Source organism: Rhinopithecus roxellana, chromosome 1 (genome assembly GCF_007565055.1).
Source record: "Rhinopithecus roxellana isolate Shanxi Qingling chromosome 1, ASM756505v1, whole genome shotgun sequence".
Classification (NCBI taxonomy): domain Eukaryota; kingdom Metazoa; phylum Chordata; class Mammalia; order Primates; family Cercopithecidae; genus Rhinopithecus; species Rhinopithecus roxellana.
This window is the reverse complement of record NC_044549.1, coordinates 63,587,181-63,875,538: the sequence shown is the minus strand read 5'-3', so window position 1 is coordinate 63,875,538 and position 288,358 is coordinate 63,587,181. Positions and strand designations below refer to the sequence as shown.

The window sequence follows — 288,358 nt, the reverse complement described above, 5'->3', positions numbered from 1 at the left end:
ATGAATCGGTCAAGCTTCAGAGGGCCTGTGAATAAAACACTGACCTAAGAACCATGAGCAAATCTTAGAAGTAGCCATAGTCAGGCCAGGAGCGGTGGCTCACGCCTATAATCCCAGCACTTTGGGAGGTCAAGGCAGGCGGATCACGAGGTCAAGAGATCAAGAACATCCTAGCCAATGTGGTGAAACCCCGTCTCTACTGAAAACACAAAAATTAGCTGGGCCTGATGGTGCACGCCTGTAGTCCCAGCTACTAGGGAGGCTGAGGCAGAAGAATCACTTGAACCCGGGAGACAGAGGTTGCAGTGAGTTGAGATTGCACCACTGCACTCCAGCCTGGCGACAGAGCGAGACTCTGTCTAAAAAAAAAGAAACACGAAGAAGTAGCTGTAGTCCCTGCCCTCAAATCCCTTAGTCTCTTTGGAAAGCACTAAATAAATTCCTATATAAACCATAGCAGCACACTTGGAAAACAGAAACACAGGAGGGATGTAACACAAACAGAAGGCTCAGGAAGTTTTAGAACTCCGGGGAAGAGGGAACACATCTCTGCACTTTCAGAAGGCTAAGAAATGAAGAGTTTCAGTCAAGTTTAGTCAGATCTCCATAGGGCAGGCAACTGACATCTGCAATGCACATCTGATGCCCCTGGCTTCCTTGGAATCCGTTTACATATACTTACATAGATGGGACTGAAAAATATAATTACAGCATCTGAATCTCCAAAACGTTCTATCCCCACAGAACATATTATCTTCAGAAAATTGCTTTGTAAACAGAAAGGCCTGCACACAATTGCTGTAAATTCTGTAATGGCGCAATTATGTCTTGACTATTTTGTTGCTGTTGTTGCTAGGACTTAGCAAAATGCCTCGTACTTGGGAAGATGCCAAATTAACAAGGTCAAATGAATTAATTGTCTTTAAAGTGGTAAAAACAAACTATACTTGAACTTTAAAACCACAAAAAAGGACCGATTATACATATATATATATATATGAAACTAGTTATATATCTAGGGTTACTTGATTTCGTTGATTTCTAAAAAGAAAGGAAAAACCGCACAAGGGCTGGGCGCAGTGGTTCACGCCTGTAATCCCAGCACTTTGGGAGGCCAAGGTAGATGGATCATTTGAGGTCAGGAGTTGGAGACCAGCCTGGCCAACATGGTGAAACCCTGTCTTTACTTAAAATACAAAAATTAGCTGGGTGTGGTAGTGGGCGCATATAAGCCCAGCTGCTCGGGAGGCTGAGGTAGAAGAATTGCTTGAACCAGGGAGGCGGAAGTTGCAGAGAGCGGAGATTGCCCCACTGTACTCCAGCTTGGGCGATGATGTGAGACTGTCTTAAGAAAAAAAATAACTGCCCAAGAAATTTTGCTGAAGTGAAATTTCTTTGTACAGGAACCTGACTTAGAGAAGGCATCTGTATACTCTAAGGCCCTTAGAGTATTAGCTCTGTGGAATTTCAATAACTCCATGTACTGAGAAGAGAAGCAGCAGGTACTAGGAACTATATTATAGCTCCCATTTCATAGACAGGAAGACTAAAGTTTAAAGAGCTTAAGGAGCTTCTCCAAGGACCTACAACAACTGAAAGCCAATCTGCTTCCAAGCCCACACTCTTAATGCTCACACTAGATTGCTTTACCCAAAATCTTATCACAAACACACCCTTACCAATACCTTGAACTATAGAATTTACTCCAAGCACGACCTTTAAGAAGCCCTTTGTAAGAATTATAATTCTTCTATCCTTGTCTTAGGTAGGATTCTGTTCAGCTGAGAGTGATATCAAATCCAAAATAACAGTAGCTTAACTCACATAAATGAAGCCTAGAGGTGGACAGGGCAGGGCTGGTAGCGCAGCTTCAGAAAAGTACACAGAATCCATTGATCTTGTCATCTACCATCCTCACAGCGCAAGACGGCTGCTGAACTCCAGGCGTCATATCCATAATCCATCAGCAGGAAGTAGGAAGACAATAAAATGACAGTTCCTGGAAATCACACATTTATATCCTTTATGTGACCATGCTTAGCTGCAAGGAAGACTGAGAAATACAGTCTTTATTCTAGGTGGCCATATGTCCAACCAAAAACTGGAAATTCTATTTTTAAGGGATAAAGATACTAGAGTAATAACTGGTATCTCTGTGACAGGCGTATGATTAACTTGTTAGTAGCTCTGAGGACAATATGGCTACAAAGCTTGACACCATCCATCAACAGGATTGATATTACTGTACATAATCATCATTCTGTTCCTAATAGCTAGTTCTGCTGTTTAGAGCAAAAAGTTCTTTCTAAGTGAAATCAAAAGTTTGTGTTTTATTAAGTTTCATCTTCCACTGTATTTGGAACAATGCCCATTAGATTCCATAAGAAGCACTTGTTTGCCTGCAGCATGCTCACCCATCCAAGCTCGTATCGAGAGCTCATGATGTACCAGGTACATGCCTGGCACTGCGCACCACCAGGAACAAAACAGGGCCTGCACCTCCCAGAGCTTCAGTAACACCCACATTACACAACAAGCATGCTACACAAAGGATAGTCCAGGGGCCATACGGGCACAGGCTAGGGTCCTAGATTCATTCCTCTGGAGTGTTCTGAGATGGATCCCCCAAGGCAACGTATTTACACTAAACCCTGGATGATCAAGGGGCTTCACTAGACCCAGAGTCACCAACCAAGTTCATCTGGAAAGACTTCTCAAACTGGGTTCCCATGCAATAAAGTATACGTATTTTTTTCTTCCACCAACAGTCTTCACACTTACAAGAACTTCCAAATCCTTTCCCCTCAAACAGGCCTCTGAGATAACAGATGTCACCTCCATTCTGCAAGCTGAGACAAGCAGGAGGAGCTCCATAATCAGATACAAGCACACAGACAATGACACACACCCCGGCTTAGGACACGGATGCGGTCTGCCATTCCCATTAAGCCTAATACTTGGAGAAGGGAAAGCATTTGCATAAAGCCACAGACAGAGAGAAACGATATCAGAACTGACAGCTTCACAGTGGGTGGCTTGATTCATAGGCTGCTCAGTGACATAAATTTAAAAGCCCAGGCCCTCAAGCAACATTTTAGCTTGGGTTCCTTTCCCCTTAATTACAAAATAAACTAAAGCAAAGAAGGTCTCAGCTCTCCTGAGGCTCCCCCTGAAACGCAGGGAGCCTGCTGTTTCCGATTCAATACAATCTCCCTTGCACCAGATCAATAGACCCTTTGGCTTGTGATGTCGCCTTCCTCCACCGCAGGTTCAGAGGGATGAGGACAGAGCTGGGTCTCCCTCCCAGGGGTCTCAGGCTGTTTTTTCCCCTTTCATCTACAAAAAGAATAAAAGCAGAGGGATCCTGAGTGGGCACAAGGATACTCCACCACGGGGAGGCAGCTGCATGAAACAGGCCATAGGAAGGGTCCTCTAGTCAGAGACAGAAATCTACCTGACACAGAGCTACTCAAAGTGTGGTCCCCAGACTGGTAGCACCAGCATGACATAGAAGCCTGTTACAAATGCAGAGTCTCAGGCCCCACCCCAGACCTACTGAGTCGGAATCTGACTTTTAACAAGATTCTCCAGGTGATTCACAAGCACAGTGAAGTTTGAGAAATATCGTGCTAGAGATCTACCAGACAAAATAGGTACAAGCAGAAACAAGTTCTACGGTTAGGCAAAGGCTATTGATCTGATTTGGAAGGAGCCCTTGATTAAAATGACCATTAAGCTAAGTTTCTACCTAGCTTGCATTCATTGGCTTAACACAGTAAAACAGACCAAACACACGTGTGGGATATTAGCAACATGTTGGTGTAAGCATGGTGATGGTCACTGTGGAGAAGGTGTTAGCATTTGAATTCACTGATCAATGGGCTGTGGCAAGGCCCAGGAACCTGTATGGGTGAATCAGCACCCCAAGTGATTCTGAGGCAGAGAGTCCCAAAACACACTATAATAAACTCTGCACAGTTTATCAATTACAGTATGAAATCAAGGGGAAATGGTGCTACGTTAGAAGTGCGCTCACAGTCGGTTGAGGGAGACACCTCAGAACTACCAAGGTGAAGCTGGGTGAGTAGTAAACCTTGTCTGCTCCTAAACAGATTACACACACACACACGTACACACACACACACACACACACGTTAAGTTGTATAGCAAGGGGCCAGGAACATGTGATTCCCAGATGGTGATGGGGTGTTTATAAGTGGCTTACTTGGAATAGACCTATTCCTAATGAGAACAGGAGGGTGTCTGAACCACAGCTGGTGCAGTTAATTGGTGGGAATGTTTTGGGTCCTGTGGTTCATGCATTGGGGAGTTCTGTTTAGTCTAAGACAAATGACAACACTTATTCCATTGTAGATTCCACCTGAAGGTAAATAGTCAAATTGACATTAATTCCTAGTGGTCCAGGTGAGACAGGTTCTTATAGAGATTGATGAAACTTCTATTTAGAGTTGGCCAAGACTTCAGAAAGCCTCTGGTTCTTGCCAGCCTCTGGGACATGGTGCACCTGCACCAGAATCGCCTGGATGACTTGTTAATAATGTGTCTTCCTGGACCCCATTGCCAGGATGACTGCAGAACTTCCAGGAGTATGACCCTAGACTTCATGGTTTTTAGAAGACCCCATGCGGTTCTGGTGATGATCAGGTTTGTGAACCACAAAAACTGTATCTTCCATATGAGAAAAAGAAAGTGGCATGCCCATAGACACGAGCCCTGAATTTCTATCCGGTGCCCACAGAAGGATGCTGTTAGCCATGCAGAAAACCACCTCTGCCCCGGGGGCTGGCCTTGGGAAAAGGAAAGCAGAAGCATCAGTTTGAGGAGATTTGGTGCTCTTCATGAGCCTATCCCCCTCCACCACTGAGTCTTTGGTAGATACTCAAAATGTAGCACGTTGGCCAGGAGTGGTGGCTCATGCCACCACTTTTGGAGGCCGAGGCGGGCAGATCACCTGAGGTCAGGAGTTTGACACCAGCCTGGCCAACATGGTAAAACCCTGTCTCTACTAAAAATACAAAAATTAGCTGCGCGTCGTGGTGGGTGCCTGTAATCCCAGTTACTCGGGAGGCTGAGGCAGGATAATTGCTTGAACCCGGGAGACAGAGGTTGCAGTGAGCTGACATGGTGCCACTGCACTCCAGCTTGGGTGACAGAGTGAGACTCTGTCTCAAAAAAAAAAAAAAAAAAAAAAGGCACATTACACAATCCCATGTCTCCAGCCTAACCCCAGAGCATGGCTCCAAAGCAGCTCCAAATCTCATGGGAGGAGCTGATGTTTGTACACATCTGTTTGGGATTATGCTGTGTTTAGTATGAGGGAAAAAGCAATAAAATTGACACAGGCATTATCACATTCCCTTCCTAAATTCTGCCCCAGAAAGGAATACTAACATCTATTTAAAAAGATTAAAACTCAGTGTATGTAGTGTGCTACCATTTGTGTTAAAAAAAATTCTATATACATACCTCTATCTGCTGTCATTTGCATAAAATTCCTTCTAAGTTATACAACAAACCAGAACCCTGGGATGAGAGAGGGCTTTTCACCATACTGTCTTTTATACTTTTAGAGTTTTGAACCGTGAGATCGAATTGCTGATCTAAATCATTAAACTCACTCTTACTTTTGTTTTCAAAAAAGGATTGCATTAAACTTGCCAAGTTTGCAGTTGACCTTTCGCATCTGCCTGTTCTTAGTCCAGTGGGGCCCTGTGACTCCGCAGGGTCAGACCAACACTCCCACTTGTCTCTTCTATTGGTTCCAAAGAGCTGGGTTGGTTCACAGGGTGTGATCTCCCCACTGGGCACAAGGGTTAAACACTTCCATCCCAACCACACTTCAAACCCTGTTCACCATTCGCCAGCTTAAAGTGCACAGGATTTAGTTTTCCTAAATAATGCCAAAATTATGGCCAAATAAGTAATCTGCATAGTAAGAAAATGATCTGATTGGAACACAGCAAGCCACCCACTTGGCACCATTTACATCCAGACGCTAGCCGGCAGCCACCAAGTAAGTCCCAAAGCCCTCCAGCAGAATGAACAAACTGAGAGAACGCTCGAGGTCCCACAAGGAGGCCTCGCATGGGAACCAAACAAAAAACTCCTGGGTGTGTCTCTGCTTAATTCCTCTTCCAGGTGAAACTGCTTACCCACCTCTATTTAAAAAAAAAAAAAGTATAGTTTTGAGCAGATTCTCAAAAGGCTTTCTGACCCCTAGAGGTTTAAGTGTCATGGCTTTGGAGCAGTTTCTCCATGTGTGGTCCTATAGCTTCCCATGCAGAACCACCTGGAGCACTTTTCTCAAAAGCACATCCCTATGCCTGCAAGGAATAGGAAGTGCCTCCTTCAGAGTATCCGGAGGCCTAGGAATCCACCTGTAAAATAAGCCATTCTCCCACTCACTTCACTAACAACTGAGAGTCACTGCTCTCAGAAGCATTCAGAAGCTACAGTGTGAACTCAATGAGTAGTGCGTAAGTTGCCAGAATCAAAGTGAGATTACTAAGGTTAAGAAAACTGACAAACAGATCCAGGGCAGGTTATGGAGAGAGAGTTTTCACGCTTGTAGGCCTGATAACGAAAAAGACTCTGCAAAAACCACAACCTTGCACAAAGGCCATGACAACCTTACACAAAAAATATTTTGCGAGGACATCTGCCTGTTCACCCTTGGATTGGTGTCACCCTTGCTATTGATCACTGAAGGCAAGGATAATTATTTCAAAGCACTGATGTAATCCTCCTCATTTTTTCCTTTAAAGACCTTTGTCTTCCTTTACCTCTCTGAATGCCCATATTGTTTTACTAGGCACAGCATTCTCATTGCAATGCTCTATTCCCAGATACACATCTTTTCTTTTAGAGAGCCTCTCTCTGTCTGTTATTTAGGTTGACAGTGGTATAGATCCCCTTTTGAAACCTCATGGGGATGGTGAATGAACCAAAAACTCCCCAAAAAGGAAATAAAGTGCTATGTGTTTGAACTTCCCTTGGAATTGCTTTTCCCTTAAAAATCAGGGTGTGACAGTCAAATGCAGATAATGCCACAATTGTAATAACTTTTTCAATGCCATATTGAAACTGCTGAGTGTATAACTTTTAAACCCTTCTTCAAAAACTCATGCCTGACTTCTATTTAAAGATTAAAAGGAAGTCTGGCTTGTTTATTGATCATTCACTTAATTACCAAGTATAACAGTTTGCATTCTCAATATGATTTATTAATGACATGAACTTAATATTAACTCATGCTCAACTTAATACCATAAGAGCCTTATACAGGAAACTTCAAACATGTTACACGATTTTTACAGCCTTCTGGGGCTTAATTCAATCCTGTCTCTTGATTGAAAACTTCCTCATCTGATCCAGAGACTTTTCTCCCCAAGTTTTCTTATTGTGAGTCAAGATCTGTCCACGTAAAATTCTTTTTATGTTGGTATTTTAATTGAACACTAAAAAATAATAGTTCGTGGAATACAAGATTTAGTGTAGCCTATAAAAAAATAAAATGACAATAATAAAAAAAAACCTACCTCACTCACATAAATTAAGGCAAAGCCCTAAAAATTCAACCCTCTGAATATCATATATTCTGCAGTTGAGTTTCCATTTTCATCCTCAAAATGCAATAAATTACAAAGTATTAGCATGTAGCAGTGACATGGATACAGATCAGACACATAATTCTCCCTTAAAACATCGAGGCCATTTCTTTTATTTGTCTTTCCAAATCTTTATTAACTCCACCAAAAGAGCTTATTGAAGCCCTACCTTCACTTTGACCTCAGGGGCTTTCAGCCAGTAAAAAACAAAACAAAACAAATTAGAACTCTGATATTCACAAACATATGGGGGCAAATCGATAGGTTTAATTTTCACATTGAGGCCCACAATTTTCAACTGATGGCCTCAGCAGGTTTTAATGGACACAAACAATTTACTTTTACTGTTTTAATTGTTTTTAGTCAATCACTTTTTATTGCGCCTCTACATCTGACTAAACAAATTAATCGAACTATATTCATAAATGATGACTTGGTAAAACGGCCGGTTATGTGTATTTTACTATTTGAGTCTCAATTACAGGCGGCATTAGGAACGAGCTAGCCCAAAAGGTAGCATTTGTCATTAAAGCAGAAAGCGGAACAAGTCGGGAAGAAAATGACAGAGCAGTGGACCTCTGTGGGTTGGGGCATCCCAGGGCAGCTCCCAGCAGTTCCCTTTCTCCTATCTGAATGCAAACGGCCCTCAAGTTGTTCCCTGAGGAGAAGCACAGGGTCGTGGGCTTAGGGGATGGCAAAGGCCTTGGAAGCCAGAAGGCAGGTGAGAGCTGTTTGTGTCTAGTTAATTGGAAGACTCTATTACAGCCCAGGCTAGCCTGTAGTCAGACATGCAGACTGTTGTGTACACAACCCACTTTCTTTGGAATCAAATAAACCCTCTTCACTTTCCAAAGCCTATAATATCCTGGAGCTGCAAGTTCTCACCTCTACATAGGTCATTTGCAGACCCTTTACAAACATCAGGAAAACCCCCTTCTCACTGAAAAAGCTTAAAGACAATTTCTCCTAACTTAAAAACAATGTTCCTAAGACTTGATCTGTAAGAGCCTCGCCAAAGATAAATATCTATGCCACCAACACAATGTTACATTTTAACTCCTAGAATCTGCTTTGATCATATGATCCAGCCCTGGGCCTGATTTGAATTATTAGTGAAAGTTAATCAATTTCAGTTGTCATCATGGTTTATCGGACACATTTTCCAGACCTGCCACAAAAGTGCTTTTTAACTTCGAAAAGTCATGGCGGTTTCTTGGTATCTCACTAGAGAGCAGCTGTATCACAGTGGGTTTGACTTTTGCAAATTCAGTTACATGCACTGACCAAAAAAATAAGTAGGGGAGGGTGAAAAAGGAAATAATTCAAATAGTGCAAATGATTGTGCCATCCATTCACTGGATAAGCACGTGTCCCGGAGACGGCACGAGATTGGAAATATGATTCAGCTGTCCCCACTGCCGCTCTAAGCTCCGTACCAACTCACACCTACCTGCTGCTCAGCTGAAGAAACTGCAATGAGTTCTAATTCATGAGAAGTTAACTGTGTTAGACTCACTAAGAAACAGAACGTTAACTTCCAAAAAGCAGTGCCTTCTTAAGGGAATGTCAAAGATAATTTGGGCTCCCCTAATGTGTTCCCAAACACCATCTGTTTTTTTTTGAAATGGAGTCTTGCTCTGTCACCCAGACTGGAGTGCAGTGGTGCGACCTCAGCTCACTACAACCTCCACCTCCCAGGTTCACGCCATTCTTCTGCCTCAGCCTCCCAAGTAGCTGGGACTATAGGCGCCCACCACCACACCTGGCTAATTTTTGTATTTTTAGTAGAGACGGGGTTTCACCATGTTAGACAGAATGGTGTCGATCTCCTGACCTCGTGATCCACCCGCCTCAGCCTCCCAAAGTTCTGGGATTACAGGCGCAAGCCATCGCACCCAGCCCCAAACACCATCTTTAGCACTAACTCCTCTGGGCACCCCAATCTGAAAGTTCTGCTGCCTCAAACCAAATTCCAGGAAGATTCCTCCCTAGCTTGATTTATTTACACGTTCCAGTCGTCAACCCCTCAAAATCCACGACTTGACCCAAAGGGCAAATAATTATTCCTTTTAATTGTGATAAATCACTCTGGAGTAGGCAAATATTTGATTCTCAATTAATTCCCCCCAGCACTCCCAGCAATTATGTTGCAGCTGCTCCACGACTTCCTCCACTTCCCCATTAGGACTGAGTGTGGGTCTGATTGAAAGGACAGGTGGCTGACAGTGACTTATAGGGGACAGGCTGTGCTCTGAGAGTAGATGGCAAAAGCAAAAATTATGAGGAAATTAATATGCAGCTCTGAATTGGCATTCAGATGTAGCAGATGAATCAGAGGCCATAGTCTGATTTGACTAAACTGCTGAAGAAGATAAAATGCTGACTACAGCTAGCATACATCCCAAGTGCCTAAAGGAGCAGTGATTTCTTTGAGAATTCAGTTATCTATTGCATCCTTCTCTCTAAAGACACGGGTCTTATTTATTTATTTATTTTTGAGACGGAGTCTCACTCTATCTCCCAGGCTGGAGTGCAGTGGCGCTATCTTGGCTCACTGCAACCTCTGCCTCCCGGGTTCAAGCAATTCTCCTACCTTAGACTCCTGAGTAGCTGGGATTATAGGCACGCGCCACTATGCCCAGTTAATTTTTTTTATTTTTAGTGGAGATGCGCTTTCACCATGTTGGTCACGCTGGTCTCCAACTCCTGACCTCATGATCCACCCACCTCAGCCTCCCAAAGTGCTGGGATTATAGGCGTGAGCCACTGCACCCGGCCAAGACTGGGGTTCTATAGAAGAGCAGGGAACTACAGCATTTTTCTAGGTTCCACTCCTTACTAGCTATGAGACTGTATTCAAGTTACATAAATGTTCTGTGCCTGTTTCCTCATCTTTAAAGTGGAAATAGGCATAACACCTCCTACTCCTTAGGCTGGTTGCTAGACTCTAATAAGTTCATACACATATTTGTTACATGAATGAATAAACAAGTGTTAGTTGCTATTATTACTACTCATAACAATATCATCCTTATTACTATGAAAGTTAAAAAATACACAGAATAGGCTGGGCATGGTGGCTCACACCTGTAATCCCAGCACTTTGGGAGGCCGAGGCGGGCAGATCATGAGGTCAGAAGATCGAGACCATCCTGGCTAACACGGTGAAACCCTGTCCCTACTAAAAATACAAAAAGTTAGCCGGGCATGGTGGCAGGAGCCTATAGTCCCAGCTACTCGGGAGGCTGAGACAGGAAAATGGCGTGAACTCGGGAGGCAGAGGTTGTAGTGAGCCGAGATCGTGCCACTGCACTCCAGCCTGGGTGACAGAGTGAGACCATCTCAAAAAAAAAAAAAAAAAAAAAAAAAAAAAAAAAAAAATTAGCTGGGCGTGGTAGTAGGTGCCTATAGTCCCAGCTACTTGGGAGGCTGAGGCAGGAGAATGGTGTGAACCCAGGAGGCAGAGGCTGCAGTGAGCTGAGATCATACCACTGCACTTCAGCCTGGGCAACAGAATGAGACTCTGTCTCGAAAAAAAAAAAAAATACAGAATAAAACAATAAAGTAAGAAACTAACACATGGCAAAATATCCTCCCACTACATTCCCTTTCCACAGTTGCAGCCACTTGGTCATTGTGTATTAGGAGGCTGTGCCTCAATTCTCTCTTCTGCCTTCTTTCTTTTTAAGAGACAGGGGTCTCACTGTGTTGTCCAGGTTCAAGCAATCCTCCTTCCTCAGCCTCCCAAGTAGCTGAGACTACAGCAGTCCACCACCATCCCTACCTCTCTTCTTTCTTCCTTCTATGCAGCTGATTAAAGAGTTGTAAAATCCAAGTCTCCAGTACTGGGGAGATTAAATATGATAAAGTCTCAGAATCTTCTATGGTCCAGGTCCAAATGAACAAAGAGAACTAGGCAACTCCACATGTACCAGTCCAGTTTACTAGACTCCTCCACATGAGGGTTCGGGGTCTGTGGTGGTCATCCTAAAAAAGTCCAAGGGTTACTTGCATCTCACTCAACCACATTACATAGTAAAAATGAAAACTTAAATCTGGATCACAATCACTGCCAGGTCACAGAAGTAGAGCTAGATGGGATATTTGGCTTCAAGTCTGGGCCTAAGAAACCCCAACAAGAGACCTACTGTGAAGAAAACTGAAGCTACATCAAGTTGACTATGTATCCGAAAAGAGAAGATGGAGGTTGCAACCCAATGCTATTCAATCCAACACATTTTGCTGAATTGCCTCCCCTAAACACTAGGGCTACAGTAACTAACTGGGGAACATGATCTTAACCTCCATGAGACTTACAACCCGCAAACGAATTATCTTTTTACCTAACCATGGGATACAAAAATATGCTATCCAGGTTCTTTGCTTATAAGCAAGAGAGATGGACTCTAAGAAAGAAAAGAGGACTTTACCAGGACTATAACACTGTGGTAGTTTACAAAGATGTCCCTGATTTCTCACCCCCACCGACCTCCACACCCTTTGCCATGTAACTGTGCAGTACCCACCCCGCCCCCCGCCATGGCTTGGCTGAGTTGTTCCTGCTTGGACATGAGGCTTACCTGTGTCACTTGCTTTGGCCACTGGGATATTAGCAGGCATGACATTAGCAGAGGCTAAAAAAAGGACTTGAGGGTAGCAAGCTGTCATAGACTCAGTTTTTCTACTCCTCCCCTCTAAATACAACTAAATACCCTGGAAATAATTCAACAGATGATGATAAAAGGTGAAGAGAGAAACTGGACTGCCTAGGGATCTCAGGATTTGAAGAATGAAACAACAGCAAATTCCCTGGGTTTTCATTTTATCTCCCACGTATCCCAGACTGGGTACCAGAGAGCCTGCAACCCAGAACTCCCAACAGGCATGGACCAAAATAAAAAGAGAAAAATTAATAAAGAAACAGAAAAGGCCCACTCTGGCCAGAGTTATCACCAGGGATTTAGAAAGGAGACCCATTCCCAGTGAGACTGGCAGCCTGATCTACCTTCAGCATCAGCACCAGCTCCAGAAAACAACCATCCTAATCTACCCACAGCATCAGCAACAAAGAAACTCGGAGAGGGGAATCATCCCCCATCCACACCCCACACCAGGCTACACCAGCAGACCCAGCATCTCCCAGCCCTCTGCCCAAAAGGCAACCCGGGTCTGGCACTCCCAGCCCTCCACTCAGTAGCGGAAGGTTAACCAGGCCCAGGGCCTCCTGATCCCCCACTCAGTGGCAGGGAACCACCAGACCTCGTAGCTCTTGGCTTTTCACCCAGCTACAGGTGGCCTAGGCAGGCACTTTTCTTCCCCAGGAGCACCAACAGAGATAGAGTGAGAAGCTCACCTGTACCAGGTGGCAAAAGAAAGGGCCAGGAGAAATATTCTCTGTCCTCCAAGTCCAGCAACCCTAGATTCAACTTAGCAACACCAGATGGCCAGGAAAGCACTTTTACCCACTCCTGTTCTCAAATTCTACTCCCCATTCCTGGACAGCACCAGGAAGGACCCAGCAGAGGCTCAAGGGAGCCAGGAGAACAAAGCAAAGCAGAATAACATTGCAGGAACTTAAAAAACTAAATTGTCATTGGAACCCAAGCCTATTAAAGTAGGCCAGAACCTACACACTCAACCTAAAAAGGGAGTTTTCCTGCTAAAATAAAGATGATTGAAACAGAATCAAGAACCAGGAAAATCTCAGCTTGAATAAGAAAAGACAATGAACTGGCACCAACACTGAGATGAATCAGATATTGTAACTGTCTGACAAAGATCTTAAAGCAGCTGTCATAAAATTGCTTCAATAGGTAATTATGAATTCTCTTGAACAAATTAAATTATATTAAACTTCAGCAAATCAATAAAATTTATTTTAAAAAATGAAAATTATAGAATTAAAAAATACAGTAACTGAAATAAAAAATTCAACAGATAGGCTCAAGAGTAGAGTAGGAGATGACATAATATAGAATCAGAAAATTTGAAGACAGATCAATAGAATTTGCTCAATCTGAACAAAAAAGAAAAGTGACTGAAAAAAAATGAGCAGGGACTCAGGGACCTATAGGACAATAAAAAACACTTGTATCTTTGGGGTTATTGAGGAAAAGGAGAAAGAATGTGGAGCTGAAAAATATATGTGAAGAAATAATAGGTGAAACTTCCTAAATTTGCCAAAATACCTTCCCAAATTTGATTTAAAACCTCTAGATTTAAGAAGATGATGGAATCCCAAGTAGGACAGATCCAAAGAAACCCATGCAAAAACTCCTGAAAACCAAAGACAAAGAAAAACCTTAAAAGCAACCAGAGAGAAATGATGCATTATTATAAGAGAACATCAAGTTAAACAACAGATGAAAACGCAGAGATCAGAAGGAAGAGGCACAATATTTTTCAAGTGCTGAAAGAAAATAACTGTCAACTACGAGTTCTGGATCTGGTAAATCATTGTTTAAGAATAAATGAGAAATAAATACATTTCCAGGTGAAATATAAACTATGAGAATTTCTCACTAGCAGACCTATCCTTAAAGAATGGCTAAAGGAATCTCTTCAAGCAGAATGAGAAAAGAAAAGGATTAGAACTTCATAAAGGAAAGAAGATGCTATAAAATGAGTACTTGTCTCCTCAAAATTCATATATTGAAATCCTAACCCACAATGTGATACTCTTAGGAAGTGGAAGGCTTTGAGAGGTACTTAGGTCATGAGGATACAGACCTCATGAATGGAATTTATGCATATATATAAAATATATAATATTTATGCATATATATATATATATATATATATATATATATATATATATAATCCCAGAGAGATCCCTTACCCTTTCTACCATTTGAGGACACAGCAAAAAGACAGCCATCTACGAATCAGGAAGTGGGCCCTCACCAGACACTGACTCTGCCAGCAGCTTAGTCTTAGACTTTCTAGCCTCCAGAACTGCAAAGAATAAATTCTATTGTTTATAAGCCACCTGGTTTATGGCATATTGTTATAGTAGTCCCAACATACTAAGACAGACTACATGAAATAGATAAAAATGAGAATTAAAATTATAGACTATTGGCTGGGCACGGTGGCTCACACCTGTAATCCAAGCACTTTGGGAGGCCAAGGTGGGTGGATCACGAGGTCAGGAGTTCAAGATCAGCCTGGCCAACCTGATGAAACCCCATCTCTACTAAAAACAAAATACAAAAATTAGTTGGGCAGGGTGGACGTGTGCCTGTAATCCCAGCTATTCAGGATGCTGAGGCAGGAGAATTGCTCAAACCCAGGAGGTGGAGGTTGCAGTGAGCTGAGATTGTGTCACTGCACTCCAGCATGGGTAACAGAGCGAGACTCCATCTCAAAAAAAAAAAAAAGACAGAAATTATAGACTACCCTTATCCTCCTGAGTTTTAAAAATCATATTTTATGGTTGGAGTAAAGTTTATAATACCAACTGATGTGGCACTTAATGTATGTAGAGGAAATACTTGAGACAATTGTATTTAAAAAGCATGGAGGGTAAAGAGACCTAAATAGAAGTAAGGCTTCAGTGCTTCGTACAATGTGATAAAACATTGATATAAGTAGGCTGTGAAAAAGTGTAAACATACATTGTAATATCTAGAGCAACCACTAAAAAATCTACGAATACTATGTAAAAAATAATACAAACAATATAAATATACCCAAAGCCAGCATAAATAAAATAATCCCTAAAAAATGTTCAGGTAATTCATAGGAAAGCAAGAAAAGAGAAACAGAGGAATGAGAAACAGAGGAACAAACAAAAAATAAAGAAATGTAGACTGAAGCCTAACATATTGATAGTTATGTATGTTAGTGATCTACATGTAACAACTAAAAGACAGGGATTGACACAGTGGATAAAGATACATAGTCCAACAGTACACTGTCTACAAGCAATGTACTTCAAACACAATGACAAAGTTTGGAAGGAAAAAACTGGAAATGAATATATCATGCTAACATTAATAATAATTAAAAAACAGGAGTGACTATGATAACTCCAAATAAAGCAGAACTGAGAGCAAATAAAACTATAAAGAAAAAAGAAGGATATTACATAAAGATAAAACAATTCACCAATAAGTCACAGCAATCCTAAATGTATATGCACCAGGCAACAGAGCTTCAAATCACATTGCTATCATCTGAATATATGCCCCAAAATTGACATGTTGGTAACTTAATCCCCTGTGCAACCGTGTTGAGAGGTGGAACCTTTTTGGAGGTGTTTAAATCATGAGGGCCCCTCTCTCCTGAATGGATTAATGTCACTATAAAAAGGACTGGCACAAGTGGGTTTGTTCTCTTGCCTTCTGCCTTCCATCATCTGAGGACACAGCAAAAAGGACCTCATCAAATGCTAGTTCCTTGATTTTGGACTTCTCAACTTCCAGAACTGTGAGAAACAAACTTCTGTTCTTCATAAATTGGCAAGTATCAGGTGTTATATTATAGCAGTTCAAACAGACTAAGACACACATAAAACAAAAACTGATAGAGCTGAAGGGAGAAATATACAAGTTTACAATTACTGTTGGGGACTTCAGCACCACACTCTCAGCAATTGATAGAGTTATTAGACAAAAATTAGGCAAAAATATAGAAGACTGAACAATACCTTCAACCAACAGGAACTAATCGGCACTTATAGAATATACAACAACAGCAGAATAAACATTATTTTCCTCAATAAAAATTTGGAAAAGAATACCACAGTAAACCATATTCTGGGTCACAAGGCAACTTCCAACAAATTTTAAAAAATTAAATCATAGAGTTTTCCACCAAGAATGAAATCAAACTAAAAATCAATAACAGAAAGAGAAAAGGAAAATCTTCAAACACTTAGAAATTAAATAACACCTGTTTGAACAATCCAAAGGTCAAAGAGGAAACCTCAATGGAAATTTGAAAAAAAACATAAACAGAATGAAAATTAAAATACAACATTTAAAAATATGTGTAACATAGCTAAAGCAACATTGAGATGAAAATTTATAACACCAAGTGCTTACATTTAAAAAGATGAAAGATCTCAAATCAATAATTTAAGTATTAAATCAAAAAACTAGAAAAAAAGAAAAACTCAAAGGAAGCATAAATGAAGAATAATAGTAATCAGAAATCAATGAAATTTAAAATAGGAAGAAAATAGAGAAAACCAATGAAACCCAAACTTATTATTGGAAAAAAGTTAATAAAAGTAATAAACATCTAGCAAGACTAAAAAAATAAAAAGAGAGGAGACACAAATCACCAATATCAGGAATCAAACATAGGAGCTATCACTACAGATCCTGAAGCCATGAAAAGGAGGCTAATCAGGGAATACTAAATACAACTTTACACTCACAAATTTAACAATTAGAAGAAATGGGGCTAGGCATGGTGGCTCATGCCTGTAATCCCAGCACGCTGGGAGTCTGAGGTGGGTGGATCACTTGAGGTTGGAAGATCAAAATCCCAGCCTGGCTAATGAGGTGAAACCCCGTCTCCACTAAAAAATACAAAAATGAGCTGAGTGTAGTGGCACACCCCTATAATCCCAGCTATTTGGGAAGCTGAGGCAAGAGAATCACTTGAATCCGGGAGGCAGAGGTTGCAGTGAGCCAAGATCGCACCACTGCACTCCAGCCTGGTGACAGACCAAGACTCTATCTATTAGAAAAAAAAAAAAAAGGAAGAAGAAATTGACCAATTTCTTGCAAATTACAAACTATCAAAATTAACCAAGCTAAAACAGATAGCCTAAATACTCCTATAATCATTAAAGAAATTGAATATATAATTTAAAAGCTACAAATAAGAAAAACCCTCTGGATCATATAGCTTCACTGGAGAATTTTACCAAACATTTAAAGAAGAATTAATTTAAATTTTACACAATCTATTCTTCCAGAAAATAGAGGAGGAAATTCGTTTCAACTCATTTTATGAGGCCAGTATTACCTTGACACCAAAACCAGAGAACTACAGTATTAAAAGAAAACAAACACGCAAACAAAATACTACAGGCCAGTTAGTTCTCATGCTACCTAGATGTAAAAATCTCAACAAAATAATACAAATAGAATCCAATGGTGTGTTAAAAAAAAAAAAAAATCATACACCATAACCAAGTGGGATTTCTTCCAGGCATGAAAGGCTGGTTCAACATTTGAAAGCCAATCAGTGTGATCCAACATATCAACAGCCTAAAGAAGAAAAATTATATAATCATTTCAATTGATGCAGCTAAATATTTGACAAAATCCAACACTAATTTATAATCAAAACTCTTAGCAAGCTAGAAATAAAGGAGAACTACCACAACTTGATAAAGCACATCTCCAAAAACCTACAGCTAATACCATCCTTAATGATGAAAAGCTGAATGCATTCCCCCTAATGCTGGAAACAAGACAAGACGTTCTCTCTCATGATTCTGCTTTAACATTGTACTGGAAGGTCTAGCCACGGCAACAAAGCAAGGGGGTACGGGAAGACACACAGATTGTAAAGGAAGGAATAAAACTGTCACTATTTGTAGATGATAGAACTTTCTACATTAAAAAAAAAAAAAGCTCCAAGGTATCTACCAAAATAAACAAGCAAACAAAAAAACATTCCTAGGCCAGGCACGGTGGCTCACACCTGTAATCCCAGCACTTTGGGAGGCCGAGGCAGACAGATCACCTGAAGTCAGGAGCTTGAGACCAGTCTGGCCAACATGGCAAACTCTGTCCCTACTAAAAATACAAAAATTAGCTAGGTGTGGTGGCGCACACCTGTAATCCCAGCTACTCGGGAGGCTGAGACATGAGAATCATCTGAACCCAGGAAGCAGAGATTGCAGCAAGCTAAGACACTGTACTCCAGCCTGGATGACAGAGCAAGACTCCATCAAAAAAAAAAAAAAAATTCCTAGAACTAATCAATGAATTTAGCATGGTTGCAGAAAACAAGATTACACAAAAATAGAAAATCAATTGCTTTTTTTTTTTTTGAGACAGAGTCTCACTCTGTCACCAGGCTGGAGTGCAGTGGTATGATCTTGGCTCACTGCAACCTCCGCCTCCCAGGTTCAAGCAATTCTCCTGCCTCAGCCTCCCGAGTAGCAGGGACTACAGGTGCATGCCATCACACCCAGCTAATTTTTTTTTTTTTTTTTTTTTTTTTTTTTTTTTTTGTATTTTTAGTAGAGACAGGGTTTCACCATGTTCACCAGGCTGGGGTATTGATCTCTTGACCTCGTGATCTACCCACCTTGGCCTCCCAAAGTGCTGGGATTACAGACATGAGCCATTGTGCCCGGCCCAGTTGCATTTTTATATGCCGTCATATGCTGAATAGCAATGTTTCAGTCAATGGTAGACCACATACATAAACGTGGTCCCATAAGATTATAATACCGTATTTTTGCTGTACCTTTTCTATGTTTAGATACACAAATACTTAGCACTGTGTTATAATTGCCTACAGTATTCAGGACAGTCACATGCTGTTTAGGTTTGTAACTTAGGAGCAATGGGCTACATGATCTAGCCTGGGTGTGTAGGAGGATAGACCATCTAGGTTTGTGTAAGTACACTCTGTGATGTTCCCACAACAATAAAATTGTGTAACACATTTCATAGAACACATCCCTGCCATTAAGTGATGTATGACTGTATTAAAACTTAACACATGATAGCCAAAATTAAAAACACAATACCATTTACAATCACACTAAAGAAAATGAAATGCCTAGATACAAGTGTAACAAAATACATACAGGATCTGTGTGCTGAAAATCACAAAACTCTTAGTAAAGAAATCAAATAAGACCTAAATACATGGAGAGATACATGCCATGTTCATGAATTGACAAACTCAACATATTAAAGATATCAATTCTCTCCAAACTGATCTGTAAGTTGAATGCCATTCCTATCAAAGCATCCAAGCAAGGTTTTTGGTAGACATAGACAAGCTTATTCTGAAAGTTATATAGAAAGGCATAAGCCCTAGAACAGCCAAAATAATCTTGGAAAAAAAAAAGAATGAAGCAGGAGGATTCACTGTACCTGATATTAAGGCTTACTATATAGCTACATAAGACAATGTGGTATTGGTGGAGGGAGAGATATATAGAACAACAGAACAGAATAAAGAAGTCAGAAATACAGCCACACAAATATGGCCAACTGATTTTTCCCAAAAGTGCAAAAGAATGGAGGAAGGATGACCTTTCTAACAAATGGTGCTGGAGCACATGGACATCTGTAGGCTAAAATTAAACTTTGACCTAAACTTTACACATTATATGAAAATCAACTCAAAATGGGTCCTGGACATAAACGTAAAATACAAAACTAGAAAACATTCAGAACACACATAGAGAAAATATTTGAGATCTGGGGCTAGGTAAAGAGTTCTTAGACTTAAAACCAAAGGCATGATCCGTGAAAGGAAAAGTTGGTAAATTGGACACCATCAAAATTAAAAACATCTCTTCAGAAGGCCCTGTTTAGAGGATGGATAGACAACTCACAGACTAGGAGACAATACATCTGACAAAAGATAGAGCATTTAAAGAACTGTCAAAACCCAACAGTGAAAAAGCAAACAATCTAATTCAAAAATGGGCAAAACTGTGAACATAAGTTTCATTGAAGAAAGTACACAGATGGCAAATAATGACATTAAAATTTTTGTTCCACATTTGGATTTTTTAATTTAAAAAGACATTAAAATATTTTCAACTTCACTAGCCATTAAGAAAAATGGAAATTAAAGCTGTAATGACATAATACTGCACACCTATCATAATGGCTAAAATTTTTAAAAAATAGTGACAACCAAATACTGGCAAGGATAGAGAAAGTAGATTATTCATACATTGCTAGTGGGAATGTGGAATGGCACAGCCATTCTGAGTTTGGCAGGTGTTTTTTATAAAAACCAAACATGCAACTGCTGTACAACCCAGTAATTGCACTTTTAGGCATTTATCCCAGAGAAATAACATTTATATTCACACAAAACCTATACACAACAAAAAAACAGCTGTTCATAACAGCTTTATTTGTAACAGCTAAAAACCAGAAAAAAACCAGATATTTTTCAATCAGTGAATGGTTAAACAAACTATAGGACATCCACACCGTGGAATATTACTCAGCAATAAAGAGGAACAAACTACTGATTAGCAACTCGGATGAACATCCAGAAAATGATACTGTGAAAAAAAGGCAATCTCAAAAGGTTATAGACTGTATGATTTTATTCATATAACATTCTTGAAATAAAATTATAAAATTTGTCCAGGCACAGTAAGTTCCTGCCTGTAATCCCAGCACTTTGGGAGGTCGAGGTGGGCGGATCACCTGAGGTCAGAAGTTTGAGACCAGCTTGACAACATGGCGAACCTCATCTCTACTAAAAAATGCAAAAATTAGCCAGGTGTGGTAGTGTGTGCCTATAATCTCAGCTACTTGGGAGGCTGGGGCACAAGAATCACTTGAACCCGGGAGGTGGAGGTTGCAGTGAGCCAAGATGGCACCACTGCACTCCAGCCTGGGCAATGGAGTGAGACTCTGTCTCAAAAAAAATACAATAAAATAAAAAATAAAATATATATATATATAAAAAATTAAATGCACACTCAAACATTCTTGAAATAAAATTATAAAATTAAATACACACTCATACACACACATACACATAAATGTGTACAAGTTAGCTGGGAAGACCTGAATAAGATCAGTGCATCGTACCAATGTCAGTATACTAGTTGTGATACTGTACTATAGTTTTGCAAGCTATCATCATTGAGGGAAATTGGGTAAAGGATACATGGGATCTTTCTTTCTTTCTTTCTTCTCTCTCTCTCTCTCTCTCTCTCTCTCTCTCTCTCTTTCTCTCTCTCTCTCTTTCTTTCTTTCTTTCTTTTTTTGAGACAGAGTCTCGCTCTGTTGCCCAGGCTGGAGTGCAATGGCACGATCTCGGCTCGCTGCAATGTCCAGCTCCTGGGTTCAAGCGATTTTCCTGCCTCAGCCTCCCGAGTAGCTAGGATTACAGGCATGTGCCACCACGCCTGGCTAATTTTTATATTTTTAGTAGAGACGGGGTTTCACCATGTTGGTCAGGCTGGTCATAAACTGACCTCAAGTAATCCACCCACCTCAGCCTCCCAAAGTGCTGGGATTATAGGCATGAGCCACCGTGCCCAGTCGATCTCACTATATTTCTTACAACTTCATGTGAATCTATAATCATCTCAAATACATTTTTTAGAAAAGGGGAAAACAATTTCATTTTGTGTTTAAATGGGTTTGTGTATCAGAACCTTCTCTTTTTTGCCTCTGCCATTGCCACATAAACATGCCTGGATTAGTCAGCTTGGAGGATAAAAGATATGTGCACCAGAGCCCATCACCCTAGGTGCTCCAGCTGAGGCCATCTTAGATCTGTCAACAGCAAACTCATCCCCAGTCACATGGAAGCCCATGCAAAATCAGCAGAGCCGAGCTCCAGCTGACCCTAAACACAAACGCAACTAATACTTACTGCTGAATGCCATTGAGGGTTTTGTGGTTGTTTGTTATACATCATTATCATGGCAATAGATAACTGATACAACAGCCCAGTCTCAGAAAATACACAGCCAAGTTAGCTCCATGGATGCAGGCATCCATGGGGTTTCCATATAGGGATACAGCTGCTCCCACCATTTTTTTGTACTTGACTCTTGTGGCTCAAGTACAAAAATTTCAAAATCTTAGGGACTGTCTGCTTGGCTTAGCTCAGATTCTGTCCTCAATGAATATGGGACCCCCTAAGGAAAACTAGAATACAATAAAAGAAGGGATAATGGCCCCTAGCCAGGCAAAAACGAAAGATGTCCTCTGCCAAGACCAACGCGTAGTAATTACTTATGCCAGAGTGAGGGATTCACTTCTAAAATAGATTTTAGAATTCACCATTGCCAATTTTTGAATCATTTTTTAGGGGAGAACAGCTTTCGGAAAGTAGACCACATTGAGAGTCCGTGTAACAAAATAGTTAATAATAAATATGTTGACTCTAAAACTAGACTGTGTGGGTTTGAACTCAGCTTTTCTGCAAAATTACAAACTTCTTGAGTTGAGCAATTAATTAATTTGAAAAATGACATATCCTATATCCAGATAGCAAGAGATTTTTTTTAATGTCTATTACCACATTTAAAGCTCCAAAAGTCCTGAAGTGCAGAAACCTGTGTATGTGGGATTAACCCAGCACATCACTCAGGTTAGTACAACAGAATGGCTTAGGGGCAGGCTCAACTTGTATCCAGGCTCTGTGTAACCTTGGATAAATCATTTAACCTCTCTGTGCCTCATTGAAATTATCCGTAAAATGGGGATAGTAACTGCACCTATCTCACAGGGTGAAGACTTAGTTATTCTGTGTGTAAAGCATTTAGAACAATGTCTAAAGCATAACAATTTCCAGTATATGCTGCCTATTATTAATTCTTTAATCCTCTGCTTGCATAAAGAAATTCTTTGCTTTATCATTCCTCCTGGTGGAAGAAGACAGAATTTACAACATTTGACCTGAGTTTTAACAAAGGAAAGGCCGTATGTCAAATTTCATCCCTTGGCAATTGAGAGGGAATAACTAAAGAGCATCATAAACTCCTAAATCCTGATTTTAACAGCTACAGCGACTGATCCTTTGATACCTAACATCCCATTTCATGATTGTAAATGTCCAATTCCTTTCAAGGTTTCAAAAGGATGCTTTATGGCCATTCCTCCATTGATCACATGGCTTACTGACACGCCACAGCTGAGCCAACCAAGTCTTTCAGTGTATACAGAGCAGCTCTCTTCTCTGTTTGTGGGTATTGGATTAATAGTCAATGGTTGCCATGGCTGTGTGGTCATCACACATTGGGCCACACAGGATTAGATCAAGGGAAGCCTCCTGATAGAGTGGGCTAAATAAGTAATTCTTCATCTCTGAAGACCTAGGTTCAAACCTCACTGACGCCACAAGATAAACCAGGTTTTGTGGCCTCAGTCCATCCCACAATTTGTCAAAATCCAGCAGAAATGAAATCCTTCTTGAAAGCCATTAATCAAAGAACACGAAGTCATCATAGCCAAGGATTAATGGGATATAGGGAAGCTAAGAGCTACAGTGGGCATCGTCAGCCTAGCTAGAAATGGCTTATTTTTGGTAAGAACTTCTCCAGAACATAGGCTCAGAAGTAGATAAAGCTACTACCAGTCCCCATCCCCTCCTCCCTACCCCTGGCAGATAGTCACCTACTTCTGCCTCTAGAGAGTTGACCATTCTGGACATTTCACATAAACGGAAGTAGATAATATGTAGTCTTCTGTGCCTGGTTTCTTTCACTTAGCATGTTTTTAAGATACATTCATGTCATAGCATGTACCAATACTGCATTCCTTTTTACGGCTACATAATATTCCAATGTAGAGATACACCACGTTTTATTTATCTGCTCATTGGTAGACGGACATTCGTTTTGTTTCTACATTTTGGCTAATATGAATAGTGCTGCATCCTTCATTTTTTGGTTTCTACATTTTAGCTCATATGAATAATGCTGCATGCACATTTTCATACACAAGCATGAAAACACATGCACAAGCTTTTGTGTGCACATGTTTTCAATTCTCTTGGGTATATATATCTAGAAGTGGAATTGCAGAATCATATGTAACTCTGTGCTTAACTTTTTGAGAAACTGACAGTTCTCCAGTATGCACCATTTTACATTCCCAACAGCAGAGTATGAAAATTCCAATTTCTCTGCATCCTCACCAACACTTGCATTTGTTTTTCTTTTTTATTATAGCTATTCTTGTGAGTATGAAGTGGTAGCTTATTATGGTTTCGATTCATTAAATATATTTTTGTGTGCTTATTGGCCATATATTATATATATGTACGTTTTATATATATATATAATCTTTAGAGACATACCTGTTCAAATCTTTTGTACATACTTAAACTGGGTTATTTGTCTTTTATTGTTGAGTTGTAAGATTTCTTTTTTTTTTTTTTTTAAGATGGAGTTTCGCGTTTGTTGCCCAGGCTGGAGTACAATGGCACAATCTCGGCTCACCCCAACCTCCACCTCCCGGGTTCAAGCAATTCTCCTGTCTCAGCCTCCCGAGTAGCTGGGATTACAGGCATATGCCACCACACCCAGCTAATTTTGTATTTTTAGTGGAGATGGGGTTTCTCCTTGTTGGTCAGGCTGGGCTCGAACTCCCAACGTCAGGTGATCTACCCACCTCGGCCCCCCAAAGTGCTGGGATTACAGGCGTGAGCCACTGCGCCCAGCGAGTTGTAAGATTTCTTTATATATTCCAGATACTAGTTTCTTATCAGATATATAATTTGAAAATATTTTCTTCCATTTATTTTATTTTTCTTCACTTTGAACCAACTTTTTTTTTTAATGAAGTTCAATTTATCTAATTTTTCTTTTGATGCTTGTGCTTTTGGTTGGGGATTCCTTTTAAGGGGCAAAGCCATAAAGAAGATAGGAAACTTTGAATCACTCATAAATTCTATAAAGACTGCCTACTTGATTTTATGAACAGTCACAAACCCTTCAACCCACAGTCTGGGGTGTGTATATCTTTTAGTTGGCCCACAAAGTGGCTTTGTTTTAATGGAGCTGAGATAGGAGGTGAGGCTCGACTCCAGAGGTGGGGCTCAGACACAGGACCAAATTGAAGACTAGCTAAAACAGGGATGCGGGTGGCAGCAGCTTCCCATAAGACACACCCACCAGTGTGCCATGTCAGTTTACCATTGCCATGGCAACACCCAGATACTACCACCCCATTCCATGGCAACAACCCAACAACCTGGAAATTGCTATACTTTTCCTAGAAATTTCTGTGTAATCCACCTCTTAATTTGCATATCAATAAAGTAGGTATAAATATGACTATAAAATTGCCTCTGAGCTGCTACCCTGGGCACACTGCCTATGGGGTAGCTCTGCTCCACAAGAAGTAGCGTCTCTGCTGCTTTGCACTGCCACTTCAATCAAAGTCACTGTTTAACACCACTGGCTCGCCCCTGAATTCTTTCCTGGGCAAAGCCAAGAACCCTCCCAGGCTAAGCCTCAGTTCTGGGGCTTGCCTATCCTGCATCAGAGCCAAGGTTTAAAAATCTGGAATTTCAGCCTCTACAGAAATATTTGAAGAACTGGCCGTATAAGGCCATCTATTCCCTCACTCTACAGGAACCAAGAAGTGGCTACCTCTTTAGCTGGGCCCTAGACAGTATTTACTATTCTCATTATTGTTAGCCTCAGAGGCCCAGTTCCTCTTTCTGTATCTTTACAATAAATCTTCTCCTTGTAGTAAATTGAATGTATTGCTTATAACCTACATACTCCCAATAAAATACATGGGAGTATTTTCTTTTAGCAGGCAGACTGTAAAAGACATTAATATGAAAGGAAGAGAGAGAGCCCTCTTCCTCTTTACTCTGGTATTTCCCAATAGAGCAGTACTCTCCACCTCCCCTTCCTGTCCTACTCTGGGCTGGTGCACATGAGGTCTTTGAGGGTGGATAGAAGGAGCAGGCAGGGCAGCAGGCTCAGGACAAAATCCTTGGCCCAGTCCTGCCTCAATATTTACATTAAACCCAGGAGTCTTATTTTTAAAATGAAAACACCAGCTGCCTGGGTACTCTATTAGTCAGCATTCTCTTGGTTATGGATGGCAAAAAAAAAAAAAAAAAAAAAAAAAAAAAAAAAAAAAAAAAAAAACCTTGCTCAAAGCAGCTCAGGAGAAAGGGGGGATTTACTGGCTCACATTCCCAAATCAGGGGGTCAGCAGTGTGGGCATGGGCCCAGGAATGGCTAAGGCCATGAATTGGAGCTCTCTCAACTTCCCACCCATCTCCTGCCTCTGCATTTCTCTGCAGCACTTCTGTAGTCTCTCTTCCCACAGAACTGTCTGTCAAATGCCAGAGATCACAGAGGCCTGACACATGACAACTCCCAGACTCTCATCCCTATATCCTTGGCCAGAGAAAACAGGGCGTTTTTCTTCCCAGTCCAATTTGAGAAAGTCCAAGGAAAAATTCTGATTGGACCAGCTTGGGTGACCAATTGCCTTCACTCATGGACCAATCACAGCAGCCAGGGAATGGGATATTCTGATTGGCCCACCTGGGTAAGAGACCAACCCTTCCAACCATGACTCTGGTTAGAGAGATATGGTTCTGTTATTTAGATCAAATGGCCAGGCCAGGTGCAGTGACTTACGCCTATAATCCCAGGACTTTGGGAGGCCAAGGCAGGCAATCACTTGAGGTCAGGAGTTCCAAACCAGTCTGGTCAACATGGAGAAACCTCATTTCTACTAAAAATACAAAAATTAGCTGAGCATGGTGGTGTGTGCCTGTAATTCCAGCTACCCAGGAGGCTGAGACATGAGAATTCCTTGAACCCAGGGGGCGGAGGTTGCAGTGGGCCGAAATCTCACCATTGCCCTCCTACAGTCCGGCCTGGGTGACAGTGTGAGACTCTGTCTCAAAAAAACAACAAAAACCAAACCAAACAAAACAAAACAAAAAGGCTAAAGTGTGGCAGGAGGAGGAGAGGAAGACACCGGCATGAGTTGATCACTGAAGGTGTGTAGACATCCCTAGGATGCATTTCTTAATATATAAGAACTATTAGGAATGAATTTTTTAAATGATGGTCAAAGGAAGAATGTGTCTGGCACTTGCATTGTTTCAAATAGCATGCCACTTACTTTTTAATGTTTCTTGTGGTCTTGTAGGGTATTCTTTCCCCTACTTTGCAAGCAAGCAAATTAAATCCAAGATAAATTAGGTAACTTACCCAAAGTTCCCAAATGGACAAGTGGCTTCACTTCTACTCAGGATAATTCTAAACTCTTCAATTGTGCCACCATTCCATGCTGTTTTGTTTTCCCCCTGGAAAGACAAAGGTTTAGAAACAGCAGGAGAATTCATCAAGGCCTCCGCTAAGCCCCTCCACCCAGACATCCGGCCCCTCATGTAGAGGAGATCTCCATAGACCTGGATGGCAAACAGTTACCTTGCTAGTCAGCTCTGACTAATTTAAATTGGCCTAAAACAATAAAGAAAGAAGACGTGTGAAGCTGCCTCTGGGTTGAAAGATTAAAAAAAAAAAAAAAAAAAAAAAAAAAGATGCTATGATAAATTGACAATGTCTCTGTCACGGGCAAAGGAAAGATAATTTAATTTTACCCCCAAATTACTAGACAAGAGAGTATCACCCTGATTATTTTGACCTCTAGATGATTTTTTTATTTTCTATTGCTATCCAACTTTCCTTTCAACATACTTTGGAATAACATTACTTTCTTTCCTAGCATCCTTCTTCCTGTACCCCCGAGTTCCTGAAATGTTGCCATGGTTAAAACATCATTTATTAACATCCCCTGTTACTATACTTTGCTCTTCAATCTCAGGGCCTTGTGGCCACTCTGTTTCTCTTTTGCAAGCAGGGATCTTACATTATTCTGTGCACATCCAGCTCCTGCATAGCTCAAAGCATGGATCTGCAGCCTGCAGCCTCTTTCTTATTTATCAAGGCTTTCCAGGAAGAGCAGGGTCTTCACCATCTTCACCAGCACAGCTTTCTCATAACCCATGCAATATATATAATCATACATAAGTAATGCATATACAAAGAGATTCTTTTGCCATTGAAAAATGGACAACTGTGCAGGTCCTAGATGCACGCACACACACGGCATGATTTCTCTCTTCCTAAACCCTACAAAGAAGTGCTATAAACTCCAACTTTTTTTAGGATGTGTGTATATGGAGAGAGAGAAAGTTTCCAAATTTATAAATTCTACTCCAATCCATTAGTGAGAAATGGGTGGAAAAAAAACAGTTATACAGCCATATAATGGGATAACTCACAGCCACAGTCATTAAACAAAGCAAGCAGTGGATCTACAAGTCCCGGTATGGAAAAGTCTCCACCATAGGTCATTAAGCAAGCAAAGCAAATTGGCCTGTGGAAATTTTTCAAAAGGTAACAAGGGTGTTCAAAGATAATGGGCAGTCGGCCGGGCGTGGTGGCTCAAGCCTGTAATCCCAGCACTTTGGGAGGCCGAGACGGGTGGATCACGAGGTCAGGAGATCGAGACCATCCTGGCTAACACGGTGAAACCCCGTCTCTACTAAAAAATACAAAAAACTAGCCGGGCAAGGTGGCGGGCGCCTGTAGTCCCAGCTACTTGGGAGGCTGAGGCAGGAGAATGGCATAAACCCGGGAGGCGGAGCTTGCAGTGAGCTGAGATCTGGCCACTGCACTCCAGCCTGGGTGACAGAGCGAAACTCCGTCTCAAAAAAAAAAAAAAAAAAAAAGATAATGGGCAGTCACAGATACCAATATCCACCAACAGGGAGCAAAGCAAAGATGTATGAACAGTCCCATTTCTGATAAGACAATAATATATTAGCATGTACCTTACAAATAAATCTGAAGGCCAGGTGTGGTGGCTCACACCTCTAATTCCAGCACTTTGGGAGGCCAAGGCGAGAGGATGTTTGAACTCAGGAGTTCAAGACCAGCTTGGGTAACATGGTAAAACCCTGTCTCTACAAAAAAATAATAGTAATAATGACAATAATTTTTTTTTTTAGACATAGTCTCACTCTGTCACCCAGGCTGGAGTGCAGTGGCACAATCTCGGCTCACTGCAACCTCTGCCTCCCAGGTTCAAGCAATTCTTCTGCCTCAGCCTCCTGAGTAGCTGGGATTACAGGCGACTGCCACCCTGCCTGGCTAATTTTTGTATTTTTAGGAGAGATGGGGTTTCACGTTTTTGGCCAGGCTGGTCTCGAACTCCTGACCTCGTGATCTGCCTGCCTCAGCCTCCCAAAGTGCTGAGATTACAGGCATGAACCACCACACCCAGCCATTATAATAATTTTTTTAAAATTAGCTGGGCATGGTGGTGCACACCTGTAGTCCCAGATACTCGGGAGGCTGAGGTTGGAGGATTATTGAACCCAGGAAGCAGAGGTTACAGTGAGCCAAGATTGTGCCACTGCAGCCTGGGTGACAGAGTGAGATCCTGTCTCAATCAATCAATCAATCAATATGTGAAAGACTATACGCCACCATAAAAAGTCATAATCCATGGGAAGTGAGATCACGAGAGATGTTTACTTTTAAGGTTACACATTTCCATAATGATTGAATTTTTATTAACAGAAATGGGTTAAAAATTTTTTTTTTTTTTTTTGAGACGGAGTCTTGCTCTGCCGCCCAGGCTGGAGTGCAGTGGCCGGCTCTCAGCTCACTGCAAGCTCCGCCTCCCGGGTTCACGCCATTCTCCTGTCTCAGCCTCCCGAGTAGCTGGGACTACAGGCGCCCGCCTCGTCGCCCGGCTATTTTTTCGTATTTTTTAGTAGAGACGGGGTTTCACCGTATTGGCCAGGATGGTCTCGATCTCCTGACCTCGTGATCCGCCCGTCTCGGCCTCTCAAAGTGCTGGGATTACAGGCTTGAGCCACCGCGCCCGGCCTAAAAAATTTTTAAATCTACTTCATAGAAATGTAGGTGTCATTCAGATTTAAAATTCCACCTGAGGCCTCCCTCAGAAAGAAAGGAGGGAAGAAGGGAAAGAAGAGAGGGAAGGAGGGAGAGGAGGGGAAAGGAGACAGGGAGGAAGAGAGAAGGACTAAACTAAGCTCGTTCTTTAATGTAGAATCATAATCACTTTGAGCCCTAGGATTATTTTCAACTATGTGCATAAACCAAAACTATCAAAGGCTAACTTTTAAAGTTGGAGATGAAATGCAGCAATGTCCTGAAATATAAAAGGCCCTATATCCAGACACAGCCTCTCTCCCTAAGTGCCTGGGGGAATTGGATTCCTCCTACGGCCTCTCCTTCCCACCTCTCTGAGGTTCCTGAGCTCCGCCTGTGTGTCAAGACACATTTTTCAGTGTCCCGGTGCAGCCCTGTGGCCTAGCAGAGCCCACACGGCTTCAGTATTCCCATTCCCCACCTCCCCGCCAGGATGACAGCGAATTCTCTCCCTACACCCCTGATATTTCCAACTGTTGTGTCTTGAAAGAGACACTCAGACTATTTGGCCCAACCATCATGGCTCAATGGAAACGGGCTTCTTTGACATCTTTTCTCTCCAGATTACTTCTCCTCTGATCACTCCTCATGCCACTGGACCCCTTCAGCCCTTGGGCAACAATCAGGCCTCACCTTGAGCCCCTCGGGGAGCCATCCTGGCGCAGTCTCCTCATGGCCATTTGTCACATCTTCAGACAGGGCAGAAAGTTGTTCTTCCATCAAGCAGACTATTCATTCCCTTCCACAAATTAACTCTCCACTCCTCTTATCCAGGTTCCCACTGTGTTATTGTTGTGACACGCTCCATCCTTCCAGCCGAGGTGACTTTTCATGGTTTTCCTAGAAACCTTGGTTTGCTACCATGTATGCCTTGATTAAAAATGTGCTGTCAGGTGAAACATACCATTCAGGGGAGGGTTATTTGTTAATTAGTAAAACAAATCAGGTCAAATGTTTCTCATAAAGATTTTGCACATCTGCAACTCTGAAATGGCTTACATTTAGCTTCTTAAGTGATTTTTTATAAACAATAAACACAAAAGGAAATCTACTGTTTTTAGGCAAGTTCTAGAAGTAGTAACAGAGACCTTATTTGTTCCTGTATCAATATTTTTTCACACAATCATGCATCAAAAAAATCATGATTTTTAAACTATTGCTATTGTTTTTGTTAGAATTTAAAAGTGGGGCGGCAGGGCGTAGTGGCTCACACCTGTAATCCTAGCACTTTCAGAGGCGGAAGCGGGTGGATCACTTGAGGTCAGGAGTTCAAGAGCAGCCTGGACAACATGGTGAAACCCCCAACTCTACTAAAAATACAAAAATGAGTCAGGCATGACTCGGAGACTAAGAATCGCTTCAACCCAGGAGGCGGAGGTTGCAGTGAGCTGAGATTGCACCACTGCACTCTAGCCTGGGTGACAGAGCAAGACTCTGTCTCAAAAAAAAAAAAAAAAAAAAAAAGGAGGGTCTACCTGAGAGAGGCCGTTTGGCCCATCCTATTATTTGGGAAGGTTTTTTGCTTTGGACCAGATATCTACCCAACATTTCATAAAATTCACATGCTTTTTGGATAAGAGGTCTTCAAGCACAGGGATTACTCCATTTATACAACACCTCTTTACCTGTTCCTAAAATTATATGGGCAAGTTGCTCACCTCTCTCATGGGCCCTGGCTGAGAGCAGGAGCCTCCTGTCTTTATTCACTGTAGCTCTCTTAGCATGGTGCCTGGCAGGCAGGAGCGGCTCAATGTGTGCTGCCTTAGTGAACTGCCATGTGTTATGTTCTATTTTTATTCTTTTTTAATTTCTTATTTTTAGAGACAGAGTCTCACTTTGTCACCCAGACTGGAGTGCAGTGATACAACATGGCTCACTGCAAGCTCGACCTCCTGGGCTCAAATGATTCTTCTGCCTCAGCCTCCTGAGTAGCTAGGACTACAGGGGTGTGCTACCACACCTAGCTAATTTTTTTAGATTTTATAGACACGGGGTCCCACTATGTTGCCCAGGCTGGTCTTGAACCCCTGGACTCAAGTGATCCTCCTTCCTTCACCTCCCAAAGTACTGAGATTACAGGTATGAGCCACCTTACCCAGCCATATCTTTAATCTTGACTGGTCTTCAATCAGGCCATGGCTCCCCCTAGCCTTGAGGAACTGGAACGGACAGACTGTGTCTCACTTACCTTTTTATTCCTAGAAACTGGCACAGAAGCCCTTAACACTTGAAAATTTTTTCCAACCTCCAGCTATATGCCAGGCATTGTGGAAGATACAAGGAGAAGAAAGATAGGATTGCTGCCTGTGATAACCTGCCTTTTATTTATAGTAACACCGATAAAAATTACTCAAATGCAAATGTTTAATATGGAACTGTGTTTGGTGGCTTAAGCCTGTAATCCCAGCACTTCGGGAAGCCAAGACGGGTGGATCACGAGGTCAGGAGATCAAGACCATCCTGGCTAACACGGTGAAACCCCGTCTCTACTAAAAAATACAAAAAACTAGCTGGGCGAGGTGGCGGGCGCCTGTAGTCCCAGCTACTTGGGAGGCTGAGGCAGGAGAATGGCGTGAACCCGGGAGGAGGAGCTTGCAGTGAGCTGAGATCTGGCCACTGTAGTCCAGCCTGGGAGACAGAGCGAGACTCCGTCTCAAAAAAAAAAAAAAAATATGGAACTGTGTTAATGCCACATATACATTACTCATTTCATTCTCCCAACAGCCCCTTGATAGAGGGTTTCTTCCCCACCCCCACCCTACCCCGCAATTTTACAATCAAGGAAACTGCAGCTCTGAGCAATTAAGGAATTTGCCTTGGTTCTAACTTGCTATCAGCTAGAGAAGGCAGAGCAAGGATGCCCACCCAACACAATTAGGAATATTGAGCAAGACCAGACAGTGTATGGTTTCACACCCAGGATGATGGGAGGGCCAAAAAGGACACACCATAATCAAACAGCAGTGAGGGTCACTGTTCCAACAAAACTCCTGGGGTTGCAAGTGACAGAAATGGAAATCCAACTCAATGTGGCTTTAAAAAGAGAGAAAGGAAATTCATTGGCTCAGTATATGGAAAAGCCCAGGCATCTGAACGTGGCTGGATCCCAGATGCTCAAACAATGTCAGGAAGGCTCATCTCTAAGCCTGGGTTCCGCTTTCCTCTGGGTTCCTTGCCAGGCAGGCGTCTGCTCTGATGATGGCACAGATGTCACCAGCTCCAAGAGCACATCTTGCAACTTAGAATCCCCGGCCAAAAAAGAGGGCACCATTCCCAGGAACTCCAACAAAGTCCTGAGTTTGACTCTTATCCCTAAGCAAACTGCTGTGTGTCTGACTGGCCTGAGTCATTTTCCCACCCCAGTAGGTGAGAATGAAGTTGTGGATCAATCTCCCCGAGCGGACATGGGCCTCAAGAGAAAAAGGATGAACCCCAAGGCACTGGCCACCAACAGGCAAAGACAGCAGGCTTCAACTCTGGCCACCATATTTGTTTAGCTTCTCTCCCAGCCTGATACAATAAAATAACATTTTAAAATTAAATGTAAAGTTAGTAAAAATAATTGTTATAAATTAAATAGTAAAAATTAAATTATTTACATTTAAAATATGTAAATAAAGAATATAAAGGAAAAGTTTAAATATATGAATGAAATAATTTTTTGAAACTATGAGCAGCTTTATGATAGGCGGGCTATGAGCTGTAGACTAGAAAGGGAGAAAAAGTTACCTGTAAATTTTTCTTTGTCCCACAAAAAAAGGCAGAGGTCTGAGTGGGCACCAGCAAATGCTACAGAGGCACTTCTTATTCCAATGGCTGGGAAGTGGTGAATCAATCAAGAATCTGTACAGATGAGATACAAAAACAAATATATATATATATATATACACAAAATATTTTTGAAAATAAATATTTTATTGTAGAGTGATTTTAGATTTACAGAAAAGTTTCAGTGATAGGACAGAGGGTCTCCTTATACCCCTCACTTGGTTTCCCCCCCGCTTTTTTTTTTTCAGTTTGATACAGGATCTCCCTCTGTCATCCAGGCTGGAGTACAGTGGTGCAATCATAGCTCACTGCAACCTCAACCTCCTAGGCTCAAGTGATCCTCCCACCTCAGCCTCCTGAGTAACTGTGACTACAGGTGCTCACCACCATCCCGGGCTAATTTTTTTGAATTTGTATAGAGATGGGATTTCACCATGTTGCCCAGGTTGGTCTCCAACTCTTGAGCTTAAGTGATCCACCCACCTTGGCCTCCCGAAATGCCAGGATTGCAAGTGTGAGCCACTGCCCCAGGCCAGTTTACCCTTTTATTAACATCTTATGATTTGTCAAAACTAAACTGACATTGGTACATTTCACCAGTTTTTTCATTCATATCCTTTTGTTTGTTCCAGGACCCAGTCTAGGCTACCACATTGCATTGAGTTGTCATGTCCCCACAATCTCCCATGTACTGTGAGATTTTCTCAAGGTTTCTTCATTCTTTATGACCCTGACAGTCTTAAGGAGTGCTAGCCAGGTATCCTGTAGAATATCTCCCATTGTGTGTTTGACTGATGCTCTTCTCATCTTATACTGGGGCTACATACATAACATTTTGTTTTAACTTCAAACATATAGAGTATCATCACTAGTCAGTATTTTCATGAATGATGAATACCTTTGGGGATGGGTTCCCTAATTGGAGTTGCACATCCTCCTTGCATAAACCACAGCCATAATGCACCATCTCTGAATTCTGGATTCAAGTTTGGATTACAGGCACGCACCACTACACCTGGATAATTTTTTTTTTTTTTTTTTTTTTTTTTTTTTTTTGTATTTTTAGTAGAGACAGAGTTTCACCATGTCGGCCAGGATGGTCTTGAACTCCTGACCCCAAGTGATCTGCCCTCCTCAGCCTCCCAAAGTGTTGGGATTACAGGCGTGAGCCACTGTGCCCAGCCCCAAGAAACATTTTGAGGGGAGTTAGGAAGTGAGATGGGGAAGGAAGGAGTCCATCTAGATGGCATTATCAGGCCAGCTACCACTGTGGGCACCAGGAGCTTAACCCTGCTGGGCAGCTCTGGGAAGCAGTGCAGAGCATACCCCAGAGCCATCCCACCAAGGGCAAGGGGCTGGGGGCTTCTACACTGGCTCCTGCCAGATCTGGGAGGCAGATCTGGGGGTGGAAGGGGGTGGTGCTAATTCTCCAGCATTTTGGGTCAGAGTAAGGTGTGTTGGTTTACCTGAGTCAGAAAGCCCTCAGGTAAAAGGATGCCAGTGCTGGCCGTTGCAATCAGGCCTGTGTGCACTGCAATGCAAGGCAGAGAGGATGTGGGCTGGCTATGGGCAGTGTCCACTGTAGTCTTTTTCACCTGGACAGTCTGTTCTGTCCAGCACTCAGCACTCCTCTCTCCCCACCTTCTTGAATCATTCAGGCCCATCTAAGCTTACTCCTTCCTTTACTCATATCCCTGATGAGCAGGCAGTGCTGTCAGGACAGCGTAAATCTCACTTATCTGTATTTCTCACAGAGCCTAGCACGGTGCTTTGATGGGTAGAAGCTCTCTCAGTTGACCCCTACCTAGCTTACTTCCTGATTAGCTGCTGATGTAGAGTCCCTCAGCGAAGCCCCTGCCTGAGGCCCCTCGCTCACCCAGTGCACAGGCACCTGCTATACTTCCCTGCTGCTGACTCGATGCTCCACTGCTGACTCGATGCTCCCCTTGTGTGTCCTGTGTTTGTGCCTAAACCTGCTTATGTCAGCTGTGATATAATTTAGAATAAATCAACTAAATTAAGTGCATTGAATAATAAATGAATTAAATTGAACATTATGTCATCTAGTTAGACACAAGTGCAAACACGGTCTCTTTTTTTGACACATGGACACGTATGTTTATTGCAGCACTATTTACAGTAACAAAGACTTGGAACCAACTCAAATGTCCATCAGTGATAGGCTGGATAAAGAAAATGTGGAAAATATACACCATGGAATTACTATGCAGCCATAAAAAAGAATGAGTTCATGTCATTTGCAGGAACATGGATGAAACTGGAAGCCATCATTCTCAGCAAACCAACCCAGGAACAGAAAACCAAACACTGCATGTTCTCACTCATAAGTGGGAGTTGAATAATGAGAACACATGCACACAGGAAGGGCAACAACACACACCAGGCCCTGACAGGGGGGTTGGGAGCAAGGGTAGAGAGAGCATCAGAACAAATACCTAATGCATGTGGGGCTTAAAACCTAGATGGCTGGTTGATAGATGCAGCAAACCACCATGGCACATGCATACCTATGTAACAAACCTGCACGTTCTGCACATGTGTACAGAACTTGGGGAAAAAAAGAAAAGGAAGAAGTTCAAGTCCAGGCTGAGCAACACTGGTGGACCCCTTTCCTTTAAAAAGTCACCACCACCTGACTGCCAAGCTGAGATCTAAGGACCTCCAAGAAACATTGAACACCCTCTCTCTGCATGCAGATACAGAAACGGGTAGTCTCATTTTGGGTCCTAGTCTTCCCAAAGCGCTGTACTCACAGCGAATACGGAAGTGCTGAAAAGCCCACCATGTGTCCGCAGACCAGGAACCTTAAGGTAGCTGAAGGAGAAAACCGGCGTATCACAGATACCAGGTGTGCGAGCTACTCTGCAGTGCTCTTCCCTTCTAATCTTGCAAAGACATTGCGTCCCTCAAGGAAGTGCACCGTTCCTGTCGATACGTGGAGTGACCAGAACAAGCTCCTATTCCATCTCCCTGTTCCAAAGACCCATATAGCATACTATCCTCAGATACAGAACCTCAGATACAGAATGTGTCTGATGTTACACTGATAAAAACCAGATACTACACTTGCTTTTAGGTAAAAGGCCGAGAGGTGATACTGCTGCTTTCGCCCCCCCTCCGTTACCGTCCCACTCTCATCCACATTCAAGTCGCGGTGAGAGCCCCAGCCTCGCTCCTTGCCTCATTCCCTTTGTCTCGTCCACACCACTATTGATGCCATTACACACTCGGGCTGAGTTCTTATTCTCCACGTGTAAAAGGGAAATCTTACACTCGTGCTTGTTCCGGCGTTCCCGGGCTTTCATTTCAAATTTGCATGCCCCGCGCTTTCCCAGAGGGCGTGGCTCCAGGGTTGACTCCGCCCCCGGGGCCGCCTCCTGATGGGGAGCCGGGGCTCCACGGGGGGCGACTTCCTTGTTTGTATGAACGGAGAGAAAAGAGAAAACTGAAAGAGACTGAGGGCTAAAGCGAGAGGGGTCTGTGGAACAGATCTCTCGGCGGAGAGCGGTCAACGCCAACATGATCATTTTTAAGAAAACTAAGATAAGTGCTTTGGAAAGATAATTTGCTAACAAAATTTGCTGTTAAATGGCTTTGAAGTGCTTTTAGGTTCATTCTCCTTCGGCGGACACTGTTGACTCCACACCTTTTTCCCACCCTTTTCTTCCTGATCTGCTTCTGCTATAGATGCTGGAAAGCTAAGTGCATGAATCCCCAAGCTGTCTTCATGACTGGATATGTCTATGACCCACTTCTGACTAAAGAGTAGCTAAAAATCTGATGGGGAAGGGGGCAGTCTGATAAAAATTGCTTTCCTGATATAGTGGACAGATGTACTTCAGCTTTTTCCTGCCTTGAATATAGATGTAATACCCAGAGGTGCAGCAACCATTTTGTGATCATGAGGCTGCAAGCCAACATTGAAGACTAATAGAATGGAAAGAGAGACAATGCTTGGGTCTTTTGTGGAATCACGGAGTCACAGTATTGATGTTGGAATGTCTCCCTTTAGACTATTTGATGCCCTCGGCCGGGCGCGGTGGCTCACACCTGTAATGTTCCTAACTCCTCTAAAGATGTTTCTTGGGGCTGGGCGAAGTGGCTCACGCCTGTAATCCCAACACTTTGGAAGGCTGAGGAGGGCAGATCACTTGGGATCAGGAGTTCAAGACCATCCTGGCCAACATGGTGAAACCCCATTTCTACTAAAAATACAAAAATCAGTCGGATGTCATGGAGGGCGCCTGTAATCCCAGCTACTCGGGAGGCTGAGGCAGGAGAATCGCTTGATACCGGAAGGCGGAGGCTGCAGTGAGCTAAGATCGTGCCTCTGCACTCCAGCCTGCATGACAGAGCACGACACTCTGTTTAAAAAAAGAAGGTTTATTGGGATTACCTCCCAAATAAACTATTTAGAGGCCATTCTGCATCACAGGATCTATTTATGAGAAATACTAAGTTAAGACAAAGCATATTAACAACAGTCACTTCCATTGATTGAGGCTTTAAATATGGGCCTTGAACTTCAACTTGAGAAATGGTGTGCCAGGCAGCTCACATGCATTATCTCACTCACTTTTACAATTCCACAAGGGAGCAGCTATGTTATTATCGTCAGGTAAAAAGTTGAGGTTGTCTAGGTGCAGTGGCTCATGCTTGTAATTCTAGCACTTTGGGAGGATGAAGCAGATGGATCACTTGAGCTGAGGAGTTTGAGACCAGCCTGGGCAACATGGCAAAAAACCGTCTCTACAAAAAAGTATAAAAACTAGCCAGAAGTGGTGGTATATGTCTATGGTCCCAGCTACTTGGGAGGCTGAAGTAGGAAGATCACTTGAATCTGGAAAGCAGAGGTTGTAGTGAGCCATGATCACATTACTGTGCTTCAGCCTGGGTAACAGAACAACAACAAAGTTGAGGATCAGAGAGGTTAAGTAATTTGTTCAACTACACACAGCTAAAAAATGGCAGACATCAACGGATGAATGGCTAGGATAAACAAATCGTTTATCCACACACACACACACGCACATTCACACGCACACAGGAATATTATTAAAGTCTTAAAGGAATGAAGTACTGATACATGCTACAAAATGGCTGAACCTCAAGAACATCATGCTAAGTGAAAAACCCAACACAAGAGGCCACATGTTGTACAATTACGTTTATATGAAATATCCAGACAGATGAATCAATGAACACAGAACTGAAATAGGCAGTTGCCAGGGGCTGGGGGAGGGAGGGAATGGGGAGAACGTGCTTGATGAATGAGTTCACTTTGGGGTGATGGAAATGTTTTGGAACTGAGTAGAGGTTGTGCTTACAAACCATTGTGAGTACACTCAATGCCACTGAATTGTTCACTTTAAAATGGTTAACTTTATGATATGTGAACTTCCTGCTCACTAATTTTTTTATGGCAGAGCTGGAAGTTGAAGCTAGGTGACTCTAACCAAGAAACTCTGATGTCAGTGATTCCCCAAAGTGCAACCCCAGACAGCAGTGCAGCATCACTTGGGAAGCTGCTAGAAATTCTCATTATTAGGCCTCACCTCAGCTCTACAGAATCAGAAGCTCTGGAGGTGGGGCTTAGCCATCAGTGTTTTCACAGACCCCCCAAGCGACTCAGATGAGCTGAAGTCTGAGGAGAACCGCCCAGAAATCAACATGAGTCTTATTCTCCATCACACTCAGCCAATCTCAACCCATACATTTCATGTGGAAATAAAGTATTTGTGGTTTCCTTGATATTAGGACTTCAAGGGCTCATGTGGGTGTGAGTTTGTGTGTGTTGAACTCATCACACACACCCAAGTTTAGCAGCCAAGGTGGGATCAGGATGCCCTTTCTTTCAAGGTGTATGGACGCCCCCCAAAGCACAGTGCAGAGAGCTGGGCTGGATCACCTTGGCAGGGGAGAGGCCTTGGCAGGCCTGATGCATCCATCTTCACCTGACTGTCAGGAGGCCTGGGTGGGGCGGTGCGCCTGTTCACCAGACCAGCTGAGCCCAAACCGGCAAATGTTTCCCCGTGATAAAACAGGAGGAGATTCAGGGGCCATGCCAAAAATAAATCTCCTAAATATCCCCAGGCTCCACTGCCTTCCAAATCTGTCCCTTTTTCAGTACCCAGTGAATTTACTAACAAAAGCAGTTAGGTAGAGAATTGAAATTATGTTCATTTTTATACTGGGTTTAGAGCTTTAGTTCAATTCCAGGGACAAAACTCTTGAAAGTAGCGGCTCATTTTAAAAACAAATTCCAATGAAACAGCCAAAATACCCCAACCTAGCACATGGGATTCCCTTTTCAGTCCCTTTCAGGAACTAATGGGGCATTAGTTCCTGAAGATGTTACTAGGAATGTCTGGAAAAAGGGCGTGGTGGACAATTGAACTTGAGAAATGGTGTTTCCTCTACCCACCTTCTGGAGAGTCACAGTGCACATTCGCATATTAAAGGCTCTGAGAGATCCTGCAGCACAAAACCCTGCTTCACTGTGTCCAACTCAGGCTGTCACAAACTCCAAACTTACTTAAGAGGCAGCAGAGCCCAGCAGTTAAATGCGAGCTCTGGAACCAGCATCTGGGTTCGTAACCTGACTCAGCCCCTGGCTGTGTGACTGCAGGGAAGTTAGTCACCCTCTCTGTACTTCAGTTTCCTCATTGATAGATGAAGATGAAAACTGACCAAGTTCAGAGGGACCTTATGAGGACAGCTGAGTTAACGCAGATATAGCAAATACAAGGCCTTACACCACTTAGCACATATTCAATCCATGTTAGATGTGTGTTACATTTTTAAAAATCACTTAATCGGGATGGGGCGCAGTGGCTCATGCCTGTAATCCCAGCACTTTGGCCTATAAATCCCGGCACTCTGGGAGACCGAGGCAGGCGGATCATGAAGTCAGGAGTTCAAGACCAGCCTGGCCAACATAGTGAAACCCCGTCTCTACTAAAAATACAAAAATTAGCCAGGTGTGGTGGTGCATGCCTGTAGTCCCAGCTACTCGGGAGGCTGAGGCAGGAGAACCGCTTGAACCCGGGAGGTGGAGGTTGCAGTGAGCCGAGACTGCACCACTGCACTTCAGCTCGGGCGACAGAGTGAGACTTCGCCTCAAAAAAAAAAAAAATTACGTATCGGTTTAATACAACATCTTGCCGAGCCTAGTCCACGGAGCACATTTTTGGAAATGTAAGAAATACGACCTTACGTTTGTCTGAAACACAAATAAAAGGACAATGGGCTGTTCCTATTAAAAGGAAAAAGTTTAGAACCAACTGTTCTTTTTAAAGCCTAACTAGATACTGACTGAGCAGCAAGTGTGGATTCATCATTCTGCTGGGAGCTCTCTACCTATATGCCTGCTCTTCCGTTTTTCCCTAGATTTCCCCTGGATATAGATTCCTTTTGGAATGGTCTCCAAATATGTAGATAGAAACAACAGAGAGGGGCCGGGCACGGTGGCTCATGCCTGTAATCCCAGCACTTTAGGAGGCCGAGGCGGGCACATCACTTGAGGTCAGGAGTTCGAGACCAGCCTGGTCAACATGGCAAAATCCCATCTCTACTAAAAATACAAAAATTAGCTGGGCGTGGTGGTGTGCACCTGTAATCCCAGCTATTGGGGAAGCTGAGGCAGCAGAATTGCTTAAACCTGGGAGGCAGAGGTTGCAGTGAGCCGAGATTGCACTAATGCACTCCAGCCTGGGTGACAGACCAAGACTCTGTCTCCAAAAATAAAATAAAATAGGCCAGGCATGGTGGCTCACACCTGTAATCCCAGCACTTTGAGAGGCCAAGGCAGGTGAATCACCTGAGGTTGGGAGTTCAACACCAGCCTGGCCCACGAAACCCCATCTCTACTAAAAATACAAAAATATAGCTGGGCATAGTGGCGAGGGCCTGTAATCCCAGCTACTCAGGAGGCTGAGGCAGGAGCATCACTTGAACCTGGGAGGTGGAGGTTGCAGTGAGCCAAGATCACACCAGTGCACTTCAGCCTGGGTGACAGAGCAAGACTCCATCTCAAATAAACAAATAATAAAATAAAATAAAATAAACAGGGGAAAAGACTGTGTTAGTGGTTTTTCCCAATTCTGCCATCTAAGAAAAATGAGTAATTAGCTGGGCGTGGTGGCAGGTGCCTATAGTCCCAGCTACTCGGGAGGCTGAGGCAGGAGAATGGCATGAACCCAGGAGGTGGAGCTTGCAGTGAGCTGAGATTGCACCACTGCACTCCAGCCTGGACTACAGAGGGAGACTCTGTCTCAAAAAAAAAAAAAAAAGAAAAGAAAAATGAGTAATGCTGACTAGGATCTTAAGAGATTCATCAATGTCTTTGAATGAATTCAAAACATACTTATTGAACTTTTATTATGTGCTAGGCACCATCCTAGGACTGGGATTATGGTAGGGAGCAAAACAGATGATGCCCGGCTTACATGGAACTGTCAAAATGATTGACTCTGGGCTCTACATTAGCCAGAGAGAGATAGGCGGATGGTTGTGTGAATATTCATTATTAAATGCTTATTATGCACTGGTCTTGTGTTAAGCATTTTATGTGTATTATCTTATTGAGTCTTCACAATAACCCTAGGCAGGCATGACTATCTCCACCTAATAGATATGAATTGAGATTCAGAGAGTTAAAGCCTTTTGCCCAAAGTCACACAGCTGGTGGAAAACAGTGCTGGAACAGGATTGATTGACTTTAGATAGTTTGACTCCAGAGCCACATTCCACCACACCACAGCTTTCAAGAAAAAAGAAGATATGGAAATGTCTTGCCTTCACTTCTTTCCTTTTTCTGCTTTAGTGTCTTGATTCCAAAAAAAGCAAAGATATAATAGGGATAATTTAACATCCTCTGGATTATTTTACATTCTTGCAATGATCCTGCATTGCTGGAAAAAAAAAATATTTTTGGTTTTTTCCTCAAAGGAGGAATAAAGCTAGTTGTAAAAATGCAGGCCAGGCCAGGTGCAGTGGCACACACCTATAATCCCAGCACTTTGGCGGCTGGATCACTTGAGGTCAGGAGTTCAGGACCACCCTGGCCAACATGGTGAAACCCCATCACTCCTACAGTCACAAAAATTAGCCGGGCATGGTGGCAGGCACCTGTAATCCCAGCTACTCGGGAGGCTGAAGTGGGAGGATTTGCTTGAGCTCGGGAGGCTGAGGCTGCAGTGAGCTGAGACTGTGTCATTGCACTCCAGCCTGGGCAACAGAGTGAGACTCCATATCACAAAAAAAAAAAAAAAAAAAATGCAGACCATCTAGAAAGGCATTCGTGTCATTCACTCAGTAAAGCTCTGGACTGCTGTTTGGTGGCACATAGAGCAGATACAGAAGAGGCACACCGGCATCGTCCCTGCCTTCTTGGAACTGAGAATTGAGCAGGGGAGAAGGACTAGGCATTTCCTCTCAATGGGGTCAGGGACCTCCAGGAGAGACATTTGGGGCTGGGAGAGTCTGGCCTTGGGGAGTCAGGGCAGGTTCTCTAAAGAAGTGAAGACTGAGCTGATAAAAGGAGAGGCAGCCAGGTGCGGTGGCTCACGCCTATAATCCCAGCACTATGGGAGGCTGAGGCAGGCGGATCACGAGGTCAGGAGTTCGAGACCAGCCTGGCAAACATGGTGAAACCCTGTCTCTACTAAAAATACAAAAATTTAGCCAGGCATGGTGGCAGATGCCCGTAGTCCCAGCTACTCAAGAGGCTGAAGCAGAAGAATCGCTTGAACCTGGGAGGTGGAGGTTGCAGTGAGCCGAGATTGTGCCACTGTACTCCAGCCTGGACGATAGAGTGAGACTCTGTCTCAAAAAAAAAAAAAAAGAAAAAAAGGAGAGGCAGCAAAGGGAAAGCGGGCTGTCAGGGAAGAGGCTTCCCAGTGGAGGAAAGAGCTTGCAAAGGTCCTGAGACTGCCAGGGCCGAGGCTGGAGGAAAGGAGAGATGGGCCCAGAGAGAGAGGGAGCAGCTCAGGCTGGCAAGGCAGGCATGGGTCAGACAACATGAGGCCTCATGAGCATATCTTGTGTGGTCCATGAGGCTTCATCCTTAGAACGATGGGCCCCGCTGAAGAGTTACAAGCAAGAGAATGAATCTCTTAGAATCACCCAAATGCCACCATGCAGAATAACTGTACATGCCTTGCTGTGTGTCCTTTGCAACTTGGGTCCAGGCAGTTGCATTCACAAGCATAGAGCTATTGCTTTTTCTAATGCAGACCCGCACGACACAGTCTTTTTTCCAAACTGCTTTTTCCTCTTAGCCATACATGGTGGACATCACTTCAGGTCAATGCATGTGGCTCTGTGTCATTACTTTAATGGCTGCTTATTGTCCCATGACATTAAGGGGTCAAAATTTGGCTCTCCAGCCTCCATCAGTGGACATCAGGGTTGCCTTGTTCTCCCTCCCTTTGTGGACACCACGACAGTGCCATCCTCACGCATACACCACTGCAGTTTTTCTTCAACCTCAGCGTGGCTGAATTCCCTTTTCCTCAACAATGTGGTCATCCCAAGGCGTGGCCTGCCCTTGATCTGAAGGTTTAGATCTGAGTGCCAGTGGGGCTAAACAAGACGTATGGCTTTATTTGGCAGGGGTGAAGATGGCAGTTTCTACCCTGGTCCAAAGCAGATGGAGGGACCCGGAGAGAGATTAGAATAAAGAGGGAATTGGCAGCTAGGTCTTCCTTTGGGAGTGAGGGAGGCCAGCGAGGATGAATTAAATGTTAAAAAAAAAAAAAAAAGGTGAAATGAGCTGGAATCCAGCCATGGGCTCGTCTTGCATCTGACAGCAGCACATATGTCCGAGGAAGCTAGACTCTGTCATGTACACTTTTCAGGGGAGCCTGTGTTAGAGTGGAGAGGGGCACAGAGTCTATGAGGCCCAGCCCATCTCACCCATCCTCATCCACCGTGCCCCAGCCTCAGCAGCCCTCCAATCTCTTATCCTGCCTTGCCCAGCCTGCCCCACCTCGGGACCTTTGCATGGACTGGGCCCTCCACCTGGAATGCTCTTTCCACATCTTTCCATGGATGGAGACTTCTCATCCTCAGATCTCATTCATCTGTCCCATCTCCATGACGCCTTCACCAAACATCCTATTTAAAGCAGTCCTTCTGGCCAGGCATGGTGGCTCACACCTGTAATCCCAACACTTTGAGAAGTGGAGGCAGACCATTTGAGGTCAGAAGTTTGAGACCAGCCTGGCAACATGGTGAAACCCCATCTCTACTAAAAAATACAAAAATTCACCAGGTGTGGTGGTGAGTGCCTGTAATCCCAGCTACTTGGGAGGCTGAGACACAAGAATCACTTGAATCCAGGAGATGGAGGTTGCAGTGAGCCAAGATGGCTCCTTTGCACTCCAGCCTGGGAGACAGAGCGAGACTCCATCCCAAAAAAAAAAAAAAAAAAAAAAAAAAAAAGCCATCCTTCTTCCCAGCAGAACTCCCACTCTGTCTGTCAAATCTCCCTCTTTATTCTCCTTAGAGCACCTATCAAAAGCATCTTGGTTTTTACTTTACCTGCTCTGAGTCCACCATCCCTTCCTAGGATGAAGACTCTGTGAGGACTGGGGTCTTTCTTTCTTATTTCTTATTTCTCATTGCCCAGCACACTGCCTGGGACAAGGAACCTACAATGTGTGTCTGATTAATGAAAGAATGAAAGAATGGTGTCACACAGACCCGGGTTCACATTCCAGCTCTGCCATTATATGACCTTAGGTAAATATTTAACGACTGTAAGCTAGCTCCTTATTTTTAAAATGAGTATGATCAAAGCTCCCACCTCACTAGATGGTCATGAAGATTAAGCAAGATGACGCCTGTCATGCCCCAATCCCAGTGCTAGCTGCAGGAAGTGTTTTGTGCAGAACAACAGGGAACAGAGGTCTTTCCAGAGGAAACCTGGCCTTTTCATGCACCAGTGCCACATTCAGTTCTTCCCTGGGCTTCCAAATCCATAATTCTACCCAGAACAGGTACAGCACATGTCTCTTTATGGCTGCTGTAGACAGCTGAAGATAATTATCAAACAGGTTCTGGGGACCAAAATATTGTCACTTCTTTCCAACCCTGCTCAAAGATCAGTTTTTAACAATTAACAGGGCCTCTGAGGCAGGCTCTGACTTACTTATTAAGGTGGGAAGCCAGCCTCTCTCCACTGTCCACTTACAGATTTAAATGCCAATTATTACAGCCAACTAGGGCACACCCATGAGCTGACCAGCAGGATTAATTTTCACAGAATTTAACCATTGTTGGATGTGTCTATCCTTGAATTCTCAAATTCCCAGCGAGAAACCTTTGGATTTCTTTCATTAGCTGCTGCTGCACATGCAGAGAAGACAACTCCTACATGGATGGGGTTGGTAGCAAACAGGCTTTCCTCTTCCAGCTAAAGCTAGGAGCCAGGTTGTTCTCAAAGCATCGTGCTCTCTCTGCTGGACATTGCCTAAACTGCAACTCCAGTATCCACATCAGCCCCCTCCTGAGTGTCTGTTACTAGGAACAATGGGGACACAAGACAGAAGACCTTTTACTCCACTGAATGAAAGATAATCCCCTGTCACATATGACTTTTATTAAGTTATACATGGGAGGTGGAAGTGTAGACTCTTAAGATAATGGTAATTAAGGCTTTTGCCAAAATGAGGCCACACCTCGAAATCCTTTGCTGTGGATTTCAAAGCAAACTGGCACCTTGAGGGGAAGGGGCAGTGGGGGAGTGTTTGGGCTTGTTTATGCTGAGCAAGAAAGGGCTTCCTGTTGCTAAGAAGGCCGGATCTGAAACTCCCAGAGCCTCCGTGGGCTGCCAACATTTCTTACACAACCCCCTTTGATGGCCTTGGCGCAAATTAATGAAACTGCACAGAGGTGATTTCCCTGGAAATCCACCGGGCTGAGAATTGAGGGAAGTTGAGGCTTGAGGCAGAAAGCTGGGGCTGGGGTGCCGCCAAGCCTGGGACAGAGGGCGGCAGGGGGACGCTTCCCCGGGCTGCAGAAGTGGGTCCCTGGTCACTCGAATACAGGGCTGGGAGGGTAGGCCAGTGAGGCCCAAAATCAGATCACTAGCAAGACCCCATGAGGCTCACTCGTTCCAACCATACCTTTAGTTGCAGACATTTCCTACTAGAAACAGTGTCTTCCCATCATTCTCGATAAAAGCGGATTTTCTGCTGCTAAATTGAAAAGTCCCTGACTTTCCTTCTTGTCCTCTTCTGAACAGCTCTTTCCAACTCCCCTACCTCCTTCCCTATGGAGAAGGAGACATAAATGGCCTTGTTCACCATAAATGGCCACAACCCAGACACAAGGCTGAAGCCCATCCACGGGAGGACAGTTGAGAGGGTGATGGCATTCCACACCAAGGAGTGGGCCCAGGATGGGAAAGAAGGTGTGTAAGCCTCGACCCTGGGCCTGGAGGGATGGCCAGGTATACTGAGTGAGAAAAAAAACACAGTGAAAAGTTGTACAGTTCCATGCCAGACACCCTGTAAGTGGCCAGCAAGGTTTCTAACTTATCTGTATGAACAAGAGGACACACCCCAAATAGTCAGCACTTGCTACTTCAAGGGAGCCAGGTTGTTTGACAGGGAGGGGAGACTGGCATGTCCTTTCTACACCTGGGTGTCATGAGTCTGGTAAGAAGAGGATCCAGCTCTTGCCAGGTGGATCCCAGATGTGCCTCCGTGGCGCCTTTCCCCCGCTCCCACCTTGATTTCCTCTTTGAGCTGTGTTGTCAGCTTTCACTGGAACGTGGCTCATGGCTCGTGGCATATTTTTAGCACTCATACATCAGTCCTATTTGCCCTAGGTTTTGAACTTTGTAAGGCATGGACATGTCTTTGTAGCCCCTATATCTAGGTCAGCCTGGCCTACGATAGGTGCTCAATAAATTATTTCAAACTCTCTGGAATGAGAAGAAACATTTAGTAAATGTTGCCTAACAACTGGGAGAAGTGAATGACTTAGAAGCACACCACAAATGGAACTCCAATTGAATTAAAGAACTAAATAGAGAGAACCATCAGGGCATCGCTGTGGCTCTTAAATTTCAGCAGGCAGCAGCATCACCAGGAGGGCTTGTTAATTTCTGAATGCGTAGGTCTGTGGTGGGATCTGAGGTTTGCTCGTTCCAGTAGCTTCTCAGGTGATGTTGATGCTCCTGGGCCAGGGATCATCTGCTGAGAACCGCTGTCCTATAGTCCTAGGGTAAATTACTCCATTTCAAGCAAAGGGAGAAATTACAAACAGAAAAGGGAGATTGGACCAACAGTTCTGGGACTTGGTTGCCCATCTGAATTAGGCCCACCCAGCGTGTTGAAACGTAGATTCCAAGGAGGTCACCCTCCAAAGCTGACGGTGGAGCCCAGGAATCTGTGTTTTTAAAACAAATTCCCCCAAGTGAGTCTAAGGCACAGCCAGGTTTGGGAACTACTGATTCACCTTCACATATTTCAAACTTCAGAGAACAGAACATACCACCAGAATGGAAGATAAAGAGAAAAAGAAGGGTGGATTTGCATGGAATAGAGTAGAAGGCTGAGCAGCTCACTCCTTCATATCCTTCCAATCTCTGCTCAAATGTCACCCTTTGAGAGGCCTTCCCGGTCACCTCATATCTAATTGCAGCCCGACCCAGCACTTCGTGTCTTCTCTACCCTGCTCTAGCTTTTGTCTCCATAATGGTAATTGCCACCTAACATTAAGTATTTACCCACTTTGCTGCTTGTCTTCTGTCTCCCTCTAGAATGAAGACGACAGGAGGTGGAGAACTTGATCTCTTAGGCTCATTGCTATTCCTTGGGTGCTTGGACCATACCAAACCTCAAGAATAATTTGTGGAGTGACAGAATGAACTATGATATCAGTAATTTTGGGTTCATTGAGACTTGTTTTATGGCTTGGTAATGGTCCAGTTTTATAACTGTTTCCTGAATATCAATAAGGATGTGTCTTTGCTAACTGTTGAGTACAGAATTCCACAAATGCCCCTTAAATCAAGCTTATTGCTGATGCTATTGAAACTTTCTACATTCCTATTACATTTTTGTCTACTTGCTTGTGGCAAAATCTCCCACTATTATAGTAGACATTGTGTGATTAATAGTAGACAATGTGTGACAATTAGGCACATTACATACATTATCTCTCTTATCATAGTAATCATTCCAGTTACTATCACTATGTAGTAAATGACCCCAAATTTCATGGCCAAAAAAAAACCCACCATTTTCTTATGCTCACAGATTCTATGAGTCTGGAATTCTTGTCCATCAGAGTAGGGACAGCTCATCTCTGTTCCACAGTACCTGGGGCCTCAGCCTGGCGATGCCAAGGCTGGGGCAACTGAGGGCTAGGGACCAGGATTGCCTGCAGGTGTCTTCATTCACAGGTGTGATGTTGATGCTGGCTGTCAGCTGGGAACTGCAGTGGGGATGTCACTCCCTGAGGTCTCTTGACACGTGTTGGCTTGGGCTTCCTCACAACATGGCAGCTGGGGTCCAGAAGTGAGCATCTTAGGAGAAAGCACATGGCCTTTTTATGATCTAGCCTCAGCAGTCACTCAGCATCACTCTACCATACCACTGCCAAGACCACATTCAAGGGGAGGGGATGTGAACCCCACCTCTTGATGGCAGGACTGTCAAGGTCACATCACATAAAGAACATGTGGGAGGGGAGATAGCACTGCAGCCATCTTTGGAAAATACAATCTGCCCCAGCACCCCTCTGAAATCGATTTTATTTTTCTCAATTTTAAATGTATTAGAACTAAGAGGTAGAAAGGTTAAGTAACTTGCCCAAGAGCACTCAGCTAGTTACTAGCAAAGTGAAGACTTAATCCTAGGTCTCCCAGACTCTAAATTACATGACTGATTGATAGATAGATAATCTATATGTATATACTGTGTGTGTGTGTATAATTCATTTATACTCAAGCTTATTTTTAAAAATAATTCAAAGTGGCTAAATGCAAAAAAAAAAAAACATAATGTTTCATATTCAGAAAGTAATTCCCATAACTTATTCATCCACTACTAGTAATTTTGGGTTCTCAGTAAGGGACATTCTTACTTTACGTTTCCCAAGCATAAGGCTGGTTTTTATTTCTGTGTAATGCAGTTATGAGAAACAAGGCGAACTAACAAGCAAGAATCAATCAACTTTCCAGGACCTTGGGAGGACACAAAGCTCCCCGCTGCTGTCTGCCCAGCTGAAAGAGCTTCTCTCAGACTTTCAGCATGGAGACAGCCCAGAGGTCATGGGACTTGGATCCCAGGAGGACCGGATGAGCCTGCCTTCCTCCTTCTCTTCCCCTCCACCTGAAGAGCAGAAACAATTACCCTTCTCCTTCCCTACTTCACAGGAACATGCCAACCACATAAGATCCAAGTCAGTGGAGTCCAAGCACAGAGCATTTTCTTTTCTTTCCTTTTTTTTCTTTTCTTTTTTTTTTTTTTTTTCGGAGTCTCACTCTGTCACCCAGGCTGGAGTGCAGTGGCACGATCTTGGCTCACTGCAATCTCTGCTGCCCAGGTTCAAGTGATTCTCCTGCCTCAGCCTCTTGAGTAGCTGGGATTACAGGTGCCTGCCACTGCACCAGGCTAATTTTTGTAGTTTTTAGTAGAGACAGGGTTTCACTATCTAGGCCAGGCTGGTCTTGAACTCCTGACCTTGTGATCCACCCACCTTGGCCTCCCAAAGTGCTGGGATTACAGGTGCAAGCCACCGTGCCCAGCCCTGCACAGAGTATTTTCAAGACTTCCCTGAATTACTGGATAGAAAAGTGAACGGGACCCTAGAGACCTCGGGTTGTTGTTGGCATCAGAATCCTGGGAACCCTTTTTTGAAATACAAATTCCCAGGATCCCCAACCAGAGCTTCAGAATCCTCAGGCTGGGGCCTGGCACGTGTTAAAAGCTCCCCACGTGACTCTGTTCGCCACCCTGAATGTAAACCAGTGATCCAGCATGAGGCCCAATATGCAGCTGGTAAACAGAGAACCAGGGGTGCAAGTGGTCCCCACATAGTGACCCAGAAGGTCAGTGCCAGGCTGGGATCCCAGCCCCAGCAGCCTCCCTAAGATTTCCTTAAAGTACATTTTCTCTGCTCCAACGTGTGCCATGAACTTGTTGGTTTATCAGGCTGAGCTGCTTATAATAAATGAATGGCAACAACAAATTTCCAGACCAAAGTCACAAAGGCCACCAGACCTTGGTGCAGGACAAGCTGTTCCAATCATACATGTTGCCTATTTTCATTCTCACTACAGGCCAAGAGGCAAAATTACAGTCATGCCCATTTCACAGATTGGGACACAGAGACCTTGAGAAGACATCTGTTTTAGCTGGGCTCAAATAGAATTAAGTCACCACAGCACTGCTGCCTTCACTTCCCTAATAGCTAAGCTCACCTCCCAGGCACCGGTTTAAGCCTTTTACAAAGTCTAGGGTACTTGGGTCAGATCTATGTCACACTAAATATACCCTTATTATTCCTATTTAACTGATGATCCACTGACACAAACATATATTGAGGCCTATTTTGCAGCAGGTGCTTTGTCAGGTGCTATTCATTCTTCGTGGTATTTAATTATTTCAGCAGAAGGCCCATTGCTCTACCCATTTCAGAGATTAGGAAACCAAGGTTTGGAGAAGTGAGTTATTTGACCAAATTTGCACAGCTGCTAAATGGCACAGGCGCCTATGCTTTGATGCTCTCGTTAAAGTATATGGACAGGCTGGGTGCAGGGTGCAGTGACTCACACCTGTAATCCCAGAACTTTGGGAGGCTGATGTGGGCGGATCACTTGAGGCCAGGAGTTTGAGATCAGCCTGGCCAACACGGTAAAACCCCATCTCTACTAAAAAGTACAAAAAAAAAAAAAAAAATAGCTGGGCATGGTGGCTTATGCCTGTAATCCCAGCTACCCTGGAGGCTGAGGCAGAATCCATTGAACCCAGGAGGCAGAGGTTGCCATGAGCCAAGATCACGGGCTCTGGCCTGGGTGACAGAGTGAGACTGTGTCCCAAAAAAACCAGTATATGGACAGTGTACTGCCTTCATCTGGAGAATGTAAGCTCCCTATGGGCAACTTACATTCTATATGTAACTTATATACTAATAGATAACTTATAAGCTACTTATTAGTAACTTATAAATAAGTGTGGTTTTGCACACCATTTTTCCGCACAGCGGTGGGCACGCTGTAGGTCTTCCAATAATCCAGTTCAATGCAATTAAACCCAATTCAACATGACAAAGACTGAAACGTTCAGCCTCTCCTGGAAACAAATAGTACCTGCAATCCACACCTCACCTTTGTAGCTCCCGGCACTGGGCCCGGCACCCAACAGGGACTCGGCAGACTGCAGTGAATGGTGAATACCGCTTCCGAGGGGAACTGTTTCCTCCTGAGCTTCCTTGGAGAGGATCTACAAAGAGGCCTTTTGGTTCGCGGCTGCGCAGCAAGCCGCCAGCAGGCCTTTGGTGAAAGCTGAGCAGAAAGCAGGCAGGTGGTTGTGCAATGGTGGAGGTGGGGGCTGCTCCCCCTGGATCACCCTCCAGCACTACCAGTTCCCTCTCCAGAGCCAGCAACCCCGGGGGCGTCCAGCAGCCCCTCACTCCTGCCAAGCCAGGCAGGAAGCAAGGCTTCTGCTTACTCCCAGTCCCGTCCCCTGAAGGGATTTAGTCTAAACCCAGTGAGGTGTTTTCCACTGAAACTCTTCAATCAGCTATTGTCATTTGCTGGCCTCTTCCCTGTTTGACAGTGAGGCTTTACCTTTGGAAAGGTTTTGTTCTGCCCCTCGGGGAGACCCAAGCTTGTCCTGAGATAGTGAGTGCAGCGTAGCATTTCCGAGGGTGTGCTCTGCTAAACGGGGCATCTACTAAAAATACAAAAATTAGCCGGGCGTGGTGGCGCCCGCCTGTAATCCCAGCTTTCTGGGAGGCTGAGGCAGGAGAATCGCTTTAACCTGGGAGGCAGAGGTTATGCCACATATCTGAATCAACACCCGGCGATGGCAGATAGCCGGCTGCCCTCCATTCCTCTCAGAGCCTGGATGCAGCCTCAGAATCCTTCTCAATACATGTTCCGCTGTTCAGCGTCAGCCACCTGCCATTCCTGCTCCCTGCAGTTACTGAGTCTCATGGATGTAACTCTTCCTTTTCCAGCAGCTTACTCAAAAGATATGGTGGGGCCGGGCACAGTGGCTCATGCCTGTAATTCCAGCACTTTGGGAGGCCGAGGCTGGGGGAGCACTTGGGGTCAGGAGTTCAAAACCAGTCTGGCCAACATGGCGAAACCACGTTTCTACTAAAAATACAAAAATTAGCTGGACATGATGATGGGTGCTATAATCCCAGCTACGCGGGGGCTGAGGCAGGAGAATCCCCACAGGCAGGCAGAGGTTGCAGTGAGCCAAGATCTGGGTGACAGAGTGAAACACTGTCTCAAAAAAAAAAAAAAAAAAAGAAAAGAAAAGGCAGGCATGGTGGTGGCAGGAAGCACAGGAAATGCCTCATGGGTGTCTGGGAGGAAGCAGTTGCACACTTGAGTGGAGAGGAGGGATGACCAGGAGGGGAAGACAAGGAGTGCACCCCAGCAGCAGGGACGTTGCAGCAGGGAATGGGATTTCACCGGGAGAGAGAATGATTGCCCTGGGTCCTTGTTAATTGAAATACCGAAATTCCCCAGCAGCTGAAAAACAAAGGCTTCTAAGAGACTCACGTGCACCTCATTGGGTCGTATGTGAGCACAGCGACAGGTGTGGCCACCATCAGCACACTCACCTGATAATTACACAGCCCATTAACGGTCCACACAAGCACAAACTCACATGGTCCATTCAGTCATAGACTAAACATCAAATATGTAAGCCTGGCCGGGCATGGTGGCTCACACCTGTAATCCCAGCACTTTGGGAGTGAGGCAGGCGGATCACTTGAGGCCAGGAGTTCGAGACCAGCTCGGCCAACATGACAAAACACCGTCTCTACTAAAAATACAAAAATTAGCTGAGTGTGGTGGTGCACGCCTTAATCCCAGCTACTTGGGAGGCTGAGGTAGGAGAATTGCTTAAACGTGGGAGGCGGAGGCAGGAGAATTGCTTGAACCTGGGAAATGGAGGTTGCAGTGAACCGAGATTATGCCACTACACTGCAGCCTGGGCAACCCAGTAGAGACTCTGTCTCAAAAAAAAAAAAAAAAAAAAAAAACTTAAGCCTCTGCTATGGATTCTCTCTCATCCAGTCTCGATGTCATAAAATATGGGACAAAAAAATAATATTGCAGCATATTGAAAATTTATCATAAATGTAAACAACAGGAACTGACTAGAACTCTGTCGGGGAGACAAACACATATTTCCTTGACCAACAAAACAGAAAAGGTTAGCAAAGTTTTGATTAAACCAAATTATTTTCCGAATTCCAGGAATTCTTACATAAATATAAAACTGTGAGTATAAGAGCATTTTTATTTTATTATTTTTTAATTTTAAGCCCATTCCTTTAATATTCTAGAGTAGAATTGGGAGAGCACCCCTCAATAACAAGGAAAACTTGTGCAACTGAGTTAATTCAAGTCTTGCTTTTGTGTGGCACACTGAAAATTTTGCTTTTATAAGCTTTTTTTTTTTTTTTTTTTGAGACGGAGTCTTCACTTTGTCACCCAGGCTGGAGTGCAGTGGCATGATCTCAGCTGACTGCAAGCTCCGCTTCCCAGGTTCACGCCATTTTCCTGCCTCAGCCTCCTGAGTAGCTGGGACTACAGGCGCCCGCCACCACGCCTGGCTAATTTTTTTTTGTATTTTTAGTAGAGACGGGATTTCACCATGTTAGCCAGGATGGTCTCGATCTCCTGACCTCGTGATCCACCCACCTCGGCCTCCCAAAGTCCTGGGATTACAGGCTTGAGCCACCGCGCCCGGCCTATAAGCTTTTTAAAGGAGAGAGAAAAAGAGAGAGACGATGACTCCAGCTCTGTCACCCAGGGTGGAATGCAATGTCATAATCACGGCTCACTGCAGCCTCCACCTCCTGGACCCAAATGATCCTCCCACCTCGACCTCCTGAATAGCTAGGACCACACACAGGCTTGCACCACCATATCCACCTAATTAAAAACAAAAATTGTAGAGATGGGGGGGGGTCTCTTGCTGTGTTGCTTAGGCTAGCCTTGAACTCCTGGCCTCAAGCAATCCTCCCTCCTTGGCCTCCCAAAGTGCTGGGATTACATCATGAGCCACCGCGCCTGGTCTCAAAACGATGTTTTCTTCTATGTTTTTCATTTTATGATAATATCCTGGCATGTTTCCAATTCACCTAGCGAATGGCTCCCCCCAAAAATTATTCATTATTTATGTTTTGTCTATTTTCTGAAGAAAGTGAGGGTGAATATTGTTCCTGGTATAAACCTTTGGAAACATAACTTTCAGGATCCTGCAGGCCCTTTAAATTATAATCCTGTGTTCAAGGCTTGTCTTCTTCAAAAGCAGAAGGAAGGCTGAGGTTGCAGTGAGCCAAGGTCATGCCACTATACTCCAGCATATATATATATATATAAATATATATAATATATATAAATATATAAAATATATATATATTTTTTTTAAAAGCAAGTAACATATACTCATGGAACCAGGATTCCTATTTCTAGGAACTCATCTTACACTACACACTTGTCCACTTGTGAAATGATACATATACAAGATTAAAAGACTCTTTGTATTAGCAAAAAATAAAAATAAAAATTGACAAGAGCCTAAAATTTCATCTGGAAGGGATAAATTAATTATAGATTAAATCTGTACTGTTAGGAGTTAAACAGGTACAATGTGATATGCTGAAGCTGTAAGAAAGAATAAAGAGGGTCCGTATTAACTGTTGTGTAATCATCTTCAAAATACATTGTTAGACGTAAGGGGTAAAAAAAGGGTCCGGGCGCAGTGGCTCACACCTGTAATCCCAGCACCTTGGGAGGCCAAGGCGGGCAGATCACTTGAGGTCAGGAGTTTAAGACCAGTCCAGCCAACCGGGTGAAACCTCATCTCTACCAAAAATACAAAAATTAGCTGGGCATGGTGGCACAAGCCTGTAATCCCAGCTACTCGAGAGGCTGAGGCAGGAGAGTTGCTTGAACCCAGGAAGGGGAGGTTGCAGTGAGTGGAGATCACGCCACTGCTCTCCAGCCTGAGTGATAGAGCAAGACCCCATCTCAAAAAAAAAAAAAAAAAAAAAAAAAGACACAGCTCAGAATAATTCTATTGGATGCTTCCACTGTGTAAACAAGAATGAGATAAGAGGTAGGTCCAGGTATTTGATTACATTTGCGTACAATATATCTAGAAGGACCTGTATGAGCTGGGAACCCTGGACACCCTCACAGAGGAGAACTGGGTGGGCAAGAAATGGGATCTTTTCAGTGTCTTTAACATTTTGAATCACATATTGCATTCGCCTTTCAATATAAACATTAAGGTCAATTTTTTTTTTTTTTTTTTTTTTTTTTTAGACAGAGTCTCACTCTGTTGCCCAGGCTGGAGTGCAGTGGCGCAATCTCAACTCACTGCAAGCTCCACTTCCTGGGTTCACGCCATTCTCCTGCCTCAGCCTCCTGAGTAACTGGGACTACAGGCACCTGCCACCACACCCGGCTAATTTTTTGTATTTTTAGTAAAGACAGGGTTTCACCATGTTAGGGCAGTCTCGATCTCCTGACCTTGTGATCCACCCACTTCAGCCTCCCAAAGTGCTGGGATTACAGGCGTGAGCCACCACGCCCTGCCAAGGTCAATTTTTTTAATTGAATAGGCAAAAGAAATCCAGGATCACTCCGTGTCCGGGATTGGCCAGTATTTTCCCAAGGGACCAGAGAATAAATATTTAGGCTTTTCAGGCTAATAAGAGCTCAATCACCACCACCCTCAGCAATGTCTTTGAAATTCAAAAGCAGCCATGGACAGTAAATAAAGCAATGGGTGTGACCACGTGCCAACAAAACTTTACTGAAGATGCTGAAACTTTAATTTCATGTAAATTTCACATGTCATGAAGCATTCTTCACTCGATTTTTCCCCCAATGGTTTAAAAATGTATACCCATTCTTAGCTCACAGGGCTGTAATCGGCCAACTCCTGGTCTATGGTGATGGCCTCCACATTTCTGCAGTGATCTCACTATAGCTTAGGGGTGTGTCCAGCTCAGGGTACCTGTGTTAAGAGGAATATTAACCAGCGAACTGGGATGCCATCAGTCTGTTGGCAGGATGGGAGGAATGTTGAAAAACTTGGGGCCATAGATCCTGAGGAAAGAAGATTTGGGATTAGACGGCACGAGCCAAGTGGAATGAAAGCTGTCATCAAATAGATGATGGGCTGCAGGAGGGGGATCCCGGTCTCAGATGCAGCGTGACCGAGTAGGACAAGGTAGCTTTGGGGCTTCACCCAAAGGAGAAATATTAACCATGCCTAGAGCTTCCTTGGAGAAGGAAGCCCTGGAGCAGCAGCCGAACTGTACTTAGGGCACCAGTGGATCAGTGGATGGGATGCCTTCTGTGTCCCCACTCCATCCCTGTCCTCACCACCTCAGGGCATACGCACCCTCCACAGCCAGAACCTGCTTTGCTTTACTTTGCTTTTCCTTTTCTTTTCTTTTTTCTTTTCTTTCTTTCTTTTCTTTTCTTTCTTTCCTTTCTTTATCTCTCTCTCTCTTTCTTTTTTTCTTTTTTTTTCTCGCTCTGTTACCCAGGCTGGGGTGCAGTGGTACAATCTTGACTCACTACAACCTCTACCTCCTTGGTTCAAGAGATTATCCTATCTCAGCCTTCTGAGTAGCTGTGATTACAGACACCCACCACCATGCCCGGCTAATTTTTGTATTTTTAGTTAGAGATAGGGTTTCACCATGTTGACCAGGCTGGTCTCGAACTCCTGACCTCAAGTGATCCGCCTGCCTTGGCCTCCCAAAGTGCTGGGATTACAAGGGTGAGCCACCACGTCCAGGTGTCCTGCATTTCTTTACCTGGGAGCTTCCTTGGCTGCCACTGTCTGCTCTGCCCACTCACAAGGCAGGTCAGAAGCACAGGTAATTAACCCCCCTCAGAAGCAGCGCTTCACCCGTGTTGGTGGGTAACTGTCCCAGTTGTGTCCCCACTGGGAGAATAGCTCTGCAGGGTGCGGTCTACACCAAAGAACTCCTCAGCAGGGCCAAGCAAGGGTGAGCCAAGAAAAGCACTCACTCCCAGGCTCTGCAAATTTTTAAACCTTAATAATTATACATGTGGTGGCTCACACCTGTAATCACACTTTGGGGGGCCAAGGGAGGTGGATCACTTGAGGCCAGCTGTTTGAGACCAGCATGGGCAACATGGCAAAACCCCGTCTCTACTAAAAATGCAAAAATTAGCTGACTGTGGTGGTGCATGCCTGTGGTCCCAGCTACTGGGGAGGCTGAGGTCAGAGGATCACTTGAGCCCAGGAGGTCAAGGCTGTGGTGAGCCAAGATAGCACCACTGCACTCCAGCCTGTGCGACAGAGTGAGACACTGTCTCAGACCAAAAAAAAAAAAAATATATATATATATATATATAGGCTTGCAATCAAGTGCATAATAATTTTTTTCTTTGCATTTTTGAGTGGAAATTTATCCTCTGAGCCTGACTCCTCCATGCCACCTGAAAGAAGACTTAACCTCATCTCATTCCAAATCCCTCCATGATTTCTGGGGATTTCTCCATCTCTCTGAGTTGAATCCAGTGATTCAGATGGTTTCCCTCGGCCTCCTTCTCCCTCCCTGGGGTTGCTCGGGTTCTCCATCCAGACTGGCACATCCACTTTCTGTCTCTTCTCTCAGCTCCCTTCTGAGTGGCGATCACCTGTTCTGTGTGTTTCCATGTCTTCTCTTGAACCCTGACCCAATCTTGCGCTTACAAGTTTAGAACGTTCCTCCCTTTGTTTCTCCTCTTCACCAGGACTCTTCAAGTGAGGAGCTCCCAACCTATAGCAAGCCAACAGGTAAGCCCGAAGGCAGGAGGTGGCTTGTGTCAGTTACCTGTATGTCCCCTGTCTACGCAACAGCTCAGGTATGTGTCCAGCAGGCATTTCTGAATTTTCAAGACCCAGCTCCCAAAGGTGGCCCCATGTGGAGCTGTCCCCACCTCAATATAGGGCAATGACTGCAGCCATAAATCTTGCTTGGCTCATGTTTCTTGGCTCATGTTTCTCTCATAGTCCATATCCAATCGGTCAACAAGTCTTGTCAGGTCCATGTACAAAATGTATCCAGAATTTTATGCAGTAGAATATTATTCAGCCATAAAAAGAACGAAATCCTGTCCTTTGCAGCAACATGGATGAACTGGAGGTCATTATGTCAAGTAAGCCAGGCACAGAAAGACTAATATCGCATGTTCTCACTCATCTGCGGGAACTAAGAAAAAGTGGATTTCATGGGGGTAGAGAGTAGAATGATGGTTACCAGTCTGAGAAGAAAATCAGGGGATGAAGAGAGATTGATTATTGGGCACAAAAATACAATTAGAAAGAATAAGATTTAATGTTCAATAGCACAATAGGGTTTCTATTGTTAAAAATAATTTATTTTGGCCGGGCGTGGTGGCTCACGCCTGTAATCCCAGCACTTTGGGAGGCTAAGGCAGGCAGATCATGAGGTCAGGAGAGCGAGACCATCCTGGCTAACACGGTGAAACCCCGTCTCTACTAAAAATACAAAAAAATTAGCTAGGCATGGTGGCGGGCGCCTGTAGTCCCAGCTACTTGGGAGGTTGAGGCAGGAGAATGGCGTGAACCCAGGAGGCAGAGCTTGCAGTGAGCCTAGATGGCGCCACTGCACTCCAGTCTGGGTGACAGAAGTGGAATGAAAGCTGTCATCAAATAGGTGATGGGCTGCAGGAGGGGTATCCCGGTCTCAGATGCAGTGTGACCGGGTAGGACAAGGTAGCTTTGGGGCTTCACCCAAAGGAGAAATATTAACCATGCCTAGAGCTTCCTTGGAGAAGGAAGCCCTGGAGCAGCAGCCGAACTGCACTTAGGGCACCAGTGGATCAGTGGATGGGATGCCTTCTGTGTCCCCACTCCATCCCTGTCCTCACCACCTCAGGGTACACACACCCTCCACAACCAGAACCTGCATTTGAGACTCTGTCTCAAAAAATAAAATAATTATTTTGTGTGTGTGTGTGTGTGAATACAGGGATGGGGGTCTCACTATGTTGCCCAGGCTGGTCTGAAACTCCTGGGCTCAAGCAATTCTCCCGTCCTGGCCTCCCAAAGTCCTGGGATTACAGGCATGAGCAACTGCACCTGGCCAATAATGTATTACATATCTCAAAATAGCTGAAAGAAATTTGGAATGTTCCCAACACAGAGAAATGACAAATGTTCAAGGTGACTGATATGCTAATTACCCTGATTTGATCATTACACATTGTGTACATGTATCAAAATATCACACTTACACCATAAGTATGTGCAAACATTATGTATACATAAAAATTAAAATTACTTGGGTGCATCTGTAGTCCCAGGTACTTGGGAGGCTGAGTCTGTAGTCCTAGGTAGAGACTGAGGCAGGAGGACTACTTGAGCCCAGGAGTTCAAGAGCAGCGGAACAACATAGACTCTGCCTCAATTTCCAAAAAAGAAAAATTGCCAGCCATGGTAACTCATGCCTGTAATCCTAGCACTTTGCAAGGCCAAGGCGGGTGGATCATTTGAGGTCAGGAGATCGAGACCAGCCTGACCAAGATGGCAAAACCCCATCTCTACTAAAAATACAACAACAACAACAAAATTAGCCAGAAGTAGTTGCACACACCTATAGTCCCAGCTACTCTGGAGGGTGAGGCAAGAGAATCACTTGAACCCAGGAGGCAGAGGTTTCAGGTTCTGAGAATGTACCACTGCACTCCAGCCTGAGAAACAGAGCAATTCTGTCTCAAAATAGATAAATAAACAAATTTTAGAAATAATTTCTTTTAATGTAGCCATAATTGAACCACTTCTTTCATTGAGACCTTCTCTCTTTTCTTTCCCTCTCCCCTTCCTCCTCATGGCTCTTAATTTCTATCTATCGCCATCAAACATTGTTTGATTTTCTCCACGGTGCATTTTGCTTTCTGAAAGTATCTCGTTTGTTCAGTTCCTTGTGTGTTGATTTTCTATCTCCCCTTCCTCTAAAATGTAAGCTCCCTGAAGACAGGGACATTGTCTGGTTCACACCTGCCTAGATGAATACAAGTGAAGGCATTGCAGAGCTTGCCTTCTTCAAGCATGGGCAGCTAACAGCTTCCAGCACCAGAAATTTCCATTTTCTTTCTTTTGCCTTTTCTTTAATGCTCTGCCTCCATGTCTAAGCTGGTTTTCTTCTGGGTCTCTGTTCTGATTCTCACACACCTGAGTGTGACTTACCCTGCTTCCCTTGCAGATGTCATTGTTCGTCCCTCAAAATGTTTGTGGCACATTTCACGGTAAGGCTCTGAGACAGCGCTCCAAATTGTGTCTACATATCTTCTGTTGTGGTTACTTTGAAGTTTGTTGAATTATATTGTTTTGACAGAACTGTCACGTCTCAAAACGTGTTGCTGACTAAAAACATATGCAGGACCTTTTTTCCTTCTTTTTCTTTCTCTCCTCTTTTTTTTAAAAAGAAAAAAGAAAAACTCTACCGTCATCTTGCAACTAAACGTATGGCCACAGGAGGGCACCATAAGGCCGCACTTCTGGTCTACGCAAAATGGGTGGAAAATTGAGAGACCTGATGGCGACAGTGCAAAACTCTGGGACTTTTATTCTTAATCTCTTTCTTCATTCCAAGATCTACCGCCCAGTGGTAACACACCCTTTGGGGAGCAGGCTGAGAAAATCAAATACTGGTACAACATTAACAAATAATAATAATTAATAATAAGCTGTGAATGTCTTCCAGTTCGTAGAAACTGTAAAAGCACATTTACTCAGATATACTTTGTTCTAAATTATTTTTATCAGGGTTGAGTAAAAGCGTATGGACCAACAGTTGTGAGCAAAAATGTAAGAAATCTGAAACTCCTGTAATGACAGACTTCAGGAAAATGTCCTCTATTGAAGTAAAAAAAAAAAAAAAAAAAAAAAAAATTAGCAAAATGACAGGATTGGGATGCAAACCCTAGCTGTGTATACCGTGTCTGTGTTCTGCTATTACACTCCATGTTCAGCACAGCCCAATATGGGAGTCACTAGTCACATGTGCACATATTTAAATTTTAAATTAACTTAATTAAAGTTAAATAAAATCAGGCCGGGCAGAGTGGCTCACCCCTGTAATCACAGCACTTTGGGATGCCAAGGCAGGTGGATCGCCTGAAGTCAGGAGTTCGAGACCAGCCTGATCAACATGGTGAAACCCCGTCTCTACTAAATACAAAAAATTAGCTGGGCTTGGTGGCGCATGCCTGTAATCCCAGCTACTTGGGAGGCTGAGGCAGGAGGATCACTTGAACCTGGGAGGTGGAGGCTGCAGTGAGCCAAGATTGCGCCATTGCACTCCAGCCTGGGCAACAAGATCGGAACTCCATCTCAAATAAATTAATAAATAAATAAAATTACAAACTCAGTTCTTCAGTTGCACTAGTCACAGGTTCAAGAGGTCAACAGCCAAATGATGCCTGTGGCTTCTATTGTACAGTACAGATATAGAACATTTCCATCATCATGGAGAATTCTACTGAATGGCGGTGGCATAGATAAAGCCTTGCAGTTTGTACTCCTAACCATGACACTTCATTGCCTCATGGATTCCAGCAGTCTGTCTCCTTCGCCTATCTATTGTCATAGTTTCCCTTGAATTCAGAACAAAGTTTAAAAATACTTCATTCTTCTACTAAACAAGAAGTGTACTTAGTACCTACATTTTACCCACCTATTCAATATAACATACCAAAGGTAGCAAAGCAAATAGAAAATATGCTCCCTGCTATTAAACATTTAGAATCTAGGCTGGGCACGGTAGCCCATACCTGTAATCCCATTACTTTAGGAGGCCGAGGTGGGCGGGTCATTTGAGGCCAGGAGTTCAAGACCAACCTGGCCGAAATGGTGAAATCCTATCTCTACTAAAAATACAACATTAGCTGGGCATGGTGGTGTACACTTATAATCCCAGCTACACGGGAGGCTGAGGCAGGAGAATCCCTTGAACCCGGGAGGTGGAGGTTGCAGTGATCCAAGATAGCGCCACTGTACTCCAGCCTGGGTGACAGAGCGAGACACCATCTCAAAAAAAAAAAAAAAAAGAATCTACTTAAATAATGTGAGTGAATTATCTGATGTCTACCACAATTGGGCAATACTGTATTCCAGTTGAACAAATGCACAAGATCATGGAAAGGTTTTACATTATAGGCAAATTTAACTAATAAAACATTATTTTCCAAATATTTTCTTGCACTCTTGTGGCTTACAACATTACATTTCTTCCACAGACTCACTGACTCACATAGTGGTTCAATCTACATCATCTGATCAAAGCCTGTGTAAGTCATCTGCAATTCACCTGAAGCAGTGTATTGTTTGCTATATTACAGGACCTTTTCACTTGATGTGAAATGAAATCAGAGAACCCAAAGACATCTTGATTCTGACATGCTCTGTAACAGTGGCCCTTCTGGGACAATGATTTTCCATCAGAGTAAGCCCAAAATTAAACTTAGGTAGGAGTCATGGTAGAGCAACATGCACAGGTGTGAGGCAGAGGGCAGAGAACTTGAGTGTGGGCAAGTCAGATCTTGAAAAAAAAAGTCATTCACCACTGTCAATTTATTTTTTGTTTTATTTTATTTTATTTTTTGAGACAGAGTCTCATTCTGTTGCCCAGGCTGGAGTGCAATGGCACGATCTCGGCTCACTGTAACCTCCACCTCCCAGGTTCAAGTGATTCTCCTGCCTCAGCATCCCAAGTAGCTGGGACTACAGGCATGTGCCACCACGTCCAGCTAATTTTTGTCTTTTTAGTAGAGACGGGGTTTTGCCAGGTTGCCCAGGATGGTCTGGAACTCCTGGTCTCAAGTGATCCGGTCACCTTGGCCTCCCAAAGTGCTGAGATTATAGGCGTGAGCCACCACCCCCAGGCTCTCCATCCGTTTTATCAATGACAACCTCAAAAAGAACACTTGACCTTCAGTAATACTGTAAATAAGATGGTTTGATGGATTTGGAAGAAGTGGGGAGAGGAGAATAGAAAAAGGCTTTCAAGACCAGGTACAGTGGCTCACACTTGTAATCCCAGCACTTTGGGAGGCCGAGGCAGATGGATCACCTGAGGTCGGGAGCTCGAGAACAGTCTGGCCAACATGGCAAAAACCATCTCTACTAAAAATACAAAAAATTAGCCAGGTGTGGTGGCACGCGCCTGTAATCCCAGTTACTTGGGAGGCTAAGGCAGGAGAATCACTTGAACCCAGGAGACAGAGGTTGCAGTGAACCGATATGGCACCATTGCACTCCAGCCTGGGTGACAGAGTGAGACTCTGCTTCAAAAAAAAGGAAGAAAAAGGCTTTCAATATGCACATATTGACAGTTTTCACATAAAAGGGGATGAAAAACAGAAAGTTAAATAAATAAGTTGCACATAAACTTTTGTAAATTGCCCTTACACAGGGTTGAGGCAAAGGGGAGACTGGGACTTTGGCATCAGAGAATTCTACTCAACAGTTAACTGGCTGTGTGTCAGAGAGATTAATTTCCCTCTCTGAGCCACCATCTTGTTTACCTCTACAATGGAGATAATAACAGTCCCTACTTTTGGGAGTGTAAGGATTAGGAAATTAAATCTTTTTTTTTTTTTTTTTTTTTTGAGACAGGGTCTCACTCTGTCGCCCAGGCTGGAGTGCAGTGGTGCCATCTCGGCTCACTGCAGCCTCTGGCTCCTGGTTCACATGATTCTCCTGCCTCAGCCTCCCAAGTAGCTGGGATTACAGGTGCCCGCCACCACACCTGGCTAATTTTTGTATTTTTACTAGAGACGGGGTTTCACCATGTTAGCCATGCTGGTCTTGAACTCCTGGCCTCAAGTGATCTGCCTGCCTTGGCCTCCCAAAGTGCTGGGATTACAGGCATGAGCCACTGTGCCAGGCCAGGAAATTAAATCTAAATCACCTGGTGCATAAAATGCCAAAATCGCTACACTAATGACCATTTATTTCACATCTCTGGCTGTATGACTTGAGAAGCCCACTCTCTGATGTCAATTTTAAAAGAAATGTCTCTGTTATTAAGGATTACTAATTGGGTCCCCTTTGAAGTTCCTCAAAAGATACCAGGAAAGCTTTCAATAGCTTTTAACTCAAATAAATTTATGAAAATGATTATAACACCTCCATCATTGCCATTTGCCTCAGACATTGCTACCATAGGGACCAAGATGTCATCAAGGACCTGCTTTTAGACTTTGTTGACATCAATGTCAGATCAATGGCTGAAATAAAAGCATCTTCAAAATACTTCACAAAGCAATTGAATGATATGAGTTGCACAGAACATCCAAGCCTGCTTGGAGTGCCATGTTTGGTCAAGGAGAGGATGGAAGAGGGAGACTCAAGACCCACCGCCTGCTTTCAAAAAGTCTTTCTCCATAATTAATACAGGAGTTTTAAAAAGATAACAAACAGATACCTCAAGCATTCACTGGAAGAATCACATCCACAAATTCTAATTTTGGGTTTGTATCGACCACAAGAGTCTGTGTCCAACACGTGTAAAAGGCTTTTTCGCAAATTCATCACTTTATATACCAGTTTGATTTGGGATATCTTTTTCATTTTTTCTTTTTTCACGTCAAACGGGGAATGTGCCAACATCGTAACAAAGTCTGAGGGAGGCACATCTCACACACGAGCGTGAAAACCCAATCATCACGCTTATGAACTACCAAAGGATCCCAGGTTTTATTAACAAGCACATTTCTGGGTTTTGCTCTGCCAAGCTTCATGCTTTCATCCTCAGGCTAGTCTCCTCAGAGATAGAAAGCAGCTGTTCACTTCAAGACCGAAGTCTGAGTTCCGTGTAGGAAGAAGAGGTCAGGGAAGGGAAAAGGTAAAGGGGCCAAGGACGCAGAACTTTCTCCCAGGAAGAAAACATCACTCGGGACTTCTGCTTTCATCTCATCGGCCAGGGCTGTATCACGGGGCTATTCCTAGGAAGCTGGGTGGCCAGCAGGTCGCCTTTCCACCCTTTATAGAAAAGGTAGGCAATGGCCGGGCGAGGTGTCTCATGCCTGTAATCCCGGCACTTTGGGAGGCTGAGGCAGGCGGATCACTTGAGACCAGCCTGGCCAACATGCATCTTTACCAAAAATACAAAAATTAGCTGGGCTTGGTGGTGCACGTCTGTAATCCCAGCTACCAGGAGGCTGGGGTGGGAGAATCATTTGAGCCCAGGAGGCGGAGGTTGCAGTGAGTCAAGATGGCACCGCTGCACTCCAGCCTGGGCGACAGAGCGAGACCCTGTTAGAAAAAAAAAACTAGGCAAGTGGAGAGTGACAGATAATAGCTTTGGGATATCAATCAATGGTCTATCAAGGGACCCAGCCAAGAGTTTTCAGTGTTTTCTTTTGCCAATTCCAGACACTAAAACACTACCAGCAACTCTCACCTACTACCCCTATCATTTCCTAAAAGAAAGGGTATTTGAACACTGCCAAGGCCGGGCAGAGATGCTGTAATCACAACACTTCGGGAGGCTGAGGCAGGCGGATCTCTTGAGGCCAGGAGTTCAAGATCAGCCTGGCCAACATAGCAAAACCCCGTCTCTACTAAAATAAAAAAAAAAATTAGGCAGATGTGGTGGTAGGTGCCTGTGGTCCTAGCTACTCAGGAGGCTGAGGTGGGAGGATCACTTGAACCTGGGAGAAGGAGGCTGCAGTGAGCCGAGATTGCGCCACTGCATTCCATCCTGGACGACAGAGGGACCTTGTTTCAAAAAAAAAAAAAAAACCTGCCAAAAAGAGGAAAGACAATCTCAGAATAATGATCTGCCCACACACTGCACCATCGCTTTCGTTTGATGCAAAATTCCCCCCATTGCTCCTAGTTTCTGAGATGTTTTCAGTGAAACGTCAGTCCTGGGAGTGGTGCTGAGGGATGGTGGTCCTGCATTTGCAGCGAGATGCGTAAACCACAACACTGAAGGGCCTATGGCTTTCGGAGACAGAAACTGGAAAAATAATGTTTTTCGGATTTCTTCATACAAACGACCGTGGAAGTAAGTCTTATTACAAACTTAGATGAGCTGTCATAAATGGAATGAGAAGTAGAAGGTGGGGGGGAGGGGAAATGTCTTCAGGAAGGATACATGAGGAGCAGCTGTCAGCCACAGGAAGGCCTTCACAAAGGCAGCAGCAGGTTGGGCAGGTCTTGACAGAAAGTGCAGACAGCTGGCCCTCCCAGGACGGGAACCGCCAACTCCACTCAAGGCATCTGGTTCACGCAAACTCCGACGCAAACCATGGTGGGATGGTAGCTTCAAGGGGATGTGATGTCATTTCTCCTCAGTGAGTAGGTCACGTGGCTAGGGAGTTTGACTCTTTCCCTCCTTTTCCCAAAGAAGATTTTGTACCTCTCACAAACAAACATCCCATTTAAAGGAAGAACGCAAATTCTGCCTGGAAGAGCAGACTTGAAATCGGTCATTAATGGTTTATATTTCTCCACTGAGAACATTCTAGGCATTTTGATTATTGGCAGCAGCCCTTCAAGACAGTTTTTCTGCTAATTTTCCCTCAACCTCTTCAGTTGCGTTCTGAATTTTCAAAAGTAGGACCAAGCTAGTTATGAGTGACTATAAATTTGGAGGACGGAAATACACATGAAAATAACTACTACTGGTCGGGCACAGTGGCTCAAACACACCTGTAATCCCAGCACTTTGGGAGGCCGAGGTGGGCAGATCATGAGGTCAGGAGATCGAGACCATCCTGGCCAACATGGTGAAACCCCGTCTCTACTAAAAATACAAAAATTATCTGGGCATGGTGGCGCCTGTAATCCCAGCTACTCAGGAGGCTGAGGCAGGAGAATTGCTTGAACCAGGGAGTCAGAGATTGCAGTGAGCCGAGATTGCGCCACTGCACTCCAGCCTGGTGACAGAGCAAGACTCCGTCTCAAAAATAATCAAACAAACAAACAAATCCACTACTTAGAATAGAGGTCACCGGGTGTGGTGGCTCACACCTGTAATCCCAGCACTTTGGAAGGCTGAGGTGGGCAGATCCCTTGAGCCCAGGAGTCCAAGAACAGCCTGGGCAACATGGCGAAACCCCATCTCCACTAAAAATATAAAAAATTAGCCAGGAGTGGTGGTGCATGCCTGTAGCCTCAGCTACTCAGGAGGCTGAGGTGGCAGGATTGCTCGAGTCCGGGAGTGGGAGGTTGCAGTGAGCTGAGATCATACCACTGCACTCCAGCCTGGGCGACAGAGACGCCATCTCAAAAAATAAAAAAGGAAAAAGAACAGAGGTCAGTAACCTTTTCTGTCAAGGCACAAATAATAAATATTCCAGGCTCTGTGGGCCACATGGTCGCAGCTCTACTGCAGTCCTAGCAAGAAGGGAGCCACAGACAATACATAAAGAAATGGCAGTGGCTGCGTTCCAGTAAAAATTCATTATGGATACTGACATTTGAATTTCAAGCAATTTTTACACAAGTCACAAAATACTACTTTTCTTTGTGTTTTTTTCCAATCATTAAAATATAAAAATTATTCTTACTTCACAGGCCGTAAGAAAACAGGCAGTGGTCCCACAGGCTGTAGTTTGCTGATGATCCCTGAACTAGAAAATAAAACAGATAAAGCACTCAGGAACAAATTTAACAAGAAATACGCAAAGCTCCATGAGGAAATTTAAAAGTTTTTGAAGTCACAAAAGTTAACTTGAATAAAAAGATATACCATGGTTTTGGTTAGAGAGATTCAACATCATGAAGATGCAAATTCTTCCACAACTAATTTTAAAATGTATTACGAGACCGGAAATGGTGGCTCACGCATGTAATCCCAGCACTTCGGGAAGCCAAGGCAGGTGGATCACCTGAGTTCAGGAGTTTGAGATCAGCCCGGTCAACAGGGCGAAATCCCATCTCTACTAAAAATATAAAAAATGAGCCAGGCATGGTGGCGGGTGCCTGTAATCCCAGCTACTCAGGAGGCAGAGGCAGGAGAATTGCTGGAACCTGGGAGGCAGAGGTTGCAGTGAGCCAAGATCGCACCACTGCACTCCAGTATGGGCGATACAGTGAGACTCTGTCATAAATAAATAAATAAATAAATAAATAAAGTATTATGATCCAAATTAAAGTAGCAAGAGATCATTTTTTTCTGGAATCGCACAGCTGACTCTGAAGTTGATATGAAAAGAGAAATAAGCAAGATTAGGTCTGGAAAACTCAGAAAAAGAAGAACAAAAAGGAAGCAGCTGTACTAGAATGTAAAACACATGCACATCAGCAACTAAGCCAGTGTGGTATCAGCACACGAATGGACACACAGAACACATCCAGAAATATTAATACATCCAAAATGAACCCAGGACTTACTGTGCGATGAAGGCAGCATATCAAATCAAGGTGCTAAAGATGAAGTTTTTAATAAATGCTGTTGGCCCATGAAGACAAACAGATCCAAACCTCATACTATGCATCAGGATAAAAAGCACTCCAAGTAAACCAAATATTAAATGTAAGAAATGAAACCATAGAAGTTAAAATGGGAGGAGTCAGATGGTGCACAGTGGCTCATGCCTGTAATCCCAGCACTTTAGGAGGCTGAGGTGGGAGGATCACTTGAGCACCAGAAGTCAAGGCTAGTGAGCCGTGATCACACCACTGTCCTCCAGGCTGGGTGACAGAGTGAGACCCTGTCTCAAAATAAAATAAAATGGGGAAAGCCATTCTAAAAATAATTTAAAATCCAGAACCGTTAAAAAGAAAAAACTCACAAATTCAAATATATAAAAATAATTTGCGTAGGATTTTTTTTTGTTATGCAAATTTCAAAGGAAAAAGACAAACTGGAAAAACAACATGATTGTAACACATCACAAAGATTAATTTCCATAACCTATAAAAGAAATTCTAAAGAAAATTCTGAAATGTTCTAGAAATTCTAAAGAAAAAAGACCAACAACCCAATTTGGAAAATGGGCAAAGGACATGAACTGAGAGGTCACAGAAAAATACCAATCGCCCTTCCACCTGGGGAAACCCACACTGATGGTGAGACCATGAGAAACAGGCACCCCCATACACAGCTGGTGGGAGAACAGAACAGCATAAACCCCAAGGAAGGGGAATTGATGGGAACTACCCAAATTACTGAAGCAGTTACCTTTGACAGGACCCACTTCTGGGAATCCTGATTGGAAACAAGTGGAGTGTACATCCACTCTAGAGACTACAGGAAAGAAAGAACAAGAGTGATCTCTTCAGGGAGTATGGTGTGAGCAGCAGGATGTATTAACTGGAAAAAGGCTGGGTGTGGTGGCTCAGGCCTGTAATCCCAGCATTTTGGGAGGCTGAGGTGGGTGGATCACCTGAGGTCAGGAGTTCGAGACTAGCCTGGCCAACATGATACCCTGTCATTACTAAAAATGCAAAAAAATGAGCCAGGCATGGTGGCACACACCTGTAATCCCAGCTACTCGGGAGGCTGAGGCACAAGGATCCCTTGAACCCAGGAGGCGGAGGTTGCAGTGAGCTGAGATCGCGCCACTGCACTCCAGCCTGGGTGACAGAGTGAGACAATGTCTCACAAAAAAAAAAAAAAAGTGAAAAAAGCAAGGTGTATGCTACTTTTGTATAAGGAAAAGAAATAAGGCAGATAGATAGATAGATAGATAGATAGATAGATAGATAGATAGACAGACAGACAGACAGACAAAGATATAGATGATACACAGAGATGACAGAAATATAGATGATAGAGATATAGATGACAGAGATACAGATAGATGATGATGATAGATAGATAGATAGATAGATAGATAGATAGATAGATAGATAGATAGATAGATAGATAGACAGATTAGACATTTTCTTTTTACTGTTTTGGGTGTTTTTGAGACCAGGGTTTTTGCTGTGTCACCCAGGCTGGAGTGCAGTGGCTAGTCACAGGCAAGATTGTCGCACATCACAGCTTCCAACTCCTGGGCTCCAGTGATCCTCCCACCTCAGTTTCTCGAGTAGCTGGGACTACAGGTGCACGCCACCATGCCCAGGTCATTTTTATTTTTTGTAGAGATGGGGGTCTTGCTATATTGCCCAGGCTGGCCCTCAAGTGATCCTCTTGCCCCAGCCTCCCAAAGTGCTAGGATTACAGGTATGAGCCACAAAACTCAGCTCTAAGATAATATGTTTTAATTCTTTTTTTTTTTTTTTTGAGACAGGGTCTTGCCCAGCCACCCAATGGCACGATCATGGCTCACTGCAACCTCAATTCCTGGGCTCAAGCGATTCTCCTGCCTTGGCCTCCCAAAGTGCTGGAATTACAGGCATGAGCCACAGCACCCAGCCACTATATATTTTAATTTGCTTATATTTGCATCAGGAAATACTAAAAGAAAAAGCAAGAAACTAATAAAAATGGTTACCTATAGATTGGGAGTAAGGGGCATAAGGACAAGGGTGGGAAGGATAATTTTGTGTCATTTTAACCATTTAAAATTGTCTAATTTTCTTTTAATGACTTCACTTATTTAACAAACTTTAATTGAGCTATGCCCCAGGCGTTCATGAATACCTGGTTGTGGATGAGGAGTGGAGGCAGGCAGAGAATGTAGGCCGGGTGCAGTGGCTCACACCTATATTCCCAGCATGTTGGGAGGCCAAGACGGGCGGATTATTTGAGGGCAGAAGCTTGAAACCAACCTGGCCAACATGGTGAAACCCCATCTCTACTAATAATACAAAAGAAAACATTAGTCGGGCCTGGTGGTGGGTGCCTGTAATCCCAGCTATTCGGGAGGCTGAGGCAGAAGAATTGCTTGAGCCCAGGAGGCAGAGGTTGAAGTGAGCAGAGCTCGCACCATTGCACTCCAGCCTGGGCAACAGCAAGACTCTGTCTCCAAAAAAAAAGAAAAGAAAAGAAAAGAGAATGTGACAGTATGCTCGTAAATATGTATACTTCTATATATTAAAAATATATCTCTAAATATCTGCTGTGGTGCAATGGAAAATAATTCAGTTACATGATTAAGAAACCAAATCTAGTTAGTAATTGAAAGTGCATGCGTATGAGAAAGAGAGATGGAAGAATTAGAGACCCTATTCGAGATGCAAGTGAGTTCTCAGAGATGGCAGTCGCTGCCTTCAAGGGAACCGAGCCCCTCTGTGGGGGACAACCACTGCACTCAACATACAGTGTTATTTCAGAGACCCCATGTTTGAAATAGAACTACCTTCGCCCACAACAACCCTTCCTTCTTTCTTGCTTTATTTAGGATCATTGAACTTATCACCATCTTACATATATTTTTACTTAGCTTGTTTATCTGTTTTCATTAACTACCCCAGGGCCATACTCATAAGAAGTCCCGTAATAAACATCTGTGGATGAACAAATGAGCAGATCGCTGCCTGGATTGATTGATGGCTCTTTTCAAGATATTTGACTCCAGAACGCTGGTTTTGTTGTCTCAGAAATCTCGATGCATGAATCCCTGCGGCTGCTGCCGTTGCAAGAACGTATGCAAAGTTGATCATCGCCGTTGATCCAATCGAGCTTATGTGCGTTGCTGGCATAGCATACATATTGAAATTAACCACCACTGGAAATGTCTTTAGGAGGACTATACTGACTCCACAGTTAGACAAAAAGTTAGCATGTCCTTCCAAAAGTGAAGGAAACAGAGCTGCAAGGAGTAACTATGACATTAGGAGAGCAAGTATTTGTCATTTATGGGGATGACTGAAATTCCGTATTTTCTTGCCAAGCCAAAACCAAGAGCTTTGCAGAGCTTAAGAGGGGAAAATACCCACAAATTTCCTCAGAAGAAATGAAAATGTCAAGCCAGGAAAGGCTGTTGTCACCGGTCCATGCATTGTGCAGGCACGTGTCCTGTTTCAGTGGGTGGCTTATTTCCTTACTTTACATAAAATAATGGTGTATGTTACCATCTTAGATGACTGGGAATATAGCATGTGGTCTGCCTGCCAGATAAGGTTCCATTCTCACCTCCAACCACATCCCTAGGTGCAAGGCTGTCTATTTCACATTACCTAATAATTCGACAAAGAACACGTAAAAGTTTAATGACTTGTTCAATTGTTTTTTTCTTTCGAGAGGGTGCTGATTTTAAATGTCTCCATCTCAAACTGCTTGAACCGAGCCAGTAATAGTCACAAGTCAAAATACTATGAGATCACTTAGAGGGGGACTGTATACTAGTCTGGAGTTGGCAGACTAGTATACAGGGAATTGCTGGCATTTTGGAATATTCATTACTTTTAGTTATGGGAAGAAAAACTGAAAATTTTGGTTTATCTATACACTGAAAGACTATGGAGCTGTTAAGGTGACTAGGGCACTTTCTAGGTAGTGATTTGGAATATCACAAAACTCTAGTAAATGGGGAAGGAAAAAAAGACCAGGTGCATCTACCTCAATGGGTTCAGTGTGCACTCACTATGAAAACGGGAGTGGGGTAGGCTGTGCACATTGGCTCACACCTGTAATCCCAGCACTTTGGGAGGCCAAGGTGGGTGGATTACCTGAGGTCAGGAGTTCGAGACCAGTCTGACCAACATGGTGAAACCTGTCTCTACTAAAAAGACAAAAATTAGTTGGGTGTGGTAGCGGGCGTCTGTAGTCACAGCTACTTGGGAGGCTGAGGCAGGAGAATCGCTTGGACCTGGGAGGTGGTGGTTGCGATGAGCCAAGATCGTGCACTACGGCCTGGACAACAAGAACAAAACTCCATCTCAACAAAAAAAAAAAAAAAAAAAAAAAGAAAAGAAAAGGGGAGTGGGGGAGAGGGAGTGATGGCTACCTTGTGTTTGCCAGGGTACACAGTTATTTCTGGAAAGATATAGCACATTTTTTTTTTTCTTTCTTCTTTTTTTGGTGAGACGAGTCTTGCTATCACCCGGGTTGGAGGATACAGGATATTTCTGCAAAATGCTTTTTTTTTTTTCTTTTGAGACAAGGTCTCACTCTGTCACCCAGACTGAAGTACAGGGGCATGATCTCAGCTCACTGCAACCTCTGCCTCCTGGGTTCAAGCGATTCTTTGTGCCTCAGCCTCCTGAGTAGCTGGGATTACAGGCACACACCACCATTCCTGACTCATTTTTTTTGCATTTTTAGTAGAGACAGGGTTTCACCATGTTGGCCAGGCTGTCTTGAACTCCTGACCTCAAATGATCCACCTACTTTGGTCTCTCAAAGTGCTGTGATTACAGGCATTAGCCACCACTCCCGGCCTGCAAAATGCTGTTTTTTGAACTCATTTTTAGGTAGGGCTTACTATCCACCAGTTAGTAATTGAAAGTGCATAAGTATGTTTCTTTCTAGTAGTTAATGGTTAATCCTTTTCTAATGGTTAATCCTCTTAACAGCCCTGTGAGGTAAGGGCCTCATCGCCCTTATTCTACAGATGCACAGAGATCACACAGCCAGAAAATGGCAGAGCTGGGATTAAAACCCAAGGAATCTAGCTCCTTGTCCTGGAGCATTCTGCCCCGCTGTTAAGACTGGCCCGGGGCATAGGGGAGAGGGGTGTAACCAAGGGATCTGGAAGCAAGGGTAGGAGGATGGAAATAGTATATACTATTTTGTTCTATTTGAATTTTTGTCAGGTGTAAACATTACCTTTTTTAAAAATAATTTTTAAATTAATGGAAAAACATAGGTGATCCATTTAGAAGGATCAGGTGAAAACAGATGGTGAAATACATGGAGCGTGAAACTAAGAGCTTGGGTTTGTTGTGAACGATGAGGAAGCTTTTTGATGTTCTGAATGTGGGCAACTGGAAGCTGGAACTGGAAGTGGCTCTGAGAATCTTCAGCCACCAGGAATGGCTTCCTCTCTGCTGTCCACCTCCTCAGGGTCACCCTCCCCCTAATTCTTACAAGCCCTCCAAGCCTAGCCAGCACCTAAGCATAATGGATAACAACCATTGGGCTTTGGAGTCAGAGCCACTGATTCTCATTCTGACCCTCCACTTTTAAAGGGTCCCTGGGCAAGATGCCTTTCTCACCTTAAATATCTCATCCATAAAATGGGCATAAGATTAAGCACCTCACAGGTTGATAGTATGGTTAAATTAGGTAATACATGATATGTGCTAAGGATAAAGTCATGCATAAAGTAAGTGTTCAGTTAGTGCTTGCTATTATTACCCTAGCATTGACCAGGATTGAAATCTCAATTTTGATTCCAAAAAAACTGTTGTCTTCCCCAGGGACAGCCAGTATCTTCCCTCCTCCCTTCATGTTTCTCCTTTCTCCCTTAAAAGAAACATCAGGAGGCCGGGCGCGGTGGCTCAAGCCTGTAATCCCAGCACTTTGGGAGGCCGAGACGGGCGGATCACGAGGTCAGGAGATCGAGACCATCCTGGCTAACACGGTGAAACCCCGTCTCTACTAAAAACTACAAAAAACTAGCCGGGCGACGTGGCGGCGCCTGTAGTCCCAGCTACTCGGGAGGCTGAGACAGGAGAATGGCGTGAACCCGGGAGGCGGAGCTTGCAGTGAGCTGAGATCCGGCCACAGCACTCCAGCCTGGGTGACAGAGCGAGACTCCATCTCAAAAAAAAAAAAAAAAAGAAACATCAGGTGCTGGACCAGATCTAGTTTATACCCATAGTCACTTAATGTTTCCAACAATCCTACCAGGTAGATTTAATTATACCCATTTTCCAGATGAGAAAACTAAGGGTCAAAGAAATATTGTAACTTACACGAGATGCCTCAGCTAGGAATGGTGAAGTTGTGACTTAACCCATATCATGCAACTCCCATGCCGCTCTCCTTTGCCCATTACACCATGCTACCTGATGGTCCTGCTCACCTAAGGCCAAGCAGAACCTGCCTCAGCTGAGAAGCCTTCCCAGACTGCCACAGATGCACTAATACGACTCTCCTGTGCATCTATGCAAGTCACACACCAATTTTAGTTAAAATCTTGCATTATTTTCTTCAGGGTGACTGAATTCCTCAAATATGAAATTGGACTAAATGTACTCTCTTTAGCCCCCGAATACACAACTCATAGAAGTTGCTACCTAACAAGAGACATGCTTTTCTGCCTCTGTATGTTGTGTGTACCTCTTCTTACCTCCCTTTGTTGGGATTAAGTGAAATCTGATAGTCATCATTTCATGAAATTCCAACTGAATACTCAAACACCTGGAATTCTTTCTGTGCTCTGTTGTTTTTTAGAGGGAACTTATGAAATATACTGGAAAATCTTCCCTACCTCCTATACCTGGATACACTTCTAATATTCAATACAAAACCATCATGATAATGATCCCAAGACACTGCAAATTCTATTGCATTTTGAATCACCCAATATTGAGATACATTTATTTATGCTAAATCCCTGACTTTAAAATAACTGACATATTTGGCAAGCTGCTGGATCTTAACACATTTCCACCTTCAGAGTCGTTACTTGCACTGCCAGAGCTGTGGGACAGGCATTTTTGACAAACCCACCGTGGAAACTAACCCACATATTTCAATAGAAATGTTACAATTGTTACATTTAACCACAGTAATACACTCACATGAAGGACTAAACAGCTTCTTATATAATAGCCTGAAAGTTAGCCACATTTTAAATAATTTAGATGAGAAACTGTATTCTGAGTTCCCATCAAGTAGCAATGTTTTCAGGCTAAAAGTGGGAAATTGCATGCATTCCTAAATACACATGGGAATTGTTAGTCACCAACTAAGCTTACCCTTCCATTCTGTAGCTTTGCATGCAATGCAAAACAAAACAAAACAAAACAATCAGTATGATCCAAAATGAAGACAGAATACTGAACCCATATTTATCTCTCAAATTCTCAGCGATTATAGGCAGCATCAAAAGCCTCACAAGCCTACTCAACTGCAAAAATTTCTTGCTGCAAGTATTACTGATTATCAAGTTCCATTACACCATGTCTAAAGCAGGACTTGGGCAATTTAATGATACGTCCCCCTGTGGCAGCACCTATCCCCTATAATATGTGGGTGTGTTGTGCTTTCTATAGGTAAGGGGTAGCTGGTCTCATTCACAAAAATTTCCTTTGTTAAGATGCTCACTTTCTGGTGATACCATCCAACTACCCACTAATTTCCTGGCAAGGGCATTCAACAGAATGTACTGCTCCCAATCCCACAAACCTTGTAGCAAAGTTGCAGGGGTGACCTTAGCACACTTCAAGTGGGCATAGATACAGGATCGGTAAAACACAGGAATCTAAAGTGGGCTGTAGACCTACCACTTGCTTTCGATTTTGTTATCACTTGTCAAGTATGGGGCTAGCCTGTGAGGTTACAAAGATGAGTAAAACAGTGGGGTTGTCAGACTAGTATACAGGTAATTGGCTGGCATTTTGGAATATTCATTACTTTTAGTTATGGGAAGAAAAACTCTGAAAATGTACAAATAAAACCTAGACCACAAACTCTACTGCTAAATTTTAAACTTAAAACGTTCTGAAGAATAAAAGGGAATTGCACACTCTTCATTTTAAACAGGGAAGAGTTCACACAGCTTATTCCTAGCCAGTGGAAAAATCAGTCTTCCCATCATTAGCCCTCAACTATGTACTAGTTATACTATTCAGTAAATAAAATTGAGTTGGGGTAAGAGATCAAATATGAGAAGCTGAAAACTAAAAAATTCTTAAGGTTAGAAACACACTGACAAGTACTCTCCTTAGTTCAGAGCCTCTTACTAAGATCTTCAGTAGAGATCTTACCCTCTACTGTAGCTACTGCGCGGTAATATGCCTAAGAGGGCCGGCTGTGGTGGCTCATGCCTGTAATCCCAGCACTGTGGGAGGCTGAGGCGGGCAGATCACCTGAGGTCAGGAGTTCACCACCACCCTGGCCAACATGGTGAAACCCATCTCTGTGAAAAAATGTATATATATACGAAAATGAGGCAGGCATGGTGGTGCACACTTATAGTCCTAGCTACTCAGGAGGCTGAGACAGAATTGTTTGAACCCAGGAGGCAGTGGTTCCAGTGAGCCAAGACCGAGATCGTGCCACTGCACTCCAGCCTGGGCAACAGAGGAAGATTCCGTCCCCCCCCACCCCCCCCCAAAAAACCCCAAAAAACAGAAAAGGGACCCAGAGTTGAAAACAGAACCCTCCTCTCCAATTCAGGTAATTCTACACTTCTTGCCATGTAGTTGCCCAAAGGTGGGATTTCGAAAATGATTTTTTTTTTTTTTTTTTTTTTAAAGACAGAGCCTCAATCTGTTGCCCAGGCTGGAATGCAGTGGTGCGATCTCGGCTCACTGCAATCTCTGCCTCCCAGGTTCAAGCAATTCTCCTGCCTCAGCCTCCTGAGTAGCTGGGATTACAGGTGCCCACCACCATAAGCGGCTAATTTTTGTGTTTTTAGTAGAGACGGGGTTTCATCATGTTGGCCAGGCTGGTCTCGAACTTCTGGCCTCAAGAGATCTACCTGCCTTGGCCTAAAGTGCTGGGATTACAGGCGTGAGCCACTGCTCCCAGCCTTTAAAATGCTTAACACAAATATTGTAAATATATACGTGCAAGCTAGTGCCAAATTACGGCAATGGAGAAACTTATTTAGGTCTGGATTTTGTTGACAATCAGCATGACTTGCCTGGCAAAGAACCACAACTGTCAAGTCAGATGCACCTTCTGCTGGAACACCTTGTCACCACATAAGAAACAGGGCTGTAACAGTCATGCATTAAGTTTCCTCAGTTGAGGATCTGAGGTGGGTGGTGGCATAGGGTGGGGTGGGGTGGGGTGGGGTGAGGTGTGGGGTAGGGGCAGCAGCAGGGTAAATAAACCATTATGGTACATAAAATAATTACACACATAAAAATATTCTAATTTATATTTTATTGCATTATGAAAATACATTTGGCAAAGTAATCTAGGCTCCAAGTTGAAATAAAATTCTGAAGAGTGTACTGATTTTTAAAATGTGAAATAGTAGATGTATTCTAACCAATACATACTAGCACTCATTATTAGGCCAAAACCCAATAAACCTAATTTTTATAATTCCATATGAAATTACAAGGCATTTTGCATTCATTCATTTTATGATTAGCACAAATCTTGAGAACTGACCCTCACTTTATCAAAACCAATGTTAAATTCCTGTTCAGAAGACAATTTGAAACACTACTGAAAATTTTCAATTCCTTTGGTTTTTTAAGTTGCATTTTCATCCTTACCATGTTACATTTTTTCATAATCAAACATTGTAGCAGCTTTAGATTCTGCCCAAGTACCTTTAAGTAAACTAGCATATTACATTTACATTATTTGAAAAATCACTGATTTTACAAATGCAAAAATGCATAAATACATGCCTATCTACACCGGCAAAACAAAATACTCTGAATCTCAACGCTTTAACAAGCCACACTTTCTGGCCGAGGATTTCTGGGATGCCTTTCCAAGCCACAAGGCCTGGCTGGCAATTCCACTGCTCGAAAACACACTTCTGAAAGGTGTAATTACAATAAACCCTAAGCAGGTTAAATTTATCTAATAATCAACATTTAAAATATGACATTTTCACTACTTTTGCTACATTTTTCAGAACTGAAAATATGTATTTTTCAAAAATGTACAAGGATATTTTCACTTTTTAAAAGGGAAAAGTGCTAAAAACATAATACATCTCTCTCTCTCTCATCAGCATCTTCAAATTTATTTTACATATTGGGTTATAGTCTAGAGAACAGGTAAGTAATCTGCTCAAGGTCAGAAACAAAGTATCTTTAATTACTGAGGTCTCCATTCTTCATTTAGATCTTTTAACAGGACTTTGCTTGATGTATGTTAAGAAATATGCGTAAAATCAGACTTTTAAAAATTCGTAAGTGAATCAGTTATTATTAGAATTGACATTTTCATTAAGCAAAGTCTGTGTTAAGTGCACCTATGAATACTTGCGGAAATTTACTTCCAAATGGCCATCATTATCTAAAACCAGCTGAACAAGCTTTCCCAATTTAACTACAGAAGTATTCCACCTACCCTAAAGATATTCCATGAGCATTCTACAATTATCTGTATAAACAGCAACAAGTTTGATCTATGATCAACATATGAATATCTAATAAATATTAAAACTATTAAACTATAGATTGAAATGCAGATCTCTCATAGAGTTAAGTGATGTCATTTTGGTACATTCACCATTATTGTACTTTATTTAATAAAGAAATACATTTGCCCTTGCAAATACAGCAATTGCAAGTTTACAAATAAAACCACAGACCTCAAAGTCATAATGCTAAATCTTCAACTTGAAACCAACAAAAGTAAATCAATTTGTTTACAAATGGTCCATGGCACTACAATTAAAATAAAAAATATCAAAGGTCACAGGATCTTAGGTAGGTTTACTGACAATTTCATAAATATTCAAAAGAAAATTTCAAAATTTCTGAACTTAAATTTGCTTCATTTTAACATTTTTGAAAAAATTTTTTAAAATTTACAATGTTTAATTTTTCTCCCCTCTTGGATATAGTAAATCAATATTCAGATTTTATTTCAACTATTAGACATAGTCATAAATATATCATCTAGCTGTTGTGAACTTGACAGTCAAGTCAGTAGTATACTATCCTACAAACATAAATGGATCCAAATAGTTTTGATATTTATAGTCATGACGATTTAAGTAGTGAAAATGCAAAACTTGTGGTTGCCCCCCAAATCACCCAAAAGCATATGATAACAGTGTCAGAAACTGTTTGCATCAGTTTTAGAAGCCCATCTGTGTAGTTCAGGTATCTGAAACTTAAAAAAAGGGGGATTCTTCCATATTTTGATAAAAATGTACTCGAATATTTCATAACATTAATATTTATTGCTTTATATGAATACTGTATTGAAAGCCCAAGCATTCAGTTTACACACAGAAATTATACAATTATATACCGCTTCACAAAGGCAGTGAACACATTACATTCTACAAAATCTACTTTACAGAAATTTAAAAACTCTAAATATCAAAAGGTACAGTTGAAGAAACAGGTATAAATTTGGCAGCCAGTAATTTTGACAGGGAAGTTGCAGTTTGCATGACTTTAAATATGTAAATTTGAAAATATTGAATTTAGAGTAATCATTGTGCTTTGTGTTGATCTGAAAAATATAACACTGGCTGTCGAAGAAGCATGTTCAAAAATATTTAATTCACTCCAAAATGTCATACAAATTATGGTGGTTTCTATGCACCCCTAAAGCTTCAGTCATTTAGCTCAGGTACATACTAAAGTAATATATTAATTCTTCCAGTACAGTGGTGTTTCATACCATTGACATTTGCATACTCTAGAATAATTTAGAAAGACACGTGTAATATTCACAATGTTCAGAAAAGCAAGCAAAAGGTCAAGGAACCTGCTTGGTTCTTCTGAGATGGTCTCATATCAGCTTCATAAACATTCATTCTACAAAATAGTAAGCTAACATTTGAACACAATCTCCAAGATAAAGCATATTTTCTCATAAATAATGAAGTCTTTTTCTCAGGCACCTCAGAAGTATACAAAAGAATTTGAGTTTGAACAGATCTCTTGGAATGTGTTTAACCTGGTATTTCAACAGACTTAAGATTTCCAGGGTTTCACAAGGGCCAGATTTTATTTCAATTACTCAGAAGAGAAAGAAAATGTCTTCTGAAAGAGGTGAACTCAATCATTACCAATAGAAAAAGTATCCACTGTATTCATCTCTTATAGAAACAGAAAAATATAACATTTCCCCCCTTAGAATAATATATATATATATGTATGTATATATGACTTAAAGTTCCATTGTACGTAGCCAAACAATAAAATCTGGAAACCAGCATGAAACCCTACAATTCACATGTTAAAATGTTGAAACTATGACCAAAATATGAAAACTGCTAGAGCTATCAGAAAGAGACAAGACGAAAAGCTTCTTGCATACGTATAAACTAAAAGTGATAATCTCAAAAAAACTTTTCAAAATTATAATTACCTTCCAGTTTAAAAACTTTAATCCTAAATTAAAAAAAAAAAAAAAAAAATCTATACACAAACCACTGATTTGCCCAGACCAAAAAAAAGAAAGAAAAAAAGAAAGAAAGAAAAGTCAGCGGTAAGGTAAAGCAGGACCCAGAGGAGCTGATATTCACAGTTCTTACAGGTACAACTCTTTCAGGAATTATCCATAAAGTACTTTATTTTACAACCTGCTTCTCTTGTAAAACTAAAGGTCCACTTTATTACATAAAAGTTTTATACAGTGTTAAAACCAGAACTGTATGTAAAATACTGCATCTAAATGTTTCTAAATAGTTAGTCTTGTTCCATTGGTTCATCGGTGACTTCTGTGGCTTCAGCATCATTTTCCATGGATGATTCTGAAAGAATCTCTCCAGTTTGACTGGAACTGGATCCTACTAATTCTTCTGTTGCACGGCAGTCAGAAGAACCACTACTTACAGGGCCTTCGTTTTCACCACCTTCAGAATGTAGTAAATCTTTCTCAGCTTGAGACACATTAGATTCCTCCATTTGATTATTTTCCTCAGAAGTCTCTTCATTCACAGTTAAGGCATCATCAGATTCTTTTTCTTGATTTTTTCTTTCTGGGATCATTTCTCTTGATGTCATAAAAGACTCTAAAAATAAGCAAATGTTGTTGTAGTTAAATTTTATTTTCAAAATACCTCCACAGTTAAGTTTCATGAATTCTGATATTCTATAGTTCAAATCACATCCCCTGAAATTCAGCAGCAACTACATACAGGTGGGAGAAAAGCCCAACATCAGCATTATAAGGAGTTCCATTATGTAAAATTCTTTCACGAAAAAAATGAAGTACAAGAATTTGAGGATCTCCTTACTCCACCCTTTTACAGATGGTCTCTAAATACCTTCTTCTTCCTCTTCATCCTCTTCTTCATCCTCTTCTGTACAGTGCTGCCGGGTACAACGGCTTTCTTTGTCTTTATCCTGAGACGAAGATGATGCTTCTGTTTCTTCCACCATAACTGAAGAAATTTCACTGGAAGTTGTCTGACTGGCTGTTTCTCTGACTTCACTTTCTTTGTCAAACCTGAGTCTTTTTACCTCATGCCCCTCAGCTTCCACAGCATCTTCATCTGGATGTTTATTTTTCAAAGGGCTCACTGAGGAAACCTCTGATTCAGATGTTGAAGAGTCACTGTAAATGTTTTTTTAAAGTGTCATTAATAAGATTATTTTCCCCATCTTCTACATCCCCATTTTTAAGGTTAAATAATGTTTCAAATTGTATTTTAGTGTCAAAGTTAAATTATAACACCTGAGCAAAGAAAAACACAAGAGAATAATATCAAGGTAACCTAAACTGTTTGATGAGTAATTCCCAGTAGGACTCAGAAAAGCTATAAGACCTTTCTGTGCAATTCTCCAGTAAGTTAAATATTCTCCTACAACAAACCCACAAGTCTTCCATACGGACATACTCTCTAAGTCCTCTCCTTCAATTAGTCTTCCTTCCCTTAAAATGATACAGAAAATTTGAAGATACAAATAAAAGGTGTCCTTTTATGAACTACAGTGAGAAACAATTCACAAAACCAACTTATTTATAAAGATCTTTTTTCTTTTCAAGTAACTTTCAGAAATAACAAATAGAATGGATCATATCTACTTTACTTTTAGACCCTACATAAACAGTCTCCACAAATTATCAATTTTAAAGTCTTGTCTGTGTCCACCTTCAACATTTGCTACAGCTGCAAAGAGAAGCCAGTGCTCCTATAAACTGCATGAAAACCTTGTTCTGTCCCTCAGAACTTATAAATAGTGATAAGTCCTGATTAAATGTTAACTTTTAATAAATATAAAACACATACAAACCTGTGATTTTTCTCTTCATTTTGCTGCAAATTTGCCTCTTTGCTGTCTGTGCTCTCAGGCAACCCATTTGTTGTCATGGGGGCTGACAAAGAAACCTTTGGTCGATTAAGTGGCCTAGGTGTCCCAGGCCCATTTATATTAGACCTATAATAAGATAAATGAACATCATTTCTTATTTTTATAAAAAGTCATCCCTCTTAAGGTATGCTGATGTGAATATATCACAGAAGTATTTGCTGCAACTTTGTTTTCAGGCCCATGCTTTACCAAATTAACTAATTCTATGTAGTTCATCCTATAGTATCCATAAAATGCCCAATTTTTAGAAAGTACACTAAGCCTGCTACTCAAAATCAGGACAATGCAAACTCTATAGGTATCAAAAATCTAGAATCTCACCTCTCAGTATAGCTTGGTGAATTTCCAGGAAACATAACACCATTCATTCGATTTAAACTATTGGAATTGTTTTTCCTATAAGAAAAGAAAATATACTTGTGGATGACTTAATTTTTTTTTCTTTTTTTTAGACGGAGTCTGGCTCTGTCACCCAAGCTGGAGTGCAGTGGTGCAATCTCGGCTCACTGCAACCTCCACTTCCCAGATTCAAGCGTTTCTTGTGCCTCAGCCTCCCAAGTAGCTGGGATTATAGGCGTGCGCTGCCACGCCCAGCTAATTTTTGTATTTTTAGCAGAGACGGGGTTTTTGCCACGTTGGCCAGGCTAGCCTCAAACTCATGACCTCAAATGATCAACCCACCTCGGTCTCCCAAAGTTTTGGGATTACAGGCGTAAACGACCACACCCCCCCCCCCTTTTTTTTTAATAACGAGAATTAGTTCATGTTAAGAGCACAAGGATCCATGATTCCACTCAACGCTCCCCGCTCAAGATCTTACGGGGTAGATGCCATCTGAAGCAAAGGGAGTGTGATGGTTGATCCTGGTATAATATCAGGAGCTTTAAATCCCGAAAATGTGGGGTTGCTCCTCTTGGCCCAGCAGTTTGCTTTTGCTGCTAAGTTTGGGAACATTCGTGGTGACAGCTGCCTAAAAATGGGGTGGCAAAGTACATCCCCAAACTCAAAATATTTCCCCAATGTCTTTTTAACCATTGTTTTTTTCCTCCTCAAAGACTGGGATCTCAGACACAATGGCAGGTAGAGCAATGGAGCCATCCATGCACTGATCTAGAAACATTCTCACAGCATAATAGGTTGTCATCTGCGCTTTCTTGACAACTAACTTGACTTGCGTAGCTTGCGTAGAGGGGATTCAAACTCTCCAAAAAGAAATGTGAACATTAATTCTCCGACCCACGGTCTTGAGCTGATTCAGTCTATGGCTGATTCTGCATTGTAGCTCATTAGCAGATCAGCACTCTCACCATGTGAAAGTCTTCCAATAGATGCCATCATTGCCTTGAATGATCTCTGAACTTGGAGACTGCTGGCGCAAATCTTATCACTTGATCCAGCGGCAACACCTATCAAAAGGTCACAGCAGTGGCGGAGAACTGATGACTTCTCAAGGGCAATAAAGTTAGGCATATCTTTGAATCCGCTAGCACAAGGAGTATCCATTTCCTTGTTCTTGTTCCCAACCACAATATTAGACCTCTTGCTCACACCAACACTCAGTAATGCCTCGTGTAACCCATCAAATATAAAACACAAGAATACTAAACTGGGGGTCACAGGGTGGAAATGAGATTTATGTGCCGGGTCTAGCACAGACTTGGCTGCTTTTTTAATGTCCTTAACATCCCCAATGCTGGGTTGGGGGTTCCAATGCATCCAGTGGATACTATCTGCTTTTCCCGGATAGCTCAAAACTTCCTTGAAGGTCAGAGAGCCCACTCCTGTTCATCGCGTCATCTGTTGGGCTGCTGGTCTGTGAGTCCTTTCTTAGATGAGACATTGTGGGTGATTGGTTCCGACTTAATTCTTTAATTTTGGTAAGAATCATGGGTCTAAAAGATCTTTTGTAAGATCTGTCACAGACTCAAACAAAAAGACTGTGAGAATTGACACAGGCATACAATTTAAGAAAAGAATTCATTATTAGTCACTATGACTTGACTCTGCACTTCTTTACCATTTTTCCAAAATACCTCACGCTCATTAGCAAAACAAAACATATTTTGGTTCATAAAAGAAATTTTTATCATATATATATATTTTAATAGTTTTTCTGTCAAGAAATACAGTATGGGATTATTTTAGTATCTTATTTAGCAATGTAAGTATATTCTTGAGAACATTCTAAAAACAAATTGACAGGGCTGGGTGTGGTGATTCACACCTGTAATCTCAGCACTTTGGGAGGCTAAGGTGGGAAGATGACGTAAGCCCCCAAGAGTTTAAGGCTGCAGTGAGCTATGATCACTCATCACTGCACTCCAGCCTGGGTAACTCAGTAGTCTATGAAAGCACAGTCAGATTAACCTTAAACCAATGGTTCTCAGCAGGGGACAACCTCCCCTCTCTGCCTTTCACATCTCCAGGGGACATTTGGCAATGTCTAAAGATATTTGGAGGGGAACACTACTGGCATAAATGGGTAGAGGTCAAGGACACTGCTAAACCTCTTATAATCCCCAGGACACCCACTCACAATAGAATTATCTGGCACAAAATGTCCATAGTTCCAAGGTTGGGAAATTGTGTCCAAATTTAATTCTTACTTTGCCATATATAAATCTTGACAACTGGAAGTATTTTCCATCATAAAGAGAAAAGCCATCAAGTAACTATTCCAAACATGGGAATTATGCCCTAGAGATACCCTGGAAAGGCATCTAGAATGGCATCTCAGGGACATGGGTGCCACCACAGTATGTAAATCCAACAACATTAAAATTACAGTAAATCAATTGCTTTAATCCAAATCTCTTTACCGGAAAAAACATACAGATAATGTTATCAGTAATATTCTACTTTGGGGACTGAATGGTAGGTTCACAAGTATGTTATCACACTTTATTACATATAAAATTCAGTCTGTTTTAAGAATAATGTATTAGAAGCAATAAAATGATTAAATATAGTAAATAATATACTAGAAATAGAAAATATACTTACTCTGAAGAAGGATAAACACAGCTAACAACCATTACATTCTGCAATAACAAAAATCAGTGATTTAGTATGAAGAAAAGTACTACAACATAAAGTTTAATCATTTGTTTATAAAATCACTCTGGTAGGTTAAATGTCCATTGATTCTAATTTTGCTAATGAAGGAAAATAAATGGTTAAAAATGAAAACTGGTAAAACAAAAACTAAAACAATTACAAAGGACCAAAAGAGAATATCCTACTCAGCCACTGATTTTTTTCCTACTTATTTTTTTGTCCTAGTTATTCTAGACCCCTAACATCATATACTATATGTAGTAGAGGAACTAAGCTCAGATGGAATCAACAAAGATGTTGAGAGATTAAAGTACACATGTAACTGATTTTAGGACACATGTAATCGAATTAGGACACATGTAATTGATTTTCCTTACAAAGCAACACCCAATCCACAGCCTGTTGTGTTGCATCATATATCCCACAGAAAGACTCAAACCTTTTTTGTAATATATTTATATGATTTTCCCAGTAAAAATAACTGTACTAATATTCAGTGTTCGCTGTTTATTATGAGTCACAGTAAGTGTTCTGCATTTAATCCCCTTCATAGCCCTATTATTAACCACACATTACAGAGGAGAAAACTAACTGGCCCAAGGTCACACAACTATGAAGCACTGCAACCCTGATTTAAAGGCAGGGCACCTGGTATGACTACTGTAACATATTGCTTCTTTATCCAAAGATCTCAAAAATGTAATTATTACAACTCCTGGAGCTGAAAAATAAGTACTGATGAGCCATCTCAGTTTCCTGGCCTTTGGGAGTATTATTCAATTGAGTGTAGAGAGGATCAACAAACTATATTAATCCAGTATGGCCTCAAGAACTATTGTAAATCACTATGTAATGGTTTTTGATTCCTGTTGCCAGGGTAAAATAAAGTGAATTTGAACCAGATTCTTAAATCAACACTGAAGTGTTTTTGGACCAATCATCAACTGAAAATTAGAACCCATTAGTCCAATCTTGGTTCTCACAGGGCTCCTTCATTTTTCACTCAAGACAAGTCAATATCTTACTTTTCATTCCCTTAAACACCTTGAGTCTTTGTTCTTCACACCATTTCCTTTTTTTTTTTTTCTGAGACAGAGTCTCGCTTTGTTGCCCAGGCTGGAGTGCAATGGTGCCATCTCAGCTCACTGCAACCTGCGTCTCCTAGGTTCAAGCAATTCTCCTACCTCAGCCTCCTGAGTAGCTAGGATTACAAGTGTGCACCACCACGCCCGGTTAGTTTTTGTATTTTTTGCAGAGACAGGGTTTCACCATGTTGGCCAGGCTGGTGTCGAACTCCTGACCTCGTGATTCACCCACCTCAGCCTCCCAAAATGCGGGGATTACAGGCATGAGCCACCGCACCGGGCCCACACCATTTCTTTTATTCAGAATACCCTTCCCTTATTCTAACACTCCCTCAACCCCCTCCACACACAAACACTAATGTTTATCTCTAAATCTGACCTGCATGTTTCTACTCAATACCTCATTTACATGCTTGGCACCAACAAGTTTCCAAAGTTATGTACCTCTGAACTCCAGAATTGGGAAAATGAATTCCATGGGTAAGTTTATAAAACGCTCTATAAAGTTAAAATAGCAATTATAACGTCTCAGAACCTTTAATAAGTTGATGTACACTATGAATTTCCAAGAAATAATAAGCTGCTTTCCCCCAAACTTCAATGATCAACACACAAACCCTCCTCTACCCGCTCCTATTAAATCTCTCCATAAAACATAGAATGCAATTTGGAAAACAATTTGGGAAACTCAAGGTATGCTAGAAAACATATTTCAAGAAGTGGTACCTGAAACGGATCTTACTCAATGTTCTTTTCTAAAATAAAAGCTATTACACCACAGCATAATATAATTCCAATAATAAAATAAATACCTTTTCTACTCCTCTGAGAAATTTGTCTGTTCCTGTATAGTTTCTCCTTGGATCCGTTAACAATTCACATAGTCGCTGAATAGTAAAAGGGATACTGCAAAAATATACAATTTTACAGTGTGAGATCACTGATAATCAAGAGAACTAGGAACATTATTTCTTTCGCTAGATAAAGCTGTATCTAGTCACCCATGTGTTAAGCTACAAAAGAAAATGCTATAATAGGGAAACAAATGGATGAGTCTTTCAAAAGTAGACAATAAAATAAGCATACCTTTCTATGTAACAAAATATCCAACTCTCCCTTCCTTTAAAAAGCAATAAAGGCAGCAGGGGAGAGGCGAATGGTTAATGGTTACAAAAATATAGTTAGATAGAATGAATAAGATCTAGTATTTAATAGCACAATAGGTTGACTCCAATAATTTATTGTACATTTTAAAATAACTAAGAGTATAAGTGAACTGTTTGTAACATAAAGCACACATAAATGCTTGAGGTGATGGACACCCCATTTACCCTGATGTGATTATTATGCATTGTATGCCTGTATCAAAATTATCTCATGTACCCCATAAACATATAAACCTACTATTTACCCACGCAATTTTTTTTAAAGCAACTTAGAACACCCAAAACCAACAGAAAGCTTCAAAACTGAGGAAAAAATTTTTATGTAATATTCTAAATCCTGACAATTTGATTTTTTAAGTTTACAACAGAGGTAACACAAATAATAATCAAGCTGGGGTTTATTTAATATAGAAATTTTTCCTCAAGTATTATTCTGCACTGAAAGGTTTCTTTAAAATGTTCACACAAAACTACAAATAAAGTATTTTAAATGTGGTTCTGCTCCATTATTACAATTTCATATATAATCTACACGTTTAATCCAACTTAAAATATACACAGTATTTATTTAACTTTACCGAATACTTTCACTATACTTCAATTTTTCCTTGATTATAGTAAATATAAAACTGATATAAGTTGGAACTAAAATCATTTTATAAGTATTTTTAAAAGTTTTGAGCTCATGTAGCTATTAGCATTCATAAGAATTACAAACTGAACAGAACAGCAGTTATGAGCACGAAGTACGACAAACGCAGCTAAGAAGTACAAACATAAATCTTCAGACTTCAGTGTCTGCCATATCAATCTATTTATTCTCTTTAATGAAAAGAATTACAAAGCCTCAAATTAAGTTAACATTCACAAAGGTCTTCACTTTTTATAGGCAGTGTGACACAGAATTTTCTGTGGTATATCAGCTAGTGAGTTATAATGCCAGAACTCAAACCCAGTCTAACTTCAAATCTCATGTCCTTTCCACTGTACCACACATACTTTACAAAATTATAGTTGTTTATTTTCTAACTGGATAAACTGTATTTGGTTCTCATATTCTTTGTGTCAATACTATTCTTATGTTCAAAGTATAATATGTGCAAAAAATTCTGAAGATGCTTAAAGTACATGTTATTGATATGAGAACAAATGTTTTTAGATAAATTTGAGAGTCCAAGAATCAATCTTTTGTCTCAAACCTAAAATCGAAACCAAACCTAAAAGTGAGAAAACTGTTCTACCAAAAGACAAGGCACAGAATAAAAGATTCAATGTTTGCCTGAAAACACAAACATTCAGAAGCAACTAGAAATTGCTCTGGGTTTCTGAGGAAGAATACTTTTTTGCTTTTGAAAATCTACTCAGAGTGAAGTATGATGTCAAAATGAAGAATCCCTTTAAATGGGGAAGTACAAAGCACACCAACAGCATTATTAATTATGAAACAATAAGCTTACACATCTTCTCATTCCTATAAAGATAACACATAATTGGAAATCTATAGCTAATACACAAAACTAACTCCACTTTTAAAATGTTTAAGCATTTTCCACATGTATAACAAACAGTATCAGTTTCTCAACTGTCTGTCCATGAAACCCAGTATTATCGTGGATTTCAGAATGTTAGTGGTATAACTCACCTTAGCTCCTCTTCTAGTTCACTGCTCTTCAAACCTTACACACACATCACACCTAAGCCATTTCCTCATTAATCACCCCATAGTGACAGTGTAATTAAAAGTTTATTATTCAAAATATATAAAATCGCACCAACAGTTTGGGTATTCAACAAGTGTTTGGGTATTCAAATAGTACTTAACTGAAAAATACTGTCTAGTCGTTATGCTTTTTCTTCCAACTAAAATTCTTTCCCACATTAAAACCTAATGTTCTCTCACTAATTAAAATTACTTTTAACAGATGAGTATTTTAAAACTTCTTGTTTAACATTTACACTGAATGTTTTGGATAATTTTCTTTAGAAATCTAAGTTAAATTGTAGCCAATTATTAATATTTTATGTGTTGGTTAATATTAATACTGCTTTGGGAGGGGGGTATGTGTTTACATAGCAATGCTAGCTAGCAATAACAGCCTATGATACAACGAGTTTAAGTTCTTAGACAATTTCAGAAACTTTTTTCAAATGACTGTTATTTCAAAAAGTAAAAGAAGCTTTTAAAAGTCATTTTACCAAGTATCCAATAGATGGCACTAAAATGTCACACAACACTTCCTTTTCTCACATGACAGTCTAAAATCCAACCAAACACTTCCTGCAAATCAATGCATCTACTGGAAATATTAGCATGATAAATGAATTGTAACAACAGCATTGAAAGGTCTCTTTACATACACACTGTACTTTTAAACTTATTCCATAAATATAAGAGCCTATTATAAACTAGAAATACCAACCTTGCTCAACAGCACAGTGGAAAGCCATGTAAACAATTACAATTACAGTAATAAATAACAACGTTGTATAAAAAGTGCTACGGAGACAGAATAAACTGTATGCCAAGCTTAGTACGCATGACACGGTTATGGATAACTTAATTTGAGGTACGCCTCTAAAAGGAGGCACAAGAATAAACCAGATAAACCAGTACAAAATGAATGCATTTGGTACAAGTATATGAAAGCTCTGCTCTCTGATACTCATCCATTAGACACAGCATACAAAATAGTTTATTCTAACTTCTGAAAATACTAAGACTTTTTCCACACCTACTAAGAAAAGCAAATATAGGGAGAAGAGTGTTAAATACACATGCCACTCATTCTCAATGAAAAGTCTGAACTGAAATCCTTAAATTTGGTGGGGAGTGGTGACCAGATGTTCATTAGCAAAGGTATACTGTAAAACAAAAAGCTTTGGGCCAGGCACAGTGGCTCACGCCACTTTGGGAGGCCGAGGCAGGCGGATCCCCTGAGGTCAGGAGTTCAAAACCAGCCTGGCCTATAGTCCCAGCTACTCGGGAGGCTGAGGCAAAAGAATTGCTTGAACCTGGGCAGTGGAGGTTGCAGGTTGCAGTGAGCCGAGATCGAGTCACTGCACTCCAGCCTGGGTGATAGATTGTCTCCAAAAAAAAAAAAAAAAAAAAAAAAAGCAGCATCTGGCTTACTCTGCAGATATATCATCTGATTTATTCATGGTAAAATGGAAAACTAAGAAGATATAAGGAACTGAAAAAAGGACATGACTAGACAGCAGCTCGAATTTTTTAAAACTGTGCCTACAAAATCCAGTAACATTTTTTAAACCCTCACACACACATTAAGGATCCACTTTTGCTAAATATATACATATTTTAATGCACACACACACACACGTACAGTACCCCACTAGGAGACCTTACACAAACTGAATTTACCTAAGTCTTCATGGGTCTTATGAGTCTTGTCTGAAAACAAGGGTTCTAAACAAGTACACTTTAAAGATTATCATGATGGCTAAATATGACATAATGTATATGGCATATTAAATCACCTAACAGTGCCTAAAATATTTTAGAAAGTTCAGAAAATCTTAGTTCTTATTGTCATCATTCCGTCTACTCTTTGACAGAGATTGTGGGAAGGCACAAATGGTCCAAAGACCAACAAAACCAAAAGTACAGCTCTGTCTTTAAAAATATTCCCTTTAATTCCAAGGAAAACAACTAACCCGAATTAATAGGATCGTACATTTTACCTTATATATCTTAATTTGAATACAAGCTGTCCCTATTTATTTATTTATTTTTAAGCAGAAGTCTTGTATACCTAAAAGCTATGAAAATTCAAATACCAAGAAAGTTGCTGAATATCAGGGCAAGACATCTCAACATAAGTAGCAATTCAATGCTATTTTTTTAAAAAATAAAATTTAAGTCGTAAGGCTAAACACTAAAGAAATAATGTCCTAAGTATGTATTTTAACCTAAATTTCTATAAAAGTACTAAGTTGAAAAGAAGGCACTCAAAAAATAAATGCACACTTCATTCAGACTCTAAGAAAATCAGTTAACTATCCTAACTTTATATTATATAAGCAACTTTTCAACATGAAAAAGACAAAGGAATGTAACATGTAGCACAGAGGCTACTGGAGTAAAAAGCTAAAAAAATGACCATAAAATCCGACATCCTACTAAATAAGAAGTCAAAACAGTCATTCACTTTCGTTTTACTCATGTATACGTAGATTTTACTGTCTTTTCTGACTAAATGACATTAGTGGTGTCTTAGTTAACATAAATACTGATTTAAACTTGACCATCTACATGGAAACTAATAATATCTGTTATCAAAGACTAAGTTTATAATTTTGTTTACACCTACAAAGTCTTACAAAAGTCAGAAATACCATTAGAATCCTGTGATATTAGCTTTACTTGAAGCAATATGCTCTTTCTGTACTCAGGCTTTAATATTTACATAAAAATATACATTCATAAATATTTATATTTACAAATTTTGGGTTAACGAGTGGTGCAGACACTGGTTTACCTACATCATTGGGATTCCTTATCATTATTAAAAAGAGGCGAAATCAGCCGGGGGCAGTGGCTCACACCTGTAATCCCAGCATTTTGGGGGGCCGGGGCGGGTGGATCACCTAAGGTCAGAAGTTTGAGACCAGCCTGGCCTACATGGTGAAACCCCGTCTCTACTAAAAATACAAAAATTAGCCAGGTGTGGTTGATGCACGCCTGTAATCCCAGCTACTCAGATGCCTGCGGCAGGAGAATTGCTTAAACCCAGGCAACAGAGCAACACTCTGTCCCCACCAAAAAAAAATCATACACCTACAATTTTAAGCCTCAAATCAAATGACAGATTTCACTTATTTTTTGAGACAGTGTCTCGCTCTGTCACCCATGCCAGAGTGCAGCGGCACAATCTCGGCCACTGCAACCTCTGCCTCCTTGGTTCAAGCGATTCTCTTGCCTCAACCTCCTGAGTAGCTGGGACTACAGGCACTTGCCACCACGCCCGACTAATTTTTTGTATTTTTAGTAGAGATAGGGTTTCACCGTGTTAGCAAGGATGGTCTCAATCTCCTGACCTCGTGATCTGCCTGCCTCAGCCTCCCAAAATGCTGAGATTACAGGCATGAGCCACCACGCCTGGCTAATTTTGCCTCTTTTACTAATAATAAGGAACCCCAATGATGTAAGTAAACTAAAGTCTGCACCACTCCTTAACCCAAAATTCATCTACAGCAATTGTCAAAACTTTTAATAAAGTTAATCATCTCTTGGGAGTTTCTATAGTATGAAGTTATTTTATTTACATTAAATATAACTAGCAAGAAAACGTCAATTAACTTCTGTTATTTTCTATTTTTAAGTTTATTAAAGAGAGTATCACATCAAGCCATATTACCACTAGACAAGACCAGGTGGGGAACAGTAAGGAGGGATGGTTACAAAATAATGCCAATTTCTCAAGTAATTATCCTAAGAGAAAGAAAGGGGGTAAAGAAAAAACAAGTAGGGGTGGGTGGGTGTGGGTTTGTGTGAGAGAGACAGAAATCTGCCACAAATAAGTACATTTTAACTAATATACTCAACAAACACTGACACAAATAATTAACAGCACAAAAACCTATTTTCCCCAGTCAATTGGGGAGCACAAAAATCAGGAAACAATAAAGTGGATCAACAGTGTCAGAGAACAAAGTAATAAATGGCTAAAGAACCATTCTCTCAGTCCCTGAATTATCTGCAGCTGACCGTAAAGCAAACCACACACAAACTGAAAATCAAATGGGGGTTATGTTTTATTCTACAATCCAGATTTTGGAGTACAAAAGTCTCATATATAACTTTAAAAGATCATGAGCAATACTCTCAGCTGTGACTGACTACCTGCCTAACAGATGATATAAAGATTATTAGGTATCAAAAAGTTTTCCACTTTCCAGACCTCCTCATAAATATAGAAGAATGCTATTTTAGTCTACTATTCACAGAGTGAGGAGGTTGCCTACTTTAGAGAGGTCTTAGAGATAACAGCATTGACAATAGTCTACTATTCACAGAGTGAGGAGGTTGCCTACTTTAGAGAGGTCTTAGAGATAACAGCATTGACAAGAAAGGGTCAAGACTTGAGAGATTAATTTATTTTTATATTCTTTCATTTTGAAAAATACAGAGAACATAAAATGGTATCTTTCAAAACTTCCAGGAATGTAACTTACACGCTCTCTATTCCTCAAAATGCCTCTTTGTGTATATGCCATTATAGGAATGAACCATTACCTATTAGCAATTCCTAAATTATATTCATGGTCTCTGTAATAGGAAGAGGATTTTCATAAATGGCCCTGGTTTGAGTAAACCCATATACTGTTTTTTATTATAATCCCAATCAGAGGGCATAAAATGGTCTTTGACCATTTCATTATAATTTTTTGTTTCGTTCATTTTAATTTTTGGTGTTTCTCAAACTGTAACTTCAGTTTTGCAGAGTAGCTATAATCCTTTTATGAAATTTTGCAGTTCCAAAGTAATTTTAAAAGACAAGAAAATGACAAAAAAAAAAGGAAAAAAAGAAATTAGCATTCCACTGTGATTCTTCTATGCCTCAATACACAAAATACAGATATAAATACACTTTTATTCTTTAATTCTTTTTTTCTAGTGCTCAGTTATTCAATATTTATTCTTTTCTTTACTCATTCATTCATCCATCAATCCATCCATACTCGTCTGTTTGAGAACCTACTATATTCAGGCACTCACTCTTCTAGGCCTTGTTTGGAAAAGCCTGTTACCCCAGCTCTCCAGACGCTTATAGTTCAGGATATCAAGTAAACAAATGCATGGACAATTTCCATTTCAAAGAGGGAAAAACTTGTACTCTGGCCAGGCGCAGTGGCTCACGCCTGTAATCCCAGCACTTTGGGAGGCCGAGGCAGGCGGATCACAAGGTCAGGAGATCGAGACCATTCTGGCTAACACGGTGAAACCCTGTCTCTACTAAAAACACAAAAAAATCAGCCAGGCATGGTGGCAGGCGCCTATAGTCCCAGCTACTCCGGAGGCTGAGGCAGGAGAATGGCATGAACCTGGGAGGCAGAAGTCGCAGAGAGCTGCGATTGCGCCACTGCACTCCAGCCTGGGCAACAGAACGTCTCAAAAAACAAAACAAAAAAAACAGAACAAAAAAAACCCACTTGTACTATGATAACACACTAAAATAATTTAGAAAACAGATAATCTTTCTTATAGCAAAATACTAGGAAGCATTTAATATAAAACTTTCACAAATTAAAAGCAAAAATAACAAAAACTTACCAATAAGAAAATTAGCAAAAGAAAGCCAAAAGAGGATATAAAGGGCAATTCACAGAAAGGCTGTAAGTACATAAAAAGATGTTCCATTTCACTTGCAATCAAAGAAACACAAATACAGACACATATACAGTACTGAAGAATTACAGTATCTGCACTTACTACAAACGAAAGCATCAACAACCACATTTTGCTAAGTCGATTTTGCAGTATTGATAAACTGAAAATTAAGTGTTCATAAGCTAACCTAGCAATTACATTTCTACAAATTAAAAAAAGCAACAATCTGGCCAGGTGTGGTGGCTCACGCCTGTAATCTCAGCACTTTGGGAGGCCAAGGTGGGAGCATCACCTGAGGTCAGGAATTCGAGATCAGCCTGACCAACATGGAGAAACCCCATCTCTACTAAAAATACAAAAATTAGCTGGGCGTGGTAGCACATGCCTGTAATCCCAGCTACTCGGGAGGCTGAGACAGAAGAATCCCTTGAATCCAGGAGGGGGAGGCTGCGGTGAGCCAAGATCGCTCCATTGCAGCCTGGGCAACAAAAGCGAAACTCCACCTCAAAAAAAAGAGGCAACAATCTAGACATATATTCAAAACATGACATTCATCAACAAAACATATGTGGAAGGACGCTCACTACAAGCACTGCTCGTTAACAGCCAAAAAAATAAATGTCTACCACCAATCAGGACAGGCAAATAAAAACTTATAATCTACTCACATAATAGAAAACAATGCAGCCATTTCAAATAAATAAAAAGATAGCTTTAAATGTACTAATATAGACATGTTGAAGCTTCTCTAAAATGAAAATACAACTAGCATATAGCATGATTCTACTTTCATTCTTTATGTACTTCTGTAACAGTGGGGATCTTTTTAAAAGCATGAACATACACCACTTTTGTAATTTAAAGATAATCTATTACAAATGGGGGGGAGGAATGTATAAGAATGGACAAATCCTCAAACTGGTGGAAAACCAACAAAATGTCACTTCTTAGTAAATATTTTGAAAAACTATATATATATATAAAAAACACAAAAATTGAAAATTTTAGATATGTTTCAACATACCAATATATTAAAATACAGACAAAAAAGAGTAAATTAAAAACAGAAAAATCTTAATGTATCACTGATTAAATAAGACTTAGATTCTGCCTGCTCAGAGAAAGTGATTCATAAACTGCCATTCTGAAAAATCAGATTTAAAAAATAGAAGTTCGGGTCAGGTGCAGTGGCTCATGCTTGTAATTCCAGCACTGGATGCTGACTTGAGGTCAGGAGATCCAGACCAGCCTGGCCAACATGGTAAAACCCTGTCTCTACTAAAAATACAAAAATAAATAAATAAAATAAAAATTAAAAAATAGCTGGGTGTGGTGGCGCACACCTTTAATGCCAGCTACTTGACAGGCTGAGGCTAGAGAATAGCTTGAACTTGGGAGGCGGAAGTTGCAGTGAGCCAAGATGGCGCCACTGCATTCCAGCCTGGGTGACAAAGACTCCATCTCTAAATAAAATAAAATAAGATAAACTAAACTAAACTAAACTAAAATAAAAACGGTTCGAAAATAAGAAGTTTTAAAAGAAGAATGCTCAGGCATTTAATGACTGTTCAAATCATTTTCTGAAGTAGGTGAATTACCTCTTTTACAGATTAAGAAATTACAAATATTTAGATTTATGTAATAAACACAATACACAATTATATTTATATTTTTATTATAATATGTATACATAATTATATAATACATGTATTTGTTTCTAGCCCAACTTAATATGAAAGAACTGAAAACAGTATTTGCTATTACTAAGTCAGAATCACAAGTAAATCTGCTTACAAAGCAGCGGTATAATTTGACCTGTTTCACCTTAACTTTTATTTTTGAATGACGGCCATAATTTATTGAAATAAAAGATGAGTCACTATATCTAAGTACTATTTATATATATGTACAATTTATAAATAACCCCGAGAAGTATTCTTATCTTGAACGTATTCATTTAGTTCAACAGTAAATCTTACGCAACATGCTTCTAAAACGTATTGTGGCTATTTCTTGGATAAGTGCCTCTGAAATGTTTTTTTTTCCTTTTTCTGAAAATTTTTAAAATTAAGATCGATATGGAAATATACACATATGGTTAAATACTTTCAACACTCCAACAGGGTGCATAGTGAAAATAGGTCTCTCCTTCCCATCCCAGGCCCCCAGGGGTAACTATAACTGATGAACCTCAAAGACAAAAGCTGCGATTTCTTCCCCCAAAATATTTTCGTAACAGACCCAAAGTCAAGGCATAAGGGTTTGACATTTCAAGCAAAATTCTTAAACCTAAAAACAGTGGAATATGATGTAAAGCAAACCGTTAACTGGATTACACTATCTTATTTTGAAATCCCATGCAATTAAATACCTAAAGAATCAAGCCATTTATGCCATCTAAAAATACAATTGAAACCCTTCAAATAAATATCTAATTCTAACTATGAATTCACTGGTTAGAAAAACCACAATTCATTATATTTAGCATTGTTGTTGTTCCACAGCCCAAATTAACGCCAAACTAAAAAATGAATAATTCAACTTCACAAACACTTCTTCCCTTCAATAAAGGAAACCATAAAAATACAAAGTCCTGACTGGGCGTGGAGGCTCACACCTGTAATTCCAACACTTTGGGAGGATGAGGTGGGCGGATCACGAAGTCAGGAGTTTGAGACCAGCCTGGCCAGCATGGTGAAACCTCATCTCTACTAAAAATTAAAAAAAATTAGCCGGGCTTGGTGGTGCGTGCCTGTAGTCCTAGCCTAGCTACTCGGGGGGCTGAGGTAAAATTGCCTGAACCCGGCAGGTGGAGGTTGCAGTGAGCCGAGATCATGCCACTGCACTCCACCCTGGGCGACAGCGACACTCCGTCTCCAAACAAAACAAAACAAAAAACAAAAGTCCTAAAAACAAAGAATTTAAAATGACAGAATATGAGAAACAGTAACATTTCTTTAAAAATGAGTACTGCTGGGCTCGGTGGCTCATGCCTGTAAACCCAGCACTTTGGGAGACTGAGGTGGGCGGAACATGAGGTCAGGGAATCGAGACCATTCTGGCTAACATGGTGAAAACCCATCTCTACTAAAAATACAAAAAATTAGCTGGGTGTGGTGGCAGTTACTCTCGGGAAGCTGAGGCAGGAAAATTGCTTGAACCCGGGAGACAGAGGTTGCAGTGAGCCAAGATCGCGCCATTGCATTCCAGTCTAGGCGACAGAGCGAGGCACTGTCTCAAAAACAAAACAAAACAAAGGGAGTTTTACTTGTGTACAAAATATCTTTTTGGTTTTTTTTTTATGTTTTACAAGGGGCCAAAAATGGTTACTTGTAACTAACAAGCAAGCAGTTACTTGGGAGAAAAATCAGGATCCAAAAGTCTAAACAAAAACTCACTAAAATACTTTCATAAATTAGTACTTCATTTTAAAAGAAATGTGATTTCTCAATGATATAAAGGTTCTGTATAAAGTATGAAGACATAACACCAAATATAAAACAGGAAAGAAAAACCATTAAAATGTTTCCTGATAAATGAATGTTTCCATTGATACCTATAAAAAGGTGGTTCAAGTTTTTTAAGAGGCTGTAAATATTTTAAATAGTTGTAAGCTAAAAATCATCAAGTACATGTCACTAGAAACAAATAATTTATTCTAATGGATAATCAATCATCAACCATACACATCAAAACTAAAAGAAAAATCTATAATCTTCTGCTAAAAATTAAATCTTTAAAACAGTATTAAGTGCATACCCATTAAATCCAGTGACAATTTTCAGTATTCTTTCCTTCATTTCATCAAAGGGAATATATTCGACATTAGGGTTGGGAGGACCTCTTGGCTCAGGAGCTGAAGTTCTGAAATCATCCATCACTTTCTCCAGTTTGAAAATAAAATAGCCTTTAAATTGGGACCACTGAATCCTATAAGCAAAAAATTAAAAAATATATAATACCATGTAGCTTTATAATTCTTGAACACAAAACACAAATACAGAATATACTATGACACTAATACTAACAGAATTAATATGTGAATAATTAGTAATGAGAATGCCGTCATTCAGGAGCATGCATCATCATGCCTCATTTATCTCACAAGCTCCATCCTGATGCTATCCAACTCCCAACCCAAACAAAAGCCAGATCTCTGATTTAAATCTTTTAAATGAACTACCTCTGCCTGAAAGTCTATGGTGTGTTAGGTCCTATTCTTAGTATGTTTAAAATAGTATTTTGACTCTTTCCCTCGTAACAAACCTAACCGGGGGGCGTTAGTTACTATCCTATTAAGTCAGAATGAATCCATGCCTTAATCATACAAGTTACATGTTTGCATGGATTAGCAAAATTTGTCTATTATCTGCTAAATAACAAAATAAACTTTACTTTCTCCTTTTTCTTTCCCTTTCAGTTAGTATCTTCAGGCTCTTCTGTCACTTAAGAGACTAAAGTTATGTACCTATGATTAAGGCACATAATCACAGGTTCCATCCAATCAGTACTTGCACGATAAAAATACATACTTTGCTTATGTACTTTTCATATCTATTAATTTATCAAATTAACACAAACACCTTTTTATCCCTTTTTCCTCACATTTTACCACTAATATAGAAGGAAATTTTGTGAGGATACCTGCCTGAATACTGTAAATTCCAGGAGACACAGCATTCAGGAATGCTAACCATTTCCTCAGGCAGACAGACCATTAGTGACAGCAGATCAATCTCTTTACATAGGTTGACTACTTAAAACAAATTTACACAAATTAACGGGAGCCAATCTGTAACCATTTTCCATCCCATCCAGCAACCCTATAAACTAAGGTAGCAGCTTTCAAACTGTGGTCCAAGAAGTCAAAGCTATTGTCAAAAGAATAAGGGCTGACTAGTTCACTGTTAATATTTGCACTGATGGTATAAAAGCAAGGTGGATAAAACTGATATCCATGTAGCAAGAGTCAAGACAGTAGCACCAAACTGCATTACTAGCTGTAGTAGAAGCCATCATTTTCACAAACTCATAATTTAAAAAATCTGTTTCACTTAAAGTGTAAAAGATATAAAAATTACTAATTTCATTAAATCCCAACCCCTGAATACATCTTTTAAATACTCTATGTAACAAAAATGAGAAATATACATTAAAAAATTATGCTGCATATCAAAGAGGTATGGCATTCTCAAAGAACAGTATCTTTAGACTGTTGCCAGCTGAACTAGCTATTTTTCATAAAACAGCATTTTTACCTGAAAGGTCTGCCACACAAATAAAGCTTATTTAGATTAGCAGACTGGGTGTGATGGCTCACACCTGTAATCTCAGCAGCCGGATCACTTGAGGTCAGGAGTTCGAGATCAGCCTGGCCAACAGGGTGAAACCCTGTCTTTACTAAAAATACAAAAATCAGTCAGGTGTGGTGGTGCATGCCTGTAATCCCAGCTACACAGGAGGCTGAGGCAAGGAGAATCGCTTGAACTGAGGAGGTGGAGGTTGTAGTGAGCTGAGGATGGCACTACTGCACTCCAGCCTGGGCGATGAGCAAGACTCCATTTCCAAAAACAAACAAACAAACAAAAAATAGGAGAATGTGGTAGGCATTTTCTCAAAAATAAATAAAGTGAACCTGTCATTGCAAGATAAATAACTCACAGTATTTGTTACCAATGATAAAAATTTGAACTTCTAAGCAAAAAACTGAAAGTCTGGAAAATTTTTATTCTTCGCTGACAGCTTCAAAGTTTCCTGATATATTCCCAAAATATTCTGAAGGCAATCAGTGTCCACGTAAAAATATTATATGGGGCCAGGTGTGGTGGCTCATGCCTGTAATCCCAGCACTTTAGGAAGCTGAGACAGAAAGATCACTTGGGCCCAGGAACTGGAAGCCAGCCTGGGCAAACAGCAATACCCCATCTCTACAAAATAATTAATTACTAATTAATTTAAATTAGGCATGGTGATATGCACCTGTAGTCCCAGCTACTCAGGAGGCTGAGGCAACAGGATTGCTTGAGCCCGGGAGGTGAAGGACTGCAGTAAGCCAAGATCACACCACTACACTCCAGCCTGAGCGACAGACCAAGACCCTGTCTCTTAAATAAAGATACTGTGTGATACCAAAAGCACAAGCAACAAAATAGATAAACTGAATGATATCAAACTTTAAAATTTTGTGCATCGGCCAGGCGCAGTGGCTCACACTTGTAATCCCAGCACTTTGGGAGGCCGAGGCGGATGGATCACGAGGTCAGGAGATGGAGACCACCCTGGCTAACATGGTGAAACCCTGTCTCTACTAAATATACCAAAAATTAGCCAGGCGTGGTGGCAGGCACCTGTAGTCCCAGCTACTCAGGAGGCTGAGGCAGGAGAATGGCGTGAACCTGGGAGGCGGAGCTTGCAGTGAGCTGAGATCACGCAACTGCACTCCAGACTGGGTGACAGAGCGAGACTCTGTCTCAAAAATAAAAAAAATAAAAAATAAAAAATAAAAAAAAATAATAATAATAATAACTGTGCATCAAAGGACACTATCGACAAGAGTAAAAAGTCAAATCGTGAAATGGGAGAAAATATTTGCAAATCTTTTATCTGATAAGGGGTTAATATCCAGAATATATAAAGAACTCCTACAACTCAACAAAAAAGAAAACCCAATTTAAAAATGGGCAAAGTACTTAAATAGGTACTTCTCCAAAGAAGATATACAAATGGTCAGCAAACACACAAGAAGATGCTTAATACCATCAATCTTGGGGAAATGTAAATTCAACTCACAATGAGATACCACTTTATACCCATTAGGGTTGGCTATTATCCAAAAAACAAGTGAACAAGTATTGGCTGGCCAAGGATGGAGAGAAACTGAAACTTTTTTTTTTTTTGGAGACAGAGTCTTAGTCTGTTGCCAGGGCTGGAGTGCAGTGGTGCAATCTCGGCTCACTGCAACCTCCGCCTCTGGGGTTCAAGTAATTCTCCTGCTTCAGCCTCCCAAGTAGCTAGGAATACAAGCGCCTGCCACTACGTTCAGCTAATTTTTTTGGTTTTTTTTTTTTTTTTTTTTTTTTGAGACAGAGTCTCGCTCTGTCGCCTAGGCTGGAGTCCAGTGGCACGATCTTGGCTCACTGCAAGATCCACCTCCCCGGTTTACACCATTCTCCTTCCTCAGCCTCCCGAGTAGCTGGGACTACAGGTGCCTGCCACCTCACCCGGCTAGTTTTTTTTTTTTTTTGTATTTTTTATTAGAGACGGGGTTTCGCCGTGTTAGCCGGGATGGTCTCAATCTCCTGACCTCGTGATCCGCCCGTCTCGGCCTCCCAAAGTGCTGGGATTATAGGCTTGAGCCACCGCACCCAGACATTTTTTTGTATTTTTAGTAGAGACGAGGTTTCACCATGTTGGCCACGCTGGTCTCGAACTCCCGACCTCTGTGATCAGCCCGCCTCGGCCTCCCAAAGGGCGTGTGAGTCACTGTGCCCGGCCAAGAAACTGAAACTCTTGTGCATGGCTGGTGGGAACGAGGCAGTCACTGTTGAAAGCAGTTTGGTTCCTCAAAAATTAAATAAATAAATAAACAAACAAACAAATAAATAAATAAATAAAAATTATGAAACCACCCTATGATTCAGGAATCCCATTTCTCGATAGATCCCAAAAACCCAACAACCCAAATGTGCCATCAGCACATGAATGGATAAGCAAAATGTGAGAGACAGATACATACATACACACACACACACACAGTCTTTAATCTGAAATAAACTCCAACGTGGTACGACATGGATGAAGCTTGATGGCATTATGCAAAGTGAAATCAGACAGACACAAAAAGAATGACTATTGTATGATTCTACTTATATGAGGTACCAAGAATAGTCAAATTTAGAAACAGTTGTCTGACACTGTGGGGAGGAAGGTGCAGGGACTTACTCTTTAATGTGTACAATGTTTCAGTTTGGGTAGATGAAACGTTCTGCAGATGAATGATCTTGATGGTAATGTAATATTGTCAGTGTACTTAATGCCAATAAACTGTACACTTAAAATAGTTAAAATGGTAAGGTTTATATTACATATATTTCAATAGGTATTTCCCCACAAAGAAGATACACAAATGGCCAATAAGCATATGAAAAGATGCTCAGCATTATTATCTATTACAGAAATGCAAATCAAAACCACAATGAGACACCCATTTCACACCCACTAGGGTGGCTGTAATCAAAAAGATGAATAATAAAACAAGTGCTGGGTTGATGTGGGGAAACTGGTAATGTCATACATTACTGGTGGAAATGTAAAATGGTGTAGCTGCTTTGGAAAGTACTTGGCAGTTCCTCAGGAAGGTAAATGCAGACTTGTAATCCAACAATTCCATTCTATTAAATGAGTCAATAATGTATTTTACCGCTACTACTTTTTAAAATGATGAGGATAAAAAGCTATTTGCATGATTACTTTTTTCCTTTCCCTATCCTATTTTAGAAAGGGGAATTTGAGGTTTAACAAGCAGATCTGCACATCACAGAATTTCTGATATGCCTAATAAGAATTCTTATTAATGTATAATTCCTTTTGGCTCCTAAAATTTATCTTTAAACTTTATAAGACTCTCCACATGTACTTCAAGGGATCAGGGAAAGTTATACTGAAATAGGATGTTTATATTTTTCATTTCTTTAATAATTTTTTGTACTTTTAATAATCACCCACTAATTCATAGTATTTTATGAGTTCAGATTTACATATGCATAGGGTCTTGTGGCGTGTTTTAATCTCATCTTTCCATTTACCATCTGACATGACATCTTTGAGGTCCAAAAAAAGCACATTAATGGGAACAGCCAGACAAGAGGTATGGGACCCCAGGTAATGGAAATTCTGAAGAGATTAAAAGACTCTATGGTAGTAACTCATGAGACAGAAATTAAGCCCCATACATTGGCATGAATTATGAACACACTGTAGTCTTAACTTTCAAATAAATCAAGCAGTTACTCTAAACTAGATCAATACGATGCAATTCAAGTGATACTATTCCATATATATATATATATATATGGGGAGGGCATTCATAAAATGTGAAAGATACAGCTTTTTGATGGCGGACAGCTATTTGATAAAAACAAAAACAGAAAATGTTTCCCTAAAAGTTAAATAATCCAGGGGCCAGGCGCGGTGGCTCAAGCATGTAATCCCAGCACTTTGGGAGGCCGAGGCGGGCTTACCATGAGGTCAAGAGATCCAGACAATCCTGGCCAACATGGTGAAATCCGTCTCTACTAAAAATACAAAAATTAGCTGGGCGTGGTGGCACACACCTGTAGTCCCAGCTACTCGGGAGGCTGAGGCAGGAGAATTGCTTGAACCTGGGAGGCGGAGGTTGCAGTGAGCCAAGATTGCGCCACTGCACTCCAGCCTGGGTGACAGCGAGACTCCGTCTCCAAAAACAAGAAGTTATATTCAGGCACAAAAAATAGGCCATGAGGAAATCAACTAAAAACTTGGCAACAAAAACAATTTCTTAGGAACATACATTCACTGGATGAGTAGAAATGAGAACAACAACAACAAAAAAAACCCTTAGTTTTCAATACGAAAATCAAATTATTCTAAAAAGATGCTCATGAAACACAAACACATTTTCAACTTCAGAACAAATTTCTCCACATAAAATCCCTCCAATAAAATACATACTCAAAATTTAAATCTACTTTGCTGAAATTAACTCAATAATTTACTGAAATTAACCACCCATTAACTTTAAGTAGCTTCACCTCCCTTCATTTTCTTTTTCGGCTCCCCTTCCATGTTCCCATTTTTGTAGTTTCTCCTGTAGGAAAGTACAATTCATATCTCTAATAAATATATCCTAGTGCTAGATTCTACAGACCTTTTTTCTCCACAGGAGCTCATAAGTTCATATTCAAACATGTTTCTCTCACAATTCTCTAAAGGTTAAAAGTATTTTCCAGGCCGGGCGCGGTGGCTCAAGCCTGTAATCCCAGCACTTTGGGAGGCTGAGACGGGCGGATCACGAGGTCAGCAGATCGAGACCATCCTGGCTAACACGGTGAAACCCCATCTCTACTAAAAAATACAAAAAACTAGCCGGGCGAGGTGGCGGGCGCCTGTAGTCCCGGCTACTTGGGAGGCTGAGGCAGGAGAATGGCTTAAACCCGGGAAGCGGAGCTTGCAGTGAGCTGAGATCCGGCCACTGCACTCCAGCCTGGGCGACAGAGCGAGACTCCGTCTCAAAAAAAAAAAAAAAAAAAGTATTTTCCAGAGACTTAAGGACAGAAAGTCCACCTTTTCTTTTCCCAAGTGGTGCTACAACAATTTAGTGGCCAGCAGCCAACCACCTTAAGTACTGCTTCCTACCATTCCCAGTTCTATTAAGATTACTCTCTACTCAGCCTATCTGCATTGCACACAAAGTGGGAGGAACACTAAGAACACAACAAAGCACAGGAGAGTCCTACTACTATTAGCTACTCCACAGGATAGCAAATACTGCACCATTTATAAACATCAAACAGGAATTTGAGAAGAATGAATAAATAAAATCTAATGGATCTGATCATTCATTAAAAGTGACAGGCTTAAAATACACTTAATGTTTAAAAGGCAGATATTTCAATCAGAAGACTTAAAAAGTCAGATAATTCAGTCTTAATTATATAACTGAGGCAAACAAAATAAGTGTATTTAATCTGAATACTGAATAAGTGAAAGATTTTCAAAAGTAAGAAAACACTGAGTTGCTTACACAAAATTTTGACTTTTTAAGGACTAATTTAAAAACACAAATTACTACCTCTATAAATGGGGCACGAAACAAGAGATTCTTTTACATTATAATTCAACATCATATTACGTCTTGTTGATTAACTGAACATTAAAACGGATCAGTGGAACAGAAGAGAGCGAAGAAGCAGACCCACACATAAATGAAAATCTGATATATGGTAAAGGACAGATTAGTCAGTCAATTGAAAAATATTGAGACTACTCCAAAATGTTAATAGGATTTAAAAACTAAGTAACGTGTTTTTTCTGATTACATCAATAGTACAGCCGTTGTAAGAAATTATAACACAGAAAAACATAAAAGTAAAATGTATCCATAATCTGCAGTCAACCATCATCACTAAAGTAACATTTGAATATATTTTTCAAATTTGACATTCTAGTTTAACATTCCTTTTTCCCCTCTCCTTACTCACTACGGGTATTTGCATGGGACAAATAAGTCTTTGAAAGCAAGATTTTTAACTGTAACACGTATTTGTGCCATTATTTATTAATCACTGTTTAAAAAAAGATTTAGGGCTGGCTGCGGTGGCTCACGCCTGTAAACCAAGCACTTTAGGGGAGCTGAGGCAAGCAGATCACCTGAGATCAGGAGTTGGAGACCAGCCTGGCCAACATGGCAAAATCCCATCTCTACTAAAAATACAAAAATTAGCCAGGCGTGGTGGTGAGCGCTTGTAATTCCAGCTACTTGAGAGGCTGAGGCAGAAGAATCGCTTGAACCCAGGAGGCAGAGGTTGCAGTGAGCCAAGGTTATGCCACTGCACTGCACTCCAGCCTGACTGACAGAGCAAGACTGTCTCAAAAAAAAAAAAAAGAAAGAAAGAAAAAATTTGGTGACATCTACTTAATTACAATTAATTATGTAGTTATGTGATTAACAGCCTAATAATAAACTTTGTAGGCATCTATTTATCACCTGAGGATAGATTTCTGTAAGTGAAATTATTGAGTCCAAAGTATGAAGTACATGTATCAAGACTTTTGATTCGACCTTCAAAAACTCCCCAGACACAATGTACCACACTTTATAGTGTCATCAGTAATATAAACCAACATGTTTCATTTGAGTATGATAATCTTTCAAAAACTCTGTCAATATGCTAGTAGAGAAACAGTTTAATTAACATTTCCTTCATTGCTAGTGAAATTGAATATTTTTACCTGATTTTGGCCACAAGACGCTTGTTTTTTGTGTTAATAGGTCCTTTGCAATCCCTCCTCCTAGGGCTTCTTCAATTTTGGCACTACCAATGTTTTCTTTTTTCTTTTTGGAGACAGAGTTTCACTCTTGTCGCTCAGGCTGGAGTACAACGGCGTGATCTTGGCTCACTGCAACCTCCGCCTCCCAGGTTTCAGCAATTCTCCTGCCTCAGTCTCCTGAGTAGCTGGGATTACAGGCACCCGCCACCATGCCTGGCTCATTTTTGTATTTTTAGTAGAGACGGTATTTCGCCATGTTGGCCAGGCTGGTCTCAAACTCCTGACGACTTCAGGTGATCCACCGCCTTGGCCTCCTAAAGTGCTGGGATTATAGGCGTGAGCCACCAGCACCGGCCACTGCTGACATTTTCAAGTTGGATGTAATTCTTTGTCATAGAAGGATGTCCTTTGTATTGTAGGATGTGGAGCTACATCCCTGGCCTCTACCTACTAGAAACCTATAGCACACCACCCACTCCAACTGTGACAACCGTAAATGTCTCCCAATATTATCAAATGTTCCCTGGGAGACAAAAATTGTCCCCAGTTAAGAACCATGGGCACCTTCCCCACCTCTCTAAAATTATTTGTCTTTTGCTTATTTTTGTGTTATGGAAAAAGTAAATTATGTGATACAAGTATGAACATAATTTTTGGATTCTCATTTTGCATGGATTGCTTCAAAGATAAAAAGTATTGTTTTTGGCCAGGCACAGTGGCTTACACCTGTAATCCCCGCACTTTGGGAGGCCCAGGCAGGTGGACCACCTGAGGTCAGGAGTGAGACCAGCCTGGCAAACACGGTGAAACCCTATCTTTACTAAAAACACAAAAATGAGCTGGTGTGGTGGTGCATGCCTGTAATCCCAGCTACTCAGGAGGCTGAGGCAGGAGAACCACTTGAACCTAGGAGGCCGAGGTTGCAGAGAGCTGAGATGGTGCCACTGCACTCCAGCCTGGGCAACAAAAGAAAAACCTCAGTCTCATCAAAAAAAGTATTGTTTTTGATATAAATGAAATGACACTAAAATATTTCTCACGTTTCCTATTTTGAAATTATCTTTGAAGTGTTACATATTTTCTCACTCAGAAACTTCTATCTGAAGATGGCATGATACCTGCTTCGAAGCAATAAAGTTTTGACAACAATTGTGAAGGGAAAGTATTTGCCACTGAAAGTGAATTTTTCAAATTAGACTGCTAAATGGTTGTACACATAAAGGATCCAATCAGATGAAAAAGAAAGCTTCAGAAGGTAACACAAACTTTCAGACAATAGCTCAGTGTAAACTCGGGTTTCTTACTTGGCAACTTACATATTCATGATAAGGATTCTAAAAATGCCTAAAGATTCAAATTACTATCTACTCACTCACCTCTCCCTACCAATTAAAACAAAAAGTCCAACCAACAGTATGTTCTGGTTAGCCTGACTTGTGCTTAATTTTTAGCCTTTTGAGCCCTTACTGAAAATGTCCCTGGCTGGGTGGATCACGACGTCAGGATTTCGAAATCAACCTGGCCAGAATGGTGAAACCCTGTCTCTACTAAAAACACAAAAATTAGCCGGGCATGGTGGCGCACGCCTGTAGTCCCAGCTACTCGGGAGGCTGAGGCAGGAGAATTGCTTGAACCTGGGAGGTGGAGGGTGCTGTAAGCTGAGATCAGGCCACTGCACTCACAGCCTCCACCCAGTGGAGATCAGTGACACTGCACTCCACTGGGTGAGAGAGAGACAGACTCCAACTCAAAACAAAAAACAAAAAAAAAAAAAAGAGAAAAAAAAGAAAAAGAAAAATGTCCCTAGAATCTGTTACTATACCAACACGGACTCCTCCCTTCTACGTAAGTGCTACAGCAAAGACGACTCTTCTAACAGCAGGGCTCACAATGACCACAGCCAACAAAGAGATGTTGACTTTTTAAACTTGTACTAGCTTAATGGCTGAAGTGTATCTACCTTCCTCCCTGCAACTAGGGAGTCACTTTTCTCACCACTTTTGCTACCACTTTTTACCACCTCCTCTAAGATCTAGTTAATACCAATCCCAATGTGCCATCAACAGGGACTGATCTATCCCTTCACCCCCACATGTGCCAGATAGGACCGGGTAGGTAGGACCTGGGCCCTTTTATTCATTCTACCAACTCAGCCCTAACATCAAGGTCAACAGCAGTTAGCAAGTCCTGAAGAAATATGCGACAATCCTTGACTAACAAAATTACTTTGTTCCTGCCAGCAGGTGTGCTTAAATAATAAAACAAAATTCATTTGGAAAACCAGACTTATAGATATTAAATGGAAAATAAGACATCATGGCCGGGTACGGGGGCTCACGCCTGTAATTCCAGTATTTTGGGAGGCCGAGGGAGGCGGATCACAAGGTCAGGAGATCGAGATCATCTCGGCTAACACAGTGAAACCCCGTTTCTACTAAAAATACAGAAAAATTAGCCGGGTGTGGCGGGCTGCGCCTGTAGTCCCAGCTGCTGGGGAGGCTGAGGCAGGAGAATGGAGTGAACCTGCCAGGCAGAGCTTGCAGTGAGCCAGGATCATGTCACTGCACTCCAGCCTGGGTGACAGAGCAAGACTCCATCTCAACAGAAAAAATAAAAAAATAAAAAAAATAAGACATCATAAACACTTAATTGCATCTTAATTGCAGAGATTTCAGTGATGCTACAACAGAACCTAGAGATCACAATGTAGGTTTAGGGCTCACCAAGGAAGGGCCTCAGGACAAAGTTGGAACTTTAAGCTGAACCTTACAGAAAAAGGAACTGGAAATATATGGACTAAAGTAAAGCAAGGAGCGGGTGTTTAATATAGACAATAAATGAGCTTCTCAAACTGCACTATGGACATCTTGAGCCAAAGGGTTTTAGCTTGCGATGAGCTGCTGTCTGTGCGCACTGTAGGATATTTGCATCCCTGACCTCTAACCAGTAGCAATCCTCACTCCAAGTGGTAAAAAAAATGTCTCTAAGCCACTGCCAAATGAACCATGGGAGGGAAGTGGTCCCTGGTGGAGCACACTACAACACACAATCCCTTTTGTTAACATCTTATTGCTTACTGCTTACCTTAAAATAAAAGGCTGGGGAAATCAGAACTGCCAAGATCAAAGTCACAAAATTTGAGGAATAAAATTTGTGGCACGTGTATATACATCTTTTTAAAGAAAGAGAGACAAATCTAAATAATCTAAACCTAATATACAGATGATTCATTTAAAAAATAAATACTCATTAGCATTAAAATCTATCTCATGACTCACTTTCAGTTGTACAGGATAACGGGCTATGAAGATCTAATCTAGAATTTTTTTCTTGGGTATAGTCACCTGTGTATTAAGTGGAGGGGGAAAAAAATCCCCCTTTCATCCAACCCAAAGACCAATTCATGTGATATACAGCAAAGAAGACAATAATCATTCCATTTTTAAATTTAGGGAGACTGAAAGGCATATGTAAGCGATTAAACCTTAAAACCTGTTACTGAAATACAAAAATGAATTGGCACAGCCACAAGTGGTGAGAGATTACTGTATATTTTAATACAAAGGTTTTATCCTGAAGAATCTTGAGTTTGAAAGTAAAACGAAAGTATCTTAACAATGTCTGCTATGTTGGCTTTTAATATTTTGGTATTCATTTATTTTGTGTAATTTTATATACAGATTACTTTCACTGCTATTTTAAAGTACACCCCAGAGTTATGTGCTACTTTAAAATTACCAATCAAGTAAGTAATAATTATCTGGAATGCATTTTCTCTGTATCTCATACTTTCAAAAAAAGAAAAAAACCATTAAAAGCAAAGTACCTATCAAAAGTACAATTTGTACTTTGGTTTAAGGACTGAATACATGGAAAATGAACATGTCAACAATATTAAATGAATTAACCCTTCCTGGGAATCTCCATCTACATATGACAAAACTAAAAAGATAAACTGGAAATTTGTACTGATACATAATTATACATATTTATGGGATACATATGATACTTTTAATACATGTATGCAATGTGTATTGGTCAAATCGGTATTTGGGGTATCTATTTCAAACACTTATCATTTGTGCTGGGAACATTTCAATTCTCTAGCTATTTTGAAATATACAATAAATTATTAACTATAGTCATCCTACTGTGCTATCAAATACTAAAACTTACTCTTTTTATCTGACTGTACTTTTGTACCTATTAACCAACTTCTATTCATCCCTGGCCCCCCACCCTTCTCAGCCTCTGATAACCCTCATTCTACTCTCTACCTCCGTTAAGTTCATCTTTTTTAGCTCCAACATAATGCATGAGAGCATGTGATATTTGTCTTTCTGTGCCTGGCTTATTTCACTTAATCTAATGATCTCCAGTTCCATTCACATTGGTGCAAAGGATGGGACTTCATTCTTTTTATATCTGAACTGGATTGTATTCCATGGTGTGTGTGTATGTGTATGTGTATATGTATATATATGCGTATTACAGATGTATATGTGTGTGTGTGTGTGTGTGTATATATATATATATATATATATATATATATATACACCCCACATTTTCTTTATCCATGCATCCATTTATGGATACTTAGGTTGATTCTCAATCTTCACTACTGTAAACAGTGCTGCAATAAATATGCAAGTATCGGCCAGGCGTCACGCCTGTAATCCCAGCACTTTGGGAGGCCGAGGCAGGTGGATCAGGAGTTCAAGACCAGCCTGGCCAACATGGAGAAACCCCGTCTCTACTAAAAACACAAAAATTAGTCAGGCGTGGTGGTGTGTGCCTGTAGTCCCAGCTATTTGGGGAGGCTGAGGCAGGAGAATCACTTGAACTCGGGAGGCAGAGGTTGCAGTGAGCCGAGATTGCACCAGTGCACTCCAGCCTGGGCAATAAGCAAGACTCCATCTCAAACATGGAAAAAAAAGAAAGTGCAGGTATCTCCTCAACATACTGATTTCTTTTCTTGTGGACATTTATCCAGCAGTGGGGATGGCTATGTCAGAAGGCAGACCTATTTTTAGGTTTCTGAGGAACCTCTACACTATTTCGCATAGTGGCTGTACCAATCCACATTTCCACTAGCAATGTACTAGTGTTTCCCTTTTTCTGCACCCTTGCCAGAATCTGCTATTTCTCTTTCTTTTTTAGAGATGGTCTTACTCTGTCACCCAGGCTGGAGTGCAGTGGTGCAATCTCACCTCACTGCAACCTCTGCCTCCTGGGCTCAAGTGATGCTCCCACCTCAGCTTCCCAAACAGCTGGAACTACAGGTGTGTGCCACCATGCCTGGCTTGTCTTTTTGTTAATAGTCATTTAACTGGGGTGTATAACATCTCACTGTGGCTGTGATTTACATTTTCCTGATGATTAGCAAGGTTGAACATATTTCATATACCTGTATGTCTTCTGAAAAATGTTCAGATAACTTGCCCATTTTAACTGGATTATTTGGTGTTTTTTGCTTTTGAGTTGAGTTCCCTGCATATTCTAGTTATTAATCCCTTGTCAGAAAGATAGTTTGCAAATATTTTCTCCCATTCCATTTTCTTCACTCTGCTGACTTTCCCCTTGTTGTGCCGAAGCTTTTTAGCTTGATGTAATCCCATTAGTCTATTTTTGCTTTCGTTGTCTGTGCTTTTGAGGTCTCACCCACCTTTGCCCAGACCAATGATCTGAATTGTTGGAAATGTTTTTTTAAGAACAAAACTAGGTCCAGGCACATTGGTCAATGCCTATAACCCCAACACTTTGGAAGGCTGAGGCAGGAAGACTGCTTGAGCCCAGGAGTTTGAGACCAGCCTGGGCAACACAACAAGATCCCATCTCTACAAAAAAATTTAAAAATTATCCAGGCATGGTGGCATGTACCTATAATCCTAGCTACCCGGGAGGCTGAGGTAGGAGGATTGCTTGAACCCAGAAGTTCAAGGCTGCAGTGAGCTATGACTGTGCCACTGCATTGCAGCCTGGGCGAAAGAGGAACAGTCTCTAAAAAACAAAACAAAACTGCAGCTTGCTGTAGTCTCATCCCTCCAAAAGAAGTTATTCAAAAAGCACTACTCATAGTTATCAAACGGAGCTAGGATTCTTGAAGACTAAGAAATTACAGGAAAATATGGGTCCACTAACTGGCAGGAAAACACCCTGAGTAATAACAGTCAGCAAGTTTTCTGAGTTACCTGGAAAATTCTACACAAGAAAACTATAGATGTGGAGGGAAGAGGAGGAGTTAAAACAAAACTACTGATTTAATGATGGCACTATTTAACATTCTTTTTAAAAGGTGCATTGTTCAAAGACATTTAGAAAAAGGAAGAAGTGATCAGAAAATTGTAAGAGTAGTACAAGAGGTCCAAAGTCTAAATGACCAGTTTAAAAAGAAAAAAATACACACACACAAAGCAGAGACTTAGACACTCGCACACCAACACTCACGGCAGTGTTATTCACAATGGCTAAAAGGTAAAAACAACCCTGAACCCTGAAAGCATTATGTAAAGTAAAATAAGCCAGATACAAAATATTTTATAATGTCACTTAAGTGAGGTACCTAAAATCCATCAAACTCAAAGACAGAAAAGCTAGACAGGGATTGGGAGGAAGGAAGAATGGTCATTATTGTTTAATGGGTACAGAATTTATATTTGGGACAATAAAATGGTTCTGGAAATGAGTAGTGATTTCCAGCTCTACAACATTGTGAATGTACTTAATGCCACCGAACTGTACATTTAGCAATGGTTAAAAAGTGGTAAATTTCATTTTATGCATGTTTTGCCTCAACCAACCAATCCATATATAATTTCCAGAATTAAAAAATACTAGTTTTCAAATTAAGAGAACTCATAAGAGTTGCTGAAGAGTGACCAACACAAGAGTTGACAAAGAGACTCACAGCAAAGCACACTGTAGTAAAACTGTGTAATTCTGGAATCAAAGAGAAGATTCTACAAAACTCCAGGGACATAAACCAGGTCACATACAAAGAGGGCTCCAGTTTTATCAACAGGTGTCAAAGAAAGCAATGAAAAAATTCCTTCAAAATTCAGAGAGACAGTAATTCTCAACCTAGAATAACCAGACTATCAAATAAGTAGGTAGAATAAACACATTTTCAGACACTGAAAGTACAAAAAACAAACAAACAAAAAACAACAAAAAAAGTGTTATTGTGCCTTCTCTCATTCCACCAAAACAATGATGTACACCAAGAAAGAGCATGACATGGTATCTAGAAAACTGAGACTCCAACACAAAAAGTTAATTACAGGATGATTAAAACGGGTCTCCCATCATAAGATGGTAGGATTTCCATCTTCATCATAACATGGTAGGATTAAGGCAGGTCTAGCGAGCAACCAGTCCAGAATGGAGCAGTTAAGAAGGCTCTACAAGAGATTTTTTTTAAACATGTAATTGATATGTAAACAACTAAAATCTGAGTTGAATTAGTCATAAGGATACAGAAAATTAAATGAAAAAATAGCATTAACAGAGACAATGTACATATTGAATGCTAATGTGACCAAAATTTCAATGTAATTATATTGGAAAACATGAGCAGTTAAAGTGGGAAGCATGTGTCTATGCTTAGAGAAGGAGCACGTAAAAGAAACTAAGTCTTAACTTTCATTGGTAAGAAACCAGACATTTCTTACTGTCTGAAGTAAGTAAGGAAAAAGGGAAAAAGTAGACTGTAAAATTAAGGAAAAAAATAACTAGTAAAAAGACTGCACCTTAGAAATAGGAAGGTAGGCCAGGCGCGGTGGCTCATGCCTGTAATCCCAGCACTTTGGGAGGCCAAGGTGGGCAGATCACAAGGTCAAGAAATCAAGACCATCTTGGCCAAAATGGTAAAACCCCGCCTCTACTAAAAATACAAAAATTAGCTGGGCATGGTGGTGTGTGCCTGTAATCCCAGCTACTCGGGAGACTGAGGCAGGACAATCGCTTGAACCAGGGAGTTGGAGGCTGCAATGAGTCGAGATCGTGCTACTGCACCCCAGCCTGGCAGTAGAGCAAGACTCTGCCTCAAAGAAGAAAAGAAACCAAAAGAAAAGAAAAAAGAGAAGAAAAGAGGAAGGTAAACACCAAAAGCAACAACTAAATGATTTTAAAGCAGTTTTACTTGCAGCTCAAAAAATAAAAAAAAAAAATTTAAAGTGGTTGTCTCTCAGGAGTAAGAGATAAAAGAAAGTACACAGAGACTTTTTTGCGACCTTTGTCATATTAATGAATTCACTAAAGCGTGTGCATATAACTTTAATAAAAGTAAAAACTAAATAATAAAAAAAATCAATTTAAAAAGAGTCAGGTGGAGGTCTGGAGTCTGGAAGCCTCACCAGGTATTTCAACCACTTTCTCATTTGTAGGGCCTAAGGCAGATAACCCTAGCCTCTCGTTTCCCCCATCTGTGAAACAAGGATAATAGTATTTACTTTTGTTGCTGTAAGGATTAACATTAGTGTAAGCAAAGTGCTTAGTAAAGTGGCTGACACCTAGTAAGCACCCAATGGTTGTTTTTCCTCAAGAAACTCAGGATGGGAAGAACATTTGAGTAATACAGTAGATATATGCAGACAGCTTTGGGGATGAGGGTAGTGTCCTGAGATGGCATTAGTAAGGAAGACTGGAACAGTGAGAAAGACCTGTGTTAGACCATAATAAGATGCTTGGGCTTATGTTGGCATTCTCTCTGGCCTAGAAATACTTCTAAAGGCACTTTATCCTCTTTAATCAGAGAGGACAAAATCTCTACCCAACGTTGCTTCTCCACCCATTCACAAAACTGCTTGTTTTAAAAAATAAATGAAATAATTCTTTCTTTCATTTTTCCTGTCTTTTTTGAGACACAGTTTCACTCTGTTGCCCAGGATGGAGTGCCATGGCACAATCTCAGCTCACTACAGTCTCCACCTCCCGGTTCAAGTGATTCTCCTGCCTCAGCCTCCCAAGTAGCTGGGATTACAGGTGCATGCCACCATGTTCAGCTAATTTTGTTGTATTATTAGCAGAGACCATGTTGGCCAGGGTGGTCTCGAACTCCTGGCCTCAGGTGATCCACCCGTCTTGGCCTCCCAAAGTGCTGGGATTACAGGCGTGAATCACCGCACTCAGCCATAAAAATAAATGAAACATTTCAACTAACAGAAAAGTACAGAGAAAAGTTACATCACTTAGCTTTGTCAAACCTTAGCTAGTTACATTTTTATAGTTCTTGATGAGCTAAAAGACATTTACATATGTTAGACTTACTTCAAAAATTCTTTGACTCCACCAGGATTTCCTATCCATTGATTCTATTACCTTTTTACTGTCCCTCACCCCTCTGACAACCTCTCTCCCTTCATTACCCAGCTTCAATTGCAGTAATTATAATCAGGCCCGGTGCTGTGGCTCACACATGTAACCCCAGCACTTCAGGTAGATCACCTGAGGTCAGGAGTTCGAGACCAGCCTGCCCAACACGGTGAAACCCCATCTCTACTAAAAATACAAAAATTAGCCAGGTATGGTGGCGTGTGCTTGTAATCCCAGCTACTCAGGAGGCTGAGGAAGGATAACTGCTTGAACCCGGGAGGCGGAGGTTGCAGTGAGCCAAGATCACGCCATTGCACTCCAGCCTGGGCAACAGAGCGAGACTCCATCCCAAAAAAACAAAAAACAAAAAAGAAAAAGACATTATAATCATTCCCTCAGATATAGCTGGTTCTCTAGCCCTTCTCTGGCTTCACTGTAAAAAAAAAAAAAAAAAAAAAAAAATCAACGCAATCCCCACCAAATCTGTGCCTACACAAACATAGGGAAGAAAGCAGACAAAGAAAAATCCACAACCATGGCTGGCTGATCTTGAGTACACTATAAATGCTACCAGACATTATCTCCAGTCTATTTCATTCTCTGACTCTCCCAGTAACTATTTCATATCTTCTCAGCTCAACCCTACATTGAGTTTTCCCTCCCTCACACTCAATGACCTTGCTTCCTGTTGCACTTACAAATCTGAAATAGGGAATTTCCAGAGTCCCACCAGTTACCTACTGTCATGTACATGTACACACCCTGAATTCCCACCTGTTATCATAGATGGACCTATCCATGCTCTAGTCTATTTATATACTAGATTTGCCATTTGATCACCTACTCAAGAGCACCACTTGAGCAATTCTCCCCTAGAAGTAAGCTTCTAGCTTACTTTACCTCAAATATATTTTCAGCACAGCCATTCATCGGACAATTCTTTTAACACTTAAGTCTGATAGTGTCACACCTCTGCTCAAATCTCTGTAATCCTAGCCAGGTGCAGTGGCTCACGCATGTAATCCCAACACTTTGGGAGGACAGTGTGGGAGGATTGTTTGTATCTAGGACTTCAAGACCAGCCTGGGCAACAAGATCCTGTCTCCACAAAAAAACTAAAAATTTGCCAGGCATGGTGGCGCAAGCCTGTAGTCTCAGCTACTTGGGAGACTGAGGGAAGAACACTGCTTAAGCCCAGGAGTTCGAGGCTGCAGTGAGCCATGATCACATCACTGCACTCAGCCTGCATGACAGAGTGAGACTCTGTCTCAAAAAAAAAAAAAAACAAACAAACAACAACAACAACAAAAAAAAAACTGCAACAGCTCTGGATTTCAAAGCCCAAAGCCTTTACAGTGCTCCACATTGCCCTACATTGTATTTCCCCCATTTCCTTTACCTCCTCCTCTCCTTGATCAGTCTGCTTTAGCCACAGTGGCCTCCTTGTTAGTCTGTGAAAGGGCTAGACACACTAGTCCTACTTAAGGCTTTTGCAATGAAAGATTCTTCTACCTTGGCCAGGCGCAGTGGCTCACGTCTGTAATCCTAGCACTTTGGGAGGCCGAGGCGGGTGGATCACGAGGTCGGGAGATCGAAACCATCCTGGCCAACATAGTGAAACTCTGTCTCTACTAAAAATACACAAATTAGCTGGGCGTGGTGAGGCGCATCTGTAGTCCCAGCTACTCAGGAGGCTGAGGCAGGGGAACAGCTTGAACCTGTGAGACAGAGGTTCAGTGAGCTGAGATCACGCCACTGCACACCAGCGTGGTGACAGAGCAAGACTCCGTCTCAAAAACAAACAAAAAAATAGGGGAACAGATTCATATTTAAACTGCAATGCATAATAAAAAGAGCAAGCACATACATAACCACAAATGCCAGGTACTGTTCTATGCACTTCGGACATATTAACTCAATCTTCAGAAGCATATGTATGAATTAGGTGGTACTACTCTCCCCATTTTATTAACAATAAGCAACTTCGCAACAGGTTAAATAAGCTGCCCATAATTGCACAGTTAATAGGTAACAGGGTTAGGATTTCAACCCAGGCATTATGGCTTCAGAATCCATACTCTAAATACATCATGACATCTAGTTATAGGAATATTATAGTACAGGAGTGTCCAATGTTTTGGCTTCCCTGGGTCACACTGGAAGAGGAATTGTCTTGGGCTACACATAAAATACACTAACACTAATGACAGCTGATGTGCTATTTTTTTAAAAATCGCAAAAGTCTCATAATGTTTCAACAAAGTTAATGAATTTGTGTTGGGTAACATTCAAAGCTGCCCCAGGCTGCATGCAGCCTGCAGGTTGTATAAGCTTGGTATAGGCCAAAGAAAAGTTAATGCAAACACGCATCCCTAAGGTATTATGTGGTAAGAAAAGATACATAAAGAATTTAGTAGTCCTAAGGGAGTTCACAATCTAAACAAAAAACATTGGCACAGCAAATTTTATATATGACGACGGAAGTGGGCTGAGTCACATCTAATTCAGGGTCAATGGAGGTTTTCTAAAATGACCCCTAGCATGTATCTTTTAAAATGAGCACAAAGTTGCTGAGCACGGTGGCTCACGCCTGTAATCCCAGCACTTTGGGAGGCTGAGGCAGGCGGATCACGAGGTCGGGAGATCGAAGCCATCCTGGTTAACACGGTGAAATCCCGTCTCTACTAAAAATACAAAAAAATTAGCTGGGCGTGGTGGCGGGCGCCTGTAGTCTCAGCTACTCTGGAGGCTGAGGCAGAATGGCGTGAACCCGGGAGGCAGAGCTTGCAGTAAGCCGAGATTGTGCCACTGCACTCCAGCCTGGGTGACAGAGTGAGACTCTGTCTCAATACATACATACATACATACATACATACATACAGCACAAAGTCAAGAGCAACACAGAAGACAAGAGAAAAAATGTGCACAAAGAAAAAGTAAGGTCTTTGTTCCAGCAAAGGGAATGAACAATATGTACAAAGTCACTGGGATGAGGGAGTATGAATTTATACCAGAGAACTGAGTAATTTAGGAGAAAAGAAAAACACAGGGAACAAATAGAAAATTACCAAATTAAGCAGAGTCACAATTACTTATTTATGCCTTAAAGCTCATAAGAAACTTAAGTTTTAACTTGAACAAGGGAGAAGGTGCATAAAGATTTTACTCATGGGAATAACACACTTACATTGTAGCATGACTACCATTAATAGCATGTATTAGACAAGACTAGAAAGGGCAAGCAAAATCAAGTTAGGAAAACCTACACAAAACCCAGGCAAGGTGAGGATGAACAGATATTATCTACAGATCCATAACCCAATGCTGTCTGTGAACCTTCACGTTCATTCCCATATAATGCTGCACCATTGCAAATTCTCATCTCCTCTAGCTTAAATATCATAATAGTCTCCTGAGTGATTTTCCTAATTCCTTTGAATTAGACTCAATTTCTCCAGGGCAAAGCTCGGATTTATCTTTTCTCTGCTCAAAAGTCTTCGTTAATTTCTAATGTCTTTCTAAAGCCAAAATTCTATGCATTAGCAAGACCCTTTCTAATTTATCCTAATTCTTCCTCCACAGCTCTGAACTTTACTATTCCTTTGCTCACTGTTCCCTCTGCCCAGACTAAGTTGAAACACCTCCTTGCACCATGATGCACTGCTAAATATTCCTTGCCAGAAATAAACTTTTTAAGTTACTGCTCCCAAAGCACTTTGTTTATAACTTCCTTAAAGCAACTATTATATTCTTCCTCAGACCATAATCCCTAGTTCTATGTCTTTTTTTCCTTATAAGATCAGGTTCCATGATACTAGGCTAACAGAAGCTACCACATCAAGAAATACAAGCATTTCAACAATTCAAAGATCTTAGTAAGAACAATGAACGTCTCACAATAATAGAACAAAGGTCAGTGCTAAGTTTATCTGGACCTTTAAAGGTCAGAAGGTGATTCCCACTGACACAGTAAGTTGTCATTATAACCTTCACAGCAGTTTAAAGACAGTAATTTTAACACATTTTACCAGTATGATGAATTACAGGTACTGTATACACATATATGCTGATTACAGCACACACTAATGAGTTAGCTCCCCAGCTCACGGTTCCCATTTTCTTTAAAAGGTACTGAATACACATGGATGGGCCTCCAGTAGCCAGCTGTGTTTCTCTCATCATCCCACCTGACCAGGGCTAGGCCAATCAGCTATTTTCCTCCAAAAATGTGAAATATGGAAGATACCAAGACTGGAACTCAGTCCTTTGCTAGAACCTGAAGAACAAGTCTTAACAACTTCCGCTGCTGAGGTCCCTGGGCTCCATGCTCATACCTTTTCGCTTGGTAGCACAGCTCAACCCTTGTTTCTAAGTGCTACTTCAATATCCTTCTAATAAATCTTTCTTTCCCTTCTTTTCTAGTTTTCTTTTGGGCTTACGTGAACCACAATCAGTTGTGCTGCTTGGAAGCAAAAATTTTAAAATGAATTTGATGCATTCAAAAAGCCAAGTATTATTTTGGGACTAAATCTTAAATGCTTTAGCTTAAAAGCAGAAATCTGAGAAATCAGAAAGGAAAGGAAGAAGAGGGAGGGAGGGAGGGAGGGAGGGAGGGAGGGAGGAAGGAAGGAAGGAAGGAAGGAAGGAAGGAAGGAAGGAAGGAAGGAAGGAAGGAAGGAAGGAAGGAAGGAAGGAAGGAAAGAGGAAGGAAGGAGAAAAGAGACTCCTTTGGGCTTTCGAATTATAATTTAGAAGTTTATTTCCTATTTAATATTTAAAGTGCTGAGACTACTAAATTAATTCATATCTGGGTGGACATTCCCAAATGAACCATTTAAAACACTCAGTCCAGCAGACAACCCAACGCCTTAAGGTTCACCAAAGTATTCAGAGAATTTAGGTTTAGTGTGATTCTCTGCAGGTAATCCTACAGAATGTAAAAGATTCTCTATGTTGTTATACACATTGGCAATCCTCCTAAGACAGATCACTACCAATAAAGTAACTTTATTGCTATTTTCCTTTCTTCCTAGAAATTTATCCCTTGATTTTAGTTTGATAAATTTTCTTTTCTACTCTTGACTATAAATTGATGAATTTTACCTTTTTCCAACGTAAGTATCCTAGATCTTCAAAATATATAAATGCTCCTGCATCAGACCCAAACACTGATTTTCCTACATAGAAATTAGATCTGAATTTACTATGTATATATTTATGAATTTAAGTTTCTAGTCTGAAAAAGGCTGTTCGTTTCAGCCAATCATATCTATAAAAACTATTGTATTTTTAATATAAGCTTTTTACCTTTTAAAAGTATTTAAAAAAAGTAAATGCTTACTGAAAATACAAATTAAGAAAAATTAAGCTACTAATGATGAAACTTTGTAATTCAGAAACAAAAACATTCAAACTGAATACCAAAAAGCAAAGGTAATCCAAATTATTCTTTTAAGTGGCCTCTGGTGTTTCTCTTCCAAGCATATTATACCTAAAAAATCTAAATCTCTTAACATACAAAGATTTGCTCAAGTGTACTTTCATTTTTCATGGTGACTTTTTAAAAAGCAACTTACTAAATGATCCACTTCCATTTTTTATTTTACTGAGTGCACACGAATATTAAGTATATTCTAAATTAATATGCTGTATTACTCGGGATAGAAATGAAGGGACTGTCATGTCTTCCTTTGATGAACTACTGCACTATTTAAATTGTTTTAAACAAAGTTTCCTACTTTTGTAATAAAAAACGTATTTTAAATATCCAGCCATGTTTTTTTAACAGTCTATGCCTCATCTCAATACCAAATTCAGTGATTTTTTAAAAGGGCACATTAAAGAAACTTTATTCCGGCTGGGCACTGTGGCTCACACCTGTAATCCCATCATTTCTGTGAGGCCAAGGCGGGTGGATCACCTGAGGTCAGGAGTTCAAGACCAGCCTGACCAACATGGAGAAACCGTATCTCTACTAAAAATACAAAATAAAATTAGCCAGGCGTGATGGCGCATGCCTGTAATCTCAGCTACTTGGGAGGATGAGGCGGGAGAATCGTTTGACCCCAGGAGGCGGAGGTTGCAGTGAGCCGAGATCGCGCCATTGCACTCCAGCCAGGGCAATAAGAGCGAAACTCCGTCTCACAAAAAAAAAAAGAAAAGAAACCTCATTCCATAATGATTCCATAATGTAAAGTTTTTGTATTATTCCATTAACAATTTTAAAAAGGCAAAATCTCTTAAACAGTCACAAATTAAGGATGCAATTTTATCCACAAATCCTCATAATGACCTGAACTTCTGAGCAAACAATACCAACTAAATATAAAAGCAACATACTAAGATGTTTCTTAAAACTTTTTCTTACTTGAAACACACCATTATTTAAATCAGCCTACTTACACGGAATACTCAGAAGTCTTTCCTTCAAGAGTGAACGTCTCTTCCAAGTTGCTTGTTCTGACTATCCAATATCCTAAGCCTTCCAAGAGTTATTAATATTGCATCCTTTAAATCTAAGTCAGCATCAACTGTAAGACTGCATTGTTTTAAGGAAGAAATGCTGCAAGCTGCAATTTTAGGTCACTATTGATGTTTCAAAGGCTTTCCAATTTCAGAGATATTAAAATGCAGAGAAAAACATGATGATGATAAATATTTATTGAAGTTCTTAAAATTGGTAGCAAAGATACTATAGGATTAAACTTCATTTTACTAAAGTGCGTAATTATGTCAAAATCTTTGGAGTTTACATATATAGCAGAAAAAATTCTGAAGGTGGAAATTTAAATTTCAATTTTACTCCCATCTAATCTAACCAAGCTCTCTCACATTGTGAACGAAGCACTTCATACATTATGAGGCTACTATCACTTGATACTGTAACTTTCACCTCACAACCAAAACTTTCCAATGCATAACAAAAGTAATAATTGTTTGTTGACCTTCTATACCTCATCAGTCTTAGGGCCCTAACCTAAGTTTATTTAAAAATCAGTTGAAAGAAATTACTCTCTTAAAGGGCTATCATTTATAAAAGATTTCCTCCAAGGCTAATTTTTAAAATGAAGTTAATGTATTTGGTACAGGCCAATGCTGATAAAAGCAATAAACAAAATATTAAAAGAAACAGGCCGGGCGTAGTGGCTCATGCCTGTAATCCCAGCACTTTGGGAGGCCGAGGCAGGTGGAGAGCCTAAGGTCAGGAGTTCAACACCAGCCTGGCCAACATGGTGAAACTCCATCTCCACCAAAAATACAAAAATTAGCCAGGCGTGGTAACACATACCTTTAGACCCAGCTACTTGGGAAGCTGAGGCAGGAGAAGAGAATCACTTGAACCTGGGAAGTGGAGGCTGCAGTGAGCCAAGATTGCGCCACTGCACTCCAAATTGAACAACAGAGTGAGACTGTCTCAAAAAATATATATACATATATATATAAATATAATACTTTACTATTAAAATAACTTTTTTTTTTTTTTGAGGCGGAGTCTTGCTCTGTCGCCCAGGCTGGAGTGCAGTGGCTGGATCTCAGCTCACCGCAAGCTCCGCCTCATGGGTTCCCGCCATTCTCCTGCCTCAGCCTCCCAAGTAGCTGGGACTACAGGCGCCCGCCACCCCGCCCGGCTAGTTTTTTTTTGTATTTTTAGTAAAGACAGGGTTTCACTGTGTTCGCCAGGATGGTCTCGATCTCCTGACCTTGTGATCCGACTGTCTCGGCCTCCCAAAGTGCTGGGATTATAGGCTTGAGCCACCGTGCCCGGCCTAAAATAACTTTTAAAATTACTACCAGATACTGTGGTTTGCTCACCACAGCATCCTCAGTACCTAGTGCACTACCTGGAACAGAATATATACTCAATAAATATTTGTTGACTTAAGTGATACCTTAATAAACATGAGAAGGAATGTGCGCAAACAATGCAAAATCAGGAATTACACAAATACTGTGATAAACAGAGCTTTCTCTTTGAGAAAATTCACACCAATATTTTTTTCGTAATTTATGTTGAAAGTATCTAACTTGTCACTTGGTATACCTTTAATAAATTCCAGGCTGGGCATGATGGCTTATGCTTGCAATCCTAGCACTCTGGAGGCAGAGGCAGGAGGAAGGCTTGAGCCCAGGAATTTGAGACCAGCCTGGGCAAAAGGGCAAAATCCCATCTCCACAAAAAAATATATAAAAATTAGCCAGGCATGGTGGTGCAAATCTGTAGTCCCAGTTACTCAGGAGGCTGAGGTGGGAGGATCACCTAAGCCAGGGAGATTGAGGCTACAGTGAGTAGTGATCTTGCCACTGCACCCCAGCCTGGGTGAAACAGTAAGATCCTGTTCCCCCCCCCAAAAAAAATTTTTTTTAATGAAATAAAATGAAACCCAACCCCTTTTCCTTCCCACTCTTTTTAAGTAAGCTATATGAGTTCACTTAAAACATCTACTACGCACAACTTAGTTAACAAAAAGTTTCAAAAACATATCAGCATAAAGCAACTCATACCTGAATTTAACCAGTAAACATTAAGCAAGATAAGACTAATGCACAAATCTCTGACAAGTGTTATATACTGAATGTGTGCCCTTACCCGCCCTCCCCACATCACTAAAATTCATGTGTTGAAACCTAACCCCTAATATGATAGTATTTGGAGCTCAGGCCTTTTGGAGGAGCCCTCATAATCAGATTAGCACCCTTATAAGAAGAGACCTGAGAACTTACACTCTCTCCACCAAGTGAGGACACATCAATTATGCCAGAAACACCAGGCATGGTAGCTCACACCTATAATAACTGGCCACTTTAGGAGGCCAAGGTAGGAGGACTGTTTTAAGCACAAGAGCTCAAGACCAGCCTGGGCAACATAGCAACACCCTGTCTCTACAAAAAAAGTTTTTCTACTTTTCTTTCTTTCCTTTCCATTTTTTTTTTTTTTTATAAAAAGACAGGCTCTCACTCTGTGGCCCAGGCTGGAGTGCAGTGGTGCCATCTTGGCTCATTGCACCCCTGACCTCCCAGGCTCAAGTGATCCTCCCACCTCAGCCTCCTGAGTAGCTGAGACTTCAAGCACATACCACCACACTCAGCTAATTTTTGCATTTCTTTGTAGTGACAGGGTTTCAGCATGTTTTGTTGCCCAGGCTGGTCTCAAAACTCTGGGTTCAAGCAATCCACCTGACTCGGCCTCCCAAAGTGTTGGGATTACAGGCATGAGCCACCCACCACACCAGGCCAAAATAATTTTTTAAAAATATAAGCCAGGTGTGGGGACGTGTGCCTATAGTCTCAGCTACTCAGGAGGCTGAGGACAGGACTGCTTGAGCCTAGGACATAGAGGCTACAGTGAGCTACGATCCCACCACTACACTCCAACCTGGGTGATGGAACAAGACCCTGTCTCAAAAACAAACAAACAAAAAAGCAGGGCCAGGAAGAAAGCTTTACCACATAACCCGACTATGCTGGCACACTTATCTTAGACTGCCAGCCTCCAAAACCATGAGGAAATAAATTTCTATTAAGTCACCCAGTCAATGGTATTTTGTTATAGCATCCCAAGCTAAAACAGTAAATCTGTATTTTGAAGGAATAGTGACATATGATGCAGAAGGAAATAATGATAAAACAACCAAATTATGCCCTGTAGAAGAAGCCTATACCTTGGCAAAATAATATTTATAACCAAATACCCCTAATATCGAGTGGAAAATATGACAAAATTTTAAATGGCAAGGCTATTACATTCTAGGAAAATCTGGGAAGCTCTTAGACAAGAGCCAAGTGGACAAAGAATAGAGACAATCTGGACATATGGAAATTGGGAGAGAAGAGAGAAAGCAAGTTTACTTCACTCAGAATACCCTTTCACCCACTCACACTCATGACTCCAATCTCAATAATAATTTCTATTATTTTCTAGAGTTAGAAACAATAGCTCCTAGGGGCCGGGCATTGTGGCTCATATCTGTAATCCCAGCACTTTGGGAAGTCAAGGGGAGCGGATCATCTGAGGTCAGGAGTTCGAGACCAGCCTAGCCAACATGGCAAAACTCTGTCTCTATTAAATACAAAAATTAGCCGGGTGTGGTGGCACATGCCTATAATCCCAGCTACTAGGGAGGCTGAGGCAGGAGAATCGCTTGAATCCAGGAGGGGGAGGTTGCAGTGAGCCGAGATTGCATCACTGCACTCCAGCCTGGGCAACAGAGTGAGATTCTGTTCCCTCCCCCGCAAAAAAGAAATAATAGTTCCTTTGTAGATGAAGACAGGGTTTTATTTTTCATCAACAGTGATCTATCTTTTAACGACAGGGGTATGTTCTAAGAAATGTGTCATCAGGTGATTCCAATGTATGAACATCACAGAGTGCACTTACACAAATCCACATGGTATAGTCTACGATACACCTAGGCTATATGGTATATAGCTTATTGCTCCTAGGCCATAAACCTGTAATGGTAAGTATTCACATGTCTGAACATATGTAAAATAGAAAAAGTACAGTAAAAATACGGTATTATAATATTATAGAACCGCCATCATATAAGCGGTTCATTGAAGATTAAGATGTCATTATATGGTACAAACCTCTACTCATTTACCTAACCCATCTCCTACTGTGTGACACACTCTGAGTAAGGGAAGTTCACCCCCTCAAAACTTACAGAACCACAAGTAGAAACAGATTAGTAAGCAAACAGCTGTAACAAAAATGCAACTGATACATGTCAGAAATATGGCAGTTTCGATTGAGAAAAGGAGATCCAAGAAAACTTTTCAGTAAATAAAATATATTTGAATGGAGCCATCTGAACAGTTTTAGAACACAAGTTGAAGGTATCCATAAGGAAGAACATATGAGGCAATTAACAACAAGGTGCTATGAGAATTTAACACCAGCACAATAGAGCACTGCATATTCAGTGAACTTCAAGTAATGTGGAAAAGTTACGAATAGTGGCAAGAGAAGACTGGAAAGGTAAAAAGAACCCAGGTGAAGAAAAAATTTTAAAGACCACGACACTACATGGAAGGCTGGGGCGGGAGAATTGCTTGAGCCTGGGAGGTTGAGGCTGCCATGAGCCGTGGACACACCACTGCACTCCAGCCTGGGCAATAGAGCAAGACCCTGTTTCAGATAAATAATAAAATAAAATAAACACCACAACAGCACAGTCATCCCTTGCTATACTTCAGGAACTGGTTCCAAGACTCCTTGTGTATACCAAAATCTGCACATACTTAAATCCTGCTGTCAACCCTATAGAACCCACGAATACAAAAACAGCAGTCCATTGTGTAGGCGGGTTTCACACATCCTACAAATACTGTACTTTCAATCTACGTTTAAGGTGACCCCCACAGTTGAAACCTGTGTTGCTTAAGGGTCAAGTGTATCTGCCTGGCTAAAAGTATAAGAAAGATAGGATAAAAATATAAGAAAGATATTAACTAGCAATGATGTACAAAGGAGACATCAAAGGAAACAAAATAGAGTGACCATACCTCCTAGTTTCCCCAAAACCATCCTAGTCTGCATCTGCACGCCCGGTGTCCCAGCCAGTTTACCATCTCTACCATACATTAACAAAATACTGTTACTAGTTGGATTAAAACATGCTGGTATGAGCCTGGCCAACATGGTGAAACCTTGTCTCTACTAAAAATACAAAAACAGCCGGGTGTGGTGGTGGTCACCTGTAATCCCAGCTACACAAGGGTGAGGCATGGAGAACTGCTAGAACCCAGGAGGCGGAGGTTACAGTAAGCCAAGATTGTAACACTGCACTCCAGCCTGGGCGACAGAGCAAGACTCCATCTCAAAAAAACAAAACAAAACAAAACAAAACAAAAACAAACCAAAACAACGCTGGTATGGATTTAGGAGACTTCTCCACCTTATACTTCCAGCTTCTTCCAAAGTTCTTCCAACTTTGTCAAGTTTCCAAAATGCGTATATATGATGCTTATATAAAGAACAGAGTCTTCACTTTAACATATACTTAATTCTGAAAGATGACAGAAATAACTAATCTCACTTTATCTCACTCTTTCTAGACTCAATGTATCTAACTATTCCCTTTCAAGGGCAGTATGCAGGGTAACCACCAGTGGCTAGGGTAGCTAGCTCCTTTGGGTGCTAACTGGGGGTGGGGGAAGTGGTCAGCACTGCTGTCACTGAAGACTGGTTGGTGTATCAGCAGTGGCCTTTGACCTGGTCTGTAAAATACACACAGCTGCCAGGCTAACAACAGGCAGAGTTTATGGGAAACTAAAGGTTAGGTTAGTTTCCTCATAGTTACCTCTATAGTTACCTGTGGTTAATGAAGCCATGAGGTTACTAATCCATCAAGAAAGTGGGGAATTAAAGGCGCTCTCCCCACAGGTATAAAGAATGACCTGGCAGGGCACAGTGGCTGGTGTCTGTAATCCCAGCATTTTGTGAGGCTGACGTGGGTAAACAGCTTGTGCCCAAGAGTTCGGGACCAGCCTGAACACAGGCCAGACCCCGTTCTCTATTAATCCCAGCACTGGTAGGCCAAGGCAAGCAGATCACTTGAGCTCAGGAGTTCAAGACCAGCCAGGGCAACATGACAAAACCCTATCTGTACTGAAAATACAAAAATTAGCTAGGTGTGGTGACACACACCTGTAATCCCAGCTACTTGGGTGGCTGAAGCATGAAAATCTCTTGAACCCGGGAGGTGGAGGTTTCAGTGCACCACTGTACTCCAGCCTGGGCAACAGAGTGAAACTCTGTATCTTAAAAAAAAAAAAAAAGAAAACAATGAACCAATGAAGCCAGTTAACAGACACCATATTTAATTAAACACAAAAACATCTGGGACATTCATATTATTCATTTATAAAAATTATACTTAGTGTCTCAAATAGAATTCTGATAGGTAAAACTAAAAGACTTGGTTAAAGACCTTAACTGGTGGTCTTAACATTTTTTTAAAATTTCAGACATCCGAGAAGAAAACTGTAAGACATTTCTAAAATCTGAAGGTATGCTTTTTCCTATAAAGCACAGTCTCTCAACCTTGACACTACTGACATTTGCGGCCAATCCTTCATTGCTGGGGAGTGTCCTGAGCAACACAGGATGTTCGGCGGCATCCCTGCCCCCTACCCCACTAGATGCCGGCAGCATGCCCCCAAACTGTAATAACCAAAAAGATCTCTAGACATTGTCAGCCCTGGTTTAGAACCACTGCTATAAGGCATTGAAAAAAAAAAGTAAACAAGAATATTATAGAATTAAAGGAAAATGTGGAAAAAAAAAAACAACCCACATCTCAAAGAATCTCACACATCTTCAAATAATTTCAGATCTAATTTATTGTCAAGGGTTATTATTAGCTTAATTAGACAGCACAGGCCAAATTAAATATTTTATTTGTATTTAGATTAAAATATGTCATTTAATACTATTTTTAAGATAGTAGAGGCCAGGCACGGCAGCTCACGCCAGTATTCCCAGCACTTTGGGAGGCTGAGGCAGGCGGATCACTTGAGGTCAGGTGTTTGAGACCAGCCTGGCTAACATGGTGAAATCCTGTCTCTACTCAAAAAAAAAAAAAAAGGCCAGGTGCGGTGGTTCACGCCTGTGTAATCCCAGAACTTTGGGAGGCCGAGGCAGGTGGATCACGAGGTCAGGAGATCGAGACCATCCTGGCTAACACGGTGAAACCCCGTCTCTACCAAAAATATAAAAAATTAGCCAGGCGTGGTGGCTAGTGCCTGTAGTTCCAGCTACTCGGGAGGCTGAGGCAGGAGAATGGTGTGATCCCAGGAGGCGGAGTTTGCAGTGAGTTGAGATTGCACCACTGCACTCCAGCCTGGGCGACAGTGCGAGACTCCACCTCAAAAAAAAAAAAAATGCTGAGCATGGTGGCACACGCCTGTAGCGCCAGCTACTTGGGAGACTGAGGCACATGAATTGCTTGAACCCGGGAGGAAGAGGTTGCAGTGAGCTCAGATTGTGCCACTGCACTCCAGCCTGGGTGACAGAGCAAGACTCTCAAAAAATAAAAAAAAGACAGTAGGCTGGGTGGGGTGGCTCACGCCTGTAATCCCCACTTTGGGAGGCCAACACAGGTACATCACTTGAGGCCAGGAGTTCAAGACCAGCGTGGCCAATGTGGCAAAACCCTGTCTCTACTAAAAATACAAAAATTAGCTGGGCATGGTGGCGCACACCTGTAATCCCAGCTACTCGGGAGTCTGAGGCAGGAGAGCTGCTTGAAACAGGGAAGCAGAGGTTGCAGTTAGCTGAGATCAAGTCACTGCACTCCAGCCTGGGCAACAGAGAGAGACTGTGTCTCAAAAAAAGATAGTAGAGGGCAATCTTAAATCTTGTGGGTACTATTTTCATTCCTTCTGTTTTATAGGACTTTATGACATTTCTGAGACCTCAGAGTGCTCTCAGTATTTATTTTCTTCCTATATCCTAAATGGCTTGCTTTGGCATGTTTATTAATAAACAGGCCAGGAGTACATTTTGCAGAAAAAAAATTACAGCTGGGTGAGGTGGCTTACATCTGTAATTCCAGCAGTTTGGGAGGCTGAGGCAGGTGTACCACTTGAGACCAAGGTTTCGAGGCCAGCCTGGGCAACACGGCAAGACCCTATCTCATTAAAATTAAGAAAGAAATGAATGAATAAATAAACAAGGATTCCAACTAATAAATGATAAAGTAATGCTAGATTAGAATATTATCACTTTCAAATCTCCAATGAAAGAAATGATACAGGCAGTTTTTTTAATCTAGCCAAAAAATCTGAAAAAGGAACAACGGAATCAATGAGGACTCAGAAGTTAGCACAAAATAAAACAATGCAAATTAAATAAAGCATTTTTCACCTACCAGATTTTCAGATTTAAAAGCCTAATAATGGGCTCTGCACAATGGCTCACACCTGTAATACCAGCACTTTGGGAGGCCAAGGTGGGAGAATTGCTTGAGTTCAGCAATTCTCAATTGAGACCAGCCTGGGCAACATAGCAAGACCCCATCTCTACAAAAAATTAATAAGCTAGCTGGGTATGGTGGTACATACCTGTGGTCCCAGCTACTGGGGAAGCTCAGGTGGGAGAACCACTTGAGCCTAGGAGTTTGAGGTTGCAGTAAGCTATGATCATGCCACTGCACTCCAGGCTGGGCCAGAGTGAGACCCTGTCTCAAAAATATATATAAAAATAAAAATAATTTTAAAAGCTGAGTAACGCTTGGTGCTGATGTGGATAGAGAGATAACTTTCATACACTGCTAGTTAGCAGAAGCACATACTGAACAAGTTTTTTGGAAGGCCAGCTAGCACTGTCAAACATAGTAATGTACATAATCATGAACCCATAAATCCCATTCTTACATCTGCGCCAGGATGTTAACTTAAGCGCTGTTTGAATTGGTTGGTAACTGTAAACAGACCAAAAAACCATCAAAGAAGACAGGTTAAATAAAGAACACCCAAAATAATAAAATATTATGCAGCCCATGAAGACAATGAGGTAAATTTTTGTGTTTTGGTAAGGTATCTAAATGCAAGCCTGGGTGCAGTGGTTCACGCCTGTAATCCCAGCATTTTGGGAGGCTGAGGCAGGTAGATCACTTGTGATCAAGAGTTCGAGACTAGCCTGGCCAACATGGCAAAACCCCGTCTCTACTAAAAATTAAAAAAAATTAGCTGGGCATGGTGGCACGTGCCTGTAATCCCAGCTACTCAGGAGACTGAGGCAGAAAAACTGCTTGCAGTGAGCTGAGGTTGTGCCACTGCACTCCGGCCTAGGCAACAGAGCAAGACTCTGTCTCAAAAAAACAAAAAGAGAAGAAAAAAGGTATCTAAATAAAGAAAATAACAAAAGGCAAACTGCAGAAGTTTCATGCCATTTTTAACAAGAGGATTAATTAACACACATACACTTATATGTACAGAAAACTCTATTAATATACAAGAAACAGTACAGTTTCATTTTTCTTTTGTTTTTTTGTGAAATGAGACAGAAACATCTAAAGCAGTATTAATTTCAATTATCTTTGCACATGGGTTTTCCACATTTATAGGCACAAAAATTACTTAATTCGTGCGATCCATTACACTCAAAATGCAGTTATTCTCACCGAATTCCTCATGTATCAAGATAGTCTCCATATTTTAAATCCAAGTTTTTAAAACTACTTTTAAAATCTTACCTGTTCATCTAACAATCTACTATTTCATCAGAAACAATTTTTAAAGTAACCACATGCTGGCTATGGCACTGATTTTAGCCATATCCTACCAAAAGCAACATAGCAAAACCAAAGACCACGCACAATATTTACAAGAAAACTGGATGACAACTTAACAAGGTATCATCCTCAAAAACTCTCTAATATGAACAAGCAGGGCAAGACTAGAGAAGTATCAATATCTACACAAGAGGAAAAGAAACACGACTAGACCCTACAAACATGAAAATCTCAAATTCACTAGCATTCACTGGTAAGGGTGGTTAAAAAACAAACAAACAAACAAACAAAAAACAAGCCTACATTCTACCTACTTTTAAGATTGCTCCTTACAGCAAGAAACACCCTAGTATGCAAAAGCCCTAGAAAAGGTGGACCAGTCTCCAGTTAACAAATCACTCTGAGACAAAAATGGCCACCACCTCAAAAGCCACCCTGGAAGTCACCATAGACAACAGCATCCCTAATAAAATTCCTTTGATATTTGATAAAAATATCAAATTTCCCTTAGCTGCACAATTTTAAATAGAAATATAGTGTGCCCTCTGTATCTACAAGTTCCACATTCACAAATCCAACCAACCACAGATTGAAAATATTTGAGAAAAATTGTACTGAAATGTGGAGACATTTCTCATCATTACTTCCTAAACAACAAGGTATAAAAACTATTTACGTATCATTTACGTTGCATTAGGCATTATAATTAATCTAGAGATGCACCAAGGATGTGCAAAGGTTACATGCAAATATTATGCCATTTTACCTCAGGCACTGATGATCCACAGATTTTATGTCCAAAGGAGGTCCTGGAACCAATCCCCCACAGATAAGACAACCGTACTTTGCTATTAGTTGAAAGAAAGCTATCTCACCCTCCCCTTCCTCCCAGATATACACAATAGTGCAAAAATTACAAATGTTCTTTAAGACCCCACACTTTCCTTAAATTTCAAATACTTCCACAACATATATTGTTCTCCAGTTTCATCACCTACAAATGGGAATATCAGAACTACTTCCCAATATTGATGTGGTAAGATTTTTACTTAACTGAGAATAACAAATCCAAGATGCATATATTAACTAGAAAGCTGAGAGTCACTTCAAGCTAAAATACATGTATCAGTCTCATCACCTGTATGTTTCAAACTTATGTCTCTACAAAATTACAATTACTTAAGTTTTTTTTTCCTTGAGGTGACTGGAAAACAGTCAAAATTACAAATGTTAAGGGTACATCAGTCATCTACCTTACTGACCCATCCACATTCAACCTTCTCATAATTGCCCCAAAATCCCCCACAGTACATGAGGTCAAGCTTAGGTAAGCCACTTGAAAATTTCAGAAATCACAGAAATAACGATTATAAGAGTCCTACCAGCCGGGCGCAGTGGCTCATGCCTGTAAATCCCAGCACTTTGGGAGGCCGAGGCGGGCGGATCACAAGGTCAGGAGATCGAGATCATCCTGGCTAACTCGGTGAAACCCTGTCTCTAATAAAAATACAAAAAATTAGCCAGGCGTGGTGGCAAGCGCCTGTAGTCCCAGCTACTGGGGAGGCTGAGGCAGGAGAATGGCGTGAACCCGGGAGCTAAGATCGCGCCACTGCACTCTAGCCTGGGCAACAGAGCAAGACTCTGTCTCAAAAAAAAAAGAGTCCTACCAAAAGCAAAAAGCTCCAAATTCTTTTTTTTTTTTTTTCCTGAGACAGTCTCACCCTTTTGCCCAAGCTGGAGTGCAGTGGTGCCATCTCAGTTCACTGCAACCTCTGCCTCCCGGGTTCCAGCAACACTCCCGTCTCAGCCTGCTGAGTAGCTGGAACTACAGGCACCTGCCACCATGCGAGCTAATTTTTTCTATTTTCAGTAGAGACAGGGTTTCACCATGTTGGCCAGGCTAGTCTCGAACTCCTGACCTCAGATGATCCACCCACCTCAGCCTCCCAAAGTGCTGCGATTACAGACGTGAGCTGCTGCGCCTGGCCTAAAAGTTCCCAATTCTAACAGTGGTTTTGAAAAGATTCTGGCACTGTTACAGTAGAGGAGGAGGATGTAAGACAACTGAAAAAGGGGCAAGTGGTATATATTAATAAAATGCAAATTACAAGAGGATTTGCAGTCAGTTCCATTACTCATCAGCCGTATAACCTTGGACAAATTATTTAAGCCTTCTAAGACTCAACAGTCTCATTCTTAAAAAAGAGGAAAGACCTACTTCAGATAGTAGTTGTAAAGACTAAATCAGGTTATGCATATGAAATATCTGATAATGTCTGACACAAAATAAATGTTCATTAAATATTTGCATTTAGGAATAAAAGAAAGGCTGGGCACAGTGGCTCACGCCTGTAATCCCAGCACTTTGGGAGGCCGAGGCAGCTGAGGTCAGGAGTTCAAGACCAGCCTGGCCAACATGGTGAAACCCCGTCTCTACTAAAAATACAAAAATTAGCCAGGTATGGTGGCGGGGCACCTGTAATCCCAGCTACTTGGGAGGCAGAGGCAAGAGAATCGCTCGAAACTGGGAGGCAGAGGCTGCAGTGAGCTGAGATTGTGCCACTGCACTCCAGCCTGGGAGACAGAGTGAGACTGTCTAAAAAAAAAAAAAAGAAAAGAGACAGAGAGAGAGACACAAGTAAATTATAATGAAAGTAGAGTTTTAACCATGACTGTCTTCTAAGCAATGGTCAAACAGATTATAAGCATACCGACAAGAAAGACACTATGACACATACAGCTCCAAATGGCTCTTCACTCTACAGAGCCTCTCAACAAAGCTTTTTATGTTTCTAGAAGGGCATGGTGGCACATGCCTCTGGTCCCAGCTACTGGGGGCAGGGGCTGAGGCTGGAGGATCATTTAAGCCCAGAAGGTCAAGGCTGCAGTGGGCCATGATTGCATCACTGTACTCCAGTCTGGATGACAGAGCAAGCCCTTGTCTCAAAAAAAAAAAAAAAACAAAACAGTTTATTTCTTTGCATCAAGTGGTAAGTGATAACAAAAACGCCCTACTTCCCCACCACATGTATGCCACACTTTTTAAAAAACCACTAAGGGCATTATTACTATTATTTTATATTATTACTAATGTGAGACTTAAATTAGCTATTTTCACTTAATAGTCAATGGTGTGAGTTCTCAAAAATATTTAATATTCAGGTAATAGGATACCCAAGGTATTTGACAGGGATGGAATGTACAAGTGGTTACAAGTAGATTCCACACACATGTATTACAGCAATGCAAAACCTGGGCAGCCTGACACATCAACAGGACTGCTACTGGGTGAAACCAGAGAGAAGACAAGCAACCGAACACATCAGAAAGCTGGTGAAAATGAAGATCTAAAATACATTTCTCAACATACAATATTTTTCATAGACACATGTAATTAAACAGCAAACACTCTCCTCAATTATCTACACTGTTATGTTTTAGTCAGTGATTCAGTTTTTTGCCATGGACCCTGAATAATAAACTTCTACATCAAAAAGGGAAAAGACCTTCAGTCTACAAGCAGAGAGAAAGCATGGTGTTCTGTGGACTACAAATTCCTTATCTTCTTACTAATGAGATCTGAAGCTTACTAATGATATTTTGAAGCAACATGAAGTTTTTGACAGGTGTCCAGTAATGTCATATACAGTAATAGTCCATAAACATTATGAACCCATACATTCACTGGCAGACACAAAGTGGATCTGTAGATATAGATACACATGTGCACACAGGTAACACTAACATAGGTATTTTCAGAACCTCTTTATGACTGCAAGGAGTTTAGTAGTAGCAGTGACTGCTCTTTCTCATGCAATATAGACAACTGCTTCTCAACTTTTTAATGTCTCCAAACCATTCACCAATTATTAATTACTCCCTAACAGTTAACATCTCACATTATTATCAGACACTGTAACACTAAGCACTATCACCATGCCCCATTCCCCACTCCTAATCGCTACTGCTACACCACCACTCCCAAAGATTCCTGCAGCACAGAGATTCCTCTAAGCTTTCAAGCTGGAAGGAACCTTGGAGATCATCTATTACAAGCCTCTCGTTTAGGATCTGAGGAAACTGTGACCAATAGTAATTTAAGTGATGAAAATCATTAAAAGTAGAATAATTAGTTACAGTAACTCCCACTTACGGGACACTCACTATGTGCCTGTCGCTGCATTAAGCACCTTATAAATATAAACTCATTTAATCCCCACAACAACACTTTAAATAGACCTACTTTATTACCTATATTTACACACCTGGAAACTAAGGGAGAGAAGTCAGCCTTGGTCATATAGTAACTACATGATAAAATTCAGAATTCAAACCTAAACCTGTTTTTGTGCTCTCCTGACTGTCCAATCAGACTTCATTCCACAAGATTAAGGGAGAGAAGTCAGCCTTGGTCATATAGTAACTACATGATAAAATTCAGAATTCAAACCTAAACCTGTTTTTGTGCTCTCCTGACTGTCCAATCAGACTTCATTCCACAAGATTAAGTACTTTAGACTTGTTTCTTGAGCCATATTCATTCTAGTTATGCCCAGCATACAGATACTTTTTACTCTCCCTCAAATTTTCTTATCTAGAGCTATGTACTTTATTATTCAAGTCCTCTCAACAGCTGAAACAACTAAAGGTACAAACCCCATTTTTTTAAGTGAGGAAACAAACTCAAAAATAATTTGTCCAAAGTCTCACCACGAAGTAGCAAAGCTAAGTTTGGAACTCAAGCAATGCTCTCTCCAAGACATGACATTACTCCACCATCACCACATGCTAACTCACATGCAATTAGGAAAGTAGCCAACAACTAGTAAAAACTAAACTGACCATGGAAAACATGAGTTTATTTGGGCACCCAAAACAATGAAGATAAGAAAAATTAACTCTACTCAGAAAGTTGGCATGCCTAACTTCCACTGTACCATTCAGGTTTACATGATGTGATGAAAAAGAAACTATAATTTTATTCATGTTCAAAGCTTAATAACTTCACTCACTGGAATATTTAGAAGCCAAAGGGCATCCATTCAACTTTTACTGAAAATATATTGTGCTTCCTCTGTGTACCATTGTGATGATAGCACATGAGAGGACTTTAGGTGACACACAGATAATTCATATCTTAGTAATTTTAGTATTTATAGATTGTAAAGTGACTCAGAAAACATAACTACTACACTAAGCCAATGGCTTAAGATTTTATTTCCCACAACAACATTAAGGGTAAAAAATTAACACAGTGGTTATGGGGGGGGCGCCGGCGCCAGTGGCTGAGGGTTTGATCTTTATCTGTAATATTCTTTCCACTTAAAAACAAATTTGAGGGGAAAAAAACTCAGCTGACCTGAAGAAAAGCATTAAAGAAGTAAATGTACAGATGTTACAAGAATGTGGAAAAATTCATAAAGGTAGTATTTGGCTGACATTTTAGAAAAAATTTTCAAAGTGTTCAAGAACTATTATGTTAGACAAAACACCACAAAATTCCCTCTAAAGAAACCCCACAGAGGCCGGGTGCAGTGGCTCACACCTGTTATCCCAGCACCCACTTTGAGGCGGGTGGATCACTTGAGGTCAGGAGTTTGAGACCAGCCTGGTCAACATGGTGAAACCCCATCTCCACTAAAAATATAAAAATTAACTGGGTGTGGTGATGCACACCTGTAGTTCCAGCTACTCAGGAGGCTGAGGCAGGAGAATCGTTTGAACCCGGGAGCTAGAGGTTCAAATGAGCCGAGATACCACTGCACTCCAGCCTGGGTGACAGAGTGAGACTGTCTCACAAAAAAAAAAGAAAGAAAGAAAGAAAAAAGAAACCCCACAAAAGGATCTAGCAGCCTCATGGACTTAAGGAGAACTTCTTTATAATAATGCGGGTCTTAGTTGTTAACTACTTTTAAACAACCTTTTATTTTCTTACTGTTATGTCAAAATACCTGAACACAAGGAACTTCAAACTGTAGAGAGGGGGGAAAAAAGCAGCATCAAAATATGCATTATCAACAACCTAACAATGAGTATTATCTATCGAGCATTTACTCTGCGTACCAAGCACTGTGCTGAGCTTCCTATGTATTGCCTGCCCATACTTCAAGGTACTATTATTATCCCATTTTACAAATGATGGAAGTGACTTAACAGGGATGTAAAAGTCTTCCTAAAAAGCAGAATTCTAAGAAGATGGCAGTGGTGCTACAGTTATTCATCTCTCTAAAACCTTATGGCCGACCAAACTAGAGAGCAGAACCAAAAACCAGTGGACCATATTTACAACAAAACTAACTGACACAGTATTTCCACAGACCCCAAAAAGTAAGTGGATGAGGAAAAACTGACAGTCACATAACTGAACATTACTGGGATCTGTGACAGAGAGAAGTCAAGGTATATCTCAAAGGCCTAGGAACAGGACAATCATAAAATAGCCAACAGCTATTCACTAGAAATCACTGCACACCAATTTGAGAACAGCAGCTGATACTGAGATGGATTCTGCCAACTCTAGCAGTGAGTGAATAGACTGTCATGAGTTTGAAAAGATGAAGCAGGTCTTGCTCACTTGAGCTCTTGAAAGTGACCCAACAGTGCTCCAATCTAGAAGTAAGCCCCACAATAAGAAAGGGCCAAGAGAAATGAAGACAAGGTTCAAAAAAAAGCAGGAGTGGCAAACAGAGCCTGGAATTTCAGAATGCAAACTGCCATGTTCTTAAAACACTTCACAAAAGCAATGAGAGTGCTCCATGTAGTTAGAAAAGCTACTCTGGGCTGAGTGTGGTGGCTCACACCTACAATCCCAGCACTTTGGGAGGCCGAGGCAGGTGGATTACGAGGTCAGGAGTCAGCCTGGCCCATGTGGTGAAACCCCGTCTCTACTAAAAATACAAAAACTAGCTGGGTGTGGTGGCGTGCGCCTGTGTTCCCAGCTACCTGGGAGGCTGAGGCAGAAGAACAGCTTGAACCTGGAGACAGAGGATGCAGTGAGCCGAGATCACGCCACTGCATTCCAACCTGGGCAACAGGGCGAGACTCCATCTCAAAAAGAAAAAAAAACTGTGGCATATTCATACGATGCATCTACTCAGAAATAAAAAGAAATGCAAACTATGTCGAATAGAAGAAGCCAAAGAATACACACTGTATGGTTCCATTTACACAAAATTCTAGAACTCACAAACTAATCTACATTGGCAAAAGTTGCTTGGAGGGAAGGAAGCACACATAGGGAGGGAAGATTACAATGGGACATGAGGAAACTTCCGGGAGTAATGAATGAACATGTTCACAATCTTGATTGTCCTTGATGGTTTCCTGAGGGTAGATATTAAAATTTCGCAACCTGTACATTTTTAATAAATACAGTGTACTGTACTTCAATTATACCTCAATAACACTGCTTTTTTTTCTTTTTTGAATGGAGTTTCGCTCTTGTTGCCCAGGCTGCAGTGCAATGGCGGGATCTCGGCTCACTGCAACCTCTGCCTCCCGGGATCAAGCGATTCTCCCGAGTAACTGGGATTACAAGCAAGCACCACACTCAGCTAATTTTGTATTTTTGGTAGGGATGGAGTTTCTTCATGTTGGTCAGGCTGGTCTTGAACTCCCGACCTCAGGTGATTCGCCGGTCTCAGCCTCCCAAAGCGCTGAGATTACAGGTGTGAGCCACTGCACGCAGCCAGTAACACTGCTTTTTTAAAAAAGGATTCTTCTTTTTTAAAAAGAAGAATTCAAGACAAAATGACAAGTACTGAAGATATGCAAAGATGCAGCAATATAGTCTCCCTCCCCTCCTCAACAAAAAAATTCAATCACTTTCTTGAAATACCTTAATTTTTAAAAAATTTAAAAATTCATATTGAAAGACTACACCACCAGTGTGCAGAGAAGAGGATTAAAAAAAAAGACCACAACATATACCTGAGTACAATGACTCCAAAATATCCAACACTGGTTTTCAAAATGTTTTTAAAGATCTAGTCTAGAAACACCACTGTATTTTGGCCTGGCGCAGTGGCTCACGCCTGTAATCCCAACACTTTGGGAAGCCAAGGCCGGGAGATCACTAGGTCAAGAGTTCAAGACCAGCCTGGCCAATATGGTGAAACCCCCGGCTCTACTAAAAACACAAAAATTAGCCAGGTATAGTGGTGGACACCTGTAATCCCAGCTACTCAGGAGGCTGAGGCTGGAGAATGGCTTGAACCCAGGAGGCGGAGGATGCAGTGAGCCGAGATGGCGCCACTACACTCCAGTTTGGGCAACAGAGCAAGACTCAACTCAAAAAAAAAACACAGATACACACACACAAAACCACACTGTATTTTAAAGAAAATAAATCATTTAGGAAGGTAGGCAAAAAGAGTGGGCAGTTTAATAAGGCAAAGAAATATATCAGATGTTAACAGCTGGCCAGGCATGGTGACACCTCTGTAATCCCTGTACTTTAAGAGGCCAAGAAAGTGGGCAGATCACTTCAGCTTGGAAGTTCAAGCTCAGGAGACCAGCCTAAAAACATGGTGAAACCCCGTCTCTACAGAAAACACAAAAATTAGCCAGGCGTGGTGGCATGTGCCTGTAGTCCCAGCTACTTGGAAGGCTGAGGTGGGAGACAGTTTACTGTGAACCAAGATTCTGCACTCCAACCAGGACAAAAGAGCAAGACTCTGTCTCAAAAATAAATAGATTTTAACAGTTTTACTGGGGGAAACAACAAAATTAACAAACTTAAGATACTCAAGGATAGAAAATGTGAACCAAAGACTTTATTTCCAGCAAAAGTGACTTTCAAGATTAAAGGGCACAGGCCAGCCACGATGGCTCATGCCTGTTATTCCAGCTCTTAGGGAGGCAGAGGTGGGAGGATAGCTTGAGCTCAGGGGTTTGAGACCTGCCTGGGCAATATAGTGAGACCTTGTGCTCACAAAAAAGAATAAAAAAAAAAAGAAAAAGGAAAAAAAAAAGAATAAAAGGCACAGACAACATACAAGACATATACATAAGAACTCCAGGCCAGGAGCGGTGGCTCATGCCTGTAATCCCAGCACTTTGGGAGGCCGAGACAGGCAGATCACTTCAAGTCAGAAGATCGAGGCCAACCTGGCCAACATGATGAAACCCCATCTCTACTAAAAATATAAACGTTAGCCCAGGCACAGTGGTTCACGCCTGTAATCCCAGCACTTTGGGAGGCCAAGGTAGGCACATCACCTGAGGTCAGTAGTTCCAGACCAGTCCAGCCAACATGGCGAAACCCCGTCTCAACTGAAAATACAAAAAATTAGCCGTGCGTGGTGGCATGCACCTGTAATCCCAGCTACTCAGGAGGCTGTGGCAGAAAAATCACTTGAACCCAGGAGGTGGAGGTTGCAGTGAGTTGAGATCGTGCCACTGCACTCCAGTCTGGGCAACAGAGCAAGACTCTGTAAAAAAAAAAAAAAAAAAAGAACTCCATAAATATTGTTTCAGTCAGCCCCTTTTCAATAATCTATTAGAGAATAAGCTTCATTCAGACAACCAAACTGACTAGAGACACAGACAATACAATGACATAAGGACTGACTGTATGCATGAGATATATACCTACTGTAAAACTAAGATTGACAGTGAAAAGAGAAAGTCGGCCGGGGGCAGTGGCAATGCCCCTAATCCCAGCACCTTGGGAGGCAGAGGTGGGGGGTAGGGGAGGATCACTTGACGCCAGGAGTTCCAGAATAGCCTGGTCAACGTGGGGAAACCCCGTCTCTACTAAAAACACAAAAATTAGCCAGGCAATGGTGGCACGTGCCAGTAACCCCAGCTACTCGGGAGACTGAGGCACAAGAATCGCTAGAACCCAGGAGGCAGAGGTTGCAGTGAGCTGTGATCGTACCACTGCACTCCAGCCTGGGCAATACAGTGAGACTCTGTCTCAAAAAAAACAAAAGGCAAAGTTATATAACAGCAATATGCTCAGACAATGTAGACAGAAAAACTTTTAAATGGGGGATAGAAATAGAGAATATGTAAAAAAAAAAACTTAACATTCCTAGTAATTATATTCGTGGCAGTAATATTTGTATTATTATTTTAGACTTTCTGATGTGTAATGTTGGTTACAGTCAGTAATTACAAGACATCCTGATTCTATCATCCCCTGTCTGCGTTCTTGAGAGAACAAGGATTTTTGGTATGCAAAAAGTTAAGCAAAAACCCTGGGCTGGGCGAAGTGGTTCACACCTGTAATCCTAGCACTTTGGGAGGTCAAGGTGGATGGTCATGAGGTCAGGAGATCAAGACCATCCTGGCTAACACGGTGAAATCCCATCTCTACTAAAAATACAAAAAAATTAGCCAGGCATGGTGGCGCATGCCTGTAATCCCAGCTACTCAGGAGGCTGAAGCAGGAAAATCACTTGAACCCAGGAGGCGGAGGTTGCAGTGAGCCAAGATCGTGCCACTGCACTCCAGCCTGGGTGACAGAGACTCCGTCACAAAAAAAAAAAAAAAAGAAAAAAGAAAAAAAAAGCCCTACCATGTTTACTGCAGCACTATTCACAACAGCCAAAACATGAAACCAATTCAGTGCAATGGCTCATGCCTTGTAATCTTAGCACTTTGGGAGGACTGCTTGAGGCCACGAGTTGGAAATCAGCCTAGGCAACATAGCAAGACTTTGTCTCTACAAAAAAATTACAAATTAGCCAGGCATGGTGGCACGTACCCTATCTGTAAGTCCTAGCTATTCAGGAAGCTGATGCAAGAGGATCCCTTGAGCCTAAGAGTTTGAGGTTGCAGTGAGCTATGACTGAGTTGCTGCACTAAAGCCTGGGCGACGGCAAGACCTTGCCTCAAAAATACATTTTTTTTAAAAAAGGAACCAACCTGAGTTCCCATCAACAGATAAGAAAATACGGTATATTATTCAGCAATAAAAAAGATTTAGATCCTGTCATTTGCAGCAACATGGATGCAACTGTAGGCCACTATGTTAACTGAAGTTAAGTCAAGCACAGAAAGACAAATATCACATTTGCACTTATGTGGGAGCTAAAACAGTGGATCTCAGGAAAATAAGAGTCTAAAGACTGGTGATTACTAGAGACTGAGCAAGGAACAGGAGAGATAAAAGGGGGAAAAAAGAATATACATGTATTTACTACCACCGAACTGTACACTTAAAATGGTAAAGATGAGGCTGGGCATGGTGGCTCACACCTGTAATACCAACACTTCAGGAGGCCAATGGGGTGGATCACGAGATCAAGAGATCGAGACCATCCTGTCCAACATGGTGAAACCCTGTCTCTACTAAAAATACAAAAATTAGCTGGGCGTGCCTGTAGTCCCAGCTACTTGGGAGTTTAAGGCAGGAGAATTGCTTGAACTCAGGAGGCGGGGGTTGAAGTGAGCTGAGATAGTGCCACTACACTCCAGCGTGGCGACAGAGCGAGACTCCATCTCAAAAAAAAAAAAAAAGAAAACAAAAAAGGTAAAGATGGTAAATTCTATAAGTGTGTGAGTGTGCATGTGTGTGTTTTGAGACAGGGTCTTACTGTGTTGCCCAGACCGAAGTGCAGTGGTACAGTCATGGCTCACTGCAGCCTCAACCTCCCAGGCTCAGGTGATCCTCCTGCCTCCTCTTCCCAAGTAGCTGGGAGTAGCTGGGACTACAGGCGCATGCCACCACATTAGGCTAATGTTTTGTAGAGATGGGTTTCACCATATTGCCCAGGCTGGTCTTGAACTCCTGGGCTCAAGTGACCCTGGGCCACCTGCCTCGGCCTCTCAAAGTTCTGAGACTACAGGCATGAATCCCTGCACCTGGCCAGCAAATTATATATTTTACCTAAACAACAACAACAAAAAATCATTTTTAAATGCTGTATTCCTGATTCTGAAATACAAGTCTTAGTATTTTATCTAGCTGAGTAATAATAAACATCTCTACCATCAGGATTGTAGTCTTGAAACACCATTTCCCACTAAAAGGCAGGTCTTCTTGAGAAATGTCTGATTCACATCTGGGGCAGGAAATGAGCCTGGAATATATTCTTATACCAGAAAATAAGGATACTATCAAAGACTACTAAAGTCATGTCAAAAGGACTCTGGAGCCAACTGGAAAAGGCTACCACTGGCCAAATGGGAGACAACTTGACCATCAAAAAGGATAATAATTGCAACTCAAACCCATCAAATACATTTCAATCCATGACTGAAACGCATGAAATGTTTATATTCATGATGGAAACACACCATATGTTCCTGTTTATTCAGTGCATACTATATATTTAGCATGATGTCAGGAACTACGTTACCTTCAGAAGAGTGTTGCTCCAGAAAATGTCCCATTTTCAGGTGAAAGTAATCTTTGCAACATAAAAACAATTCTTTGAAGTGGCCAGAAACAATTCATTTGGGAATTAATTATTTTAGTTATATACATATATAATATAGTTTCCCTCTTCACATCAATTTAGTATGTCTTGGCATCTTTCCTAACTTCATACATCAGATGTTTACAGGTAATTTTAATAGACTAAGAAGTAAAATTGTTCAAATTTTTCCGACAACTTCATTGTAAAAGCCTACACTTAAAATTCTACCTCTCTAAAGCTAAAAACAAGCTTCAAAACAATTGTTTTCTGAAAAGAAAAATAAATAGCCCAGGGGGGGGTCACTGATTTTGATCCATAAACAGTTTCACATACTACTTCTGTTAATGCTTTCTTGCTATAATGCATCAGTGAAAATAAAAACAACTGTGAAATTTTTTTTTGACACAGGGTCTCACTGTTACTCAGGCTTGCAGGATAGTGGCCCCAACTATCATGGCTCACTGCAGCCTCAACTTCCCAGGTTCCAGCAATCCTCCCGCCTCAGCCTCTGGAGAAGCTGGGACTACAGGCATATACCAACACAACCAGGTAACTTTTAAATTTTTTGTCCTGAGCTCAAGTGATCCTGCGTTTCCCAAAGTGCTGAGATACAGGTATGAGCCACCACATCCGGTGGAAACGCTTATCTTAAGCAACCCACCTATCCTAAAACATCAGAAAAGTCTAAATTGCTGTTCTTTACATTTTAATTATCTTGTTACAAACTCACATACTAGACAAAGCTTAGTTTAGCCATAAATGGGTAACAGAAATTTTGCAAATGTATCAAAGATATGCCATGTTGATAAAAAGAAATCAAAGCTTAAAGCTAAATGCATAAACACTGGCTGCTATTTACATAATAAATTAAAAACTATTTTCCAAATTCCATTTAACATAAGAATCTAAGTACACCAATCATTTCAGTACAAAACATGCTTAGTGAATATATAAACACCTAATATGGGGTGGAGGATTGGGAATTTTAAGTCCTCTTCTACCAGGATAAAATAACTGTCCAAAATAAATCAGATAACTTCCCCAGGCACTTGGTGTTCCAGTAAGACAGGATATTAAAAAGCTATCTTTTAGAAGCTTTCAACTATTTATACATTTATAGGCAATGTATTTTATCAAAAAGGGAAAGCAGTGTGTACAAACCTGATAAACTGAATAAGAGGTTTTAAGCACTCATCTCCAAATAGTTTGATATAATCTTGTATATCAAAAAACAGCCAAAAGTAAAATGCTATTTGGCTTGACATTGTTGACAGGGCTAAGCCTGTGCCAACTAGCAGTTCAAGAGGAATATAGTGGCAGTCTAAGCATTTATGTTTTAGGGATTAATTTATTTTTGAAAGATGGCATATGGTCATTTTTAGGCTTATCTGTATAAGCATAAATTAACAGTTTTACATTGTTTTAAATCAAGATGTTCTGTATGAGACTATAATTCGAAGGTAAAAATGACTTCCGCCCCAGAAGCTCCCAGTTTTTAATGTAATCAACAGAAATACAAGATTGAACACATCACAGTGACGTTCTCAAAATGACTGGTATATTTTAATAGAATACTAACGAGATTCAGCTTGCAGACATGACCATTAAATCAAGCACTGAGGCAGAAAAGGTTTTTTCCTTTCTAAAATTAGGCTGTTAAAAGACTAGACTACAATCATAAGCAAATCTTGTGAGAAATGAACACTTGCTAATAATAAAGCCAGAGAAATTATACAATACTTGCTGAAAGCTACACTCATACTAGGCACAAAACCCACATATTAACACTGAACGCACAGAAACCTACCCCTTTCCTGCTGCCCCAGCCCCCACCCAAAGACTACAAAAAGAAGTCATCAAAGATGCACTGTCCTCTACAAATAAACTTAGCCAGAGTGCCTCTACCACACAAACTGCAAAACAATGAGCTGGAATGTTCCTTCTGAACACAGCCCTAACTTTAGTGTAAGTTTCAGATTCAGAACATTTGGAAACGAGCTTAATAAAATGCTGAGCATATGTAACAAATCAGCTATCCTAAAAGTCTACAGGTCAGTCAAAACTGTAGCATTTGGAATTTGTCAGATAATCAGAGTCCTCAAGACGATAAATAGAAGTGACACTTCAAACACCTACATATGCAAATACGACAAAAAATGGCTGGACACACGACAATAAGAGAAAATACCACCAAGACTCTGAAACAGAATCAAAGCTACAAAATTCTAGAAATAAGCCTATTTGTTATGGCCAAAAAGGGTCATAATGGAATAGGCATTCTTCCTTTCTCTGGCTCGTTAAGACTAATACGTTCTCTAAGCGTGCCAAAGCCTAGCTGCAAAGACAATTTTAACATACACAAGTTTTTAAAATCCGTTACAGACCATTACACAGCAAATAAGTGTATACGTTCTTTAAATGTAAATTTATATATAAATTATTTAAATGACCGGACTTCTACAATTTAGAATGAATTATTTATCCCAAAATACACTTTTTTCCCTTTCCTGAGCAATTCTGAATAATGCACTGGTCTGTAACGACAAATGCATGCTTTCAACTTACATTGTTTCTCCAGTCTTGGCTACATGACAAAGAAACTGATCCAGGACAGGACAAACTTCCTTTTTCCCCCTCTTCTCAAAATCTAGATAAAGGAAGAAAAAAAAAGTTATCAGTTTTCTCAAAAGCCCTCTAAAAAACAAACTTTCCTCCCAGTCCTTTCCCTTAATAAGAATTAAACAAAAAATTTAAAAAAAGGCCTCTCAACTAAATAACCACTTCAACCCTCCAAATTTTACTTCTAACATATCATCCTCTTTTACAGATAACAAGAGTCCTCCTAAAGGGGGCACTCAACTTCACAAACCATTTTTAACGCAGTGCTTCTCGACGTGTGGTCCGGGGGAACACCAGTATTATATTAAGCTGATAATCCAGCGAAAATAAAAATCCCCAGGCCCCGACTCCCACCAATTATTTATCTAAGTCCATAAATCTGCCTTTTTAAGAAACACCAACTACCCCAAGTAGCTGTCCCCAAATGATTCTGTATGTCAAAGAATAATTCTCAAAACGCTGAAATCTCTCTATTCGAAGTTTGAAAGCCACTGTTCTCAAGCCTGTTGCGTGGAAGGCGTGCAATCAAGTACAGTGAAGGCAACCACCTTGAAATCAGGGCGCGGAAGGATGACTTCAAAAGCCCTGAAAAAGGCATCCTGAGACAACCTAAAAGTTGCGATGCCACCCCCCTCTCCACCTCCCGCCCCCACCAACCTTTTACTTTTTCTCCCACCCCAACGCCTGGCGTGCGGGTGGCCTGGCGGAGAAAGGAGGATACCTGGGAGGGAGGAGTCTGCGGGTCCGCGACTCGACCCTCGAACGGGTGGTAGAAAGACTGGGCCCCCCGCAAGAGCTTCCCCGGCTCCCCTCCCCCAGCCCAGACGCCGGCGGCCGACACAAAGCCAGAGCGGGGCGGGAGGGAGCTGCCCACAGGGCTCCCCGCCCCTGGGGAGGTGGAGGGGGATGGGAGCCCGGGAAGCGCTCTCCCCACGCCGCGCCCGGCCCCAGCCCCGGCCCTCGGAACCATCCGCCCTGAAAGGAGAGACGAGCGAGCCGAAGAAGGTGAGGGGGAATGGAGAGGGGGCAGCTACCCCCACCTTTCAGCGCCTCCTGGAGCCTCTCGACGTCCATGGCTTCCCGGAGTCCCCCACAGCCTCCGCCTCCCTCCGCGGGTCTCTCGGGGACCGGAACGCCTCCCCCCACCCCCCCGACGCCCTCCCCCTCCCTCGCACACACTCCGGCACGCAGGCGACCGGGGGGGGGAACGAAGGGAGCCGGGGGAAGCGTGCGAGAGAGCGAGACCGACAGAGCGAGCACCTCCCCAAGCCGCTACCACCAACCCTCCAACATGGCGCCCGGCACGTCACTGCGCGCACGCTCCCTGCCGCCGTCCTCGCTCCCGCCGCGCGCCCCGGCCCGGAACCCAAGAGCGCGTGCGCGGCGGAGGCGTGACGCTGGGGCCCAGCGCCGCAGCCAGTTGCGGCTGTGTCCCGGCGGCTGCCGGAGCCCCGGCCCCGGGCCCAGCCTCGGCGGAGCTGAAGACTGAACGGTCAGGCGACAGGTTTGCAGGCGGACTCCTAGGCTTTGAACCCTGCCGTTTTTTGCTCTCTATGTGAACTTAAGCTATTTACTTCGTCTGTCTGAGCCTCATTTTCCCCATCTGTACAGTGAGAGCGCTGGTACCGATACCCTATGCAGTTGCTGTGAGAATTCAGTGTGTACACTTCACGTTCAGAATGCGCCTAAAAAGTGTTCAGCGAGGCCGGGCAGGGGGTTCACGTCGGTGATCCCAACACTTAAGGAGGGAGGCCGAGGCGAGAGGATCTCTTTAGCCCAGAAAATCGAGACCAGCCTGGGCAACAAAGTGAGCCCGCCCCCGCGCCCTTCTCTATTTAAAAATAAATACAGGCCGGGCCTGGTGACTCAAGCCTGTAATCCCAGCACTTTGGAAGGCTGGGGCGGGCGGAGCACCTGAAGTCAGGCGTTGAAGACCAGGCAGGCCAACATTGGCGAAACCCCGTCTCTACTAAAACTACAAAATTTAGCGAGCGTGGTCGCGCGTGCCTGTAATCCCAGTCACTCGGGAGGCTGAGGCACGAGAATCGCTTGAACCCAGGAGGCGGAGGTAGAAGTGAGCCAAGATCGCGCCACTGCACTCCAGCCTAGGCGACAAAGCGAGACTCTGTGTCAAAAAATAATAATAAAATTAAAAATACATACATACGCTCAGCATTACTAATAATCCTAACAAGATACCTCCCTGCTTAACCCAACGTTCGTTCCTCACTGGCCCCACCTGTGGCAAGAAGTAATGTGTACAGCAAAGTGATTAAGAGCTCAAGGTTTGGAATCAATATTCAAATCCCAACTCAACTACTTACTCCTTTTGTGGCCCCGAAGTAGTTACCTAAACTCAGGCAGCTTCAGGGTTCTTATTTATAAAATGGGGGTTGTAAAACGGCCAAGAGGATTGAGTGAAATGGCGAATGTGAAACATTTGGCACAGTGCGTGAAACCTGGAACACACAGCGTGGCTGCGGTTTTTATTACCACTGTGATCATTATTACATTACATAATCACCCAGGAAGTAGGAGAGGGTGGAAACCTCAGAAGTCCTCTTCAGCCTTGACATGTTACAAATGGGAAAGCTGTGTCATAGAGAGCAAGTCTGGGGAGACAGAACTAGAACCCAGAACCCAAAACATCTGGCTCCCAGCCAGTGCGTGGACATTTTTATACTCTTTATCTGTGAGCCTTTGAAAGAAAAGGTACTGCCCGGGCTCCGTGGCTCACACCTGTAATCCCAACACCTCGGGAGTCTGAGGTGGGCGGATCACCTGAGGTCAGGAGTTTGATACCAGCCGGGCCAACATGGCAAAACCCTGTCTCTGCTAAAAATAAAAATAAAAAATAAAAATAAAAAAAGCTGGGCGTGGTGGCAGGCACCTGTAATCATAACTACTCGGGAGGCTGAGGCAGGAGACTCCCTTGAACCCGGGAGGCTGAGGTTGCAGTGAGCCAAGATAGCACCACTGTACTCCTGCCTGGGCACTACAGAGTGAGACTCCATCTCAAAAAAAAAAAAAAAAAAGAAAAGAAAAGGTACTAAATTTTTCCACCTCCTCTTCCAAAAACCCAGCCAGCACAAAGTCATGGAAGGAAGGAGGGGAAGAGAAGGACTGAGAGAGGGAGGGAAGAAGGTTATTGTTTACTCTAAGAAGATGCAAGTTTGGACACAGTCATTACACTGTTGACCCTCTTAAAAGAGAGTGGGTCTGAACCTGATCCTAGGTGGTAGACGTAGGCAAAAGACACACCCAAAATAGGTCTCTTAAGTTGTGCCATCAGAGAACTAGTCCCCTGTGTTTTTAGACCTCATTGTTCAGAGGATCTAGCTCAATTACAAATATCCTTGCAGAGAAAGAGAATAGGGTAGCATCATCAAGCACTTGGCCAGCACTTACCAGGCACCAGGTTTAGTTTATCCAGGTCCCTTGCAGTCTGAAGGGCCTACTGCCTACATGACAAAGCTTAGCCTCCCCTTCTGTCTGCCACTCTACTATTCAGAAGGGTCTCTTACTGTAAGAGCTGTGCTGTACCATAGATATTAGCCATGTGTGAATATTGAAATTTAAATTAAATAAAATTTAAAATTCAGTTCCTGAGTTCTTCAATAAAAATCCAATTTTTTTTTTTTCTTTTTTGAGACAGAGTCTCACTCTGCCGTCCAGGCTGGAGTGCAGTGGTATGATCTCAGCTCACTGCAACCTCTGCCTCCCGGGTTCAAGTAGTTCCCTGCCTCAGCCTCCCGAGTAGTTGGGATTACAGGTATCAGTCACTATGCTCGGGTAATTTTTGTATTTTTAGTAGAGACGGGGTTTCACCATATTGTCCAGGCTGGTGTTGAACTCTGGACCTCGTGATCCACCCGCCTCGGCCTCCCAAAGTGCTGGGATTACAGCCGTGAGCCACTGCACCCAGCCTAAAAATCCAATTCTTCAGTCACAGCAGCCACATTTTGAGCACATTAAGTGCTCAATAGCTACATGTGGCTAGTGGCTCCTGTATTGGACAGTTCAGATAAAGAAAATTTCATTATTGCAAAAAGTTCTATTGGAACGTTCTGTTGGAGAACACATTATGCTAATTTCTAACACTTTGTTTTGTCCCTTTCATTGCTGTCAGCTTAACTGAATTTCTTATGGTTTTTCAGATCTCACCTGGTCTTCAGATAATCAAGGCCTGTGCCCCTCTGGTTAGCTCCTCCTCTCCAATTCACTTTGCTATGTTCTTCTGCAAATTCAGATCTCTACTTAAACACCACTTCCTCTGGTATACTTTCCAAAATTCCCTTAGGCTGTCATTGCTGTGTGCACTTTGTCGCCCGTCATAGACCTTATCCAGTGTCTGGAAGTCAAGATTGCAAGGGGAGAAGAGGCAAAAGATGAGGCTGAAGAAATAACTTCGTTTGGTTCATTCCTTCTTCCTTGAATTCTTCTCCAGCAGGCCTGTATCGCAGTATCTGCAATTACTAGAGCCTCCTACTGGCCGGGCATGGTGGCTCACACCTGTATTCTCGGCACTCTGGGAGGCCAAGGCCTGGAGGATCACTTGAGACCAGCCTAGCAACATGTCTCTACAAAAAATAAAAAATTACCAGGCGTAGTGGCGCACACCTGTAGTCCTAGCTACTCGGGAGGCTAGGAGGACTACTTGAGCCCAGGAATTTAAGGCTGCAGTGAGCTGGCATCATGCCACTGTAATCCATCCTGGGCCACAAATATAGTGAGACCCTGACTCAAAAATAAAAAATAAAAGTAAAAAGCCTCCTACTGATGCCAATTTCCTGGGAAGAAAACAGAGTACAAATGTGGCAGCCAGCCCCCACAATTACCCCTCATGATCCTCACGTGCTGAGATTCATGCCCTAGTATAATCTGGCACATTGAATCAGAGCTGTCTGTGTGAAGGCCCTAGGGCTTCTGCCTTGGCCTCTTGAATTGGTGAATGGGGCCTCCATGGGGGAAGCCAGCTGCCATGTCATGAGAACATTAGACGGTCTTGTGGAAAGGCCCCACAGAGAGAAAACCTGTCCTTGGAGGTGGATCCTCCAACCTCAGGAATTCCTTCAGGTAACTGCAGCCCCAACTGGTATCTGGATCACAACCTTAGCAGACATCCTACACTAGAGTGGCCCATCTAAGTCACTTCCCAGTACCTGATCCACAGAAACTGTAAAAAGTGACAATGTCTATAACTATTCTAAGCCTCTAAATTTTAGAAACTAATGCAAGAAATAAGAAATTTAATGGTAACAGCCAATATTTATTAAATACTTTCATGTGTCTGGCATTCTCCTAAGCAGTTTACAAAACTATCAAAAAGTTTCTCCTAAGCAGTTTACAAAAGTATTTAATTGAATCCTCACAAAATCCTATGAGGATCCTCCTCACTTAACAGAAAAGAAAACTGAAATATAGAGCCCCGGCGCATTGGCTGACGCCTGTAATTCCAGCACTTTGAAAGGCGGGTGGATCACCTGAGGGCAGAAGCTGGAGACCAGCCTGGCCAACATGATGAAACCCCATCTCTACTAAAAATGCAAAAATTAGCTGGGCGTGGTGGCGGGAGCCTGTAATCCCAGCTACTCGGGAGGCTGAGGCAGGAGAATTGCTTGAACCCAAAAGGGAGGGCTTGCAATGAGCCGAAATCATGCCACTGCACTCCAGCCTGGGTAACAAGAGCAAAACTCCATCTTGAAAGAAAGAAAGAAAAAGAACCTAGACTGGCTTCAAAGCCCCCAAACACTTCCTTGTCCTCAAGAAGTTTGCAAAATACTAGCAAAGATAAGATGTAAGTGTAGGCCCTCATGCAAGGTAGAAAGCAAGGCCATATATCAGATATTTAGAGGCCTGCAAAATTTCTTCGAGGAAGAGATGGAAGCTGCTTTTTAGAAAGGGTCTCGCTTAAAGACCAGAAAAGATTTGTACTGAGACAGAAGAGCCCTCCAGGCAGAGGGAATGGTATTAACAAGGTAAACAGTCTGTGAGGCTCTCCAAGGTGCTGGGGAAAAGTTGGTGCATAGTCTCTCTTTCCCCCACGGAGCCCATAGTCTAGTGGGGAGGTGGACCTTAAATAAATATGAACATTCAGGAAGACTGGCAAGATGAAGGCCCATGTTCTGGGTGTGCACAAGAGGGAAAAGGCCTGAACATGGAGGAGACACAGAGTAGGCTGTAGAACATGGAGAAAGAAAGAGATGGGAGGGAGAAAATAACCAGAACTATGTCAGAGAACATGTGGGTGGATCTTTTTTTAACCCCAGGGAAAAGTACTGAAGCTTGGCTGTCCTTCTGAGATGGGTCTGTGGGAAGGGACAAGAAGAGACTGAAGAAGAATCTAGAAAAACCAATATCCAGTCTAAACGAGCTGGAGAACAGAGAACAGATTGGGTTACAATACCACTACACAAAGCTTTAGATGTTCTTTGATTCTCTTGGCTTTTTATTCATACCCTGAAGTCCTTATTTGTATACATAATGGGTACCAAATAAAGTTGGGATACGAAGATAAACTAAACTGAATACACTTTTCTAAACAAGTACAAGGGCAGTTTCACAAACCATCAGGCTTCACTTTTTTCCCAGAGACTTTCCACTTTTTTAGTGGAAACAAGGGTAACAAAGGGTCTACACAAAAAACTCTGGGTTGTTTTCTCTGGTGTCACCACAGGTATGATGGCTGCTGGTGGCCATGTTGGGTGTAAGAGCAGTGTCAGAGGAGGGAACTGGCAGAGTGAAGCTGCCTAGGTGGCCATCTTGATTAGGTCTGACTGTAATAATGGAAGTTGGCTTCAGGCTGTGTGAAAGAAAATGGGAATTTATGAGGAGAGTAGGGTATTCCACAGATCAAGGATGCTCACTGAACCCAACAGCCATTCTCTTCTTCAACTCTGCACACTTTCTCTCTCTGTCTCTCTCTCCCTTTCTCCACACCCACACCGACACATCCTATAGGTTCTGTTTCTTGGGAGAACCCTGACTAATACATATACAGTCATGTGTCACTTAATAACAGAGATAGATTCTGAGAAATGTGCTGTTGGGCAATTTCATTGTTGCACAAGCATCGTAGCGTGTACTTACACAAACCTAGATGGTATAACCTCCTACACACCTAGGCTGTGGTACTTTCTATTGCTTCTAGGCTACAAACCAATACAGCATGTTACTGTCCTGAATACTGCAGGCAATTGTAACACAATGGTAAATGTTTATCTATCTAAACATACCTAAACATAGAAAAGGCATAGTAAAAATACAGTATTATAATCTTATGAGACCATTGTCATGTATGTGATCTGTCATCGACTGAAACATTATTATGTGGTGCATGACTGTATATACACACACACGTATATTCAATAATTGAATATGATAAAATTGAATAGTGTATTAAGAGAAAAAGGTCTAAAATCAGATACCTAGTTTAATTCCTGGCTTATTACTTCCTAGCTGTTTGAACTCAGATGAATGATTGAGATCAAAATGCCTTAGTTTCCTTATGTCTAAATTGAAGTTAATAGTGGTGACTTACTCATTGGTTTGCTGAGAGAATTAAGCCAGTGATCTGACTCAATCAATGTTAGGTATTGTTCTTACTTACATAGGTTAAGAATTACAAAAATAATCTTTATGGTTTTTCTTTCTCTTTTGAAATGATTTCAAACTCACATAAAAGTTGCAAGTACAGGCCAGGCGTGGTGACTCAAGCCTGTAATCCCAGCACTTCGGGAGGCTGAGGCAGGCAGATCACTTGAGGTCAGGAGTTCAAGACCAGCCTGGCCAACATGGTGAAACCCTGTCTCTACTAAAAATACAAAAAATTCACCAGGCATGGTAGCACACACCTGTAGTCCCAGCTACTTGGGAGGCTGAGGCAGGAGAATCGCTTGAACCCAGGTGCTGGAGGTTGCAGTGAGTCAAGATCTTGCCACTGCACTCCAGCCTGGGTGATGGAGCAAGACTCCATCTCAAAACCAACTAACAAACAAGTTGCAAGTGCGAAAAAGAAAATGAACATTTTTTTTCCTGAACTATTTGAGAGTAAGTTGCTGAAGAGATACTCCCAACCCCCTGAAAACTTTAGTATATAATTGCTAAACATAATTGTATACAAAGTATTATTATACAACAATTGAGGCCGGGTGTGGTGGCTCACGCCTGTAATCCCAGCACTTTGGGAGGCCGAGGCGGGAGGATCACGAGGTCAGGAGATCGAGACCATCCTGGCTAATACGGTGAAACCCCATCTCTACTAAAAATACAAAAAATTAGCCGGGCGTGGTGGTGGGCACCTGTGGTCCTAGCTACTTGGGAGGATGAGGCAGGAGAATGGCATGAACCCAAGAGGTGGAGCTTGCTGTGAGCAGAGATTGCACCACTGCACTCCAGCCTGGGTGACAGAGCGAGACTCCATCTCAAAAAAAAAAAAAAGAAAAGAAAAGAAAAGAAATATATGTAGCTTACTCTATTTCAATTATATCTTAAAAGAGTTGTACAAAAATATTGACTCCCTAAACACAAGTCAGAAATTTAAAAAAATTTAGTTTAGCATACAACGCATTTAAAGTACATACCTTAAAAGGGGAAATAGGGATAATAAAAGCATTGGGGGATTTTTGGAGTTAAAAATAAATCACCCAACTATGTTATCATTCATAATAAAATTAAAGTAATAGCCATGCTACCAACTGGAGGAGAAATGTTATAAACTTTGAATATGTAACATCATAATAGCTAGTAAAATCCGATGACAGAAGAATGAGAGAATGTATAAGAATGCTAAATTCTAAATACTTTGTGCAGAGTTAATTCAAACTTTCCAAAATAAAAACAGATATTGGCTGGGCACTGTGGTTCATGCCTGTAATCCCAGCACTTTGGAAGGCCGAGGTGGATGGATCACTTGAGGTCAGGAGTTTGAGACCAGCCTGGCCAACATAGTGAAACCCTGTCTCTTCTAAAAATACAAAAACTAGCCAGGCATAGTGGTAGACACATGTAATCCCACCTACTCGGGAGGCTGAGGCAGCAGAATCACTTGAACCCAGGAGACGGAGGTTGCAGTGAGCTGAGATCGTGCCATTGCACTCCAGCCTGGGCGAAAGAGCAAAAGCTTCATCTCAAATAAATAAATAAATAAATAAATAAATAAATAAATAAAAATTAAAATAGAAACAGAGATGAAGGGCCAGGCACAGTAGCTCATGCCTGTAATCCCAGCACTTTGGGAGGCCAAGGTGGGCAGATCACCTAAGGTCAGGAGTTCGAGACCAGCCTGGCCAACATGGTGAAACCCCATCTCTACTAAAAATACAAAAATTAGCCTGGTGTAGTGGCTCACACCTGTAGTCCCAGCTACTTGGGAGGCTGAGGCAGGAGACTCGCTTGAACCTGGGAGGTGGAGGTTGCAGTGAGCTGAGATCATACCACTGCACTCCAGCCTGGGCAACAGAGTGAGACTTGGTCTCAAAAACAAAACAAAACAAAACAACAACAACAACAACAAAAACAGAAACAGACATGAAGAAGGCGTAGAGTGGGGAGGAGGATAATTATTCTTACAGTTAGTAAACTTAGATACAATATAGATATTATTATTTAAATTCTTTTTTTGTTTGTTTTTGAGACTGAGTTTCACTCTGTGGCCCAGGCTGGAGTACAGTGGTGGGAATCTTGGCTCACTGCAATCTCTGCCTCCCGGGTTCAAGAGATTCTCCTGCCTCAGCCTCCCAAGTAGCAGGGATTACAGGCGGGTGCCACCATGCCCAGCTAATTTTTGTGTTTTTAGTAGAAATGGGAGTTTCACCATGTTGGCCAGGCTGGCCTCAAAATCCTGACCTCAGGTGATCCTCCCACCTTGGCTTCCCAAAGTGCTGGGATTACAGGCATGAGCCATCTGCACCTGGCCAAAATTCCATTTTTTATTCACATGAAAAAAATTACCAATTGCAAATGACAAGACAAAGATTTGCATTCAAGTGGTCTATTTGGGGGCCAAATCCAAGGAAATACTGGTAGGAGTGGGGAAGTGAGATAGGGATGGCAAGAAGGCCAATAAATAATATATATTATTAAGGAAGTTACTACTGTGGGCAGTTTGAGCTTCTTCACACTGGGAAATTCTGGGACACAATTATGGAACAGACCAGAGTTACCTTCCAGAGAAGATGAGGAGCTGAGTTATTTATCTACCTCAACTCCTGTCAGTCAGCGATTGTTACTACTCCCAGAGGTGTTAATTTCCCAACACTTTGAGCCTTTCTGTAGGTAAGCAGAGCAGGCTGCAGTGGCAAAAGGGAGCCTTCAGGCAGAGGCACAGGTTGGGAATCAGAATTTGAACTGGCAAGCATGGAAATAATGTATGTTAAGGGAATAAGATAGGGCATGCTATGCTGGTCATCTATTATATGCCAGAAATTGTGGGTTCTAAATAGGAGATGGCAACCTTTGGAAGCTTAAATTCCAACACGCAGTACACCAACTATTTTCTTAATTATTGACTTTATTTGAATTTCCTCTCATTTGAGCACATATTGGTTTTATGTTTTAAAAGCACAATACACATACAAACAATAGAATATCAGAGAAGCTGTTATAAACAATGATCAAGTTTTAAACATTTAGTATTTTTTTAAGCTAGTATCAGTCCTTTTACTTTTCTTTCAACTGTGTGCTTGCAATCTTTTCTTTTCTTTTTCTTTTTCTTTTTTTGAGATGGAGTTTCGCTCTGTCACCCAGGCTGTTGTGCAGTGACGCAATCTCGGCTCACTGCAACCTCTACCTCCTGGGTTCAAGCAATTCTCCTGCCTCAGCCTCCTGAGTGACTGAGATTACAGGTGCCCGCCATCACTTCTGGCTAAATTTTTTTTTTGTAATTTTAGTAGAGACTGGTATTCTGCCATGTTGGCTAGGCTGTTCTTAAACTCCTGACCTCGGGTGATCTGCCCGCTTTGGCCTCCTGGAGTGCTGGGATGGATACAGGCGTGAGCTACTGCACGTGGCTGCTTACAATCTTTCCTAATAACAATAATTTAGAAGAATTCAATTTCCTAATATGACATTTAGATTTGCATTGTCACTTGATCCAGAATAGCAATCCTGAAAAAAGAAATGCTATTGTTTTGATAAACTCTAAGTGCTCCATAATGAGACAGGCATAGGTGTTCCCAGGTGTCTCTTTATAGTTATAGCCTGTATGTCATATACATGACATAGAGTCTATATGAGTATAGTGGATACATCAACATTTATGATTTTGACTATCACCTCTGGGAGTCTATGGGGACTGTGGAACTGAGGAATTGTTAAAGTACTCTTGTCCAACAGATCAGATTTATGATAAGGAACCACCCCCTCCCAAATCATTCATTCATTTTAGATTACTGAATTGTTTCTGGTATGAGGGGTTTATTTGGTTAATGACAGTTTTCAATGAGGGGAAAAAGATATAGTTGTCTTAAGACAAACACCAGGAGAACAATTTTCTTGATATTTTGACCCAGGTTGGCAATACCATTTTTCATCTGAACATGAAGACAAGGTATTTTTCCAAAGATGGAATGATTCTATTAAAATGACATGAAAATTTTATGGCTGGAATCCTAGAAGGATGTGTGGTTTTCAATAAAATATTAATGAAAAAAGCATTGTTAAAATGATACATTTCCCTTGGCATCATTTGAGCCTTTGAATATAGAGCTATCTCTGGATTTTTCACTTACACAAGACCTTTTTTCTCTCTGTACTAGTTTGAGTTGTGTTTGCTGTCACTTACAATTTAAACAGTTTTAATGACTAAAGAAATTGGTACCAGAAGTGGGGTGGTTTCCAGGCAGCCAAAATCCTACAAATATCTACTACAGAGCTATAAAAAACAGATTATGGAAATAGCATTTACACAATAAGGAACTTTAACCTCATCTGACCTAACCATGTCATTTTATGAATAAGTAAATAAACAATCAATCAATACATTATCTCTCTTTTTTTTTTTTTAGGGGCAAGGTCTTGTTCTCTCACCCAGGCTGGAGTATAGTGGTACAATTATAGCTCATTACAGCCTTGACCTCCTGGGTTCAAGTGATTCTCCTGACTCAGCCTCCCAAGTAGCTAGGACTACAGGCATGCACCATCACTCCCAGCAAACTGAAGGTTTTTTTTGTTGTTTTTTTTTGAGATGGGATCTTGCCATGTTGCCCAGGCTGGTCTTGAACTCCTGGCCTCATGATCCTCCTGCCTACCCTCCCAAGGTACTGGCATTACAGGCATCAGGCACCACACCTGGCCTCAATATACTTTCACTGACTGAAACTTTATTTATGTAAGACAGAGTCTCGCTCTGTTGCCCAGGCTGGAGTGCACCTGGCCTCAATATACTTTAACTGAATGAGACTTTATTTATTTATTTATTTATGTAAGACAGGGTCTCACTCTGTTGCCCAAGCTGGAGTGCAGTGGTGCAATCTCGGCTCACTGCAACCACTACTTCCTGGTTCAAGCAATTCTCCCACCTCAGTTTCCCAAGTAGCTAGGCCTACAGGTGTGCACCACCATGCTCAGGTAATTTTTGTATTTATAGTAGAGACGGGATTTCACTCCCAAAGTGCTGGGATTACAGGTGTGAGCCACCATGCCTGGCCAAGACTTGATAGGATTGGTTATTATATCCCAGCACCAACATTTACAGGAAAAGTGGTTTCTGAGAACACTCAAAATCAATACAGGGTAACAGGGTATTGTGAAGCTTTGCCAATAGGAATTGGTCCCAATTCATGATGCAGATGAATAATTTCATTTATTTATTCTTTAGTGTTTTTTTGTTTTTTGTTTTTTGGTTTTTTTTGAGATGGAGTTTCGTTCTTGTCACTCAGGCTGGAGTGCAATAGCATGATCTTGGCTCACTGCAACCTCTGCCTCCCTGGTTCAAGTGATACTCCTGCCTTGGCCTCCTGAGTAGGGAGGATTACAGGTGCCCATCACCATGCCCAGCTAATTTTTTTTTTTTTTTTTTTTGAGACGGAATCTCACTCTGTCACCCAGGCTGGAGTGCAGTGGTAAGATCTCGGCTCACTGCAACCTCCACCTTCCAGGTTCAAGCAATTCTCCTGCCTCAGCCCCCCGAGTAGCTGGGATTATAGGCGCGTGCCACCACGCCTGGCTAATTTTTTGTATTTTTAGTAGAGACGGGGTTTCACCATGTTAGCCAGGATGATCTCAATCTCCTGACCTGGTGATCCACCTGCCACGGCCTCCCAAAGTGTGGGGATTACAGGCATGAGCCACCGCGCCCGGCCTAATTTTTGTATTTTTAGTAGAGGCAGGGTTTTGCCAGGTTAGCCAGGCTACTCTCAAACTGCTGACTTCAGGTGATCTGCCTGCCTCGGCCTCCCAAAGTGCTGGGATTACAGGCGTGAGCCACCGCACCCGGCCCTTAAATATTTTTTCAGCATGAGAAATGTGTTAGCCATTGAGTTGACGATGGGCATAGAGCAGAGAACAAGATCAGCAAGGACCATATCCTTAAGGAACTATGTGTCTACTGGGGCAGGTATTCAATAAACTAATAATTTTATACAAATAAGTATTATTATTGTTATAGTAGATAATGCTAATTAAAAAGTGCAGGGTGATATGAGTCAATATAAAAGGAGGACCTGCCCTTATATGGCATAATAAGGAGGTTTCCAGGAGGAAACGGCATTTAAATTCAGACCTGAAGGATAGTGGAAATTTGCCAGGTGAAAGAAGGTGCGAGGCAAGGTGTAGGATTCCAGGTACATACAAAACCCCCGTGGGAGGAAAAAAGCTTGAATACTTAAAGAGAAAACAAACCAGCGTAAATGGAAATTAGTGTTGTGGGGGAGAGTAACTCAAGATGAGAACAGGGAGATAGGAGATAGATTATACGGGAACTTTCTGAGACTTTTTTTTTTTTGAGACGGAGTCTCGCTCTGTTGCCCAGGCTGGAGTGCAGTGGCACATCTCAGCTCACTGCAAGCTCCGCCTCCCGGGTTCACGTCATTCTCCTACCTCAGCCTCCCCAGTAGCTGGAACTACAGGCGCCTGCCACCACGCCCGGCTAATTTTTTTTGTATTTTTAGTAGAGATGGGGTTTCACCATGTTAGCCAGGAAGGTCAAGATCTCCTGACCTCGTGATCCACCCGCCTTGGACTCCCAAAGTGCTGGGATTACAGGCATGAGCCACCACGCCCAGCCTTGTTTTGTTTTTGTTTTGTTTTGTTTTTGAGACAGAGTCTCACACTGTTGCCCAGGCTGGAGTGCAGTGGCACAATCTCGGCTCACTGAAGCCTCCGCCTCCCGGGTTCAAGTGATTCTCCTGTCTCAGCCTCCTGAGTAGCTGGGACTACAGGTTGCACCACCACACCCGGCTAAGTTTTGTATTTTTAGTAGAGATGGGGTTTCACCATGTTGGCCAGGCTGGTCTCGAACTCCTGACCTCAGATGATCCACCCGCCTTGGCCTCCCAAAGTGCTAGGATTACAGGTGTGAGCCACCACACCCGGCCTCTGAGACGTTTGGAAAGGAGCTTAGGCATTATCCTAAGAGCAAAGGGGAATATTGGGTGGGTGGGTTGTGGTTTAGAGGAAACCAGAGTGAATATAGAGAGAGAAGACAGACATAGGGCACAATGCAGGCTGGAGATGACAGGGACTCAAAGGGTTCTGAGCAGAGATAGCAGTAAAGATAAAAAGAGAAAGCTGACACAGTTAATATTCAGGAGGTAGGCATAGTCCATTATCTTCTTTTCTGTGCTAGTTTGAGCTGTGTTTGCTGTCACTGGAAATTCAAAGGGTTTTAACTTACCACAGAAATTGGTACTGGGAGTGGTTTAGTGGCAAAGTAATGATTTAGTGATGACAATGATGTAAAACCAGTGGGGAAAGAGACAAGGATAATGCCCAGGTTTCTGGGATAAGGTAGGGGGTAGGTACTAGTGACATTTATGACTTAATGGAACAATGAAGAAGGAGAAGGAAGGGACATATGAAGAGACTGTGATGCAAGAGGGTGAAGCTGCTTTTGAGCTGTGTTCCAACTAAAGGACTTGATTAGGAAGCAAACAGAAACAGGATTGCCCTGAGAATCGTAAAGTGCAGCCAGAGAGTCACGCTTTTCTACCTAAGTTCCTCTAAAAAGATAAGGAAGGCAGAACTTCTGCATATGAACCCCCTGGTAAGTAAATGTGGGACACTATGGTAGACTGGTAAATTGTCATTCCTTAAATCTGATATTTAAAAAATCTAATAGCCATTTATTTAGTGGATTCAGGGAGCATGAACAAGATATTTTTGATATTCTGAAATTTCACGTTTTGTTTTTTTTCTTTTTGAGAAAGGGTCTCACTTTCTCACCCCGGCTGGAGTGTAGTGGCACAATCTGGGCTCACTGCAGCCTCAACCTCCTGGGTTCAAATGATCAGTTCCCCCAAGTAGCTGTAGGCACACGCCACCACGTGCCGCTAATTTTTTGTAGCCATGTTGCCTAGGCTGGTCTTGAACTCCTGAGCTCAAGTGATCCACCTGCCTCGGTCTCCCAAGGTGCTAGGATTACAGGCATGAGCCAATATGCCCGGCCTCATGTTTACCTCAAATGCATCCAGACTTTACTTTTCTACCATAATAATGTGGACATGATAATAAAGCATGCTTTTAAAACTAGCGAGTGTTTTGAATCAGCATTATGCTAAAAGTCTTATATCTCGTTTGTCACAATAACCCCTATAAGGTAGATATTTTAATGTCTATTGTTTAAGGCACAGAGAGGTTAAGCTATTTCTACAAGGTTACAATGACTAATAATTTATAAGCTAGAATTTGAGTCCAAGTTTGTCTGAATATAGAAGGTTTTTTTCTTTTTTCTTTCTTTTTTTTTTTGAGACAGTGTCTTGCTCTGTTGCCCAGGCTGGAGTGCAGTGGTATGATCTCGGCTCACTGCAACCTCCACCTTCCGGGTTCAAGCAATTCTCCTGCCTCAGCCTCCTGAGTAGCTAGGATTACAAGCACCTGCCACCACACCTGACTAATTTTTGTATTTTCAGTAGAGACAGGGTTTCACCATGTTGGCCAGGCTGGTCTTGAACTCCTGACTTTGTGATCTGCCCACCTCAGCCTCCCAAAGTGCTGGGATTACAGGCATGGGCCACCGTGCCAGCCCTTTTTTTTTTTTAGACAGGGTTTCACTCTGTTGCACAGGCTGGAATGCAGTGGTGTGATCGTGGCTCACTGTAGCCTTGACTTCCCTGACTCATGATCTGCCCACCTCAGCTTTCTGAGTAGCTGGACTACAGGTGTGCACCACCACACCCACCTAATTTAAAAAAAAATTTTTTTTTTTTTTTTTTTTGAGAAATGGGGGCTTGCTTTGTTGCTCAGGTTGGTCTTGAACTCCTGGCCTCAAGCAATTCTCCAGCCTCAGTATCCCAAAGTTTGGGATTACAGGCATGAGCCACGACATCAGGCTTCGTCAGTTATTTTTAATATGTGTACTAGCTAGCAAGTTAGGCTCAATTTTGTTAAATAAAATGTAGGAACATAGATAACTGATTTTCACATTCTTCAAACTCTATTCTATTTTAAACACAAAACACCATTAAAACCAAATAACATCATTTATAGTATGGCATTTTTAAAAACAAAGTAAATTTTAATGATTTTTAAAAATAGACTAAGCTAATTACTAAACCAAATATTTCATTACTTGTTATAAGAATTTAAATATTACTTATTATAAATGTTTAAACTTGAAATTTTATAAAAAAGAAACATACCTCCAAAATAATACCCGAAGACATGTTTTTAAAGCTTTTATTTAAAAAAAGCATAAAACAAGAGATGACATTTTAAAAAGAAAAGACAGTAATTAAATCATAGTACTGTGTCCCTTTTAATTTGCTGTAATAATTCCTTTTCTTTGGAGTATTATTTTTATGCTCATTTCTTTGCAAAGAAAAATTACAAAAAGTTTTCCAACATAAAAAATGAATACAGGGCCAGGTGCGGTGGCTCACCCCTGTAATCCCAGCACTTTGGGAGGCTGAGGCGGGTGGATCACCTGAGGTCTGGAGTTTGAGACCAGCCTGGCCAACCAACATGGTGAAATCCCGTCTCTACTAAAAATACAAAAATTAGCCAGGCATGGTGGCGGGCACCTGTAATCCCAGCTACTGGGGAGGCTGAGGCAGGAGAATCACTTGAACCCAGGAGGTGGGGGTGGCAGTGAGCTGAGATCATACTACTGCTCTCCAGCCTGGGCAACAAGAGCGAGACTCCATTTCAAAAGAAAAAAAAAAATGAATTTGGGGTCTCCTTGGGAGCTATAAACAGGGGATGCACTTTTTCAGTGACAACATGAACATGTGAAACTGATGAAGCAGAAATTGCACCTGATTCTTACATGTTCATGCATATGGTGATACAAGCACAAACACTTTATCTTGCAGACAAGAGAATATTTCCAGTTTTGACCTGTGAAGAACAATAACTAGGACAAAGCTCTTTGTCAGAGAAATCTCATCAGTTTTCAATACCACCAAAGCAATTGTGAAATGATTTGACCTAAGGTTTAACTATATAATTCCTCAGTTCACAGGTACAACAAATGTTGGCTCCTCCTTTTAAAGGCAGTGTGTGTGTGTGTGTGTGTGTGTGTGTGTGTTGTGTTGTGTTTGATTTTTTAAAATACATTCTGGGAAACTCTTAACATAAAGATTTGGTCTAAGGATTAGAACTTAGTTCTAGCCTGCAAGGGATCCCTAATTTCTGTCATCCTACCTCTAAAGCCAAGTGTCTTGGTACTACTCAGAAGCTTACATCATAGACAGAAAGGGAAAGGCAAAAATGAAAAAGAGGAATATGAAAAAGTGGGAGAAAAGAATAAAAACATGAAAAATTTCCCTATAATTATATTAAGTGAGAATATGTCAGCTGGGCACAGTGGCTCATGCCTGTAATCCCAGCACTTTGGGAGGCCAAGGCAGGTGGATCACTTGAGCACAGGAGTTCGAGATCAGACTGGCCAACATGGTGAAACCCCATCTCTAATAAACATATAAAAATTAGCTGGGCGTGGTGGTACACACCTGTAGTCCCAGCTACTCGGGGGGCTGAGGCACGAGGACCACTTGAACCTGGGAGGCAGAGGCTGCAGTGAGCTGAGATTGTGCCATTGCACTCCAGCCTAGGTGACAGACGGAGACTCCATCTCAAAAAAAAAAAAAAAAAAAAAATAGAGAGTATGTCTTGGGTTAGCTTGCTTAGGAAAGAAAGAAAAAGAAAGAAAGAAAGAGAGAGAGAGAGAGACAGAAAGAAAGAAAGAAAGAAACAAAGGAAGGAAGGAAGAAAAGAAAGAGAAAGAAGAGAAAGAGAAAGAAAGAAAATATGATTTGTGCTGTCATAGAACTCAACATATTTCTGATTTCAGTGATGAAATCATGTTCATGTTGGTTTATCAAACACATGTAATTTATCTTTTATATGTATAAATATCAGATAATATTTATACATAAATCTAAATTTGTACAAATGTCCTGTTTTCAGGCTGGGCTGGAGTGATTATTTTGTTATTGGATCATTATTTTGTTTCCAATCACTGTGAATAATAATGTTTTGTATGATTTGGTTTGTTTTCGCCATGCACACCATAACTGCAAATGAAAGAAATACTCTGAAAAGTCTGAGTCCATATAAATACCCATTTCAATTTTGGTAAAAGTCACAGTAATTTGCAATGGAAGCACTGAATATGAACTAGACATATCCCATAAATAGTAAAGCTTGGAGCTTTGTATCCAAAGTGCTAAATTGCCATTTTGGAAGTTGAAGAAAAACTTATATTGCTTTTTTAGCCAGTTAATTGTTTAAATATTAGAATTTTCAATGTAAGTCATGATTTCTGAGATTTATATTGGAGAAATACTGAGCAAGAAAAATATTGTCAGCATTTCTAGTGACACTGCTGTTGAAAAACCTCAATCTCGATGCATATAAAAATACTGTCACATTTTGCTATCAGAAAGTGCTCTTTCCTTTTCTAATGAAACTCCATAATTATATGCATTAAACAGAAATTAAAAAGAAATGAGTAAAGAAGAAAAGAGAGGGAAAAGAGAAAAGGCAGGGCCGGAGGAGAGGAGAGAACCAGCCCACCTTCTTCCCAGTATTATTTTTTATTATTTATTTATTTATTTTTGAGACGGAGTCTTGCTCTGTCGCCCAGGCTGGAGTGCAGTGGCGCAATCTCGGCTTCCTGCAAGCTCCACCTCTGGGGTTCACGCCATTCTCCTGCCTCAGTCTCCCAAGTAGCTGGGACCACAGGCGCCACCACACTCAGCTAATTTTTTGTATTTTTAGTAGATACTGGCCAGGATGGTCTTGATCTCCTGACCTCGTGATCCACCCACCTTGGCCTTCCAAAATGCTGGGATTACAGGCGTCAGCCACCGCGCCCAGCCCTTCTCAGTATTCAATGCGGCATATGGGGCGGCACCACCTTTGGCAAACTTTAGACCAGAGAGCGCATGTTTTAGTAGGCCACTGAATTAAAATTTGTGGCTCCTGGATTTCAAAGGTGGTTAATGTAGTAATTTGCTGGGAGTTATCAAAGGCAGAGAAAATATTGCTGCATGGTAATATCCTAGCTATGGAAAATAATTAGCACTTTTAGGCAGCAAGGATTAGAAAAGCAAATTTTCCCTAAATTATCGCCCAAATTCACCTAAAATTTCAGGATACAGCACAGGAATTCCGAGGCAGACAAACACACGAGGTTCTAAGGTTTCACATTCTCAAAATTCATCATTCTAGAATGTTCTAGGGTGATATCATTGACCTTTGCGGGCAACCCTTTTCTGCATAGTCAGACCAGTACTGGTAGTTGTGAGTTGTGGGTAAATTGGCTCTCATAAAAAAGAAAGGCATTGTATTTCAAGTCTTTACAACAGATGTTTTTGTGGGACTTACCAAACGAGGGAAGGAACCTCTTTCAGTTTGTGAGCCATCAACAAATCTGAGTGCCATTTGTGTGCTTCACTGGCCATTTTGAACAAGTAGAAAGGAAACTGGGATGGAAGTTAGGAAACTATGTTCCATTCTGGCTCTTTCACTAAAACCAATTTATGGGTATATAAGATGCATTTTCCCCTATGTGAAAGACAATTCAGAAATTGCTCCATATCATACGTGTCCATACCACAAATGGAAGGCCTAGTACTAAACTTACAAAATAATGATGTCACCTCTAGTGGTGAAATAAGGAAACAAAATATAATAGCAAAAATAAGAGTTTCCCATCATAATGGTAGTTTCCTTAACAAAAATAACCACAGAGCAACTGATCAGAAGGAAAGTATTACCCTAAAATTTTAGATTTAAATTTGTTGCTACTATAATAATGCTGCATACCAAAACTGATTGACATCTAAACATTTCTGTGTAGTGCTGAGATTTTCATACCTATTTTTTTTCAGGGTAAGACTGACTTTTTTTTGCTAATATTGCGCCCATGATATCTTACTGGATTCTAATATATATAAGGATATCATATTTACATTAACAAGATAATATTTTTCATTTTATACTTTCAGATCATTGTCTCTATATAACAAAAGGTATTTAATATTTTAATTTTCAAAAATGTCTCTGTAAATAAGATGCATCTTACACAGACTGTATGTCTTACAGAATAGCAATTATATTCAATATGTTTATTTCTTATGTTACAATTTCCTTGTTTACCTTATAGAGATGATTCAGGACCCTACTAAATCCACTAGGCTGTTGCAAATATCAAGATCATTTACTCAATAGTCATTTGAGAAAAATAAAGCATTATGCAAAACATTGCTATGCTGATACCAACTATATGAGCAACTAGGGATTAAGCCAGATCCCCTTGGGGAATAGAATATTCAACTTCCTCCCTGCAGTGAGGTGATAAAACCTGTATGGACCAGCTGGGTAACCCTAGGGGGAAAGAAATTCTTTAAAGAGACTTTTCTAAGGCTGGTAGGAAGTTGAATTTTCTTACCAATAGAAGCAGCTGAACTATTTGCTTTTTACACATTAAATTTAAAGTTGGTGTCTGATTTCCACCCATTGCTCAAGAGTTTAAAAAAGAGAGATGACCATCTACTGATGATTAACAGATCAAATGTTTTTGTCTGTGGTAAACACAAAAATTCCTGAATTTCCTCTCAGAAGCTATTGTTGCATAGAAATGTGTTATGATTTAGTCCTCCACAAATCGAAACAATTTTTTTCTTTAGAAATACTCCCAGATTGGCTGGGTGCGGTAGCTCACACCTGTAATCCCAGCACTTTGGGAGGCTGAGGCAGGCGGATCACTTGAGGTCAGGAGATAGAGATCAGCCTGGCCAACATGGTAAAACCGTGTCTTTACTAAAAATACAAAAATTAGCCAGGTGTGGTGGCGCATGCCTGTAATCCCAGCTACTGGGGAGGCTGAGGCATGAGAATCGCTTGAACCCGGGAGGTGGAGGTTGCAGTGAGCTGAGATCGTGCCACCGCACTCCAGCCTGGGCGATAGAGTGAGATTCCGTCTCAAAAAAAAAAAAAAAAAAGAAAAGAAAGAAAGAAAAAGAAATATCCCCAGATATATCCTTCATCCTTTAACACTGCCCAAGTAGGTGAAATCTGAATCCTTCTCTCAGATGTATTTTAAATAAAATTTTGTACACATAATCATCTCATCTAATATTTTAGTCTCCCACATAAAAATCTCAGCAAAAAGGCCAGTTTTTACTGAAATTACCTGTTTTAGATGTGTGTTAGAGTGGAAAATGCAAAAGTGGAGAAAAAAAGGCTGTAAGGAACTGCATTAAAATGGAAACAATCTTTTCCACTGGTCAGTAGGATTATGGCTAATGTAATCTCGATTTTGAGCCCTTGATCCATATGCTCTACAAGTGTGTCTGTCTGTTTCACAAGTGTGTATTACTTTTATAACACGGGTGTGGGGGAGTCAGTTGCATAGAAAGAGTCTCAGGAATGCTAGATCAATATAACACCTCAGGTACCACTGAAATGGTCTCAGACATTTAGGAATTGGAAGGCTCACAAAAGCTATTTTCACAGCTAGTTCAACCTGCTTAAACAATGTTAAATGCATAATAGTCTTTTTTGTTTTCTTAGAGATAAATAGCATTTTAGAAAAAAATAAGGAAAAGCATATTCTCTTTTGGGGGCAACTCATTTGGCAAAATTTAACGAGGTTTTTAAAACTCAACACTCATGGAGCACCATTAAATATTCACACAAAAAGACCCAGGCAGCTTAGAGATTAATATTTCCTTGGTCACAGACATCTAATTGACTTGCAACAAGACAAAATATTCAGTGCATCTGGTTGGGGCCAACATGGATGATGACGTGTTTCTCATAAGCCCTTTTCATTGTTTTCTCAATTTGCTTCAGAAAAACTTGCGGGATCCGTCCACATAAAGTGTGCACAGTCTCCAAAAACTTCAGCTGAAGGGGGTAATACATGGATTGAAAGAGATTGTCTTGAAAGGGAAACTGAAAGAATGACCAAAAAAAAAAAAAAGTTTATTTTAGTAACGGAAATGCCATTTTAAATGCAGATCATTTTTATTAAGAAATGACACAGGAATTACGATAAGCACACAGGCACAGGTTTGGACAAGTGAAAAGACCTTTGAGGATCTAAGTTAACATCCTGTCTCAGCTGTGCAACCCCAGGCAATCATTTAAACTCTCTGAACCTCAGTTTCTTTTTTTTTTTTTTTTTGAGACGGAGTCTCGCTCTGTCGCCCAGGCTGGAGTGCAGTGGCCGGATCTCAGCTCACTGCAAGCTCCGCCTCCCGGGTTCATGCCATTCTCCTGCCTCAGCCTCCTGAGTAGCTGGGATTACAGGCGCCCGCCACCTCGCCCGGCTAGTTTTTTGTATTTTTTAGTAGAGACGGGGTTTCACCGTGTTAGCCAGGATGGTCTCGATCTCCTGACCTCGTGATCCTCCTGTCTCGGCCTCCCAAAGTGCTGGGATTACAGGCTTGAGCCACCGCGCCCGGCCAGTTTCTTTACCTCTTTAAAAAGAAAAAGGCCAGGCATGGTGGCTTACACCTGTAACCCCAGCACTTTGAGAGGAAGTGGGAGCACCACTTGAGCCCAGGAGTTTAAGACCAGCCTGAGCAACATGGCAAGACCCCATCTCATTAAAAAAGAATAGTAATAAAATGTTTAAAAATTTTGGGTCCTTAAGGCTCTTACAATCTAAAAATGATGCGTGTCTCTAAGGACAGGAAAGTCCATATATTATAGCATGTTTATGCTGAGTAGAAGTAAGGCTCAAGATACTTGAAATCTACTACAACAAAACAATTAATTCTTCATCTTTTTTGCCTTGAATCTTAATGAAGAAACTTTAGGGTATGTCTATGGTAATCTCGTGAAGTTCAGGGTTTAACAATTACTAGTAAAATTTATTGGCAATAAACCATATCTTAATAATTCAGGTACCAAATATTAGTGGTTGTTTACTTCCCTCCTAATATGGGGCTTTTGAGATCATCATTGTCGTTTTTTAAAATTCTTTTGTTTTTTTCATGGAATATGTCTATGAGCAGTATTTCCTAAAATAAATCTTTCCGACTACTTGTTAGGCACATGTGTCAAAAGTTTTATTACAATCTTGTTGAAAGGGAAAAGGTTGCTAGCAGATCAAGTCAAAGATCCACTCTTGGTCAGGACATTTTATATGGAAAGACTAGCGAGAAATGAAAGAAGAATGGTTAAAGGTCAGTACACTCTTGCCTAACAGTAGAGGTGGGTGTCTGCTTTCCTAGAACAAATGTTAATCCTTTTAAATTAATCAGAAATACTGCTTACACAGGTTTATCAGAGATGCCAATTTCTTCTCAGAAGGAGATTATGCATTATGTAATGCAAGAAGCTTCTGTCCCAGACCAGGTTTGGGATACTTTTTCTTTAATCACGAAATTTAAACCATTGATAAACCCCTTGAGGCCAGTCCTGAATCTGTCCTTTTCACCACTGTAGCCCCAGTAATGGGAACAGGATAGGTCAAAACCTTGAAATCACCCTCAGTTCCTCTGTTTCCCCCAACAACCCTTACCCAGTTCATCAGCAAGTCCTGTAAACTCTATCTCAACAACATATCCCAAATAATGGCCACTTCTTCCCATTTTCCTGCCACCACGCAAGCCCATGCTGGCCCCATTGCTCACCCGGGTGGCTGCGATTAGTCTCACAAATAGCCTTTGTGTTTTCACCCTTGCATCTCTTCCACCACGTTACCAAGGTGATATTTTTAAAGCATAAATCAGAGCCTATCACTTTCCCGAAGGGGCTTTCCACTGCCGTTAGAATGCGATTCCAACTCCTCCCTTGTTCTAAAGGTTCAAGGTGACCTGGAAACTCTCCCCTCTCAGTTCCTTCTCTCTCCTCTTATCTGGCCATTCCTGTCTTTCCAGCACACCAAATTCATTCCCGTCTCTGGGACTTTCCCCTGGTTATTGCTTCTGTTTCATGGGATCTTCCCCAGATTTCCCCTGGACTGCCTCCATCTGATAAGTCTAGGACTTGGCAAGCAGCCTTCCTGGTGCCCCTCCCCCCAGCTGGTAGAACACTCCTCTCCAGTCCAGGACCTTGGACCCATCAGCCCACTCTTTTTACACCTTTTGAACTCTTTCACTATCTCAGAGGATTTTTTTTTTTGTTTTTTAGCTAGGGTCTTGCTGTGTCACCCAGGCTGGAGTGCAGAGGGGCAATCACGGCTCACTGCAGCCTCGAACTCCTGGGCTCAAGTGATCCTCCATCTCAGCCTCACAATTAGCTGGGACCACAGGCTCTTGCCACCATGCCCAGTTATTATTATTATTTTTTCCTAAAGAGGCAAAGTCTTGCTCTGTTGTTCAGGCTGGAGTACAGTGGTACCATCCTAGCTCACTGTAGCCTTGGCCTCCTAAGCTCAAGGGATCTTCCTACCCCAACCCCAACCCTTCCCCACCCAGTAGCTGGGACTACCGGCATGTGCCACCAGGCTAATTTTTTTTTTTTTTTTTTTTTTTAATTTTTGTAGAGATGCATCTCACTATGTTGCCCAGGCTGGATTTTTCTTTCTTTCTTTTTCTCAATGAGTATTGTCTGGCTTCCCCCAGCAGAATATATGCTTCTTAAAGTACTAGGGCTTTGTCCATCTTATTACTTTCCAAATTCCTAGAAACTAGAATTGTTCCTGCATAAAATAGATGTTTCATAAATGATTGTCAAGAGAATTACTGCAAAAATGTCTATCTGATAGATGCCTTCTTGCAGGGAGGCTGCACTACCCTTTCACACAAACACGTACCACACGGGTTAGGGTGTCTATGAACACCTGAAACGGAGAAATAGAGAGAGACAGAAATTTTCAGAGACAGATGAAGGGAGAAAAAGAAAAAAATATATAGAGAGAAAGTGTTTATAAGCAAGAAGAGAGAGAGATGTGAAAAAGCTAGAGAAAGTGTGAAATTGTTATCAAAACAACTTATTTATATCTTGGTTTTTTTTTTTAGATGGAGTCTCACTCTCTCACCCAGGATAGAGTGCAGTGGCTGCGATCCTGGCTTGCTGCAACCTCTGCTCCCAGGTTCAAGCCAATCTCCTACCTCAGCCTCCCAAGTAGCTGGGATTACAGGCATGCACCACCAAGCCTGGCTAATTTTCATATTTCTAGTAGAGACAGGGTTTTGTCATTTTGGCCAGGCTGGTCTCGAACTCCTGACCTCAAGTGATCCACCTGCCTCAGCCTCCCAAAGTGCTGGGATTACAGGTGTCAGCCACCGCACCTGGCCAAAACAACTTCTAATTATTGCACAAACGGTAAGTCAAGCTCTTTACTAAAAGTGTAAAGACTATCATTTTGTTGAATTCTCATAACACTTGTTTGAAGTAGATAATCTTATTATCTACACTTGACAGATGAAAAAACTGAGGCCCAGTAAGGTAAGGGCACAGTTAATGGTGAATCACCAGAAAGTGACAAAATTGGGATTTGAACCCATCTGTCCAGGCCCAAAGCCAAGCTCTGACCCACTACACAATGGTTCACAGCATTGTAGAGGATGGGGAAATACATCTTTTATGATGGAGTCTCTTTATATTTACTCACATTTTGGGTCAGGGTTAATGATTTTTCTGATTGAAATGCCTGAATGAAAACTGTATTTTTAGAAAGCCCAACTGAGGAAAATCATGGAGTGTACTAAGCAGAATCATTTTTGAAACAAAGTTGTTCAGCCCTCTTTCTGATCCCCCAGAAAACAAACAAGATGAGTTGTAACTCAAGAACCACAACTGCTCAACTCCAAACCAGGGGTGACAGATCACAAAAGAAACCCAAGAGTGGCTCTGATAGACACATGGCTGCTGTGTACTTATTTAACTTCTGCTTGTACTCCTGAACGAGTTTGCCCCTGGAGTCAGTGTTTGGATATTTAAATGTGAGGATATCATTAAGCACAGAACAAATTTTCTGCGTAATTAAATCACCCGGCCTTTGAAAACCAAACAGCAGGAAATGCAGAAGAAAAAGCCTGGATGCATGTTAAACACTTTCCTTGTACAGAAGTCAACGCTAGGAATTTCTTTTTTCTTTTTTAAGACGGAGTTTCACTCTTGTTGCCCAGGCTGGAGTGCAAGGCACGATCTCGGCTCACGGCAACCTCTGCTTCCTGGGTTCAAGTGATTCTCCTGCCTCAGCCACCTGAGTAACTGGAATTACAGGCATGCGCCACCACGCCCAACTAATTTTGTATTTTTAGTAGAGACAGGGTTTCTCCATGTTGGTCAGGCTGGTCTCAAATTCCCGACCTCAGGTGATCCACCCACCTCAACCTCCCAAAGTGCTGGGATTACAGGCGTGAGCCATGGCACTCAGCCAATTCTGGGAATTTCAGAGTTGGAATTCTCCAGGACTCTCCCTAGCAAATGCATACTTTCTTTTTTTCATTTCATTTCTTGTTTTTACTTTGTTTTTTCAGAGACAGGGTCTTACTATGTTGCCCAGGCTGGTCTTGAACTCCTCACCTCAGCCTCCAAAGTGCTGGGATTATAGGTGTGAGCTACTGTACCTGGCCTATTTAATTAATTAATTGTTTTTTTTTTGAGATGGAGTGTTGCTGTGTCACCCAGGCTGAAGTGCAGTAGTGCAATCATGACTCACTGCAACCTCCACCTCCCAGGTTCAAGCAATTCTCCTGTCTCAGCCTCCCAAATAGCTGGGATTATAGGTGTGTGCCACCACACCTGACTAATTTTTGTATTTTTAGTAGAGATGGGGTTTCACTGTGTTGGCCAGGCTGGTCTTGAATTTCTGACCTCAAATGATCTGCCCACCTCAGCCTCCCAATGTGCTAGGATTACAGGCATAAGCCACCACACCTGGCTGATTTTATTTTTTATAGAGATGGGGTCTCACTACGTTGGCTGTGCTGACCTCAAACTCCTGACCTCAAGCAATCCTCTCACTTCTTAGCCTCTTAAAGTGCTGGGATTACAGGCATGAGCCACTGTGCCAGGACTTAAATGTTTTATTTTTTTTGCAAATGCACATTTTCATACACAAAAAAATGTTACTACTGTTATGGGATTTACCACCTACCTCACTTCTACCAGAGCCTGTTCATGAAACTTAGAGAATTCAATCCTTAACAACAAAGCCTAATACATTCTACATGTTTTATGTCAGGGGTTGGCAAACTTTTTCTGTAAAGGAGTAGATGGTAAATATTTTAGACTCTGTAGACCATATGTCCTTTGTCACAACTAATCATCCTGCTGTTACAGTGCCAACATAGCCATAGGTAATACATAAATGGGCAGGCACGATGGCTCAGACCTGTAGTCCTAGCACTTTGTGAGGCTGGGTGGGAAGATCACTTGAGCCAGGAGTTTGAAATCAGCCTGGGCAACGAAGCAAGATCCCATCTCCACCAAAAGAAAAATGACAATACATAAATGAATAGGTGTCACTGGTTCCCAATATGACTTTATTTACCAGTGCTGACATTTGAATTTCATATAGTTTTCTTGTGTCATGAAATTATATATATATGTATGTATATTTGAGACAGGGTCTCACTTTATTGCCCAAGCTGGAGTGAAGTGGTGCAATCATAGCTCACTGCAGCCTTGAACTCCTGGGGTCAAGTGATCCTCCTGCCTCAGCCTCCCAAGTCACTGAGATTACAGGCATGAGGCTTGCCTTATTTTTAAAATTTTTTATACAGATGGGGTCTTACAGTGTTGCAGTTTTCTTGAGAAATTGCATAAAGGGCTCCAGCTAGCCATGGTTCATACACATACCTGCATGCCTACCCTATTTTCTCCTCTCTTTTCCCATCTCTAGCCCATGAGTCCATAAAGAGGCAAGAACCTTCCTTTTTTTTTTTTTGAGACGGAGTCTTGCTCTGTTGCCCAGGCTGGAGTGCAGTGGTGCCATCTCGGCTCCCTGCAAGCTCCACCTCCTGGGTTCACACCATTCTCCTGCCTCAGCCTCCTGAGTAGCTGGGACTACAGGCGCCCGCCACCATGCCTGACTAATTTTTTTTTGCATTTTTTAGTAGAGACAGGGTTTCATCATGTTAGGAAAGTCTCGATCTCCTGACTTCGTGATCCACCCGCCTCAGCCTCCCAAAGTGCTGGGATTACAGGCATGAGCCACTGTGCCGAGCATAATCTTTGTATTTTTAGTAGAGACAGGGTTTCACCATATTGGCCAGGGTGGTCTCGAACTACTGACCTCGTAATCCACCTGCCTCGGCCTCCCAAAGTGCTAAGATTACAGGTGTGAGTCACTGTGCCTGGCCAAGAACCTTTACTTCAGTGCCCCTTGGCAGTGAGAAGGTTCCTGCCATCTGTGCTGTATGCACTTGACTCTTATCTTGTACCCTTTGGTGGGGAAAAATGGAAGACTGGGGAGTCACGGCCTCTTTCTGCTGCTTACATGTACTTCTGCAGTTAAGCAAATAAAGGCTTGACTGTTACTTTTAGTTTGGCTCCTTGTCCTAACTGAACACCTTGACCCCTGATTCAGTAACAGGTTGGAGCTGGCAACCAGGCAACATATTCAGCTAGAACTGAATAATATTATTTTCTTTTTATTGTCTAATCTTGATCCTATGTGTTACCTTCCACTGTGGCAAAAGGCACAGAAGTTGTCTTTGTGACATGAAATTTCCTCCTAAAGTAGGTGGCTCACACCTGTAATCCCAACACTTTGGGAGGCTGAGGTGGATGGATCACTTGAGGTTAGGAGTTCGAGACCACCCCAGCCAACATGGTGAAACCCCGTCTCTACTAAAAATACAAAAATTTGCCAGGCAACAACTACTTGGGAGGCTGAGGTTGCAGTGAACCGAGATCCCACCACTGCATTCCAGCCTGGGTAACAGAGCAAGACTCCATCTCAAAAAACAAAAACAAAAACAAAAACAAAAAACAGAAATTTCCTCCTAAATTTAGTTAAGATAATGAATGGTGTATGTGGAAATAAGTCAAGTAGATACGATATAGTACAAGGTGGCAAGTGGATATGGTGACAGAACGTGACTGAGGTTGGGAATAACTGGTATAACTCTATGCTTTGGGAATATTTGGCCTCCAAAGGGACAGGTGACTAAAGTGCCAGTATTGCTTCATGCTGTTAAGCACATCTGCTAACAGCAGCAAGGGCACACTTACATCCCGTATTGCTTCATAGAGTGCTTTGAATGTCGGTTGCTTATCGTCATGGTAGACACCTCGGTTTCCATGCAGAACAGACACACCTTCATGCTCAGCCTCTCTGCAGTTGCTTCCATACATGCAGTGATCAGGACGGTAGTTCCACTGGCAGGGGAATACATAGAGACACTCTGGTGGTAAAAAGGGGAAGACATACATGTCCACAGTCAGTGCCAGCTCTCATGCACATGTCCCGTGATTAAACTGTTTCCGCTAACTGTACACACCATATAATTTCAAGGTACAGGAGTGTGATTTTTTTACTCATAGATCAAATTTTGCCCCATTTGTCAAAATTCTGAGATCAAGAATTGAAGGGGCACACAGTGATGATGTAGGTTTCATCTATAAGAAGAAGAGAGTATAGCATCTTAAATAAGAAAGCAGACACAGGTATCAGGTAGCCTGGGTCCAAATCCCAACTCTCTCACTCAAAACCGCTGAAATCCGTATCTAGTCACTTAACTTCCTGTACTTCCATTTTCTCATCTGTAAATGAGAATAATACAACCTCTATCTTATTTTGATGATTAAACTTTAAACATACATGTAAAATGCTAGCAGGGTATCAAACATATAGTAGGGGTTCAGTAATGTTAGCAGTTGTACTGGCTGGGTATGGTGGCTCACACCTGTAATTCCAGAGTTTGGGAGGCCAAGGTGGAAGGATCACTTGAGGCCAGGAGTTTGAGACCAGCTCGGGCAACATAGTAAGACCCCTGTCTCTATACAAATTTTAAAAATGAGCAGCTGGGCCAGGCACGCTGGTTCACGCCTATAATTCCAGCACTCTGGGAGGCCAAGGCAGGCAAATCACCTGAGATCAGGAGTTTGAGATCAGCCTGGCCAACATGGCAAAACCCTGTCCCTACTAAACATACAAAAATTAGCCAGGCATGGTGGCACACACCTGTAATCCCACCTACTCAGGAGGCTGAGGCGGGAGAATTGCCAGGAGGTGGCAGAGGTTGCAGTGATCCAAGATTGCACCACTACACTCCACCCTGAGCAACAAAATGAGACTCTGTCTCAAAACAAAACAAACAAACAAACAAACTGAAAAAAACGACAAAAATAAATTAGCTAGGCATGGTAGCACACTTGAAGTTACTTGGGAGGCTGAGATGGGAGGATTCCTTGAGCCCAGGAGTTAGAGATTACAGTGAGCTATGATCATGCCACGGCACTCTAGCCTGTGACGGAGTGAGATCCTGTCTCAAAAAAAAAAAAAAAAAAAAAAAAAAGATACACACAAAAAATGTCAAAAAAAGTGTTAGCAGTTGTAATCAACTCTTTGGAAAGGTTTTATAAAATGGACAGATCTAAAAAAGAGGAGTCAAGATTAAAGCAAAGATTCTGCTTCAGATTAAGAACAAATAAAAAACAACAACAACAAAAATAAACAGCAAAAGCCCCTATCTTCGGCTGGGTACAGTGGCTCACACCTGTAATCCCAGCACTTTGGAAGGCCGAGGCTGGTGGATAACTTGAGGTCAGGAGTTCGAGACCAGCCTGACCAACGTGATGAAACCCTGTCTCTACTAAAAATGCAAACATTAGCCAGGCGTGGAGGCAGGAGCCTGTAATCCCAGCTACTCAGGAGGCTGAGGCACGAGAATCTAGAACCCGGAAGGCAGAGGTTGCAGTGAGCTGAGATCACACCACTGCACTCCAGCCTGGGTGATGGAGTGAGACTCCATCTCAAAAACAAAAACCAACAACAACAACAAAAAAACCCCACCTACAACAGGAAAGAGAAAAACCCCAAAGCAAAAAAGCAAAGAAAAAAAAAAGCCCTGTGCCAAGGTAACTACATGCACTATGGCCATATGTGCACATATGTACATGGGTGTATTTGTATCTCTAAACAAGTGGTTCTCAACCAGGGGCAATTTTGCCCCCTCCCCACTCCTTGACCCCAGGGCCATTTGGCAATATTTGGAGGGAGACACTGTTGACTGTTATACATGGGGGAGGCTGCAACTGGCATCTAGTGGGTGCTCTGAACATCCTGTAATGAACAGGACGATCCCCCACAATAGCAACAGTGCTGATGTTGAGAAACTCTGCCCTAATCCTATTGGATTCAGAAAGTTACCTCTTCGTGACCAGAATGATACAATTAGCAATAAATTCATGACCCCCTAGCTTTCTTGCTTCTCAGCTTGACGCTTTTCACGATTGGGGACAGAGGAGTATGGATCAAAGCTCTCTGCAAATGTGTGTTGCTGATCATGAGAAAGGCCCTGTGACAGAGCACAAGGCAGGATTACAGCAAATCAGTAACACCACCACCATTGGAAAAGCAACTTCAAGATGTGCTTGTTCATTGGGTTGATGGCACTCCTGTCTCACGGAAAAATCATTGCTTAGTGATTACTTACAGAAAGCTTCAAGATGGAAAGCAAATAACGAAGTGATTGTCACACATCCCGTCTGGTAGGCTGTGTATGTTTCCATGGCTCAGTCTTTTATAGGACAGTGATCCATTTAGGCATCTTTTTTCAAATTCCTAATTGCTCATAACACACTGTGACATTTCTCTTTTCTCAGGAGAACTCCATTCCACCATGACATTCCCTTACTTGCATTTACCTGAACATTTGCACATACGTAGTCCGTAAGTGGGATGGAGTAGTGGCCATTCTCAAGTCACCCTACCTACATTTGAATCACAACTCTTCTATTAGCTGCCTGACTTTTCTGCAATTTAATGCAGAGGCTGGATGTGAGGATTAAATAAAGGAAAATATCTAAAAGTGCTTTTGAACTGTGCCTGACCACAGCCCAACTGCTTCCTTTTGTCACCCAATGGGTCACATCACTCATTAATGGTGCTCACCCAAGCATTTACATTGTCTTGCTTAAGCGCCTTCTAAAGTTTCCTGTTGAATGAACTGTGCTTGAGTCTGTTTTTGTAAATATACTGATTGATCGAATCAATGAATATTTGTTGAGTGTCTGCTGTGGACAAAGCAAATAATGGAACAATCCAGTCCCTGCCTTTATGGAGTTTAGATTGGTGATGAGAATTTTTGCCTCTTTCCAAGTAGTTTAGGGCTCTACTACAAAAAGAAACCTTTTCTCGGCGGGGTGTGTGCTGGCTCACGCCTGTAGTCCCAGCACTTTGGGAGGTCGAGGCGGGCAGATCATGAGGTCAGGAGTTCGAGACTGGCCTGGCCAACATGGTGAAACCTCGCCTCTACTAAAAATACAAAAATTAGCTGGGCGTGATGGCATGTGCCTATAGTCCCAGCTACTTGGGAGGCTGAGGCAGAAGAATTGCTTGAACCTGGGAGGCGGAGGTTGTAGTGAGCCGAGATCGCGCCACTGCACTCCAGCCTGAGCGACAGAGTAAGACTCTGTCTCAAAAAAAAAAAAAAAAAAGAAACTTTTTCTCTCTTTGCAACCTCCTTAGAGGACTGAGCCCAGTGAGAGGCACTCCAAGGCAGAAAACAAATAGAAAGGGCAGAGACTCTGGAATCAGAAGTACAGAGGTGCAAACCTGGCTTCTACCCCCATCTAGCTCTGTAACTGTGGTGAGTTCGAAAAACATTTCACCTCGATTTAACAGCAGTAAAGAGAAGCCAAGGCCAGGCATGGTGGCTCATGCCTATAATCCCAGCACTTTGGGAGGTCAAGGTGGGAGGATTGCTTGAGCTCAGGAGTTTGAGACCAACCTGGGCAACAAAGCGAGACTCCGTCTCTACAAAATTAAAAAATTTGGCCAGGCATGGTGGCTCACGCCTGTAATCTCAGCACTTTGGGAAGCTGAGGCAGGTAGATCACCTGAGGTCGGGAGTTTGAGACCAGCCTGACCAACATGGAGAAACCCCGTCTCTACTAAAAATATAAAAAAATTAGGTGGGCATAGTGGCACATGACTGTAATCACAGCTACTCGGGAGGGTGAGGCAGGAGAATCGCTTGAACCTGGGAGGCAGAGGTTGTGATGAGCCGAGATTGCACCATTGTACTCCAGCCTGGGCAACAAGAGCGAAACTCTGTCTCAAAAAAAAAAAAAAAAAAAAAAAAATTAGCTGGGCCTGATGGTACACACCTGTAATCCCAGCTACTCAGGAGGCTGAGGCAGGAGAATTGCTTGAGTCCGGGATGTGGAGGTTGCACTGAGCCAAGATCACACCACTGCACTCCAGCCTGGGCAACAGGGTGAGACTGTCTCAAAAAAAAAAAAAAAAAAAAATCTCCCGACCTCAGGTGATCTGCCCGCCTCGGCCTCCCAAAGTGCTGGCATTAACAGGCATCAGCTACCGTGCCCAGCCAGAGTTTTTTATTTTTAGTAGAGACAGGGTTTCGTCATGTTGGCCAGACTGGTCTCGAACTCCTGACCTCAAGTAATCTGCCCGCCTCAGCCTCCCAGCGCTGGGATTATAGGTGTCAGCCACTGTGCCCAGCCTACTCCTCTCCTTATATTTCTGATTATTGCATACTCTTGGGATCTCTAAGATTATGAACTAGTTTATGCCTGATCATTTTAACTTCATGGTAATATAGGCTTGCTACACTTTTATATATTTTTATTTTTTAGTAGAGATGGGGGTCTTGCCACATTGCCCAGGCTGGTCTTGGACTCCTGGCCTCAAGCAATCCTCCCTGCTCAGCCTCCTAAAGTGTTGGGATTACAGGCATGAGCCCCCACACCCGGCCTCTCTTAATGCTCTGTATCAATAGAATGGAGGCTGTTCAACTGCACTGTTAATTTTTTTTTTTTTTTTTTCAATGTCCCATCCTGGAACTGAGATTTCCCAGCATTCTCTTTTTCCTTATTTCAGAATACTTCTTGTTCCAGAAAAGGCAATTTTGTTCAGAAGACTTTTCTGATAACACAATCTAAGGAAGCTCTTTTCTCTCCAGCCTTGAGGGTCTCTCTCTCAACCACTCATTTGTTTCCTCCATCTCATTTACCACAATTTGTGATTCTGAACAACTAGTTATTCTTTAGGAGTCTACCTTCTACCTCTTCCAACAAAAGGTAGGTTTCGTGAAACCAGTAACTTTGCTTTAACTCGTCTGATGCCATATTCCTGGCACCTAGCCCTGTGGCTGGCACACAGTGCTCAAAAACTAGCGATTGAATGAATGAATGAAATGCAAACTATACCTCCTTTCACCAAATGCATCTTTTCCCTTTCTCCGGCTTTCTATCTCTCCTTTGTCTCCCGAACTTCCCTTTTCTCTCATTTTCTTTGCTGTGGCTCTTTCTCTTCCATTTATTAATACTTTGCCCCTTCTCTCCCGTTTCTTAATTCCATTCATTGACTCAAACAACACTTCTGAACACCAACTCCATTTAAAGCACTAAGCCTTGCACTGTGAAAGACACAAAGTTGACACAACCCCTTCTCACATAGACCGTACAGTTTTTATCCTTTCTCTTGTGTTTTACATCAGGGCTCATGAACTTCCCAGACTCCCGAAACAGCGATTTGTTACCAGTTTCCTAGAACAGTCCCAATATGAAGTAACTGGGCCTGTCAACCCCACAACGTAGCACTCATAACTGCCTGTTGCTGGGTGCTTTGGTGTGGTGAATATACAATGTGGTTGCATGCTCAAGGGCAGAGCTCCAGATACCCCAGGCAGGATGAGAATAAGGCCCTCCTGGGGCCACTGAAGAGACTTGTCCCATGTGAGTGAGTCCTGCTCCCTGAGGTTCCCATGAACTCCTCCTGCCTCCCTAGTACCACACACTCAACTCACAATCTATGTGTATTCCATGGGCATTTCAGCTCTTCTCTCTCCCCTCAGGCAGAATTCTACTGCCTCTACTCTAGCCTGATGCCCTGCCTTGTCATTTATACTTGGCTGGTTTCATTTTCTTCCCCACCCACATCTCAGTTTTCTAGAAATTGCCCTTGAAGAAAGAGCAGACCTATGTGGTGACGTTTGAGAGAGGAAACTGCCACATGACTTTGCCCTTCTAGAGCCTGATCAAGGGTGCTCTCCCAAATTAAAGAGAATTCAGTCACAGCTGGGCTGGGCCAGTCTCTTTTTTGCTAAGAATTTGAATTAGGAAATAGAGGAGCTCCATCATCACTGATTGTGGACTTGTGAAGATGTATTCACTTAGGGTTGACAAACAGGGTGGGCCATGGGCAAACAGAAAATGCGGTCTGAGAGACAGAATAGAATCAGACTGGCATGTGGAGAAGCAAAGATGACAGAAACCATGAGGCCTCTGAGAGATGAAGAAACTGCTTTGGTCCTTGGCAACTTCCCAAGGTCAGTTCTTATGAAGCCTGGCTTGACCTGACTTGTGTGGTCATGAGACTGCCCCATCCTCTTACAATATCTGCACTCATTTAGCTGGTCTGAGTGGAGCTGTGTTCCCTGAAACCTAAGTGCATTCATTTAAACACATCTTCCTATATAGAATTCTCTTTTGGTTCCTGTCAGATTTACCCCTTCCATAGAACTCTGCTCTTGACTCAGACTCACCTTTAAGGGTGTGAACTCAGTTTTCCACCCCTTGATGAAGCTGTCTTGACTCACCTGCCAGGAAATGTCCTGTGAGCTGAGCGACCTGCATGCCCCCATGGGTTTCAGCTGTCTTAAGTCAGTCTATTACCCAGCACTGCAATTATACACCCATAGGCATTTACTATCTAATTATAGTAAGAGTTTTAAAACACTTTCTAGCTAATGACTTTTAAACACATTTTAAAAAGCGGTGTTATCAGATACAAGAGACTATAATAATGACAACATTCCTGATGTGTGCTACAGGTTTTATGTGCATTGGTTCACCCATAGCAACCTGAAGAACCATAACAATAAACATGTTTATCTGCTGTGCCATAGCTAATACTGTCTCCCTCTCTCCTTTCCAGGGATAAAGCTGACAAATCCTTTTTTCAAATACAGTTTGTTCTGGTTTGTGGAAAGTACTCTGCAATCAATATACATGAAGAGAAACCTTACAATGTGATGGATGTTGCTGGATCTCAGTTCAAAGATCCCATGTTTAATCAAGTACCTGGGTAAAGTATGAAATAGGAAGATCAAATGCAGGCTGCACAAAGAACAATCAGGGAGTTAACCCAACAATCACTCATCTAAAACCAGAAAACTTGGTTATTTACTTGATACTGTGCAGAATCAGGATTTAGAACAACGTCACGATTATTTTCCAATATCCTGTTTTACTCAATGGATCTCAGATGGAGAGTGAAGAAGCAATTAAACTCCTCTGGTTTCAGCCCCAATTAAAGACAAGGGACTCCTGTTTAATTGCAAAGCTGCTTACGACTGCCTTCGAGTATTATTTATTTACTCACTAATCACATCCTCAAATAATCAGCAACAGGCTAAGAGGAACTGGGGAGGCAACTGTGTGAATCTTTTGGATTCCTCAGTTTGGGAACACGGACAGAGAGACTTACATTAGATCATTTCGGCCACATGACAAAGAGGAAAATGCAGTATTTAAAGAAAAGGGCTGGGTGTGGTGGCTCACGCCTGTAATCCCTCAAGTGATCCACGAGGGGGATCAAAAAATTACCCGGGCATGGTGGAGGATGCCTGTAATACAAAAATTACAAAAATTAGCTGGGCGTGGTGGTAGGCACCTATAATCCCAGCTACTTGGGAGGCTGAGTCAGAAGAATCGCTTGAACCCAGGAGGCAGAGGTTGCAGTGAGCACACCACACTCCAGCCTCGGTGACAGAGCAAGACTCCATCTCAAAACAAACAACCAAAGAACCAGACAAACACAAAACGGGTCATGGTAGCTCATGCCTGTAATCCCAGCATTTTAGGAGGCCAAGGAAGGTGGATCACCTGAGGTCAGGAGTTCAAGACCAGCCTCGCCAACATGGCAAAACCCTGTCTCTACTAAAAGTACAAAAATTAGCCAGGGGTGTTGGTGCATGCCTGTATCCCAGCTACTTGGGAGGCTGAGATAGGAGAATTGCTTGAACCTGGGGGGCAGAGATTGCAGTGAGACGAGATGGTGCCATTGCACTCCAGCCTGGGTGTCAGAGCCAGATTCCATCTCAAGAAAAAAAAGAAGAAAGAAAAAAGATGAAACCTACCTAAGAAGAAAAAGGAAGAGATGCAGACCTACTGTCACAGTGAAATGGCTTAAAGCATGCCCTAAGAGGCTGAGCGTGGTGACTTGCCTGAAATCCCAGCACTTCGGGAGGCCGAGGCAGGAGGATTGCTTGAGCCCAGGAGTTCCAGATGACCTTGGGCAACATAATGAGACTGCCCCCCAATCTGTATAAAAAATTTTAAAAATTTGGCTGGGCGCAGTGGCTCACGCCTGTAATCCCAACACTTTGGGAGGCCGAGGCAGGTGGATCACATGAGGTCAGGAGTTTGAGACCAGCCTGGCCAACATGACAAAACCCTGTCTCTACTAAATATACAAAAATTAGTTAGGTGTGGTGGCGGGTGCCTGTAATCCCAGCTACTCGGGAGGCTGAGGCAGGAGAATTGCTTGAACGTGGGAGGCAGAAGTTGCAGTGAGATGAGATCATGCCACTGTACTCCAGCCTGGGTGACAGAGCAAGACTCCCTCTCAAAAAAAAAAAAAAAAAAATCGCTGGGTGTGGTGGTGCACACCTATAGTCCCAGCTACTTGGGAGGCTGAGGTGCGAGGATCACTTGAGCTCAGGAGGTTAAGGCTGCAGTAAGCCATAATTGCACTACTGCATACCAGCCTGCGAGACAGAGTGAGACTTCATCTCATTAAAAAAAAAAAAAAAAAAAAAAGCCTGGGCGCAGTGGCTGATGCCTACAATCCTAGCACTTTGGGAGGAGGAGGTGGGCAGATCACCTGAGGTCAGGAGTTCGAGACCAGCCTGGCCAACACGGGGAAATCCCGTCTCTACTAAAAACACAAAAATCAGTCAGGAACAATGGCACACTCCTGTAATCTCAGCTACTTGGGAGGCTGAGGCAGAACAATTGCTGGAACCCTAGGAGGTGGAGATTGCAGTGAGCTGAGATCGTGCCCCTGCACCCCAGCCTGGGCGATAGAACCAGACTCTGTCTCAAAAAAAAAAAAAAGCTATAAGTGAACAGCTAAGACATTCCCCTTTCCTCTACTAAATCAGTATTGGGAATCTTTCCAAGAAACTCTGTATCAACCTGCTTCTCTTTCTTTTCGACGACTTGATCCTTTTTGATCCAAAGACAAATGAAATTGAGTTTTATTCCAGAATTTTGTTTTTTTAAAAAGGTGCACAGTATGTGTTCCAAGGGTAACATACAAACAAACACAGGCAAAGTCTTTCTGAACAGCAGTCTCTACTTCAGGACTTTTTGTTTTGAGACGGAGTCTCGTTCTGTCGCCCAGGCTGGAGTGCAGCAGTGCAATCTCCACTCACTGCAAGCTCCGCCTCCTGGGTTCACACCATTCTCCTGCCTCAGCCTCCCCTGTAGCTGGGACTACAGGCGCCCGCCACTGCGCCCGGCTAATTTTTGTATTTTTAGTAGAGATGAAGTTTCACCGTGTTAGTCAGGATGGTCTCGATCTCCTGACCTCGTGATCCGCCCGTCTCGGCCTCCCAAAGTGCTGGGATTACAGGCGTGAGCCACCGCGCCCGGCCGACTTCAGGATTTTTAAATGAAAAGGAAAGGCCTGAAAAGGGTAGGGTAAGGATTGCTTTTTTTGCCAAAAGATCTCTCTCAAGAAGAAAACATAGTTTTAATTTTTTTTTTTTTTTTTTTTTGAGACGGAGTCTCATTCTGTTGCCCAAGCTGGAGTGCAGTAGAGCAATCTTGGCTCACTGAAACCTCCACCTCCCAGGTTCAAGTGATTCTCCTGCCTCAGCTTTCCAGTAGCTGGGATTATAGGCGCCTACCACCACATCCGGCTTTTTTGGAGTTTTAGTAGAGATGGGGTTTCACCACGTTGGGTAGGCTGGTCTCAAACTCCCAATCTCAAGTGATCCACCCACCTCGGCCTCCCAAAGTGCTAGGATTACAGGTGTGAGCCACTGCGCCCGGCAGTTTTAATTTTTAGTAAGAATAAAGTTTTAGTTAAAAAAAAAAAGTTTTAACAAGGAAGAGGAAAAGAGAATTTCATTAGCTTTACGTGTTAATATAAACACACAAAGAAAGGGAGATGAAAATTTCCCTTTCTCCCTCTGCCCCACCAAATCATCCACCGAACAATATAAGAAGAATTTCTTTTGCCCCAGATGAAAAGCAAAAAGGATTTGGGGATCTGAGTTCTTTTTCTAGTTGTTTTGACCCTGAATATGTTCTTTAACTCCAAGGACCCTGAGAATCAATTCCCTTCAATCTAGCAGTTGTTCAGGCTACAGGGTCTCCTGCCTAGATTATAATATTTCCATTTAGTTTCGTGCCTCACATCAATTTTGACTGCACTTCTTAGAAGAATGGTATAGCAAAATCTAAAATATATCCTCTAAAAATGAGTCCAGTGTTGGAAGTTTCAACATTTGGCCTTTTGTGTCAGTAGTGCAAGGCCCCGCCTCCATCAGATATCCAGGGGGGTGGATGAAAGGGCAAACTTCGCAGGGGAACACAGGCTCCTCTGTGCACGATTCAAGCCTAGTCAATAGCAACCCGGGCATGGAATGTGCTCCATGGGGCGTGCTGAGTGTACTCCTACACAAAAAGAATTCTCCAAAGATAACCTACCTGGATTGAAATAAAAAATAATATTTAATAAATCCTGGTCTCCCCACGTGATGGCATTCTTGTACTTCTGGTACAGAGGGTACAACATGTCCTCCCAAGCCAGGCCTGTTGGAATCATGCTGTTCTGGAAAAGAGAAAACCATCAGAACAGCTGAAGCAAAGCAAATACATTTTGTCCACTGAGAAACAATGTAAAGGGACTGGTTTTCTTCCCTTCAGTGGAGGGAAACAAATACAGGAGGGGTCCTGCTATTCTCAGGGCACAGAACAAAGCAAAATTTGGGCTGTTGATTGCATCGCTTTTGTCAGTTGTATTCACAGATACTAGATGGACCAGGAACTTACAGCTGAACCTATGGCTTCTACTCAGAAAACCATGCCTGGAATTGAACCCCTTCCTTCCTTCTCTTCCCTCCTTCCTTCCTTCCTTCCTTTTTTTTTTTTTTTGAGACAGAATCTCACTCTGTTACCAGGCTGGAGTGCAGTGACACGATCTCGGCTTACTGCAACCTCCACCTCCCGGGTTCAAGCGATTCTCGTGCCTCAGCCTCCCAAGTAGCTGAGACTACAGGTGCCCGCCATCACGCCCGGCTAATTTTTTGTATTTTTAGTAGAGACGGGGTTTCCCCATGTTGGCCAGGCTGTTCTCAAACTCCTGACCTCAAGTGATCCACCTGCCTCCCAAAGTGCTGGGATTATAGGTGTGAGGCACCACACCTAAGAAAGAGGCAAAGTCTTTCTGAACAGCAGCCTCTACTTCAGGATTCTCTACTCTACTTCACCTTTCTTTTTTTTTTTTTTTTTTTTTGAGACGGAGTCTCGCTCTGTCACCCGGACTGGAGTGCAGTGGCTGGATCTCAGCTCACTGCAAGCTCCGCCTCCTGGGTTTACGCCATCCTCCTGCCTCGGCCTCCCGGGTAGCTGGGACTACAGGCGCCCGCCACCTCGCCCGGCTAGTTTTTTTTTTGTATTTTTTAGTAGAGACGGGGTTTCACCGTGTTAGCCAGGATGGTCTCGAACTCCTGACCTCGTGATCCGCCCGTCTCGGCCTCCCAAAGTGCTGGGATTACAGGCTTGAGCCACCGCGCCCGGCCTACTTCACCTTTCTTAGGTGAACATCTTTCTTAGGCTTATTTCCTCACTGTGAGGTGAAGGAACAAAATACAGATAACAGAGTTTAGGTATCTTAAGGAAAAATACCTTTCCTTGTCTTAAACAATGATTTACTTTTAAAATAAAAGTAACATTTTCACAGACTGAACTATTCCAATAGCACATAAAAATATAAAATAAAAAAGTAAAAATATTCTTCTTCCCTATCCCATTCCCACTTTCCCCAGAAGTATCCACAATTAACAATTAATGGTCTCTTAGGTATTCTTCTGCACATTTCTTTTTCTTTCTTTCTTTCTTTTTTTAGAGACAGGGTCTCACTCTGTTGTTTAGGGTGAACTGCAGTGGCTAAATGCAGCCTTGACCTGCTTGGTTCAAGTGATCCTCCCATCTCAGCCTCCCAAGTAGCTGGAGCTACAACCACGTCCCGGCATGCCCCATTAATTCTTCTGGAAATTTCTAAAGCATACAAATAATCACAGCCTCTGTCGCCAGGCTGGAGTACAGTGGCGTGATCTTGGCTCACTGCAACCTCTGCTGTCTGGGTTCACACGATTCTCCTGCCTTAGCCTCCTAAACAGCTGGGACTACAGGTGTGCGCCGTCATTCCTGGCTAATTTTTGTATTTTTAGTAGAAACAGGGTTTCACCATTTTGGTCAGGCTGGTCTCTCAAACTCTTGGCCTCAAGTGATCCACCCACCTTGGTCTTCCAAAGTGCTGGAATTACAAGTGTGAGCCACCACCCCTGGCCAGGAGGATAATTTTTTTGGACTAGTTTTCTACTGATGTTCTTTTAGGTTCTTCCCAGTTCTTTGCTAGGATAAAAGATGAGATCATGTACATCCTTATATAAATATCGTCACGGACTTATATAAATATATCCCTAGGGTAATTTGAAGAAATTTTACATAGTCTTTGAAGCATTGGGTATGAAGGGTTCAAACGTTACGGAATTCAGAAATGCAACATAGTATTCCTGAATGGTAACTCTGGTGAAGCTTTAAATTCCACAGCCATCTGGGCTTTTCCTGAATAAACAAATATTCTATAATTTTCTAAATGATTTTCTCTGGTTCCTTTTATCTTCACCTATAGGCCACCTAATTTCCAAAATCAGCATATTGACACTCGGGGAATGCCACTGTTGACAAGACCAACTCCCAGTCTCTAAACAAGGAATTTTAAAGCACTCATTTACCTTGAACTGGGTACTTCTTATCCGAGTTAAATTCATTAACATGACTCCTGAATTAACTCCTGCAGAGCCATAGAAAGGATGCCTTGCAAAGCGGCTGTACCAGCCAATCTTGGGGATTTCGTGCTCAGGGGCCATGGCTGCAAGCTGGGTGGAATTAAACAGCCTCAGAAGCTTCCAGATGTCATCGACAGGTCTCAGAAAGAGAACATCGGTGTCCACGTAGAGAAGTGAGTCCACATCCTTTAAAATCACCTTTGTGTGTAAGGAGTGGGCGTAAAGGGGAGAGGAGGGAAGAAAACAAAACAGAAACAGGTCAGAAACAAAGAAAGTAGCCTGACAGGTAAATAATGCTACCAACGTTTGCTGATTCATATTAAATTCTGGAAAGGTACCACTCTTAGCTTCCATTCCTGCCTTCGCCTTTGACTTGAGGAATGAGTGTCGATCAAGAGGCAGAGATTTAAGATAAATCTTGGTCTGGATTAGCCCAATTCTGGGACCCTGGACTACATTTCATAAGGGTTGAACTTAAAAAAAATAAAAACATCAGCAAATTACTGTGGCTCTCACTTCTTCCATCTTCCAGTAAGGCCATTTATTTTTCTCTCTCAGGTTTTCCTTGGAGCATCCAGTGTGGCATTAGAAAACTTGAAGTGGATAATCTCTTTTTATTTATACTCTGTCGCCCAGGCTGAAGTGCGGTGGCCTGATCTTGGCTCATTGCAACCTGAAGTGGACAATCTCTAAACCAGCTCATACCAAGCTTTGGGGGTAAATATTCTCTGTCTCTGGATCTATTTCTTCCAGTGTTAATGGGGGGCCCTGAATCTTTTAAAATATATATAAATATATATAATTAAATACACACACACACACACACACACAGGCCGGGAGCAGTGGCTCACGCCTGTAATTCCAGCACTCTGGGAGGCCGAGGCAGGTGGATCATGAGGTTAAGCGATCGAGACCATCCTGGTCAAAGTGGTGAAACCTTGTCTCTACCAAAAATACAAAAATTAGGTGGGCGTGGTGGTGTGCGCCTGTAGTCCCACCTACTCAGGAGGCTGAGGCAGGAGAATCACTTGAACCTGGGGCGGGGGGCGGAGGTTGCAGTGAACCGAGATCGCACCACTGCACTCCAGCCTGGCGACACAGCGAGACTCCATTTCAAAAAAAAATTAAAGAAAAATATATAGTTTGCAGATGAGGGTCTTGCTCTGTTGTCCAGGTTGCAGTGCACTGGCATGCTCTTGGCTCACTGCACTCTCAGTCTCCTGGGCTCAAGCGATCCTCCCACCTCAGCCTCCAGAGTAGCTGGGACCACAGCTACGCACCACCACACCTGGCTTTTTAAATTATTTATAGAGACGAGGTGTTGTTGTGTTATCCAGGCTGGTCTTAAACTCCTGGACTCAAGTGATCCTCCCACTTTGGCCTCCCAAAGTGCTGGGATCACAAGTGTAAGTCACTGTGACCTGCCTAAAACGATATTTTTAGCTAAGATTTGGTCTTGGGATTAGGCAATGCAAGTCATTGGCTAGCTTTGTTTGTATATCAGCATGTGGCAACCTTTCTCCTCTAAAGGGCCAGATAGTAAATATTTCAGGCTCTGTTGCAACTCCTCAAATCTGCTGTTGTAACTCCTCAAATCTGCTGTTGTAGCATGAAAGCGGCCATTGATAACAGATAAACAATGAGAGTGGGCCGGGTGCAGTTTCTTCAAAACAACAGAATTTGAAGATTCTAATTTCAATCCCAGCACTTTGGGAGGGCGAGGCGAGCAGACAGATTGAGCACAGGAGTTCAAGACCAGCCTGGGCAAATGGTGAAACCCCATCTTTATCAAAAAATAGAAAAACTAGCCAGGCATGGTGGCATGTGTCTGTAGTCTCAGCTACTCAGGAAGCTAAGGTGGGAGGATTGCTTGAACTTGGGAGGCAGAGGTTGCAGTGAGCCAGATCACATCACTGCACTCCAGCCTGTACAACAGGGAGAGACTCTGTCTCAAAATAGTAATAATAATAATGAGAGTGGCTGTGTCCTAATAAAACTTTATTTCAGGACATGGACGTTTGAATTTCATATAATTTTCAGACATCACAAAACATCCTTCTTTTGATTTTTCAACCATTTGAAATGTAAAAACCACTCCTGGCTCACAGGCTGTGGTTTGCTGACCTCTGCTGTGGATGATTCAAGCCGCCTTAGGTAAATGAGTTCTCCTGTACGAACTGCTTAGCTTTCCAGAGCTTTGCTCAGGGATTTGAGACTTCAAAGCCTTAGTTAGTAGGAGCATTATTTGCTTTGTTTTGCCATTGTTCCCCAAACTTTGGGGTAGCTTAACCAAGGAAGGATTTGAATCTTCTTGGATCCCTGGCCTAACATCATCCTAACACCATAACACTTATGGACTGAATGTCTGTGTCCCCAACATTCATATGTTGAAGTCCTAACCCACAATGTGATGGCTTTTGGATAGGGGCCTTTAGGAGATAATTGGGTTTAGCTGAGGTCAGAAGGGTAGGGCCCTCAAGATGGAATCAGTGCCCTTATAAGAAGAGACACCAGAGAGTGCTCTCCCTCTCTCCCTCTGTCATGTGAGGACAGAGTGAGAAGGTGGCCATTTGCAAGCCAGGAAGAGGCTCCATCACCACAACCTGACCATGCTGACACCCTGATCTCAGACTTCCAGCCTCCAGAACCGTGAAAAAATAAATTTCAGTTGTTTCAGCCACCCAGTCTTGTATTTACTAGGCAGCCCAAGCAGACTAGTAAAACAGGCCACTGGGATTCTCAATATTTAAAACTGATGAACATGGGTGCTACATGATACAAGTATCAAAGGAATTTCAGACTTGAGTAATTCTGAAGTCCACATAGTTAGCCACAGGATTTATCTTTTGTTCTTCATCTACTAGAGGAATGAATGTTACAAACCAAAAAAATGAAATTAAAATACTGATCATCTATCATTTCATAAATGAAGATTATCTTAACATCCATTTTAAGAATTTGAAGATTCTAAGCCAGGCACGGTGCCTGGGAGGCTGAGGCAGGCAGGTCACTTTAGGTCAGGAGTTGGAGACCAGCCTGGCCAACATGCTGAAACCCCGTCTCTACTAAAAATACAAAAATTAGCTGGGCGTGGTGGTGTGTGCCTGTAATCCCAGCTATTCAGGTGGCTGAGGCACAAGAAGCACTCGAACCCAGGAGGCAGAGGTTGCAGTGAGCCGAAATGATGGCACTGCACTCCAGCCTGGGTGACAGAGTGAGACTCTGTCTCAAAAAAAAAAAAAAAAAAAGAAAAAGCTGGGCGTGGTGGCACGTGCCTGTAATTCCAGCTACTCAGAAGGCTGAGGCAGGAGAATCCCTTGAACCCGGGAGGCAGAGGTTACAGTGAGCTGAGGTCATGCCACTGCACTGCAGCCTGGGAGACAGAGTGAGACTGTCTCAAAAACAAAAAACAAAACAAAACAACAACAAAAACAAAACAAAACAAAAAAACAGAATTTGAAGATTCTAATTTCAAAATTAGGAAGAATTTTGTATATTGACTGCTTCTTAAACTAAGCATTTAAAGTTTTAGCATGCTCATTTTGGCATATAGATCATATTTCAAAGGAACACACAAAAGCAGCCTCAGTGGTACATCTCAGAGAAATGTGAGAAAATGGCACTTAAGAATCGTGAGTCTGGTATTCCTGAGTTCAAGTCTTGGCAGCCTGAGGTACTACCCCCATGACTTCAGACAAGTTCCTCAGTTTACCACCCACCCAGGTTGTTACAAGGATGCAACAATTTGGTTTGAAATGAAACCCACAAGTACTCAGTACAGTGGCTGGCACATAGTAAGTACTCAATAAACAGTGGTTTTGTAAGAAGTCTCCGTGTCTTCGCTTTTAAAATGTCAAGTATAATTAGTTACCATTCACATCTATGCTCACAGCACTTCAAAACATGTGTCAACCACAAAAAGCCTTTTATGTAGTCAGAGTCGCGCAGTGCAATGAAGTTCTTGAACCTTCCTAATATGATCCACTCAGTACCTTGACTGAAAATAAGTACATAAGGACTTTTTACTCTTTATCTGAAAAAACAAAAGACCAAAAAAAAAAAAAAAAAATCACTTTTTGATAACATTGCATCTCTGGAGGCTAATTCCGCAGCAAGTACTGCTGGTATTAATTTGAAGAGGATCATTGTTGGCCATGTTATAATGGGATGTGGAATATTTACCGAAATGATATAAAATTAGCCATTCTAAATTCCTTTATGGAAATTAGCCAGCACTAGCAATGAGGCCTTTGTTTTTTTAGAGTAAGGGGTGGGGTTAAAAGGCAGCACACAATAGCACTCTGTACCCGATGTGCCGGCTATAATGTAATGGATCTTCCTGCTCCTGCTCCATGCACCACCCTAACCTGGGCGCCCACCTCCAGTGAACCCTGCTCAGCCATCTGCACCAAGTGTGAGCCAAAGCCTGGCCACAGGCAGCAAGATGATCAGGGGCTCACCAGTGCACTTTCAAATTCATTTTCAATTTGTTGTAATTCTAGTCTGAATTTGACAGTATGACTTGGTGGTTAAAAGTTTTAGGTTTGAAATCTGACTACCTATGTTCAGATTCCATTTCCACCATTAACTGTGTGATCTTGAGCAAGCTCTTTTGGCCCTTTTTTTTTTTTTTTTTTGAGACAGAGTCTCGCTCTGTCGCCCAGGCTGGAGTGCAGTGGCCGGATCTCAGCTCACTGCAAGCTCCGCCTCCTGGGTTGATGCCATTCTCCTGCCTCAGCCTCCCTAGTAGCTGGGACTACAGGCACCCGCCACCTCGCCTGGCTAGTTTTTTTTGTATTTTTTTTAGTAGAGACGGGGTTTCACCGTGTTCGCCAGGATGGTCTCGATCTCCTGACCTCATGATCCGCCCGTCTCGGCCTCCCAAAGTGCTGGGATTACAGGCTTGAGCCACCGCGCCCGGCCTTGGCCCATTTTTTTTTTTTTTAAGACAGGGTTTCACTCTGTCACCCAGGCTGGAGTGCAGTGGTGCAATTATAGCTCACTGAGCTTTGACCTCCTGGGCTCAAGTGATCCTCTCATATCAGTCTCCTGTGTAGCTGGGACCACAGGCATGAGTTACCATGCCCAGCTAATTTTTTCTTTTCTTTTCTTTTTTGAGACGGAGTCTCGCACTGTCACCCAGGCTGGAGTGCAATGGTGTGATCTCAGCTCACTGCAACCTCTGCCTCCTGGGTTCAAGCGATTCTCCTGCCTCAGCCTTGGGAATAGCAGGGACTATAGGCGTGTGCCACCATACCGGGCTAATTTTTGTATTTTTATTAGAGACGGGGTTTCACCATGTTGGCCAGGCTGGTCTCGAACTCCTGACCTCAAGTGATCCGCTCACCTCAGCCTCCCAAAGTCCTGGGATTACAGGCATGAGCCACTGAGCCCAGCTGCTAATTTTTTTGTTTTTCGTAGAGACAGGCTCTTGGTTTGTTGCCAGGCTGGTCTTGAACTCCTGGGCTCAAGTTATCCTCCTGCCTTGGCCTCCCAACGTGCTGGGATTACAGGCATGAGCCACCATGCCTGGCCTGCTTAAGCCTTCTAAGTCTGTTTCCTCTTCCTATAAATGGGATTGATAACCCATTTCATAATGCTGCCAGGATGATTAAAAGAGGTCATGTGTATGAAGCCCCTGGCACACACACAGCAAGGACTCAATAAATGCTATGTGATCTTATTTTCATCCCACTCTTATGAGGGCTAGGTTTCCTGACTGACAGCCCAGGTAACCAGCAACTGGCTATGGTAGTAGTAGTAATGAAAGAATGAGGCCAGGCACGGTGGCTCATGCCTGTACTCCCAGCACTTTGGGAGGCTGAGGTGGGCAAATAACGAGGTCAAGACATCAAGACCATCCTGGCCAACATGGTGAAACCCTGTCTCTACTAAAAATACAAAAAAAGTTGGCTGGGCATGGTGGCGCGTGCCTGTGATCCCAGCTACTCTGGAGGCTGAGGCAGGAGAATCGCTGGAACCTGGGAGGTAGAGGTTGCAGTGAGCTGAGATCTCACCACGGCACTCCAGCCTGGCGATGAAGCGAGACTCCATCAAAGGAAGGAAGGAAGGAAGCAGGGAGGGAGGTAGGGAGGGACAGAAAGGAAAGGAAAGGAAGGAAGGAAGGAAGGAAGGAAGGAAGGAAGGAAGGAAGGAAGGGAGGGAGGGAGGGAGGGAGGGAGGGAGGGAGGAAGGAGAAGGGAAAGAAAGAGAAAGAAAGAGAGAGAGAGGAAGGAAGGAAGGAAGGGAGGGAGGGAGGGAGGGAGGGAGGAAGGAGAAGGGAAAGAAAGAGAAAGAGAGAGAGAGGAAGGAAGGAAGGAAGGAAGGAAGGAAGGAAGGAAGGAAGGAAGGAAGGAAGGAAGGAAGGAAGGAAGGAAGGAAGAAATTCCCTGTTCACAGGAGCTTTAATGGGGGAGACAGAAAAGCGGCAGAGCAAAGTGATGATGAGAAGGGTAGCACAGAAGCACAGAGCAGAGCCCCTCCGCCAGGCTGGAGGAAAAGTAAGGAAAGCTTCCCAGCATAAGTGACATCTAAGCTAAGAGATAAATAAGTGGAGAGCAGGGCAAACATGGAAGAGCATGTGAAAAGAGAGAGCATGGCAAAGGGAGGACTGCCAGTTGCTGTGCGGGGCTGGAGTTTACAGTGGGAGGAGGGGTGAGAGATAGGGCTGTCCAAGTGGGCAGGGACCCGATCAGCAACTGTGTTGACAAATTTGGACTTAATCCTGAGAGCAACAAGGAGATATGTTCAATGACTTGACCCCAACACCTCAAGGTCATCCTTGCTTCCTCACCTACCCATACTGCCCGCATCTAATCTTCAGCAAGTCACATAGGCTCTACCTCCAAAATGTCTGAGTCTGTCCATTTCTCTCCTTCTCTGCTTCCTCACCCAAAGTCCAAGGCACCATGACAGTTCTCCTAGAATTCTGCAAATTCTGTTCCCCAGGCTCTCCGTGTCTACACTTGCCCCCTCCAATCCACTCCTCACAGAGCAGTCAAAGGGATTTTTAATTCCATTGTGACGTGTTCTTTGACCCATCAGTTCTGTATGAGTGTCTGTTTAATTTCCAAATATATAGAATTTTCCAGATATCTTTTTGTTATCCACTTCTAAGTTAACTCCCTTGTAGTCACGGAGCACAGGGCAGAATTGCCATCTTTTTGAATTGACTGAGACTTGTTTTATGGCCCAGGATGTGGCCTATCTTGGTGAATGTTCCCATACATTTGATAAAAAAATGTTTACGCTGCAGTTGCTGGGTGGAGTTGTCTATAAATTCTACAGCTGTCAATTAGATCACTTGGTTGATAGTGTTGTCCAAGGTCTTTTATATCCTCACTGGTTTTCACGAGCTCCATGGAGCTTTACGTCCAGACACAGAGAAAAAGGGATGGAGAAATGTGGAGTTACTGCAAATTCATTTGTATCAACAGGTATAATTAGGGAATCATTATTCATTTTCACACTAATGATAGTTATTAAAAGAGGAATGTTGGACTCTCCAACTGTGTGGATTTATCTTTTTCTCTATTTATCTAGGAATGTTTTTCTTCGTGGAACTGGAAGCTTTGTTATGAGGTGTACACTCATTTGAGATGGTTATGCCTTCCTGATGGGTTGATCCTTATATCATTACGAAACATCCAGAGGGCTTTGAAACAAAAGCAAAAACCTACAGTAGATCACCCTACTTTCATCCTCTAACCCCTGCAAGGCCTTTCACTGCATTTCTTTCTTTTTTTGAAGACGGAATTTTGTTCCTGTCACCCAGGCTGGAGTACAATGGCATGACCTTGGCTCACTGCAACCTCCACCCCCAGGTTCAAGTGATTCTCCTGCCTCAGCTTCCCGTAGTTGGGAACACAGGTGCCCGCCACCATGCTTGGCTATGTTTTTGCATTTTTAGTAGAGGTGGGGTTTCACCATGTTGGCCAGGCTGGTCTAGAACTCCTGACCTCAAGTGATCCACCCATCTCCGCCTCCCAAAAGGCTGGGATTACAGGTATGAGCCACTGCCCCTGGCCTTCACTGTATTTCAAATAGTCAACCTGTACCATAGTCTATGAAGGGCTCCACAGGATATACATGCTCCGTCTACCTCTCCAACTTAGTCTGCTGTCACCAGTGTTCCTCCACTGCATAGCACAATCCAGTTTGTTTTTTGTTTTTTGTTTTTTTGGCTCTAGGGCCTTATACCTTTCATTATCGCTCTACTACTGTCAAAGTCAGCAGAGGGTAGGAAGCTAAATAATCCTAATAGGAAGCCAATGAGCTCCTAGTTCTCTCCCCGACTACAGCCAGGGTCTCCTCGATCTGAGATACTCTTAAGTCTTTGCTTAGATAGAAACAAACATTTAAGTCCCCTCTGTCAGAAAGAAAACACAAAATTGAAACAATAGGCCAGGTGTGGTGGCTCGCCAGGCACTTTGGGAGCTGGAGGTGGGAGGATTGCTTGAGGCCAGGAGTTTGAAAACAGCCTGGGCAATGTAGCAAGGCCTCATCTCTGCAATAATAATAATAATAGTAGTAACAATAATAATAATAAAGTAGCTGGGTGTGGTAGTGTGTACCCGGGAGGCTGAAGTGGGAGGATCGTTTGAGGCCCGGAGTTTGAAGCTGCAGGGAGCTATGATCACACCACTGCACAGAGGCCTAGGCAACAGATGGAGACCTGTCTCTCAAACAAACAAAAACAAAATTAAAGCTATAAATTTCTAATTTAACAAAGGAATCATCTTATCATGGACTAAGTGTTTATGTTTCCCCCAAGTTCATGTGTTGAAATCCTAACCCACAAGGTGATGTAAGCATTAAGAGGAGCCCTCACGAATAGGATTAGCGCCCTTATAAAAGAGGCCTCAGAGAGCTCTCTCACCCCTTCCACCACATGAGGACACAGTGAGAAGGCACCATTTATGAATCAGGAAGCAGGCCCTCACCAGACAGATGCTGAATCAATCTTTTGGTGCCTTGATCTTAGACTTCCCAGCCTCTGGAATTGAGAAGTGAATTTCTGTTGTTTATAAGCGACCCAACTTAAAAAAAAAATGGTCTTGTGTTCTTGTAACCTGAACTAAGACATGCCTTCTGGAAAGACTTAGTCTTCTCTATGACTGGGATGTCTTCTCTCTCACTTCACTTCCTAAGTTCATGAAGATGATAAAGCCCTCAAATGCACTTAAAAATGACATCCTTTTTTTTTTTTTTTTTTTTTTTCCAGACAGGGTCTTGCTCTGTCATCCAGGCTGGAGTGCACTGTCACAATCATGGCTCACTGCAGCCTCAACTTCCTGGGCTCAAGTGGCCCTCCCATCTCATCCTCTCGAGTAGCTGGGATCACAGGCATGTATCACCACGCCTAGCTAATTTAATTTAATTTTTTTTTTGTAGAGACAAGGTCTCTCTATGTTGCCCAGATTGATCTCTAACTCCTGAGCGCAAGCAATCCTCCCACCTTGGCCTCCGAAAGTGCTAGCATTACAGGTGTGAGCCACCATGCCCAGCCAAAAGAAACGGCATCTTTATTGATTATGAAATACATGTACTGCCCCTGATGCTTTAGTCAGTTTCTAGGTTTGTGAACTCCTGTTTTTGATCATTGCCTAAAGTACTAAAACTGTGATTAATGTGAAAATTAATGCTTCCCAAATCATACCTGCTGATGTAGGTGAATTAGCAGTCACTGCACATTCTGCCCTCTTTCCCCGAGTCTGCAGGTAAAGCCCCATGGAGCTCCTGCTGTTCATGATAAGCAACTTCCCAGACCTGCTGGTGAAGTATCACCAAATGCTTCCCAAATGCCAGGCACAGCATTTCACCTGTTACTCTTGAACACTCAGATCTGACTCATCCCTTCTTAGGAAGACTTTCCCAGAGGGCTCCCCCTTCCTTCCTTCCATTTTCTCTTCATCATACCACCTGACTTCCTTCCTTCCGTCATGTCTCACAGTCAGCGGCCTTTGGTTAAATTATTTTCTCATTTGTTGCTTGCCTCCTCCAACTAGGAATAGAAGCCCCTTGAGGGCTGGGACCTTCCGTATCTAGGTAACATTTAAAATCTGTGTGCCTGGCCCATGCCTGACATAATATATGCTAGGCATCCAATAAATATTTACATGAGCTAAGGAATTCAACTGTTGAGCTCGCTCATAACCACTGTAATTTTAAATATGCTTCAGGCTGATTGTAGACAAGAAAGACAGGTTCTGAGTGATGAGAAGATCTGTGAACAAATGAAGTGCAGAAGACTCAAGTTCATGAAGGAAAACCACTGCAACGCCAACCACAGGAATATCCTGCTGTTGCTTGCATGGCCTGGGACATCACCCTCTAGGCCCCTCTTGACAAGACAGCTAGGCTGCTTCACACATCATTCCACTTCGTTACCTCTCATGCATTTCGAAAATGCCTTACAAACTAAAGGGCAGAAAGGGAGCTAGGGGAGGAAAAGAACAGAAGCAAAGACAAAGGTGCCATTTAGATTCAAGCAGAAATGAATTTCAGAGAGGGAACCTTTGGAAAATGATCCTGGTGATAATCAGGAGACAGAAGAAATATTAAAGAGGATTAAAGCAGGAGGTGGAAACAGAGAAGAGCAAAGAACAGTTTCAGAAGAAAAAGAGAAACACTCTTTTTGTGCCAAGAAAAGATATCACCTACATACATAAAAAAACAAAGAGCTGGGGCTAGGTGTGGTGGCTCATGCCTGTACTCCCAGCAGTTTTGGAGGCTGAGGCAGGCAGATCTCTAGAAGTCAAGAGTTCAAGACCAGCCTGGCCAAGATGGTGAAACCTCATCTCCACTAAAAATACAAAAATTAGCTGGGTGTGGTGGCACATGCCTGTAATGCCAGCTCTCAGGAGGCTGAGGCAGGAGAATTGCTTGAACCTGGGAGTTGGAGGTTGCAGTGAGCTGAGACTGTGTCACTGCACTCCAGCCTGGACAACAGAGCCAGACAGTCTCAAAAGAAAAAAGAAAGAAAGAAAGAAAAAAAAAAGAGCCAGGTGTAGTCACACGTTCCTGTGGTCCCAGGCACTTGGGAGGCTGAGGAGGGAGGATCACTTGAGACCAGGAGATCAAGCCTAGAGTGAGCCATGATCATGCCACTGCACTCCAGCCTGGGCAACAGAGGGAGACCGAGTCTCAAAAAAAAAAAAAAAAAAAAAAAAAAAAAGGAAAAAGAGAAATACAAATACCATTACTGCATTTTTTCAGTTAAAATAAAGATTGCTTTATGTGTACTCTATCGTATTTATTCACCTATTTTTATCTTTGTAAATTTTCACTTCCCTAAGCCAAATACATTTTGAGAAACTATTCCAACATAATACTTAATTTCTGTAATTACATCAGGTCCCTGTCCTCCTTTTTCCCCCTTTTACTTTTTGAAGCATCCATCATTCCTGAAACACACACAAACACACACATCTTTGGGTAAAATGTGTTGTCAAAGTTGCTTGACTGTGCTGATTTTCACCCACCGCATCGGCTGTGTTTTTAAATTTTTTATTGTGAGATCATTTTAAATTTACAGAAGAGGTGTAAAAAGTTCAGAGAGTTCCCATGTATTCTTCACCCAGCTTTCTCTTGTGTTAACATCTTACACATAACAACAGAACAGTAATCAAATCTAAGAAATTAACTCTAGTATAAATACTATTAATTAAACTAAAGAACTTACTCAGATGTCACCAGTTTTTCCACAAATCTCCTCTTTCAGTTCCAAGATCCAAACATTGAATTTATTTGTCACATCCTTAGTCTCCTCCAATCTGTAACAATTTCTCAGCCTTTCCTTGTTTTTTCATAACCTTGACAGCTTTGAAGAGCACCTGCCAGTTATTTAGAACAAAGTCCCTCAATTTGGGTGTCTGATGTTTTCTCATGTTTAGATTGAGGTTATGCTTTATTGGGAAGAACAGAGACGAAACACACCTGGGCGCATACGATGTTGACTGGGCCAAGTGATGTCAGTCTTGATTGCTTGGCAAAGGTGGAGTCTGCCAATATTTTCCACAGTAAACTAAGGATTTCCCCATTTTCTTTACTAAATATTTTGGAGGAGATACTTTAAAATCATACAAATATCCTGTTTCTGGTTAAACTTTCACTCCTTAATTTTAGCATTCACAGATCTTACCTGCAGTAATTATTACTACGGTGTTCTAACAGTGATTTTCTATTTCCCTTATTCTTTTTACATGCATTAATTGGAATTTTCTATAAGGAAGAGGTGTGATTTTTCTCCATTTATTTATTTGTTCAGTTATATATTTATTTTTTAAATTCAGTTATTTATTTAGATTAGTATGGACTTATGAACAATTAAGTGTTATAATTAAATACTATCATTTATTTTGTGGCTCAAGTTGTTCCAGCTCAAGTCATTTGGAGCTCTCTCAGATTGGTTCCTGTCCCCTTCCAATACGAACCCCCTCCTTTTAAAAATTATTTTTATTATTAAAAAATATTTTTTAGCACATCCTTACTTTCTGGCACCATAAGGTTAACTCCAGGGGCATCTTGCATTTTCCCTGCCTTCGGTCAGGAATGAACAGTTCTCCCAGGAGCCCTGGCTCCTCTGGAGGATGGAATTCAGAAACCAGTATCTACGGGCTAGGTGTGTTCACTGCTACTCAGGTGTCACTGCTTCTAGCCTCCTAACAGTGGACAGAGCTAGGAAATACATGTATGTATACAAACCCATGTATACATACATATCCGTAATTACTTCTTCTTCTTATTTTTATCTTTTCCTTTTTTCACAGGTGTTGAATATCCATAATTACTTCTCTACTTATCTGTACCTATATATTTATTTAAAAAAAACATGAGTCCACATTGATACCGATCTCAGGACTGTGCCTGTGTGTGTGTCTGCCTGTCTGTCCGTCTGTCTGTGAGAAATAATTTGTTAAAGGCAAAGAGAATTCTGAGCTTAGGTTAGATTATTAGCTTAGAATGTTGGGCTAAGTTTTGAAGAACTAGGTGTGGTTTTAATAAGTGAGGCTGGAGGTAGGGGAGTCAAATGGCCAGGGTATTGTCTCCAGGCAACAGTATGGCAGAGGGTAACCTGCACAGCCTCTGGGAAAGAGTGACACACACCAGAGCAGCTGGAATGGGAAATTCATGACTTGGAATAGTGCTGAAAGTTAGCACATAAACTCAGAATGCAAAGGGCCCTGAACACCAGGCCCAGAGGTCTGGACTTGACTCTGCAACAGGGACTCTAGGAAGATTCTGGGCCAGAATCCATCTGATGAGAATAGCATTCAAAAACCAAAAATGCAGGAGTGGTACACAGTAGAAAAGAGACACACGTAGCAAGGAGATGAATAAACAGGACAATACAATAACCCTTTTCTCTATTATCATTGCCATCTTTATTTTTTGTCTTAATTGTAAATACATGCAGACCCAGAACACATGATCAGAAAAAGGCCTATACCTTCATGGTTCTGTACTTCTGGTGCATGTGACTGTCTTTGCAAATGTGAACAGATAGCTTGCATACATTACGTAAAGCTCTGATGCTTTTTGTCTTTTTTCTCTTTCTGATTGGTTTGCTATTTTAAAAAATTGGGCCAGGGCGGTGGCTCATGCCTGTAATCCCAGCACTTTGGGAGACCAAGGTGGGAGTATTGCTTGAGGCCAGGAGTTCAAGAACAGCCTGGGCAACATAAAGATCCCATCTCTACAAAAAATTTAAAAATCAGCCAGGCGTGGTGGTTTGTGTGGGTAATTCCAGCTACTCGAGAGGCTGAGACAGGAGGGTCCCTTGAGCCCAGGAGGTGGAGGCTGCAATGAGCCATGATTGCACCACTGCACTCTAGCCTGGGTGACAAAGTGAGACCCTGTCTCAGAAAACAAAAACAAAAACAAAATAAAACAAAAAAAACAGAAGTTGTCTGAATTCCACAATACACAAATTCATGCTTGTGTGTTGTAAAAACATACAAACAATTCAGCAATCAACAGAGTAAGTTCAAGTTGCTCTTTACCTGTCCCTGTCCTCACCACACCACCACGCCAAACCCCCATAACCAACCCCCTCTCTCTTCAGAATTAACCAACATTAACAGTGAACATCATCCCAGTCTGTTCCTATGCATTGTACATGGGGTCTTTGTATGGCCAGAAAGTCAGATCTCAACTTAATCAATCCATCACTCTTAAAACTCTTTTATTTTTTCTGTAATTCTTATTACTGCCTGAAATTAACAAATTTACTTATTTTTTTGTCATTCTTTTCTGACTTGGATATAAGCTCCATGAGATTAGGATATTTGGATATCTTATTCACAGCCATACTTCTAGAGCCAGTCACATAATTGAGGCTCAATAAATATTACTGAATAAATGGTTGTATGTGTAAATGTTTACAAACACATACATGAACACATATATTTTTGCATTTTCATTTTATTTACTTATCTTTTTTTGAGATAAAGTCTTGTTCTGTCACCCAGGCTGAAGTATAGTGACACAATCATGGCTCATTGCAGCCTCCACCTCCTGGGCTTAGGCAATCCTCCTGCCTCAGCTTCCCAAGTAGCTGGGATTAAAGGCGTGAGCCACAGCACCTGGCCATTTCTTTGCATTTAAAAAATACTGGCTGAGTGCAGTGGCTCAAGTCTGTAATCCTAGCACTCTGGGAGGCCAAGGCAGGTGGAGTGGATTGCTTGAATCCAAGAGTTCAAGAACAGCCTGGGCAACATGGTGAAACCTCATCTCTACAAAAAATACAAAAATTAGCCGGGTATGGTGGTGCATGCCTGTAGTCTCAGCTACTCAGGAGGCTGAGGTGAGAGAATCACCTGAGCCTGGGGAGGTTGAGGCTGCAGTGAGCCATGACAGCACCACTGCACTTCAGCCTGGACAATACACTAAGACCCATGTCAAAAAAAAAAAAAAAAAAAAAAAAAAGACTACCAGTAGAATCATACTATACACGCTATACTTTCTAATTGTCTACTTTGGGATACTTCTCTTTAATTTTATGTGTGCAGACAACAAAGAACATTTTGTTTGATGCTGCATATTCCCAAGTATCCTCTTCGATATTCTTGAAATAGTTTAAGATAGTGGAGAGAATAATGAATACTTGGAAAATAATCTTGCTATATAATGCTTTCTTTTCTGTCTGTTGTTGCTGTTGTTGTTGTTGTTGTTGTTGTTGTTTTTGGGACAGAGTCTTGCTCTGTTGCCCACGCTGGAGCGCAGTGGTGTGATCTCGGCTCACTGCAACCTCTGCCTCCTGGGTTCAAGCAATTCTCCTGCCTCAGCCTCCCAGGTAGCTGGGTGCCACCACACACGGCTAATTTTTGTATTTTTAGTAGAGACGGGGTTTCGCCACGTTGGCCAGGCTGGTCACGTTCTTTTCTGTTTTAAAATATATATGTAATTGAGAGTCTGTAGAAAAACAAATACACATTCTTAATTAAGTAATGTTCCACACTGTTTTAATCTGAGATTTTAAGATTGTTCATTTTGTTAAATTATTACCTTAAAATGAGGTGGCACAGGAGAAAATTAAAGCCTTTCCATTTTTATTTTTGTTTCTATTGTGCCCCCTTGTGGAATTACATATAACTTACATATTCATTTTTGTGACATTCTAACAAAGAGCAGGGTGTACCAATGTCATGGCTGCATTCAGGCATGCGCCAATCAATGAAGTAGACTCTTCTGATCACTTTAGTCTTTGCAAACAAGATTCTGATTGCTTCTGAGTTGAGCGAATCAATGATGGCTTTGTTCAAGACGGTTCTTCTAAAGTTCTGGCTCATTAAACTTGTGTTTGGTCTTTGATTTCATTTCAGCTGTGTGGCCAACTGTTAGAACTGCATGCAGGGCGTGTTCCACAGGCCTTGCGTAACTGAAAGTATCTGGTTTCTCCGGCATGTTCTGAGATAATGGCTCTCTAAGATCTTCCATCTGCTTCCATGCTTGCTTTTGGCTTGCTTCCTCCTCTTATCAGGTGTTGCAATCCCAGTCAGCAAGCACACAGTATCTTTCCTTGTTGGCTGCAGACATTCCGTTAGCCATGGCAACTGTCATTTAAAGCAGAGTCTAGTTTCTTAGTCAGATGGTGCCTCCCCAGGGAATGCGTTGCTGAAAACAGGATCATTAGATCACAAGGAACTGTAGCTCTTCACTCAAATTAGACTGATTTTCAAAGAAGCTTTTCCCTTTTCTTACATTTGAGACTCTAATATAGCCAACATTTACTGAGTAGACAATGGGTTCAGGGCTCGGCACTTTTATAAGTATTGTATCTTTAAATCCTCTCTCTCACTTTTTGAAGCAGTGGTTAAAGCCCTTTTCATAAGACCATCCACTCATTTGTCTGTCTCGCCATCCATTGTCCATCTCCCTATCCATCTATACATCCATCTTTCCTTCCACCCATTCATCTATCCAAAGAGTTTTACAAAGTGCCTTCTGTTAGTATGTACCAGATATTACTGCAGGGGCCGAAGATCAAAGACCTTTTACATTTTTTTCTTTTTTTTTAATTAATTTTTTGTGGAGACGGGATCTCACTGTGTTGCCCAGGCTGGTCTCCAACTCCTGGCCTCAAGCAATCCTCCCACCTCTGCTTCCCAAAATGCTGGGATTGTAGGCATGAGCCACCATGCCTGGCCAAGATTAAAGATCCTTGCCCTGAGAGGGTTTACATGTTCCTAAGAAAAGCCCAAAAATAAAACAAATGAGTAAAGTGTGTAGTATTCCAACTTTTAAGATGGTAGGATATGGAAAACTAAAGCAGGGATGGGGAGCAATTATAAATACAAACACCTCACTAAACTGGCAAGTCTGAGCAAAGACGTATGTTCTATTTCTTTTTTCTTTACCCATTTAACAGTTAAAGAATGGAAGGTTCAGGGGAATTTTCCTAAGGAGGTATTTTGGGAACACTTTAGGAATGTCTTCTACAAGTAGAGGAGAAAACGCTGGTACTAACATATTCTAAGAAGTAGGGCAAGATGACTATTCTATAGGAGAATCTTGGGCTTCAATCCAGACTCCAAGATTTACCTCAGGAAAAGGATTTAATTTTCCTCAATTTTAGTTTCCTCATTTGTAAAGAGGATGCAAATGAGCATATTCCTCAAAGAGTTGGGAAGAGTTAATGAAATCATAAACCTAAAGATCGCAGCCTGGGTTAAGTGCAGTAGGCATTGGGTGGTCATTGGTCACCTACAATACATTCCTATTTTTTCAGTGTTATGTCCTGAAGACTTTTTTTTTTTTTGAGACGGAGTCTCGCTCTGTCGCCCAGGCTGGAGTGCAGTGGCTGGATCTCAGCTCACTGCAAACTCTGCCTCCCAGGTTTACGCCATTCTCCTGCCTCAGCCTCCTGAGTAGCTGGGACTACAGGCACCCGCCACCACGCCCGGCTAGTTTTTTGTATTTTTTTAGTAGAGACGGGGTTTCACCATGTTAGCCAGGATGGTCTCGATCTCCTGACCTTGTGATCCGCCCGTCTCGGCCTCCCAAAGTGCTGGGATTACAGGCTTGAGCCGCTGCGCCCGGCCTCTGAAGACATATTTTAAAGCATTTCTTAAACTATTTTCAACTGTACCTCATAGTAAAAAATGCATTTTCATCACAACTCTAGTTTATGCATACGTAAATATATAAGATGGAAATGTCAAAAATAATACTTGTTTTTACTAAATGTAATGCATATTCATTCTATTCTATTTCATGTTGTTTTTAAAAAGCTGATAATGATCCACTAAACTGGTTTCAAGAGTCACTGGTGGGTTATTCCCCACAATTAGGGGAAACTCAGAATAGTCAAATAGTTAACCAAAGCTTAGTAAATAATATACATACATAGGGAGGCAGACATATGGATAAAGAAGTAAAAATGGACCTTCCTCTATGTCCTCCACCATATTCTCCAACATTTTCTTCCCAGAAAAAACCACCAATTCCAATTATTTAAATTTATTCTGTAGGTATATACCTCCATGTCTCTAAATAATATACCTTATCTATTAACTTCCTACGCTGGAAGAATAGGTTTTAGCTCTCTTTCACACAAATTCCCAACCCCACACATACACCTTCCCATCCTCCAATACAATTATATCAAAATATCATTTAGACCAATATACAGTATTATGATGGCCATGCAAACATTATTTCCAGTGAAGCCACAAAATAAGTAGCAATACTTTCCCTCTCTGTACAAGTGATTTTCCTGTTTTCCTGGAATTAATGACTCTTTTTGATGTTGTTAATTTGTTTCGTGTTTTTTTTTGAGACAGAATCTCACTCTGTCACCTAGACTGGAGTGCAACGGCACGATCTCAGCTCACTACATCCTCTGCCTCCTGGGTTCATGTGATTCTCCTGCCTCAGCCTCCTGAGTAGCTGGGACCACAGGCATAGTCCACCACACTTGGCTAATTTTTCTATTTTTAGTAGAGACAGAGTTTTACCATGTTTGCCAGTCTGTGATGTCTGTTATAACACCAGGAGGGCACTTTTTATCTGCATTGTCCTCTGGCTCTCCCTTATAAACTAACTGGCCTATGGTTTAGCTTGCTGTTCTCATGAAGCTGCAAGCCTCCTCTTAATTAAGAAACACCCTGGCTTCTGGCCACACCTCCATGGAATTTAGGCTCTACAACACATAGCTAGCTAGTAGCAATTAGAAATGCTGATGGCCTGAGTCTCCCAAGGAGATACCATATTCCTCAACTGGGAGCTGGAGAGAGAGAGGAATCCCTGTGTTCTTGAATGAACTACCTGAAAGTGAATTTTAATCATACTGAACTGGAAGGGGGAAGGAGGGAGGCTGTGGTTCAAATGTTACAGATTCTCACTCTTCTTACCAAGTTTTAGTAGATTTTCTTGAATAAATGTTCCTTCATTTGCCTAGGTCCTTAGGACAATTTCCAAAGTATTTAGATAGTTATTTTAAAAATAATTTTCACAAGTTATGCTTGTTTCACTGGGGAGCAATTCCACAGGGGTCCTTTTTTTTTTTTTTTTTTTTTTTTTTTTTGAGTCTCACTCTGTTGCTCAGGCTGGAGTGCAGTGGTGCACAGTCTCTGTTCACTGCAAGCTCCACCTCCCAGGTTCACGCCATTCTCCTGCCTCAGCCTCCCGAGTAGCTGGAACTACAGGCGCCTTTCACCACACCCATCTAATTTGTTTGTATTTTTTTTTAGTAGAGACAGGGTTTCACCGTGTTAGCCAGGATGGTCTCGATCTCCTGACCTCATGATCCGCCCACCTCGGCCTCCCAAAGTCCTGGGATTACAGGTGTGAGCCACCACACCCGGCCACCACAGGGTTCCTAATGCCACCATTTTGGAAGTTGCTACCTTGCCATGCTCTTTTTCTGCCATAGTTGCTAAGCTGCTAGAATTTGGATTTCAGGCTGCTTTGAGCAATCATTATGCTTATGGAGCAGCCTTGCAAGGGACTGAAAGAGAGAGACAGAGTCCTGATGACATTATGTGAGCTTCTAGATCTAGCTGTGCTTGGAATCAGTCCTACAGTGTGGACTTTGTAGTTAGATAAGCCAATAAATTAATTTCCTTCTTTGCTAGTTAGAGTTGAATTTCTCTCACATATAACCAAGAGTTGTAGCTAATATCCTGAATGTCAAACTTTTAATAGTGTATGAGTAAATGATAAGCACTGTGGAAAGCTTGTTCAACAAAATTGGTATCTAGGGTCATTTCACGTAATCACTTAGGTAGCTAATCTCATCCAAATAATTTATGGCCTCTTGGTGCCTGATGAAATGTATAAACATCATTTATGGTGATTCTAATTGATGTTCCCCTTAATAAGGATTTTTAATATATTCCTATATGTGTGTCAATATTTGTTAATATCCAAAGGATTTGTTGCAAGGATGTCTCAATGTTAATTGCAAATACTGAGATGTAATATTAATAATAATATAAAGGTCTGACCTCAATTATAAAAAGTTCTAAAAAGTATGATAAGCCTCCCTTTTCCATTAGATTACAGCTAACTCATGAAGACATCACTGGTAAGCATGCAGATTTCAAAACATTGGAACCAGTTATGGGTCTCTTTAACAAGCCATAAGTGGAAAAGAGAAGATTATATGTTGTTGCTTTCCCTACAGTATCTAAAAGCTAGATAATCTAAGATTTATCTTTATTTGGCATGGTAGTCCTTTGAAATATTAAGGAGTGGGACAAGTTTCTTGGAAATATGGACTAAGAAAACTTTAAGAATACATTTACAGGTTAAAGCTATAACTAATTTGGCCAGGTGCGGTGGCTCACACCTGTAATCCCAGCAGTTTTTTTTTTTTTTTTTTTTTGAGAGGGAGTGTCGCCCTGTCGCCCAAGCTGGAATGCAATGGCATGATCTTGGCTCACTGCAACCTCTGCCTCCTAGGTTCAAATGATTCTCCTGCCTCAGCCTCCTGAGCAGCTGGGATTACAGGTGCCCACCACCATGCCCACCTAATTTTTGTATGTTTAGTAGAGACAGGTTTCACCATGTTGGTCAGGCTGGTCTTGAACTCCTGACCTTGTGATCTGCCCACCTCGGCCTCCCAAAATGCTGGGATTACAGGTGTGAGCCACCAAGCCTGGCTGAAGCCATAATTAATTTGATCAGGCACGGTGGCTCACACCTGTAATCCCAGCACTTTAGGAGGCCTAGGAAGGAGGATCGCTTGAGCCCAGGAGTTTGAGACCAGCCTGGGCAACAGGGTGATACTCTTGTCTCTACAAAAATTTTAAAAATTAGCTGGGCATGGTGGTGTGTACCTGTGGTACCAGCTACTCAGGAGGCTTAGGTGGGAGGATCACTTGCGCCCAGGAGGTTGACACTGCAGTGATCCATGATTGCACCACTGCACTCTAGCCTGGGCAACAGAGTGAGACCCTCTCTAACTCCTTCCTTAAATATAGATATCTATGGTGAATGTTGGGAGCAAAAAAAGACATCAGACATTATTATAAGCTTGGAGCTTATTAAAACTTGTAAAAACAAAAACAAAAACATTTCTCCCTGGGTAAGGTATGGATAGAACCTTACCCTACCTCAAATTACCATATCGGGTACCACTTACAAATAATGTCTCTAAAGGCTCTACAATCCAGTGATGTTTGTCATGTTTTACCTATCTCTGGGATTCCCAGAGGACCACCGTTATTAAGGAGAGAAGTCTTCATAATTAAACAGGCACAGCGTGTAGCAAAATGTACAGATCTATTATAAAATCTCACTACTTCCAATTAATTGGGGGAAAGGTGATGTGAATTCATACCCGGGCTTTACTAAGAAAAAAAGAGAAAAGTATTCCAGAATCAATTTTAATGAACACATTTGATTTATTTGTAATTGGCATATTGTTTTAAATATTTTAAGCTTCTGAATTACCTGAAAGAAATATGCATTTTAGAATGCTTAATCAAGCCATCTGCAGTTTAGTTTGCATTCATAATGGTCCCATGCCACAGGACCACTATTCACAGAAGGAGACGAGTAACTGTCCACTGATTTCTAGGAGTTCATAAATTTTGAATTGGTGGGATCTGAATCACACTAATTGCACTTGAGAATCTAATAGGCTTGAGTTGCAAAGACTTATGCTCTGATATTATTCAGACAGTAAAATCTTAGTTGAGAAAAGGTCTCTTCCGCAGTTTTGGGTAGATGACAACCTCTTGGAAAATGGGTGGGACCATGGTCCTCAGTCAACTGACTACCTGATAGAATGTTTGCACTTTAGGATCTCCATTTTCTCTGTGCTCCTGAGGCAGCACACCTGATATGCTTTTGTAGAGATGAATTCCAAGGAAAACACGACCTAGACTTTATTTCAAATTACGCTCAAGATCAATACATCTCACTGATGCCCAAAAATGCGACGTTCATAATCTGCTGTTGTGATATACAACTAGGAAAAGGTAAATGTCCTGTCAACCACAATCTCTCCTTATTATTTTTAAAGAGGGCTCGTTTCCATTATCAGAAGCAGACAAGGAATACCAGCACCCATTTGTCATTCAAAACCAAGCACTTACTTAGCTGGGAAAGAATTAAAGCCATTAGGTGATGAATTTGTTTTTTTTTAAATAATGGTAATAAAGTAACAATTCAAGGTCAACAAAAATTCAAATGTAGTTCCACTGGGTAGCTAATATTTTGGATAGAATAGGGAAGACCATTTCCCAACATTACCTTTGGTTTTCTAATACTTACTTTTTGCAAAAATGGAGACAAGAAACAGAAACCTAACATTTTCTCTCACCTCAAAGAGTAATCAGTTTTTATATCACCAACCTAGAGATTTTCGTGTCAGTTGGAGGGAATCTTTTCCTACCCCAGTTTTTATGCGACTAATCCTATCTCACCATATGTATAAAGGTCTGTGACATGTGAAGAATAGATGATGTGGCCAGGCGCAGCAGCTCATGGCTGTAATCCCAGCACTTTGGGAGTCCAAGGTGGGCGGAACACCTGAGGTCAGGAGTTCAAGATCAGCCTGACCAACATGTTGAAACCCTGTCTCTACTAAAAATACAAAAATTAGCGGGTCATGGTGGTATGCACCGAAATCCCAGGTACTTGGGGGGTTGAGGCAGGAGAAATGCTTGAACCCAGGAGGCGGAGGTTGCAGTGAGCTGAGATTGTGCCACTGCACTCCAGCCTGGGAGACAGAGTGAGACTCCATCTCAAAAAGAAAAAAAAGAAAAGCAAAATAGATGACGTAATGAGCAAGTGAACTTGGGCAGCTGATTGCTGCCAACAGTTCATCCAGGGTTTATTCTGCTCACAGGTCTCTGCGTAGGAAATGCTAAAAGTGCTACTCCCCAGTTAGGGTTTCCAGACCGATAGATGTGAAGATTCCTTCTGCTTGAGTATCCTCAGGCACCTCAAAATCAAAATATGACCCAAATTAAACTCATTTGACCCATTTACCAAAAATGCTTTCCCCTGTCTTTTCTATCCCTAAATGATCCTGCCATTTATTTCTTAGGTTGAGCCATAAGAAATTGCCTTTTTTACAGGTCATTAATGGTTGAATATTGGCAATTTCAAAAGGATCAACCTTAACAGTTGTTCAGGTTAAAAAAAAAACAAAAAACCTGGTAAATCCTTTTCATATCACTTCCCCTTCAACTCTTACAACAAGCCAATCAGGAAGGTTGGTAAATTCTGTTTCAGGCAGGTCCATTATCCATCTCTAAGGCAACCATCAAAGCCCAAGCCAAGTTAGTGAAATGGCTTCACCAACCCTGTCCACGCTGCCATAAACCAGAGTGTCTTCTTTAAAATGCAAGTTAGAACATGCCACTTGCTGCAAAAAATCATCCAATGGCTTCCCACTGCCCTTAAGAAAAAGACTGGGCTGGGTGCTACGGCTCACGTCTGTAATTCCAGCACTGTAGGAGGTCAAGGTGGGAGGACTGCTTGAGCCCAGGAGTATGTGACCAGGCTGGCAACATAGTAAGACATCATCTCTACAAAAAATAAAAAAATTAGCTAGCCATGGTGGTTCACATCTGTAGTCCCAGCTACTTGTGAGGCTCAGGTGGAAGGATCACTTGAGCCCGGGAGTTGGAGGCTGCAGTGAGCCATGAATGCACCACTGCACTCTAGCAGGGGAAACAGAGAGTGACCTTATCTCCAAAAAAAAAAAAAAAAAAAAAGACAAAGATGGCTTGCTGATTTGCAAGCTCCAGTCTCTACTGACTGCTTCACTCTCATCTCACTTTCTGTTTTTTGGTTACTATGACGTTCTTTTATTTTCTTAAACATGGCCCTCCCCACCTTAGGGCCTTTGTATATACTGTTCCATCTGCCTGGAACCCTCTTTTCTCTCATGACCTCCAAGGCCGTTGTCACCTAGTAACCCTTACTTCTCCTTTATTCATGTCTCGGCATAAATGCCACTGCTGGGCAGGCATGGTGGCTCATGCCTGTAATCCTACTACTTTGGGAGGCCAAGGTGAGAGGATCACTTAAGCACAGGAGTTCAAGATCAGCCTGAGCAATATAGCAAGACCCCATCTCTTAAAAAAAAAAATATGCCACTGCCTCAAGAGAACCTTCTGTGATCTCTCTTAGACCAGGATGGAACCCCATGTTACATACATCCATGAGACTATCTCCTCTTAGTACTGGTCATACTTCTAATTGTTTGTTCAAGGTCCTACTAGACTCAAACTCCAAGGAAACAGGATCATGGCTGTCTATTACCATGTCATCATCACTGAGCCAGAGCCCAGCACCCTAATGGGCACTCAACAAATATCTATGGAAGGCACGAATCCCTCACAAAATTTAGAGCAGCAACTGACAGTTCAAAGTTGCCATCCCTGCACAATATTATTCTCACTTTTGATATATCTTTTTTCTACTTAATATTTTATTATTTGATTTTTAAAATTGTATTTATTTATTTACTTTTTTTTTTTTTTTTTTTGAGAAGGAGACTCGCTCTGTCACCCAGGCTGGAGTAAAGTGGCCAGATCTCAGCTCACTGCAAACTCCACCTCCCGGGTTTACGCCATTCTCCTGCCTCAGCCTCCCGAGTAGCTGGGACTACAGGCGCCTGCCACCTCGCCCGGCTAGTTTTTTGTATTTTTTTTTTTTTTTTAGTAGAGACGGGGTTTCACCGTGTTAGCCAGGATGGTCTCGATCTCCTGACCTCATGATCCGCCCGCCTCGGCCTCCCAAAGTGCTGGGATTACAGGCTTGAGCCACCGCGCCCGGCCATTTTATTTACTTTTTTGAGACAGGGTCTCACTCTGTCACGTAGGCTGGAGTGTGATGGTGCGATCATGGCTCACTGCAGCCTCAACCTCTTGAGCTTGGATGATCCTCCCACCTCAGCCTCCCAAGTAACTGGGACTACAGGCATGCGCCACCATGCCCAGCTAATTTTTTTTTTTTTTTTTTTCTGAGATGGAGTTTTACCCTTGTTGCCCAGCCTGGAGTGCAGTGGCGTGATCTTGGCTTACTGCAACCTCTGCCTCCTGGGTTCAAGCGATTCTCTTGCCTCGGCCTCCTGAGTAGCTGGGATTACAGGCACACACTACCGTGCCTGGCTAATTTTTGTATTTTTAGTAGAGACAGGGTTTCAACATGTTGGCCAGGCTGGTCTTGAACTCCTGACCTCAGGTGATTCACCCACCTCGGCCTCGCAAAGTGCTGGGATTATAAATGTGAGCCACCGCCCCCCGCCTAATTTTTGTATTTTTTGTAGAGATGGGATTTCGCCATGTTGCCCAGGCTGGTCTCAAGCTCCTGTGCTCAAGCCATCAGCCTGCCTTGGCCTCCCAAAGTACTGGGATTATAAGTGTGAGCCACCTTGCTGGCCTCAATATTTTAAAAAAGGAAACAAAAACACGCAATTTAAAAATTCATTAAACTAAAAGACTAAACCAAAATTCTGGGCCCTTTTGGAATGATAGCCTAGCACGACCAAAACTAGTAGCTGTTATTGTTATAAGAGAAATAACCATAATCAAAGCTAATATTTATTGAGGGCCAGCTATGTGCCAAGCCTATGGATAAAACTGAAGTTAGTGAAGTTGGGGGATTTAACAAGGTTCACAGGGGCCAGTAAATGATGGAGCCATAGTCACAAAGACCAATGATCCAAGACAGGATACGAATGCTCACTGCCCCTCAGTCTTTCAGTATGACAACCTCCAGAACACAGGGATCTTCTCTACATGCTGCAGACTTAGAGCATCAGCTCCAGAATCCAAGAGACACACGTTTTCAGTGGTTAAATGTTTCTACACACATCTCAGCTAATTTTACCTTATTTCCAAGAGCAAGCTACATCTTATTAAAAACAGGTGTTCCTACCGGAAGAAAGAGTCTCTGGGCAGCACAGGGTTTGAACAATTTCTTCCACTCCTGAGGGTTTCCAACAGAAAATGTGATGGGGTAGATTCTGTGCTCAAACTTCTTTGTATATGAGTCAGGCCACTGGCGTAACTGAAAAACATGGAAAGCAAGGGAAGGGTGATTAGGTCCCAGGAAATAGGGAAAACACCTGGGAAGCTTCTGGATGGTCAAATGGAAATTATTCAGGCAACTTACACAGAAAGTCTAACTTCATCCCCACTATGAATGTTCACTAAATGAAAGAGTATTTGCTCCTACTAAAATTGCTAAGATTTTTAAAAATAACATTCAGAGTTGGCAACAGTGTTGAGAAACTGCAGAGGTGAGTATGGATGTGAACAAACTTCCAAAAGGGCAACTTAGGAAACTGGTAACAACACCCCAAAAGACGGAGGTACAAGGACATTCACCACAACCTAGTTTGTAATAACAAAACTTGAGAACTTAGCAGCTTTGAAGGAGGAAAAAAACCCAGCAAACTTGGGAACAATCAAAATGTCCAACTGATAAGGAATTGGGACAATTAAGTATGATAGAACTACATAATAAAGTACAGTTAGAGGGATCAGAGGTGGTAGTTCATGCCTGTAATCCCAGCACTTTGGGAGGCTGAGGCGGGTGGATCTCTTCAGGCCAGAAGTTCAAGACCAGCCTGGCCAACCCAGCAAAACCCCATCCCTGCTAAAAAACACAAAAATTAGCTGGGCGCGGTGGCACATGCCTGTAGTCCCAGCTACTCGGGAGGCTGAGACACGTGAATTGCTTGAACCAGGGAGGCGGAGGTTGCAGTGAGATCCTGCCACTGCACTCCAGCCTGCGTGACAGAGCGAGACTATGTCTCAAAAAAATAAAATTAAATTAAATTAAAAAATAAACACAGAATAATGTCCAGTTAGAATAAAGTAGATGTCTTTTGTGTTATTTGTGGCAGGCTGGATTTGGCTCTTGTACTCCCATAGTTTGCTGACCTCAGTTCTATATCCTTGTCACTAATGACTGCATTGTATTCTGTTATGTAGCTAGGTACTGACATGGAAAATGGTTATAACAAATAGCTTGGTTTTGGAAAAAGCAAAGTGCAAAAAAATTATAATATGGTTCTTTTTTTTTTTTTTTTTTAATTTCTTCACTACTGTCTGAATGAATAGTTCTGTCTTATAGGAAAAAATGTATGCATGAGGCCAGGCGTAGTGGCTCACACCTGTAACTCAGCACCTTGGGAGGCCCAGGCGGGTGGATCACTTGAGGTCAGGAGTTTGAGACCAGCCTGGTCAACATGGCAAAATCCCGTCTCTACTAAAAATACAAAAATTAGCTGGCGTGGTGGTGGGCGCCTGTAATCCCAGCTACTTCAGGAGGCTGAGGCAAGAGAATCACTTGAACCTGGGAGGCAGAGGTGGAGGTTGCAGTGTGTTGAGATCGTGCCACTGCACTCCAGTCTGAGGGTCAGAGCGAGACTCTAACTAAAATATATATATACACACACATACACATAGACACACACATATGTATGTACATTTTATATGTAGAGAAAAATCTAGATGGATATGCACCAAATTATTAAAAGTGGGCACCTCTATAGCTGGTGATGGTGGTTTCGTTTCCTCGGACTACATTTCCATATTCTTTAGAACTTTTACAATGAGTATATATTACTTTCCTTGCATATATTAATTTTATAACAAAATTTTTAAAATACACTTTTAGATTTTAGAGCAGTTTAATGTCTACAGAAAGTCAGCCAGGTGTTGGTGGCTCATGCCTGTAATCCTAACATTTTGGGAGGCCAAGGTGGGAAGATTGCTTAAGCCCAGGAATTTGAGACCAGCCAGGGCAATATAGCAAGACCTGCCTCTTAAAAAAATTAAAAACAAGGCCAGGAGTGGTGGCTGATGCCTGTAATCCTGTGACTTCGGGAGGCCAAGGCGAGTGGATCACTTGAGGTCAGGAGTTCGAGACCAGCGTGGCCAACATGGTGAAACCCCATCTCTACTAAAAATACAAAAATTAGCCAGAAGTGGTGAGGCACGCCTGTAGTCCCAGCTACTTGGGAGGCTGAGGCAGGAGAATCATATCAACACGGAAGGTGGAGGCTGCAGTGAGCCAAAACGGGACCACTGTACTCCAGCCTGGGTGACAGAAAAAAAAAATTTAAAAACAAGAACAACAATGAAAACAGACAACAAAAAAGAAAAATTGAGCAGAAATCAGTTTCCAGATAGCCTCTCTCTTCCCCCTGCCCTACAGTTTCCCCTATTATTTACATCTTGCATTCATGTGGTATATTTGTTACAACTGCTAAGTCAATATCAATATGCTATTACTAACTAAAGTCCACAGTTTACATTAGTGTTAATTCTTTCTGTTGTGCACTCTTTCTATGGATTTTGGCAAATGCACATCATATATCTATCATTACAGTATCATACAGAATAGTGTCACTACCCTAAAAATCCTCTCTGCTCCAACTTTTCAACATTCCTGCCCTCTCTCACCTGAATTTTTTCTTCTTCTTTTTTTTGAAACAGAGTCTCACTCTGTTGCCCAGACTGGAGTGCAATGGTGCAATCTCAGCTCACTGCAACCTCTGCATCCCAGGTTCCAGCAATTCTCCTGCTTCAGCCTCCTGAGTAGCTGGGATTACAGGTGACTGCCACTACGACCCAGCTACTTTTTGTATTTTTAGTAGAGACAGGGTTTTACCATGTTGGTCAGGTTGGTCTCGAACTCCCGACCTCAGATGATCCACATGCCTTGGCCTCCCAAAGTGCTGGCATTACAGGTGTGAGCCACCGTGCCTGGCCAAACACTGATCTTTTTACAGGCTCTTCATGTTACCTTTTCCAGAATGTGACATAGTTAGAATCACATAGTACATTGCCTTTTCAGACTGGCTTCTTTCATTTAGCAATATGCATTTAGGTCTCCTACATGTCTTTTTGTGACTTGATAGCTCATTTTTTAATTTATCATTTAATAATACTATATGCTCAAAAAAATTAGCTGAACGTGGTGGCAGGCACCTGTAGTCACAGCTACTTGGGAGGCTGAGGCAGGAGAATGGCATGAACCCGGGAGGTGGAGCTTGCAGTGAGCAGAGATCACGCCACTGCACTCCAGCCTGGGCGACAGAGTGAGACTCCATCTCAAAAAAAAAAAAAAAAAAAGATAATACTGTATGCTATGGTATTAATCTATCACAGATTGTTTATCCATTTACCTACTGAAGGATATCTTGGTTGCTTCCAGTTTTGGGAAATTGTGAATATAGCTGCTACAAACATCTGTGTACAGGTTTTTGTGTGGATATAAGTTTTCAACTCATTTGGGTAAAGACTTAGGAGGTCTATTCCTGGATTATATGGTAAGCCTATATTCAGCTTTCTAAGAAACTGCCAAACCACCTTCCAAAGTGGCTGCATGATTTTGCATTCTTATCAGCAATGAATGAGAGTTCCTGTTGCTCCACATCCTCACCAGCATTTGGTGTTGTCGGGGTTCTAGGTTTTAGCCATTCAAATAGGTGTGTAGCTCATTGTCATCTTAAGTTACAAATGCTCAAATCACATATGACACTGAACAGCTTTTCATATGCTTTTTTGCCATCTGTGTATCTTAATTTTTTTTTTTTTTTTTTTTTTTTTTTTTTTTGAGACAGAGCCTTGCTTTGTCGCCCAAGCTGGAGTGCAGCGGCATGATCTCAGCTCACTGCACTCTCTGCCTCCCGGTTTCAAGCAATTCTCGTGCCTCGGCCTCCCGAGTAGCTGGGATTACATGCATGCACCACTATGCCCAGCTAATTTTTTTGTATTTTCGGTAGAGATGGGAGTTTCGTCATGTTTCCCAGACTGGTCTCAAACTCCTGAGCTCAGGCAATCTGCCCACTTCATCCTCCCAAAGTGCTAGGATTACATGCATGAGCCACCGTGGCTGGACCTTCTTAATTTTTTTGAGTTAATGCCTTCCCATTGTTACAACAATTTTAGGAATTATTCCTAAAGAAAAATTTCAAAAATGGACACTTGTTTATTACAAGGTTGTTTGTTTCAGTGTTGTTTGTAACAATGATAAATTAGAAACAATCTAAAGAAGAGATTGGTTAAATAAGCTCCAGGGTCTGTCTATATAACAGAATACAATGTAGTGATTAGTGATAATATCACAGAACTGGGGTCAGCAAATTATGGTAGTACCAGAGCCAAATCTAGCCTGCCACAAAGAGTACACAAGCCATGCCAAGAATGGTTTGGCATTCTTAAATAGTTTTAAAAAATCAAAACAAGAATACTATTTTGTGACAATTATATGAAATTCAAATCTCAGTGCCCATAAGTAAAATGTTACCAGAACACAGCCACACCCATTTGTTTATATATTGTTTGTGGCTGCTTCTGCTCTAAATAGCACATTGAGTAGTTGGGATAGAGACCATACAGCCTGCAAAGACTAAAATAGTTACTATCTGCTGTTTTCCAGGAAACACTGGTCATCTCACTTTAGAGGAAACTCAGTAATATAAGCGTCAGTGATACAAAAGAGATCCCATTTCTGATGGTGATATGAAAAGAAAAGGAATGGAAATAAGTATTATATATATATACACCAAAACTGTTCTCCCTGAGCATTAGTGTAATGGGTTTTTTCCATTTATTATTTATGAATTTACTGGTTTTTACCATGTACATATATTGTTTGTATAGCCACATAAACTTTTTTTTTTTTTTTTTTTTTTTTTTTGAGATGGGGCCTCACTCTGTCGCCCAGGCTGGAGTACAGTGGCACAATCAAGGCTCACTGCAGCCTTGACCTCCCTGGGCTCAGGTGATCCTCCCACCTCAGCCTCCCAAGTAGCTGAGACCACAGGTGCACGCCATCATGCCTGGCTAATTTTTCTATGTTTTATTGAGACAAGGTTTTGCCATGTTGCCCAGGCTGGAATATAAACATTTTTTAAAATACATCATTGGAAACACTTCAACGTTCTGAATGAGGAAAGGAGTGACAGAAAAAGTATTTGACATTTGATATATGAAGGGCACTGACCAATTAGAACCCACACCAGGTATTACCTAGTATTTACCCAGTATAGTTGCACAGACCCATTAGAACTGACACTAGGCATAAACTCTCAGTATGACAGTACTGACCAGTCAGAACGAGCACTGGCACAAATACTGGGTGTAAATACCAGTACAAATGTACCACTTCACAACAGCCCAAAATCAGCCGTCAAAAAAGAATGGGAAATTCACATGGTCCACTGGCTCCCTTGGCTCTCTGCATCCTCTAACAGTCTGGGAGGTTGGGGCTGCAGTGGGCTTGTGATGGCGCCACTGCACTGCAACTTGGATGACGACATGAGACCCTGTCTCAAAGAAACAAAAACAAAACCAAAAACAAAAAAATCAAAAACAAAAACAAAAAAATCCTTGTCACTCTGATTGTTAGCATCCTATCTTCAGAAAGGTTTAACTACCTTTGTCAATCTAACCGCCCACCTCATCCTTTACCTCAGTAGGTAACTCCTCCTTTCTTGCAGGTTCATTCATTCTTTTGAAGTTATAAAAAAAATATTTTTGAGCATCCACAAATGTTACGGAACAGAAGACTTTTAGGATCTGAAATCCATTACATTGCTTTCACAAGGGTTTGGCTGGCTTACAATAACACACTAGATACAATGAAGCCATCAAAACTCAATTGCGGCTGGGCGAGGTGGCTCATGTCTGTAATCCCAAAATTTGGGAGGCCGAGGTGGGCGGATCACCTGAGGTCAGGAGTTCGAGACCAGCCTGGCCAACATGGTGAAACTCCCATCTCTACTAAAAAATACAAAATTAGCTGGGTGTGGTAGTGCATGCCTGTATTCCCAGCTATTCGGGTGGCTGAGGCACAAGAAGCACTCGAACCCAGGAGGCAGAGGTTGCAGTGAGTGGAGATCACGCCACTGCACTCCAGCCTGGGCAACAGAGTGAGACTCCATCTCAAAAACAAAAACAAACAAACAAAAAAACAAACTCAGTTGCATCAGTCAGGATAAACTAGGGTTATCAAGAATTTATGGCCAGGTGTTGTGGCTCATACCTATAAACTCAACACTTTAAGAGATCAAGATTGGAGGATCACTTGAGACCAGGAGTTTGGGACCAGCCTGGGCAATATAGCAAGACTCCATCTCTCCCCCTACCCCCAAAAAAGTTTATTTTAAGGTGTTTTTCTTTTCTTTTCTTTTCTTTTTTTCCTAAAGTTTATCTTGCTCCTGCTACATCTTCAGACTGGCAAGGGGCTGTGCTCAGTATTCTCACTCAGGGGCCAAACTCATGGAGGCTCCATCTCAACTCACATCAGTGAACGCAGATGCAAGAGAAGCAAGTGTGGCAAAACACACACTAGATCTTAAGTTTCCACCAGGAAGTGACATATTTTATGTTAAAAGTGAAACCCATCACTGTCACCCACGTTCATTGGCCAAAGCAAATCACACAATCACACCCAACTTCAGAGGAGTTAGGGAGGTGCCAAATGACCATGCATCTAAAAGGAGGAAACCTCTAATAATGACCACGAAGGTAAGACAACAAGGACCACACAGTGACAGTGAAGTGCAGCCCTTACCCTTCCCAAGTCCTCCATGGACGTCCCTGAAAGTGCTGGGCCAGCCTCAGCTTGCTCCTCTAGTAATGAGAAACCCAATACCTCTTATTTTTTTTTTTGAGACAGGATCACCCTCTGTCACCCAGGCTGGAGTGCAGTGGGGCGATCTTGGCTCACTGCAACCTCTGCCTCCCAGGTTCAAGCAATTCTCCTGCATCAGCCTCCTGAATAGCTGGGATTACAGGTGCCCACCACCACACGGGCTAATTTTTGTATTTTTGGTAGAATCGGGGTTTCACCATGTTGGCCAGACTGGTCTTGAACTCCCGACCTCAAGTGATCTGCCCGCGTTGGCCTCCCAAAGTGTTGGGATTACAGGCATGAGCCACCGTGCCCAGCTCCCCCAATACCTTTAAAAAGGGCTCCTTGCATGGAATTAGAACCAGCTGCCTGAGACCTCCTCCACATCACGCCTCGTTTTTGTCCTGCAGAGCAACACGGAAGAAATCTAATTCCAATTGCATATGTCTTTAAACTACTGAAGAATACCTTATCATCTCTTTCTCTGGGCTATTTTTCCTAAATCCTCAAAAAAAAAAAAAAAAAAAAAAGGAAATGAATAATGAAGAGGCATGGTCCCTGTCCTCTAAAAGCATGTGATACTACTTAAAAGCAACCCTTTGGTGCTTTTTTTTTTCTTTCTTTAAAGGAAAAACAACCAAAAAAAAAACCATCTCCTCACCATGTTTTAGTTACTTTGTGGTACTCTCAGGATGCTAGGTTGCGCACAATAAAATCAATTCAGGCTCTTTTGAGATGGAGTCTCACCCTGTTGCCCAGGCTGGAGTGCAGTGGTGCCATCTCGACTCATGCAACCTCCACTCCCGGGTTCAAGCGATTCTCGTGCCTCAGCCTCCTAAGTAGCTGGGATTACAGGTGTGTGCCACCATGCCCAGCTAATTTTTGTATTTTTAGTAGAAACAGGGTTTCACCATGTTGGCCAGGCTGGTCTCAAACTCCTGACCTTAGCTCGCCTTGGCCTCCCAAAGTGTTGGGATTACAGGTGTGAGCCACCATGTCTGGTCCAATTCAGGTTCTTTAAGCCAAAAAGAATTTAATGAAAGGATATTAGGTAGCTCAGAAGACCAGTGGGAGGGCTGGAGAACCAGACTCAGGGGCCATGCCCTGATCCAGCTTAAGCCAGACCCAGGCTCTACGGCGTCTGTGTCTTTTCCATCTGTTAGTCAGAGCCTACCACAAGCCAGTCTGGTAAGGAAACCCCAGCTACTATCACCACAAGTGCCGCAGTTTGCCCCTCTGATTCCAGGCACTGAAACCTCCTGATGACAATTCTTCCCATGGCAGCTCTCTTCTCGCCACCCCCTCACACACATGCACATGTGCACCCATATGCACATGTACACACGCACATGCGCACACACACATGCATATATATATATATACACACACACACATACACATATACAAATATATACTGGCTGCCCCTACCACCAGAATGGATTGGTAGCCTCCTTATTTGTGTGTCCCACTACTTCCTGATTCTGAGTTGGGCAGGAGTATAGTTTAGCCGAATCTCAACCACATGCCTGATCCCGAGTTGCCAGAAAAGGCTAGGAAACCAGCTAGCTGGCATCTCCCACTTCTCTGTTGAGAGATGACGAAAATACATGAAACTTTAAAATATGAAGTATCTACCATGTAGACGGCAAATACCACCAGACATCCTGTACATATGCAACTTTAAAAAGTCTAATTAAATACAGAAGAACTCGCCCATACTGCAGCCTTCAGAGGAATCATGACGGTAACTGGCAGTTTGTTTTGTTTTCACCCTGAGGTAAAAAATAGGTGGCCCTGAACTTCCCGGAAGTTATCCCCAAAAAACCCTGGGTTGCCCACAATGCCCTTGAAAAGGGTGACAGCCCACCTCCTCAGCATGTGCCAGTGGCTTGGCAGGAACCAAAACGGCTGTTCTATTTCTTTAGACCTAACAAAGTGCCCAACATATAGGAGATGTTTCAGAGAATCTTTGTGGGATAAAAAAAAAAAAATACTTTACCTGATTCGGCCTCACCACCACAAGCAGGGTATCATTTGCCCCATACCCCAGATGACAAACTGAAGCTGAGAGAAATTCTATGGCTTACATAAGGGCAAAGGCAGTATGCATCTAAACTGGCAACATAATCCCTGCATGGACAAGAAAGGGATGGTAGTATATGCCCTACCTAGTTTTTTTAAAAATTATTTTTATTTATTTAATTTTTTTTGAGACAGAGTCTTGCTCTGTCACCCAGGCTGGAGTACAGTGGCATAGTCTTGGCTCACTGCAACCTCCGCCTCCCAGGTTCAAGTGATTCTCATGCCTCAGACTCCCCTGAAGCTGGGACTACAGGCACATGCCACCATGCCTGGCTAATTTTTGTATTTTTAGTAGAGACAGGGTTTTGCCATGTTGGCCAGGCTGGTCTCGAACTCTAGACCTCAGGTGATCCACTGGCCTTGGCCTCCCAAAGTGCTGGGATTACAGCCGTAAGCCATCATGCCTGTCCACTGCCTAGTTTTTAACACCCTGTCATAATTTCCTTCGTTAGATGAGCTTCACTGGTTTAATAAAAACATGAGGAAATGAACCATCAAAGGGATAAAGTCATCAGAAAAATTCAACACCTAGCACAACTTCACAAGTATCTGCAATAATTCTTCCATACAATTTAGCTCTTAATTTATAATGTTCCAGTTCCTACGGCTCATAAAAAATTACTCCAAAACTTAGTGGTATAAAACAATCATTTATTATGCTTACAGATTTCACGGATCAGGAATTCAGACAACGCAGAGGAGGGGACAGGTTGACTCTGCTCCACAGTGTCTGGGGCCTCAGCTGGAAGCCTTGAAGGCTGGTGGCTGGAATCTTCTGAAAGCTGATTCACTCACATGTCTAGACTTTGGGGTTGGCTGTTGGCTGGAGGCCTCAGTTCTTTTCAGGGGCAGGCATCCTCACAAAGAGCCAGGCAGAAACTGTATCCTTTTTATGTCACATAGCATTACATTTGGCATAATGTATTTCATACATACATACATGTTTGTGTATGTATGTACATGTGTATGTACATATATATGTAATATATTAACTGTTGCCTTACAACAAATTACCCCAAAACTTAGTAGCGTATGATCACAAACAGGCCAGGTGTGGTGGCATGTGCCTATAATCCCAGTATTTTGGGAGGCCAAGGCAGGAGGATCACTTGAGCCCGGAGTTCAAAACCAGCCTGGGCAACACAGGGAGACCCCATCTCTGCCAAAAATAAAATATTAGCCAGTGCTGGGCAGAGTGACTCATGCCTGTAATCCCGGCACTTTGAGAGACTGAGGCAGGTAGAACACTTGAGGTCAGGAGTTCGAGACCAGCCTGGCCAACGTGACGAAACCCTGTCTCTACTAAAAATACAAAAATTAGTTGGGCATGGTGGTGCGGCTTGTAGTCCCAGCTACTTGGGAGGCTGAGGCAGGAGAACTTCTTGAATCCAGGGGGCGGAGAATGCTGTGAGCTAAGATCATGCCACTGCACTCCAGCCTGGGCGACAGAGCAAGATGCTGTCTCAAAAAAAAAAAAAAAAAAAAAAAAAAAAAAAATATATATATATATATATATATATACACACACACACACACACACCTTATATATTATATATATTTAAATACATATAATATATATTTTTATTAGCCAGGCATGGAGAGGATGCTGAGGCAGGAGGATTGCTTGAGTCCAGGCGTTCAAGGATGCAGTGAGCTATGATTGTGCCACTGCACTGGGCAACAGAGTGAGACCCTGTCTCAAAAAAATAAAAAGTAAATAAAATAAAACCACAAACATGTATGACTTTACATAGTTTCTTAGGGTTGAGAATGTACGAGCTGGGTTGTTCTGTCTCAGGGCCTCTCATGAGATTACAGGGCTATGGTCACCTGAAGGCTTGAAGGGGCTGGAGGATCTTCCTCCCAGCTCACACACAAGTGTTGGCAAGGGGCCTCCATTCCATGCAGAGGCCATGTAGGCCTCTCCAGAGGGCTACTCTGACATGGTAGCTGGCTTCCCCCAGACCCACTGATCCGAGATGGAAGGTGAAGTGTCTTTTGTAACCCGATCTCAGAAGTGACCTACCATCCCTTCCACCCTGTCCTATTAGTCACACAGAGGACCCTGGGACAGTGTAGGAGGGAAGTATACCAGCGTGTGAATAACAGAAGGTAGGACCACTGGGGGCCTCCTTGGAATGTACAACCTGCTAAACAGATATGGTTACACGTACACATCTTCCTTCCCTTCCCTTCTGCTTGTTTGTTTGTTTGTTTTCTGAGACAGAGTCTTTCTCTGTCACCCAGGCTAGAGTGCAATGGCACGATCTTAGCTCACTGCAACTCCACCTCCCAGGTTCGAGCAATTCTTCTGACTCAACCTCCCGAGTAGCTGGGACTGCAGGCACACTCCACCATGCCAGCTAATTTTTGTATTTTTAGTAGAGACAGGGTTTTGCCATGTTGACCAGGCTGGTCTTGAACTCCTGACCTCAGGTGATCTGCCAGCCTCGGCTTCCCAAAGCGCTGGAATTACAGGTGTGAGCCACCACATCCGGCCCTTCCCTTCCCCTTTTAAAGTCCAAGTCTGTATTTTGTTCTGCTCCGTCCCCACATCCTTGCTTTTTAGCATGCAGCAGGTAATCACTAAGTACTTGGTAGACGGATATTTTACAAGATATGAGTAGTGTTTGCGCATAGCCAGCTTCCCTTCGTTCCGCCCCATAGAGCACTTCTCAGCCCCCCACAGTTGGATGGGCTTGTGACTACTAGCAAGTTAAACATGCATGGAAAGACCTGTGTCACTGCCACACTGAGGGAATGAAAGGCGGGGTTATGACTCTCTAGTCTCTTTCCTGCCATGGCATCCCACGAACGATGTCAAATGCTCTGGTAAGTGTAGCTAACACATGAATAGCCTCCGTCTACTTCCCAAACCTGAGGCTGTGCAGAATGGAGGCTCTGCCCCCTGGGAGACAAGCTGCAGGCACATGAAAAGTATCTGAGTTTTGGGGAGTTGTTACTGAAGCCTGACCTGACCTATCCAGATTATAGATCTACCATCTCTTTTAGCAAACCTGCTAGCCTCAAGTTGCAGATGGGGAACTGAGGCTCAAAAAGGCCAAAAGACTAACCCGAGGTCATATAGCAAGTACATACTGGAGATGAGTTCTGAATTTGAGTCTTCTGTCTACTACTTCAGGAGGTGGTATGGTATATCGACTAATTCCATGGAAGGTTGAGCCAATCAACTTGACCTGAACCCTGATGAGCAAATCGCTAAAATTCTCTAAGCTCAATGATCTCCGTCTGTAAAACTGGGATATAATAGTTACCTTCTTCAAAGGTTACCTTTGAAGATTATGAGGATTAAATGAGATGAACTCATAAATCATAAGCCCTTAACAAATGCTATATACTCTCATTATCATTTCCCTTACACTTCAGCCTCTGAGCTAACTGTATAGAGTTGCAGCCTTTTTCCTTTACCCTTCCCCTGACTCAGATCCTTTACAAGGCATTTTCCAATCAATTCCAAAGCCCCAAGACTATCTCCTCCATGGTTTCTCTTGGTAAAGATGTCAAGGTGATTTTCTTTCCTACTCAAACATAACACATTTTCCATCTTTCTGTTATTAGCCTTTCTCTGCCCAACATGCTTTTATTGGGTATTTCTCATTAGTGCAGCTAGCCTGGTGACAGCATACAGCACTGTTGACTCAAGTCGGTAGACCACAAAGCAAAACAGCTTCTCGCTCTGCCACCATTTGAGAACGTACTGCAAAAGAAAACCCTCAAGGAAAACAAAGCCTGTTCTGCAAAGGTCATGTGTGTACCTACCCTGGGGGAAGAGACCTTCCCAAAGCTCTTCTTGTGTACTGGAAAAACTCATTACCTATTCTTCAGTATGGGAATAGTCAAATAAATGAGGACATAGCCCCGTAATAAAATAGTATGTAGTCACCAAAAAGAATGAGGTAAGAATGTAGGAGTACTGACTGGGAGCAATGCTGATGATACAGTTTTCAGTGCAGAAAAGCAAGTTCCATAACAATATACACAGTATAATCCTGATTTTGTAAAAGAAATACAATTTAATCAGGATATATACACATATATGTAATTACACATATGCATATCTATATGTACAAACATACAGACACACAACTGTATACGGAAAAAAAAAAATACCGCCAGGTGCAGTGGCTCATGCCTGTAATCCCAGCACTTTGGCAGGGACAGGCAGGTGGATTATTTGAGGTCAGAAGTACAAGACCAGCCTGGTCAACACGGTGAGACCCCGTCTTTACTAAAAATACAAAAATTAGGGCCGGGTGCCGTGGTTCAAGCCTGTAATCCCAGCACTTTGGGAGGCCGAGATGGGCAGATCACAAGGTCAGGAGATCAAGACCATCCTGGCTAACAAGGTGAAACCCCATCTCTACTAAAAACTACAAAAAACTAGCTGGGCGAGGTGGCAGGCGCCTGTAGTCCCAGCTACTCAGGAGGCTGAGGCAGGAGAATGACGTAAGCTTGGGAGGCGGAGCTTGCAGTGAGCTGAGATCCGCCCAGCCTGGGCGACAGAGCAAGACTCCATCTCAAAAAAAAAAAAAAAAAATTAGCCAGGCATGGGGGCGAACGCCTGTAATCCTAGATACTCAGAGGCTAGGCAGAAGAATCACTTGAACCCAAGAGACAGATGGTGCAATGAGCTAAGATCGCATCACTAGACTCCAATCTGGGCAACAGAGTGAGCCTCTGTCTCAAAAAAAAAAAAAAAAAAAAAAAAAAAGAAAAGAGAAAGAAAAAGGAAAAAGAAAAAGAAAAAAAAAAAAAAACCAGGGGCTGGGCACAGTGGTACATGCCTGTAATCCCAGCACTTTGGGAAGCCGAGGTGGACAGATTGCTTAAGCCAACCTAGGCAACATGGCAAAATTCTGTCTCTATTAAAAAACATACAAAAATTAGCCAGGCATGGTGGTGCATGCCTGTGGTCCCAGCTACTCGGGAGGCTGAGGTGGCAGGATCACTTGAGCATAGAAGGTTGAGGCTGCAGAGAGCCGAGACTGTACCACTGTATTCTAGCCTGGGCAATAGAGTGAGACCCTGTCCTCATTCAATCCTCACCATATCTCTGAGATAGGTGTAATTATCCCTGTATTAACAAAAAGTGAGGCTCAGAGTCAAGTGTTCAAGGTCACACAATTGAACATGCAGCAAAATACATTAGTCAACAGAATATGCAGTTCCTAAAATGTAGTCTGTTTGTACTCAGTAAACACTGTGCCATGATTTCTGCAAATTCACCTGCTTATCAAACTCGGGCTTCAGAGAGTCTTCAGTGAAGATGTGGAATTGGATCTTCCTGTGGCTAAAGAGCACAGCTGATTTGAGCATGACCAGCGTCTCCTCCAGCCGATTGCCACAGGCCACCACAGCCAGGTGGATCCAGAGCTCGGGTGGCAGCACAGCTTGGAAACTCCTGGGTTCTCCAGGCCTCCTAGGAAGAAAGAAGACAAGTGAAAGCTATTACTAAACTCAAAAAAGTAAAAACAACAAAAAACCAGTGAGTGAATGGTTAGAACACTTCAAAACCTGATCAGGCACAATCTGTTATATTTTATAAAGTGATAAGCATTTTGACAATTCTTCCTGCTTAGAGAAAAATACCATTTATTCCCATATTTATCCTGGCAATAGCAGGATGAGTCACTGTTTGGACTGCTATAGGTGTCTGAGGCTTTTTCTGCCAGCACTCAGCTGTCTAGTGCCTGCTGGCTGCCTACTGGCCCATGTTTGGAAATAGTATTGCTAAACTTCGACAGCTGACACAAGGGCTGTGGAGCTCCCACTCGCACAGGCCGTGGAAATTAGATTTGAATGCAACTTGAACAAGAGGAGGGTGGGTTGTGGCTTTCCCATGTGAAACGAGCAACATGATATTCCCATCATCTGGATGTTTTTAGGTTGGGGTGGAATGCATGACCACTGGACCAAGGCAAGTCTGGGAGGTGAGAAAAGAAAACAACATATGTGCCCTGACTACATCTCAGGAGAGTCTTGAAGAAACAGGTGTTAATCCTGACTGTCTCGCCAATACTGGTGAGGTGGTGGCTATGAAATTCATCTTCCAGTATGAAATTCACATTAATGAGAAACAGGCAGGAGAGGGGGCAGGTTAAACTGAAAATGATCAAGGTATCACATACTGAGTCAACAGCTGACAGAGGGATAGGGTCCAAGGGTCCAGAATCATCATCCAGCTATTTCCTAGTAATAAAAGATTTGTTCCAGACCAGGGGATGCAGCCAAGCCTCAAACACACCACAGAGAAACATTTGCAGGCAAGTTGGAAGAAGTTGGCCTGGAAAAGGTGCCCTGAGACAAATGAAACTAATTTACTTGCACAAAAGATTTGGAGACCAGGGAAACTTGGATGTCAAATGCTACCTTCCTTCCAAAAACTTCGAGTTCAATCAGCTTGCTGCTCCATTATTCACTGCATGGTTGAATAATGGCAGTCTTGCTCCAGATTTCTTTCACCAGGAGGAAAGTTGAAGATGTGGGTGGAGCATTTTGGAAAGCTTCCCAATTTGATTACTTATGAGCATGCTTAGCAGAAGCACAGTCTCATGGCTCAGCTAAGACCAGATGCGGAGAGTTACTTGGATTCCATCTACTTCGGGGATCACAAGAAAAGACAGTAGAGACATCTCAAGTATCTCTAGAAATTGTCCACTTCTCTCCATTCTCCCTGCCATTCATTATCTGGTGAGGCCACCATCTCCCTTCGCTTAGATCACTGAGACAGCCCTCTGGTGGTCCACCTGTCTCCAATCTTATCTTTAACCCCCAGCCTATGCTTTCTCCTGGTTGGTGCCTGGGTGATGTTCCTCTAAAATGCAAATAGGATTGTGTTATTCTCTTGATTAAAATAATGCAAGGGCTCCCCACTGCCCCCAAGATCAAGTCAAAGCTGCTGACTATGGTTGCTACTTACATCTCTCACAACTGCCCCCAGTACCCCAATCTGGAGAGGCGGCCATTCATAATCATAGTCATATTCTGTTTCACTTCCAGCGCAAGTGACCATGCTGTGTTGCCTCCAGGTCTTGGCACATACATTGTCTGTCTCTCTTTATTTCAGAAATGCTCTTCTCTGCCCTCTTTTCCTTGCTAACTCCAGACCATTTATTAATCAACAAATCTTTACTAAGTACTATTATGTGTAGGCATTATAATAGAAAGACAGTAGTGAACAAAACAAAGACACCTGCACTGGAGGAAGTTACATTCTGCAAGGAATAAGGGAAACACAAAAATAAATAAGAGTCAAAGTAGATGGTAACTAAATAATTTACATAGAAAGCTAGACAGTAATAAGTACTATGAAGGGAATACATAGTGGAGCAGGATGGGGGTACCAGGAGCGGCTGGCGGGCTTGGGGCAGCATATTCCCGACAGTGCCAAGTTGGAAAAGGCCTAACTAAGGTGAGCTCTGCAAATAACCTACAGGAGGGGAGGTAGGGAGCCATATTCACATCTGGGGGGAGGAGCATGCCATGCAGAGGGGACAGCAGAACAAAGGCACTAAATCAGGGATCTGCCTGAAGAATGTGAGGACCCCTGCCTGCAAGACTCACAGGCCTGGTCTCTTCCTTGGCTTCATGGGTGGGTTTTCATGTTTGCTATTTAAGCCAACTCCCAATTCACATGTAAAGGGATGTGAAGGAGATGTTAAAGATGATGCTAAAATGACAGCCAATCTCTAAAAATCAGTCAAGACACTAGCTGAAAAACGCTATGAAAGAGATTTAATGCAAACTCATTTGCTTAAAATTATGCGCAGTATTTAGGGATATGCATATAATTCAAATGGACTAAGACCATAAAGGCAATCACTTAGATATCTTAAATACGACAACCCTCACCTGCCCCCAAACAGAATGACTCCATCTAGTTTAGCTTTACATATTGGGCTTCTGCAAGAATAACAAGTTTTAATCTTAGTAATCAGGGAAGTACAAATCCAAATACTAAAGAGATTTATTTTTATTTTCAGACTGGCAAAAATTACAAAGTAAAATAGAAGCTGGACCATATTGAGCTTTCACGTGGATATGGGGCAGGGGACAGCTCAGGCGCTGGTGGGGGCAGTAGTAAGTTGGACTGCACACTTTGGAGAGCCATTTGGCAACATTTAACACAGGTGAAGATGGATGTTCACCTTCCACCCTTCCAGTCCAACTCCTGCATATATAACCTGAAGAAACTCTTGCACATTTGCACAAGACCTATGCAAGAATGTTCACAGCAGCGCTGCTTATTGATAATGAAAAATAGGTAATAAATTTCAGTGACTATGCAAAGGAGAAAAGTGAATATATTTGCTATGTTTTTAAAGTGAATACCATATAGCAGTGAAAAAAAATAAACCAGACTGACATGTACCAACATAAGGCCAAAGAGGATGAAAAACAACAGGCCAGTGCGGTGGCTCATGCCCATAATCCCAGCACTTTGGTAGGTCGAGGCGGGCAGATCACTTGAGGTCAGGAGTTTGAGACCAGCCTGGCCATCATGGTGAAACCTTGTCTCTACTAAAAATACAAAAATTAGCTGGGTGTGGTAGCATGTGCCTGTAATCCCAGCTACTTGGGAGGCTGAGGCAGGAGAATTGCTTGAACCTGGGAGACTGAGGTTACAATGAGCTGAGATGGTGCCACTGCACTCCAGCTGGGTGAGAGTGAGACTCTGTCTCAAAAACAAATGCAGGAGAGTGGTTATTTTTTTCCTTTCCTTTCCTTTCTCTTCTCTCCTCTCCTCTCCTCTCTCCTCCCCTCCCCTCTCCTCCCCTCCTCTCCTTTCCTTTCCTTCCCCTTTCCTTTCTCCTTTCCCCTTTCCTTTCCCCTTTCCACTTTCCTTTCCCCTTTCCACTTTCCTTTCCCCTTTTCTTTCCTTCTTTCTTTTTTTTTGGGACAGAATCTCACTCTGTTGCCCAGGCTGGAGTGCAGTGGTGCGATTTCAGCTCACTGCAACCTCAGCTCACTGCAACCTCCACCTCCCAGGCTCAAGCAATTCTCGTGCCTCAGCCTCCTAAGTAGCAGGGACTACAAGTGGGAGGCCTCCATGCCTGGTTAAGTTTTTTTTTTTTTTTTTTTTTTTTGTATCTTTAGTAGAGACAGGGTTTTGCCATGTTAGCTAGGCTGGTCTTGAACTCCTTGCCTCAAGTGATCCACCCGCCTTGGCCTCCCAAAATGCTGGGATTACAGGCATGAGCCACCATGCCCGGCTGGATAGTGGTTATTTCTGATTAAAATCTTATTCCTTAAGTCGAGTGGTGGGCACTTCATTTTGTTATTATCTTTATTTTTTGTGGCCCCAAAGTATTTGACTTTTTTTTTTTTTAATTAAAAAAAAGCATGCACTGCCCTGCAAGACAGCAGGTCACCTCTTCTCTTCTTTGCAGGCTTCAGTGATTTGGGTCTGCACAGCACAAAAAGCAGGGGCTAGGGACGACAATCTTTCACAGTGTCTGGTGACAGGTACTAAAAAGAAAAATAAAACCTCTCCTGGTGCCAGTTCAAGTATCAGTGGTTGGGATTTAATGAGACCTCTGCTGGCCTCACCCTATTACTCCTCACATTACATGAAAAATCTCAGGCTTTAGGTAATCAGTGTTAGTGCTGTGCAGTCACAATGCATAATAAAGTTTAAGGACACGGGTGTGGTGTGCCTTTCACCATCTCCTACTGATGGCACTCTCAAATGTCACTCAAGACTGTGAGGATCCAGGGGAGTGCAGTCTAGGGACCTAGGACTCCTCAACCCCTTGAATGACTAGGATTGGGCAGGGAATGGGTGATAAGGAATTCTAGCACTGCTGTGACTGATAGTTAATATTTACATTCTTATTTTTACTTTATAAAAGGGGACTGGAGTGAACATTTGCTGTCCAGAAATTTTAAGGACCTGTTGCTAAGGGAGGGGTTGATGGCAACGATCCTGGTAACCATGCTGGTACAGCCTGAACAGGAGTCAACCTATCACAATGGAAAAGCAGAGTCAGATGATGGCAGGGCAGATCTCCCGTGATACTGCGTGGATCTAGGTGCATCTGACCCTAACCTGGGGCAGTTTAGTTACTAAACCAGTAAACTCCCTTTTGCTTAAACCAATTTGAAACAAACTTACAACTTAGCAATCAAAATAATAAGAGTCATAACATAGGTCCTAAAAAGATGTTTCTAATCAACTTTGACTCTTCCTGCCTCGCTCATATTCACTTGATTTATCTTTTGAAATGCCCACTGAACCCATTCCTCCCTTGTTGCTCACTGCTATGACCCCTACCCAAATCCTGACCATTCTTCCAGTTTTGTGGCTGGAAGAGATGCCAGACACCATGTAGGGCAGGGGATTCCCTACCTGGCCATGCATCATAATCATCTGCAGTGTCTGTTATTCTGCAGACTCCCAACCCACAGAGATTCTGATTCCATGGGATCTTGGGTGAGACCCTGGAGTTTGCATACTAACACACTTGTACTACACACCACTCATAGTTCAGCTATGGTCAGGAACCAGGGATCTGAGCTCACATCTCACCTCTCCTCCTTTCCTTAAGACTTACATTCCCAGAAACGGAATTACTGGGTTAATATCTATGATCCTTTCAAGAAAGTAGCAATTTTGATAGTTTCTCAAATTTACCCAAGTTCTAAAGGAAAGCATCAGACTACGAGAAGAAAGCAAAAAGCGTAACAAACACTACCCCAGCCATCTCTGGATTACTTGTACTATGCAAGTGGAAATGGTCTTGCGTAAGACCTACTGCCTCCTAATTTCCGTGTATTCCAATGGGGTGATGCATAGGTGTTAGTAAACATTTAGACTCCGATACAGCAAGTAACACTGAGTTACACAGTGAGAAAGCTATTCCATTTTCAGTGCTTTTTCAATAACAGCAACAACCATAAAGTCTCAGCTTGATGCTTTTTAAGAATTTTAATATTTTCTTATTCTTTTTTGTTTTGTTTTGTTTTTTGAGATGGAGTCTCGCCCTGTGGCAAAGGCTCGAGTGCAATGGTGTGATCCCAGTTCACTGCAACTCTGCCTCCTGGGTTCAAACGATTCTCCTGCCTCAGCCTCCCAAGTAGTTGGGATTACAGGCACCCACCACCATGCCCAGCTAATTTTTGTATTTTCAGTAGAGATGGGGTTTCACTATTTTGGCCAGGCTGGTCTCGAACTCCTGACCTCATGATTCGCCTGCCTTGGCCTCCCAAAGTGCTGGGATTACAGGCATGAGCCACTGCACCTGGCCTTTCTTATTTATTTATTTTTTTGTAGAGATGGGATCTTACTATATTGCCCAGACTGAACTCCTGGGCTCAAATGATCCTCCCACCTCAGCCTCGCAAAGTATTGGGATTATAGGCATGAGCCACTGCACTCGGCTCAGCTTGCTGCTTACATGTCTTGAACACTTTTCTGATACTGTCTAATCCTCCCTTTCAATTGAAAAGACACCAGAGCCATCAGCAGGAAAGAATAACAAGCTAAAAATGAACAACATTTAGTGTTTTTAGTGTTTGACAATTACCTTCTATTAATGTTATTACTGACAACTTCTGGCTTTCTGATACAAAGTTTCCTTTAAAAATAAATGTACTTAGGATGTGGAGAAACTAGGACCCTCAAACATTGCTGGTGGGATTAGAAACTGATACAGCCACTTTGGAAAACAGTTTGGTAGTTCCTGAGAATGTTAAATATAGAAGGTACCATATGACCCAGAAGTTCCTTTCCTAGTTAGATACCTACAGGAACTGAAAACATGTGTCCACACAAAAGGTTGTACACAAATGTTCAAATAGCAGCATTATTCCCAATAGCCAAAAAGTCCAACTTAAATGTCCATCAACTGGTAAACTGATACATCAAATATCCATACAATAGAATACTATTTGGCAGTAAAAAGGAATCAAGTATGATATGATGAGTGCTACAACATAAATGAACCTTGAAAACAGTAAACCTGTGAACGTAATGACAATGTAAAAAGCCACATATTTTATGATTCCACATATATGAAAAGTCCAAAATAGGCAAAGCCACAGAGGCAGGAAGTATATTAATGAGGCGAGGTGCAGTGGCTCACCCCTGTAATCCCAGCACTTTGGGAGGCTGAGGCGGATGGATCACTTGAGGTCAGTAGTTTGAGACCAGCCTGGGCAATAGGAGAAACCCCGTCTCTACTAAAAATATAAAAATTAGCTAGGGGTGGTGGTGCTTGCCTGTAATCCCAGCACTCTGGGAGGATGAGAAAGGCAGATCACTAGAGGCCAGAAGTTTGAAAACAGCCTGGCCAACATGGAGAAACTCTGTCTCTACCAAAAATACAAAAATTAGCTGGGCGTGGTGGTGCATGCCCGTAATCCCAGCTACTTGTGTGGCTGAGGCAGGAGAATCGCTTGAACGCAGGAAGTGGAGGTTGCAGTGAGCCAAAATCACACCACTGCGCTCCAGCCTGGGCGACATAGCAAAACACTGTCTAAAAAAAAAAAAAAAAAAAAAAAAAGGTAAAAAAGTAGATTAATCGTTTTCAGGAACTAGGGGGAGGGGCAAATGGGAAGTGACTAATGGCTTAATAGGTACAGGGTTTCTTTTTAGGGTAATGAAAATGTGAAAATGGCTGGGAGCAGTGGCTCATGCCTGTAATCCCAGCACTTTGGGAGGCCGAGGCTGGTGGATCACGAGGTCAGGAGATCGAGACCATCTTGGCTAACACGGTGAAACCCCATCTCTACTAAAAATACAAAAAATTAGCTGGGCGTGGTGGCGGGCGCTTGTAGTCCCAGCTACTCGGGAGGCTGAGTCAGGAGAACAGAGTGAACCCAGGAGGCGGAGCTTGCAGTGAACCGAGATCGTGTCACTGCACTCCAGCCTGGGCGACAGAGCAAGCAAGACTCTGTCTCAAAAAAAAAAAGAAAATGTGAAAATGTTCTGGAATTCGATGGGGGTGATGGAGGCACAATTCTTTGAATAAACTAAAAACGACCAAATAGTATACTGTTTTTTTTTTTTGATGCAGAGTCTTGCTCTGTAGTCCAGGCTGGAGTGCAGTGGTGTGATCTTGGCTTACTGCAACCTCTGCCTCCTGGGTCCCAGTTCAAGCAATCCTCCTGCCTCAGCCTCCTGACTAGCTGAGATTATAGGCATGTGCCACCATGCCCAGCTAATTTTTTTTTTTTTTGAGACGGAGTCTAGACCTGTCGCCCAAGCTGGAGTGCAGTGGCATGATCTCGCCTCACTGCAACCTCCGCCTCCCAGGTTCAAGCAATTCTCCTGTCTCAGCCTCCTGAATAGGTGGGACTACAGGCACTTGCCACCACGCCTGGCTAATTTTTGTATTTTTAGTAGAGACGGGTTTCACCATATTGGTCAGGCTGGTCTCAAACTCCTGACCTCAGGTGATTTGCCCACCTTAGCCTCCCAAAGTGCTTGGATTACAGGGGTGAGCCACCACACCCGGCCAATTTTTTGTATTTTTAGTAGAGACAGGGTTTCACCATGTTGGCCAGGCTGGTCTTGAACTCCTGACCTCATGATCCGCCTACCTTGGCCTCCCAAAGTGCTAGGATTACAGGTGTGAGCCACTGTGCTCGGCCCAAATTGTATACTTTTAAAAGATACTTGAGTTAAACTGCAATAAAGTTGTTATTAAATAAATAAATACATCAATGCACTTAACATTTATAACATGGATAGATGTTGTAAAAATTTTTAAAGCAGGTAATGGTAGTATAGCAATATCATAAGAATTGTGGGCCAGGTGTGGTGGCTCACGCCTGTATTCCCAGCACTTTGGGAGGCTGAGGCGGGCAGATCACCTGAGGTCAGGAGTTTGAGACCAGACTGGCCAACATGGTGAAACCCCGTCTCCACTAAAAATACAAAAAAAAAGTAGATGGGTGTGGTTGCAGGTGCTTGTAATCCCAGCTACTTGGGAGACTGAGGCAGGAGAACTGCTTGAACTGGGGAGGTGGAGGTTGCAGTGAGCCGAGATTGCACCATTTGCACTCCAGCCTGGGCAACAAGAGGGAAACTCCATCTCAAAAAAAAAAAAAAAAAAAAAAGAATTGTGATGCCATGTGGGAATGAGTGAGGTTTGTAAAACGTTGCCCTGGTTGTCCTGGCTCAAGTGTTCCCCAAGCTCAAATGAAAAATGATATTCAGAACAACACAGAAGGCTCGGAGGGAGTAGCAACTTCCATGCTTCCTCTCCATGGTGCCTGAGACAAGCGTCTCCTTAATCGCTTAGAAGTCTCAAGCGTGCGACTTAATTAAACTTCAATTTCTGGAGTGTATAAATAATGAAATACGGCATTTATGTGTAGTGCTATTTACTTTGTAGCCTATTACTGCAAAACACACTGAATTATTAAAGCGAGTAATTGGTTCTACTCAGACCCTCTTTTCTGCCATCTCCTGCTATTTCTCTTATCAGTGCTTCTCCTGAACTGTCAAGCTAAATTAACTCAGGTGAACCTGAGGCTGCCATACAGACTGGCGGGGAAAGTTGGATGGAAAATTGCACTTCTTTCAAATACAGCCCTAAACTGCGCTGTTGGCAACTAGTTTTACTTACAGAAGGAAACAGAAATACGTGGGGGAAAAATGGTAGAACATGAATTTTAAGAAGCTGAATATGCTCACCTTATGGGAAGAATAGATTAGTGATGTCCTCCTCCCTAGTGGAGTATTTTGCAAGATGAAACCATTTTTGCTATTTTAACATGGATTAAGTCTGCAAATGAGGAGAGAGTGGCAGTTCAGGAAGCGGAAACAACACTTTGATATGGCCCCTGGAAGAAGAGTCCGGAGGGCGATAATTATAGCCATGTCAAGTGTTGGCAGTGAGAGTCACTACTAAAGTTCCCTGCAAACCACAGGCTTTGGAAAGCATGAATCCCCTGACAAAAATTTTCTCCCCTGACGCCATGATTAGATTCTTCACTCAGAACCCACACATGACACTAAGGACTTTGCTAACAGTTAAATAACTTTTAATGACCCATGGTTTCGAGTTAAATCAAATATCATAAATCTTTCAAGATAGAAGAGCCGGCATTTGCCTTGAAGTCATGGTGTTATATGAATAATGCCAAGAGAGTGCCAAAAAACTCCATGGGGGGCTTCATGACATTATTTGATAAATGCATTTAATTATTAATAGTACATATTTAGCTTGGCTCATGATATCTGAAATGAGGCTGTATTCTTAAACAAAGTCTAGGTCTAATGCATGGTAGGTGTTCAGAGCCTAAAGTTGGTAATTACAACTATGTGTATATGTGTGTGTATTTGCTTTTAGACATCATTGTGCACATACATAAGCTTTAAAATTAGTGTCACAGCAAGGATTCAAACCCAGAGAGGTAGACTTAAGAGGCCATGCTTTTAGTCATTATGTTGCATTTGGAACCACACAGAAGTAAGTTAGAAAAAGACCAGCCCTCTCTGGCCGGGCGTGGTGGCTCACGCCTGTAATCCCAGCACTTTGGGAGGCCAAGGCAGGTGGATCACCTGAGGTCAGGAGTTCAAGACCAGCCTGACCAACATGGTGAAACCTTGTCTCTACTAAAAATACAAAATTGGCCGGGAGTGGTGGCACATGCCTGTAGTCCTAGCTACTCAGAAGGCTTAGGCAGGAGAATCACTTGAACCCAGAAGGTGGAGGCTGCAGTGAGCCGAAATCGCACCATTGCACTCAAGCCTGGGCAACAAGAGTGAAACTGCACCTGAAAAAGAAAAGAAAAGAAAAGAAAAAGAGCCCTCTCTGAGCAGATGCAGCCCCTACGCAGGGCTCCTGCCATGGACTGGATTTCAGTCTCCCATGCCTCCCCAGGGGCTCGTGTGCAGGGAACGACCTCCACAACAGACCTTTGCCAACTCTACCTTCCTAATCCACCCATTTGCCATTCGCAGAGGTTATTCACATTTGTGTCGATTTATTCCCCCGCTAGAATTCTATGAAGGCACCTGGACTATTCTCATTTCGTTTTTTCCCTTATGATTGTTCCTGACATATAGCAGATTCCATTTCTCCATCTCCTTCTTCTTTCCAAATTAACATGCTATCGAGATTTTAAAATATGAATCGGCAGTGCTAGTTTGAAATAAATGGCTGTTGACATATGAGGGAGAAGAACTAGATGAGGATTACATATTCCGCAAAGGGGCATTTCTGTCTCATTTCCTGAAGAAGAACATGAAGGACTTTAAAGCTTGGAGGGAGGAAACGAAGAAAAGTGGTCTCCCCAACTAATTTCCAGCTTCCTAAGCCTCAGGCCATCAAGGGATTTTTAATTTTTATGGTAATTTATATACTTTAAGTTATTTAATGCATATACAAGTAGTGCATATATCATAGAAAAAAATTTAAATACCACTAGCAAAAGTGGGGGACACTCAATTCCAATTTCATAACTACTGTTAAAATTTTGGTATGCTGTCTTCCAGAGTTATACCCAATATACGTGGGTGTGTGTATGTACATATGTAAATATATAAAAACTTTTAAACTTGAAGTAGGATCATTTTCATAATTTGTTTTCTTCCTTACAAATCTGAACAATTAAAAAAAAAAACTAGAGAGGTTCTAGAAAGCTATCAAATGGTTCAAATTGTGACATTTGTTCTCAGCTACAGCATGGTGGTTAGCAATTTTGCTCTAAAAGCACATAGACCTGGCTTCAAATTCTAGGCCTGCCACTTGACTGTCCTATCTTGGGCAAGTGCTTTAACCCCCTTTAGCCCTCAGTTTCCTCATCTGTAAAATGGGCATACCGATGGTAATGGACATCTGCTTTGGGTTTTGGGATTTCTTACTGGCATCTATGTTTAGGACTTTCTGGTAAAAGCGCCTTACTTTTATTTTGGGGACACCACTCTTTTTCTGTTCTCAGCTCATGAGGCTTGGAGGGGATGAATCAGCTGCCCCTCACCCCACCAGCTGTAGGCACATCTCATGTGTAGCCGTCGGTGATTGGAAACACATGTTAGTCAAGTGAGGTCAACGGAGGCAGCCCTGGGACTTTTGCTGGATGGAATTTTTCCCTTAGGGGCTACTAGAAGAGAAGGTTGCACACCCAGACCTATTGGGAATCATTACATGGAGAAAACTGACCTGAGAGTGTTGCCCACACAGAAGGAAGCAGAGCTAAAAGGAGGCAAGATGGTTAGAAATCCTGGCTTCACCTGTGACTGAAGCTTTATCTCTTTGCACTTTCCAGTTTTACGAGCCAGTTAAAACCCCTTTTATGACTAAGCGATACAAACGGATGAGCTGGCATTCTATCACGTGCAACTGAAAGAGTTCTGCCTTATCCAATATGAGTTCCTACCTCCCAGGTTATTATGAAGATTAAATGAAATAATGCAGTGAAGTGCTTAATAAGGTACCTGGCATATTTTAAATCATCAGTCAATATTAGTTATCATCATAATTAAGTATTAATGTGAAATTCATCAGAAGCCTTCATTTTCCTCTAAATACGTTATATCCATGCCAAAACCAGGCTAGGCAGGGCAGCAACAAGCACCTTATTTTATGTATCAATACTCTATCTTACTACAAACCGGATTTGAACTGCTAGTAAACCTTTTGTTCTGTTTTAATTTGAGACAAGGTCTCACTCCGTTGCTCAGGCTGGAGTACAGAGGCACAATCTCGGCTCACTGCAACCTCCGCCTCCCGGGTTCAAGCGATTCTCTTGCCTCGGGCTTCAGAGTAGCTGGGATTACAGGCGCCTGCCACCATGCCCAGCTACTTTTTGTATTTTTGGTAGAGGCCAGATTTCACCATGTTGGTCAGACTGGTCTTGAACTTCTGACCTCAAGCAATCTGCCTGCCTCAGCCTCCCAAAGTGATGGGATTACAGGCATGAGCCACCGCACCTGGCCACACTCCTTCAGCTTTTAATGAGTACCAGGAGACTGAGATTGGTGTATCCTTTATTATATACAGAAGCTGAGTCTCAGCTTCCTCAAGTCATACCTACCCCAACAAGAAAAGGCTGCTTGAATCTGCATTTTTTAAAAAATATATAAAACTGAAATAGAGATGGGTGTCTCACTATGTTGCCTAGGTTGGTCTCTAACTCCTGGGCTCAAGCGATCCTCCTGCCTCAGCCTCCCAAAGTGCTGGGATTACAGGCATGAGCCACCAGGCCCAGCCTTGAATCTGTATCTTAGCCCTTGCTAACACTTGCCGGGAGTTTCTGGCGTGGCATGTTTGGTGTCAGCATTTTACCTGCATTGTCTCATTTTGTCACTGAGCTTATTTCTGAGAAAGCCACAATTTGCTGAGGACTGACTTGTTCAAAGTCACACAGGTACTTAGCTGGGTCTAGTTATGGCTCAATTCCTAACAATGCAATGATGGATAATAATAGTACTCAGAACAGCAAATGATTTGGTGACTCCCATGAGCTAACCTACTGTGCTAGGTGCTTTATGTACACTATTATTTCACCTCTCGGATCTCAGTTTTTCTCACTCATCAAAGAGAGTCATATTTTGGATTATGTATTCTCTATTGTCTTATGTAAAGCTTGGTTTATAAATTGTACCATATGAGATTACAGTATCTCATGTTGCTAAAAGAGATAGGGGATCATCTAAAAGTCACTTGAAATATATGAAGGGCACTCTTTTCTGGCACAGAATCAGCAACTCCCAATGAAGGTATCATGTCAAAAAACTTCTTTTTCCAGGAGGACTTTTCAGAACTTCATAATCTGAAACAAATGCTAGGGAATATTTAAGGGAAATGTAAAATGAATACCATCTTCAACAGAAGTATCTTATTTTCTTATATTATTTGTAAAATTGTGCTAAAATATGTACAACATAAAATTTTGTCTTTTTTACAGGGAATTATAAATGAAGTATTCCTAAGGAAAACAAATCTGTTCTCAAATTCTCTTCCAAAGACTCTCACCTGTGAGTTTTAAAAAGTAACAGTATCAATGTGGCCAGTATTTACCGAATTTAGTAAAGGTGTTAAAAGCAGGTGCTACATATTCAAATTAGTCAGGACTCCCTGGTGGCAAGTAACAAATGCAAGTCAAACTAGATTAAGAAAAAAAGGGGAATTCATTACATCACAGAATCTAGAAATGGTTGAGACAGTGAAAGGCATGAAGCTGGCCTTGGGAACAGTGCTGGGAGCTGTCCACCGCCCCCACCCCCCCCGCTCCGGCCCCACCCCGCTGGCCTGCACACCGCTGCCAGCCGACCTGACCCCACCCCACTCCACCCCATCTGGGTTGCTCTGCATCATTTCTCATCTCTCCATACCATCTTGGTTTCCATTAGCTCCTATTGCAGAACAGCCTTCCCCACTGGCAGAAATACAGTTGCAGTCCCTGAGTTGCTTAACTTACAGCTTCAGCCACTAGAAACAATCTGCCCTTATGCTGTTCCCTTAGGTCTCCGTTGTACCAAACCCCTATTAACCTCAATGGGGAAGGCACCAGGTTCAAGAGGCTGAAGAAGAGACCCAGAGCCAGCAAATGAGACCTGGGGTTTTACTGGGGGCTTCCATATAAGGGAGAGAGTCCAGTGGCAGTGGGCTGGGCAGGAGGACCGCCTTACATGCAGTCCAGTGGCGGTGGGTTGGACAAGATGACTGCACAGCCCAGTGGGGAAGGGCTGGGCAGAATAACCGCAACTGTTTGCAAAAGGTGTGCAGTTTACATATTATAGCGTTTTCACTTACCACCCTCCCCTCAACAACCTCCACCTGGCAATCTTCATGCAACCCAAAACTCAAGGCCTTAACCCCCTGCATAGCCCGTGTTCCACGGGGCCGGACGAGGGCTCAGATGTTCCTCATAGAACATAAGCATGAATCTCTGGGTTGGCCACTCCAGGATTCCCTAGGTTGGAACACACATTCAGGTGCATCTGGCATGCAGGGTCATTCTAAGGTATGCTCAAGCTATTGCTAATTTACCATATAGTCTCTGATCCCAATTTTTAAAAATCCTTAAGAAAAGCTCTGATTTTGCTCAGGAACCTACCCCTGGTAAGTCACCCGCAGGCTTTGATAAGGTCAAGTGCACATAATGGCTGCTCTGGGGTGTGGTGGATGCTCACTTCCTGGGTGCCCCCACCCAACTATTCCCCTTTCTCTCTATCAACAGTCCCAAGATTTTGATTTAAAAGAATCATCTGGTTCAGCTAAGATGATTTTGGATGCAACAACAGAACTCTCAACTCCAACACAGGGCCCAAGAAACGTTAGACCTCAGGATGCCTTGGTTCTGGGACTCAGTGGTGTCCTCAAGGACCTGTATTTTCTTTCTCTACTGCCCAAACAGATGGCTTCATCCTAAAGATGATTCCTTTACAATCATGGTGGCAGCTGGGGCTATTTATTTCCTTGGTTGTATCTAGAAGATGGAGTCTTTCGTTTAATAATATAAAATAAGTTCTTTCCTTCTGGCTGATTGGGCCAATTTGGGTCATATGACACACCTGTAAAACCAATAGCTGTTGGCAGAGAAATGAGTGTATTGACAGGCTTAGTCCTGGATACAAGAAGCTCACATTATGAAAGGCACGGATCATCATGGTGGGCTTAGACTCTCTCGGGGCGACACAGTGAGACACTATCCCAAAAAAGAAAAAAACCCAAATAATAAAAGTAATAAAAAATAATACAACCTATTTAAAAGGAAAAACGTCCCTCTCTTTTAATGGTGTTACTATTAAAGACACTCACTATTCTTCAAAAGGGTATGGGACCATTTTGAATATTACTGGATAATAAGGAACTTAATACTATAAGTAAATCTTGGAACAGGGCTGGCACAGGCAGGTCCTGCACCCATTAATTAGTTCATTCAACAAATATGTATTGAGTATCTACTATGAGATCATCTCTGTTTTAGGAGTCAGTGAAATAGTGCTTTAAGGAGAACACTGTTAGGTGTACATGAGGGGGCAGGAGCAAATAACATACAACATTCACACAATGAGTGCTCCGTAAAACAAAAGACTAAATAGGGTAAGGAAGAAGAGAGTGATGGAGAGGACACCCTTAGGAGAAAATATTTGAGAACAGTCCTGAAAGAAACGGAGGAGCTAGCCATGCTAGGATGTGCGCAAACATTCCAGCACTAGAGAGATGCATACTACTGAGGCAGGAATGGGCTTGGTGTATTTGAAGCCCAGTGTGGCTGAAGCAGAGCAAGTGAATGGGGAGTGGTAGAAGAGGAGGCCAGAAAACTAAATGGCGTTGAGATCAAGCAAGGGCTTAAAGGCCACACCGGGAAACTTAAAGTTATTCTTAGTGTGATAGGAAGTCAATCACTGGAGGGCTTTAACCAGCAAATAGGTGGACCCCATCAGGTCTACCTATTACAGATTATTTTAGCGGCCGTAAGGAAAATGGACTGTAGAGGGCGCTAGAGTGGAACCACACAAACCAGAGAGTAGGCACCTGTAGGTGTCCAGCTAGGGAATGATGGTGGTTAGGACCTCATTAAGTAACTATGGAGTGGAAATGGTGGAACTGGGGATATATTTTTGAGACAGAACCAATAGGGCTTACTGACTGAGTAGGTGTGGAGGGTGATCGAGGGGATTCATGGACCAATCAACAAAAATGAATTGTGGATAGAATCAAGACTCACACTACATAGTATCATAGACAGTACTCAAGATCCAGACACCTTTAATGTGCTCTGGGGCTATTAGCTAATTATAGGATGGACATAGATGAAGCATTTTGCTGCAGAACACCATCCCTTTTAGTGAGACCTTTATTCAGGTTTGAACACTCTGAGAAGATTCATCTCAAACACTAAAGGGAACTGCAGGAAATGGTGCCTCTTGATGAGACACATGCTTCCTTTCATTGGAGTAGCTGGGGAGGCTGCCAAGTGTAATGTGTTTCTGTATTGTCTCCTTTCCCTCATCCCCAAATTCTGGGAGGGCAGCAACTTCATTCACCATTGTACCAGGAGTGCCTGACAGAGTAAATGTGCAATCACATTTGCTGAATGACTATGGAACAAAATGGCAGAAGAAAACTACCGGCTTAAAGGTAGCTTAAGTCTCCCTTAGAAGCCATATTTTAAGAGAAACAGCAATATCCAGGCCAACACAGAAGAAAAAGAATAAAGTTCAGGACAGGGTTGCGGTTGAGTAATCAGTAAGAGCCCTAGGATGGAGCCCATAAATGGAAAACAGTGATTTTGCAAGAGTTAGCACAAAGGGCCATGCAATAGCCATTGTTGGGATTTTGCTGCTAAACTTGATGATCTCATCCACAGGATCATCAAATGTCTGAGCTGGAAGATATCTTAGACAACTTTTGGATTAATTTGCTCATTTCACAGATGAAGAAAATAAGGTGAAATGGCTTTGGACTAGAACCCAATTTGCTGAACTCCACATGCCAACTTCTTTCCTATATTGCACTGATTAGCAGTTAACCTTCCTTTTCCACATGTAGGCTCAAGGAGGAGTTTTCAGAAGTGACCTAGAGCAAGTCTTCTAATGTCTAAAATCTATTCCCAAGTACAATTCTCATTTTATGATTCAGTTTCAGGGAAAAAAAAAGATCTTTCTTGATAAACCTTTCCTCTTATTCAGTGAAAATGAGGCAGCCCCTCAAGGTTCCCTTTTTGAAATGGCTGCCAGGCTTAAATTTAACACTTAATCCTACTAACAAAAGTACTGTTTATTTTTGATGAACAGTATTTATTTACACCTCTTCTTTATGACTTTTCATTTTTCATACCATTTCAATGGACTTATTGTATATGTGTCTCTTACTATACGTCGTCTCAGATTCTTTTTGGAAGTCAGCCAGGTATAAATCACCAATAAGCCAAAATAGAAGGAAGATTTCATTTCTTTTGTGCACTGGGACTGCTGCTTCCAGAATGGTGTCCGTTTTCAAATCCCCCCCTTGACAGAAAAGCTCAGACCTTACTTACCTCCTGGCTTTATATTTATAGCGAAGGAGGCCACCACAGGACAGATTGTATACAAATGACTAGTTATAAAATTGAAGGGTCTGCCTACTAACGAGGCAAGTCCTTGGAAACTTCTGTGAAATGAAAACAAGATGTGGAAGGAGAGTGCTACGTTTCCTGCGTTGACGTGGCAGAACTTCACTTACAGCAGCCCCCTGTGGGAGGCGAGGCAGCACAGGCTGTGGATGGTAAGCAGGTGGTGGACTGTGTCACATCCAACTCCAGGCTCTCAGCTAACTACAACCACAAGCCTGACCCTCCCCAGACCAGAGAAATGAGATCACGTAGCCTTCATCTCTTCTGGATTCTAGCCATGTAAAGAGATTAAAGCACTCGTTTTCTGAAAACAGGAGGCTTTCTCTTCCCTCCCTAAATGAAATTCCTCCTAAACCACAAAAATTTAACCCAAGCAGAATTAGGAAAGCAATAAAGGAGACCTAGCAGAGATCTTTCCTCCCACTCCCTCACAACTTCAGAGTCTTCTGCTGCCATTTCTGTCGAGGTAGCAAGAGAAACAATAAATAAGTCCCAGAAAATGTCAACTGTTTATGCATTTGAGCCTGAGACTTCCTGTGGCTTTTGTTTTTTACTCCTTTTCCAGTTTTACAATTTTGTTCTTTATTCCTATGGTGTTGGCCATGATTTCCATGATAATCTAAGAGATATGTTCAAAAGAAAAATGGCTTCAAGGGTACTGTTGCTCCTGGAAATAGTCCTTCCCTAAAACACCCATTTGGATTCTGTTCATGATCTCCTCCTAGTCAGAGCCACTTTGTTCAGACAGAAACAAAAAGATGCTGCGCCACTGTTCTCAACACCTTGAAGAATGAGACAGATCCAAAAATCTAGTGTTTCTTTAAAAAACATCTCAGTAAAATTACGAATTGCAGGCAAGTCTATGGCATGACATCAGCATAGCACGTAAGTGCTCAACCTGAGTCCACACCGCCTGGATCTTTATCTTTCTCTACCAGGTTACCTGTGAACTTTGGACAAATTGCTAACCCTTGTGCAATACTTTCCTCATCTGAAAAGTGGGGATACCATTGGTGCTTACTTTGCAAAGCAGGTTATCAAACTTTGTTGTGCATGAGAAACAGTGGGAGGGACTTGTTAAAACACGGTTGCTGACCACCCCCCCCCCCCCACAAAGCTTCTGATTCTGTAGGGCTGGGGTGGGGCCCAGGAATCTGCATTTCTAACAAGTTCCCAGATGATGCCTGTGCAACTGGTCTAAAGTCCACACTTTGAGAACCACTATCAAAGGGTTATGGTGTGGGCAGGGCGCGGTGGCCCACGCCTGTAATCCTAACACTTTGGGAGGCTGAGGCAGGGGGATCACTGGGCTCAGGAGTTCCTGGCCAATATGGTGAAACCCCGTTCCTCTACTAAAAATACAAAAATTAGCTGGGCATGGTGGCATACGCCTGTGTGCCAGCTACTTGGCAGGCTGAGGCACAAGAATCTCTTGAACCTGGGAGGCTTGAACCCGGGAAGTGGCGGTTGCAGTGAGCAGAGATCATGGGGGAGATTATGGTGTGGATTACATAGTTGTATATGTAAGTGTTAACTGTGACTATTTGTATGTACTGCGGTTAGCAATATCCCTGGCAATAGGTTAACAATGTTAAGGGTGACATTATTATTATTATCTTACCAGTCGTCCCATCAAACTTAGCAATCATATTAAACTTGCAGTTAAACCCTAATTAATCTATCATAAGAAACACCAGTATAGAAGAGGAGAAATCCTATTAATTTCCTAACAGACATATCCTTAAAGACTGTACACATCCAGAAGGGGCTGTAAAGTGTTGTAAGTACTTTAAAGTGACAGATCGTTGGGGTCTTTTTCCCTCTAAAACTTGTCAGTACCCATCTGTAGTGAGGCAGAAGGGAAACAAAAGCTGACACAGCTACTTCTGGAGGTTTCATGTCTTTTCTCTTAGTTACAGCAAAAGCACCAAAAAGATTTAGTCATTATGGTTAAAAGGAATTTTTCAACTCCCTTCAGGTTGAAATTAAGGAGCCCAGCAAACGAGGACATTGCATTGGCAGTTAGAAACAACAGTTTTGAAAGGGCAGATGAAACAGACTCGCTAGAAGACAAGGGGATTGTTGAAAAGCCCTCCACAACAAAGGAAATGAACCAAATCCCTAACCTGCGGCGCGTTCCAGCAACCCTAAGGCCAAAGATAAAGCGCTCCGATGAAAAGCCTCCGCGTGTTAAGCTTTGGGTAGGGAAAGAGAGTATCAAACACAAGGTCGAAGGTTAAGATGTTTTTCTTGTAGGAGAACCCTTTGACCACACTTGAGCCTGAAACAGAATGAGGATCTGGAAACCCCCACTCTGTCTTTTCTGTGCCACGCATCAGTCCTTTCAAGGAGAGAACTTTTTAATAAACTTAGGTCAAGTGTGTCTTCTGTTCAAAGCATGGGGGTACTCCAGGTTGAACGAGAGGCTGCCAGTCGTTGGTAAACATCTAACTTTTCCAACTCAATCAGATCTAAGGTTTCGGCAAAATTCTCCAGTGAAACATGAGAATTAGATAAAGCATTCTTGCATCGTGATGGCTTTTGACAAATTAAACAAAGGGTGCATGTTTGCAAGAGTGCAAAAATGACAGTTAAAAAATTTAATGTACAAAACCACTTTCCTTGACACTTCAAAAATGTACGTGATTATCAGCACTGAGCTGTTAGAGGGACTCCACCGAGGTGGGTCTTCTTTTCTATCGGGCTAAGAAACAGAAGCGGGCAGCCCGTGGGTGAAACTTGGAAGTCTGTCTCTCCAGCCCAAAGCCTCCCTTGGACTTGGCACGGGTGTAGGGAGCCAGACACGGGTCCGCAGATGGGATTCTGGGGTTGCCACGACTCACCTCGCCAACTTCTCCAGTCTCGCAGCGCCCCGGCGGCCCGCTCGGGGGCGCGGACGCGGGGGCCGGCGCCTCCGAACTCCTGGGCTGGCCCCGGGGAGGGCGCCCGGTCCCGGCCAGCGCGCGGGGACCGGCGCGGGGTGGCGCTGCGGGGCAGACGCGGGGCGTGCGGGAGGCGCTGGGGGCTCAGCGCGGCCAGCGCGCAGGGACAGCAGCGCCAGCAGCAGCGCGGCCAGCGCGAGCAGGAGCAGCGCCGCCGCCTTGCTGCGGAGCTTCATGGTGCGGCGCGGCGGCGGCGGCGGCCCCCAGGCGGTTCGGTCCCTCTGCGCATCGCGGCGGCGGCAGGACGAGTGCAGCAGCGCGCGGCGGTCGCCTCCTCCGCCCGCCCGCCGGGGACTGGGGTCGTGGCGGCCGGCGGGCGGCCGGCGGCGACGGCGGAGGAGGAGGAGAGGGAGGAAAGGAGGGGGAGGCGGTGAGAGCGGGGCTCCAGGAGGAGCAGCCTGAGCCTACCGTACTGTGTGGAGTAGCCGCCCCTCCGCCCACCCGCCCGCCGCTAGGCGCTGGGACTTCTGGTAGCTCACACTCAAAACCACTCCGTTCATTCATTCGTTCGTTCGTTTACCTCCCCGTTCACTCACCCACCCATGCCATCCACTCTTCCCGCTGATTGTCTCATGCCATGATTCACTTATTTGTTGATGTATTCCATGTGTTTCCTCCTTATTTATTTTATCCATCTATCCACACATTTGTGCACTTATCCACACATGTTTCAGGCAGGAACATCTCTGTCCTGTTTGCCCAGTGCAGGGATCTGCGGGTGGTGGTGTCCAGTAAATATTTGTCGAATAAACCCCTATTGCCGCCTCTGTCTTGCCACCTCCCTTTTTCCTGGAGGAGGACATATTCAACAAGGACACATGCAATAAGGCAAAGCGAGTAAAAGTAACACGTGATTAGTAGTTGGGGCTTCAGACTCAAAACACCAAAGTAGAACTTGGGGCAGCTAGACTGGCCAGAACAGATCCATGTAGTCTGAAGAAATTAGAGAATGAATTTCAAAGTTTGGATTTGAAATCTGACACTGTCACTTAACTGGCTTGGTGATCCTGAGGAAGCTGCACAACTTTCTTAAGCCTTAACTTCCTTACATGCAAAATAGGAATGACGATACTGCTTACTACAGAGGCATTTTGTGGGCATTAAATTAAATAATGCCTTCAGAGAAACTAGCACAGTGCCTGGCTCACAGTCAGTGCCCAATAAAAGTTCTGTAATGATTAGTTCAATAAAACATAGCTTATCATATATACATAAACACACATTTTATTTTCTTTCTGGCACAGATTTGAGATAGAGTAATAATTTCACAACACAATGTAAGAATGGCTTCTTTGGAGACTTTAACAGCTACAATCGCCAGATGAAGGTCATAATTTCCAGACGATTCTTCCAGGGGATCCCCAGTTACAAATATGAAACATTAGAACACATCCTCTTATGACTCACGGTGAACTGACAGCCAGGACTCCATTAACTCTCTTTTCAGCACACCATAGAACAAAGAACACTAGTTTTAACAACGTCCCTGAGTTTTTTAGTTTTTTTTTTTTTTTTTTCTCGCTCTGTCGCACAGGCCGGAGTGCAATGGTGCGATCTCAGCTCTCACTGCAGCCTCTGCCTCCCGCGTTCAAGCCATTCTCCTGCCTCAGCCTCCCGAGTAGCTGGGATTACAGGCTGCGCCACCACACTCGGCTAATTTTTGTATATTTAGTAGAGACAGGGTTTCACCACGTTGGCCATGCTTGTCTTGAACACCTGACCTCAAGTGATCCATCCGTCTCGTCCTCCCAAAGTGCTGGGATTACAGGCATGAGCCACCGTGCCCAGCCTGTCGCTGAGTTTCTACAAGATTCCATGTTGCTTTATAAATAATCTAGAATTCAGTTATATTCTGAATTATTCTCATATTAGCATTTTATTTTAATTCCTTGAGAACCCATTGTATTTAAAGTTCTAGGGATGAGAATATTTAGTAATTTGGAAGCTCTTGCCAAGCAGACATCTAGAAAATGGCAGGGTGCAAGTTCAGTGTGGGGGACATGTTGTAGGTGAGTAAGCACAAAGAATTCATTAGTTCTCAAAGATGAGGGGGAAGGTGCCATCCTACTCAGAAGCATCTGAAATTGTGAGAAGGCTGACAGGTTCTACTAGCATATGCAAAACCTCCTGCAATGCTCAGGACATGACAACAACGAAAACTATCCTGGGCCAGCGTGGGACCCTGTTGAGAAACACTAGGCCAGGCTAAGGCCTGATGTTTAGACCTTTCAGGTTTAGAAATGACCACCACTATGTTGACATGTGGCCCAGAGAAGCAGGCATTCCCAACTCTGTCTTGCCCCCTCCCTTCTACCTCTGGGAGGACAGATGCAACAAGGATAAGCAAAGGTAAAGTGAGTCAAAGTAACACTTGATTAGTAGCCAGGGTTTTAGCCTTACACACCAAAGAATAATGGACCAAAGAGAGGACTCAGTTTTCTTGAACCTCACTGAAGCAAAAAAAAAAAAAAAAAAAAGAGCCTGATTTGCCTCCTTCCACTGAGTCCAAACCCAACTTTTGGATTTGTTTGGATTGCTCTGATTCGTCGAAAATTACATCCTCTAATTTTTTATTTTTTTGGATGTGGGCAAACCTCATTTTAATTGCAAAAGACTTCATTTACAGCACATTCAATAATGAACCAACAGGAGAGTTGCTGACTTTGGAACATATGAGTATATAAAAATCCCTTACAATTCAGGTAGTCAAGATAATAAGCACATACAAGGAAAGCAACCCTCAATTTTCTGAAAACTTTTACATTTTAAAAGATGACTAGGCATACTTGGAAGTTCAAAGCAGTAGGATGTCCCTTGCAGGGAAGGAAGGAGGAAAACCCTTTTCCGTGTTGTTAGGCAAATGTGTATCAAATATATCCCAATTCCACTTGATAAAGTCAGTTGCATGACCTCTTTGAACCAAGCTAGGGCAGAACACTTAAGAGGGCCTTGGGTGGGGATGTGACTCCAGGAGAAGAGGAACGCCAGATCCCATGCAGCACCAAACACATCCGTTCCACCCTCTAACACAGATGAGGCACGTGGCCCATGTCCGTGGACACCGGATACACAAGAACAGTCATCAGATGGTTACTGCTCCCACGGCCTTGTGTTTTCTAATGGTCTTAATTTAGGACATGGAGAAAATCCTTTACCACCAAATGCAAACTGTCACTGAACTTAAGTCAAAAAGAATGTTATGGGGGAAATTCTTGTAACACATACATGAGGACTTCTATTTCACTAATTAGAATAATGATTACACAATTGACATTCCTGTTTTCATAAGGTTTTGTTCTCTACACTGGAATGGCTTAAGAAAAAGTTGTCTATTTTTGGTGTTATTTTACACTTTCCTTTTTTTTTTTTTTATTATACTTTAAGTTCTAGGGTTCATGTGCATAACGTGCAGGTTTGTTACATATGTATATTTGTGCCATGTTGGTGTGCTGCACCCTTCAACTCGTCAGCACCCATCAATTCATCATTTATATCATGTATAACTCCCCAATGCAATCCCTCCCCCCTCCCCCCTCCCCATGGTAGGCCCCAGTGTGTGATGTTCCCCTTCCCGAGTCCAAGTTTCCTCATTGTTCAGTTCCCACCTATGAGTGAGAACATGCGGTGTTTGGTTTTCTCTTCTTGTGACAGTTTGCTAAGAATGATGGTTTCCAGCTGCATCCATGTCCCTACAAAGGACGCAAACTCATCCTTTTTTATGGCTGCATAGTATTCCATGGTGTATATGTGCCACATTTTCTTAATCCAGTCTGTCACAGATGGACATTTGGGTTGATTCCAAGTCTTTGCTATTGTGAATAGTGCCGCAATAAACATACGTGTGCATGTGTCTTTGTAGTAGAATAATTTATAATCCTTTGGGTATATACCCAGTAGTGGGATGGCTGGGTCATATGGTACATCTAGTTCTAGATCCTTGAGGAATTGCCATACTGTTTTCCATAATGGTTGAACTAGTTTACAATCCCACCAACAGTGTAAAAGTGTTCCTATTTCTCCGCATCCTCTCCAGCACCTGTTGTTTCCTGATTTTTTAATGATTGCCATTCTAACTGGTGTGAGATGGTATCTCATTGTGGTTTTGATTTGCATTTCTCTGATGGTGAGTGATGATGAGCATTTTTTCATGTGTCTGTTGGCTGTATGAATGTCTTCTTTTGAGAAATGTCTGTTCACATCCTTTGCCCACTTTTTGATGGGGTTGTTTGTTTTTTTCTTGTATATTTGTTTGAGTTCTTTGTAGATTCTGGATATTAGCCCTTTGTCAGATGAGTAGATTGCAAAAATTTTCTCCCATTCTGTAGGTGGCCTGTTCACTCTGATGGTAGTTTCTTTTGCTGTGCAGAAGCTCTTTAGTTTAATTAGATCCCATTTGTCAATTTTGGCTTTTGCTGCCATTGCTTTTGGTGTTTTAGACATGAAGTCCTTGCCCATGCCTATGTCCTGAATGGTACTACCTAGATTTTCTTCTAGGATTTTTATGGTATTAGGTCTAACATTTAAGTCTCTAATCCATCTTGAATTAATCTTCGTATAAGGAGTAAAGAAAGGATCCAGTTTCAGCTTTCTACTTATGGCTAGCCAATTTTCCCAGCACCATTTATTAAATAGGGAATCCTTTCCCCATTTCTTGTTTCTCTCAGGTTTGTCAAAGATCAGATGGCTGTAGATGTGTGGTATTATTTCTGAGGACTCTGTTCTGTTCCATTGGTCTATATCCCTGTTTTGGTACCAGTACCATGCTGTTTTGGTTACTGTAGCCTTGTAGTCTAGTTTGAAGTCAGGTAGCGTGACGCCTCCAGCTTTGTCCTTTTGACTTAGGATTGTCTTGGCAATGCGGGCTCTTTTTTGGTTCCATATGAACTTTAAAGCAGTTTTTTCCAATTCTGTGAAGAAACTCATTGGTAGCTTGATGGGGATGGCATTGAATCTATAAATAACCTTGGGCAGTATGGCCATTTTCATGATATTGATTCTTCCTATCCATGAGCATGGTATGTTCTTCCATTTGTTTGTGTCCTCTTTGATTTCACTGAGCATTGGTTTGTAGTTCTCCTTGAAGAGGTCCTTTACATCCCTTGTAAGTTGGATTCCTAGGTATTTTATTCTCTTTGAAGCAATTGTGAATGGAAGTTCATTCCTGATTTGGCTCTCTGCTTGTCTGTTACTGGTGTATAAGAATGCTTGTGATTTTTGCACATTAATTTTGTATCCTGAGACTTTGCTGAAGTTGCTTATCAGCTTAAGGAGATTTTGGGCTGAGATGATGGGGTTTTCTAAATATACAATCATGTCATCTGCAAACAGGGACAATTTGACTTCTTCTTTTCCTAACTGAATACCCTTGATTTCTTTCTCTTGCCTGATTGCCCTAGCCAGAACTTCCAACACTATGTGGAATAGGAGTGGTGAGAGAGGGCATCCCTGTCTTGTACCAGTTTTCAAAGGGAATTTTTCCAGTTTTTGCCCATTCAGTATGATATTAGCTGTGGGTTTGTCATAAATAGCTCTTATTATTTTGAGGTACGTTCCATCAATACCGAATTTATTGAGCGTTTTTAGCATGAAGGGCTGTTGAATTTTGTCAAAAGCCTTTTCTGCATCTATTGAGATAATCATGTGGTTCTTGACTTTGGTTCTGTTTATATGCTGGATTATGTTTATTGATTTGCGAATGTTGAACCAGCCTTGCATCCCAGGGATGAAGCCCACTTGATCATGGTGGATAAGCTTTTTGATGTGCTGCTGAATCCGGTTTGCCAGTATTTTATTGAGGATTTTTGCATCGATGTTCATCAGGGATATTGGTCTAAAATTCTCTTTTTTTGTTGTGTCTCTGCCAGGCTTTGGTATCAGGATGATGTTGGCCTCATAAAATGAGTTAGGGAGGATTCCCTCTTTTTCTATTGATTGGAATAGTTTCAGAAGGAATGGTACCAGCTTCTCCTTGTACCTCTGGTAGAATTCAGCTGTGAATCCATCTGGTCCTGGACTTTTTTTGGTGGGTAGGCTATTAATTGTTGCCTCAATTTCAGAGCCTGCAATTGGTCTATTCAGGGATTCAACTTCTTCCTGGTTGAGTCTTGGGAGAGTGTAAGTGTCCAGGAAATTATCCATTTCTTCTAGATTTTCTAGTTGATTTGCGTAGAGGTGTTTATAGTATTCTCTGATGGTAGTTTGTATTTCTGTGGGGTCGGTGGTGATATCCCCTTTATCATTTTTTATTGCATCTATTTGATTCCTCTCTCTTTTCTTCTTTATTAGTCTTGCTAGCGGTCTGTCAATTTTGTTGATCTTTTCAAAAAACCAACTCCTGGATTCATTGATTTTTTTGGAGGGTTTTTTGTGTCTCTATCTCCTTCAGTTCTGCTCTGATCTTAGTTATTTCTTGCCTTCTGCTAGCTTTTGAATGTGTTTGCTCTTGCCTCTCTAGTTCTTTTAATTGTGATGTTAGAGTATCAATTTTAGATCTTTCCAGCTTTCTCTTGTGGGCATTTAGTGCTATAAATTTCCCTCTACACACTGCTTTAAATGTGTCCCAGAGATTCTGGTATGTTGTATCTTTGTTCTCATTGGTTTCAAAGAACATCTTTATTTCTGCCTTCATTTCGTTATGTACCCAGTAGTCATTCAGGAGCAGGTTGTTCGGTTTCCATGTAGTTGAGCGGTTTTGATTGAGTTTCTTAGTCCTGAGTTCTAGTTTGATTGCACTGTGGTCTGAGAGACAGTTTGTTATAACTTCTGTTCTTTTACATTTGCTGAGGAGTGCTTTACTTCCAATTATGTGGTCAATTTTGGAATAAGTGCGATGTGGTGCTGAGAAGAATGTATATTCTATTGATTTGGGGTGGAGAGTTCTATAGATGTCTATTAGGTCCGCTTGGTGCAGAGATGAATTCAATTCCTGGATATCCTTGTTAACTTTCTGTCTCATTGATCTGTCTAATGTTGACAGTGGAGTGTTGAAGTCTCCCATTATTATTGTATGGGAGTCTAAGTCTCTTTGTAAGTCTCTAAGGACTTGCTTTATGAATCTGGGTGCTCCTGTATTGGGTGTATATTTATTTAGGAGAGTTAGCTCTTCCTGTTGAATTGATCCCTTTACCATTATGTAATGGCCTTCTTTGTCTCTTTTGATCTTTGATGGTTTAAAGTCTGTTTTATCAGAGACAAGGATTGCAACCCCTGCTTTTTTTTGTTCTCCATTTGCTTGGTAGATCTTCCTCCATCCCTTTATTTTGAGCCTATGTATGTCTCTGCATGTGAGATGGGTCTCCTGAATACAGCAGACTGATGGGTCTTGACTCTTTATCCAGTTTGCCAATCTGTGTCTTTTAATTGGAGCATTTAGTCCATTTACATTTAAGGTTAATATTGTTATGTGTGAACTTGATCCTGCCATTATGATATTAACTGGTTATTTTGCTCGTTAGTTGATGCAGTTTCTTCCTAGCCTCGATGGTCTTTACATTTTGGCATGTTTTTGCAATGGCTGGTACCGGTTGTTCCTTTCCATGTTTAGGGCTTCCTTCAGGGTCTCTTGTAAGGCAGGCCTGGTGGTGACAAAATCTCTAAGCATTTGCTTATCTGTAAAGGATTTTATTTCTCCTTCACTGATGAAACTTAGTTTGGCTGGATATGAAATTCTGGGTTTAAAATTCTTTTCTTTAAGAACGTTGAATATTGGCCCCCACTCTCTTCTGGCTTGTAGAGTTTCTACCGAGAGATCTGCTGTTAGTCTGATGGGCTTCCCTTTGTGGGTAACCCGACCTTTCTCTCTGGCTGCCCTTAAGATTTTTTCCTTCATTTCAACTTTGGTGAATCTGGCAATTATGTGTCTTGGAGTTGCTCTTCTGGAGAAGTATCTTTGTGGCGTTCTCTGTATTTCCTGAATTTGAATGTTGGCCTGCCCTACTAGGTTGGGGAAGTTCTCCTGGATGATATCCTGAAGAGTGTTTTCCAACTTGGTTCCATTTTCCCCCTCACTTTCAGGCACCCCAATCAGACGTAGATTTGGTCTTTTTACATAATCCCATACTTCTTGCAGGCTTTCTTCATTTCTTTTTCTTCTTTTTTCTTTTGGTTTCTCTTCTTGCTTCATTTCATTCATTTGATCCTCAATTGCTGATACTCTTTCTTCCAGTTGATTGAGTCGGTTACTGAAGCTTGTGCATTTGTCACGTATTTCTCGTGTCATGGTTTTCATCTCTGTCATTTCGTTTATGACCTTCTCTGCATTAATTAGTCTAGCTGTCAATTCTTCCACTCTTTTTTCAAGATTTTTAGTTTCTTTGCGCTGGGTACGTAATTCCTCCTTTAGCTCTGAGAAGTTTGATGGACTGAAGCCTTCTTCTCTCATCTCATCAAAGTCATTCTCTGACCAGCTTTGATCCGTTGCTGGCGATGGGCTGCGCTCCTTTGCAGGGGGAGATGCGCTCTTATTTTTTGAATTTCCAGCTTTTCTGCCCTGCTTTTTCCCCATCTTTGTGGTTTTATCTGTCTCTGGTCTTTGATGATGGTGACGTACTGATGGGGTTTTGGTATAGGTGTCCTTCCTGTTTGATAGTTTTCCTTCTGACAGTCAGGATCCTCAGCTATAGGTCTGTTGGAGATTGCTTGAGGTCCACTGCAGACCCTGTTTGCCTGGGTATCAGCAGCAGAGGTTGCAGAAGATAGAATATTGCTGAACAGCGAGTGTACCTGTCTGATTCTTACTTTGGAAGCTTCCTCTCAGGGGTGTACTCCACCCTGTGAGGTGTGGGGTGTCAGACTGCCCCTAGTGGGGGATGTCTCCCAGTTAGGCTACTCAGGGGTCAGTGACCCACTTGAGCAGGCAGTCTGTCCGTTCTCAGATCTCAACCTCCGTGTTGGGAGATCCACTGCTCTCTTCAACGCTGTCAGACAGTGTCGTTCGCGTCTGCTCAGGCCTCTCCTGCTTCCCCTGTTGTTTTTTTAGCTGAGCCCTGTCCCCAGAGGTGGAGTCTATAGAGACAGGCAGGTTTCCTTGAGCTGCTGTGAGCTCCACCCAGTTCGAGCTTCCCAGCGGCTTTGTTTACCTACTTAAGCCTCAGCAATGGTGGGCGCCCCTCCCCCAGCCTGGCTGCTGCCTCGCGGTTAGATCGCCGCAGACTGCTGTGTTAACAATGAGGGAGGCTCCATGGGCGTGGGACCCTCCCGGCCAGGTGAGGGATATATTCTTCTGGTGTGCCCGTTTGCTTAAAGCGCGGTATTGGGGTGGGAGTTACCCGATTTTCCAGGTGTTGTGTGTCTCAGTTCCCCTGGCTAGGAAAAGGGATTCCCTTCCCCCTTGCGCTTTCCAGGTGAGGTGATGCCTCGCCCTGCTTCAGCTCTTGCTGGTCAGGCTGCAGCACCTGACCAGCACCGATTGTCCGGCACTCCCTAGTGAGATGACCCCAGTGCCTCAGTTGAAAATGCAGAAATCACCGGTCTTCTGTGTCGCTCGCGCTGGGAGTTGGAGACTGGAGCTGTTCCTATTCGGCCATCTTGCTCCGCCCTCTATTTTACACTTTCAAAAGAGAGGGAACAGAGAGAAAAAATGTGACTAACTGCCCAACTTTGGGACCCAGCAGGTACAAAAGTGGACTTCTCTGACTCTAGGTCCATCAGATTTGGGGGAAGTTTCAGTGCCTAGGAAAGGTCAGAGAAGCCCATTACACCCCCAGTCCTACAGAAAGAATTCTACAGCTAATCTATCATAGTGTTCTAGCAAAGCATATGTTGAAAACTACAGGTGTCAACCTAACATCTAAATTTTTTAAAGTAGCATTTCAGCAACAAACAAGCTCAGAGAGCTCATCACAAAAGTGAAATAACAGAACTATTGCTCAGATGTCCAAAAAGTCAAGCTGCTGCCCTCAGCTCCACCCACTTGAAGGCTTAAGCAGACATGTAAGGTGGCAGCGGCTCCTTGGCAGCACCATTCACAGTGGCATCATCATACACAGGTAGTGTCATTGCTGGTAACATAAACCAGGACATCAGAGGAGTTCCTGGCATTGCTAGCAGCTCCAAAACAGCTAATCAAGTAACCCTTAAAAGTCAAGATAGGCCAGGCGTGGTGGCTCAAACCTGTAATCCCAGCACTTTGGGAGGCCGAGACGGGCAGATCACGAGGTCAGGAGATCGAGACCATACTGGCTAACACGGTGAAACCCCGTCTCTACTAAAAATTAAAAAAAAAAAACTAGCCGGGCGAGGTGGTGGGCGCCTGTAGTCCCAGCTACTCGGGGACTGAGGCAGGAGAATGGCGTAAACCCGGGAGGCGGAGCTTGCAGTGAGCTGAGATCCCCACTGCACTCCAGCCTGGGCGACAGAGAGAGACTCCGTCTCAAAAAAAATAAATAAATAAAAAGTCAAGATAATGCTAATAAACAACAGAAGAATAATAAGGACCAAATAGGTAGGATTCACTGACATGACATCCTCTCTGTAGGGAAAATTAGGAGGCAGTTGTCATATGTATTCCTGAATGGAGTTTGGACAAACAAGCACAGTGATTGCAACCAAGGTATTCAGGGCAAAATCAAAGATCTGGTAGCAGAAGAAGGGGATGATCCAGGCTGTGTATTGCTTGTATGCTCCGTAAGCAGCCAATAGCACATATCAGGATCATGAGAAGAGAAATCACAATGGCAAAGCACATGCAGTTCCACACGACTGGGGAAGCCTCAGAATCATGGCAGAGGGTGAGAGGAACTTCTTACCTGGCGGTGGCAAGAGAGAGTGAGCTACATCCTCTAATATTATAGAAAAGGCTTCCAGACTTCCTTACCCATGGCTTACCCAATGTCTCACTTAAATGTCTGATAGAAAAAAATGCTTAATTATAATGCTTTATAAATCATCTAAAATTCAATTATATTCCAAATCATTGTCATATTAGCATTTTATTTTAATTCTTTGAGAATCTACTGTATTTAAAGTTCTGGATGTGGGAATATTTAATAATTTGGAAGCTCTGAAATCTATTTTTTCTCCTAGAATCTTGACACCTCTAGTTACCTAGTGGCTTGAGCCAGAAATTAGGTGAAAACCATCCTCTTTCCCTCACCTCTTATATGACTGATCTATTGTTGCAAAACAAATGACCCCCAACATTTAGTGGCTTAATATGCATAATCTCATAGTTTCTGTCAGTCAGGAATCTGGGCATAGCTTAGCTGGGCCCTCTGCTTTACAATCTCTCACAAGGCTACCATCAGTTGCTGACCCACCTCTGTGGTCTCATCTGAAGGCACAGTTGGGGAAAGATCTGCTCCTGGTTTCACTCATGTGATTGTTGGAAGAATCTAGTTTCTTTCTTTTTTTTTTTTGAAGTTCAGCTTATCAGTCTTTTATCTCAGGGTTAGTAGGTTTGGTGCTTTGTCTAAGAAGTCTTTGCCTACCTCTTGGTCTCAAGAAATTATTTTATCTTCTTTTACGATAGAGCTGTCTGGGCTGGGCATGGTGGTTCACATCAGTAATCCTAGTACTTTGGGACAGGAGGTGGGAGAATCACTTGAGGCCAGAAGTTCAAGATGAACCTAGGCAACAAAGTGAGGCCCTATGTCTACAAAAATAAAAATAATAAACAAAAGATAGAAGTTTCTGTGATAATGGTAATGTTCAATGTCTGTCCCATCCAATGTGGTAGTCACCAACTCCATGTGGCTGTTGAGCACTTGAAATGTGGCTAGTACAACTAAGGAAATGATTTTTAATTTTATTTAATTTAAATAGTAACATAGGGCTAGTGGCTGCCATGTTGGAAAGCACAGTTCTAGACTCTATATTATTTGATTTTTCACAAGTAGATCTACAACTCATCATGGATCACTTTTATGTGTAAGGTATAAAGGTAGAGGACAGGATTTATATTTTTCTGTGGATATTTAACCCATTTGTTGAAAAGATCATCCTTCTCTTAGTGAATTTTATTAGTATTTGTTGTAAATCAGCTGACCATTTATACCATTGTAGAATATTATACAGCTTTTTAAAAATAATAAATCAGAAGGCAGAAAAATATGAGCTCACATTCTGTAGTAAAATTTCTTAGGGTCAAATATTAGCTCCATTCCTTACTAGCTGCACACTTCTGGGCACATTACTTTCTCTTCCTAAGCTTCATTTCCTCATGTATCAAATGAGGATAATAATAGCATTTATATATTTCTTGTGAGAATTAAGTGCAGCAATTCTATGTGAAATTAATGGTTACCATAAAGCTTTCATTGTCAACTACTGCTTGTTAGCTATTCATCCTAACTTGGCCCAATCTGAAGCCCTATCCAGCAAACATTGATCTAGCAAAGCAGTGATTAAGGAGTTATGTATTTATTGATTTTATAAAATATTTATATCTGTGTGTGTGTATATATATATATATACACACACACATATATTCCTATTTTGAAGTTACATCATAAATGTACTAATAATAGTAGTCATTATTAACATTCATTATGTCTTACTGAATGCTGGTTCCATTCTAAGAACTTTACATGTGTTAACTCATTTAATCTAAGGGGTAGATGCTATTATGTCATTTATTGATAAGGAGATTAAGACACAGAAGAGTTAGCTAATTTGCTCAGCTAAAAGGAAAAAGCAGATAGGACTTCTGGTTTGCAGTCTGTCATGTAAGGAGTTTGTACCTCATTTTTCTGTCCTAACAACAAGTGAAAAGTTGTACAAACTGAAAATTAACAATTCTTTTTAGGCCCATCAGAGAAGTAAGATCACATGGCAAACCACTGTCCCAGAATTTGAAAAGCCAGGGAAATACAGAGAATTAAGTGCAACTTAACCCAAGCAGAAACCTCTGCAGGAACCAGTGCTGGGGTAGGAAAACCTAAACTATAATTCACAAATTACTGAAGGCTTAATGTGGAAAAGTCAGAAGTTAAAAACCCTGGAGGTTGGGGGCGCTCAGTGCTCAGTCTTACGGGACCCATACTCTTGGGAGTTTACCTCCAGGAGCTCTGCCAGGTTCTCACAGTGAACACTAGAGGAAAATCCCCTCCTGCTCTGGCAAGGGGAGGAAAAAGTCATCATTTTTAAATACATCAGGCCTTCTGCCTGCCCTCAAGAGAAACTATTTTTTATCAGTGTCTAACCTATTGGGGTTTATCGGAGCCTAAGTGAATTGGGGAAGGGAAATACCCAACTTGAGCTCCCTTTAACCATCCTGTCCCACCTACAGAGAGGGGGACTGGAAGCACTTGTGAAGTTTCTAGCCAAGGGGCATAGGCTTACTAAAAGACAGCGACCTAATCATAGGACTATGGAATGCTTCCCTCCCCTGACACCTTACCACCATATCACTAAAAGCCTATTTACCATAGTTTTTCTCTATTATATCGTATGTAGTATGTAACGAAAAATTACATGGCATACTGGAAGACTAAAACTACAGTTTGAAGAGACAGTGCAAACACTAGAACTAGACTCAGATATGCCACAAATGTTGGAATTATTAGACTGTAAATTTATTTATTTATTTAATTGTTTTGGTAGATAGATTTTATTTTACTTTATTTTTTTTTTCAATAGGTTTTTGAGGAACAGGTGGTGTTTGGTTACTTGAATAAGTTCTTTAGTGGTAATTTCTGAGCTTTTGGTGCACCCATCACCCAAGCAGGTGTACACTGTACCCAATGGGTAGTTTTCGTTTTTTTGTTTGTTTGTCTGTTTGTTTTTTAGAGGGGACGGAGTCGCACTCTGTCCCCCAGCCTGGAGTGCAGAGGTCCAATCTCGGCTCACTGCAAGCTCCGCCTCCCGGGTTCATGCCATTCTCCTGCCTCAGCCTCCCAAGTAGCTGGGACTACAGGTGCCTGCCACTACGCCTGGCTAATTTTTTTGTATTTTTAGTAGAGACAGGGTTTCACGGTGTTAGGCAGGATGGTCTTGATCTCCTGACCTCGTGATCCACCCACCTTGGCCTCCCAAAGTGCTGAGATTACAGGCGTGAGCCACCGCGCCCAGCCCCCAATGTGCAGTTTTTATTCCTTGCCACTCCCCACCCTTTCCCACAAGTCTCCAAAGTCCAATGTATCATTCTTATGCCTTTGTGACCTCATAGCTTAGCTCCCACACATAAGTGAGAATGTACAAATGTTTGGTTTTCCATTCGTGAGTTGCTTCACTTAGAAGAGTAGTCTCCAATTCTATCCATGTTGCAGAGAATACCATTATTTCATTGCTTTTTATGGCTGAGTAGTGTTCCATGGTATACATGCTCACTGACTGATGGGCAATTGGGCTGGTTCCATATTTTTGTAATTGCAATTTTGCTGCTATAAACAAGCATGTGTAAGTATCGTTTTTGTACAATGACTTCTTTTCCTCTGGGTAGATACCTAGCAGTGAGATTGCTAGACCAAACAGTAGAGCTACTTTTATTTCTTTAAGGAATCTCCACACCGTTTTCCACAGTGGTCGTACCAGTTTATATTCCCACCAACAGCATAAAAGTGTTCCCTTTTCAGCACATCCATGCCAACATCTATTATTTTTTTATTATTTTTTTATTATGGCCATTCTTGTAGGAGTGAGGTTGTATTGTTTTGTGGTTTTGATTTGCATTTCCCTGATAATTAGTGATGTTGAGCATTTTTCCATATGCTTGTTGGCCACTTGTACATCTTCTTTTGAGAACTGATCAGACTGGAAATTTAAAACAACTATGATTTATAATCTAAGGGCTTTGTCTTAGTCACTTAAAGTGTTGCTATAAAATGATACCTGAAGCTGAATAATTTATTTTTTATTTTTATTTTTATTTTTTTGAGATGGAGTCTCGCTGTGTCGCCCAGGCTGGAATACAGTGGCACGATCTCAGCTCACTGCAACCTTCACCTCCTGGGTTCAAGCGATTCTTCTGCTTCAGCCTCCCAAGTAGCTGGGATTACAGGCACCTGCCACTACGCACAGTTAAGTTTTGTATTTTTTAGTAGAGACAGGGTTTCACCATGTTGGCCAGGCTGGTCTTGAACTCCTGACCTCAAGTGATTCATCCATTTTGGCCTCCCAAAGTGCTGAGATTACAGGCGTGAGCCACCGTGCTCAGCCTACTTAGCTTAATGTTCTGTAAGCTAGAGAGTTAAGGGTGTGTGGCTTCTGACAAAGGTTTTTGCACTGTGTCATAACATGACGGAGAAAGTACAAGGGGAAGTAGACACATCCAGAGAGAAAACCCAAGGAGCATTCTGGCTTTATAATAACCCACTTTTGAGGGAACACATCCATTTTCTCAAAAACGAATTTAGTCTCGCCAGAGTGAGCACTTACTACCACAAGAACAGCACCAAGCAATTCATGAGGGATCTGCCGCCTTGACCCAAACACCTCCCGCTAGGTCCCATCTCCCCACACCACAAGATTAAATTTCAACGCAAGTTTTGGCAGGGACAAACAAACCATATTCAAACCATAGCAGACCCTAAGCCACAGATCCAAGAAGCTCAGAAAACTAAGCAATGTAAGCGTGAAAGAGGAAAAGAAAGAAAAAGACTATACCTAGGCATATCATATTTAAATTCCATAAAATCAAAGGTAAAGAAAAAAATCTTGAAAGAAGTCAGAAAAGAAAATCTTAACTATAAAGGAGTAAAGATGAGAATTATATCTGACTTCTCCTCAGAAACCATGTAAGTGAGAAGAGAGTAAGTGAAATATACGTGAAGTGTTGAAGAAAAAAAAAAAAAAACACCAGTCTAGAACTCTATATCCTGATAAATTATCCTTCAAAAGTAAAGGAGAAATAAAGAATTTCTTAGACAAACAAAAATTGAGGGAATTTGTTGCCAGTGTAATTGCTTTGCAGGAATCGTGAAAAGAAATTCTTCAGAGAGAAGGAAAATGATGTAGGTCCAAACCTTGGATCTACATAAAGAAAGGAAGAGCATAAGAGAAAGAATAAGTGAAGATAAAATACAACACTTATTTTTAAAAATTCTTAATTGATATAACAAAGGTTTGTTCAAAATAATAATATATTTGATGATTAAAACTTATGTATAAGTGGAAGGAATGACAGTAATAACACAAGGGATGGGAGGGAAGTATTAAGAATATTTTGTTATTATAAGACATTTGCGGAGCAGGTGTACGGGCAGCTTCCGGTGTGGGTGACGAGTGGTGGCCAAAGCAGGGGGACAGCAAAGGCCACTCAGGCGGAGACCATGGCAGATGGCTGGAGCGGGCTGACAGGTGCATCGTCAAGATGGAAGTGGACTATAGCGCCACGGTGGTTCAGCACCTACCTGAGTGTGAGAAGCTGGCCAAGGAAGGAAGACTTCAAGAAGTCATTGAAACCTTTCTCTCTTTGGAAAAACAGACTCATACTGCTTCTGATATGGTATCTACATCCCAAATCTTAGTTGCAGTAGTGAAGATGTGCTATGAGGCTAATGAATGGGATTTACTTAATGAAAATATTACGCTTTTGTCCAAAAGGCGGAGTCAGTTAATACAAGCTGTTGCCAAAATGGTTCAATAGTACTGTACTTATGTTGAGGAAATCACAGACCTTCCTATCAAACTTCAACTAATTGATACTCTACAAATGGTTACTGAAGGCAAGATTTATGTTGAAATTGAGTGTGCTTGACTGACTAAAACATTAGCAACTATAAAAGAGCAAAATGGTGATGTGAAAGAGGCAGCCTCCATTTTGCGGGAGCTACAGGTGGAAACTTACGGGTCAATGCAAAAGAAAGAGCAAGTGGAATTTATTTTGGAGCAAATGAGGCTCTGTCTAGCTGTAAAGGATTACATTTGAACAGAAATCATCAGCAAGAAAATGAACACCAAGTTTTTCCAGAAAGAAAATACAGAGAAATTAAAGCCGAAAATACAGAGAAATTAAAGTTGAAGTTAAATTTAATGATTCAGCTGGATCAACATGAGGGATCCAATTTGTTTATTTGTAAGCACTACAGAGCAATATATAATACTCCCTGTATATGGGCAGAAAGTGAGAAATGGCAGCAGGCTCTGAAGAGTGTTGTACTCTGTTATCCTGGCTCCTTTTGACAATGAACAGTCAGATTTGGTTCACCAAATAAGTCGTGACAAGAAGTCAGAAGAAATTCCCCAATACAAGGATCTTCTAAAACTTTTTACCACAATGGAGTTAATGTGTTGGTCCACACTTGTGGAAGACTATGGAATGGAATTAAGAAAAGGTTCCCTTGAGAATCCTGCAACTGATGTTTTTGGTTCTACAGAGGAAGGCGAAAAAAGGTGGAAAGACTTGAAGAACAGAGTTGTTGAACATAATATTATACTCAGATAACAATGAAAAGGATGGTACAGCTTCTGGATCTATCTGTTGATGAGTCCGAAGCCTTTCTCTCAAATCTAGTTGTTAACAAGACCATCTTTGCTAAAGTAGACAGATTAGCAGGAATTAACAACTTCCAGAGATTCAAGGATCCAAATAATTTATTAAATGACTGGTTTCAGAAACTGAACTCATTAATGTCTCTGGTTAACAAAACTACACATCTCATAGCCAAAGAGGAGATGATACATAATCTACAATAAGGGTCTTAATGCTTTCAAAAAGGAGTTAAAATTGGAAGTTATTTTTTTTAAAAAAAAGACTGTCTAAAAAAAAGACATTTGCATTACCAGCGAAATGATACAGTGTTATTTGAAAATGGGCTGGATGTAGTGGCTTACACGTGTAATTCCTGAACATTAGGAGGCTGAGGTGAGAGGCTGTAATCCTAGCACTTTGGGAGGCTGAGACAGGAGGATCGCTTGAGCCCAGGAGTTCGAGACCAGACTGAGCAACATAGGAAGGAAGGTTGTATCTCTAAAAAATACAAATAAAAATAAATTAGCTGGATGTGGTGGCTTGTGCTTGTGGTCCCAGCTACTTGGGAGGCTCAGGTGAGAGGATTGCTTGAGCGCAGGAGGTCAAGGCTGCAGTGGACTATGATTGCAGCACTTTACTCCAGCCAGGGCACCAGAGCAAGACCCTGTCTCTGAATGAATGAATGAATGAATGACTCAGTCTGTGGTATTCTGTTGTAGCAGCACAAAACGAACTAACCAGTGGAGAACAGAGTATATGGGAAAATATATATGCATGTGTGAGGGGCAAAGGGCATATGGAAACTCTCCTTTCTACTCAATTTTGATGTGAATGTAAAACTGCTCTATTAAAAAATAAATGTTTATTTTTGGTTTTTTACTCAGGTATTCTGGCTCCACTGTGTATGGTTTGTTTTTTTGGTTTTTTGTTCTGTTTTTATGGTTGTTTTTTTTTTCCAGTCTCACCTCACTTTGTTGCCCAGGCTGGAGTAGTGCAGTGGTGTGTTCTTGGCTCACTGCAGCCTCAATCTCCCAGGTCCAAGCAATCCTTGCACCTAGGCCTCCAGGGTAGCTGGAACTACAGTTGTGCGCTACCAAGCCCGGCTAATTTTTGTATTTTTTGTAAAGACGGTGTTTTGCCATGTTGGCCAGGCTAGTCTCAAACTCCTAAGCTCAAGTGATCAGCCTGCCTTGGCCTCCCAAAGTGCTGGAATTGCCGGCATGCATCTCTGTGTCTAGCCTCTAGGTGTCTATGCCTGGCCGCTAGGTGTCTATGTTCTTTTTGCTATTTTTTTTTTTTTTTTCTTTTGAGATAGTCTCCCTCTGTTGCCAGGCTAGAGTGCAGTGTTGTGCACTGCAACCTCTGCCTCCCAGGTTCAAGCGATTCTCCTGCCTCAGCCTCCCGAGTAGCTGGGACTACAGGCGCACGCCACCACACCAGGCTAATTTTTGTATTTTTAGTAGAGACAGGGTTTCACCATGTTGGTCAGGATGGGCTCAATCTCTTGACCTCGTGATCCGCCTACCTCGGACTCCCAGGTGTCTATGTTCTTAATCATGCTTCCCAGGGTGTGTGTGTGTGTGTGTGTGTATGTATATGTTTGCTTGAGCAAACAGAAGGCTGTAAACTGACACATATGAGGTAGTAGTCAATGAATAACTTGGGTGGGAAAAGATATTTTGGGCTCTGTCTATATTAGTTAGAATGTTTTCAACTGCACGGAAGAGAATACTTGAGTAACAATGGCTTAAACTAGGGCTTTCTAACTTTATAGTGTGGATGAATTATCTGAGGATCTTATAAAAATGCAGGTATGAATGTAGTATATCTGGGCATAACCAGATATTCTACACTTCTGACAAGCTGTAGTAAGCTGTTAGATCCTGCTGCTGCTGCTGGTCCAACACTTTAATTAGCAGGATTTGAATAATGAAGACATTTTTATGTTCTACAGTAAGAAGCCCAGAGCAGATGGAGGACAGGGGTGAAAGGAAATCTCTTCAGTGTACATCTGCTGTGTACATCATTGTGTTTGTCTTTTGGTGAAAATACGATGCATTTCTGTTGGGTATACACCTATGAGGGAAATCGCTGTGTCTCCAAGTAGGCTTATACTTAGCTTTTGTGGATGCTGTGCAACATTTTTGCCAAATGATTGTATCAACTTACCCACCCATCAGCAGGGTATGAGAGTTGTGGTTAATGCACATCTTTTTCAGTACTTAGTATCATTAGGCTTTTTTTTTTTTTTTTTTTTAACCATTCTGGTGGGTCTGTAGTAGTATTTCATTATGGGTTTAATTTGCACTTCCCCGATGACTAATGAAGTTAAACATCTTTTCATTGATTCATTGGCCAATTAGACATCTTATTTTTATTATTATTATTTTTTGAGATGTAGTCTTGCTCTGTCGCCCAAGCTGGAGTGCAATGGTATAATCTCGGCTCACTGCAACCTCCGCCTCCCAAGTTCAAGTGATCCTCCTGCCTCAGCCTCCCTAGTAGCTGGGGTTACAGGCGTGTGCCACCACGTCCAGCCAATTTTTTTGCAGTTTTAGTAAACACGGGGTTTCACCATGTTGATCAGGCTGGTCGTGAACTCTTGACCTCAGGTTATCCACCGCCTCGGCCTCCCAAAGTGCTGGGATTACAGATGTGAGCCACCGTGCCCGGCCTAGACATCTTATTTTATGATGTATTTGTTCAAGTCTTTTGCCCATTTTTCTTTCGAGTTACTTCTCTTTTATTTATTTGAAGGACTATCCAGAATATGTATAAATAACTCTTATCAATAAATACAGTTTCATTTTAAAATTCAAATCTTTGATCCACTTGGAGTTCATCCTGATGGAGGTATGGGCCTAATTTAATTCTTTTTTCAGGTGGTTACTCAGTTGTCTCAAACCAATACCATATAGTCTGTCTTTGCCACATCAATCTGAGATGCCACTTTTGTCATGTAATACACTCCCATGTGTATGTTGGAATATTTCTGGACTTTCAATCTTATTCTATTTGTCTGTCTCCCAGATACAAATGCAATTTTATGTACTGAACATTTTTAATGTCTTTAAATATTTAGTAGAATAAATCCCATAGTTTTAAAGCTTTCCAGGTTATTTTAATTTATTTTTCCATCTGAACTCAAAACTAGTTTGTCTCATTCTAAAATTAAAAAAAAAACTTTATTGGTACTGAGACAAATTTATAAATTAAATTAGGGAGAATTAAAATCTTCATGATGTTGAGTTTTTCTACTCAACATGATTACACATCTCATGTGTTCAAATTTTAACTGGTGTCCTTCAATGGTGCATAAACTTCTTTTGATATGCATGACTGAGCTGGTGGGAAAATGAAGAAAATCTCTGAGGCAAAGACACTGTAAGAAAATTAGAAACCAGAACGGTTTTTCAGCATTAAAACCAAACTTTTCCTTGAACAGGAGACAGCTTAGATCCCAAGCAAGGTGTGACGTTAGAGTTGGGATACTTAAAATAAAATGAGGTCCTTCATAGATTAGCATTTTGATTAAGAATCTGGAAAACACGCGGGAGGCGGTGGCTCATGCCTGTAATCCCAGCACTTTGGGAGGCCAAGGCTGGTGGATCACCTGGGGTCAGGAGTTTGAGACCAGCCTGACTAACATGGTGAAACCCCGTCTCTACTAAAACTACAAAACTTACCCGAGTGTCGTGGCGGACGCCTGTAATCCCAGCTACTTGGGAGGCTGAGGCAGGAGAATTGCTTGAACCTGGAAGGTGGAGGTTGCAGTGAGTCGAGATCGAACCATTGCACTCCAGCCTGGGCAACAGAGCCAGACTCCATTTCAAAAAAGAAAAAAAAAACTAGAATCTACAAAAAACTTCACAGAAGACGGGAGAAATATTGTCTATGTGAACTGTATTTCTCAAAGGAGGGAAAAGGAAAAAAAAATAATTTGAGAATTCTTAATAACCCACCTTCAAATGGGGTTCTTATATGCGTTTAAAAAAAAAAAAAATCCGGCCAGGTGTGGTGGCTCACACCTGTAATCCCAGCATTTTGGGAGGCCAAAGTGGGAGAATTGCTTGAGCCTAGGAGTTTTAGACCAGCCAGGGCAACATAGTGAGACCCTGTCTCTACCAAAAATTTAAAAGTTAGCCAGGCATGGTGGTATGCGCCTGTAGTCCCAGCTACTCAGGGAGCTAAAGTGCGGGGATCTCTTGAGCCCAGGAGGTCAAAGCTTCAGTAAGCTGTGATTGCACCACTGCACTCCAGCCTGGGTGACAGAGTGAGACCTTGTCTCAAAACAAAAACAAAAACAAAAACAAAAACAAAAATGAAACCCCCCCAAAAACAAAAAACAACAACAAAAAATCCCAAGTCAAAATATTAGATTCAAACAGTTCCAGGTTGGTAGTTCCTCCAATTTCCAAAAACAGATTTTCATTGGCCACACACATTCTAATCCTCATTGTAGTGGGTTGAAGAGTATCTCCTTAAAATGTGTGTCTACCCAGCACCCTCAGAATGTGACCTAATTTGGAAATACGTTCTTAGCAGATGTAATCAATTAAGGATCTCAAGATGAATCATCCTGGATTTAGAGTGGGCTCTTATGACTGATGTCCTTATCCTTACAGGAAGAGGAGAGGAGGATGCAGAGAGTCCTCTCTGTGAAAGAAGGTCATGTAAAGATGGACAGAGAAATTAGCATCATGCTGCCACAAACCAAAGAATGCTACGAACCACAGAAGCTGGAAGAGGCAAGGATGGATTCTCCAGAGAGCCGTCAGAGGAAGCATAGCCTTGCTGGCATTTTGATTTCAGACTTTTTGCCTCTTGAACTGTGAGAGAATAAATTTCTGTTGTTTAAACACTTCGGTTTGGGGTAATTTGCTATGGCAGCCCTAGGAAGCTAGTACACTAGGTTTCAAGGGATTTACACATATAAAATTTCAAGGACCCTGATTTCATAATCCAAAACCATAGAACACACGAAGAAATAAGCCACGATAAGCAAGAATGAGCAGAGATAACAAACTGCAGAGAACAACTTCCAGTATAGGCCTTGGAATGGCCAGTGTGGAATGTTAAATAAGTATGCTCAATAGTTCTAAAAAAATTAGAAGCTTATGGAAACTATGATTTTGAAGGGATCATCAAAAGGGACAAGGAAGATTAGAAAAAAATGTATAATTTCTAAAATACAGAATATGTGATGATTAAAACTAGAAACAATTTATGGGCTAAACAGCACACAAAATGTAGCTAGGGGCCAGGCACCGTGGCTCACGCCTGTAATCCTAGCACTTTGGGAGGCTGAGGTGGACAGATAAGGAGGTCAGGAGTTCGAGACAAGCCTGACCAACATTAGGAAACCCCGTCTCTACTAAAAATACAGAAGTTAGCCAGGCCTGGTGATGCATGCCTGTAATCCCAGCTACTCAGGAGGCTGAGGCAGGAGAATCACTCGAACCCAGAAGGCGGAGGTTGCAGTGAGCCGAGATTGTGCCATTGCACTCCAGCCTGGGCAACAGAGCAAGACTCCATCTGAAAAAAAAAAAAAAAAGTAGCTAAGGAGGAAACTAAAAAAACTGGAAGATAGAGCTAAGAAAGTTACTGAAAATAGAGCACTAAGAGATTTAAAAAATTAAAAATTAAGACATTAAAGACAGAAGGGTGAAAAGATTTAACATACTTCTAATTAGAGTTCTAGAAGGAAAGACTGGCGGTTGGAGGAAGGGGAGGTGATATTAAAAGTGAAAATGGTTGAGAGGTCTATAGAACTGAAAAAGATACAAATCTTTAGATTGAAAAACCAAAGGCTGGCATGGTGGCTTACGCCTGTAATCCCAGCACTTTGGGAGGCTGCGGTGGGCAGATCACTTGAACACAGGAGTTTGAGACCAGCCTGGGGTACATGGTAAAGCCATCTTTACAAAAAATACAAAAATTAGCTGGATGTGGTGGTGCATGCCTATAGTTCCAGCTACTTGTGAGGTTGAGACAGGAGGTTCACCTGAACCCAGGAGGTCAAGGCTGCAGTAAGCTGTGATTGCGCCACTGCACTCCAGCCTAGGCAACAGAGTGTGACTCTGTCTAAAGAAAAAAAAGAAGAAAAGAAAGAAAATGATAAAATATCTTGACAAATGTAAAAACAGCCACAAAAAATACTTTGGAGGTGGTTTATAATCAACATATGATGGACCTCTATAAACAAAAACATGGAAGATAGGTGGGAATAAGTCAGAGTGGATTTAAAAAGTTAAGTCCTGGTGAAATGACTCAGGCCTGTAATCCCAGTGTTTTGGGAGGCCAAGGCAGGAGGATCGTTTGAGGCCAGAAGTTTGAGAACAGACTGAGCAACATGGCAAGACCCTGTCTCTACAAAAAAATTAAAAAATTAGTTGGGTGTGCTGACACATGTCTGTGATTCCAGTTACTCAGGAAGCTGAGGTGGGAGGATCACTTGAGCCCAAGAGTTGCAGGCTGCAGTGTGCTAAGATCATGCCACTCCATTCCAGCCTAGGCAACAGAGCGAGACCCTGTTACTTAAAAAAAGAAGAAGAAGAAGAAAAGCAAAAAGTTAAGGTTCCTTTTTTGTTCAGAAGGAAAATAGTAATATTAGCTATATTTTTCCTAACAAAATCTAAAGTTAGTTGTTTGCTTTTTTTTAACAGAATGTATAGCTAATGATAAATGGAAATATTAAAAATTTAAGAGTATAGGTGAATATACAATATTCATTGTAATGTTCCTTTAGACTTCTCTGTGTGTTTGAAACAGTTATTTATTTATTTATTTATTTATTTATTTATTTATTTATTTGAGACAGAGTTTCACTTTGCTGCCCAGGCTGGAGTGCAATGGTGCGATCTCAGCTCACTATAACCTCTGCCTTCTAGGTTCAAGCAGTTCTCCTGTTTCAGCCTCCTGAGTAGCTGGGATTACACCACCATGCCTAGCTAATTTTTGTATTTTTAGTAGAGACAGGGTTTTTCCATGTTGGCCAGGCCGGTCTGGAACTCCTGACTTCGGGTGATCCATCCACCTCGGCCTCCCAAAGTGCTGGGATTACAGGTGTGAGCTACTGCACCTGGTCAAAAAATTTCATAACAAAATATTGGGAGGCATAACCAATGATGACATATCTTTCCGAACAGCTAAAATGAAGAAGAATGATAATATCTAGCATTGGTGAGAGTATGAAGCAACCAAAACTCATACACTCCCAGTGGGACTGTAAACTGGTCCAACCACTTTGAAAAACTCTTCAACAGAACCTGTTAAAACTACATATATACATAATCTTTGACTAGAAATTCCACTCCTAGATGTAATATATATTTAATAGGAATCATATTTAAGTGCATCAAAAGATACACAAAAGAAAGTTCAGAGCAGCTTTATCTATGATAGCTAAAAACTGGAAATTATTCAAATGCCCAACAAAAGTAGAGTGGATGCATGAGCATATTCATGTGATGAAATACTACATGTCAGTGAGATTAAATAAGCTACTGCTATGTCCAACTGTGGGTGAACAGCATTAACCTAATATTGAGGGAAAAAAACCAAAGACAAAAGAGTGTACACTAATCTTACTTTATTCATATAAAGCTCAAAAACAGGTCAAACGAATGTTTGGTATTAGAAGTCAGGTTATTGGTTTTCTCTGGGAAGGTGGGAGAGGAAGCATATTCTCTTTGTGATATATGTATTTGATATGCTTTTCTAAATCTAAAAAAGATTATTGTTTTAAACATTTCAAGATAATTTTTGATGCTATTAGCCTATGGTAATTTCAAAAGAAACACTAGAATAGTGGCTCACGCCTCTAATCCCAGCACTTTGGGAGGCCGAGGTCGGTGGGTGACCTGAGGTCAAGAGTTCCAGACCAGCTGGCCAACATGGTGAATACAAAATAAAAAATTACCAAAAATACGACAATTACAACATGGTGAATACAAAATACAAAATTACTAAAAATACAAAAATTACTACTAAAAATACAAAAAATTAGCTGGGTGTGGTGGCAGGCACCTGTAGTCCCAGCTACTCAGGAGGCTAAGGCAGGGGAATCTCTTGAACCTGGGAGGAGGAATTGCAGTGAGCTGAGATCACGCCATTGCACTCCAGCCTGGGCAACAGAGTGAGACTCCGTCTCAAAAAATAAAAAATAAAATAAATAAATAAATAAATAAATACTACAGTGAATCCCTAAGGTGATGAACAATTTTCCAGTTATTTTGAGGAAATTGAGGCTAAAGGACACTGGAATCTGCTTTGCTGCTGGAGCCCTGGGAGGTGTTGATCTCAAAGGTCTCTACAGAGCAAGAAAAATAAGGTGGAGTGGATGGCTGAGATCTTCAGAGGAGAGAAACCTGAGGTAGCCTCCCATGGCCCTGGAGTAGGTCACAGAATGGCTAAAATTTCTATGTCCCAGGGAGAATATTAGGTTTCTGACCCAGAGAGTCCTATCAGGCTCATCCCTAGTATTCACAGGGTCTAAGGCAGGAGTACAAATGAAGGCCTCCTACTATATGTTTAGACAGAAGTTATAAGTCAAACTAACCACTGTCAAATGAGTTCTATGCTTCTGCTTGACAAATATGCTTTTATAATGACCTTGAAGGCCATAACGCACATTGAATTCTACACTCGTACATGGCCATGGTGGAAGGCCAGTCCCCAGTCCCCAGCCCTTGCTCTATCCCTTTTCCCTCCACCACTGGGAATGCATGGACACCCCTGTCCACATGTCCAAGCTTCACCTGTGTCTTTGCAGACAGCTGCTGTACACCAGAGGCACAGTTTGCCTTTAGGAGGACCATTTGGCAAAGAGGTCAATACCAGTCCTGGAAACAGACTCAGGATCATTAATGTAGGGAATTATGGGGTCTTGGCTATCCAGTGTGTGTTCTAGAAGGGGGGATGGGCTTGGTCTCTAGACAGGAGGGCACTGCCTCAGGAAGGCCAAAGTGGGGAGCCGATAAAACATAGGGTCCACTAGGGACCCTGATATGGTTTGGCTGTGTCCCCACCCAAATCTTATCTTGAATTGTAGTGTGGGAGGAACCCAGTGGGAGGTAATTGAATCATGGGGACTGGTCTTTCCCATGTTGTTCTTGTGATAGTGAGTAAGTCTCAGGAGATTTGATGGTTTTATTATTTTTATTTTATTTTATTTTATTTTTTTTTGAGACGGAGTCTCACTCTGTCGCCCAAGCTGGAGTGCAGTGGCCGGATCTCAGCTCACTGCAAGCTCCACTTCCCAGGTTTATGCTATTCTCCTGCGTCAGCCTCCCGAGTAGCTGGGACTACAGGTGCCCGCCACCTTGCCTGGCTAGATTTTTGTATTTTTTCTTTTGTAGAGACGGGGTTTCACTGGGTTAGCCAGGATGGTCTCGATCTCCTGACCTCGTGATCCGCCCGTCTCAGCCTCCCAAAGTGCTGGGATTACAGGCTTGAGCCACTGCGCTCAGCCGATTTGATGGTTTTATAAAGAGGAGTTCCCCTGCACAAGTTCTCTCTCTGCCTGCCGCCGTCCATGTAAGACATGACTTGCTCCTCCTTGCCTCCCACCATGATTGTGAGGGCTCCCCAGCCATGTGGAACTGTGAGTCCATTAAACCTCTTTCTTTTATAAATTACCCAGTCTTTGGTATGTCTTTATTAGCAGCATGAGAACAGACTAATACAGTCCCTTCCTCTAGCTAGGATATAAAGAAGAGTGTAGGTCCTTGTGCCCATGAGCGAATGTCTCAGACTGTAGAGCTATAAAATAGGACTTTGGATGCCTAAGCAAACGCTCCTATTCATGCCTGGAGACCACATGGGACTGGACATTCCTGCACATGTCTGTGTAAGACAGGACTCCAAGGATCAGATGTCCTCTCAGGCTACCTGATTCTTTGAAAACTTCCTAGAAATGAAATGACACCTTGAGGGGAATTATAGAGGAAGAAAAGAACCTTAACTTTTTGAATGTACTCCAAAGAAATTGAGGAAAAACTGAAGTGATGGAGTTTACCATGAATTTTTGGCAAACTGCAGCTAAAGAGAGAAATTAAGTTCAGAGATGGAAGACCAAAGTACTTTTTTGCACACCTGAGTTTTGTGCACTGAAAGTTTATACTTAATACACATTTTATCCATGTTGCTTAGGTCTACTATGGTTTTAAGATTCATCCACTTTTCAGAGGCTGGGCATGGTGGCTCACACCTGTAATCCCAGCACTTTGGGAGGTTGAGGCAGGTGGATCACCTAAGGTCAGGAGTTCAATACTAGCCTGACCAATATGGTGAAACCCTGTCTCTACTAAAAAATACAAAAATTAGCCACGCATGGTGGTGCGTGCTTGTAGTCCCAGCTACTTGGGAGGCTGAGCTAGGAGAATTGCTTGAATCCAGGAGGTAGAGGTTGCAGTGAACTGAGATCGCACCACTGCACTCCAGCCTGGGGCTACAGAGTGAGACTCCGTCTCAGGAAAAAAAAAAAAAAAAAAAAAAAAGATTCATCCACTTTTTAGAACACCTTAACTCATAGTTTATGTCCCTCTTATTACAGGGAAAGGGGAAGAAGTTCACCAGTTTTGTCTGGTTAGAAGATGGAGGAAGGGGGGAGAAAAGACCATGATGATGTATGTTACACAAAGATCACCCAAGAGGTAGTTCAGTCAGTGAACTGGTGAACTCAGTTGGTCATCAGTCACCGGTTCTTGTCACCGTGAACTCAGAATACGATTGTGCCCCCAGTTATTCACCAGTTCACCAGTTCTTGTCATGGTGAACTCTGAATACGATTTTGCAATTAAAATGTGTAATTTTTTTGTGGGGAGGGGGACAGGGTCTTGCTCTGTCACCCAGGCTGGAGTGCAGCGGCAGAATCTCAGCTCACTGCAACCTCTGCCTCCCGGGTTCAAGCGATTCTCCTGCCTCAGCCTCCCAAGTTGCTGGGATTACAGACACGTGCCACCATGCCCAGCTAATTTTTATTTTAGTAGAGACAGGGTTTCACCATGTTGGCCAGGCTGGTCTCAAACTCCTGACCTCAAGTGATCTACCCTCCTCGACCTCCCAAAGTGCTGGGATTAAAGGCGTGAACTACCACGCCTGGCCTAAAATGTGTAAATTCTATCCCAAATTCCCAGGACACACATATAACTAAAATTAGACATCTTAGGATTTTTTTCTAGAGTGGGGGAAACTGGACAATATGAAACAGGATAATGGTGAAGGAAGACTGATGTTGCTGTGTGGTAGTAATGGACTTGTTCACTACAATAATTAAAACAAGATGCTGTTGGCACAAGTAGCTTCATGAAACAGCATAAAACCCAAGAAAACAGACCAGGTGTAGTGGCTTACACCTGTAGTCCCAGCACTTTGGGAGGCCAAGGTGGGAGGATCTCTTGGGTCCAGGAGTTCAAGACCAGCCTGGGCAACATAGTGAGACCCGTCTCTACAAAAAATAAAAATGTGCTGGGCATGGTGGTGTGTGCCTGTAGTTCCAAGTACTTGGGAAGCATACGTAGGAGGATCTTGAGCCCAGGAGTATGAGGATGCAGTGAGCCATGATTGCATGGAGGAGCCACTGCACTCCAGCCTGGGTGACAGTGAGACTCTATCTCCAAAAGTAGAAGCAGCAACAAGAACAACCCTCCAAAAAAAGCCCAGGAAAACATTCTGGCCAATATTAAACTGTGCAGTACAATAAATAATGCTGTTCAAGTCAGTGTGGAAGGATAACTTTGGGGTAAACTAATGCCAAAATGCACTCAGGATGAAAGTTGCATGTAAACAATAAACCATAAGATAACTGAAAGAAAATAGAACTAAATTGTTTTATGATTTTAGTTTAGTTTGTATAGATTTTGTGAGTATAGCAACAGTCAATGTTGCTTATAATGACAAATTGGATATAACTGAATTATCTAATGATTGCAATTAGATAATGGATTATGGTACATCAATTCAATAAAATGTTACTGACATATATTTTTTATGACATTAATTTAAAAATAAGCTATACAAAATTAAGTACAATTTAGTCTTATACAGAAATAAAGCATAGAGGCTTACAAAAAAGAATGTAGATGTGGGCTGGGCACGGTGGCTCACGCCTATAATCCTGGCACTTTGGGAGGCTGAGGTGGGTAGATCACCTGAGGCAGGAGTTTGAGACCACCCTGGCCAACATGGCGAAACCCCATCTCTACTAAATATATGTAAAAATTAGCTGGGCGTTGTCATGGGTGCCTGTAATCCCAGCTACTCGGGACGCTGAGGCAGGAGAATTGCTTGAACCCGGGAGGCAGAGGTTGCAGTGAGCCGAGATTGCGCCACTGCACTCCAGCCTGGGGGACAGAGTGCAACTCCGTCTCAAAAAAAGAAAAAAAAAGTAGATGTTAGTTAACATGTGGTTATCTCTAAAAGCTGAATTTATTTACTTTTTGTGTTCTCCTGTTTTTTTTTTTTCTTTAATAAGGAATTCCCTCAGAAAACCTACTTTTTTTTTTTTTTTTTTTTTTTTTTTTTTTGAGACGGAGCCTCGCTCTGTAGCCCAGGCTGGAGTGCAGTGGCACCATCTAGGCTCACCGCAAGCTCCGCCTCCCGGGGTTCACGCCATTCTCCTGCCTCAGCCTCCCGAGTAGCTGGGACTACAGGTGCCCACCACCACCACTGGCTAATTTTTTTGTATTTTTAGTAGAGACGGGGTTTCACAGTGTTAGCCAGGATGGTCTCGATCTCCTGACCTCGTGATTCGCCTGCCTCAACCTCCCAAAGTGCTGGGATTACAGGCATGAGCCAGCACGCCCGGCCAACCCACAATTCTTTAAGAGATAGGGGTCTCCCTGTGTTTCCCTGGCTGGTCCTGAACTCCTGGGCTAAAGTGATCCTCCTGTCTCAGCCTCCCAAAGCGCTGGGATTACAACTGTGAGCCACCAAGCCCAGCCAAAATTTCTATACGTGGCTTCTCTTACTAAGCAATGCTTACTACTTTTAAAACTTAATGGATGGCGGATCACGAGATCAGGAGATCAAGACCATCCTGACTAACATGGTGAAACTTCATCTCCACTAAAAAAAAAAAAAAAAAAAAAAAAAAATAGCTGGGCGTGGTGCGGGTGCCTGTAGTCCCAGCTATTCCGGAGGCTGAGACAGGAGGTGGGGGAGCTTGCAGTGAGCTGAGATCGTGCCACTGCACTCCCAGCCTGGGGGACAGAGCGAGATTCTGTCACAAAAAACAAACATAAAAACTTAAGGGATGCAGCCTTATGAATAAGAACCAAAAAACTAGGAATGAGCCAAACATCCCTCAAGGGGTAAATGGATATACACAAAATACAGTAGACCCATCCACACAATGGAATATGATTCCTCAATCGAAGGGAATGAACTATGGCACACATTACAGCATGGATAGACCCTAAAAAAACGTTATTATGTGAAATAAGCCAAAGGCAAAATACCACATATTGTATGAGTGTATTTACATGAAATATCCAGAAAAGACAAATCTACAGGGACAGAAAGCAGATTAGTAGCCTGCAGCTAAAGGTTGGACCAAGGGTTAACTGTTATAAGCAGAGAGATTTTATTGGGGAGATGGAAATGTTCTGAAATTGGATTATGTTGATTATTACATAACTCGATACTAGAAATCACTGAATAGTAAGTACAATTAAAACAGAGTGAATATTATGAAATGTAAATTATACCTCAGTAAAGTTGTTTTAAAAAACTTAATGGAGAATTTGGTTAAAGTTCAGAGACCTAAAGGTTTAGAGGTTTGGTTGTTTTATTTTTAATATGAAGGGAGAGGAGGAGGAAAAACTGATAGAGATTTTACAACTACAAAATTAGAGAATCTTGCTTTCAACATGATAGTGTCTGTACAGATGTTTAGAGTGGCTACACCACAGTACTTTTAATGCCAGGGGAGAAAGCCTACCTAGATTTAGACACACAACAGTGATGCTCTTTCCCTAACCAACTGTGGGTTCTTGGAGGAAAGAAGCCAGCTTGGCCTCAAGTATTAACATCTCCAGCCAGGCGTGGTGGCTCACGCCTGTAATCCCAGCACTTTGGGAGGTTGAGGTGGGTGGATCACTTGAGGTCAGGAGTTTGAGACCAGCCTGGCCAACATGGTGAAACCCCATCTCTACTAAAAAATACAAAAATTAGCTGGGTTTGGTGGCATGTGCCTGTAATCCCAGCTTCTGGGGAGGCTGAGGCACAAGATTGCTTGAACTTGGGAGGCGAAGGTTGCAGTGGGATGAGATTGCACCACTGCACTCCAGAGCGACAGGGCAAGACTCCATCTCAAAAAAAAAAAACAAAAAAAACTCCCACCAACCAGCTGGGTAACCTCCCAGAGTCGCATTCTCTAGCTTTCAGTTTCATCTGTTAAAAAAAAAAAAAAGAGTTGGACTAAATGATTTTTATAGTTCTGTTCAGTTGTAGAATTATTTTCCTTGGCATCTACCACCCTCAACAATTTGCCCTAGACTGCTTTCCAATCCTATTGCTTGTTGCTTCAGTTCCTGTATCCTTTACATCAGACAAGGTGACCTGGTTCTACCCCATTTATCTGCATTTTTTCTCCCCAGAGCCTTTACTCGGGCCCCAGACTTTCTTACTAGAAATGTGATTTTTCTAATTGTTTCAACCCTCAAGCATTTCTCTATCTCTGGATCTCTCGGACATTAATTTGTACACTGTTGTTTCTTGCCGCTGTGTCATTTATCAATTGCTACATTATAAACCTCCTCCAAACCCACTGACTTAAAACAACAGCTATTTTATTATGCTCACAAGTTTGAGAATCAGGAATTAGGTCAGGCACGTGGGGAGGGCTTCTCTCTCATCTGACATAACTGAGACCTCTGCTGGGGTGGGTCTGATGATAGGAGGTGGCTTGGACAGGGCCTTAAGCCTGGAGCCTTCTTTCCGGCTGTTAGCTAGATTTTCTCCACATGGCATCTGCTAGGGTTTGAACGTGCAAAATGGCTTCTTTACTCATGTGAATGGCACTGGGCTGAAATAACTGGGACAGCTGGGATGGTCACATAGCCTCTCCATGTGGCTAGGTTGGGTTTCCCCACAGCATTGTGGTTTTAGGATAGTTGGATTTCTGATACCACGGCTGGCTTCCATCAGGGCACAGGTTCTAAGAGTCGAGGATGGCAGCAGCAAGGCCTTCTATGACCTGGTCTTTGGAAGTTACACAGTGTTCTTTTCTGCTGCATTCCATTTGCTTCACAGGGCCAACTCAGATTCATTCTGGGAGGGTACTACACAAGGTGGAGGTAAGTGTTGGGTTTAGTTCTAAAGATGGTGGGAGGGGGCATCTTTAGAAACTGGCTGTCACAACTGTGAATACTTCTGTGTTTTATTTTCGTAACTAAAGTCTGAATTATTTGAGACTAGGAAAGATTTCTTTCCTTTTTTATTATCTTGACTCTCTCCTCCTTCTCTCTTCCCAGAGCATAAAGAACAGAAACACATGTTTTATGGACTATAGACAGGATGGCTGGGCACAATGGCTCATGCCTGTAGTCCCAGCACTTTGGGAGGCCGAGGTGGGCAAACCACATGAGGTCAGAAGTTGGAGACCAGCCTAGCCAACATGGTGAAACCCCATCTCTACTAAAAATACAAAAATTAGCCAGGCTTGGTGGCGTGCGCCTGTAGTCCCAGCTACTTGGGAGGCTAAGGCATGAGAATCGCTTGAACCTGGGAGGTGGAGGTTGCAGTGAGCCAAGATTGCCCCACTGTATTCCAGCCTGGGTGACAGAGTGAAACTGTGTCTCAAAGAAAGAAAGAAAAAAAAAAGAATATAGGCAGTAGTCTGGATAAGCGCAGGGGTCCCAATCCTGGCTGTGCCATTGACTAGCCATGTGACTTGGGACAATCACTCAACCTCTCCATATCCAAGTTTCCTCATTTACACAATGGTGGTGGTGGTGGTGACATGATAGCACTTTTTCTCATAGAAATGATAGGAGGATGAAATAGTGATATTGTTAGCAAATCACTTAGAAAAAAAAGGCTACCAAACAACAAACAACCAATAAATACCAGCTATTATTGTTGTTGATTTAATTTAGACCATCAGTGTATCATGATTTAGGGGCAGCGTTGCTCAGAGGAAAAGAACCTAAGCATTGTTTCCTGAAATGAAAAAAACAATTTATCCCATAAACTGTGATGATGAAGGCAACTGGCTCTACAGCGTCTGTTCAGGCACTGTCCCAGAGGCTGGAGACTTCTCAGGCCAAGAAGACATGTTTACATTTTCTTGTTTCTTCATGTCTTATCTAAAGATATATTTAGATAAGAGAGTATATGTGGATACAAAGGCCTTACTCCTTGCCTCAATATGGGACAACTCTGAAAAGGCTGGTAAAAACTGAAGAGGAAAAAAGCCATCCCAGCTCCGGAGCTCCCAGTAGAAATGGTTTCTTTCTTTTTTTGTTTTTTTTGAGACAGAGTCTCGCTAGAGTGCAGTGGCGCAATCTCGGCTCACTGCAAGCTCTGCTTCCTGGGTTCACACCATTCTCTTGTCTCAGCCTCCTGAGTAGCTGGGACTACAGGCGCCCGCCACCACGCCCGGCTAATTTTTTTGTATTTTTAGTAGAGACGGGGTTTCACCGTGTTAGCCAGGATGATCTCAATCTCCTGACCTCATGATCCGCCTGCCTCGGCCCCCCAAAGTGCTGGGATTACAGGCATGAGCCACTGCGCCTGACCAGAAATGGTTTCTTCATGTCTTATCTAAAGAGAGTATATGCTTAATTGCCTATAAATTACAATTTAAAAATCACAACCAAAGGAAAAAAAATGAAGAGAACAACAAAAAAAAATCACAACCAAAAAGGCTGTTAAATACTGAAATGACCACGAAAAACAAGTGTAAATAAACAAAACCTATAAGGAAAAAAAAAAAAAATCACCAAAAAACTGATGTGAAACAAAGAAAATGTCAATGTAGAGAAAAGAAGTTCAAGTAAATTGGAAGGATGAATGAACACTTGCAGAGGATATGCAAAAAGCAGGGTGGAGAATGGAGCACAGAACAAAAGAAGAAGATTAGAAGAAGAATCTGAAGGCATGTTTTGATTACGTACAATTGACAATAACAAAATTGCTAACTGCATTTTAAACACTAAGGCATCTTGTTGAAAGGATTGGTCCTTATTTTGGAAAAAAGCAACTAATGTGAACTCTTCTGGGAAAACAATATAAAACAAGCCAGTTATACTATTTTAACTTTACAGAGAAGTGCCTGTAATGAGTTTACAATACATATAATCTACAGAAATAGTTTCAAATTGCAGGAGGGCCAATTTTCCTCCTACTTAGAGCTCATTTTGTTTTGCTTTTTTCCTTCAACAAGACTGGCTTTCTTTTGGGTGGCTGCAATAATCAAAAGACATTCAGCAAGACAGAACACCCTGGCAATGGATTTTTTTTCCCCGTAGAGACAGGGTCTTGCTGTGCTGCCTAGGTTGGAGTGCAGCAGTGCAATCATAGCTCACTGACGCCTCAACCTCCTGGGCTTATGCGATCCTCCTGCCTCAGCCTCCCAAGTAGCTATGACTACAGATGCATGTCACCACACCCAGCTAATTTTTTTTTTTTTTTTTTTTTGAGATGGAGTCTCACTCTGTCGCCCAGGCTGGAGTGCAGTGGCATGATCTCAGCTCACTGCAACTTCCATCTCCCAGGTTCAAGTGATTCTCCTGCCTCAGCCTCCCCAGTAGCTGGGATTACAGGCATGTGCCAGCACGCCCAGCTAATTTTTTTGTATTTTTAGTGGAGATGGGGTTTCATCATGTTGGCCAGGCTGATCTAGAACTCCTGACCTGAAATCGTCCGCCCGTCTCAGCCTCCCAAAGTGCTGGGATTACAGGTGTGAGCCACTGTGCCCAGCCCCAGCTAATTTTTTAAAAATAATTTTCTGTAGAGACAGAGTCTCAATCTCTTGTCCAGGTTGGTCTTGAACTCCTGGCCTCAAGTGATCCTCCTGCTTTGTCCTCCCAAAGTGCTGGGATTACAGGCATGAGCCACCATGTCTGGATGGATTTTTAAAGTGAAGTAATGCATCATGTAATGACAGGA

The 288,358-nt window shown here is 42.2% G+C and overlaps 3 protein-coding genes, 2 non-coding genes and 2 pseudogenes across 8 annotated transcripts; 1 reads left to right on the top strand and 6 right to left on the bottom strand.

The window, feature by feature from the left end:
* Positions 1–36,971: 36,971 nt before the first annotated feature.
* LOC115892289 lies at positions 36,972–37,158 on the bottom strand. The gene has a single exon (XR_004052185.1). It is a non-coding gene; the product is annotated as a U2 spliceosomal RNA (small nuclear RNA).
* Positions 37,159–65,917: 28,759 nt separating this feature from the next.
* Positions 65,918–66,021, bottom strand: LOC115892225. Its single transcript, XR_004052114.1, has one exon. It is a non-coding gene; the product is annotated as a small nucleolar RNA U13 (small nucleolar RNA).
* Positions 66,022–79,163: 13,142 nt separating this feature from the next.
* On the bottom strand, positions 79,164–150,812 carry PPP4R2 (protein phosphatase 4 regulatory subunit 2). 3 transcript variants are annotated; one of them, XM_010385978.2, is made up of 9 exons: positions 150,527–150,812; positions 149,433–149,514; positions 100,682–100,852; positions 89,221–89,314; positions 87,270–87,307; positions 84,588–84,662; positions 84,189–84,332; positions 83,219–83,508; positions 79,164–82,963 (listed from the first exon to the last, which is right to left on the bottom strand). In XM_010385978.2, exons 1-9 carry the CDS (start codon positions 150,558–150,560, stop codon positions 82,638–82,640), a joined length of 1,254 nt encoding a protein of 417 aa, XP_010384280.1. In that variant the 5' UTR covers positions 150,561–150,812; the 3' UTR covers positions 79,164–82,637. The 3 variants fall into 3 exon arrangements, with proteins under 3 accessions (XP_010384280.1, XP_030775556.1, XP_030775622.1); XM_030919696.1 differs by lacking the exon at positions 150,527–150,812 and adding an exon at positions 150,208–150,226; XM_030919762.1 differs by lacking the exon at positions 100,682–100,852 and having other exon boundaries at positions 150,527–150,791.
* EBLN2 (endogenous Bornavirus like nucleoprotein 2) lies at positions 85,012–87,258 on the bottom strand. Its single transcript, XM_010385977.2, is given in 2 exon segments — positions 85,012–85,970; positions 85,972–87,258. Coding segments are annotated over 2 exon segments (819 nt in total). The 5' UTR covers positions 86,248–87,258; the 3' UTR covers positions 85,012–85,427.
* Positions 150,813–170,108: 19,296 nt separating the features above from the next.
* Positions 170,109–253,249, bottom strand: GXYLT2 (glucoside xylosyltransferase 2). Of its 2 annotated transcripts, XM_010385979.2 has the most exons (7): positions 252,799–253,249; positions 232,166–232,358; positions 218,120–218,251; positions 192,221–192,472; positions 189,909–190,032; positions 179,232–179,404; positions 170,109–172,046 (listed from the first exon to the last, which is right to left on the bottom strand). In XM_010385979.2, exons 1-7 carry the CDS (start codon positions 253,071–253,073, stop codon positions 171,864–171,866), a joined length of 1,332 nt encoding a protein of 443 aa, XP_010384281.2. In that variant the 5' UTR covers positions 253,074–253,249; the 3' UTR covers positions 170,109–171,863. The 2 variants fall into 2 exon arrangements, with proteins under 2 accessions (XP_010384281.2, XP_030775432.1); XM_030919572.1 differs by lacking the exon at positions 189,909–190,032 and having other exon boundaries at positions 171,658–172,046; positions 252,799–253,230.
* Positions 253,250–262,815: 9,566 nt separating this feature from the next.
* On the bottom strand, positions 262,816–263,581 carry LOC104680148 (annotated as a pseudogene).
* A 5,541-nt stretch (positions 263,582–269,122) lies between these two features.
* On the top strand, positions 269,123–270,468 carry LOC104659448 (annotated as a pseudogene).
* Positions 270,469–288,358: the final 17,890 nt, after the last annotated feature.

Excerpts from the sequence above, each read along its gene's own strand:
- GXYLT2 (XM_010385979.2), bottom strand. The coding sequence starts at position 253,073 with ATGAAGCTCCGCAGCAAGGCGGCGGCGCTGCTCCTGCTCGCGCTGGCC. Across the intron at positions 232,359-252,798 it reads AGACTGGAGAAGTTGGCGAG|GAGGCCTGGAGAACCCAGGA; the intron begins GTGAGTCGTGGC and ends CTTTCTTCCTAG. Across the intron at positions 179,405-189,908 it reads TATTTTTTATTTCAATCCAG|AGTGTCTCTATGTATTCCCC; the intron begins GTAGGTTATCTT and ends TTTTACCACCAG.
- PPP4R2 (XM_010385978.2), bottom strand. The coding sequence starts at position 150,560 with ATGGACGTCGAGAGGCTCCAGGAGGCGCTGAAAG. Across the intron at positions 89,315-100,681 it reads ATTGTCACTGGATTTAATGG|TATCCCTTTTACTATTCAGC; the intron begins GTATGCACTTAA and ends ATATTTTTGCAG. Across the intron at positions 84,333-84,587 it reads TCACCAAGCTATACTGAGAG|GTCTAATATAAATGGGCCTG; the intron begins GTGAGATTCTAG and ends ATCTTATTATAG.